The sequence below is a fragment of the Lissotriton vulgaris genome, chromosome 2_1, assembly GCF_964263255.1.
Source record: "Lissotriton vulgaris chromosome 2_1, aLisVul1.2, whole genome shotgun sequence".
Classification (NCBI taxonomy): Eukaryota; Metazoa; Chordata; class Amphibia; order Caudata; family Salamandridae; genus Lissotriton; species Lissotriton vulgaris.
This window is the reverse complement of record NC_141687.1, coordinates 889,802,069-890,082,955: the sequence shown is the minus strand read 5'-3', so window position 1 is coordinate 890,082,955 and position 280,887 is coordinate 889,802,069. Positions and strand designations below refer to the sequence as shown.

The 280,887-nt window shown below is 44.7% G+C and overlaps 1 protein-coding gene across 1 annotated transcript; it reads right to left on the bottom strand.

Annotated features, from left to right (window-relative positions):
• Nucleotides 1-116,907: 116,907 nt before the first annotated feature.
• On the bottom strand, nucleotides 116,908-277,073 carry IL22RA1 (interleukin 22 receptor subunit alpha 1). The gene is made up of 8 exons (XM_086956425.1): nucleotides 276,640-277,073; nucleotides 151,735-151,870; nucleotides 141,797-141,990; nucleotides 130,356-130,537; nucleotides 129,656-129,788; nucleotides 125,319-125,437; nucleotides 119,360-120,700; nucleotides 116,908-118,679 (listed from the first exon to the last, which is right to left on the bottom strand). The coding sequence occupies exons 1-7, from the start codon at nucleotides 276,680-276,682 to the stop codon at nucleotides 119,834-119,836; spliced, it is 1,674 nt and encodes a 557-aa protein (XP_086812551.1). The 5' UTR covers nucleotides 276,683-277,073; the 3' UTR covers nucleotides 116,908-118,679; nucleotides 119,360-119,833.
• Nucleotides 277,074-280,887: the final 3,814 nt, after the last annotated feature.

The following is a 280,887-nucleotide window of genomic DNA, read 5'->3' as shown; positions in this document are numbered from 1 at the left end:
ACTTATGAAGAAAATACCATGACATGTATAAGAAGGTATATTTAAGGAAAAAAATAAACATACTGAACTCTCTCCAAAACAAAAAGTGATGCTCAGAGGATGTACGCTTACAATTAAAAGCCCACGCCAACCTTCAGTGTGTGTTGTGTGTTCTTTTGGTGCCCCTTGTGTGTGTCTTTGTCCATAGTGCACTAACAACGAGAATATTGCAAATTGGTGGGGTGCATTGATTGTCTGTGAAAGTGTACGTTTGTGTCGTCCGCGACCGGATCGCGACCAGCGCCAGGACCCCTGGCCCACGAAGACCCCGACCTACCCGCCTGACGTACTCAGCCGCCACCCTCATCGCTCTCAACACCGGCCGACTCCCAGAATGCCACCAAGCCACACCACGACACACCCACGGACCCTTCAGCTGCCACGCCTGCAAGTTCTCCTGCATCCGGACCAGCCCCGCGCCAGCACCCGCCAAGTCGAACTCCAGCAGCACCCACCTCAAGTGCATCCTGCTCAACACCCGCTCCGTCCACAGACACGCCGTCGAACTCTGGAACCTCCTAGACTCCACAGCCCCTGACGTTGCCTTCCTCACGGAGACCTGGATGAACGCCTCTTCAGCTCCCGACATCGCCATCGCTATCCCGGAGGGCTACAAGATCGTCCGGAGGGACCGAAACGCCAACCAGATGGGAGGAGGCATCGCCATCATCCACAGGAACACCATCCGTCTCACGACCAGCACCGACAACACCCTGACCAGCGCCGAACACCTGCATTTCCAGATCCACACCAACCCGAACACCACCCTCAGAGGCACCCTGATCTACCGACCCCCTGGACCACGCACGCAATTCAGCGAGGACATCGCCGACTTCGTCAGCCCGCATGCCCTCCCCTCCGCTGACTACATCCTCCTGGGGGACCTGAACTTCCACCTGGAGAACAACAACGACCACAACACCAGCACCCTGCTCGACAACCTCGCCAACCTGGGACTCAAGCAACTGGTGTCCACCCCCACCCACCTCGCCGGACACACACTCGACGCCGTCTTCTCGTCCAGCACAGACATCAACTTCTGCCACGCCACAGAGCTTCAATGGACGGACCACAGCTGCGTCCACTTCACCTTCAAGAGAACGACGACCCACCAACACCAGCAACAGACTGCCCGCAGAACCTGGAACAAGATCACAGCAGACCAGCTCGCCACCTCCCTGAGCCAACACCCTCCTGCCAGCTCAGCGAACCCCAACCAGGCCGCCGATAACATCACGATGTGGATCAGCAACTGCGCGGACGAGCTCGCCCCGCTGAGGACCCCGCCCAGCAGACCCGGCAGCAAGAAGGCCCCATGGTTCACCGACGAACTCAAGAGCTCCAAGAAGAACTGCCGAGCCCTCGAGAAAGTCTGGAAGAGGGACCCGACACCGGACAACAGGACCTCCTACAAACTGGCCACCCGGAAACACCACCAGCTGATCCGCGCCGCCAAGAGAACAGCATTCAAGGACCGGTTGGACAACAACGCACACAACAGCAAGGAACTCTTCAACATCGTGAAAGAGCTTTCCAACCCCAGCGCAGGAAACAACGACATCACCCCATCGCAAGACCTCTGCAACTCCCTCGCCGCATACTTCCACAACAAGATCACGGACATACACAGCAGTTTCAACAACCAACCAACGCACACCACGACCGACCAGCCACCCCCCCCCACCACCACCCTCCACGCCTGGACCCCGATCAGCACAGAAGACACCATCCGCACGATGAACTCCATCCACTCCGGATCACCAACCGACCCCTGCCCTCACCACGTCTTCAACAAGGCCGACGCTGTCATCGCACCCCACCTGCGAGACATCATCAACTCATCATTCGACACCGCCATCTTCCCCGAAAGCTGGAAACACGCCGAACTCAGCGCCCTACTCAAGAAACCAACAGCGGACCCCACCGACCTCAAGAACTACCGCCCCATCTCGCTTCTTCCGTTTCCAGCCAAAGTCATCGAGAAGACCGTCAACAAGCAGATGGCCGCCTTCCTCGAGACGAACGGATCCCTCGACCCCTCACAGTCTGGCTTCCGAGCCAAACACAGCACCGAGACCGCCCTCATCGCCGCCACCGATGACATCCGAGCCCTGATGGACAATGGAGAAACAGCGGCCCTCATCCTCCTAGACCTCTCAGCGGCATTCGACACGGTCTGCCACCGCACCCTAGTGCAGCGCCTCAGCAACATCGGAATCCAGGACAAGGCGCTGGAATGGATCATCTCCTTCCTCGACGGAAGAACACAGCGAGTCCGCCTACCACCGTACAAGTCAGAGGCCTCCGAAGTCATCTGCGGCGTCCCCCAAGGATCATCACTGAGCCCCACCCTCTTCAACGTCTACATGAGCCCCCTCGCGGCCATCGTACGCAAACACCACCTCAGCATCATCTCCTACGCCGACGACACCCAGCTGATCCTCTCCCTGACCAACAACCCCGCCGCCGCCAGAGCCAACCTGCACGAAGGGATGAAAGAGGTAGCCGAGTGGATGACGACCAGCCGCCTGAAACTGAACTCGGACAAGACGGAGGTCCTCATCCTGGGCTCTTCACCCTCCGCCTGGGACGACTCCTGGTGGCCTCCCACCCTGGGCACCGCACCCAAACCGACAGACCATGCACGAAACCTGGGCTTCATCCTGGACTCCTCCCTCTCCATGACCAGGCAAGTCAACAGCGTCTCCTCGGCATGCTTCAACATCCTACGCATGCTACGGAAGATCTTCTGGTGGATCCCCACAGAGACCAGGAAGACCGTCACCCAGGCCCTCGTCACCAGCCGACTGGACTACGGCAACGCCCTCTACGCCGGGACCACCGCCAAGCTCCAGAAGAGACTCCAGCGGATCCAAAACGCCTCAGCCAGACTCATCCTCGACATCCCACGATCCAGCCACATCTCCGGGCATCTGAGAGACCTTCACTGGCTCCCCATCAACAAGAGAATCACCTTCCGCCTCCTCACCCACGCACACAAAGCGCTACACGACCAAGGCCCGAGCTACCTCAACAGCCGAGTCAACTTCTACGCTCCCAAACGCCACCTCCGATCAGCCAACCACGCCCTCGCCGCCGTCCCCCGCATCCGAAGAGCGACTACAGGAGGAAGGTCCTTCTCCTACCTGGCCGCCAAGACCTGGAACTCCCTCCCGTCCGACCTACGCCTGACCCAAGACCACCTCTCCTTCAGGAAGAAGCTGAAGACCTGGCTGTTCGAGCAGTAGCGGCACCCCCCCTCCCCAGCGCCTTGAGACCCTACGGGTATGTAGCGCGCTTTATAAGTGTCACTGATTGATTGATTGATTGATTGTTTGTGTGTAGTTTATGAGTGCTTTTATCAAGTGTTTATAAACAGCGAAAATGTTAGTTTCGTTGAAATTGAAATTCCATACATTCCTCTGTTCTGTTTTGTGTGTCGGGGGGTAGATATATAATTATGCTCTGTAACGGCGTAGCCTCAACCCGCAATGGCCTTGTTATGTATGACCTCGTTATGTATGCTCGCTGTACCTGGCGCGTATTTTCACTGCAGTGCATGACAACGGCGCAACGTGCTTTGTTGCAAAATCAAAGTCCTTATGTTCCACTGAGAAGTTACATTTGTCGGAGGCTGTTTTACTAAGTTCTGCCAATGCACCTTCGAGGCTTGGAACCCTGGTTTAGATGTGTTGTTGTTGCGCTTTGTTGTAAATTACGAACCTATGCCATTATGTCTTCACTACTGCTGAGCGTGTGTGAACTTTCACACGTGTGGTCAAGTGTTCATAAACTATATGAAAAATGTGAATACTTAGACGTGTATACTAGAACACCACATTTGGCCTTCATCTCAAAGGCTTTAGCGAGTTCCATCAATACGAGAAAGGCAGCGAAGAATGAAAAACTACCAGTTAAAAGTTGGTAACTATCCATTCATTGGTTTCAGGCTGTAGCCACACTCAAAATTTCTTTTCGGAAATAACATGTATTGGTGGCATGAGAAAAACAATTCCAGGAACGCCACTATACATTTTGAACATTTTCTGAAATCTCCAACAATGGTGGAATTGTCCTAGGTGTCATATTTTTTTTTCTTGTTTGGTGCACACTGGTCAAGTGGAGCCAAAGATATTGAAGATTCAAAATTCGGATTTCCTATCGAGTGAGGACTCAGGCAGCCTTAACTGTAGGATTTTAGGGCTGCCTACACAGCGAAACCAGGAAGGCTACACATCAGAATCCAAGCCCAGAGACACCGATCGTGAAAGAATGGCGGCTCTCATAGTAAGATGTCAAAGTGAAAAGGCTCGATGATGTATATGGTTACAGGACCTCAGAGCGGATATATATAGACGGACGCTGCTGTTATTTTCACCGATGTCAGCGCGGGATTAACTATCTTTTGTCATCGGTAGGTCAAATATTTCTAGTTGAGGGGGTGACGCATGTCACCCTACATCACAAAAATAAAAGCGACAGCCAACCTCCGAGGCCATAAACCGAGCGAGAGTATATGGTTCAGAGAGGAAAATCATCGACCCGGCAGGCACGGGGATGCCTTAGATTTCAATACATTATAAAAAGAATGAAAATGGGGTGTGACGTGTTTTTTTTCAAAAATTTGATTTTATTACATTTTTAGTGACAGTAAACATTACACTTGGTAACATCAGTACATCTTATACTTGTATGCATCACTGAGTACTCTGGGGCAGATTTACAAGCCCCTTGCGCCACTTTTGCGTCCTTTTTTCATGTTAAAAATGACGCAAACGTGGCGCAAGAGGATGTAAATCTGCCCCCCTATTTCTTTGTTCAGAGTCTTTCGGGTAATCCGAGTCATATTATCGTTGGATATTTGCGCAGGTGTTACTTTAAAGTGTACACAACGTTTGAGAAAATTAAAAAAAAAACAAAAACAAAAAAAGAAAGGGGGTAAAACGTCCTTAAATTGAACAACACACCTCCCTCACCCTAGTAACCCTCCCCCTCACGTGAGTTTGTTACCCATAGATAAAATGGTGTCACACTGCTCCCAACTCTTGGAGGAAGGTAAGAAGGTGCTCATACAAAGCAGAACTGTGAAAAGTTGAAAGGAATAAACTAAAACAAGAGTGGACCAGAAGGTGGGGGGAACTAAAGCAGTTGATGTACCTGGATAACGGGGCAATCCGGAGTATTGGATTTGATTGGCGGTATAGCAGCGGGGAGAGTTCTAGTATTGAGAGTAGGACCACTTAGATCTGGAACAAGTGTAGTGCTCTAACCCTCGTAGAGCATGTAGTCAATGGAAGACCATGAGAGAGATAACTGACTAGAGGGCCCCAGTCATATTCGAATTTTTTTAATTTGTCTCTATATATATATATATCGCTCATACGTTCCATGGTGAGTGCCTGCCATAGACGCGCATGCCATTGTGTGATGGTAGGGCGTCTTTCCTTTTCCAGGCGGCGGCTATTGCTGTTTTTGCCGCTTCCAGGCAGAGCCACATTATATGGCCTGGTCTGTTTTTGTCTGATATTTCAAACAGGTGTCCCGGAGGCTGAGAAGTATAAAATCTAGGGAGTCCGGGATAGGATAGCCTAGTATCTTTGTAATTTGTGCCAACATTTTCATCCAAAAAGGCCGAATTGTTGGGAAATCCCACCAAATGTGGCGAAAGTCGCCCAAAATGCCACACCCCCTCCAGCAAAGATCGGATGTATTGGGAAATATCTTTTTAGTTTGGTAGAGTATAGATACCAATCAAAAAGTATCTTGTAGTGGGCTTCTCGTTGGCTTAGCAGTGAGTGGTTGTGGCGCTTTATGTCCTTCCACAGAGCTTTCCATTGTGAGTCTGTGATCTCATGGTTTAGTGTGCGTTCCCAGAATGCGAGATGACATGGGCGTTTAGAAGGGAGTGTATGTAATAGTAGTGAGTAAAGGAAAGAGATAGCCCCTTTTTCCGAACTTGCACCTTTTACAAATCTCTGCAAAGCTGTAAGCTCCCTCTTCGCCCCCTCTCTAATCTCACTCTGCGTGGCCCAATGCTTCAGCTGCAGATAGTGATAGTGCTCTGAACTTGGTATCTGGAATTCCCTCTGGCAGTTTTCAAAGATCAGTATGTCCCAGTTGTGAAAAATGTGCGCTAGCATGAGGCATCCTCCCTCCCTCCACGCATCAAAGGGGCCTGGTTGTAGTTCAGGGGGAAGGCTGGATTGTAGTGTATGGGGTAAACTGGGAATGGAACGTTGTCCACTTTGTTTGCCTCAGGATGTCATCCCAGGTTCTAAGGGTCATTCTGGTAGGGGTGCTTATATAGGCGTTGGCTGGTCGATCAGATTTTGGCTTCCAGAGGAGATCCCATATAATCCTGCCCATAATGGCACGGTCCATGTGGAACCAGTGTTTGTCGGACTCGCGCTGAGACCATTCCACTATAACCCTAAGTTGAGCTGCTTTATAATGCCAGGTCGGGTACTGCCAGTCCAAGGGCCTCCATAGGAGATTAAATGGGAGCCTTGGCCGCTTATTCTGTCAAATGAATTTCTTTAATAGGGTCTGGACTTCCTGTAAAAATCTTCTCTCCAGCTCTATGGGGAGACTTTAGAATCAGTGAAGTAATTTCAGTAGGACTACCATCTTGACGGCGTGTATTCTGCCCAGTCAAGAGATATACAGAGGCAGCATCACTTAAGATCGGCCTGAAATTGGCGTAAGAATGAAGGGTAATTTGCACTAAACAGCCCTGTGATCAGTTTTATCCCCAGATATGTTAGTTCTCATTTGGCCAACTGGAATGGGGTTGAGGCCACCAAGTCTCCCATCGTGGCGTCTGTTAACGTCAAGTTTAGGATAAAAGATTTGGGCTCGTTGATTCGGAGTCCTGCTATGCCTTCAAAGCGTCCCAATTCTTTCCTGAATAGCATTGTGGATCGTTGTGGGTCTGAAAGTGTCAATAGGATGTCGTCAGCGAATTTATGATCTTCAGAGCCGAAGGGAACCACTCTGATCCTTTGATTCTCTCTGATCTTAGTAGCTAATGGTTCAATGCTAAGCGCAAAGAGGAGTGGGGAGAGTGGACACCCCTGACACAATCCCCTCTTCAGGGTAAAAGGGTCCGATGCTATCCTGTTAAACAGTATTCTGGTACTGGGGGCCATGAAGTTGGCCTTATCATGTTTATAAAAGGCTCGCAGAATCCAAAGCGCTGCAGCGTCCAGAAGAGGAAGGACCAGTCCACTCAATCAAATACCGTCTCGGCGTCTAAGGGCTTCCGGAATCTTTTTCTTAGTGTTTTTTTGTACTACGTGGATCACTCTACACACATTGTTGTGCGACTGCCTGCCGTTAATAAACCCAGACCGATCAGGATGTATCAAGCCGGGAATCAGGTTTTCTAGTCTGGTGGGCAGAATTTTTTAGTATGATTTGGCGTCCAAATTTAGGAGTGCTTTGGGGCGATAAGATCCACATTATTGCGGGTCCTTCCCAGGTTTGGGGATTAACGAGATAAGTGCTTGGCTCATGGTAGGTGTGACTTGTTTGGTGGTCGCTATATAATTAAAGAGGGCCGTCAATTGTGGGGTTAGGTCTGTGCTAAACGTTTTATAAAACTGTGATGTCAGGCCATCAGGACTTGGCGATTTGTGCAGTTTCAGGTCACTGATGGCCTTCTGTTCTTCCTCCTCCATAAAGGGTTCGCCCAAGTGTTCATTCTTGGCTGCTGTGACCTGTGTGAGTTATATCTCTTGTAGGCAGTCTATTTGTTCCTGAGGGTTGACTCGATCTGCTGTGTATAGTGCGTTATAAAAGTCTAAAATATTTGTGCTTTCCCTGCCTCGTCCTGTGTCTGGGCGCCTGATGGATCCCGAATGTTCCCTATGTACTCTTTTTCTCTCTTCACCCGTTATTGTCTCGCCAAGTGTGCCCCCACTTTGTTACCCTGAGTTTAAGAGGATTGCTTAAGCCGGAGAAGTGTTAGTTCTGCCCTGTTCAAGTATATTGCCTGAAGTTTCCCTTTAATGGCTGTGACATTTCTTTGAAGGGTTAGTGGAGGGGTGGCCTTATGCAATTGTTCAGCTGTTTTCAGTTCCCCCTCCAGGGTCAGTCTCTCCTTCATTCTCTCCTTGTTGAAGGTTGCCATCAGTATCAAACAATGTCCCCTGACCACAGCTTTGAAGGTGTCTCAATTATTCGCACATGACGTGTCTTGGGGGTCATTAAATTGAAAGAACTCTCTGATGTGTGTGTGTAGTGTTTCTAATAATGTTTTATTCTGTACTAAATTCAAAATCAGAGGGAAATTACCTGGCCAGATTACTGCTTTCTTATTCAGCAGATTTTAGGATACAACATAATCTGTTATTGTACCTTACTTTACTAATTGTATTTTATTTAAATCACCTTCAAATACCATCATTTTTCTTTGATGCATTCAAAAGATACATAATCCATTTTTCAGAAAATAATTCATCAACAAAGTAAAACAAATTTGTGCTCAATATAAAAAACATTAAAACATGTCAATATACTGCAAATTATGCACATTTTCACATGGTTACACCAGTCAAATTTTGTTAGCAAACAGCCTGCTTATACCAAAGTCATTTGCAATTTGCCTTTTTTATATATATATGAAAGCCTAACTACGGGGAAATTATTATTTTTGCTCTCTCTATGGGTACATTTTTTTGTTAATAAACCCTCATAAGAGTCCAACACAATTTGATATCCCTCGTAGATTGAAAGGAAAAATGCTGACGCATTTCTAATCCCTTTCTTAATTTTGGGATTATCGTCAGGGCTGAACCACGGTGTAATCGGATGTTTATTGTATCTGGTACTGGCTGTGCACTTTCTTTTAACTTGGAACACAATGGCCTGGTACTTCGCCAATAAATATTCTCATGAGTATTTTCAAGCTAATTTTTGTGCCTCATGCTGGGACATATTCTTTCCTGTTTTTTCGAGTACTTAAGGGCGCTTGATCAATTGCTTCAGACTGGCTTCCCCTTTGTTATACAGGTCGCTGTGTTCTCTGTTCTTTATGAGGCCAGCTATTTTCGTTTTGAACTTCATTTATAATTTGGACTTGTTAGAAGGAGCTTCACATCTTCCCAAGAACATCCAATTAATGTAATACGCACTCCAGTGTGCTTGTGCTATCACTCCTTTTTCAAAATTAGTTTCCAGACAGGAAATGCGTCGGTATTATTCCGTACTAAGGCATTGGGGAAGAACCACTTCTAAAATTTGGGTTTAGGGCATGCCCATTCCAGAAGTGTCCCCACAGGAGCATGGTCTGAGATGATGATCGGTATATTGTGGCCTCTTTAACCTGCTGGTTCACTGATTGGTCAGGAAGATATAGTCGATTCTTGAGTAGGATCGGTGAATGTGGGAAAAGAAAGTATATATGTATATTTAGCAAGGACCCCCTGAGTATATGAATCTTCTAATTCCTAGGTCAGGGAAAACAATACATTTGAAAAACAACAACCTAGGCAACTCATATTTAAAATACCATAATGGTAAAAAATGAATAGTTGGCTACAGCTGGCTAAAAAACTTTGTATTTTATTAGGTAATTAAAAAAGGTGACAAATCATTAACACAACACGAAATTGAGGTTAAAAATTCACAATGTACATTATCATAGACAACATTACACAGTCTTAATTTGTTAGTCAAAAGATACTCACTAGTAGGAAATTTTTGTTTAAAAAGACAGTCAAGTAAGGTTTCTGCTTCTTGTTATGATTCTTTCAACGTCAGGTATTGCCGGAGCTTAGAAGGGAGAGATCATACTTGCTATTAGTTTTTAGAGTATTCTGGTTATCGTTACTTTAGAAAAAACTATTTTAAACTGATTTTACCTGATTGGTTTAGAAGTTAAATAATTATTGCCCGCCAACCGGAACCCTTTATATAGAATAGCGCTGGATAATATTCAAGGTGAGTTCCTCCAGGGGTATTCTGGATATCTATTTTTTTTTTTTTGACGTTGAAAGAATCATAACAAGAAGCAGAAACCTTACTTGACCGTCTTTTTAAACAAAAATTTCCTACTAGTGAGTATCTTTTGACTAACAAATTAAGATAAAAGAAATCCTTCAAACTACAATGATTTTTACTAAAAACCGAAAAATATCCGAGTTAACTGGAGAAACAATAACAACAAACCTATAAGAGTGTTATCTTTAATTATGCATCTGTTTCTCCATCATACATCAATATAGCAAGCTTTCAAATACCTTATGGCTGCTGTCTCTTATCATGTGTCTGATTCCTTACCATACATCACATATAACGAACTCCTAAAATATCCTATGGCTGCTATAAAAATAGCAAACCAATAGATATCATTGTTAAGTACTCTCAACTCTATTAAGTTCTTTAAAAACTGTAAAAATAGTGAATCAAGAATTATCGCTTCAGGTACTATATATATATGCCTATCGATGTTAAGTTCTCTTTTCCCTTCTCATTTCTCATTCAAGAAATGGTTGTCAAGGAGATAGTCAGAATACCGCAAGGAAATGACAACAACAAAGGAAAATGTAAACTAGATTGTTTTTAACTAGTAAACTACAGCTGCTAAAACTAAAATCTTTTGATGTTAGACTTTTTTAATCTGTATAAGAATGTGACTTTGAAATGATATAATGTTGTACTCTATATGTATTTTTACTCTATAGAAATTACGTGGCTGCTCCAGGAAGAAGGCGCTGGCCGCCGAAACGCGCGTAGAGACTCATTTTCTGCCACCTATCTACTATAGATAAAAAATCCTTTTATACTTTTGTCTGTTTATTAACTTCTGTGTAAGGTTGTCTATGATAATGTACATTGTGAATTTTTAACCTTAATTTCGTGTTGTGCTAATGATTTGTCACCTTTTTTATTTACCTAATAAAATACAAAGTTTTTTAGCCAGCTGTAGCCAACTATTCATTTTTTACCATTATGGTATTTTAAATATGAGTTGCCTGGGTTGTTGTTTTTCAAATGGAAAAGAAAGTATAGTCTTTGTCTTCTGGATGTGCCTCCCTCCAACTGTCCTTGAGTCCCATGTCTTGGAAGATTTGTTTCAGGTTTTCGGAATGCTCCCCATATGGGCTCTCTGGAGGTGTGTGCTATCAAGGCCTAAATGCTAGGTGAGATTGAAATTTCCCATCAAAATGATTTCCCCCTCAGCAACGCCCTGCAGTAAAGAAAGTGTGTTATGGATGAAGACCGCCTGGTTTGTGTTAGGGACGTATTTTGACGCAATTGTACAAAGCCTTCCCCGAATGCAACCCTTAACCAGAACTACCCTCCCGTCTTTGTCAGATTTATAGTGTTGTGTTTTGTTGTAGAGGAGGATTTATATATCAATGGCAATGTTTTATGTTTTAGTCTGTGATCTTCTGATCATTTGAGATGCATCTCTTGCAGAGCGACTATATCATAACGAGTGGCTGTGAGGTATTTCCAGATCTTCTGTCATTTAAATGGGGCGTTCATACCTCTAACATTCCACAATAGTGTGGAGATTACCATATCGATTTTTGGAGTCTAGTGAGCCTCTTGTGTTTGCCTCTTTCTGTCTGCTCGGCCCCCTGCTCTCCACCGTGGGCCCGCACCTGCTCATCCCCACTAGCTATTGTGTTTGCTCTCGTCCAAAATGCTTACCCTGATTCCGGTGTTGTAGGGAAAATAAAAAAATGAAATGGTGAAGAAAGAGGAAAAGAGAAAATTCAAAAACAGTAAACACTGGGACAACCTCTCCCCAAGTCAGATCACCTTTTCAGTGTCTGGCATACATGTGAAGCGAATAGGACCATAGTCCGATGTCGAAGATTATTCATTGTTGCGCCAGGAGAGGATATGCTCTACTGCTCTGTAACAGAGCCTGGTGGCTTGTTTCATTGATGACGTAGGTCATCACCAACAAGAACCGATATAAATGAGGGGTCAGTGGTTTCATGTCAGTTAAGATTGGCGGGATGGCTCTGCTTGTCCGTCACATTAGGGGGGCTCTTGCAGGACTTTCATCCGTTCTTATTGTCATTCTTGTGATTTTAATTCTATTTGGTCATCTCATGGAGGCTTTGTTTCTTCAGTGATCTGAGGGCCCAATGAGTTTGCCATTGATTGCCTTTCCCCACTCTACAGTGAGCAGCATTCTGCTGTGCGTTGGCGTCTATGCCTATTTCAGATTCTGCTGCACAAAAGGGGGTGGTGATGGACGGAGCATCTGAATCAATCAAACACTCACACCCAGTCAAAAGATCTGGGTTTAATCCATCACCATTCTTTAGCCCACTCAGCCACCACAGTTCAGACATGGCTATATGCAAATCAGTCTGACCCTGTGCCTCATGGGAACAGTCCAGCCCGAACTGCCAAGCCATGTCTTCCCTGGACCGGAAACAAGCTTCCGAGGACCGGTTTCTGGCCTTCCAGCCGTCTTCAGCCCGGCTCGCTTGAATCCAGGGGCAAAGTGAGCAAGGGACTCACGTCTGAGCATACCCTGCCACACTTATGGCAGCCAAAAGCGGTACAAAAGGGGGTGGTGATGGACGGAGCATCTGAATCAATCAAACACTCACACCCAGTCAAAAGATCTGGGTTTAATCCATCACCGTTCTTTAGCCCACTCTGCCACCCCAGTTCAGACATGGCTATATGCAAATCAGTCTGACCCTGTGCCTCATGGGAACAGTCCAGCCTGAAATGCCAAGCTATGTCTTCCCTGGACCGGAAACAAGCTTCCGAGGACCAGTTTCTGGCATTCCAGCCGTCTTCAGCCCGGCTTGCTTGAATCCAGTAGCAAAGTGAGCAAGGGACTCACGTCTGAGCATACCCTGCCACACTTATGGTGGACAAAAGAGTTACAAAAGGGGGTGGTGATGGACGGAGCATTTGAATCAATCAAACACTCACACCCAGTCAAAAGATCTGGGTTTTATCCATCACCGTTCTTTAGCCCACTCTGCTACCCCAGTTCAGACATGGCTATATGCAAATCAGTCTGACCCTGTGCCTCATGGGAACAGTCCAGCCTGAACTGCCAAGCCATGTCTTCCCTGGACCAGAAACAAGCTTCCGAGGACCGGTTTCTGGCCTTCCAGCCGTCTTCAACCCGGCTTGCTTGAATCCAGTGGCAAAGTGAGCAAGGGACTCACATCTGAGCATACCCTGCCATACTTATGGCGACCAAAAGCGGTACAAAAGGGGTGGTGATGGACGGAGCATCTGAATCAATCAAACACTCACATCCAGTCACCACCCCCTTTCGTACCGCTTTGGCCGCCATAAGTCAGACTGATTTGCATATAGCCATGTCTGAACTGGGGTGGCAGAGTGGGCTAAAGAACGGTGATGGATTAAACCCAGATCTTTTGACTGGGTGTGAGTGTTTGATTGATTCAGATGCTCCGTCCATCACCACCCCCTTTTGTACCGTATTTCAGATTCTGGGCATGTGAGACCCAGTAGAGTGAATGCCTCTTTCGCCTCGGTGATATGGTATTTAAAGGCAAGTCCAAAATGGTAGGTCCCGTGGTACCTAATTTTGTCCTGTCTTAGCTGCTCCATAAGCGCCTCAGATTTTGACGCCGCTGAATTGTTGCTGGTGCTATATCCTGGTATAGGTCACAGGAGAATCTTTGGAACTTCACCACATCCAGTTTTCTGGTGGCTAGCAGTTTGGTCTCTTTAGTCTGAAAGGAGTGAAGCTTTGCTAGAACATCCTGTGGTCGATGTTTTCTGTCTGGATTGGGTTTCCCCACTCTGTGCACTCTTTCAGCTTTGACCTTGTGCTTCGTCTAACCCAGGGTTTCAGAGTAAAGGCCTATCACAAATGCCTCGAGGTCAGGTCCCTCTGAGCCTTCCTCCAGATTCCGAATTCTAATGTTCTCCCTTCTCGCTCTGTTTTCTAGGTCTTCAGTTTTCAGAAGCAGCACCTATGCCTGTGTTTGGAGGTCTTGCGTTAATGAAGAGTCTGTTCCTTTTAGCTGTCTAGATTTGCATTTTTAGCTTCTAGATCCAACACTCTGGTGCTCACTGAGTCAACGTGTTGCTGCAAACTGGAGAGTCTGGCACTAAGATCCAGCCTCAGCGAGTCCAGGGACTGAGCCATATCCGCCTTGATCTCCTCCCGTAATTTCTGCTTGAATTCTCTCAGGGAAGCCAGAAGATCCTCTTTAGAGAGCGAGATACTGAGTGCCCCTTCGCTAGTTGATTGAGGGTCCTTCATGGATGTGGGGGTGAAATAGGTGGAGACTCTGTTGCCCTGTTGTTTTTTGGGAAGCATAGATGGGCCCTCTGCGACTGCTGCGTTGTCCTTCCACTGCTAGGGCGTTTCACCAGGTGATTTCGTGGGGCACTGGCAGAGGATTTCCTCATACCCGCTCAGTTAATTTCCACACCCCTTTGTTGAGCTAATCATGGTATCACAAGTGGTACGCCACCCCCCCTTTGACTACTTATTTATGGGACCTGTCACTGTGGTTTGCCCGACCTCTGTCTCAAGTTCTGGTCTCCTTACTGGTTCCCCCGTTGACTGAGCCTTTGCTGATTCGCGCTAGACCAGGTTATTTGCCCATGGGATCTAGAGGCCTGTCGTGCGGCAAGTTTTCCCTGAATAATGGGGTGCAACGAGTTAATTTGTGTTGTTATTGCTTGTGCTGCAGGTGCGAGAGAGTTTTCTCCGATTCTTCCCCAGGTGCGATTTTAAGGTCAGGCACCAGGCTTTTCTCTCTCTCTAGGCCGCTCTTGCTGTAACCGGCAGTGAAAAAAAAGTAATATGCCTCTGCCCCGTCTCCATTATTGCCCCAGTCTAAATTTATTTATTACTGTTGATTAGGGGTGAGAATATTCCTGTCGACCCCTCCTGGCCTCCGGTATAGTGGTCTCAATGCCTTCTCCAGGGAGCTCAGAGGAGCAGCATGCTCATTGACCCCAGGGGGCCTTCGTACTGGGGGAGGGCCTCCGTTCACTCACTACTGTTTCTTGGGGTCAGGGATTCAGCGCGGCACGGAGCTTGGCTGCAGCAGCATTTTCGATCCCGCCCCATACCTTCAGCTGACGCAGGTCTCGCTGGTAGCGACCTTCCTCCAGGCGCCTGCCTTCTGCCAAGTGCTGCAATTCCGGCTGCAATTTTGGCCCTCAGGTCAGCCTCAAATCCGGGATGCCGCAGATCTGGATCGCCGCAGATGCTGACCGTTCACAGGTCCCATCCAGACGAGCATCTACAAATCAGCCCCTTCCAGCAGTCTGGTGTGAGTCTAGGCCACATTACCCCACGGCCGTTCCTCTGGCATTCACTTAGATCCCGCACCTTTTGGCCGTCCCGCTTCTCTCCACCTCGGCCCAAAGAGTCCCTGAGCTGGCAACGGGTCTCTTAGAGGTAAGATTGTCACATTTCCATTGCTGTATCCTCCTTTACTGGAATTTCGACATCGGAGCCGTCGTGGCTCACGCCCACACGGCCATCTTGGCTGGGCATGGCCCGTTACTTTAAGCTTTAAAAACATTGGCAGTTTGCAAACACTGCTTCTTGCTAAGGAATAATAAGCAAGTATTGGCATAGTCAATAAGTCTCTCTGATGCAAGAGCTGTTGGCTTTACCATGTGTGTTAGTTAAAGAGACTGCTGTTCAGGATAGCTAAATGTTAGTGGCATAGAGGACACTGACGTGAGGTGGTGTGTCATGGAGTGTCATGGAATGGCGTAGAGTAGATAGAGTAGAGTGTCGTTGCCTGCTCCTTGAATCAGTGCCTGTAGGATGCATGAGACACCTTGTAGAGAGGTGTTCAGTGGCAGGCAATCACTATTCTTCCTCCTGCGTCAATAAGACATTGAAGGCAGACATTAAACGTAGGGCAGACACCTACGCAAATGCTGCATGTCATCTAGGTGGATCCATGCCAGATATTCAGCACATCTGATTGATAAAATTACCAACGTAAATTAGACAGAGGATTCATTTACATAAGAAAGTTATCATAAACGACAACCCTACTAAGCTATCACTCCATTACAATTTCAGTAACATCATGCTAGTTCTCCCTAAACTTTCAGTGATATAGTCAAGGGTATGGGGTTGGAAACAAACAGCCTGATTTAAAGTTAGTTGGAAGGATTACTCTGTCTCCAACATCACAGATGTTCAAATCACCTTATGGGAAGTGCATTTTATCCTATGACACTTATTAAAAGGTGTATGAGATATTTGTCAGGTTTGTTGATTGGGTAACCTGTTTGTCAAACTCTAAGTCAGGCCCTAAATGACAAAACAGGCAAATATTGTTCACAGTTAAATTTGGTTGAGGAGCTATTACAACTGAGCAGTTTCTGGATGTGTCCACAGTGGCCTCTGTTCTCTCAAGCAGTCTACATTACACCAACACAAATGGATCAGAGCTTGAGCATGGAGGACTATGGGTGCAAATAATAGCTTCTCTTATCTCAGTTTCAAGAAGGTAATGATTAGCATGGGAAGTTAATCCCTAATAACTTGTCATTTTAACTTTGACCTGCTCAGTCTAGTGTTTCCAGTTGTGCTCTACTCTGCACCATCTTGTACTGTCAGTGTTGCAGCTTTGTCAAGTGGCTGCAGTAAACTCACTGTTTGACACTTATCTTCAATTCTTGAATACAGTGTCCTACCAGTGATATCACATAAACTTTTAAACTGATGGTGCATACAAATATTCCATCCCTTCCAAAAAGTTAGGGGCTGGAATTGTGTTCTCCCCCCTTCCCCTAGAACGTCTGAATAAAATGTGCCAGCACAACTTTCCAAATAAACTGGATAAAACAGCTTGATGTTAAACAGACCATTCTGAAAAAGAACTCAGGAAATATTGTAATATCCAGACTCATGAAAAAGTCACTAGTACAGCAACAAATTTCCCTCACGTTACGTACAAAATTATTCCTGATATCAGCTAAGAGGATCTCCATAAAAGTATGAATTATCACTCATATACCTTCTTGAAATACTTTGGAAATGTTCTATTTTAGTCCCAGAACTTTAATCTGGGACTATACCAGCTTTATTAATCAAACACTGACTTTTGATTGTCAGAAATAACGAATATTTGCTTCCAAATATCAGTCAGTCTCTCATTTTCTGAAAATGCACCCTTTGTTTATCCAAATGCCAGAAGGAATAATATAAACAAGGCAAACCATAATAGTTTGCGTCGGTGTGCTATTCATATGGTGGGCAACGTGCAAATTAGGGCTGTGCACCCACCTAAATACAAATTGTTTACTTTCGCCCCCATGCCCTTAGACTAAGAGTTGTTTTCCAGCCATCATATTACTCTTGTTTCCCCTCCCTCATAAACTATTTCCCATTTTCTGGTTCTCCAGCTCTGCAAGGTCATACAAATAGCAATAGCGCTATGCAAAGATCGTCACTACACTGAATACCATAAAAACAAAAGTAAAAAACATTGTCATTTTAAATGCCAAGAGCTCTAACTTTCAGTTCAGTTCAGTAAATCTTTATTCTGATGATTAAAAACCATCATAAAAATAAATTCGAAAAAAATTCATTACATTTACATTTCTGAACTATATTAAAGACAAAATTTGTGCAGTTATAAAAAACATGCTGCTATATACATCATTGCTTAACCTCTTGTATTTCTTAATCTTACTGCTACTTTTAAAAAATTCATAACAGAGCATAAAGTGCGAATATCATTTGCTCTTTGTAAAAAGAGTAGTGCAGTTTTAGCATGACGAAATTTTGCCTCTTTTAAAAAATACACCAAAAATCTACGTCGCGGAATCCGATAAAATGAACACAAAAGTACAACATGAAGAGTGTCCTGCGGAGACCTATTGTCGCAGCCGCAGGCACCCTTCTGCTCAATTGTTAGAGTAAAACCAGATGGTTAAGCTAAAATATTGGGTAACAAATTGAGCCTAAAACAACACATTAAAAACCTGTCCTGCTGATTGAAGAATAGATAGAGTTCCATGCCCTCCCCATTACTTACTAAACAATGAGCCGCTACTGATCTCTTTAGTAAATCAGAGCCTGATCTGTCAGATGCAAATTTTTCTAAGAGTAGTTTTTTAATGCGGGACTTACAGGAAGTGAAAATTTCAGTCGGGTTACTAAAGAGGTTATGCTGGTCTATGTTCTCTAGCATACCCTTGACATAATTTAGCCAAGGGATTTGCAACCCCTTATCCCTTTGTAGGCAAACTCCAACATTCTCTAACTTTCACAAATGCGAGACCCATTGCATTGCTTGTTTAAGTATGCACCTTGGAACATGTGTACAAGCATACATTTGTATGTGGTCATGGTCTCATGTAATTGAAGGAATGCTTGCTTCCCTTTTGGTGGCGGCTGGTACGGAACAGACGTGGTGAGAAGTGGGTGAGGAGGGGGAGATAAGATCACTCACCTGCCGGCCTCCTCCTCCCCTCCATCCTCTTCTGTACCTGTCAACTCCCGGCAGCATATAGGCTTTCAGACTCCCAAAGCCAATCACAACATTGCTGTCATGCTGGTAATACCATGACAGCAGCGTCGTGATTAGTCGACAGTGCCTGTGAGCCTGGAACTGTTCTCAAACCGGCTGTGCAACAAAGAAAATATGCATATCAGTTTGGCCATCATAAGACAGCCGGCCACACCGACATGTGCACTTATGGTGCCCACCACTCCTCCTCCCTGCTCCGTGACAACAGCCCAGCCTGGCCTGCCCTAAACTGGCTCAGTAATGAAAATGAAAATGATAATAACATTATGGTATTATCATTTTCTTTTTTCTTTTTGCGCTACTTAGAGAGCAGTGGGGCAACGCTCCTCCGCCTTAACAGAGGAGCCAGGACTGTTCACTTTCCATGGTGAGCATGTGCACTGCATAATTCAACAGGAGTCGCACTAGCATCTGTGGGGCCTTTGGTCATACACCTGTGGCTGGAGAGTGCAAGGAGCAGTCACAAATGCCCACATCATTCTGGAGACACTTCTAGAATATGACACAGGTATTTATTTTTCATAAAAATCACATTTTAGCTCCACACATTACCCTGACATGTACTAACACCCACAACTACTTCCTATTTCTAGAGTATATGTCAGCTTTATCTTCGAAAATCTGTGTTTCACATAAGAAAATATACGTTTTTTTCCCAAATTCAAGCCTCCCTACCTTTAGTAGAACAACTTTTTTTTACATTTGGTATTGCCATGACATTTTCTGAAGATTTGCGTGTTTACTTCAAATGTCAGCTTTGATTTTTAGTGAAAAGTAATTTGATCACACAATATCAATATTTTCTGCTACAACTCCTCGCTTATCCCCAAATAGCAGGGTTTAATCTTTTATAAACAAAATATGATTCATTTCTCTGTAAACCTCAGCTTCACATTTTCTGAATTTTTTTTTCTAAAATATAAGCTTTTCTATTTTGATAAATACACAATTTCCTCAAAATCGTAGTTTCTCATTTCCAACAAAAACATGTATGTACTACTGTGCCGCGTAGACAGATGTTGCCTACATTCTCACCTATGTATTATAATTAGGTGCTAGAAATAGCTTCATGAGTGCACTTCCAGCCTCATTTGAATATATGATACTACGTAAGTGCATGGATAGCCATCAAAAGACAGGGATCATTATTATATGCCTTTATTTGCCCACTTGTGACATGCATGGGCTGCTATCCATGCTGGATTCACCTTAATTGCTGGAGTACCTTCATATTCCAGTAATCACTATCATATGCCAGGTATTGTCATAATATAAGGGATAAAGTACTCCCTGCTGTACATTATAAGGATATTGCGAGTCACAAGGAGTTCCATAACCATATAAAGGAATGAGGCCGAAGGTAGAGTGCCTTTATAAGGTTATGGAGCTTCAAGCTGACTTGCAATATCCTTATCATGTACCCTAGGGGGGACTTTATAAAATATAATACATGGTCACACCATAACCTTTCACACAAACCACTTGAAAACTTTGCGTGTTACTCTTTCATATGAAAGAGCTGGAATCTTTGCAAACATTAAAAAATAACTCTTGTGCAAAATTAAACACATCAAAAACCTGTTAGTTATTTGTTGCATATAAATAAAAATATTAGAAACAGTTCAATACAAGTTAGTTTAAAAACACAAAAGGAAGATGCACTAGCTTGGAATTTGTAGAAACATGCAGAAAGATTCTAGCTTTTCTCTAACTATCTAAGAAGTGCAAACAATAAACACGTTCTCTCTGTTTGTCACTGTAAGTAAAAAAATAGAACCGAAGAAAAAAAGCAACCTCCTATTTCCGTTGCTTTAAACAGGTGGTTAAATTATGCTCAGTGACCTTACCTGTCTTTTTCCTGGCAGCTGGCTCTGACAACAGGCAATGGGACATCATAACTCAACTGTAATAACTTATAATAGTTGAGTTCTGATGTCTTCTCTTCATATAAATGGTGACTGGGTGCGTCATAAAGCGCAGATAATAATGAAATTAGAGACTGGTGCTTATACAGGGCATACACAATCCCATGTATATTTATTAGAGTACTTTATTCTGCATATTTTTCCATAAAAGTATAAAAGCATAAATGCTCAATACAATAAAACAATATCTTTGATTCTTTCCAATTATAGTGTTAAAACATAATCATTATCTAAAAAAAGAATTGAAAAATATGGTATGAGAATCCTGCAAGGGGTGCTAATTATACTGCATTAATGGATAATCTATTCATGTCGACTTCTCAATTGTAATGCACTCTTAACCCCTTCGATGCTGATGACGAGCTCAGCTCGTCATCAGCCACGGTGGTTATGTGCTGATGACGAGCTGAGCTCGTCATGTTACGCGGCTTTTGGAAAAAAGCCGCGTGCGCAAAAATAACCCCGCACGCATGTGGTTAATAAAATTCCAGTCTGCATAAAATGTTTCCATTGCAGATTTTGTAGGAACTGTGTAGTAGAAAATATTGTTTAAAACCGGCCTGACATAGTAAAGTTGTTAAAAGGCAGATCAGGGACTTGAATACAGAGAGCAAAATAAAGTAAAGTTTCTTGAGCTTTGTTTAGAAACATAATTACAATGGCATGGCGGTTGATCATGTTTCCATATACAATGAATGAGAAAGGCGACTTTAAAATGTATAATATTTAATCTAAAAAGAGTTAAATAAAGACAATGGGATGGATTTTCAAAGCAAGACAACTAAGGTTTGGCATTTTTGACCATGACAATAGGAACATACACCTCAACGGTCTTCAAATTCAACACATTGCATAGTCTTTAACTTGTGCAAAACTGTGAATACCGGGATTCCACAATATCCTTTGCATCAAATTTAATCATTGAGGGTAAAAAGGTCCAATGAAGACAACTCACACAGTAGGTTTCCTCAGTTTATTCAGCAAGTACTGGTGCTACCAACATAGCAAACGGCGGTCAGCGACTGATGTTTCTTCCCAACATTCTACATTTATCTATGAAAACCATTGGCTCAGTGGCTCATGCCCCAGGTTCTAACTCAGAACCGAACACATTGTTCCCTTTATAAACAAACTACTAACATTTGCAAAGTACTAGGAGGAGCAAACCTATTCAACTAAGAACATCACACTCTACATTTACATCAGAAAACACTTCACCTGATGCAAAGATAATTTACCCAAACCTAGGTAGGATATGAATAAGTCATAATCTAAGCGGTCCACAACCATTACAAGATAAATATTTTTGAAACAATTCCCAAAATTATTGGAGCAAACCCACAGTTAAAAAGGAAGACCCACTTAATCTCTAAATCATGCCAGTGGTTTCTTTGTTCTCACTGATCTTCCTGTGCCTGACTGTTCTTGGTCCGAATGATCACCCAAACCATTGTTGTTCCTTTCACCCTCCATCCTTTCACTACTGACATTTCCTTTTTCTCTCTGTTTGGACAATTTCTCTTTGTTACACCATTTCCCATCACTTAGCTTCACCACTCTGTCCTTAACCATCACAATTTCCATAGGCTTCGGAATGACCCCTGGATACAATCCCAGGTAACATTACCATTACCTAAACTCCTTTATTAAAAATTGATTGACATCTTCCCTTCTTGTCTACCTTGCCTATATAATTCCCTTGAGCCTTCACACAACTGTCCTTCACCTGTTCCAGTTTTTCACCTGACACTTTCAAGTCACTCATCCAAGGTCTGACTAGTTTTGTGTCTGCCATCTTGCCTTTTAACAGGGCAAAGGGTGAAATATTGGTCGTGGCACTCAGAGTGGTGTGTAATACCTACAATAAACCCTTAATTTCTTTAGGTCTCGGCCTGCATAGGCTGCGCTTGCGCAGTTTCGCCGGCGAGATCTTATGTTTTAGAGTGTGGGGCTTGAACCCGCCCCTCTTCTCCATTGTCTGGCTTCCTAAACGGAGGCCAGCCATTGGAGAAGAGGGGCGTCTGTCCATTTAAGCTCCGTCTTTTTGGGATTCGGGCGTGTTTTTTCATGTTCTTTCTCTCCTCTTCCCATTGGCTGGAATTTTACATTCTAGCCAATGGGAAGAGGAGAGAAAGAAAAACACGCCCCCGAATCCAAAAATGACGCTGCGTTTCTCCGAGGCATTCCTGCTTCACCTCGGAGAAACATGGTTGTGTCATGAAGTGGTCCGCTTTCCAGCCGGAGCTTAGGCCTGACCCTGTCATCAGAGGCTTGTAATCTGCTGTGAATCTCTGCTCTCCCCCAATGGCTCATTCCGATACATCTCGCTGCTGCTGCGGGCCGAACCCTACCCCAGGTCCCGAACATCTGCGAGCTGGCTGCCCGCATGCTCTTCAGTGCCAAGGAGTGGGCCCGCAACATCCCCTTCTTTCCCAACCTGCAGGTCACGGACCCGGTGGCCCTGCTGCGGCTGACCTGTACCGAGCTCTTTGTGCTCAAGGCCGCCCAGTGCTCCATGCCCCTGCACTTGGCGCCCCTGCTGGCAACCGCCTGCCTTCACCCTCGCCCATGTCTGCCGACACGCCTCCGTGCCAGAAATCCCGGGCTCCGGGCCCCTTTTTCCCGGTCCACTTTCGCGCTCTAAGGCCGGGAGTGATGGCCCGTGGGCAAGAGGGGCCTCCTGCAGGGAGCGGGCCCTGTGGCATCCAATTTTACCTGCAACCGTTTGTGAGCAGCGCGAGTGTTCCGGGGGCTCCCATGCACTGGAGGGAGCCCCGGAAGAAGAGAGAGCTACGCTGCCTATTGTTGCGGAGGGGGCGAGAGGCACACTGCCGGTGCCTGCCTCCGCTGCTTCTGAAGAGGGACATGACCAGCGAGGAAGGGAGACCAGCCGCACAACAGAGAGAGACACCCCTCTCCCCCCTGAGCCGGTAGGTTTTCTTGCCTCTGTTCCCTGGCTGTGCTCATGTTTTTAGTGCCTCTGTTCCCTGGCTGTCCTCGTGTTTTTCTTGCCTCTGTACCCTGGATGGGCTCGTGTTGATCTTGCCTCTGTTCCTTGGCTGTCCTCGTGTTTTTCTTGCCTCTGTTCTCTGGCTGTGCTTGTGTTTTTCTTGCCTCTGTTCTCTGGCTGTGCTCATGTTGATCTTGCCTCTGTTTCCTGGCTGTGCTTGTGTTTTTAGTGCCTCTGTTCACTGGCTGACCTCGTGTTTTTCTTGCCTCTGTTCCCTGGCTGTACTCGTGTTGATCTTGCCTCTGTTCCCTGGCTGTGCTCGTGTTGATCTTGCCTCTGTTCCCTGGCTGTGCTCGTGTTTTTCTTGCCTCTGTTCCCTGGCTGTGCTCGTGTTGATCTTGCCTCTGTTCCCTGGCTGTGCTCGTGTTTTTCTTGCCTCTGTTCCCTGGCTGTGCTCGTGTTTTTCGTGCCTCTGTCCACTGGCTGTCCTCTTGGGGGCAGTGCAGAGGGGTCCATCATTCCTCTGCTCGGGTGTTTGCAGAGGGGTCCTGCACCACCTGAGAGGTCCTAGTGCTAATCCCTGCTGTGTGATGGAATGCCTTGGCAGGGATGAAGGATGTGCGTAGGAGGGGCATGGATGGCTGGTGTGGATGGTACATGATTGATGGGTGCGCGGAGTGTGGGAGATGGGACATCGGTAAGGAGGGCTGGGGGGCAAGAACTGGGGTTTTACTGAAACGTAAGTAATGTAGGGGAGAAAAGCTGCGACCGGAAACGAGAAAGGTGGGCAAATGGAGGGTGGTAGGTATGCCAGTGTACAGTTGTCACCTTTTTATAAGGAAAGAGCGTGTGCATATACCTACTGGTAAGTGGTTGCATAGATGTGCATGAGTGTGAGCAAATGCCTAGAGGTACGCGATTCAGGACTAAGGTGTGTGAAAAAATGCAGAAGTGCATGTCTTTGAGTAAAGGGCTAATTAATAGATTATTAGAAGTGTGTGTGTGTGTGTGTGTGTGTAATGGGCTTAAGAAATGTTAATACATGTACTTAAAGGGCTAAAACAGGGTGTGCAAAAGGCTGTAGGAGTGCGCACCCCCGTTTGTACATGGCTACCTGTCGTCTTGACTTTGGGCAAAGGGATGTGGAAACGGATGTGCAATGGTTCTTACAATCTAATGTAGGAATGTGCAAGTTGTGTGCCTAAAGATCTGAATCAGTGTGCATGTCTGTGCTCTGTGTGTGGGTGGCTCTGTGTGTGGGTGGCTCTGTGTGTGGGTGTGGGTGGCTTTGTGTGTGTGGCTCTATGTGGGTGGCTTTGTGTGGGTGGCTCTGTGTGTGGGTGCAATTGCAATAGATCTCACATTTGCGAGAGATTAAGCTATTGGCATATTAAATGACAATGCAATTTGTTTATATGTTTTAAAAACATAAACAAAAATAATGTAATGAGGAATGCCAATAGCTCTAACTTTAACAATGCCAAGACCATTGCATTGTAAATGCTTGTTTTCCCAATTCAAACAATTTGCCACATATAACGGAATACTATCCTTGATGACCCTGTTACAGAGCTCCACAAGGCTATTACTGCTAGGATAATTAACCCCTTCAGTGCTCATGACGAGCCCAGGCTCGTCATGCAGCACGGTGCTCGTGTGCTCATGACGAGCCTGGGCTCGTTATGAGCCGTGGAACGCTCACACACGGGGCTAATTTCCCCACTGTGCTGAGCGTTCCATTGCGCGGGCGGGTTCATGACGAGCCCAGGCTCGTCATGAGCACACGAGCACCGTGCTGTATGACGAGCCTGGGCTCGTCATGAGCACAGCGGCGCCGTGCGCGGCCCCCCTCCCCCCACACCGTGGGGTAATTAGCCCCGCAGTGAAGGGGTTAAGAGGCATTTGTGATGTGCTTTATTCCCCAGTGACACATGCGTCTCTGAAACGTTTTGGAAATAAACTTCACCCCATTGTCCGTGGCCACTCACACAATGCACTCTCTTTGATGAACAAGGACTGCAAAAACTCCAACAGCTCTTTTGAGTTGTCTGACTTCAAGAACTGCAACTCTCTCCAATGTTTGCCATAATCCACTAGTACCAATCCATACCTATTCTGTTCATTCAAAACATACATACATACATCTAGATCCAATTTAAATGAGGGTTTCACCGGAATAGGTATAGCTTCCACTGGACTAGGAAAGTTCACTTGAGATTTGTCACTCACTGCACAAGCCAAATAATCTCTGACATAGTAATCCACTCTAAGATCCATTCCCAGCCACCAGAATATCTACCTGATCCTCCTCTTTATGTCTCGCATGTCCACATGTCCCTCATGAGCCAAATCCAAAATCTTAGACTACATTTTTAACAGAACAACCAGCAAATCTGCCCTTCTCATAGCCCCATCCTTGATACTCAATTCAGAGAATACATGTATAAACAAGTTCAATATTGCTGCTGAATTTTTGGGCCGCCATCCTTTGTCCAAGATACCAACCACTTCTGGCATTGCTTCATCATCCAACATAGTCTCTTCTCATTCATACTCAGAAATGCACAAAAAAACAGCCTCTTGCAAAGATGCTACCATGTCATCTTCTCTACATACCACACTTGCCCACACATTATTAAGTGATAATAACGACATCCAGTCAGAAATGTTTTTTTTTGTGCCAGGAATGTATTTCTGTCTAAATTGCTACTCCATCAATCTGTGATGTCACTTGGCAATGTGACGAGTGGCCCTGCCTGCCCCCTTGGAGGCAAATACATTCACCAACAGTTTGTGATCCATATGGAAACAAACTCAGAACTCCACAAGTAGTTCCTGAAATGATACACTGTCCACCAGGAAGCCAAAGCCTCTGTCTTAATTGTGTAGTATTTAAATTGAGCTCAGCTACTACTTCATCCTTGCCTTCTCTCTATTGTAATAAAACCACATCCAATCCGTGCTGACTGGCTTTAATACCACAATAGATTGGTCATTAGTGTCAAAAGGCTGGTGAGGAATAACATTTCCTCATTCATGTTTGACCTCTTGAAACTCCCGTTCCTGCAGTCCACACCAACTGTAGATTTTTCCTCATTTGGACTCCATGTTATATTTTTGCCCCTACAGTTTGGAATGAAGCCAACATAAAACTCCAACATCCCAAAAAAATATCGCAATTGATCCTTATTCTGTGGAGCAGGAAATTCCCTAATGGTCATAACCAAATTCTCCTTTGGCTCCACTCCCTAAGCCGATAGTTTGTAACTCAAATTGTCCACCGTGTCCACATCAAACCTACACTTTTCTGCCTTCAATGTAATAGCCCTTTCTGTTAAAATAGACAACACCTTGGCTAACGTATTGTCATGGGACACCAAGTTTTTCCCATACACTAAAATATTGTACTGAAAGCATCTCACATGTGCTCTGCATGTGCTTTCAGTACAATATTTTAGTGTGAACATAGCCTCCACAACTCTCTGCAATACTGCTGAGGCTGACGCCAACCCAAATGGCTTCTTTTTGAATCTATAAGCCCCAGATGGAGTAATAAATTATGTGAAATGGTGGCTTTCTTCGTGCAAAGTGATCTAGTGGTAGGCGGACGACATGTCCAATGTGGAAAAAAAATATGGCTTCTTTAAGTGAACCCAACATTTTGTTAATATTGGGCAAGGGCTGTCTGTCTACCCAAATTCATTCATTCAGATCCCTCAAAGCTATGCACATTCTGAGAGTGCCATTGGCTTTCCAGACCAAAACCACAATGGACAACCAGTCTGAGCTCTCAATAGGCTCAATAATATCTTGTTGACATAAGGATACATGTTCCAGATTAATTTCCTTCCTCATGGCAAAAGGGACAAGTCTGGGTTCCTGTCCAACGTTTTGCAAAAGGCTTTGGGAAAGGATGCCTTCCAACTCTCTTCCTCTACCCCCATGCAGATTTGCACTCATCCTCCAACAACGCTTTGTCAGTAGTGTTAGGGTCCAGAATGAAGCCTAAATCAGATGTGGGTAGTTAACTCTGCTCTGGCGGCAGAGTTCCTGGGGCCTCATTTATGAGGCTGTGCGTCACTTCTACGCCGCTGGTGCGTCACTTTTTGTGACGCACCAGTGGTGTAAATAATGCGCCTTGTCGCGCCATATTTACAAAGTGACGCATCTAGGTAGATGCGTCACTTTGTAAACCCCTGCGCCACATTATACCTGCGCCAGGTATAATGTATGCAAGGGGGCGTATTGACGCTAGGGAAGGTCGTAGAAGTGACGCAGTGAAATCTATGAGATTTCACGGCATCACTTTTAGGACACTGTTGCGTCAAAATCTTGAGCCTGCCTTACAGCAGGCGTAAGACTGACGCAGGCCCTTTCACATGGGGCTTGTCCCATGTGAAAGGGCGCATTGCTGGAGTTACGTCACATTTGTGACACACTCCAGCAATGCGTCACTTTTGCGCTTACAGATACGTCAGAAATACTGACGAATCTGTAACTCCTTGCGACATGATGCATCATACATTAAATATGAAGCATCAGGAATGTCGCAAGGAGAGCGCACTGAGAAGTGACGCATCGCTGCTTTCACGCAGCGGTGCGTCATTGCTCATAAATGAGGCCCTTAGAGTTTTGCCAATCTGTGCTTTGCGTAACATGAAGTTTCAGTAAAACCTCTGCTTGCAGCCGTGGAGCAGAGCTCACCACCTGGCGCCCACCCTTTTGTAGCTACTGTCATGGGATATGTTTCTGGTTCTCTTTTGAACGTGCTTCTGCATCACACAAACCAGTTTGGATTTGGACAGGTCCTCTATGTGATCAAAAAGTTGTGCTGCCTTTTTAGGCAATGCGATACTCTCTTACACACTTTATTTGGACCCCCTATGTCTTTAGCTGTTCCAAGTTCCACTGCCATGGAAGAGGAAGAGCTGACAACTCTACAGCCCTGATTAGCAACTGGAGGTAGAGATTTCAGATCCAGAGGTGCGCCTAAGAGGATTTGAAAGTTTCACTTTCTTAGAGAAGCCCGCTGGACAGAACAGAAATGCTGTTGTGGCTCCCGCAGGAAGTGCATTGTGAGCAGCAGAATGTGTTCCTGACCCGCCCGCCCGTTGCTGTGGGACACTCCGGTTTGCCGTGAGCGGAGTGGTGGCGAGCCTGCGTGCGCAAGGTGGCCCTGCCAACCCAGTGACCTTCACTGAGTGTCAATACTAGTTTCCTGATCCCCGCGCTGCGGGGGTATCCATGCCAAGTACCTGCTCATGCTGCCTCCACACTCAAGCTGCCTGCGCTATTCGCCCGGCCCCTGTCCAGGGGTGACGGTATTGTGCTGTGGAACCTTCGCGGATCGGGCATGCTCACACCCTACTGGCCGGTGGGTGGCGAGGAGTGCGCCTGTGCGGTGCTGGGCGCTCCCGAGGCGACTGCAGACATGGGACACCCATGTTCATCGAGGCTGTACACATTGCTAGAGGTGGGACCGTCGGGGCTGTGTGGCTGCTCCTTGCCTGGGACCATATCTGGGACTGCACCTTTGCTTGGGCCTTTCACTCTGCAGCACGACTCATCCCTACGCACTGATCGTGCTGCTCGGAGTGCTGGATGATCCATTGCTTGCCCCCTTTATTTACCCGGATACACTGACACTGTACGCAGACTGTGGAGGCCCCTTGGATGCAGCTAGCGCCCCATCATAGTCCTGGTCTTGATCAGGCTCTGACCCCTACAGAGTGGAGCGTTTGAAGGTATCATCTACATGCGTGGCAGTTGATTTTGACAGTTAGGACCCCTATTATGTAATTGGTGAGCAACTGCTCTTCCGGCCATACAGGAGATATGAACTGTGTGCTCTGTGACTTATATGGTTCACCTCTGCTAATGGTATGATTATTGACCATGGATTTATCTAACGCTGGTGAGCGACACTATCTGGTGGCTATGTCCCTGGACCATGGGCAAGAACGACATGCGACAACGGAAATGACCCTTTGAAAAGCTAGGTGGTGGCACTGAATCTCCGACTGGCGCGATGGCTGAGAAAGGAGACAAAGCCACTGCAACACAGCAGCAGGAGAAAAAAGGCAATGAGTCACCCATGGCAGAATTCAAGCCGGGATTTCGCACCGTTGACACCCGCTTTGACGCACTCGATAAACGTCTGGACACAATGGGTGCCAGATTGGATAAGCACAAGCGGAGGTTGGATACCGTCGAGGGTAGGATATCGGACTTAGAGGACGGCTTGGCTCAAGCTACTCGGCGTCTGGAGCGGTTGAAGGGTCTGTTAAAAACTGTTGCCATCAAGAATGAGGACCTTGAAGCTAGGGGGAAGTGTAATAACATTTGCTTCATGGGTGTGCCTGAGTCCACTAACACCAGCCGTTTGGATGGCTTTGTTGAAGGCCTCCTGGGGGACTTCTTTGGGCAAGAGTCCTTTTCCTCTACTTTTGTAATTGAGCGGGCGCACAGAAACCTGGGCCTGTGGCCTAATCCTGGTCTCCCACCTCACCCCATCATGGCACGGCTACTTAACTTTAAGGACAGGGACACTGCATTGAGGTTGGCACGTGAAGTCAAGGCTTCATTATGCAAGGCCGGCCTACGCTACGGTCTGTCTGAAGGAAGACATTGATGGCAAGCCCAGAATTTTTGAAAGGCCAGCTGAGGCCCAAGACTTTCTCAGATCCTGTGCGAATATTGGGCCATCCAGGAAATCACCATCGCCGGAGCGCCCGCCTTCGCTGCCTAACACCGGCTCCAGCATGGACCTGTTCTCGATGAGTTGATGAACCTTGATATTGCTGGGTACCGATAAGTATGGGGTGTAGTGGGTCCTCTCTGCTAGGTTCTTTGATCCCTCTCATTTCTATGTTAATGTTTTTGGGGTTTGTTTTTTATGCTCATTGAGATTTATGTTTTATAGTTTCGAGGATATGGCGAGGGGTTGCCTCTCTCCCTGTGAGGTTGCACTTGTTTATGATGTTTCCTACTATTCACAATGTCTATTCACACTATCTTGGGGTTGTGGGGTTTCCCCTAGAAGGTGGAGATGGGTAGATGGGAGGTTTTGCAATCTCATACCATCAGTTTTTCCTGTTACAAACTACTAATATTGTTGTTCCAAATGCTAATGTTATTGCTTCAATGTGCACTGACTATCCTGTACATGTATGACCATGGCGGGTAGACTTCCTACTTTTTCAGATATTAATATCCTTACCTGGAATGTATTAGGCCTGAACAATACCAGGAAGATGAAAAACGTGTTGCACTATATGCAGCATCACAGGTGTAGTGTAGTTCCTATTTTCCCAATAGGCTCTGCGCATTAGAATAACATATCCTATAGATTTCACGTAGGACTTATGTGGACTAGGTCTCGATTGAATATATTAGACTTAATTGTGAGTGCCAGCTAGCTCAGAGGTCACTAGAAACTTTTTTGAATAAACAAGAAGGGATTCGTTTCTGACAACCGCATAAACAAGACAACTTTGTATCCCCAAGATAAAACGTATCTTCAGAGTCGTGGAAACAATAGATAGATATTTTACTCAGTCAATCGTGCATTCTTCGTTTCATCAGAGGTGCAGAGAAATAGAGAGACGGGTGTTTTCAATAAAAGGATTTATTGAACAGTCTTCTTTCTCATGCAAAAGAAATAAACTGCTACAATCGTAATACTAACTGTAAAGTATAATGCATACAGCAAGAAGAGTATTATAAAATAATACTGAAAAAGCATGGTATGGTTTCTTAGCCATAAAATATATACATAAATAACAAAAGCTAAAAGTACTCAACTGGTGTTTCTAAAATACGACTACCCAAATGTACCTAATCTAGGTCTAGTACGAGGGAACAAGTAAATATGGTGTAGCATAGGTTTAGTTTCTTTGCCAAGAATCTATCCAAGATTTCTCTTAGGGTCTAATCAGCTGCGTACCTTGGTTTTAGAATGAAGGAGGTCTGGTATCTCTGTCTCTGGACTCGATTTCCCAACACCCCGCGAGGGGAGCTTAGAAACACTGGAGCTGGATTCTCAGCGAGAGAAAGGACAGCATCTCTGTCAGTGCGTCAGCTAGAGGGTCGGCTTCCTTCGGCACTTGCTGTAGCAAGCTGCATCGGGCAAGTAGATGGTCAAACTGCTCTGAATCACTGTGTGTTTGCTAGGGCAAGTGTAGACATATTTATACCTTGAAGGTGCCTAGTTTGACGTAAAGTGGGACATAATAACGTCACCAAAGAACCCCAAGGGAATGGTAGTTCTTTGAAAACTCCATGATTTCTAGGACAAATCAATGTTCAAGCAAGGGGATGACCCTGACTGCTGAAGCCGAGTTTTCCAAGAAATCGTTGTGGCTTTTTGGAACAAGTAGAAGTAGCCATGCCTGTATTTGGACTGCATGGGCTATGTCTAAATATGGGTATGATTTCTATGCCTATATAAGGGCAATGTGAATTGTACCTATATAAGGGCATGAATCGGTAAATTATGCTTGGATTCTAAAATGCTACACAACACAAGACTGACATTGCTTTCCTACAGGAAACGCATTTGCCCCCCAGTTCCCCCTCGCTGTTTGCCCAGAGTTGTGGTGCACACCGCTATTTCTCTAACTATAGCACATATTCCAGGGGAACTGTGATACGTTTCATAAACATCTTCTCTTTCAGCTTTATAAAGCACATACTGACACAGCTGGTTGGTTCACGTTGGTTACTGGGAAACTCATGGGATTTCACATTGTGTTAATGTGTATCTACACCCCGAATGTCAATGAACTGGATTCTTTCCACTCTCTACACGCCCATCTTCTCCCTTTAGGCGCTGACTATATTTAGTTAAGAGGGGATTTTAATCTTCTTTTACAACCTACTCTCGACAGTACAACTGTTTCTCCCGCCACCAAACCGCATGCCTGTAAAGTGCTCGGTGACATATGTGACTCACTTGGCCTGTAGATATATGCCGAATTACATTCCTTACAGAAAAGGTATATACACATTATTCTGCTCCACACGACAAGTGGACGCTTTTAGATTTTTGGCGGCTTTCCTGTACAATGACCCTCTAGTTTCGGTCAATGACTCACTTACCTAGAACATTCTCTGATCACTCACCCGTTGTCTTGTGGCTTCACTTCCCCAGACCGTAAGGCTGCGAGAGGCAGCGGAGGTTTCCGGGACAGGCACTGCGAGATGCGGTTTTCTCTGTGGAAATTCGGGGAGTCCATCACTATGTACTTTGATCTAAATGTTGGCTTGGTCAGCACTTGGGTTACTGTTTAGGAGGCATTCAAGGTGTAAATCAAAGGGGAATGTATTGCCAAGCATGCTGGCGTACTTAAATCATTGAGGGGCTCCATCGCTAGTATTGAAGCCCGACTAAGGGTCTTGGACGATAAACTACTTCTCTGACCGGAACCGTCCGGAACCGGATAGACACGCTAAATACTTGGCTTTGTTATTGGAATTCAGGGAGGCAGCTGAGAGTGAAACCAGTTTTTTGGGGAAATACACTACTGCTAGGCACTATGTCGAGGGAGACAGGCCGGGCCCCACGCTGGTGCAGCTTCTGCGCCTGTGTTTGGGGAAGGCCTACGTGGCTGCTATTTGTTCTGAAGATGGACAGATTCACACTGACACAGCAGAAATCAGGGATGATTTTCATTGTTATAATACATCCTTGTATACTACCCGTACGGGGCATACTGACGAAGACTGTAGATCTTACCTAGATGAGATTGTTATGGTGTGGTTGGAAGATTATATGCAGCAGTTCCTCGTGGAGCCGCTTTCCAAGGAAGAGATAGTTAGCGCCATAGATGCCATCAATGGCACTACTGCTCTGGGTCTGGAAGGCTTCACTGGTATTTTTTATAAACACCAAAAGGACATATTGGCGCTGTATCTCCTTGAGGTCTATAATGAGGCTCTGGAAAATAAATCGTTACCTCCCACCCTCCGTGAGGTGGTTATTTTCTTATTACCTAAGCCTGGCAAGGACCCGTTGAATTGTATCTCTTATGGGCCTCTCTCGCTTTTGAATTTGGATTATAAGATCTTTGCCAAAATGATTGTACTTCGGCTGGCCCTGCTTTTAGATCGGATCATATCCCCGGTGCAGTCGGATTTTGTTCTACATAGGTCCACAGGACTCAACTTGCGCACTCTGTTTGCAGTGCTTCAACACACGACACCGGAGCTCCCAAAGGCAGCAGTCCTGCTGGATGCCAAAAAGGATTTCGATTCTTTGAAATGGCCTTTCATATGGGCCGTGATGAGGAAACTGGGCATCCCCAAGGGCTTTGTAGATCTCACTACACTACTCTACGCATGGCCCACAGCTAGACTCCGCCTGAATGGAACGTCTCTTTCCCACTTTTGCTGACTCGTGGTACTAGACATGGCTGCCCGCTGTCTCCTTTACTTTTTATCATAGCTCTCGATCCCTTAGTTCGGCACTTCCAGGAGAAACATCTACATCAAGGGCTGCAGTTTAAGACGGGTCCCCTACTTATTTCGCTATACAATGATGATATTGTGCTATATGTCCGACGTCCGCAAGAGAATCTCAACTCCCTGATCAGAGAGATACTCTGTTTTGAGGGCTACTTGGGCTTAGGCATCAATTGGAACAATTCTGAGCTATTTCCGTTAACAGCGGCCAACACGGACTGGGAATGAGAATTCCCATTAAAATGGTGCCATGACTCAGTCAGATATCTGGGTATGCAGATTCATATTGATGCAGACCAAATGGTGCGGTTGAACAATGGTACCGCTATTCATGCCCTGGAAGCGGCAGGTGGAGTGTTGGTTAAGATTCCCTCTTCAATGGCTGGTAGGATTGCCCTCATTCAGATGGTGATACTTTTGAAGTTTCTCTACCTGTTCCACAACATTCCCATTCCCCTCCCGGGCAGTTTTTTCAAAGCACTTCAATATTAGCTCATAAGGCTTGTGTGGGGGGGAGACGCCAGTATAAGGTGGGACACCATGACATTACCATATGAAAGAGGTGGCCTGGGCGACCCAGATTTCCAAATGTATTACCTGGTAGCTCAAAGTAGCTTTGCGCTCTCATGGTACCAACAGGATGCCCGAATCCCCTACAGCAGACCTAAATCTGACCTGGTGCATCCTACTTCATTTCACACGCTTTTCCCCCTGGGGATTCCTCGTGACCCCATAGATATACACACGGTTTCCACCACAAGCTGGGCATGGCGCAAGCTATCACGTGTGCTTGGGGATGGTTCCCTGTACTCCTGCAATCTCTCTTTGGCAGGTAATACATGGCTTTGGGTAACTGAAAAGAAACAAGTAATTTGTGTGCTCTGCTCCTATGCCATGGCGAAGTTTGGTCATGTTTTTGACAACACAGGTGGGAATCGAGGTGCAACTTTGTCCTTTATGGACAGGTTCGTCTTCAGTAGGGTACGCTGCGCCCTTGGTGCCAAAATATCGGAATTCCCCCTGGAACCCTCATCATTCACACCTTTGTCCCTTTGATAGCCAACTCTGACGGACACAAACTGATTTCCAGATTGTACAAGGCAAGCATGGCCTCGGCCCCATGCCATGACACTAAGATTCGAGAGCATGGGAACACGATTTGGGGCACCTCATTCCTAATGGCAGGTGGTCTTTTTGCTGCACTCAAACGCATGAAATCTCTCTCAATAGCAGACACAAACTTCTCCATTTTAAATTCCTTTGGCTCGCTTAAATGACCACGGCTAAACTACACTCCATTGACCCATCATGGCCTCATAATTGTTGGAAATGTGATAGCCCCCAAGTGGATTTTCCCCATCTAACATCGACTTGTCCCAAGATTGCGGAGTATTGGGTGGCCATTTTTGCAACACTCTCCCAAATGATCTCAACAGACATCGAACCCTCTCCCGAAGTAGACCTCTTGGGTTATGTGTGCACTATGCCCCTCAAGATACGCAAATTTGTAGCACTTGCTCTGCTTTTAGCCAAACGGGAGATAGCACTAAGCTGGGGCAGTAGACCCCGCCCTACGATGGCTGCATGGCTTGTCAGCCTCACATATTGCAATACCAGTATGTACAGAAGATTGAGGGAGCGACTGATTCACCACAAAATCAAATGGCTCACAAAAGTGAATTCCAAAATGTTCATTTATTTGATGATTTTCAACAGAGATGGTGATGTTCAAAGCAGTAGCAATTCTTAAATATTTCATGAATCAAAGCGTAACACAAACAGCCGACGCGTTTCGTCCACAGATGGACATCATCAGGGCTGTAAATGCCAAAACATAAAAAAGTATCACATTAATAGATGAATACATCATACATGTCAAATTTACAAATTTCAAAAGCAAGATACAACAGAACCAGATAATACGACACCTGCCTATATAACAATCTATTTAAGCGTAACTAATCAATGGACAAATCACTTGATAAAAGGCTTCTCTACATTCACCAGAGCTCTTGAAAAAGAAATAACTGTTCAAAGTAAAAGATAGTCCTCCCTACCTCCTGTAAATGTATATCTTATTTGAAGACGAGGTCTTGTCTTAGTACTCGATTGGTCCTACTGTAATATCAAGAGCTCTGGTGAATGTAGAGAAACCTTTTATCAAGTGATTTGTCCATTGATTAGTTACGCTTAAATAGATTGTTATATAGGCAGGTGTCGTATTATCTTGTTCTGTTGTATCTTGCTTTTGAAATTTGTAAATTTGACATGTATGATGTATTCATCTATTAATGTGATACTTTTTTATTAGCGTTTACAGCCCTGATGATGTCCATCTGTGGACGAAACGCGTCGGCTGTTTGTGTTATGCTTTGATTCATGAAATATTGAAGAATTGCTACTGCTTTGAACATCACCATCTCTGTTGAAAATCATCAAATAAATGAACATTTTGGAATTCACTTTGTGAGCCATTTGATTTTGTGGTGAATCAGTCGCTCCCTCAATCTTCTGTACATACCCTATTGTCTTGGCTGGATTTCACCGGTGGATCCAGATGAGGTGTTGAGCTGACTTGGGAAGACTAACATATACTTTTTTCTACTATTGTGTTCGGAAATTTAGTTTTTGTCTGTGCTGATCTTGTACCCTCACCGTTGTTCGCATTGAAAATATTCACATATTGCAATACCAATAGTGAAATCTATGCCACACTGCTTCCACCTAGGTCTCGCCCGAAGGATATTTGGGATCCATTGAAAACATATTTACAAACTTTGCAGTCTACTACCCCTGATGACACCCCTGATGGCGCAGTGCCCACTGGGGTGGATTGAATTGTGTGACGTCAATTTGTATACACTGTTTGTATTTTATCTGGGAGACTAGTTGATTGTTCTGGGTGATACATTGTGTTGGAGTGTCTAGTATAATATGTCAGCACAGTGTAATAAAGTAATCGCAGAGTGGTTGATGGTATCACATAGTTGTATCGCACTGTTGTTCATGCAAGATGGGTTATTCAGGAACTATTGTTTGACATGTCATTGATGGTATAATTGGTAAAATGATAAATAAAGTTTTCTAAAAAAATAAAATAAACTACTGTCTGGGATTAAGAACTGCACATCAACATTGGATACATTGGGGAACAACAGCTCACCCCAACACTGTAGAGGATCACACTGCTCAGGACTGGGCATCATGGTGACGCCGTACTGGATCACATTACCCAGGCGTGGGCGTGACTGCAAAGGTGGAATTGCATAGTCTGTGGGACAATACTATACTAGACCGAATCAGAGATGTCTGTTATTGTTGCCTTCTATGTCGGCCTTGAACTAGGCATACGGTATTGTACAGGGATAGATAGGGTAAATTTGGAGTTGCTGGCCTTTTGGATGTTTTGTGGGCCTCTTCAACATGTTTGACCGTCTGTGAACAGAGACTGAAGGTGCACCTGAATCGGTAGCTGGAAGCCTGATGCTGCCTCTAACCTCTTTCGATCTGGATCCCCTCTGAGGTGACCTCCCAAGCAATGTTCTGTGCCTGTGCCCCCTCAGTCAACATGCAGCATTGCTGCAGGATGCCCTTGCACCTTTTAACCACCCTCCTGCTGCTGGTCTCCCTGCTGCATCAAAGCTAAGTTCATCCAGGAGTGTTTAGGACCTGACAACGTGTAAATAGTGTATGTGCAATAGCCTCTGGGCCGTAAGCTCCGCCCCCAAGCCGGAAGCTCCGGCTCCGGGCCGGAATTTCCGGCCCGAGTGCGGACGTAAAGTTAGTAGTCTTAAATCTATTCTGTGAATACCGAAAGTAGTAAGTTCATTCTGTGAATCCCGAAAGTAGTAAGTTCACTCTGTGAATCCCGAAAGTAGTAAGTGCATTCTGTGAATACCAAATAGTAGTAAGTTTAGGATTTAGTCTTAAGTTCATTCTGTGAATCGGGCCCTCTGAGTTCATCAAGATGAGCAACATCCAGGACCACTCACAATTTGTATTCAGAAGCAACCATAACACAAGACTGCTCTCCTCGCTGCTACAAATGACAACCACATCCTCCTTGCCATAGGTAAAACCACAGCCCTCATCCTCCTGTACCTCTCAGCTGCCTTTGACACCATCTCCCTCAACACCCTCTGTGATAGACTTCACAACTCCGGCATCTGCAACAAAGCCATTGACTGGACCCGCTCATTTCTCACCGGACTTACACAGTCAGGTTTCTACCTTTTCTCACAGAACCCACAGAGATCAGATGCAGAGTCCCACAGGGCTCCTACCGGAGCACCACCCTCTTCAACATCTACATGGCTCGCTTGCAACCATCAGAAACCACAAACTATGCCAACAACACCCAGCTGATTCTCTCCCTCGCCGAAGAACCCACAGCCGCCAGGAACAACTTCCACAGTGGAATGAAGGCAGTAGCCACCTGAATGAAGGACAGCTGTCTCAAGCTAAACATCAGACAAGACCAAAGTCCTCATACTGGGCTCCACTCCCACCACCTGGGATGACTCTTGGTGGCCCGCAGTGCTCTAAACCCTCCCCACACTCACAGACCACGCACAAAACCTCGGCATCATCCGGGACTCTTCGCTCTCAATGAACCGCCAGATCAATGCCGTATCGTCCTTCTGCTTCCACACGCTCCGGAAAATCTTCAAGTTTATCCCAATCGAGTATAGGAAAATGGACACCCACGCACCCATCAGCAGCAGACTCAACTAGGGCAACAAACTCTATACCAGGCAATAACTCAAAAAGAAGCTGCAAAACATCCAGTCTCTGCCAGACTAATCCTGAACACCCCCTGCTGCAGCCACATCACCGGCCACCTGAGAGAGCTCCACAGCCTCCCAGTCAACAAAATGATCACCTACAAACTCCTCACACATACCTACAAAACCCTTCCAAACGCCGGACCCGCATACCTCAATCACCGCCTCCCCTTCCACAATCCCACTAGACATCTCTGCTCTGCCCAGCAGGCCATGGCCACCATCCCATGGAACCACAAGACCACTGCTGAAGGAAGATCCTTCTCCTGCCTCGCTGCAAAGACCTGGAACTCCCTGCCTCTGCATTTCAGACAATCTCCATCTCTGCCACAATTCAGGAAGAACCTCAAGACCTGGCTCTTCAACTGAACAGCAGTCCCCCCTCAGCGCATTGAGACCCTTACTGGTGAGTAGTTGTGCATTACAAGAATGCTAATTGATTGATTGATTGATACAGGGTCACTTATATACCAGATATGACTATTATATGCCCAGGCACTGTTATGTTATTTGGTTTTAACCCCTTCCCTGCGGGGCATATCCCCCCGCTGTGCTGGGGGGAGGGGGGCGCGCGCAGCGCCCCGGTGCTCATGATGAGCTGAGCTCGTCATGAGTCACGGTGGTCGTGTGCTCATGACGAGCTGATCTCGTGATGAGCACACGAGCACCGTGGCTCATGATGAGCTGAGCTCGTCATGAGCATGGAAGGTGTTAATAGAGCGCATGGCTACTGAGTGTGCCAGCACTAAGGACTTATAACCACCAGTTAGAAGAGGAGAGTTAGAAGTCCTGGTTGGAGAGTCAGGTTTTTAGGCACTCTCACACATTTATAGAGACTCTTGCACAGGCAGAGAACACAATACAAATGCAAATTTCATACAAACACAGGAGAGAGGGCCCCTTGCTACCTCTATTTTATTTGCTATGTCAAACACAGAGTAATGTCTCCCCACCTACCTCTATTTTACTTACCACTTCAACGCAAGCGCCCTACCTACCTCTATTTCACTTACCACTCTGGATTCCCTATGAAATCTTCAGTGTTCTTCTCCATTCGGATGTATTATTAGCCATGGTCTTGATCTAGTTGGAGCCAAGGGATCTGGTGAAGTGGCTTAGCATCATACAACCTGCTGAGGGTTTGAGGAACTACAGCCTGCAGCTCCAAGCCCAGGCAGGTAGAAGTGTTGCTGGAGGATGCAGGCATCGACAGGGACAGGCAAGAAAAATGTGAGCTGTGGGTAACAAACAGCGGGACTCATTGAGACACTTGCATGGGAAAGGGATGGTGTGGACTGTAATGGATGATTTTGACTGTCCTGGTGAGGCATCCATCTCCTCCCCACATTAGCTCAGCCTGTTAAGCAAGGCTCAGCAAATGCAGGAAGGAAAAAGGGACATGAGGATGGTGTCTGACTCTTTACCAGTGCTCTACTAAAGCACCCTGAAATCTGTCAGTGCTACTGCTTTTTTTTATGTTCCTGCTCTCTTCCCTGAATTCACACATTCTGGGGCAGATTTTCAAAAAGTGATGCACCGCTGCTGCAATGCAGCGATGCGTCAAAAATCTTACGTGACTGCTGTGACATTGCAATTCAACTGTGATGCGGCAAATAGTCAAGGTGACGAACCGTGGCGCAAAGCAATAGCCTGGGTCAAAAAACTGACGTAGATGCAGCAAAACTGCTGCAAGTCAGCCTGGCACTACTGCAGAAAAAGTCACGTAATGCTAATTTGCTAGTGAAGTAGTGTGGCTCACTGGTTAGAGGCGGCAGACCCGAGAGCAGAGGACGGCCCGGGACCAGGGTTCGATTCCCGGCGCGGCAGGTTTCTGGACCAGGGTCAGCGGACTCGATAATTCTCTCGCCTCGGTGCCCACTCTGATCAGCGATCACACTCGGCAACTCTGGGCATTAGCTTGCCTCATCTTCACTAACGGCCCCACCAGACCGCTGGGGATGCCTGGTCTCACCCTGGAGATACCCATTAAGGGACCATCTCTCAGGGAAGCCAGGAAGGGTTTCGCAGCAGTCGAAGCGCCTTGGGACCCTATGGGTAAGTAGTGCGCTATATAAATGCCAATACATTTACATTTACACGCAACGCCATTCCGACAACCCTGCAACAGTTCACACTGCGTGAAGTGGAAAAAGGCACCCGGGAATCGACGTAAGTCTCGAAAAAGACATTTGTGGAACACAGAGGACCTAACAATGGACCAGGAAGGTAACCTTAGTATATGCAATACAGGAACCCAATGTGAAGGGTCCAGAGACCTGGTTGGTGTTTTGTGGTTACTGCTTACTAAGTCAGTGTGTACCAAATTATATAAGAAAGAAAAATTTCTTTCTAGAGTCCCCTCACTCACCGGGGTTGCCCCACGGTGACATGCTTCATCATTGGGGCCATCCCAGTTCTCTACGAAAAGGGGCGTGCTGCGACAAGGCGACTACGCTGGAGCACTGGTTTTGTGAGATGACTATGTGTGGTGTAAGTGTGGTGATGGTGGAGTGGGTGTGAAATTAAAAATACCGTGCTAGTGGGCCTCAACAATTTATTTTGCTCCTAGTGTGGTATAAAATTAAAAAGGGGTAACACTGTATTCTAACTTTAATTGAGCTAGATCAGTGTTATGGTCGACATGTTTCAAGCTCCCCCAAGCCTTTCATCAGGACCATACAGGGTCCAGCCCTGTATTTCCACTCCTATATTCAAATGAAAAAAGTGTTTTATAAAAATAAATACTAATTATTTATACTGCACGCTGTTAATAATAAAACATGCGTGTTTTTCTGTACATACGGTTTGTAATTTACTCGAAATGATAAACGAGTGTTTGGTTACACTCCATGGTCTTAGGCAAGGGCAGGATCGCCTCGTGGAAACATTGTTCCTATCGGCAAACCCGCTCGGTACTACCTGATAACTCCTCACCCGACCGCATACGGTCCATTTTATTATTAACAGCGTACAGTATAAATAATTAGTATTTATTTTTATAAAACACTTTTTTCAAAAGCTTGGGGGAGCTTGAAACATGTCGACCATAACACTGATCTAGCTCAATTAAAGTTAGAATACAGTTTTACCCCTTTTTAATTTTATACCACACTAGGAGCAAAATGAATTGTTGAGGCCCACTAGCACGGTATTTTTAATTTCACACCCACTCCACCATCACCACACTTACACCACACATAGTCATCTCACAAAACCAGTGCTCCAGCGTAGTCGCCTTGTCGCAGCACGCCCCTTTTCGTAGAGAACTGGGATGGCCCCAATGATGAAGCATGTCACCGTGGGGCAACCCCGGTGAGTGAGGGGACTCTAGAAAGAAATTTTTCTTTCTTATATAATTTGGTACACACTGACTTAGTAAGCAGTAACCACAAAACACCAACCAGGTCTCTGGACCCTTCACATTGGGTTCCTGTATTGCATATACTGACTGGAGGCCGACCTGGTTTGGTCTAACCTCCTTCTCCCTCCATTTTTTGTTCAGGTAACCTTAGTAACCAGGACCCTCTGGCTAACACCGGTAGCAGAATCCCAGATGCACAGGCTGAGAATGGGGCAAAAAGGAAACAGAAGTCCAATTTCAGTCATGAGGAAAATGAGATACCCGTGACGGAGGTCACCAACTACAAGCACCAGCTCTTTGTCTGTTCCAAGATGCCTCTCGCTAAAAAAAGAGGCGATATGGTAGAGAATCGTCCAAAAGATCAACAGCGTAGGTCAGTCCAAGAGGACGGTAAAAAAAGGTGGCATGACTGTAAGCGCAGGTCAAAAGAAAACCTTGTGGCAAATCGTAAGGCAGCCTCACAAACTGGAGGGGGCAGCCTAGCAGACCAAGAGGTCCTGGATGACCTGGAGGAGCAGGTGGCAGCTGTCATCACAGAGGAAATCATAACTGGAATATCCGGACAGGACAGTGCAGCCTGAGAAGCTGAAGAGCAGACAACGGGTAAGTCACACTAAGTCCACAGATGTCAGTAATGGGTCATGGTGGTGACTGCAGATAGAAATGTCCCTGCGCCACAGTCTGATATGTGCATCTTGTTGTTCTTAAAGTAGGAATGTCGTTGGTGGATGGGAGAGCCTAGTGTGCAGTGATGTCTACAATGGCATTGGTGAATGGGTGTCCATGGCCCGTGGGGTCTGCAAATGAGGGTGCCAAAGTGGATGTTGTCGTGCTTGGTCCGGGTTTTTAAGTTGTGTAGTACTATGGTCACCGCTGGTTAATTAGAGTGTGTGGTTAGTTGGAGTGTTTTTCTTTATTGTAGGAGATGGCAATGCCTCCTCCTGGATGGACATGTGGGCCTTGTGGGTAATTAAGTAGCTCTCACTGATGGCGTTGGTGATTTCTGGTCCAGACAGAGGTTGGTACATGTTTTTGTGAAGTAGCTGACATCTGAAGAGGTTGCAGCAAAGAGGTGCCACATTTTTGTAGTGTGTATGTGTAGGGACTGAACGTTGTGGAGGATGCAGTTGAGCTGGTTGTGTGTGGAGTGTTCGTTGGTTGGGTGGCACAAGGCACTGGTGTGTTGATGTGGCAGAAGGTTTGTTTGGAGTTTAGATTGGCGCAGGGTCCAAGATAAGCATACAGACTTGCAAGATCGCAGGTGGTGTTGCGTCCAGGGTAGATGACGAGGGCTGTGCAGCGGAGGAGTGTACGAGAGGAATAGCCCTTGCTGGTGAGTGTGGTCCAGGGGCAAATGGACACAGACGGTCCTATCCATGGCTTGCCTTCGTCACGGGAGACACAAATTACAACACAGTTATCACATTGGAATGCCAGTTCAATGTAACTTCAGGCACGCAGTTGCCTTCACATTGCATGTCTTATCAACGCATGCAAGTAATGGACATTCATCATTTCCAGGTTAGCTAATTCTGGGTAATCACACGTAAGGGACTTTCCTTGTGATCAAATATAACATTTAGGGGGTCTTGTGGGTTAAATAATGAAATATAGTGTCATTTTTGTTTGGACAAAATTTGAAAATGGATTTATTTGGGGGTAAAAAAAGAGAAATAGTGTATCTTCTGGAGTCAAAAAATAAAATTAGGGTATCTTTTAGGGGCAGAAATGAAAATTAGAGTGTCTTTTGGAGTCAGAAAATGAAATTAGGGTGTTTTTTGGGGCAACAATGAAATTAGGGTGTCTTTTGTGGTCAAAAAATGAAATGAGGGTGTCTTTTGGGGTCAAGAAAGGAAATTAGGGTTCTTTTGGGGGGCAAAAAATGAAATTAGGGTTTTTTTGTGATAAAAATAAATAAATTAGGGTGTCTTTGGGGTAAAAAAATGAAATTGGGGTGTCTTTCTGCCTCAAATGTGTTATTTAAGGTGATTTTGGGGGTTTGAGAAGAATCTCAGGGATCAGGGCTTGTTATGTGTTAAGAGTGTTCCTTTTAGGGTTGCACTCACTGTAGTGGGAACTGTAATTTACAATGCTACCCTATCCATTCTTTCTCCAATGTTGCAATATGAGACCTCGTGGTATGCATTGTATTGGAATGCAAAGTAATGGTATACCTTGCAACCAAAGATATTCCTTTGGTATACCACTGGTCTGCCTGCTGCGCATGGCTGCACAGCATCTGGCATGGAGAAATTATTTAGGAGGCACTGACCAGCTGGGAGTTGGAAAAAGCCTGAAAATAACTGGAGGGGGCATGGATGCGGGGTGCGTGTGAGCCGGGTTTGGCATCACATTCCAAAAGGAAAAGTGCAACAAGCCTTTGTTCTGCGTATTCTGTGCTACTGCTCCTCTGAATCTGCTTCAAGGAACAGGAAGCGGCCAGCCAGGCTCCCTCCCCTAAGTCAATCACAAGGCCGCAATGTGGCATTGTGATTACTCATGCGCGCAGAGACAATACGTTCAGACAGGGGCATGAGGGGTGGGCATGTTCTCCATGCACGCTGTAATGCTGCCTGCATTGAAAACAGGGAACTGCACATGAATGTTCCGGACGGACTGAGAGGGCCAAAGAAACAGTCATTGTGCACTTTAGTGGGCATACCACTGAGCCCTGGGCCTACTTGTGAGTAGAGCAGCCCAAATCACCCTCCCACCCAGAAAGGAAACATAGCATGAGTACCTCGAAATTTGACCTTCATGGAATTTGTTTCACCGTCTTGCACCACTCAAAATCATTGGCCCAATGCTCCCGCACCATAGTGGATTATCCGTATGCTGTGCTTGAAAGGAGGCCAACACACTGATATCACAAACTAATTTACATTTGCCATTGCAGTGTTGCCAGAAAAGTGCATATACCACTAAGAGCAACATTTGCAATGCAGTGTATGTCCACAGGTCAGTAATAATGACTACTAATGACCAGCATGACTACTGTAACAATAAGTGTTGCAATGTCCATGCAAGTGGGTATGAGTCAAGTGTTGCAATGTCCATGCAAGTGGGTATGAGTCTTGAGCATCAGTCTGCATCAGGACAAAGCTCGATTGACTGTGACACAGAGATCAGCTTTGCTAACCCACATGTGTTGCCTCTTACTAAACCTCACTACAATTTAACATGCAAACACAACTAACACATTTCCAGCTTATTTTTCATAGGATGCAACTTCCACATCATAACGGGTGGATGACACTAATCTTGTTGAGGACATGGACGACACCCTGCGCTCAATTGACAGTGACACACTGGAGGACCTCATGACCATCATACGGTCAGCTACAGCACCTCCTGAGGGTGACAACAGTGTGTTAACTGCTCTAGCTGAAACCCAACCAACAACAACAACATATTCTGCCACAACAAACATAGGCCCAAACTTGGAGAACACACAGGTAGAGTTCCAAAGAACCACCAAAGCTCTACAACTGGAACTCCTCAGAGAGGTTCATGTGGCTGTGGAGAGTGTGGGTGGCATTCTGCAAGCAGTACTCCGAAGCCTGGATCCTGATTTCGGGAACATTGGTACAGAACAAGCCAGCAACAACCAAACACCAAGACTTGCACAATCTCTGGTTAACATATCCAACATAATGAGTCAGAGGCATGTACAAATGCCTCCACAAAGTGGCACCATGGATGTTGCTCGGGACCTTCAAAATATAGGTGGCACAATGAGAAACATGCAGCAAAAGCAAGACATGTACATGGTAATTATGACTGCCTTTCATGGGGAATTGACTGTTGTTAAAGATCAGCAAGTAATGTTGAATGCCCTAATGGCAAACTTCATGTTACCAGAATACGTGTTCCCTCACACCTCCTCTGCCACTGCTGGTGGTAGCAGTGATACAACACGCTCTACAGCTACAGAGCCAACAAAGGCCCAATCTGATGACTCTGAGGAGGAGGACGAGTCAGCAACACAGTTCAAGAGGAAGACTGGTCACTAAATTGACACAAAGTCACAGGTGTCGTATGACAACAGAAACAATTTGCCTTTGAAGGAGAAAAATGACCTACGGACAATATCATTTAAAAAATGATAACACCTGTGCCACACATCTTTTTTTCCTCACTCACTGAAGTAGAATACATTGTGACAACAATGTATTCCTCACAGAGCAAAATACACATAAAATCTCTTTGTTTTAACACTCACAAACACGTCAACATGAGTGCTACTTGTGTGTCAAGAAGAATGTGCCCTTGTTTCATGTTTGTACCATTCCACAATATCACTGGGTATAATGTTTGTTGTAAAATTCGGACACACGTGAAAGAGTGTGTAAGTACTTGATCAATGTTTGTTTAGTTTGACAATGCAAATGTGAAAATACATGTTGTCATATGGAGATTTGAGGGGCAGATTTACATGAATGTGCCGCAGAGCAGCACAACAAGTCCTTTGTCTGTGCCACACTGTGTAACGTTACAGGAATGCCACATATATCCAACCAAATGTGGCATTCCTGTGCTCTCCCCTGTGCTGGCGCTGAAACAGCTGCCATGCAGCTGTGCATACACCCTTGCACCATGGGGCAAGGATGCCTGCATCATGGTGAGATTATTTTTTGTGCATGAAGGGGCATCTACCTGCACAAAAATGGTCACAACAGGCTTTTTCTAAAATCAATGTGTGCTGTAAACTGCAGCACACTTGCAAAGTTTTAAAAATGTGGAGAAATGAAAAGCTTGCTCCTCATTGCGCCTCTCTATTCCACCCTTCGTGGGGCGTAGCATACTGACACATTACCAGTTTTATGATTCCTCATAAAGCTGGAAATGTGTAGTTCCATGGGAGTGAGGTGTGAACACCCACAGCAACACCCATGGAACGCCCCTTTCACAAATAAAGCTGCGTGTAAAGTGGCTGTAGTTACATGGAAATGAAAGGCCTAGGCAGGGGGGCTAGTCACATCCTTGTAAATATGGGGCAGAGAAAAGCGCTGCCAGTGTGTCACCAAAAGTCACAAACTGGCAGCGCAAGGGGATTGTAAATCTGCATATAAAACATTAATGATGTAGTTTAAAAATATTGAACTTTTACAGCCCATGAAAATATACATACCAGCCAACAAGATGTGGTCAAAGTTTGACCAGGGTACTTCATACACCAGCCGTGTCACTTAACTCCGCCTCTATACAGAAATTGGGTAGTCCAGTCGTATGAGTTAGCCACTCGTAACACAATGACTACTTGTCCATTAACATGTAATAGCTGTGACAGCACCAAGAGAGATAATGTGTGGCGTGTACGTTCTGCAAATCTGTGTAAGAGACAACCCATATTTCACTTACATATAGCAACATCATACATAGATGACACAGATTTGTGATAGATACACATGCAGAGGTTGCCCAAAGACTCATGGTTTAACTCAGACCCATATGTATGTGAAGACTCAAGAGTGGGTACTCCAAAAAGTTGAAGCACATGTGTTGAATTAACATGTCCAAATATTCATACAGGAGCACCAACCTGCTAGAATTAACAAATGTGATACTCTCAAACAGTAATCTATGTTCACAGTCCATGTGCCCAATTACTCACACAAAAAACATACTAAATGCTGTCCATCAAAGAATATTGTCAAAGCTTGTAAAATAACATTATTTTAATAACAATAAAATTTGAAACGTATATCATCAATCATCTAAAAAACTCTCACGAAAATATCGTATTAACTCATTTAAAATCTTAAAACCTATCTATACTAACTATGCCTAACCTACCTAAATTACCTTAACTTATCCTAAACTAAACAAGAATTACGTAAGACCACTAAACATCATCCCCCACCTCCCTTAACACATCAATGCACAATAGACATACACATACTTATCCTATATATAAAATAAGTAGACATGTTTGAAAGCACTATATAGATTTTTTTAGATTTGTTTTTAAAACACGCAAAACACACACTAAAGGACCCACCCACCCCTAAATGTTATAAAATACTCTATAAATAAAAGAGAATATAGATATTAATAAGAAAGACCTAACTAACTAAGAGTACCCATATTGACAATGCTAACTCTACAATAAAAAGAATCCTAATTAGAAAACAATGCACAATATTTAACAATATGTACAATCAGCCCATCAAATGAGGCTAATGAGATGGTCGACACACTGCTGCATTTTGTCCATTTTGTCGATATTGCAGGCATCTGTTGCTCAAGTTCATCCATTTTGTTTTTTTTAAATCCACATCCTCGCTTGACACGCCATGTCCACAACACTGTCCTGACGTGGACGGGTATGTACCGACAGCTCCTGGTCCTGGGGTTGGGGCTTTTGATGTTCCAGGATGCTGGTCTGAATGCTTGCCATTTTTCCCATTCTTGGCTGAGGCGTTAATATTCCAGGTATTAGCTGCCTTCTGCTTGTCATACCCCTTTTCTACCTCACAAATGTTTGAGTATCGGGTCTCCCATATGCGGAAAAGCCTTTCCTCTTCCACACCCATGTTATCTGTATGAAAAGAAGTACACATGTGGCAGTCAGTCTGTACATGACTGACAAATGTAGTTAGGAAATGCATGCTATCCTGTGCGATGATTCCAACATTAGGGTCAATCCTCCGGTCACTGTGTGGCCCACACAACCCAATACAATACCACTCAGTTGGTTCATCACATACTATACAGTCTGCTGAATGTCATGATTCTATGTAAATCATTTTCACACTTAAAAACAAATCAATTTATGATAAGCCAGAGAAATGAGAAACCAGTTAACATACATCATAGCCTTTGATCATTTCCACAAAAAATGACATTATCTGGCTCCCCATGTACAATTCATGTAGTCATGTGATCCTTAATCTACAACACCAGCAGAGATCAGACAGTGTCACAGTGTGTCGTGGATGAAGATAATCTTTTCTAGACATCTATGCCGCTTGACCGTTCATTTCACACATCCACAGATTAATGCACTGTAGTAGGAATTTCCATTTTTGGAAACAAATATGTGGTTGCTGTCTCCACAACAATGAACCTCAGAATTTATAATACTACTCATGTTAACTGGCATGCAGCATGCCATGTAGTACTAGAAGAGTGAAATACACTTCAACTTATTTATCAAGCATACATGCACCTAGCTTTAAATGTTGACTCTTGCTTTTGTGTACATTGTTTAATCTACGACACACAAATCATAGCTACAGTTTGATTACAGCTACTAAGTCCTCATGATAATGGACAAAGGATTCATTACAGTATCATGAAATAAGTCTTACGGAGACATGACTGTGAAGGCAATTTTGGAGTACAAGATGTTCCACACTTGTGTGATGACACAATTAAAATTGTTCTTGACACAGCACAAGGATGACCCCATCCAAATACATAAGGCAGACTGCCATTCCTATAGATCATTTGCATACAAATGAGTATGGTCTATGGATGTCGTTTGAAAGTGCGTCATGGATCAGGTATTCCTAGTACCATACATCAGACATTTGAGGCATGGATGACAAATAACAGATTACTAAACGTGTTCACACTTAAAATGTCAAAACCATGAAGAGACATATGACAATGATGGACACTGAGCATGGCCAGTTTGTGCTTGGTTGTTCTCTGTGTTATTACATTGACTCTATGCGAAAAGGCATTGCAACCCATGTATTTCCCTAGACCAGCTGTCTTTGTCCTTGCACCCACACTGCAACCCAGGAACACCATACTGTCCAATGATTGGACTAACCACATGTAGTGAGGACTGTGTTAATCATGCCTTGCTCTCCAAACATCATCCATCTGATGCTGCTGTCTCCACTTGGCTTCTGCTACCCCAGTCTAAGTGGCAATGAGCATTCCATATTGGATTGTGGATTGAGGGAAGGCCTGTCTGACACTTTCATGGCTTTTAATATATCCATGCATGTCTCCATGCAGTACAACATTCACAATGTGTTTCATCATGGTCTTTGAACTTTGAGAGCGTTCAACCAGTTGAGACTGCAGCTGGATGTAGTGATCATGCTTGCACATCACCATCACAATCAATCATGAATGATACTCACAGGTTGCGTTGGGGTCGTCAAATGTGTCGACCTCCCCCTGTGTATAGGGCTGTAGTCCACCTAAGAAACATGAACAGATGTACAATCATGTTGGAATTCCGGACACATGTACATTCTATTCAAAATAAAAGTTAGCATTACACATGCATGTAATTACGAGACCATGTAACTCTTTTCACATTAAGTACAGCAATGCTGTGCTACCTACACCTAGACATTGTAAATGCTGGATCAATTTCACATCACAGTTCACTGAGTGTGAAACAAACATGTGTAGCATCCCTGTGAGTTTGCATGTGCTTCGACAGATTAATCAGACATGCCCTTGTGCAGACACAATTGCACAATGCTGTAAGGATGTCTGGTCCTGAAAATTGGTCTGTGCATGCACATGTGTACACAGTTTTTTGATGAGATGACTCACAATAGTTCTTTGACTCTCTACATGCTTGCAACATATTAAATACTATCTTGTTGGCTGATTGCACACTGATTGACCTTGCTTGTGACTTTTGCATTGTTTATTGCACATGTCTTGTTGTTCTATTGGCTTCCCGCACCCCCCTCCGTTCCTGATGCTGATGCACCCGCAGTGCCTCCACCCTGATGATTTCAGAGTTCCAGCTGCGCATCCATAACCCCCTCCCAATTTGATGGTGTTTGATGCATGTCCACACAGCAGGCATGCACAGTATTTACTCATCAGCCAACCACTCTGCAGCCGTCAACAACCCAAACACAACCAGCACCCCAGGTCATCAATCAATCAATCAAATCAATCAAAAAAATGTGTATAGCGCGCTACTCACCCAGTCGGGTCTCAATGCGCTGGGGGGGGGGGGGGGGGTCCGTTACTGCTCGAAAAGCCAGGTCTTGAGTTGTTTCCTGAAGGAGAGGTGGTCCTGGGTCAGCCTTAGGTGGATGGGGAGGGAGTTCCATGTCTTGGCCGCCAGGTAGGAGAAGGATCTTCCTCCAGCGGTGGCTCAGCGAATGCGTGGTACGGCGACAAGGGTGAGGCTGGCCGATCGTAGCTGGCGGGTGGGTGTGTAGAAAGTGAGGCAGTTGTTGAGGTACTTCGGGCCCATTTCGTGGAGAGCCTTGTGTGCGTGGGTGAGGAGTCTAAACGTGATCCTCTTGTTGACGGGGAGCCAGTGCAGGTCTCTTAGATGGGACGAGATGTGGCAGTGGCGAGGGATATCCAGGATGAGTCGTACGGAGGCGTTCTGTATGTGCTGGAGTCTTTTCTGTACTTTGGCAATGGTTCCCGCGAAGAGGGTGTTCCAGTAGTCCAGTCGGCTGGTGACGAGTGCCTGGGTGACTGTCTTCCTGGTTTCGGTGGGGATCCATCGGAAGATCTTACGGAGCATGCGCAGGGTGTTGAAGCACGATGACGACATGGCGTTGACTTGTCTGGTCATCGAGAGGGAGGAGTCCAGGATGAAGCCCAGGTTTCGTGCGTGGTCCGTTGGTTTGGGGATGGTGCCCAGGGCAGGGGGCCACCAGGAGTCGTCCCAGGTGGAGAGCGATGATCCCAGGATGAGGACTTCCATCTTGTCTGAGTTAAGTTTCAGGCGGCTGTTCTTCATCCACTCGGCGACGTCTTTCATCCCTTCGTGTAGGCTGGCTCTGGCGGGGTCGTTGGTGAGGGAGAGGATCAGCTGGGTGTCACCGGCGTAGGAGATGATGTTGAGGTTGTGTTGGCGTGCGATGGCTGCGAGGGGACTCATGTAGACTTTGAAGAGGGTGTCGCTGACTGAGGAACCTTGTGGTACGCTGCAGATGACTTCGGTGGCCTTGGATCTGAACGGGGGAGGCGGACTCTCTGGGTTCTTCCGGTGAGGAACAAGATGATCCACTCCAGAGCCTTCCCTTGGATACCGATGTTGCTGAGGCGCTGTAATAGAGTGCGGTGGCAGACAGTGTTGAACGCCGGACAGATAGGTCCAGGAGGATAAGGGCCGCTGTTTCGCCGTTGTCAAGCAGGGATCTGATGTCGTCGGTGGCTGCGATGAGGGCGGTCTCGGTGCTGTGGTTGGCTCGGAAGCCAGACTGCGAAGGGTCGAGGAATCCGTTGGTCTCGAAGAAGGCGGCGAGCTGTCTGTTGACGGTCTTCTCGATGACTTTGGCAGGAAAGGGGAGGAGCGAGATGGGGCGGAAGTTCTTGAGGTTGGTGGGGTCCGCTGTTGGTTTCTTTAGGAGGGCGTTGAGCTCGGCATGCTTCCAGCTCTCCGGGAAGGTGGCGGTGTTGAAGGAAATGTTGATGATGTCCCGGAGTTGGGGTGCGATGATGGAGTCGGCCTTGTTGAAGACGTGGTGGGGGCAGGGGTCAGTTAGTGATCCGGAGTAAATGGTGTTCATCGTGCGGGTGGTGTCTTCGGTGCTGACCGGAGTCCAGTTGCAGTGGGTGGTGGTGGGGGCGTTGGTTCGGTGGTTGGGTGTGTGGTCTGTGCGCCGAAGCTGTTGTGTATGTCGGCGATCTTACGGTGGAAGAAGGTGGCGAGTGAGTCGCAGAGGTCTTGCAAGGGTGTGATGTCGTTGTTTCCGGCGTTGGGGTTGGAGAACTCTTTGGCGATGCTGAAGAGTTCCTTGCTGTTGCGGGTGTTGATGTCCAGTCGTTCTTTGAATGTTGTCCTTTTGGTGGTGCGGATCAGCTGGTGGCGTTTGCGGGTGGCGTTCTTGAGGGCAGTCATGGTTGCTGTGGTCTGGTCGTGGCACCATGCTTTTTCAAGGATGCGGCAGTTTTTCTTGGATGTTTTGAGTTCGTCGGTGTACCAGGAGGTTTTCTTGCTGCCGGGTCTGTAGGGAGGATTCTTCAATGGAGCGAGGTCGTCGGCGCAGTTGGTGAGCCACTGTGTGAAGGTGTGGGCTGCTTCGTTGGGGTCCGTTACGCTGGCGGTAGGGTTCAGGCTGAGGGAGGTGGTGAGCTGGTCGCCGGTGACCTTGCTCCAGCTCCTGCGAGGAACCTGTTGCGGGTGGTGGTGGGTTGTGGTTCTTCTGAAGCTGAAGTGGACACAGCTGTGATCCGTCCAATGAAGTCCAGTGGAGTGGCTGAAGGAGATGTGCTTGCTGGAGGAGAAGACGAGGTCAAGCGTGTGGCCGGCGTAGTGGGTGGGGTGTTTACCAGTTGCTTGAGTCCGAGGTTGGCACGGTTGTCCAGCAGGGTGGTGGTGTTGCAGTCCTTGGTGTTCTCCAGGTGGAAGTTGAGGTCCCCTAGGGGAATGTAGTCAGCGGAGGGGAGGGCGTGCGGGCTGATGAAGTCTGCGATGTCTTCGCTGAATTGGGTGCGTGGTCCCGGGGGTCTGTAGATGAGGGTGCCTCTGAGGGTGGTCTTGGGGTCGGTGTGTATCTGGAAGTGGAGGTGTTCGGTGGCGGTGAAGGAGTCGTTGGAGTCGGTCGTGATGCGGATGGTGTTCCTGTGGACGATGGCGATGCCTCCTCCAGTCTGGTTCACGCGGTCTCTCCGGGTGATCTTGTATCCGTCCGGGATGGCTATGGCGAAGTCGGGCGCTGAGGAGGCGTTCATCCAGGTTTCCGTGAGGAAGGCGACTTCTGGTGATGTTGTGTCGAGCAGGTTCCAGAGTTCGACGGCATGTCTGTGGACGGAGCGGGTGTTGAGCAGGATGCACTTGAGGTGGTTGTTGTTGGTGCCTGGCCTTTTGGGTGCGGTGGAGGTCCGGAGGCAGGTGAAATTGCAGGCTTGGCAGGTGAAGGGTCCGTGGGTGCGTCTCGGGGTGGCTCGGTAGCAGGCGGGGTTCCGGTCGGGTTTGAGTGCGTTGAGGGTGGCGGTGTGGTAGGTCCTTTGTGCGGTCTGGCATCGTCGGGGGCCAGGGGTCCTGGCGCTGGGCGCGGTCCAGGCACGGACAGGCGTAGACGGCTTGCCTTTGGCGCACAATCAGCGCGCCCGCTACGCATGAACGCTGCGCATACGTGCGGGTCCATTTAAGGCAAAGTGGGAGGGAGGAGCAGCTGGGAGGCGGGAGCAGGGGGGCCAGTGGAGTTAACAGAAAAGAAAAGGGGCGGGCCGCGAGGGGGCAGTGGCGGGAAGCAGGGAGCGGGGGGAATCACACCAGGGGAACAGTGAGAGAAATACAAGGCGCAAGAACCTACTATACAAAACGAAGCACTAAACAGTAATCAAACGGTAGAAATACAGAACACTGAAAACTGGGCACAGAGGGGCAGAAAAACGGAAAAAACGGTTGAAAAGAGCGAGCAGCAGCGAGGGGGCACCGATGTCAGGGAAGGACCTGTGGCGCTGAGGGGCCGTGCGGCGTGGGGGCGTCCTGAGTCAGGTCATGGATCTCCCAAATCCCTCAGCTATGACTCAGCAAATTTCCTTCCACTGAACCAGTGAAAAATTTCAGAAATGCAACCTGTACACACCGAGCAACAACCATGGACAGAAATCCTGACTACACTGCCCTCAGACCTTCACAACCAACTGCACACACACATACTACATACACACCAAATTGCACCAACTCGTGATCCCTGAAATGCATCCTCTTGAAAGTGTCCTCCCTGCACAGACTAGCTATGGAGATCTGGGTCATCATCAACACCCTTGCACTAGATGTTGCGTTACTCACAGTAACCAGGGAAAACGCCACCTGTGCCAACAACATTAAAAAAAACAGATACCCATGCACACTCTAATATAAGTAAAAAAATGGAGTTAGAAAAGGCTTAATAGAAATGTAGAGACAAAGGCATGCCAAATACAATTATAATTCAAGTATTAAGACAGGATAGATCAACGTTGTCGTAGAGTGTCTTTTAATGTTCAGACACAAGAAGGACCAGCCGACACGTGTTTCGTCGTATGTGTCACAATCCGCCTACGACTCTTCAGGGCTGTACAAAATTGGGAAATGACCGAAGGTCGCTCAGTCAGTGATAATTCCAACCCGAAAGGGCTCAGGACCGGATAAAACACATTGGCGATGAGTTAACGTTTCCTGCATGAGAGTCCTTCGTGCGTAAGTGAGCAAATAAGTTGGCAGTATGCCTCGAGTATTGGGTTTCAATGTAAAATTCCAGGATAAGTACTCGTAATGTTCTATCAGATCCCTTCAAAATTCCTAAATGCACTCCACAAAGGAACAGACACAAAATGAACATAGAACAATTACAATCAGCCACAAACCTAAATGCCACCAACACCTTGAACAACACAAACTTTGCCGAAAAGGACCAAACAGATGGATCTCAAAATGTGTAAATGACCTTGCACCAGTATATAACACCAACACACAGCAGCACAGGAAATCAACATGGTTCAGGGCCAACCAACATCAATCGTGACACACATGCAGACACCTTGTGGAGAAGCAGAATAACAGCAAATCCCCTGAAGACAGATCCAACTACAAGACACCATATCAGAATTCCACACACACATCAGACTTACAAAAAGGAACTTAATCCCACAATCGTTCCTCACAAACTCCAGAAATGCAAAGAAACTATTCGGCATCATCAGTTATTTTGGCAAAACACACATGGATAATACAGACATCTCTCCCTCCCAGGACCACTACAACAAGCTCTGCTCATACTTCCCCTCGGATGTCTTGTGCCTCTAAGACAAGTTCAAAGAACAGACACAGGTCTCTGAAAACACACAATCGTCAGGCAACACCAACTACCCCACCATCTCATCCCTGACAACAATCAGCACCCAAGACAATGCATCTACCATGAGAGGCATCCACTCGTGATCACAAACGGGCCCCTGTCCCACCCCTCTTTCACATGCTGCTGCAGCGATCACACCAGCATTAAACGATTACAATCAAAACCAGCCTCAAAAGTGGCATTTTCAAAGTCAAGTGGAAGTGCGCATATTCAATGAGCTAACAATCATCGGCCTGCACAAACCCCACCCTGCACATCTTCAGTGCAACTGTAAAGACCTGACTCTTAAACTGCACGCAGATGCTCCCCCGTGCATTCAGACCCTCACATGTGAGTAGCACACTTATAATTTCAATGATTGTTTGGTTGGTTGATTGATGCCTCATCCTTACATAGACATCCAGACTTATGTATATCATGAGATTTACACAGGATAGGGCCAGATTTTCGAGAGAGTGCTGCACCACAAGCCCTTTGTCTGCACCACACTGTGTAACTGTGTAAATTTCTGAGCACTTGAATACAACTGGGCCAATTTCCTAGACCCCTGTGCCACCAGTACTTCACTGTTGTTGACATACTGGTGGTGCCTTGTCCTGCTTAATATTTCAAGGACATGAAAATCCAGCCTGTGTGACTTTCCATGCCCTTGTGAAAATGCCACCTTTACGTTTGCGTGGAAGGGTTGTTCCATGGGTGTTCCTATTGGTGTTCCCACTCAACACCCATATCCATTGATGCATTGCCAGACTTACAATAAAGCGTAAATCTGGAAATGCGTCAGAATGCGGTGCCACCCTAGGGGTGGCATAGCGGGGGGCAAAGAGGAGAAATGTATTCATTTTTCCTTATTTTTTTAATCTCTCAATAAGTACTGCACTCTACAGCACACACTGGAAGAGGAAATCACCTCAAATATTTCTTTTTTTGCAGGAAGGTGCCCCTTCCTGCACAAAAACAATCTCCCCACGACACAGGCAGCCTTGCACTTTGGTGCAAGGTTGGCTGCACCGGCACATTGCAGCAGTTTGTGTGCCAGTTCAGGGGTAAGCACAGAGATGCAACATATTGTTGTAAATATGTTGCATCCCTGCACTTTGAAAATAACGCTGCTTTGCGCACAAAAATGACTTGCTGCACCGCGCTGCTGTAGTTGCTTGTAGATCTGCCCCATAGTTTATAGCATAGACAGACTACAGGGGCTGGCCAACTACCCTGAACCAGGGACAGTAAATATTACACTTAACAAAAGGTTCAGGTGAAAACAGGATCACAATTAACATTTATACACTAAACATTAGAGTTACACACAGAATGAAGAGGAAGAAGAAGAAGCCTATATATACACGCATTAATACATTTTCAAAGACCATTATAATTTATTATATACATATTTGTCATAAAAAAGTTCAAAAAGGACAATAACGCTCAAAGAAAGAGTTGGCAAAACAAAAACATACAATTCACATGCCAAACTAGTGGCTAACAGACAAACATTATCATTACAAAAAGGAACAACATAGGCAAATTAATGTGTCCTTTATAAATTACAGCCACAAAATGCATCGACAGCATTTCAACTGCATGGAAACTACGCGGTCATCTTCAGGACAAGAATTATGAGCGTACAGTTTCTTGTTATACAGCCGACCAATCGTAATGGAATTCGCGAGTGGACGAGATTTCAACCTCTAATAATTACAAGTTTGGAGCACTCTTTCTTTGAGCGTTATTGTCCATAGTTTATAGCATCACAGAAATATATCCACCTTTGGCACTGGTGCTTGTGTGTGTGCAAATATACCATTGAAAAGTCAACATCAGATAAATTGGTTACAACATATGTGTTTGTGTCCACACAACATGCAATAAGTTCCTTGAGGTCAGATGTATTTTCTTATCACCATTGCAACACCACTGAATCTATCTGAAAGTATGGACATTATAATGTATGGCATTGCTGTGCACCTCTTACAAAACTAATGTGACTCATATTATAAATGTACTTACCAGTTGGCCCACCGACCTCCAGGGCAAGATGGTCCAGCAAGTCTATCTCATGGTTGATCACATACTGCCAGCGGTGTTTGATTTGGTGGGGTGTGCATTGCACGTCAAAAATCCTGGCAAGATGGTGCTGGACCCTGCCCCACCTCTGCTTGTGTTCAGGTGCTGTGTAGCCCTTGCTCACCTGGCCCACGTGCTGATCGCTCTTGGGAGGAAATAATAAATTAGCCAGATGAGGCTACCAAACTGCCTGTTGAACAGGTACTTGGACCTGCCAGGCATGCTCACTTATGAGTAGATAGTGTAAATGAAACTTTAATTTGTTGGATAGGAAACTTATTGAAAGATAAAATACAGAAAAATGAATTTACCCCATCCGTATAATAATCCTACACCTAACTACCCCTATTAAACACACACACCCCAAAATACAACTATTTTTACACACACAGGACTTCCAAGTGACAAAAGACAGACCAACAAATGTTACAACTACACACAGGACTGACAAAACGTACTCCAAAATCCAATCTCAATCTAAGCACTTCACACCAGCCTCCTCCACCAAGCACACTCATAGAGATAGTAAGAAAAGGGGATTGCTAATTGTATACTTCCTCGTTCACAACATTCTAGAATCATTGCATAATTTCCTGCTTAGATGCAACACGTTTTGACGTTTTGCGTCATATTTCTGACGATCCGTTGTGTTTTTGACTCAATTGCCATTTCGTTTTACATCTGCATGTGTGACGTTTCTCTGTATTGAATGTGTTTCCTGTTTGTTGCGTTTGGCTTCATGTGTTAACATGCATTTGTCAATACAAATCGTGACGGTTTTAACTTTGCATTGCGCTTTGTCCAGATGCTACCCGTTTTTGATTATTTGCAACATTTTACGGTGGGATGCAACATGTTTCAAGGGGTCCGAGTGAGTCAAGGCAGGTTTGTAGATGCTTTACGCTTGTGACTTTGCAACACTTTATGGTCTGATGCCACACGTTTCAGGGGGTCTGAGTGAGTCAATGCAGATTTGAGATGCTTTACACTTGAGACTTTGCAACACTTCACAGTCGAATGCGACACATTTCAGGGGTCTGAGTGTGTAAAGGCAGATTTGAAGATGCTTTACGCTTGTGACTTTGCGGCACTTTACGGTCGGATGCAACATGGTTCAGGGGGTCTGAGTGAGTCAAGCCAGATTTGTTAGTGAATAGATGGATATATGTGGTGTTGTGCAAGGGATGTGTCACGTAAAGTACATGTGTGTATTCCTTCTACACATGTTGCATGATTTAATGATGAGTTCTGTTGTTTTCTGTCACCAACATTCACTTCCATCATGGGATATATGTACATATTATTTGGAAAAACGATTCGTTTTTTTGTGGTACTTTTAAGTAGCACTTGCACAGCATGTGGATAACATTGCATCATGCATTGTTGGCACTACCTGCATTACAAGTGTTACCATGTCACAGCAAGGAACCATGTGGCTTCTTTGCAGGCCCCTTGGGACACTGGTGCACCACTTTTCACATTTTAAAACGTTGCACATCAGTGGCACGAGGGGCTTTTGATTTTACCCCTGTGTCTTAATGAGTGAAGGGAGGTGCCACTTTCTGCTGCTATGCATGTCAGCCACACCACACAGACATCCTTAGATCATGGTGCAAGTGTGCCATAACCACTGCATATCAGCTGTTTGTGCACAATTGCAGGGTCGTACACAACAATGCAACATATCATTGTGATAATGTAGCATTCCTGTGATCCAAAAGTTCCACAGCTTGACACAATCAAAGTGCTTGCACTGGCATGCAGCTGTAGTTTCATCTTTATCTGCACATACATATTTGTATCTTATGACCTGTGAAGCAAATAGACACAAAGTTTACTCCTACTTACATTTTTTGCGTGATATTGGTGCATATTGTTACAAAATTCGATTTGCTACATCATGTGAAGAATTGTGTGACAATGTGTGTGTGACGTCCTATCCCTGCTGTAGTGTGGCGTATGTCTCGTCCTTCCTCTTCAGCTTCAGCTTCAGCTTCATCATCAGCATCATCTATTTGTTATGGGGCTGTTCCTCTTCATTCAAGGGCACATTTGTTTCCACACATATATTATGGACTATTGCTCGTGCCATTATCATCTTCTACACAGTTTCTGGAGAATAGAGTAGCCCTCTGCCTGATAAATCTAGGCAACGGAATCTGGACTTGAGCATTCCGAAGCTTCTTTCTATGATGTTTCTAGTTCTGCAATGGCCATGGTTGTATGCCTTTTGCAGATCAGTCTGTGGATTTCCAAATGCTGTCATCAACCACTTCTGTAGGCCATATCCTTGATCAGCTGTAAGTGGAAAGTAGGTAAAATGTGTTACTTTTGGGTGACATCAGTGTACATGACATGTGTTGTAAGTCATGTTTGTGAAGATTGTAATCGTGAATTACGTTGGTGCCAATTACATGTTGTGCTTAAAGTTGGTGGTCAGATTTTTGTGGCCCTTGCACTGACATCAAATAACCAAAAGGATTCTATCAAAAAAAGTGAAAAGGTGATAGTTTTTTTATTTTTAATATACTTATAAGTGGTACTAGGCTCTCTCTTGTTTCGTAAGCAGTCCCCTACTGCTTACTCATCAGGATGACAGCCAACCTCGATAGATGCTACGCACTTTTCTGTTGAATTTCATACAGGAGTTTTGTCGCTATCAGAAATACAAAGCGGTCTTTCCACTAGTGTGTGGTACTGGATCATCTGTCTGCATTTTTCACTCAGATCGTGATGCTTATTCATGCATTTATGTGGGTTTTCTCTTTCTCCCTTTCTCTTACAGAGACCATATTAGGTCAATTTTTATACTAATTGTATTGCTTCACCTGGGCCAACTCATGCCCCGAAGCGCCAAACAGCCAGCCGATTTTTGCTGATTGTTTGTAGGACAGTAGGCATTACTTGATAGAACTGAGTACTATAAGTAGGGATCGTTATTTGGTCCTGATGAGTAAGCAGTAGGGGACTGCTTACGAAACATGTCGACTAGGTAGTAAGCTAATGCTCTACCACACAACCCCTTCTTAATGTTCCCAGCTAGAGAAGCTAATAAATCTGTTTTTTTCTACTAAGCCAGGGAATTTTTAACTTTTTCTACTTTTTTCACTTTTTTCACACTCACTAGTGTTAGGTCCCTACACTTTCACTGATACCTATACACCCACACATAGCCTCTGTCACAATCTAAGTGCTCCCGCGTATTCCCGTCTGGTCGTAGCACGCCTAGTCCCGTTATAGGGGCGGGAAGACCCCTATGATGAAGCATGACACTAACGGTTTTTTAGTGTGTGAGGGGTATTTTAACAAGCACATTGTGCTCTCATCTTTCCATCTTTAAGAGAGAGCCTAGTACCACTTATAAGTATATTAAAAATAAAAAAACTATCACTTTTTTACTTTTTTTGATAGAATCCTTTTGGTTATTTGAGTCCTGTTTTGGAGGGTGATTCTATCAGTACCTCTACGTTCCTTTTTTTGGTTTGGCCTTGCACTGAAATAACATAACTTTTTGTGATGCACTGCCAGCGCATTACACTGCCTCATATTTACAAGGACAGGAAAAGCCACCCTACGTGGCTTTTCCTGTCCTTGTTAATACGGCCCCTTCACACGCAGCCAGCACTTTGCATTAAATGTGCTTACATGGGTTTTGCTGTTGGTGCTTTTACGCAACAAATGAACAAGACACATTTCCAGACTTACCAGGAATCGTAAATCTGGAAATGCGTCTCAATGTTAACCACCATAGAGGTGGCGTGGCGAGGTGCAAAGAGGAGAAATGTTTTCATTTCTCATTGTTTTTCCTCTTTCTATGCATGCTGTATTCTGCAGCACACATTGTAAGAGGAAAATACCTGTAGTGATTGGTTTTGTGCAGAAAGGTTCCCCATGACGCAGGCATCCTTGCACCATGGTGCCAAGGTGCCTGCGCCAGCTCATGGCAGCTGTTTTTGCACCAGCGTTGGGGAGAGTACAGGAATGTGACCTATCATTGTAAATATGTTGCATTCCTGTGCTATGGAAGTGCCACAGCATGGCACATCCAAGGGGCTTGCATTGCCACGCTGTGGCACTTCCTTGTAAATCAGCCCCGTAATGTTTTAGTTGGTTGCACACTTTCCAACATTGTGCATTGCACATCTGGGCACATTTCAATATGTGAGTACGACAAAAGTTTATTCTGTGCAAAAGAGAGTCAGTTACATGGCATAGTGGTCCTACACATTTTGTTGGCGTTATGGTTTGATGTATTTGGCCCTGCATTATCACTCATTTGGCTTGACATGTCTCTGAACAGGTACCTTTGTCACATGGTGCACCAATACATGCATCCTGTGGGTAATTGATATGTACACTTATATACACATAAATGCACACGCACATTCTATTTGAATAGTTTGCTATTTCCATGCATTCCTTACAATGCATTGCACCTTTTAATAGTTAATTTGTGTTAGATGCCATGTGTGCATATGTCAACAGTGTGAATTATTGATCTATACAACTTTATGTAGGATATTTGCATGCATTACTATCTGGTGTCCCTTGGAACTTTAGGTTATGCTGCTATGTATGTATGCAGCTTTGGACTGTATATTTTGTGGTTATAGTGTATATGTGGTTTTGCATTTTCGCATTGACTTCTTGCATCATTCAGACACAAGGGCATGTAATGCGGCAGAGGGCCAGCTATTGTTGCAGAGTATATTTGTATGCAAATGTATTTATGCTTACCTACAAGGAGCCCATTGCCATATTGTCCATTTTGGAAATGGTCATTGATTATGCTGTTTCTGAATATATATGAATCATGCACACTCCCAGGATATTTGGCAAGTACATTGATGTATAGTCCCCGATGGTCCACGATGGCCTGGACATTGATGGAGTGTGTGTGCTTTCGATTGCAGTATAAGTGTGAAGTTTCCGCAGGTGGTACAAGCTGAACACGAGTGCAGTTCATTGCAGCAAGCACATGTGGGAAGTCAACAATGGCATAGAAGCCTTGTTAATGTCCATCTGCTGCTGGGGTGTGTTTGGGAAATGGATGTGCTGTGGTGTGAGCTGAATGATGGCATCCAAGACAGAAGGGATGAAGGCGGAGAAAGATGCCTAAGGCGATACATTTAAATGACTTGTTTGTCCCGGAGTCCAAGGAGAGTGGTCCTTTGACGGTAGATGCGCTTCCTTCTCCAGCGCTGCCTTTGTGGTAATGGTGGAGGGTGAGGTTGTGAGATTTGTTGTGGGGGTGTTTGTTGTCTGCTTGCTGCAACTCCCAGTCGCAAGATTAGGAGGTCCTTGTTGCCTGCTCTGCTGCAAAACTGCTCTGCTGCACTTTTATTTAAATTTATGTGGTACTTGCATCATTTCCTGCGCGTGGGTTAATGAGGCGTAGGCTTGTGAACGCATTTTCAAATTTGCGTGATGCATTTTATAGATAAGTCAATGCGGGGGATTGATGTAAGTATGCCTGCATCAGAAATGTGTTGGTTTTTGAGTGGGAACGCCTACCTTGCTTATCTTAATACTTACGTAACGCAGACGAATCTCGCACAGCTCCATTACGTCTCATCTCTGTTTACGTGATGCATCTCCTTAGATGCAACACCTTGTAAATTTTGCATTAAAAAAACCATTGATGCGTCACGAAAAGTGACGCATTGGTGGGGCATGTAAATCTGCCCCCTGTCTATGTGCATTTTCTGTGAAAGTGTCTCACTCTCAAAATCACAATGTATGTTAAATGACTAAAGTATGTTCACACTCAGCCTAGTTGCTTAGTTAAATTTGGTGAAGAGGCGAAAGCCCGATTGATGCTAGTAGACCAGCTGCTACTGCTTAACAGTAATTTGTGGCATCTTTGAACAAAAACGGACCCCTTACAAGCTTGATGGTCCTCTTTTTCTTGTTGGATGCAAAAGCAGAGCAAAACAGAGCAGAGCTTGATTCCCTGAGATGCTCACCTGTATATATTTACCTTACCATAACCAGACTTGCCAGTTCAGGCACTATTTTTGCTGGCAATGAGAAATGGGAGGAGCATTGGAGAGGCTGTGTTAGATCTGGCACCCTTAGTGTGTTTCTTCCCTAACTTTTTCCCTTCAACCCTCCTGCATTGCTCACTTCATTTTGGCTGACTTTCGGACTCTGCATACTTTACCACTGCTAACCAGTGATAAAGTGCTTGTGGTCTTTCCTTAAAACATGGTAGAATTGGCTTGTACTCAATTGTCACATTTAATTTACTTGTAAGTCCGTAGTAAAGTGGTACTACATGTACCTACCCAGGGTCTATAAATTAAATGCTACTGGTGGGCCTGTGGCATAGACTGTGCCACCCATTTAAGTAGCCCTCCACAATAGTTTCAGGCCTGCCATTGCAACCTGTATTTGCAATTTTTGAACTGCCATTTCGGCTTGGCAAAATAAACCTCTTACCCGGCCTAAACCTTCCTTTTTAATAACTATAAGTCACCTCTCGGTTGGGTCCTGAACAGCCAAGATTGCAAAGAGCAGTGTATTTAGTTTAAAGTTTTAGATGTCCTAGTAGTGAATAACTCTTAAGTCGTTTTTCAGTATTGCAAGGCCTACCACTCCCATACAATAACATTGGACTTACCTTATTACATTTAATAATAAGCTGTAACTTCCAGTTGGGACTAGGTACACAAGTCGAATGTGGTATCTGAAGAATTATACTTAAAGCTCTCTTAAATGATAAAATTGGATTTTTTATCACAATTCTGAAAATATCACTTTTAGGAAGTTAGAATTATCTTGTCCTAAGCATTTGGTCTATTCAGTCTGATCCTGGGTGACATGACTAGGTGTTGTTTGCAGTTGGTCTTTGTGTATTGCTCTCAAACTGTGAGGAAAAAGGGAGATACGTTTTGGCAGCTTGGGCTACTCTGAGTTAAAGAAGGGAAGGAGCAGTCACCAATTACATTTGCTCATCATGAAGGCACTGCCAGAGCACTCTTGTAAAGGGATTGTCCTTAGTCTATTGTGACCCCTGACAAGCTGGGGCCAGAGCAGGGAAGAATGGGATGCCTGACACCTCAGAGAGGTGGAAACCTTTGGTAGCTTCCTCCACTTCAAAGTGGGCATCAGGCATAAATATTGGACCCTTAGACTGAACTCTTCAGTATACTTCTGCACCTGTTGATTCTTTCATGAAGAAGGGTGGCCGTGCTGCTCAAAGGACTGCCACTCTGCTGGACTGCTTCCCTGTTATTCTGACCTGCTAAATGGTACATTTTTGCCTGGGTGAGAAGGACCAAACCCGCATCTGTTGAACCCATGATCCCACCTGCAGCTTTTCCCAATGATGAGGCAAAGGTGGCTTTTTTTTTACCTATTTGGGCGAAGTAGCCACCACCTGGTGTATTCATTTGTTGAGAGAGATGATCCCTTATTATACAATTTTCCGCGATTTAAAGCAGAGATGTGCAAATTGTTTGCCAGGCATCAGTTTGTTTAGGCTAGTGATAACGAGCTCCTGAACTTGCATCAAGGTACTAAGGATTTATTATTTTTATATTACATCTTTTAATCACCTCATTGATGAAATCGAATGGCCTGAAGAAAAAAGAGCGTCATTGTTTTATCGGGGGCTCAGAGGCGAGCTTAAAGATGTACTTGCCTCGTTGACCTTCCTACTGAGTGTACTGAGTTTATTGATCTAGTGGTTTGATTAGACCATCCCATTAGGTGAACGGAAGGGAGAGAGGACTCAGAATGATATCCCTAGGCTAGTTGTTTTAAACCAGGAGAAAAAGTAAACCTCCCATTCTTCGTCAGATAGTATTAAACTGATGCCAATAGGTGGTATTAGAGGACCAATGTCCAAAGATGAAAAGGATCGCAGACGTCGACTAAGATTGTGTTTGTTTGTGGAAAGCCCGAACATTTCGCCCGGGACTGTTCCGTAAAACCCACCACTCCTCGAAAGGTGGTTGGGTGTAATGACTTATCTATCACTGAGGTTGATTAGTCGGGAAACTTATTAGCCCGATAAGGAAAGAGACCTCCTTATCAAGCTCATTAGAACCAACGGGTCTTTCCTCATAATTTGGCAAACACTGTTTCCATCATTCCCCGACATTTAACTCTCATTGTCACCTTGCTTTTGGCAGCTCAAACTAGAAAAGTGATTCAGATTCTTCTTGATTCAGGAGCCACCGGCAACTTTTCAGATATTGGGTTAGCAACCACCTTAAATATCTCTACCTTGAGGAAGACCATTCCTGAACCTTTTCGAGCGGTAGGTGATTCCGGGTTGATTTCTGGTTTAATTCAATATCAGACACTACCTTTGACCATGATTTGTGCTGACGGCCATTCTGAACTAATTCAATTTGATTTAATTGACACCCCGGTATTTGGAGCCATATTGGAAATACCATGGCTTCAGGTACACAATCCCAAAATTGATTGGGTCAAAAGACCTGTTACCCCAGACTCTTCTTACTGTTCTCAGTTCTGTTATCAACTGCGGCAACAACCCATCACACATCTACATTGCGCCTCTGTTTGTGCGAACACTGAGGCACAAGAGGCGAATGTACCACAACCCTATGAATACTTTCATGATGTGTTCTCGGAAGTTCAGCTACTCAAAAAAAAACCACATCGGTCACATGACTGCAGAATCGATCTAGTTCCTGGAGCTACTCTGCCTTGCAGCAGAGTGTATGCTTTGTCCAATCCAGAGACTCGTTATCTGAGAGAATATCTTAACGACTTGTTGATGAAGGGGTTTATTCGTCACTCCACCTCTCCTGTGAGTTCTCCTTTGTTCTTCTTCCCAAAGAAAAATAAAGAGCTTCGCGCAGTCCACAACGTCACAGTAAAAAATAGGTCCCCTCTTCCACTCATACCTGTTTTATTGGATCAAGCACGTAATTCCACCATCTTCACTAAACTGGGTCTGAGAGGTGCTTATCACCTCATCAGGGTTAAAGATAGGGATGAATGGAAGGTGGCGTTTTGGACTAAGCATGAGCGAATTTTGCGAATCTGGCGTTCGCGAATTTTGCGGAATTTGCGAACTCGCAATCCGCAAAATCCGCTAATTCTCGCGAATTTGCGGATTTTCTTTTTTTTTTGTGTTCGCAAGGATTTCTGCCAGTTCGCGAGGGTTTTGTACCAGTTCGCAATTGCGAACTTACATGTCGGCTCGCAACGGTCGCGATTATGTTGTTTCTACATCTTGTTCATCATCACAGGTTCCCAGCACCCTCTGTTTCACCCCTGCCACCCTCTGTTTCACCCATGCCACCCTCTGGTACATCAATGCCACCCTCTGGTTCATCATCACTGTAGATTATGGGGGGAAAAAGCAAGCTCACCTGCCCTGCTTCAACTGACATGAATTAATTTGGGGTTGATTTATTAATGTGTCACTGTTTTAAAATTCCAGTCTGGTACCTGCTTCCTTATCTGTAATTTGCTTTCTGTTGCAGTGCAATTTTTTTTTCCAGGACCTTTGTGGCCTACTTGTAGCTATTCTATGAGCCTGCTGTGAGGCTCAGAGCAGGGTCATACAATTGTTGCAACTAGCAACTGAACTCTGAAGGGGCCCCAGTCAGGAAGCACTACAGGGAATGGTTACTAATGATGAGTTTGAACTTTTGAACCTGCTGAATGCTTTCACTTTTGCAAAACTCGTTTTTCTGCAGAACAGCATTACAGCAACTGTAATGCCCCAAACAAGCTTACTTGTGAAAGTTGATTTCTAATCCAAAAGTGATCCAAAGAAAGTCAAAAGGCCTCAAATCCAAAAAAGTGCATGCAAATGTCAACCTGAGGAGTTATTCTGATAAAAATCATAATTTTCAGAAGGTCTATGCTGCTTGCTAGTTGAGTTCTTGTGCAGAATTGCAATTTTTTTAATTTCGCGAGTGCGAGATTGTTGCACCTACATGTTCGCAATTGCGAACTTACACCGCACGCCGCAAAATTGTATCACCAAGAAAAAAATCCGCTGCGTGCGAATTTGCGGATTTTCGGTAAATTCGCGAGCGTTCGCGGATTGCGAATTTACCGAAAATCCGCAAAATTCGCGAGCGGAACGGATTTTCCGCCCATGCTTATTTTGGACCAAGTTTGGTCTGTTTGAGTATACAGTGATGCCGCTTAGGCTTTGTAACGCTCCCGCAGCGTTCCAGCTTTTTATTAATGAAGTCCTACAGGAATTCCTCGACATCAGTGTCATTTGTTACATCAATGACATCCTGATTTATTCCACCTCCACTGACGAACACATCAGTCATGTAAGAGCAGTGTTACAACGTCTGCGGGAACATCAGCTATTTGTCAAATTAGACATGCGTTTTTCATGCCACTACTGTAGAGTTCTTGGGTTATGTTTACTCACCACATGGCATCGCTATGGACCAATCAAAGGTGCAGACCATTTTGCATTGGGACACTCCAGGATCTATCAAAGACATTCAGAGATTCTTGCGGTTTGTCAATTTTTACCGGCGCTTCATCCCAAATTTCTCTACCATAGTGGCTCCTATCACTCACCTACTAAAAAAGGTGATCCGCTTTCATTGGTCAGAAGAGGCAGAAAAAGCCTTTTAACATCGTAAAAAGACTTTAACTGAAGCACCTATTTTGTACCACCCTGATCCAACACAACCATTTTATGTTGAGGCAGACACTTCCTTGGTGGCTGTAGGAGCTATCTTGTCCCAAAGAGATCCTGGTTTTGGTCAACTTCATCCAGTGGTGTACTTTTCAAAAAGTTTATTGCCGGCTGAACAGAATTACACAGTGGCAGAAAACAAATTGCTTGCCATTAAATTAGCTTTTCAAGAATGGCGTCACCACCTGTTGGGGGCTCATCACACTGTAACCATTTACTCTGATCATCGCAACTTCAATCAATCAAATAAATCATATAATTTGTGAAGCGCACCACTCACCATAAGGGTCTCAATGTGCTGGGGTGGGGAATGCTGCTACTGCTCAAAAAGCCAGGTCTTGAGGAGTTTTCTAAAGGTCAGCAGGTCTTGGGTCTGCCGTAGGTGGATGGGGAGGGTGTTCCAGGTCTTTGCGGTGAGGTGGTAGAACGTTCTGCCGCCTGAGGTCGCTATTCGGAAGTGGGGGACTGTAGCGAGGGTGAGGTCGGCGGAGCGGAGCTGGTGGGTGGGGGTGTAGAAGCTGAGTCGTCTATTGAGGTACGTTGGTCCGGTGTTGTGGAATGCCTTGTGTGCGTGGGTGAGGAGCTTGAAGGTTATCCTCTTGTTGACCAGGAGCCAGTGCAGGTCTCTCAAGTGGGGTGTGATGTGGCTGCGGCGAGGGATGTCTAGGATCAGGCGTGCAGAGGCGTTCTGGATGCGTTGGAGCCGTCTCATGAGTTTGGCCGAGGCTCCTGTGTAGAGGGCGTTTCCATAGTCCAACCTACTGCTGACAAGGGCCTGGGTGACTGTTCTTCTCGTTTCAGTGGGGATCCACTTGTAGATCCTACGGAGCATGTGGAGGGTGTTGAAGCAGGAGGAGGAGACGGCGTTGACCTGTTTAGTCATGGAGAGAGTGGAGTCGAAGATGACCCCAAGGTTGTGTGCGTGGTAGGTGGGTGTTGGAGCAGTTCCCAGTGCGGTCGGCCACCAGGAGTCGTCCCAGGCCAAAGGGTTGGATCCGAGGATGAGGACCTCCGTCTTGTCCGAGTTCAGCTTCAATCGGCTGTTCCTCATCATTCAGCAACGGCCTTCATTCCTTCGTGAAGGTTGGTTTTGGCGGTGTGGGGGTCCTTGGTGAGGGATAGTATCAGCTGGGTGTCATCGGCGTAGGAGAGGATGTTGAGGTCGTGCTGATGGGTGACGTGGGCGAGCGGTGCCATGTAGATGTTAAACAGAGTTGCGCTGAGAGATGAGCCCTGTGGTATGCCGCAGATGATCTGGGTGGCTTCAGAGCAGAAGGGGGGAAGGCGGACGCTCTATGTTCTGCCGGAGAGGAAGGAGGTGGTCCAGTCCAGGGCCTTCTCTTGGATCCCAGCGTTGTGGAGGCGTGTTTGTAGTGTGTGGTGACAGGCTGACAGGTCCAGGAGGATGAGGGCTGCTGTTTCTCCGTTGTCCAGCAGGGACTTGATGTCAACGGTGGCGGCGATGAGGGCAGTCTCGGTGCTGTGGTTGCTGCGGAACCCGGACTGGGAAGGGTCCAGGATGTTGCTCTCCTCGAGGTAGCGGGTCAGTTGTTCATTGACAGTCTTCTCAATGACCTTTTGCCGGGAACGGAAGCAGGGAGATGGGCCGGAAGTTCTTGAGGTCCTTGGGGTCCACCTTGGGTTTCTTGAGTAAGGCTTTGATCTCGGCATGCTTCCAGCTCTCAGGGAAGGTTGCTGTCTCGAAGGAGGTGTTGATGACTTTCCGGAGATGGGGTGCGATGGATGTGCTGGCTTTGTTGAAGATGTGGTGTGGGCATGGATCTGACGAAGATCCGGAGTGGATTGTGTTCATGATTTTGATGGTGTCATCGTCGTTGATGTTGGTCCAGCAGAGCAATTAAAAAAAGGGGGTGCAGAGCAGGCAGTTGGTGCGGATGATGGTCGTTGGGCCGGAGGTCTCAGTGGTTGTCCGGGCGGTCGTGGCGTTGAAACTGTTGTGGATGTCTGTGATCTTGCGGTGGAAGAAGGTGCCCAGCGACTCACACAGGTTTTGCGAAGGTGGGACGTCGTTGGTGATGGAGCTGGGGTTGGAGAGTTCCTTCAAGATGTTGAAAAGCTCTTTGCTGTTGTGCGCATTGTTTTCTATGCGGTCTTTGAAGGAGGCCCTTTTGGTGGATCTGATGAGGTGATGGTGTCTGCGGGTGGTATTCTTGTGGGCGGCGTGGCAGTCCGGTGTTCGTTCACGGAGCCTGATCTTCTCCAGCTTTTGGCAGGTTTGCTTGGAGGCCCGGAGGTCTTCAGTGAACTAGCTGGCTTTCTTGTTGGTATGATTGTTGGAGGATTTCTTGATCGGGGCAAGGGTTTTGGCGCAGTCGTTGATCCACTGTCTGAGGTTGCGGGCGGCGTTGTCGGGGTCGGTATGGTCGGCGATGGGCTCTGGGCGAGGGTGGTGGTTAGCTGGTCTTCGGTGACTTTGCTCCAGTAGCGGTGAGGCATCTGTTGGGCGCGGTGGTGCGTGGTGGGTTTCTTGAAGGTGAAGTGGATGCATCGGTGGTCGGTCCAGTGGAGTTCGGTGGTATGGTTGAAGGAGATGTGGGGGCTTGTGGAGAAGATGGGGTCAAGCGTGTGACCGGCGGAGTGGGTGGGTGTTGTGACGAGTTGTCTGAGTCCGAGGTTGGCTAGGTTGTCGATCAGGGTGGTGGAGTTGGTGTCGTCATTGTTCTCGAGGTGGAAGTTCAGGTAACCGAGGAGGATGAAGTCCGTGGAGGCAAGGGCGTGTGTGCTGATGAAGTCGGCGATGGAGTCGCTGAACTGTGATCAGGGTCCGGGCGATCTGTAGATGAGGGTTCCTCTGAGGGTGGGGTTGGGGTCGGTGTGGATCTGGAAGTGCAGGTGTTCGGTGGTGCTGAGGGTGTCGTCGGTGTTGGTCGAGACTCCAAGAGTGTTCCTGTGGACGATGGTGATTCCTCCTTACGCTCTGTTGGTGCGGTCCTTGCGGGTGATCTTGTAGCCTTTCGGGACGGCTATGGCTATGTCGGGTGCCGAGGCGGGGTTCAGCCAGGTCTCCGTCAGGAAGGCGATCTTGCAGTTCTACCAAAGTGTAAAATCTCTCACACCACGCCAACTTCTTTCGCTTCTGTTTTTTAATGAATATGATTTTATTATTACCTATAGACCAAGGAAGGAACAACAGAAAGCGGACACATTGTCCTGTTTGAGTTATCAGAGTTCTGAGGTGGATAACGAACAAATAAACCCAATTATCCTAGAAAACAAAGTTGTTGCCCTTTGTGTTCCACAAGAGTTTTTAACACACATACGACAAGCACAAGGGCAGGCCACAGCATTACCCGAATTAGTTAAAAAGGGAGATTTCTTGTATCACAATGATTGTTTATATGTTCCAACTCAGGAATTACAACAGACAGTTTTATCTTGGACACATGACTCTGTTTTTGCTGGTCATCCTGGTAGTAAAAAGAATATTGAATTATGTCAAAGACAGTTTTGGTGGCCTACGCTCATTGATGATGTAAGAATTACACTCAAACCTGTCCTGTTTGTGTACAATCAAAAGTCCCTTATGTTGCTCCAGCTGGTAATCTATAACCAATGCCTATACCACCAGCACCATGGCCTACTCTAAGCATGGATTTCCTCACTGATCTCCCTGTTTTTAGCGGATACCATATCATCTAGGTTGTCATAGATTATATAACCAAGATGGCTCACTTTATCCCACTTAAAGATATGCCTTCCGCCAAAGAACTCATGGACCTTTTTGTACAACACATAATAAAGTTACATGGATTACCAACTACAATTGTCTCCGACCGTGACCTTCAATTTGTCTCCAGGTTCTGGTGTGGCTTTTGTTCATCAATGAGCTTAGACGTCCTGTCTGTCCTCCGCTTACCACCCACAAACAGATGGGCAGACAGAATTCCTCAATCAAATCATGGAACAGCTCCTGCGTTGTTTCTCCTCTATGTGGACCATGGAATGGGACAGATCCTTGCCTTTAGTTGAATTTGTTTATAATAACTCTGTCCACTCAGCAACAGGAGTTTCTCCCTTTTATTGTTTACTAGGTTAGGTTATTATCCACATGTTACCTATCCCACACACTGCACTTGAAGAAAAAGCCCCAGTCGTCTCTACCCATCATTCACAACTCCATAAAATACAAGACCAAGTACGCTCTCACCTACATTACCACAACAGGCCAAAAAACAGGCAGACAACCATAGAAGACCCACGCCCGAGTATGCTATAGGGGACATGGTCTGGTTGTCATCTAAGAATTTACGATTAGATGGATGACGGAAACTACAGCCCCAGTTTTTAGGGCCATTCCCCATTAAGAAAGTCATCAACCCAGTCACAATGGAATTGTCACTGCCCAGTGATTACTGGATTCACCCTGTGTTCCATGTTTCTCTTTTGCAACCTTACATAACACATACCGGAGCAGGCCCACCTCCTCTTCCGGTAAAAATCAATGGGAATATGAGGTCACCAAAGTTTTGGTTTCCAAAAGAGACCATTGTATCTTATACTACATGGTAGCTTGGAAGGGCTGTTGGGCAGAAGAAAGTTATCGGGAACAAGCATCCTCGGTCCACGCTCCTCGTTTGGTTAGACAATTCCACCAAAAACATCCCTCGAAACCACGCCCAGTATCAGGGCAGTATCAGGGCATGTATCAGGGTATATATATGTATATATGTATATATATATGAGACCACAGGAACTTCACCGCCGTCACACCAAACAGTCCCGGGTGCTTTAAACCTGCGGTGGTGAGCCACGAATAAATAAGAAACCAAGATGTACCATCCGGCGTCTAAAAGGAAAGCACTCATGAGATATCCGATGTGCAAAACGCTTTATTCAGCAGTCCCCCCATCCCCTGACAGATGCGTTTCACCTCGCGGCTTTATCAATGTCAGGTTTCCTGTGCGCTCGTTCAACTATGCATAAGAACATGTTTCTTTTAATACAGATACACTGTATATATTATGATTTATTCTCTCCCAAATTACAGTGTTTTCTTTTAAAATCACAGTTGCACTAGTATTTTAATCTACTGGACATTTTAATGATTTTCGTTAAAATGAACATGTTCTAAGATGGCAGCGATAACCTTTGTATATGCTTTTTAGTCTGTCATTGGTGTTGACTAAGGTCATGTGATTTGCCATGTTTTGAAATGTCAAACGAGCGCACAGGAAACCTGACATTGGCAAAGCTATGAGGCAAAATGCATTTATCAGGGGGTTTTCATTGATGGCTTGTTCTTAATTTTAGAACAGACAGAAGTAGATGACTCTGCATTTCAGAACCCGGCTGGTCCAGGTAGCAGAGTTGCGGTGTCTCCTCTTTTTTCTGTGTTGTTTGTTTCTCATCCCAAACCCCTTCCCTTCAGAGTATTTGCCACGATCACTGTTTTGTACATCAGTGAGGCTGGGATATAGTCTTGGCGGGTTGGGCCATTGTCATCGCCCCTGTCGACTGCCTAGATTTCAGGTGAGTGGTTAGACCAGTATAACAGGACGCATCCTTGATGCAGGATGTCGCATTGCAAGACCCTCTCCTCGAAGACCTCCTCAACGATGATGCAGACCTCGCATTGCTGCCTCACAGCTCCTCACAAGCAACTCTGCGTGACACATCTCATAGGAGGACCCTTCATTACCTTGGCTGCACAAGACATCCTCGACGCAGCAGACCACAATTCTTCACAGCCAGGATTTAAGGTACACTTGTTCAGCATTCAGTGCAGGGTTCCTGTAGTGGGCCCATACTTCACCTAGGTTGGCCTGAACTTGTGTCTTTGTCCTTTTTAGCGAGAATAGATATCCATTGTTGGTGCTTTGTTTTTTTGGGCACTATATTCACTGAAACCTTTAAATTTGGATACTCCGGCTTCTACTGATTTGATGTTTGTCATTTTGGTCTTGATTTACTTTTTAAAATGTACTCTATTTTTCTAATTATGTGTGGACATTTTCTTGTATTTTGTTTTTAATTTCTTACTGTTTGAAGTGCCGCATATATGCTTTGTACATTGCCTCTAAGTTGAGGCAGTCTACTCTGTGCCAAGCTGGCAGATGGTTGCACGTAGGTTAATTTGGGGTTGCTTTTGGCTTCACCTTGACAAGGATTGTAGTAGCTGCTAGAGTAGGTTTTCACCCCTGTTCAAATGTGGTTTCTGGTTGGCAGAGGTATGCACCCTGTCCAAGCAGGAACCAAAATCCTAGTCAGGGTAAGTCAGATATATACCATAAATTAATCCATGATCACCCTCAGGTTGTGTGGCACAGAGCAGGCAGGCTTAACTTAAGAGGCAATATGTAAAGTATTTGTGCAACACTTCAAACAGTAACACAATGAAAACACCACCACAGAAAGACTCCACACCAATTTAGAAAGATAGATTATGATTTCATAAAAGAAACAAGGCCTAAACGACAAACATTCAAAAAGCAGAAGTTGAGGTATACATTTTTAAAGAATAAAAGTAAAAATAGTACTTAGAAGATATAAGTGCCTAAAGGGGTTATCAGATTGTGCTGGACCGGGGCAAAGTCAAGAGTTTAGGCCAACTGTGATGATGCTTGGGCCGGATACAGGAGCTGCACAAGGCCCGCTGAACAACAGAACCTTGATCCTAGTCCCACAGCAAGATGTGGGGTGCAGCCAAGTGATACGTCGTGTCGATCCTGCAGTCAAGGTGATGTGTCGATTTTCTCCAATGCATGATGGCAGTGCACCAGTTCCGAAGATGAAGCATCAGGTCCGAAATGCATTGGTTCCAAAACTGATGTGCTGGGTTTCACCACACAGATGAGACACATTGATTGTCTCTCACTGCAGCAGCAATGTTGTGGTTCGGATGCATCTGTTTGAATGGCGATGCACTGGTTCCAAATATTATGCACCAATCCTGTTCCCATAACAGCGGCGATGAGTCAGTTCTGCTTCACGCAGCAGATGATGTGTTGGCTCCCCTGGAGCAAGCACCTGGATCCACTTTCGAAGGCGCAGGCACAGAAGCAGGGGGGGGAGACTTTGATATCCCTGAGTCTCAAAACAGGCGGCAAGCCAGCATGCCCTTGGAGATCACTTTAAGGTTCAATCAAGAGTCCATTTTTTCCACAGCAGGGCAGAGGGCAGTTCGTCCAGAGCAGCAGTCCAGCAGAGTGGTAGTCATTGCGCAGCACAGCAGCCCTCTTCCTGGGTGTGTTCTTCACAGGTCCAGTAGTGTCTAATTTGGTGGGGCCAGAGAACCAGTACTTATACCCAGTTGTGCCTTTCAAGTAGAGGTGATTTCAAAGAAGGGCCCCCGTACCCAGCCCTGGCTCCAGACTCACTACAGGGGGGTAATCAACCCTTTGTTTAGGGACAGAGCACTAGCCATTCAGGCGTTTCAGCTCCTCCCTCCCATCCTGCCCAAGATGAGCCATCAAGATGCAGATGGGCACTCAGTCAGACCTACCCTTCCTTTGTCTGTGGCTATCTAGAGGTAATGCATAAAGTTCAGCTGCCACCCACCCACCATATAGGTACCCTGATATAGGCCTGGGTAACATCATACCCTTCGCCTACATTACCTACCCTACACTACAATTTAACGAGCCTTTTAGGATTGAACCTTTACCTAGTTCTAGTCCTGGGAGCAGAAGGAGGGTTTCTCCTAAACAATGGAGTCCAAAGTCAAAGTCAAAAAGTTTTTATTTGTTACGGTACTCTATTGAGGACCACAAATTTGATAAAAAATATAAAATACACTTAAATTTCCATACAGATTAATACATTTTCAGTGAAATTTTCAAGAACTTAAAAATTCTATAACAGACATATTCGTTAGGTGGATTTTTACATAATGTTAAAAAGTCTTTAGTGTTAACAATCCTACAGGACCGATAAATAGGTTCAATACATGTTAGTCTTGCGTTTACAATTTTCTCATTTGGGCATATGAAAAGAAGGTGTTCCAAATTCTGTATGCTCCCCTGGCAGAGGGTGCATAGCGCAGAGCTATTTAGACTCCAGGAAGAATTAAAGGTTAATACTGGTAGTATGCCCAGTCGCAACATCATAATCACTCGCCTTGCGCCATGTACCAGAGTATATTCTAGGTACGGCTGTTTTTGTTTGTATTCCTGGGAGTCTGCGTAGGTCTTATACACAGATAGTTTTTTGCAGTGTATATGGTCAAGCTCGTAGCTCAGTTTTGGGGAAAAGTTTTTTAGAAAAAGTTTTAGATGTGCAGGTGTCCATGTTGACAAAATTTCCAAGCTGATTTTTGCAAGCTGGAAAGCCTCTTTCATATTTGTAGAAAAGATGAGATGGACAGAATCATTATTAAATGTCTCAATTTTTAACAAATTTCGTAAAGTTCCTTCTTTTGAATGGAGGAGGTTGTAAGCCCACCTGATAATGCTTGTTATTGCTGTGGCATATGCACTCGTAATGGAGCATTCTAGTCTCAACGCCTGTACGGGTGTAGATGTAGAAACTTTCATTAATTTTTTTAATATTTTACCTTCTTGTAGGTCCATATATACCCATTGTTTTAAAGGGATATATTCCGAGGCGTATGACAAAACCGGTGGAATCTTGGCTTTGTAGACTTGTATTAGTGCAGAGAAGTGTCTGCTCCCAGCGGCTGAATATAGGCGTGACAGGGCCCCAGCATGTAGATCACCTTTCTTTTTAAGATGATCAATTTGTTTGGTATTATCCATTTTATGTGAAAAAATTCTGCCTAGGTATGTGTATTCTTTTACCTGCTCTAGTTTCTCACCTCCCAGCTTCCATTCATACCTTACACGTTTCTTCTTTTTTGAGAATACGACCACTTTGGTTTTATTTATATTTGGGATAAGAAAATTCTTCCTCGAATAGTTATATAAGATGTCTAATAGATTTTGAAGGCCAAACGGTGTTAGGTCAAACATGACTATGTCGTCCGCGTACAGTAACGTATGAATGCACTCGTTGGCAATCTTTGGAGGAGTGCATGACCCTAATTGTAGTTGGGATGGTAAGTCACTTAAATACAGGGAGAATAAAATTGGAGCCAGGAGACACCCTTGTTTTAGGCCATTAAATGTCCATATTTTCTTCGTCAGGCCCTTATCTCGCCCCATTTGAACTCGGCACCAGGTGTTACTGTGTAAATTCACTATAAGTTGTAATAGTGATTCAGGAATGCCCTTCCTTCTTAATTTTGTCCACAGTGTCGGTCTATCTACGCGGTCGAAGGCCGTAGAATAATCGATGAACGCTGCATAAATGGGTTGTTTCTTCTTTGATACGTATTTATCTAAAATTGTCTGGAAGATTGCTATGTTGTCTGTAACCGAATGGTTCGGACGAAATCCAGACTGGAACTTAGGAATTTGCCCGGTTGTAAATGCCCAAGTTTTCAATCTATCCAGAATTTCTGCTGCAAATATCTTCCCGGCAGCGTCCATGAGCGCTATTTGTCTATAGTTCCCTGGTGTAGATCTTTTTCCTTTTTTATAAATCGGGATTATAATACTTCCCTTCCAGGAGCTTGGTATTTTGCCGGAGTCGAATATGTAATTAAATAGTGGCGAAAGCACCAGACCCCACTTTTTATTATGGTCGAGTTGGTAGATCTTAATAGGGATCTGATCAGGTCCAGAGGCGCCCGTGCTTCTTGCCTTTCTTATGTTCATGGCGATAGATACTGCCGAAGTTTTATTGATTTTAGAGTCATTCGTTTCCATAAGTCGTTCATCTGCCTCTCTTGCCTTATTGATTTGATTTGATTTGTACAGCTCGCTGAGGTATGTATCCCAGTCTTCCTCTGAAACAGGAGTTGCTTCCAGATTTTTTTTGGTTCCAGTAAGTTTCGCAATCAAGGACCAATATTTGCGTTGGTTATTTTGTTTGGCTGCTAGTTGGATATCTATCCAGTTGGAGTCTTGCTTCAGTTTTTCCTGTTTCGTTTTTTCTTGTCGTATTTGGTTCTTTATTCTGTTAATTTCCGTTTTATTTTCAGACGAGAAATTCAAATACTGGGCTCGAATCAACCGATTAAGTTTTTTTATATTGGGTTGATTCCAATTTTTATTTTTACTGCTACGTTTACTTTTTGTCTGTGTATCAATTTGTGACTTACTTTGCAAGGCAAGCTTAAGTTTGTCAATGATAAGTTCAAAGTTCGCAATAGGGTCTTCTGAGTAGATGGTAGTCAATAAATGAGTATGAGAAAGTAAAGTATTCAAATGGCCTAGGTTTTCAGTGCTCCAATATATACGACACTTCGTTGTGTTTACTTCCGTCTTGGGTTTGTGGAATATTAGCTGGTTAAGAAAACAAGACTGTGCATTCCATTTAGTTGTTAAATATAAGAGTGCGTGATCACTTTCTTCGTTAAATTTGATCGAGAGTTGGATGATTTGTTCTTTCTCTTCGATCCCACATATCAAATAATCAAGGATGGAGGGAGATCCGTTTCCCCGCCTCGTGTAAGATGCCGGTTTGTCTCCGTTGGCGTTACCATTTAATATTGTCCCATTTATACTCGGAAGAATTGATAATAATGAGCGTCCTCTCTTGTCTGATTTTGCTCCTTTCGGTACCTCTGGAAGAGATATTTCCAGAGATTCCTCTTTAAATAAGAGAGCCCATTTCTTAAGTTCTTTATTTGAAATTTTAGCATTTAAATCTCCCATGATGATATATGGGATATAGAGTTAGTCTTCAATAATGTGCGTAATAGTCTCCATTAGATAGTCAAACAACAAGTCATTATTACTATTAGGGGGTGCGTAGATATTGAATAGTAGTATTTTTTCATAAGTAACTGATGTTTGAGTTTTAAGTTACACCTTTACACATTGCAGATTATCAGTGTTAGTGTTGATTACTTCTTGTGACCAGGAATATTCTTCTTTTAATAAAATGGCCAAACCTCCCTTGGCATGTCCTCTTTTAGATTTTTTTGCCAGAGCTTCATAGACATAATACCCTTTTTGTGTAAATGGAGCAGTTGACCATGTTTCCTGGAGGGCTATAATGTCTGGGAAATCCTTAGTCGCATTTTTCATTTTTTTAACAGATTTCCCAGCCAGGTTCCAAGTTAATAACGACAAACCTTTGCTAAACCTGATGTTGATGGGGTTTATCTGTTTTTTTGCTGTTAAGAGTCTCTGATAGCCATGCCCAAGATGTTATTGGATTCTCTGTATCACTTAATCTTGATTCCCGAGACCAAACTGACCTTTCGCCATGCGTTACTTGTATTTTGAGTGTGTCTTTTCTCATGGTATTAAATACAGCTTCTCCCCTTTTTGAGCCAAAATTGTCATTTCTTCTTTGAGTTTGACCAATTGTGCAATTAGTATGTATGTTGGTTTTGGAGTCTGATACTGAAACTACATCGTAGCCGTTTCTGTGGAGAATTTCCTTCTCTCTAATTATTATTCCAGGTAAAACTGGAGAAAAAAAGGATACCTGTACTAATTTATCATTTTCTTTTTTTGGAAAGAGTACAAGGTCAATTTCTTTGCTTGTGAGAGAGGTCAAGGATGGTATTTCTTGTAGAAGATTAATTATTCTACTACGGTTGAACGGCATTTTATCTATTGGAAAGAGTTCTTCTATTATTATATGTTTAGATGGAATTTCTTCCCATTGTTGAGATTTCTTTTCATGTAAATTATCTGTATCCATGGACTTTCGCAGATTTGGTCGGTTTTCTATCATCGGACAATATTCTTCTGCTTTCGGGTTCAATGAATTCGCCAGCGGAGTTTTTGCCGGAGGTGTTTTTTCGATTGGTGGAGAGTTCGCGGGGCTTGGGGGGATAGGTTTTTGAAATTTGAGTTTATTCCCTTTTTTCTTCTGTATTCTTCTCAGAGGCTTTCTTCTCTTTTTCTTCCCTCTTGCCTTTTCCTGATCATTACTTTTTTCGGTCTTTTCTATCTGACTGGGTTCCTGATCGGTAATGACTCTTGGTGACTCTAATGTAGTATCCCGAGCTATCCGATCTGACTTGGTGTTGATTACTTTGTTTGAGAAGATGGGATAGTGCTTAATATCATTTTCGATGGTGTTTTCCAATTCTTCCCTAAACAGTTTTTTAAGTGAATAGGTAATAAGATGTTTTTTCTTATTTTTTGTATCCTTAGTTTTGGTCTCGATTATTACTGCATCAGTCGTTTGAGTGCTTGCTTCCTGTTGGTTTAGATTTTTTATTCCATTATTTTCACAGTCTTGGTTTTGAAGCATTTTGACTGATTCATGTTCATTTGGTGTTACTTTGGTTAGATCTTTTTTCCTTTTTTCTTCGACCAGAAATTTTAGGATTCCTATTTGTACATCTAGTGTATCGTCAGAGTTGGCTAGAATTTGACCGAGATGGGTAAGTACTGATTCCAGGATTTCCTGTAGTGAAAAAAGTGCTTTTGACAGGGGAGAAACAGTGTTTAAAGAATTTAAATTTAGATTTGTAAAGTTAGGGTCTGTGTAATTGACGTGATTGGAGAAGAGTTTGGGTGATTTTTCCGGTGAACTAGTTAATGGCTGTTTTTGACTAAATGGTATTTCTGATTTTTCGTGTTCTCCTTTCGTTGTGTTGCTTACCGACACCTCCAAAGGTGGTGCATTTTCCTGAAGTTTTGTCGGTGTTATGGACTTTATTTGGGACATATCTAAGAGCGATGTTTGGCGCTCTTCAGGAAAAAAGGTCTTTGCCAAACTATTCTCTGTAATTAAAGATTCTTGTTTGTGAAGTCTCTGATCTGAGGAGATTAGCGATTCATGCTGTACCCTATCTGTTGTGAGATCTAACTTATCTTGTTCATCTGAGAACAAACAGGATGAATGTTTTTTCGTGGAAAGGGTAGAAAAATATTTATTTATGGCTGGAGTATATGATAATTGTCCCGGTTTCATTGATTTATCTGTTGATTTCCTGACAGCTGTGTCAGTACCCATACGTTTCATGTAGATTGTACGTGAACGTAGTTGTTTTAGTGCCCTCATGTTGGAGCCGGGTATCAGCCGCTGGTTTTAGTCGTCACAGCTGGTTTTCAGATGTTTTGATTGGTTTATGTTAGATGTTGACGAAAAGAATATTTGATATAGATATTGTTTTTGTTTTCAGGTGAGTATCCGTATATTGCTATATCAGATCATCAGTTTTCGTCAGCTCCTTTGCATGAACATGTAATGGAGTTCTGGCTTACCAAAACTGCGTTGTAACGTAATCTTTCCAGTATTCGAGAATACCTAGATTAGATGAAAGAGGGTTAGCCCGTCCCGTCCTCGATCGTCCACGGACGGCCACAGACGGCCCGCCCTTTGTCCGGGCGTAGACCCGCGCTTGGTCCCGCGCGCGTCCCGCGACGCGGAGTGCTATGAGTGATATTTGTACGTTTCGCCGGTGGGCGTGTCCGTGGCCGTGTCGCCTGGGGGAAGAGGAACCAGCTGAACCAGGCAGGGGATGCTGGTCCTCGCAGTCCCCCGGGCTCGGTGCGCTGTTCTGCCCTTGACCTCGACCTTTAGGACTCAAGCTGGGAGCGGGAGTAGAGCCTGCGGACTGCAGCTCTCGCTCACACCAGCGAGTCCTCGGGGAGGCGGCACCACGGAGCGCTGGATATTAGAGTTTTTATGCGCTGTCCAGAAGCACTGAAGGAAAGCTGCAACAGATGGTTTCCTCGCAACGGCAGAGCCAAGAGAAGACAGATCCTGGTGAGTGGCACCCGCGAAGCGGGTGTCACGAATTAAATGCGCCTGATTCGCCGGTGGGCGTGTCCGTGGGCGTGTCGCCTGGGGGAAGAGGAACCAGCTGAACCAGGCAGGGGATGCTGGTCCTCGCAGTCCCCCGGGCTCGGTGCGCTGTTCTGCCCTTGACCTCGACCCTTAGGACTCAAGCTGGGAGCGGGAGTAGAGTAGAGCCTGCGGACTGCAGCTCTCGCTCACACCAGCGAGTCCTCGGGGAGGCGGCACCACGGAGCGCTGGATATTAGAGTTTTTATGCGCAGTCTAGAAGCACTGAAGGAAAGCTGCAACAGATGGTTTCCTCGCAACGGCAGAGCCAAGAGAAGACAGATCCTGGTGAAATCTTATGCTAAAATCCAGGTTGCAATTGCAAGAGGGGTAGCCCGGCTCGGCCTGCTTCGGGCTGTGACGGGCTTCTCCGAGGACGTTCCCGTGCAGCGGTAGGGGAGGTTGACTAAATAACGACAGCAGGGGCGGTGCTCAAAGCCCCGATTCAGGTGTGGGCGGTGAGGGGAATCCTGGGACTATGAGTCCCAACAATGTCAGCACTCGTCCCCGAAAATCAGCCCTGGTGCAGTGACGATACAAAACTGGGCAGGTATGTTCCGTCTCCCTTCAGCTCCGTAAGGGCAAACACAAGAGTTCCACACGTAGCACCTCCAACTCTGTGGCACCAATCATATATTAATCCAGCCGGGTAGTATTTACTTCAGTATTGTCTCCCAAATACGATCTTAATCCCATAAGTAAACGATATATTTTTACACTTTCACTTACATCCGTTCAGCAGCGAAAAGTTACCTCACTCTCCACTACAATAGGCGTTGGGTGCAGAATAGACTAGCGGTACCAGCAATTATACAGCCGCCAGAGTTTTCAAAGTTTCCGCACACCGCGTATGCCTCACGGTGCTCAATCATAGCTTCCCCTGTCCCTGCTGCCTCCTTCTCCAGCAAACCGCAAACAGCTAACAGCCACAGAGGTTCCCGATAAAAAAACAAGTTACCAAAGTTACCGGCAGCCACAGGCTTTTTTCCTCCAGCTGCCGCAAATCTCCTCGCTACTGCTAGCAAGGTCCTGCCTCGATATGCTGCAAACCGACACTCCTTCGCTGCAAGAACCTCGCTCCTCGCGTCGCGGCTCCCAGACCAGCACCCAATACGGCCAGGCCAACAGTCCAAGGACGCCAGACCGCCTGTCCCACAGCAACCACGCGACTCATCAACACCCCTGCCGGCGGCAGCCAACCGCCACCACGTTTCCACACCTCTATACCGTGTCAGAGTAATCGGTCAGGACGCCCAACAGGACAACCAGGTGAGCCGAGTCCAAGGTCAGAGAGCTCCTCACGCACATGTCCGCTCCAGATTCAAGCAGTGGGTGTGTGATTCTCGTACGTTGAATCCACCAGAGACCGGAAACAGGAGAATCAGACAGACAGGTGTCCGAAACAACCCAGTAGAGGTGCTATAACTCCATCAATAGACTCACACAGTATGAATGAATATTCATAAGGGTTCCTAGTAACCAAACTGGGGCTACACACCTTCTTCACCATTTCTACATACACGATTCATCCCATACCTCATCCTCAAATCCAACAATGGCTAATACAAGCAACAAGGGACAAAGGAGCCCTAGATACTTTCTGTATAAATATAGCACCTCTTGCTAGTGTTACTCAGAGGAAACCAAGACTTCCAGGCTGACACACTGACCAGAAACGCTGAGGCTCCTGCATGCAGACGCTCCAGCTGACAGGGGTCTGAACATCCCTTGCGGGGTGTTCAACTAGAGACCAAGAGGAGCTCCTACATTCTCACACTTAAGGTAATGGGGTTAGACTAAATACTCGAGGGATTCTTGGCTTCACACCTACTCACATGCTAGGTACACTTAGGTACAACTAGATAGGCATTGTAGGAGTACCCACACATTTATCATGCATTTTATATTCATGTATTTATTCATGCTTATTGCAAGATGATAGAACTGTACTATCCTGTTATATTCACTGTACTGATAATCATATATCTCTGCTGCTGTCTAATGGTTGTTGCAGCTCATATATTTTACACGAGAATAACAACTGTTCCCTAAACCCTTATTAAAACGCCCAGACTGTTTATTCTGTGTATCACTGAGACGAACTGAGTGAGCATGAGTGGCGGAGCGAAAAGTACTATATTGTTTCCACAATCCTGAAGGATCAGGATTGCCATGTTCTAAGGTTGCCAGTAACTATTCTCTCCCCGATAAGAGGAGACACTAGTGGCACTGTGAGCTAGCTAATGCAAACAGGCTAACATTTCTCGGTGGGGGTGTACGGAACCAGCCTGCCAATAATCCCACAGTTTATGTTATCCAAATGTGCCGGTCCTCCATGGGTACTATAGGAACTACACGACATGTCGCCCAACGTTGGTTGGGTTCTTATTTAACAGTAGAATCTGAGTAGTTCAGTTGTGCTATTCTCAGAGAGCCTTACTCACAAAACGCCAGAGATGTCTGGAGTGAGAGGGCACAAACTCCACCACAGTGGCAAAATATCGTATTTATTGGCAGCTGGTTAATCAAGCTGGAAGGACATTGTGTTCCTAAATTGTGCATAACACTTTTAATTATCATAATTACCACTTATAAAGTGCACGGCTACCCCCAATGGGGGTGTCCCGGTGCTAGCAGCAGCAGGGATAGCGATAGCTATGCAGTTCATGGGAGGCTAAACAGCCAGGTTTTCAATGGTACCCGTCACTACCATCATTTCAAGCCTTTTTATCAGTATCCGTCGGGGGACCTTGTCAAAGGCCACGGAGTGATCCAGTAGCACCAGCATTGTACAATTTCCCTGGTCTACTGTGGCACGCACGGTCTCTGCCACCTCAAGCTGAGCTGTGTCTTTGCTATAGCCAGCCCTGAAGCCTGACTGAGAGTCATGTAGGAGGGAATTTGACTCTAAGTAGGCCGATAGCTGTCTCTGGACCTCTTTCTCCAGAATGTTCGGGGAGTAAAGAGATCGGTCTGTAGTTTTTGAAAAAGGCATGGTCAGCACCGTCCATTTTTAAGATAGGTCTAACATGTGCTGTCTTCCAGGATGCAGGAAAGGAGCCTGTTCTCAAAGAGGAGTTCCAAATAGAGTTCAGGATCGGGTTGAGGCATGTGGCTAGTAACTTAAAAAACCTGTGTGGATAAGGATTGGTAGGTGAACCTGAGCTTATGCTTTTTAGATCAGCCAGTGAAGCATCCAAACTAAAAGGACAGAGTTCTGACCAGTAGTTAGATGATTGGGAAAGACTATGGGATTTATCGATCTGCTCAGACTGCAGAAGGGAGATATAAATTGCCTGAATTTTCTCATGGAAATAGCTAGGTCTTTGCAGAGAGTGACTGAAGGGGTAACCGAGCTCTTTAGTGCCAGTGGTTTGACAAATCCCTGCACTAGGTTAAACATCTCTTTGGTCGAGTTGTTGGAGGATTTAATGTGTTCTGAAATCCCATCCCTAATAGCATGACATTTGAGTTTCTTAAATTTCTTTAACTCTATTTTATATGTATTTTTGCTGCAATATCGTAGTTTTTTCTCCATGCACGCTGAAGTTTTTTGCATGCATTTTTACATGCCTGGAGTTCCGTAGAGAACCAGGCAGCAGCGTAACACACGCCCTTGCAGCCCCCACAGTGCGGGGGGGCCCCGCACTCCAAGGGCCCCTCAATCTGAGCAGAGCCAGCAAGCCTAAACGGTGTGCACGGGCCTCCTCATTCATTAAATGGTGGTGGGCGCACAAGGCACGTAGCATCTTCTTTCAATACTAAGGTGCGCAGGCCGGGGCCCCAGCCTCTCAATAAATCATTGGTCTCCAGTCCAGGCCCGGGCCTGGCCCCATCCGGGCCTCTGAAGTATACCACAACTGAAGAGAAGAGGCACAGGAAGCAGGGGGTGGACAAACTGGGAAGGAGTGGAGACAGATGGGGGTGAGGCAAGAAGAGCAAGAGAAGAGGAAGTGAAACCAATGAGGAAAGGAGCTTGAGGAGAAGATAGGCCTGTGATGGAAGACAGAGGACACACACGGTGGGGGTAGGGGGGCAGTATTCAGTAAGTGAAGGGGTTCCCTCAGCTCTTCCTAGAGAGCTGTGACTCTGTCTCCCTAAAGCAGGACTGAAGAGAAGCAAAGTATCAACATTGTTTCTCTTCAGTCAGAGCCACGAACAAGGATGGGGGTGGGGGTGGGGGCCACAGAGAGGGCGCTGCTCCTCTGAGGCAGCACAGAGCTAACTTGACCTGGAGAAAGTTTGAAGCTCCAGACTTCCATACACTTGAAGGGGCTCCCTCCCACCACAGTGAAGAGAGTGCTGAAGCACAGGCCTGAGCAATGCACACCAGTTCTAACCAGCTTTAGCCTTTCTTTGGGCAGGAAGCAGTTTTCTGAAGATCTTGCACACAAAAACACTGTTACAATTTATTACTTTTGTTTCTTGCTTGTGTACAGAGGCCTGGAAGGGAAGGCACCCCAGGATGTATCTGTAAACCAGAGTGCTTGAGTGCAGAAAGAAACAGTGGACAGAGCAGTGATCAGGAGAAGGTCAAAAGGAAGTTCAAAGGGAGAAGCAATGCTGAGAGGGAGAGACAGGTGATAGAACTCCGTGTGTGCACGCAAAGGGGCTTACCTCCCCCCCCCCCCCCCCCACCCCAGGTGCAGGAGGCCCGGGACCCCTCCGACAGCACCTTGCTTGTCCTGATATTCAGCAGGCACCAGCATGCTCTGTTCTTTGTGCAGAGACAGTGCGATAAGGTGACACTGCTCTGAAGAAATGTAAGTAACCCTTTATTGTTACATTTAAGGAAGCCACTGATTCTACAGGAAGCCAGTCCAGGGTTTTTTAATTGCAGGAGTGGGTGATGGACTTGCAGAAAGCCTGGAAGGATGACTACAGTAAGATTAAGTGTTTCACTGTGGACCAGGGGCGTAACACAGGCCCCCGCAGTCCCTGCATTGCGGGGGGGGGCGTGCTCCAGGGTCCCCCTCACCCAACAAGAGCAAGCACTGTTGAGCAGAGCTGCTCTGCCAGTTGCTCGCCGTGTGCTCTTCATGGCAGAGTGTTGCCTGCGTGGGTGAGGGGTGGCCACCGATGGCAGTTCACTTGAGGGAGGTAGGCAGAACCAGCTCACGGTTTTGGGGTGATGGTTCTGCCGAGAGCACTGTGGGGTGTCTGTTCACAGACCTTGGGGCTGGGGGTGGGGGCATACAAGAGCGCGTGGTTACAGGCAAGCGTCGTGGCTTATAGTGGGCACAGGGAGCGGGCTGCAGACTCAAGGCACTAGGAGTTGCCCCGAGGAGTACTTTCAGGCCCGGCTCCAGGATTCAGGATCTGGGAGGGCCAAGAGAAAGCATGGGTGGGCCATGAAGATGAATGGAGGTGCATAGCATTTCCGAGGTATCAGTGAGTTGGGATCAGGCATCATGGAGGGGCTTTGAAGGGGGGCTGAGCTGCATACTGTACCTACTGCTGAGAGCATGTACACTAGTTTTAGTTCTGCCTTTCTTGGGGTTTCACCTATGTGCTTAATCTCTTGCGTTCTCTCTGCATCAGGCTTCTTTCTCTCTACCACATGATCTTTTCTCCCCACCTCACCCATCTATCTTTCCACCTCAACCTCCTTCCTTTCCACTTCACCCTGCTCACTTACCCACCTCCCCCTCTTTTCTTTTCTTTTTTCCCTTTTCTTTTCTTTTCATCTCACCTTCCACTTCCCTGCCCCCCCTCCTATTTCTCCACCTCTCCCTGCCTCGGCTTCCTCTCTTTACCCATCCCCATCTTTCTCTCATCTCACTCGCTGCTGTTTCTGCTACACTCTCCCCTCTCTCTCCACCTCTCCGTGGTCTGACTGCGCCTCCTCCTCCACTCTATTCTTCTCTCTATCTCACCCAACTCTCTCTCCTTCACCCTCCTCTCTGTCTCAGCCTCACCAGTCACCCTCCCTCTCTCTTTCTCACTATCCTCCCTCTGCCTCACCCTCCTCCCTCTCATCATCACTCTTCTACCTATAACCCTCCCTTCTCTCTGCTTCACCTATTCTTCTTTCTATCTATCTCAACCTTGAGTCTCTCCACCTCACCCTCATTTGTCAGTCTTGCCTTTCCTACTGTTGCATAAGGGATAGTGGCTGTACTTATGTGGGTGCATGGATGTGTGCAATCCTGCTGCCCTGCACCTGTTCCTGTTATTCCCTGGTGGCCTTTACCATTTGGAATGACATCAGCAACAAGGCCTGAATTATTTAAATAGTGTGCTCCTGAGCATGCAGAACATATACAAACACTTGAAAGCCATACATGTTTTAAAGAAGGAGTAATAGCCTATGCAACTTTTTTTAAAGTTTTGGATAGTGTCTACTGCAGTACATGTACTCCAAATAAGAGAAGTAACATTTGGATGATCAATCAAAGTTGCCAACCTAAGCTTAACCAACCAAACTTCAAACAGAGAGAGGTCTGTTTCAACCCCTAGCTTCCCACTGTGCAAAGTTTACAACTTCTGAGAATGACAAGTGGTCCTTCAATTTGGTGGCTAGTTTCTCAAACAATATTTGACTGTCAGTTCTTTGAGCAGAATGCATTCTAAGTGAAACCCAAGAAAACATACATCTTATGTGAATGCTTCAAAACTGAACTGTCTCTTCTAAATTGTGATTCGCTTGTCCCCTCCTGTTTTCCTACTTTCTCCTACTAGTATATCCTATTCCCATCACCGTCCTCTTCCTTGTGTTTTACCACTCTCCTCTTAACACTCCATTTCCCCCAAATTATAATTTGCTCACCACCCTTCTCTCTGATCACCTTCCTTTCTCATCATTGTCATCTTTCACCAGACTCATCTTCCACCTTCACCATTTCATACTCCTCTCCTACTACTCCTGTCTTATCACCCTCTCCCAGTACATGCCTACCAATCATCAGTCTACTTGCATCACCCAATTTGCTCATCATTCTCCTGCTCCTGTATCCTGCTTTCCCAGGGTCCTCTTTCATCTTCCTTCATCCAACACAAACACCATCTTCATCACCTTCTCTAGTTTAACACACATCACCCTCATACTCTTCTCTAATCGACATCTGTGAAATGTGTTCTCTTGCCTTCTACTCACTAGGTTACTCTTATTTCACCTACCTCTTTCTTTACCATTCTTTTGTTTTATCCTTTTTTCTTACCTTCATCTTTTTTATCCTCATATCCTCACATTCTCCTCTAATCACCCTCCTCCATTTCTCATCCCTGCACCTCATCCCCATTTCCTCATCAAAATTCTATAAATGTTGATAATCTTCCCCGCCCTAGAGAGCCACAGGTATGAAAACTGTTGACCTGGATTTTTCAGGACTTCTGTTGAAAAGACACCATCCCGGCTGCTAGTTAATCAACAACATTATTGCGTTATGTGTTCTAGCTTTTGATATGCCCGAAAAGGCCAAATTTATTTGAAGCTTAAATATCTGTGTTTACCCAGATCAGAGACACTGAGAAGCTCAGAATATTTATACTGATGTACGGACATACAAGTTGTCCCACTCTTGTGTAAGTAATGAAAGGCTGACAAGATTTTAACTTACTAAGTCACAGATTATAGGAACATCTTTGAAGCAAGTGCATTAGCCCACAGGAGTATCTTATCTCTTTATGATCTGAGGGGCTACAGCAGTGCTATATTCCATTTGTATCTATTTATATGACAAAAAGAGAATAAAACGAATACCCCAGTCACTGTTGCTCGCCGCAATGTGTGGTGTTTGTGCCATAATTGAGGTGTAATTATATTAGACTCAGCCATCAGCGAGTACCACTGGAAATTAAAAGTAGGCAGTGCTGCCACAGGACAGCCGCCAGTGTTTTTTCTGTTTAATAGGAACTTGCACTGCCCCAGTCAATGGTGTATCTGTGTTGTATTAGTGAAACTTGTCAAAAGTCTTCACATCAGAAAAGTCAAAGGATGTGTGTGGTATTTGCAGTATATAGTGCTGCACTTTAAGAATGCAAAAACCACAATTGATGGACAGAATGCAGAACAATGTCATACATTCACCCCAGTACAGAGATCTGGGCCTAAATCCATCGTTTTTTTGCACTCCACACCACCCCAGTTCAGACATGGCTGTATGCAAATCAGTCTGAACCTGTGCCTCATGGGAACAGTCCAGCCCAAACTGCCAAGCCATGCCTTCCCTGGACCGTAAACAAGCTTCCGAGGACCGGTTTCTGGTGTTCCAGCCGTCTTCAGCCCTGCTTGCTTGAATCCAGGGCCGTGGAGAGCATGGGACTCACGTCTGAGCATACCCATCCCACTCGGGTGACAAATGCAAAAACCACAGTTGATGGACAGAATGCAGAACGATGTCATACATTCACCCCAGTACAGAGATCTGGGCCTAAATCCATCGTTTTTTTGCACTCCACACCACCCCAGTTAAGACATGGCTATATGCAAATCAGTCTGACCCTTTGCCTCATGGGAACAGTCCAGCCGGAACTGCCAAGCCATGCCTTCCCTGGAACGGAAACAAGCTTCCGAGGACCGGTTTCTGGTGAATATATGACGTAATCCCGCATACCAACAGTCCGCATACCATCAGTCCGCAAAAATAATCTCGCATATACTATTAGGCCGCAGAATAAAAGACCGAAAACTTTTAGAACGAATATGCCTTTAGCACGCATGCCTTTACAACGAAAAGGCATGCATGTTAAAGGTATACTCGTTGTAAAAGCTGTAAAGGTTGGTAAAAGTACACTACCCTACCCTACACTACCCTACACTCTAATGTAATACCCAGCACGACCCCCCAACACTACCATAAAGCACTTTACTTCCCTACACAAACACTACAACAGTACCTTAATACACTACCCCCAGCATGACCCTACACAAACACTATAATAATACACTAAACCACTACACCCCCTAAACCCTAAATTACTACCCCAGCATGACCCTACACTACAACACTACCCAAACCCTAAACCACTACACCCCAATATGACCCTACACTACACAAACACTACAACACTACCCTAAACCCTAAACCACTACACCCCAGCATGACCCTACACTATGCAAACACTACAACACTACCCTAAACCCTAAAACACTACCCCCAGCATGACCCTACACTACGCAAACACTACAACACTACCCTAAACCCTAAAACACTACCCCCAGCATGACCCTACACTACACAAACACTACAACACTACTCTAAACCCTAAAACACTACCCCCAGCATGACCCTACAATACGCAAACACTACAACACTAGCCTAAACCCTAAATCACTACCCCCAGCATGACCCTACACTACGCAAACACTACAACACTACCCTAAACCCTAAAACACTACCCCCAGCATGACCCTACACTACGCAAACACTACAACACTACCCTAAACCCTAAAACACTACCCCCAGCATGACCCTACACTATGCAAACACTACAACACTACCCTAAACCCTAAAACACTACCCCCAGCATGACCCTACACTACGCAAACACTACAACAAAACGCTAAACCCTAAAACACTACCCCCAGCATGACCCTACACTACGCAAACACTACAACACTACCCTAAACCCTAAAACACTACCCCCAGCATGACCCTACACTACACAAACACTACAACACTACCCTAAACCCTAAAACACTACCCCCAGCATGACCCTACACTATGCAAACACTACAACACAACCCTAAACCCTATAACACTTCCCCTAGCGCGACCCTACACTAAACAACCACCACAACTCTACACTACAATAACACAACACTACATAATCACTAACCCACAAAAAAATTAACCCAAACCCACTTACCTCTCTCGTCATCGTGGCATTCACAACGCAAATGCATTTACCATACATGCCTTTAAAACGTAATTCGTTGTAAAGGCATGCGTGATAAATGCACATGCGTTTTGGAAAAATGCGGGATAATGGTATGCGAGGTCAATGACCTTGCGGGATAATGGTATGCGGACTTAAAGTCCGCGGGATAAAAAATGCGGGATAATGGCTGCAAACCGTTTCTGGCATTCCAGCCGTCTTCAGCCCGGCTTTCTTGAATCCAGTGGCGTGGAGAGCATGGGACTCACGTCTGAGCATACCCATCCCACTCGGGGTGACAAATGCAAAAACCACAGTTGATGGACAGAATGCAGAACAATGTCATACATTCACCCCAGTACAGAGATCTGGGCCTAAATCCATCGTTTTTTTGCACTCCACACCACCCCAGTTCAGACAAGGCTATATGCAAATCAGTCTGACCCTGTGCCTCATGGGAACAGTCCAGCCCGAACTGCCAAGCCATGCCTTCCCTGGACCGGAAACAAGCTTCTGAGGACCGGTTTCTGGCATTCCAGCCGTCTTCAGCCCGGCTTGCTTGAATCCAGTGGCGTGGAGAGCATGGGACTCACGTCTGAGCATACCCATCCCATTCAGGGTGACAAATGCAAAAACCACAGTTGATGGACAGAATCCAGAACAATGTCATACATTCACCCCAGTACAGAGATCTGGGGCTAAATCCATCGTTTTTTTGCACTCGACACCACCCCCAGTTCAGACATGGCTATATGCAAATCAGTCTGACCCTGTAACTCATGGGAACAGTCCAGCCCGAACTGCCAAGCCATGCCTTCCCTGGACCGGAAACAAGCTTCCGAGGACCGGTTTCTGGAATGCCAGAAAGTTTGGGTGAGAAAGCTTTAAAACCACAACTGATTGGATGCACTGTAAAGGACACTTCTAAGCAGACACCAGCTTCTTCTAAAAGGAGTGGGATAATAAAAAACAACAAAACTTTACAGAAAAGAGATCTCAATCCCGAGGTAGATCTCCTCCACAGGAGCCCTCTGACAAGAGGTATAATCTCAGGAACAGGGGTAATATTAGGAAACCTGACAGAATACAGGGTACAGGATACTGATACATGTTGCTCTCGTTCCTTTCATGGCTCGACGAAAACCTCCGAGAGAGAAGGACGGTCAGAACACAAAGAAGAGCGTACAAAGTCCAGAGACAAGAGCACGCTCAAGACTATACTTCCAAAAAAGAAGACAAGTCAAAATCATAACCTCAATTTAAGAAAAAGAAAGTTGCAGGTCTGAAGATCAGACATGGCCAGAATTCTGAGGACGCAGCTTTTGAACGGAGAATGGGCTCTGACGATGCTAGACAGTGCAGCAGAAGTAACAATAGCTGGCCAGAACCTGATGGGATTTCTGGTGACAACGGACTTGAATAATTACATCACGGTTGAAACAACAGACACAAGGGTGAGCGTCCCACATACGTTACACAAAATAACACTCTAAATGGAGGGGGACAAGCCCAGGAAAGTTAAAGGTCTCTTTTGGGAAAATCTGTCATCTAGTTATGACATCCTATTAGCAGAACAAGATTGGCCGCCAGCATTCTTTATGGAGTGCCCTAGGGGGGAAGATGTAATTTTTTCAGCATTTTCCGACTTCGTTCCCACACATCTTAAACATGCATATGCACGGGAGTGGGCAGTAGCCCTAGCTCCAGCACTGTATAAAAATCATGCAGGGTGGGATGAGGATTCAAACCACCACATGATCCAGTTAAAAGTTTCACCAAATGCACAGAGGCAATATCCAATAAAGCAAGAAGTTAAATAACAGGTCAGGGAGATCTTAGATCAACTTAAATACCAAGGGGTGATCGCAAATTGCACCTTACCAATGAAAAATCTTTTGTTTCCTGTATCAAAACCGGACAACTCATATCGTCTAGTTTTAGTTCACAGACATTTAAACACATGCACAAAGACATTCGCTGTCCAAAACGCATAGTGCCACATTGATGAATAATATTGTGCGGAAAAAATACAAAACAACACTTGATATCTCAAATGGATTTTTCTGCCAAAATATAGCGCCTGAAAGCAGGTAGTTGATCGCATTCTCAGCGTTGGGGTCACAGCGACAATTTGGTTGCCCCCAGTTGTATAACAACCCGGGTGTATTATCAGCAAGAGTAACCAAAGTACTCCAAAATTTTGATGAGGAAGCATGATATTCATATGGCGGCTGATGACCTAAAGAGGCCTTTGACCAGGGTGAGCACCAGAATTATGGGATTCGCCTACAAATTTAACTTTAAAGAATCTAAAATTGCACATCTCAGTGTCCTAGTTTTTGGATCTGAGCTTTCAAGGGAAGGAAAAAGCCCGGCAGCTTACATTTTTGAAAAGTATGCGCTTCTCCAACCTCCAAAAACATATGAAAACTTACAATGAATACTGGGATTCCTACATTTCGGTACAACATACATTTTGAATCATGCAAAAGGAGTAAAACCTTTCTATGACTTAATAAAACCTGACTTTTCAGTTAAGAATTGGACACAGGAACTTTCAAGCATCCTACGTTCACTTCAAGAAGACATGATAGCTTCCAAACATTTACAGGCATGCGTAAACGTACGCAACTTGGTGATCCGTGTAATAGCGGGTCAATGCGGGTACACTTACTTAACCTTCAATGAAGGTGAAATGGTACCAATCGCATACAAATCACACCTGTACACAAACGCAGAAATGCGTTTTACTTCAACAGAGAAATACTGACAGCTGTTCAAACCGCTGTACAAAGAGAAAGAGAACTGGTTCAGGGGAAGTGCATAATCGCAGTCACCCCAGTAACGACCTTAGAGGCTGTTACGAAGGCTAGCATTCCGAATGTAAAAGCCTTACATCTGAGATGGATACAATGCAACGGATGTTAAATATAGGTTTGATCCAAGTCTAAAAATGCAAGCATTTCTGCAATATGAACAAGAATATCCTTTACCAAATGTACTCTTGCCTCTAGACCAGTACAAATATATTATTTACACTGATGGATCTGCTCAACCGGCCATAGGGAGTAAGCAACAATACAGCACTGGCATGTGCTATCGTTAAAGGTTGCATGCAGGATGGAATGTTCCATCCAAGTTGCACTAAAACGCAATCTCTAGGAGACTGCATGGCTCAGTTGGCAGAACTAAAAGCACGGAAACTGGCACTTGTAAATGCGGGTCACAAATTCCCAGCACTAATTGTGTGTGATTCCTTTTACTGTGTACAGTCGCACAATGAGTACTCATTGTTGGGAGCAAAATGGGTTTAAAGATGTAAAAGGTGGCACAATTAAGCATAAAATGCTGTAGGAAACGGTAGTTGAATTAAAAAACAAACTTCCACGGGTTCACGTGATACACACATTGAGTCATCAACGTGATGGCGTTCACGTTGAAGGGAATTCATTGGCTGATGAAGCTGCAAAGGGGGCTGTACGCACGGCTTCCGTATGTGCAATCACTCATTCTAAAACGAGTATAGATGGTGAGGTAATGGTGTCTGTCATTGCTTCACACAAGGACTTAAAGCAATCTCTAACAGCTAGGGTATTAGGCAAGGGCGGTAGTTGGGTCAATCACTTATATGGAGTACAGTGGCCACTCTTGTCCAGAGACTAACAACAACCCCTGTGGAACCTAAGCACAACAACTGAAAAAGCACTAAAAACATCAAAAGAGGAATGGAAAGTGAAACAAGACTACTCCAGGTTATTCAGAGTCCATAGAGAAAGACATAGAACTGCATAGATGCATATGAGGTTCTTTTCCAAAGGAGGTGGCCATTTTTGAAAGACTCCACTAAAAGGCTGCAACACATAATATACTACCACTGACTTCTCCACCCACACATTGCAGCATAGAATCTCTCTGTAAACTTCATTCAATGTAATCTATCTTTATGCCACTTTGTCCTTTACCTAGCCTGCCCCACATCCTACCCCGCACTTGATGCCCATAGTGCAATCACTAGGGTTCTAGAACCAACCCCCTCCCCCCACCCAGACCAAAATCTAGCCACCACCAAAAGCTGTTACTTCCCCCTCCCATAGCCACCCGCCCCCAAGCCCATCACAATGCCCAGCACGAACCCCTATACGAGCCCCATGCACACTTTGCGTCCCATAACGTCTCATCAACTGGGCCATATCATGGAGCTCACAGGCACACATACCTACACCATCATTTACCCCCCCACCCTCTCAAGAAAATCAGCCAAACGTTTAATTTGATAAAACTTCACCCTGAAACACCCATCGCTGATCCCTACTTCGTAATACACCAAGGGCACACAACCACTGATATCATTTTCCATACGAAATGAAGAGCGCAATGGAGGAAAGCATTCCTAAACTTATTTGTGATCTCCTCCACTAGGAAAACCGGACATGGCCTAGTTATTTACATCTCCCCTTCCCAGCTCTTCCACACGACAGCAACCATCTCCATCTACAATAACGGAACCATCCTCATGCAATTCACTGACCGCAGTTTAAATCTCCTGGATAACATCTTACTCATTATTAAAGAACAAGTGCCCTAACCCCAGACTGCCACCCAGGCTATTCCCACCACTAGTACACAATATACCCCATCATCAATCCCCTCTGACAGCCTCGTCCCACTACTATTCCAGCCATTACTTCCATCCGAATCATACGCTACTTCCACCCAGACTGCCTCCTACACCAACACACATCACATCACTTCATCAAACACTCCCCCAACCATGTTCCTCCTTCACACTGACCATTATGCACATTGGAGATACAGCCCACTATCACGCCACCTGACCCACACATAATACACCTACCCAACACAACTGCGGCAGCATAGGCACCCCCAACAGATAATGAGTCCCCCTTATTTACAATCACAGCTGCCCCTCATGTCAACATCATCCCCTCCATAACCAACACTCCTGCTACTCCATCCCTGCTACACATTGATTCTCCTAGCACGTACATCCCCCATTCCAGCCCACCACCTCCAGTTCAGATGTTAGAACATAATAGGACACTCCATTACCACATTGAAAACATGCCACACTCTGAGCTCACATTGGACTCAAGTACACTTCCCACGCCCACATCCTAGCCATCCACTTCCACAGCTCAACCATCCACACCCACAACTCATCCATCCACATCCGCAACACCCCTTCCTACTCTACTCATACCTGCACTAGACCACAAACCCGACCAGACCACAACGCACCCATCCACCTCCGTAACACAGCCTCCAAATTTACTCATAACCACACCAGACCCCAGACTTGAAGAGATCATGATCTCATTACATCAAATCAAAGAAGAACTCCAAGCATTTAATGAGCTGATATCGAAACAACCATGGTTCACTAGAGCTACAAGACAGCCCAAAGCTAGTGGGCTCCTGAACCACCTAACAGTCACTTCAAAACATACTCTACCAAGCTGGAAATCAGTTCCCTCCAGTAATAAATCAACCCACCCAATCCGAAGTACCAATCCGCTTTCGGAGAGTGATCTACTTTCTCTACTTCACTCATATGAACCCGCCCTCATGAACCCTCTCAACCCCACTTCAATAACTAGCCCAACTATCCCCCCAACCCACACAGGACCACTAAACACATCACTAGAGGTGTCATTGACAACAACCTAAGAAGAGTCCCCCTCACTCAGGAACCTACGTCATCCCTCATTACGCCCCATCTCAAATGCTTACTCTTAAATTGTAGATCGGCCTCTAGACACGCAGCGGACATAGCTGACCTCATTCTCACACAAAAACTGGACCTGATAATGCTAACCGAAACCTGGCTAAAGGATTCCTCCTCACCAATCATTGACATACTAGTACCCCCTAACTACAACATCATCAGACTGGACAGAACTGATAAGACAGGAGGAGGCATCGCCTGTATACACCGTAGCAATATCTCAGTAAACAGATCCATGTCACCTGTGTTTCCTTCTTGCGAATACATATTTCTCAACATTACCAGTAATGACAAACCATTATGTTCTTACACACCATATATCATCCGCCATGTGCGCTGTCGTTAACTGCTTGTTTAGAAAATAGGTAATTTGGGTACACAGTGCTGGGAGGTGTCATGTGCATATGATCTCTGCCCTCCTGAAGATGCCATCTTTCTGTCTGATGGAACATGTTAGCAGGATCAGGATTTCTGCACCTAGACACATTTTATACATTTATGGAAATTATAGATTTGTAGGACGTACCCTTTTTGGCTAAAGTTCCCTAAACTTTTTGCTTTCCACCTAGACCATTTTCCTGACATAGAGGTGCCAATTTAGATGCTTTGGCTACTTTGCCACTGCTGATCAGTGTCAAAGTACAAGTGTTCCCTACGTAAAGTGTAATGGTAATTGGTTGGCCATAATTGGTATGTTTGCCTTACTAGTAAAGTCTGTAGTGATGTGCACTGTGTGTACCAGGGCTAGTAATGCACAGGCGAGTGGACAAGGGAACTCAGGCCTGCAGTGTAGGGCCTGCGTGCAGTTTGCTAAGTTAGGATGTTGTCCTGACAAGTGCAACCACTTGTCAGGCCTTACTTTTCCTTTTGCATACACATTGGGCACCCAGCCGCGGTCGGTAGTGGGAGTACCTGACAGGCGGTGACGTGGACAGGGGGAGGGGCAGGGTGGGGATTAGTAAACTATGGATTACGAAGGTTTGCAGGTAAGTAAACATACAAATAAATAAAACAAATTTACTTGCGCGCATCGCATTTGGGGATGCCTTGAAGATAGTCCTGGCTGCTCATGCCAAGCTACTAAGGGGGTGAGTCCTGGTTCTCACATTTGGTGAAAGTGGTGCGGGACTGGGACTCCGGCTTCCAACAAGATTCTTTTGGTATATGACTATGAAAATGATATATTATATATAAGGACACCCTTAGTGGAAAACTTGAAGTGCTCTTTGTCACAGGGACGCATAAAAAACAACTAAAAACTCTCTAATACTGATAAAGATCATAGAAGCCCATGTAATATTTAGATCATTCTAGCGAGTTCGCAACATTTCAGAAATTTCTAACAAACAACATTTCGCACATTTTTCTCCTTGGGACTGGTTTGGTTAAAATATGTCTTGTTGAATGCTGGTTTGAGAAGAAGATGCCTCCGAGTGATACTTTCGCATCGAGCAGGATCCATGACCATTATCTCTAGTGACATTCATTTTTAATTCAGATACCCATAAGTGCAATTTGTGAAAATTACACACAATGAAGCACATTATTCACAAATCGTAGCACACTTTCACTATTTGTTTTGCAACTTCTTTTTGCTCCTACTTCTGTTTTTCTATCTGATGTCATCATAGAATTGGGGGGTATACTAAGATGTTGCGCCATGGTTGTTACAAAAGTGATGCAAAACGAAGCAAAATATATTGTTTAACAATTTTATCATGTATATAACTTTATTTCAATCACAGAGATCTTAAAAAGTACACAACACAAGAGGAATAAAAACATAATACAAAAAACTGTTTCTTCTTTTTCTTTTTTTTCAAAAGACATTGGTGCCATAAAATATTTTAAAAACAAAGAAAGTAAAAACAAGTGGAAAATACAGTACTTCATTCAATCCATTTTGAACGCTTAATCCAAAGTGCATACCAATATTTGGCCAGGCCAAAAAAAGACTACCTCGCGTGTATCAGTATACAAGATTCTCAACCACTCTAGGTAATGGCCGGCACCAACCAATCTACATAAATTAATTATCCTCTTTTTCATCATAGCTATGTAGTTTGGACAACAAAATAGTAAATGCAAAATGGATTCTGGGCAGACTTTGCATGAGGGACAAAGGTCATCATTAAAAGCATTACAGCACCACTTAAAACAAAACAGTTTAGTGGACAGAGTCTTGTAACGGAACTGTAAAAAAAGATTGCGTGCCAAAGGGGGTACAATCTCATCGATAGTGTCCTCAAAGAGAGAAACACATTTGAAATTAAGGAACTCCTGGGTCAAACTACCCTCTGATTTTGTCAGTTCCTTTTCGGGTATTGATTCCCAGAACATTGCTTTAACCCTGGCCCTCGGAATGAGAGCCATATTTTCCGGATTGGACCAGAACGCCTCCATCCCAAGCCTCATCAATAAATTCCTCGATGAGCTGAACCATGGAATCGAGGTAACCTGGGAAAGTTTCAAAAGGCCTTACAAAGCCTCTCGGTAGGAGGTAAGCTCCTCAACACACCACAGCCGATACCAAATCATAAGTAATTTATAGTCTATCTTATGGGCCAGCTGTCTATGTGCAAAATCCAAATAAAGAAGAGTCGGAGGGGTACTGGAAGGTAGGTCTAACAGGGATCTAAGAAAACTATTTTCTATACTAGACAAACAATTTGTATTGCCAGTCCTCCAAAGTTCTGCTCCATAGAGGTCCCCTCCTAGAACCTTAATGTTATGGATTTCCAGAGCTGGTGCCACTTTCCTCGACAGCATTTTTAAATGGATTTTACCAATGTGAGCAGTCTGCTCAGTTAGTAACAGTTTCACATCCTCAATGTGGGGAGCACAGTGTATGTTTGGAATCAGGTGGTTACCTAGATTATCAAAAATATTGACTTGCTCCAAATGGCTGATTCCAACAAGCACAGGTCTTTTGGATGGTTTGGAAGTTACTATAGTAAAAATCATAATTTTTGTTCTAGCCTCATTTAATACCAGGCCCCACTTGTCGCTGAACCAAGTGAAATCATTCAGAAGTTGTTGGAGACCTTGCTGGGAGTTTGAAATTAGTAGGGTATCATCGATGAAGAGAAGGGTAGGTTCTCTTCTTGAGCTGATTTTGGGGGCGTCACAACAATCTCTATCTAAAAAATCAACCACCCCATTGATAAAAAAGAGAAAAAAGTGTGGGAGCTAAGACACATCCCTGTCTCACTACAAGTTGAACTGGGAAGGTCTCCGTTACTTGATTGCTCTCCTCCCACCTAACTTGAGCTGTGTTTGATGAGTGCAATCTAATTCAAATACCTAAAAGATTTCCCGGTATATCCATCTCTTTAAAGACTCTCTATAGACTGACTCGGGTAACTAGGTCAAAGGCAGACCGTAAATCATCAAAGGCCACATAGAGCTTCTCTCCCTTTAAGACAACTTCCTTCCAATAGATACAAGGAAGGCAAAAGGCCTAATCTAGGGTACTAGTTTGATAGTCACTCAAGATTCGGGACTCTAGGATCCAGTCCTGGATTCTAGCCAAATTCTGTTTACAAAAGATTTTCTTCAGGGAGTCAATAAGGCTTATATGCCTATAACTTTCAGAATTGTCTCTGTCCCCCTTCATGAATATGGAGATTATTTAATCTATTTTTCAATAAGGGGGGCTAGTGGCAGAAGATGCAATGGTGTTGGCAAGCACATGTATGTAGGAGGCCCTAATGATTATGTTCTCTCTATACAGATGGTTTGGGATTCTATCAGGGCCAGGGGCACTGGCTGGAACACACAAGCGAATCGCTGCTTGAGTTTCTTTGATGGAAAAAACCATAGCTTCACCCTCCTCTTTCGGGACCTCCCCCATCCTGTCTATAACTTCCTCCATTTCTGTGGTGCCTGATTCATAAAGAGATCCATAGTGAGAAACCCACTCCTCTGGCTGGAATGTGAATTCCAGAGCTGGCTTGTTACCCTTGAGCAAATACGCTGCTTTGCTCCACTGCTTTGCTCCCGAAAGTCTTAGGATCTTTTGCTGTCAATGCCCTCTGTAGAGGGAATTACAGGGAGACTTCCCAAGTCTTCTTGGCTGTCTCCATTACCTGCCTGTACTTAGCTCTACATGCCACTACCGCTGGGCGTGCTTATGATTTTACTGCATATACAAGCACCCCCTTTTCTTCCCTTCACTCCTGATTGTACCAAGCAACCGTGAGATCACACCTCGAATTTGTACAATTAGCTCCTTTTTTTGCACCTTACGTGGTTTACTTAGCATGTCCCTGATCTCATTATATAATGACTCATGACAGGAACCCAAGATCTTCACTACAACATTTGTGGGGTATTTGGCCAGTTCTGCTAGTTCCAGGTAAACTTAGCCTTTGACTGCATCAAGAACCCTCAGATGTTCCTCCACCCAGTCCCAGCTGAGTAATCTCTGATTGTTCGTAATGGATGGGGCACCCAAATCAGGTCTACCCGTTGTGTCTGGTTCGGGAATGCCCTGCTTAGTAATGGAAAGAACAAGGGCATTATGGTGACTACCATTTATTTTGACCAGTGCCATGTCATGGACTATGGGCGAAAGTTTGAGGGAAACCTGACAATAGTCGATTCTGCTAGCATGGTCAGGTCTATTGAAGGGGAAATCTCCATTTGGGTCAGAGTTAGTTCTCCCATTAGCATCTCTCAGGTCATGCTGCAGAGCAAGGGCCAGCACCGGGCCTCCTCACTTTGTCCACCTAGCAGGTGGGAAGGTCTAAATGTGGGTTTTGCCACTCACGGTCCTACTCCTCAGTCAGATTTGGAGGGGTGAGGGGTTCAAAGGTGCAGTTGAAGTCTCCCGTTACTAACACAGGAATGTTGTCTGAGAGTTTGAACAGGGCGTGGTCAAGGATGCGGATCATATTCGTTTCCTTAGAGCCCTTCACCATTCTACTGTATACATTAAAAATCCTGACTTTCCAACCACTGTAAAGTACCAGCTCTAATGCTAAAATATCTTGAGATTCGGCATGGAGGAGCTTGACTTTGGATCCTGGTGCAGTTTTGACCCAGACTGCTAAACCTCCAGAGGGTCTACCCATTTCTTTCCTAGTGGCATTATTGCCATAGGCAGAAAATTCACTTCTATGGGGCGTACACAGGCTCCAGGTTTCCTGATATAAAATAACATCATGGGAGTCCAGAAAGGTACACCATTATGGGTCAGCTAATAGCTTGGAAATCACTGCCACATTCCAGACAAGAAACCTTAGATACCGATCACAAGCTCTGTGGAGGCTGGGGTCACTATAGCGATCCATGAATTCTCCCCTTCCACAGTATCAAGAGTGATGGGAACCCAACCCCTCCTTGCGCCCACAACAGTTGTCTTACAATAAGCCACAGAATTAAATGCCAACCCTGAAGGGGAAGGGACTGCCAACTGGAGTGAGTTTGAAGAAGGACCATGAAACCCTAGGATTGTATCTAGAGACATCAGAGCATCATCCCCAAGTCATCTTTGCCCTCTCAGTTATTAATTTACTTTCATCACAAAGTTGTGCGCTGGAAAATATAGATTTTCATCAGCTTGATGTTCAGAAAATCTGGATTTTACTAAAGACATGGAGGCTAACATTATTGCATTACTCCTTTAATGCTCACCGCACAGCAGCTCCTTTAAATAAATAGAACTTTACAACACTATAAAACAGAAGAATATTTGTTTTAAAAAAAAACGAAGAACACTCCATTCTCTTCCCGCTTTCTGCCATCTGCATTAAATTTAAGCAAACATTACATAAAAACATGTACATGATTCCATGATTCCAAACACAAGAAATTCAGAAATCTTTCAAATCCAGAAATCTTTCACGAAACATCTTCTTTTCAATCCATGCCATCATTGTTGATTTTAACCGGAAACATAAAAAAACACCATTAATAACCGGCTCGGTTCAGTGTGGGAATAATATTAGCCTCTGTGTCTTTAATAAAATCCAGAGTTTTGGAACAACAAGCTGATGAAAATCGTCATTTTATGGCAGGACCAGAGGCTAACATTATTGCAAGTTTAAAGTCTTTCTAAAAGTAACGAAGAAGCACATTGTACAAGTTTAAAATAACATTTTCTGAATGCTGCATCATTCGACCAGTCCACAGAAAACAAAATATCTTGCAAAGCACCTCCAAGAAGAAAGCTTTAGATGCAGACTTTCCTCTCACAGAATAAGCCCCGAACACGCTTACATTCACACCTGCACATCTCTTCACTTCCTTCACCCACTGAGCCAGAGTGGGGGGGAGATACTGCCTTAAAAGGGCTTCTAAAAGAAATAACGATTTAGAAAAGGGGGTGGTGATGAACAGAGTGTCTGAGTTAAGCAGACCACTCTTACCCAGTCCAAAGATCAGGGCTTGATCCATCACCGTTATTTATCTCACTGCCCCATCCCAGCTCAGAACCTGGCTATATGCAAATCAGTCTGTCCCTGGCCCAGTGCATCATGGGAACAGGGCAGACTAAACTACCAAGCCAATTCTTCACCAGAAAGGAGACAAGCTACCGGGGACCGGTTTCTGGCATTTCAGCCTTCTTCGGCCCGGCTTGCTTGAATCCTGATGGAGCAGTGAGAAAGGGACTCATGTCTGAGTATACCCTGCCAAACCTATAGTGGCCAAAAACGATTTAGAAAAGGGGGTGGTGATGAACAGAGTGTCTGAGTTAAGCAGACCACTCTTACCCAGTCCAAAGATCAGGGCTTGATCCATCACCGTTATTTATCTCACTGCCCCATCCCAGCTCAGAACCTGGCTATATGCAAATCAGTCTGTCCCTGGCCCAGTGCATCATGGGAACAGGGCAGACTAAACTACCAAGCCAATTCTTCACCAGAAAGGAGACAAGCTACCGGGGACCGGTTTCTGGCATTTCAGCCTTCTTCGGCCCGGCTTGCTTGAATCCTGATGGAGCAGTGAGAAAGGGACTCATGTCTGAGTATACCCTGCCACACCTATAGTGGCCAAAAACGATTTAGAAAAGGGGGTGGTGATGAACAGAGTGTCTGAGTTAAGCAGACCACTCTTACCCAGTCCAAAGATCAGGGCTTGATCCATCACCGTTATTTATCTCACTGCCCCATCCCAGCTCAGAACCTGGCTATATGCAAATCAGTCTGTCCCTGGCCCAGTGCATCATGGGAACAGGGCAGACTAAACTACCAAGCCAATTCTTCACCAGAAAGGAGACAAGCTACCGGGGACCGGTTTCTGGCATTTCAGCCTTCTTCGGCCCGGCTTGCTTGAATCCTGATGGAGCAGTGAGAAAGGGACTCATGTCTGAGTATACCCTGCCACACCTATAGTGGCCAAAAAAGAAATAAGCATCTGTTTTTCAGCACTGACTCCTAAGGGAGTTTCCTCCTCTCATACTCTTTTACTCCATGAACCCCACATAAATTCACCCTCTCATCAAAATATGGTTAAACAATTGAAAAATCATTTGTTTTTGTTCTCCTACTTAAGGAAAATAAACCTCCTCAGGGGAAAAGATCCTACTTAACACACCCAGAGCTCTTGCATCAGATACTCTTCTAAAAGAAATCAAGCACAAGAACATAGGGCCATATGTATCAACACATTTCCCCATAGACACAGAATGGGCAAAACCCTAGCCCTATAGTCACCTTCAGCGACAAAACATTTAAACTTAGACGTTCATAGCTGTCCAAACTTTCTAAATAATCAAATACTCTAGGCACATCTCAAACTAAACTATAACTAGTCACAGGAGGTTTCGAAATGCTGATACTCCGCAACAACCGTACAACCAACACATCCTGTCCCACAGAATTTCCATTTACCAACACATCTCCTGCTCCTATTCAGATCTATGACAATTCATTATTTTATAAGACAGTCTGTTCTCAAACAAACTTGTCAAATAGTTTACGTCTTCAACTGAAACGGGATCAAATTCCCTCTCCACCCATCAGCATACCCACTTCTCCCATGCCAATCTATACAAATTCCAAGTGTCCTGGTTTCCTTAATAAGGTTTGTAGCTGCCTGTGAAAGGCCAGATACTTCCCAAACACGCCTGAAATGTTCCATGCCACCAGCCTCAACTGTCCTGACACCAATAACTCCTGTCTCTCCCTTCAAGTATTCAGTAAAATATCCTGAAACACTGGCAGCAAAATCCGAATCTCCACCTCTAACTCGAGGAATACCGGATACCAAACCTGTGACCTTAAAGAGGAGTCACCAGAACCAATGTTCCCTTCTGCTTCCATAATAGACCTATCAACCGAGTGATCATAGCAAACCAAGGGAAAGCATCCAGCTTAAGGCCCCTCCAATGCTGATGAAAAGCATCCACTCCCAATGCCTCTGGATCTGGATGCCAACTGTAAAACCTTGGTAACTGTGTATTCAACCTGTTCGCAAACAGATCCACATTGCTAGGGCCCCTGAGGAACATTAATCCCTGGAAAAACTGTAATGTATTGAACATCAGACCACCTCCACATTCATCAGTTCAGCAATGTGTTCTGCCTGTACTAAAATCTCCCTGTAAATACAATAATCCCCAAAAACCTTTGCTAAATCTGCAAGATCCTTTGACTTTGGACCCATCAGCTTGTTCACATATCTTACAGCTGAAACATTGTCCATCTTAAGCAAAACTGAACATTTTGCCTTGTCTTTCGTAAAACTCCTTATAGCAAAAGACCCTGACAAAAGTTACAGACAATTTATATGCAGTTTCATCTCCTCCTCCGACCAAATTACTCCTAATTGTAACAGATCCACATCATGCCCCCAGCCTTCCAGACTAGCATCTGATTCCATCTCTATCTCCGGACACTCCCCAAATATAGCCTTTTCATTCCATGCCTCCAAGTTCCTTAACCACTAAACCAGTTCCTCCCTGCTCTCCTCTGTCAGAACAATCTCCTCTGAATACTTTATACCACTTCTCAAATGTCTTGCTTTTAATCTCTGGAGAGCCCAATAATTCAAAGTACCTGGAAAAATAGCTTGTGTAGTTGAAGAAAGTAAACCTAACACCCTTGCCAAAGCTCCTAGCGACAATATTTCTGAATTTAAAACCTTCCGAATGTCCTTCCTTATACGTTTTAGTTTCTCCCTTGGTAGCTTCAATTGCCCAACCACTGTTCACCAAAAATCCAAAACTTTCTAATAATTCCACTGTCAAAGCCATGTTCTCTACCAATCTTGACTTTCATTGATCCATCAACAGGATGTTGTCCAAATATATAATCAGCGTTATTCCTATTCTTTCCAGTAAGCCGCCACTGGTCGAATCACCCTAGTGAGGCACAATAGAGCAGATGACAGTCTGAACGGAAGACAAGTAAACTTCCACATGTTTCTTACCCAACTGAACTGTAGATATTTTGATGAGACTCTCAAAATAGAATTCTCAGATAAGTATCTATTAAATCCAGATGAGTCATCCAGTCCCCCATTTGCAAACCATACCTCACCAAATGAATACCTTCTATTTTGAAATGGTTATATTCCACCCAATCGTTTAATTTTCTCAAATTTATTACTGGTCTCAAACCCATGTATTTTTTCTCCACCCAAAAAATATTGCTGACAAAACCTCCTACATCCTCTTTTTCCTCCACAATTGTACCTTTGGCCATCAAATCCTGAACCTCCCTGTCTACTAAAGCTGCAAGTTCTGTGTTAAAATTTAACCTTACAGGCAGTCAATTTTGAATTGGGCCCTCTATAAAATCTATCCGGTAACCTAAAACTGTTTACAAAACCCAAGCATCCCTTGTCACCCTCTTCCAATTTCCGAAATATTGGGTAAGTCTGCCCCCCAATTTTTGAGGGGCAACAAAAGGGTCTTGCTTTACCTGTACCTCTTTAGATGTTCATCTCATCCACCTCTTCCTCTATTCCCTTGTGGGTAGAAACATCCTGTTTGATAAGAGGTCTGATATGTACTGGGCCTGATTGATGCCCTAGTAATCCCTTGACCTCGGGCTGAGGGAACCGACCTCTTGTTCACCTGGCCCCACCAAAAACAACTTTGTGAAAGACTTTCTTTAGCTCTCTCTGTGACTACTGTAAAAAGCTAAATGCCCCCACATACTTGGACATTTCCTTTATGAAATTGTGCGCAAACAGCAAACCATTTGTTGAATGACCCCCTTTGTTACTAGCCAGTTCCTATATTGAGTGGCAAGGGTTTTTTGCAAGTTAGACCTGCCTTGCTCCACCTTCAAATGCTGAGTAACCCAATGGATATGGTCACCATTGCTAGTTTTCTTGTAGCCGCTATACGAAACAAACAAAGAAAGATGTGTCAGACTAATAATTGTATAACTAATCGGTCTATCATAGCATGGTTGTAATAGTTTTTACCTATTTAGGCTATTTTATGGATATGGAATAGTGCACTATGAATATATGAAAATGTTTTTATATGTGGATTAGTTTAATTTTGAAAATGTATAATGTACTTTTATGATTTTAATTAATCGAATAAAGTGGATTGACTTGACTACTAGCCAGCTCCATGAGTTTAGGATCAATTTTTAAAAGACTACCTTACCTTCACTCAAAAGATAAAGCAGTACCTGCATGCCACAGAAATCAAACTGCCATTTGATCCCATTGCCATGATTCCTCAATATACAAATACTTATTACCCAGATAGGTCTCCTCTACCATCTCAAATATTTTTGCCAAAGGACCTGATGAGTTCAGGAAACGATATTGGCACATTTTAAGTCCCATATCCGGACATTTCCTAGGATCCTGTCCTCCTTTATAAAAGGCAAAGATTTTTGCATCTAATTCAGGCGTCATCATGACCTTATAGGCCAAACTTAGGGGCATATTATCAATAACAGGGATACAATTATCGCCGCTTTAGCTGCTGGAAACTGCCGCTAAAGCGGCAATAATGGGCTTGATAATATGCCCTTGTGAATTCCCATAGCAGCCCAGGTTAACACCAGAACCTGGGCTGCTATGGGAATTCACAAGGACATATTATCAAGCCCTTTATTGCCGCTTTAGTGGCAGTTTCCTGCAAGATAATTTTTATCACCGTTCTTGATAATATGCTCCTGGGTCTTGGACATTCAGAACTTAAATGTAGTCTAACGTCATTAGGGATCTGCTTCCTCAACCAAGCCTCCTTGTATTCCACTACATGAGCTTCCGAAACCCATTCTGGAGACAATGGGTGTTTTATTAACATCAAGTCAAACAAAAACTCACCCAAGGGATCAATAAGAGCCTATTGCTCTTCCATATAACCTGTAAAATCAACAGGTTTCTTTATATTCTCTCTGATACCGTCCTCAGATTCAAAATCTGAAGAACAACTTATTACCACCTCTGCACTGCCAGAGGATTCAACACAAAACACTGAGGAATGCTTTCGAACCTCAACATTATTTTTTTCTCTATCCTCTGGACAGTCAACTTGGTGCCCATGTGTGTCCTTGACACTATCACCCTTCTTAAAACCACCTAAGGTTCTATCCATGTTACCTTTCCTAAATTTCTTTGCCACAGATCGCACTTCCACTAGATGTTTTCTTTTCCTACTTCCTTTTTCTCTTCCTCCTACTGGTGGATCTTCCCCTGCAGAGTAAAATCTCTCATCCGTAACTGTATAATACCTTACTCTGAATTAAGTCATCTAATTTCCTCTCCATGTTAGTATTAAAATCAGTAGAGAATTTATTTAACATATTTAAAATTATCTCCTTCATACTGCTCTCCGAACTCCCTAAATTACTAGCTTCACTCATCCTAATAGAGAAAAGCTCTAATTACTCCCCCAAACAAAACGAAGCAAACGCCCTTCACACAAAAAAATGCACTCGAAAACCAGTCACAGATCGATTTTGTAACTGCCACTCCGATTAAAACGAGCCCAATCGTTCAAAGTAACTCCCCCATACAATAATAATAGCACTTCCCAATGCCTCAAAATGTCCGTCACGTAAACGTGATTCGACCTGAAGTCCTTTCTCACTTCGAATTACTTCTTACATGGAAGTGAGGCGCACTGCTTGCTCACGCGCCAGAGCGCGAGATAATGTCAACTCCGATCGAACCACTCACCGCAATGTTCGGTTAGCCCTAAAGTCTTAAACTAATCTGCAATCTGCGCTCCTAAAAGAACACTACAAATATTACTCTACTACAAATTACGTAAATACAAATTATCCCTTAACTTCAAAATTCTTGCTAAAAATAGAGATACCAATCACACCCAGATGTTTGTCGTACAATCATATCCTCACTTTTCCGCAAATATTCTTGAAAAGGACATCGCATAACTCATCTTATCACATTTAATAGAAGAAAATTAGAGACCCACTTTTATATACTTATCTCATTGTGCAGCAGCAAAAAAGAAGGAAGAGGAAGGAGTGTTCTTCTGTTTTATAGTGTTTGAATTTTAAAGTTGTAAAGTTCTATTTATTTAAAGGTGCTGCAGTGTGGTGAGCATTAAAGAAGTATTGCAATAATGTTAGCCTCCGGTCTTGCCACAAAATCACTTAAAAGTAACTAAAAGCAGTGCATGATTCGGTTTACTTAGTATCAAGGGGGTCTTTTAATGGGTGGTACATGGGCATTCTCATGCAACCACCCAAGGTTTTTAACACACAATCATATTTACTAAAAAAAGTAGACATGGTTTTGCGTAAAAAAATAGCGCCCAATTCAAATAGGTGCTATCAGGGAGAAATGCTTTTATTTCTCTTTTCTTTTCCGACTTTGCACATGTGTCGCACTGTACAGCACAATAAAAACGGGAAAAGTTTTGAAGTTAATCTAACATAGGTTTTGTACTGGAAGGCTACCCTTCCCGTACAAAACCTATGCTAAACTCACGCACACACCATTGCACAATTGTGCAAAGGTGTGCAGCAGCAGTGCGTCCATTGGGGCGTAGGGGCATAGCCCCACCAGCCACCATGGACGCATCGCGGCCGCCGGCCTATCTAAATAAAAGACATTGCGCTGAACAATCAGCCGCCGGGAATGCGCAGGGGGGGGGGCGGCCTGCTGCAGCTTGAGTGACAGACACTCAGGCTGCAGCAGACCGTAGTGGGCAGTCCCGCTGGGGAACTTATAGTGCGCGCATGCTTAGGAAAGTTGAAAACTTTCCCAAGCATGCGCACTGTAAGGTCCCCAGCGGGACCCAGGGGTGCTGTTCGCCTGCCACAGCCCAGGTTTACAGAGGGCGACAGGGCGAGCAGCAAATATGCCACGCTAGCCAATCCTGGCGCTGCATGCAGCGCAAGGATTGGCTGGTCCACCGGTGCAGCATCCCATTGGATGCCGCGCTTGGGGGTGGCACACACACTGTCTGACGCACGCACTGCGAGGATGTCGGCGCCGCGGTAAGAAAACTTTGGGAACCTTTCTCCCGTTATTGTTTTTTTTTTCAGGACGACTTGTAAAAAATGTTGTATTTCCAAAACCTAATGCATTTACCAATGCTTTTTAAAGCCATAACGTACAGCCTGTTGTGTAAGCTGCTCGAGCCCGCCGTCCATTGTACCGCAGAATTAAGTGCTTCATTTTGTACAGCGAGAAAGGGAAAGTGCAGGAAGAGGCAGTTATTCATCTCCTCTGCAGCATTTAGACACTCATGAAATTGAAAGTTAATGTTCAGCGACTTTCATTATCTGCTCGGCCCTCCTATTCATTAGAATCCATAGCTCAGAAGACGCCGGCCCTCTATGTCAGTCAGCCACTGGAGACAGAAAAGGTCACACAAACTAAGAGTCAATAAATGAACACGTCGTGCCACAAATTCCCTGCGCTCAGCAAAAAAAAAACGGCTGCGCCTATCTCTATTTTACTCTGAAACACAATAAAACAGGAAAGGATGGTATTGATGCTCGCAAAGGCTAGACGGTAATAATGACTAGGTTCCATGTAAGTGTCCGGCGGATGATGAAGAACTGCTCCCTGCATGCACCATCGCTTTGGCGCTGACCCGGCTTTTTAAATTTATTTATTTATGCAATTTTATATAGCGCGGACTTTACCCGAAGGTGTCAGAGCGCTTCACAAAAGGACCAATAATGATACACGAGTAACAAAATATAAAAGCAAACATTAAGTTACATGGATCAAAAGTGACACTAGTGAGCGACCAAAATACATGAGGTAGCAATCGGTGCATTACAGGAGAAATAAAAGTGATGTGTGCAGGTTACAAAAACGTACAAAATACAAGTAGAAGTATAATACTGCAATAAAAGGCAGACACTCCAGCACAAGAACAAACGTTACGTAGGCAATGGTGGCCGGGTGCAAGTATCTAAAGCAAACAAAATGTGCGAGGTAGCAAACAGTGTGTTACAAGACGCTTCGTAGCTCGTGTGTCTGCTTGTTGGGATTGGTGGTCAGTTTGTCTGGAGCCTGTTTTGTTTGTACTCTCCACAGTCACCTTCGTTGCCAACATTTACAGATATTCCTGATGTCCGTTGTTGCGAGGCAGTTCTATGGATAAGAACTTTCTACCCTATGTAGCGCCTGTTGTACACGGGCTGGGCTGTCAGGACTGCTTGGTGAATAAAAGACTGCTGCTGGGATGAGATGATTTGGATGGCATGATTTCAAACCTGCAAGGCTGACTCAGCCTTCCACCCGTTCGATGACCTGTCTGCTGGCTATTGATCCGGCTGGGGTTCAGGCAGCCATCACTCGGATGCCTGCTCTCTGCAGCGATAAAACATGATTATCTGGAGCCCACGTGAGGATCTTCCATTACCGACATGTTAGGACGGGTGGAGGAAAGCACACTGTAAAATCAATCCGCTTCCTCGGTCACTGCATTTTATGTCTGATATATGATGATTGAAATGACAGCAGAAATAACAACACAGGTTTCTTTCTTGAGGGGTTTTAGTACATGTTCCCTCTAGATAATAATGAATATATATTATATAGTATATCTCATATATAGTACAGAGACTCTTGGCAGACTTCTGCCAGATTTTAACAGCGTGGTTTAAAAATCATTTCTTTCTACCAATCCCAACAATTACCATAGGGGATGTGAGCAAATTTTAGTACATAAGGTTGTTTGACAACATACAGTTTGCTTTTAGTTGCACAAAAATTACGTGAGTAATACAGTATTACTAAACTGGGTAATGGCAACAGCTGGTATTTACAGTGGCTTAGAAACAGCACAAGGGCAGTATGAAGCGCTTTATTAAAAGGAAATTATGGTTATTACACTGAAAAAATAGGTTTCGTCTACACTGTGGTATGTCCATGTTTATAATATGACCAACATCTCAGGGGAGTGAAAAAATATTAATTTGACTTTAAAGAATAAGTGATAATGTCTGCTCATAGATAAAAGCTGGCATTTTGAACGTACACAGATGATACATTTACAAATATGGCTTTGATCCGAATGCCTCAAAGCACTTTCCTTTTACACCAGGTGATTTAGCCACCATTCTGTAGGCATGCTTGTGCTTCACCTCCTTAAGGGTGAAAACCACATGCTCCCCTCAATAGCCGTTTGCGCGAGTCCTCGTGTCCGCTGCTACAGGTCAACGTTTACTCAAACCCTATTAAAGCGGCGAAATGAAAACAGCTGACCTTAACAAATGTGCTGCTAGCTGGTGGCTTAGAGTTATCAAAGAGTTGCAGAATATTGGCAACGCTAACACCGGGTGCGAGGGCACGGACTTCCAGGTCATGCCATTGCCCGACTTGATGCGACTACAAAGCTGCTGGTTTGAGCAAGACATGGGTCCAGATTCCATTTTGACATTATGTGATTTGGGGCATATCTATCTCAATGTGCACAGAACTGTAAATGTATATGTTGATGTGCTTTGAGTTACGTGCCGAGTTATATGCCAAGTACATGTTACTGCGTCTCTTCCATTGAACCTTCTCAGCACACATCATGCTGTTGTAGCTACCGCACCCCATACCCAAAATTTTTATGGTAGAGCGTTTCAGGGCCTTTCAACATGGCAGTGCAAAAATAAATTTGCAGATGTGTGTACCAGCGATGAGGTTGATCAAATCCATGTGTTGTGAAGCAGGAGGAGGGTCTTGCAGTGGGGTTAAATGAACAGGGGCAGCGGGACCCATGGGAGTTGGAATGTTACAAGCATCTGAAAGTGATCACATGCAGTAGTCTGGGCTTGGTGTGTTCTTGTTTGCAGAACTGCTGGCGAGAGTTGTCTGTAAGCCCTGTCTGCGCATGTGTTTATATGTACGTCATGTTTGCTGTCAGTTGACCTCTATTGCAAATGTGTATTAAACAGTTTTGGATGGGCAGGGAAACATTTTCAATTTATGTTGTCTTGTTTACTGGGAGCATTGCTTTTATTTTCCTTTAGTGTAATAGGCTGGCTGGTGAAGTGCACTTCCCATAGTGTGCAGTCACTTCAATTTGCCTTTAGGTGACTACCTGGCTTGATGGTGGTTTTCTATTTGATTTCATGTAAATCCTTGTCTTGATGAGTGCATTGGTTTTAGTTTGTTTGAGGTAACTGCTTCACATGCTGGTTTCATCACACAGCTGACACCCACCCTGAGAAAGCCAGAGCTGCTCTGTTAGTGGTATCAACACCAGTGCGCTTAGGTTCCTTACAGCTCCTTCACTTGAATTGGGTTACCACCTACCCGTTACTTTTTGTATCCTGCTCGTACCAAGTCAGATCCAGACCCAGACCAGTTCCCACAGTTGCTCCGGATTAAGGGACATTGTCATGTCATCTCAGGCGCGATGTAAAGACTCCCAGTGAGCAAAGGACTCTTTTGGCTCAAGAACCAACTAGCTGGAGACCCTTGTGGTTGTTTAAAGATTTAGGATCAGCCTGTAACTCAGTCTTGAGCTGGGTGGGTGACCTCGATTACAAAGTGGCTGTGCCAGATGTCCCATTATGACCCCTTTTGCCTGTCTCCCCTTCAGACACACAGGGCATAAAAGTGGGGGGTGCTCAACCCTGCCAAAAAACTGAGGGGTGACCCTAAGAGCACAGCTGCCATCCTATCAGTGGTGGGATGCTTTGGTGTGCTGGTCTGGTTTTCTGGATGCATTGGCTCTAGTTTTTTCCCATGTAATTGATTGGGTGTCTTGGTAAGTTGCTTTTATGTGAATGTCTGACTAATGACTGCACATTCCTTTCAGTGTGCACTTGCTTCAGTTTACTTTTTGAGTCACTGTCTAGTTTGCTGGATGTATTGCTTTCATTTTTCTTTCATTAAACTGTTTGACTTGCTTGGTGCTTTTATGTTGGTGCCTGCATGCTGAGGTGTACTCTTCTTCAGTTTAAATGTATATGACTGGCCTGTTGACTAGCACCCTGCTTTCAAAGTGAAGGTTCACAGGTTCACACTTGCTTTAGTTTACTCTTCTATGGTTGACTGCATGCACAGTTTTGCTGGATGCATTGCTTTAAGTTACTACTTGATGCATTGCTTTCAGTTTGCTTTCAAGTAATTGCCTCTCATTTTCCCAATGCTTGTGAAGGCTGTTTCCCAACTGCTGTGCAACTTCTTCTACTCTTAGAGCTGAGATTTTCATGAAAGTCTTATAGTCTGAATTCAGCACCTGAGCGTAATAGGACGGAATGTATGAAGCTCTGTGGTTATACTGAATAAGCAGCTACCTATGTTATGCCATCTATTAATGTAATAACTGCACTTTCACAATTGCTTTATTAACCTTCCAGCTTTCTCAAATTTGCTTGAAAATGCACGATTTGTCTTCTTTTTTTTCAAAATTTTCGTGGGGGGTTATCCCCCCAAACCCCCCTTTAGGGGTTCAGGCTCGCTCGCTTTGCTCGCTCGCTACGGTGCTGGATGCTAATTACTTTGCGCCCCACCACTTTTAAATGTCACCCACCACCCCTGAAGGTGTGTGCATGGCACATGGCAGCAAATTTCTGCACCGGTGCTAGGGAAAGAGGGGGTGTGCCTTGTCTCTGTAAATATGGCACTCTCTCCTTCTCAAGCAGCACAGCATTTTTGGATGATGTGCTGTTCTGTGGGAGAATTTAGAAAATCTGGGCCTGAGTATACATATATTGATGCACCTGCTATGTGCATTCTAAATTCCAACACAGAGCCTCGAGGACTCAGGTTCTCTTGGTATGTTGTGATCCGGAATTACAAATATTACATGAGATTGCACCTGACAGTCGTTACATGAATTGATTTCATGTTAACATCTACAATGCAAGTAAAGGCTTCTCAGTGGCATATGAAATAATGAGGCCATAGTGTGGCCATCCATAAAGATATTTAGAAGACACAATGTTCATCGGTCCGTTTGAACAATGTGCATTGAAGTGAAACAATATTTCATTTGTCTTCCACTTTTCATGCTTTATTACCTCATAAGGTGGCATGTTTTGTGCTTTCCTAAAATGCTTTCATAAAATGATTTGAATGTTAACCACTGAAACTGTGTAATCTGTAACCTTTTTATTTAGGCAGTCACTAATGCATAATTATTTTTGACCGGTTATCATTTTTCGCATCTAAGTGTAAATGTCCGAGCTGCACCACAAATTTCCCAGAAACATGATTTGCCACTCTAGTCCTGACAAACACCATACTTTCCCAACTGTGGCAAAACACCACTATTCCGTTCTAGTCCCCCTTTCACTTCTTCCCATCTTCATTAACAACCACACCAGACTCCCTGATAATCCCTCTTATACGCTTTTTTCCAAAGCACATTCTCCCCAATGTCTCCACCCACCTTCCAGTAACAGCTTTTCTGACCATGAGTATCTCAAATTCATTCTCTGCCCTGAGCTTCTAAATTATTTCCCAATATTATCTCCCAACTATTCTTGACTCCATTTGAGGGTCCACAGAACAACCAGGGGCTTCTGGGCCACAACTGTGGTGGTTGAGATGCTTTACCTCTGGTGTCCTGAGGTCTACCCTACTATGACTCTGCAATCAAGGCCAAGTAAACACTTTTCAGTACTTGATTCTCAGGGTGTCGAGGGTCAGCAGTATCTGTTTTCTCAGGGATTTGACACGGAATTGCATGGTCTCAAAAACAGTATTCAACTCCTAGATATAATAACTCCCATGTAAAGCCCAGTGTTTATGTTTGTAAGTGAAGAAAGTACATTTTAATTACCTACTGGTAATACATTTTACACAATTCAATCCAGTATACAGAGCAGCGATCATGGTTACAATTCTTCCTTGTGATGCTACACCAGCAGGATAAATAAGACTCGAGTGTAATGTCAATTACCCCTCCCTCCCCCCACAGTCAAATGTGCACTCAGGTTATGTTTCCTTAGATTTGTACCCCTGGTGGCATAGTTGGTAATGAGTTTAGTTTCTGATACTTCCCACACTGGATTCAGCAGCTTCGCCGTCCACACTGAGGAGGATGTCTGAGGTGAACATAGTCTCAGGGGTCACGTCGAAGCCAGCTGTAGCTTGTGTTTCAATTAAAATGATCGCCCGGGCCAGTACAGTAGTGAGCAATAGTCCTGGCAATGAAGTGCAGATGCAGGCTCTGCTGCCGCTGCTCCATTCAGCCAAAGGAAGGGAGTTAGCCCTAAATGGGCTTTTTGGGTGTCTCAGGTACAGGCCCAACTGGTCTGGTACAGTCACCAATCAGAAGTAGCCCTGATCATGTTGACACAGTCACCACAGCAGTTGCAACCTTGACTGGGTCAGCAAGCCACCACAGCAATTGTAGCCCTGATTTGGCTGGCACAACCATCATTGCAGTTATAGCCCTAATCAGGACGGTGTAGCCACCAATAACTCGTAGCCCTGATCAGGATGATGAAGGCAATTGCAGCTCCAATCATGAACTCATGGTGGCCTGAAGTGGTTTTTGTAAGGAACCTTGTCTTTGAGATTAGGGGGACTATCTGCAGCACGGGTCGCTTCTGGGTTTGCTGTTAGGTAGTCTGCTTCCTCTAAGCGTCCCTTCATCCCTGGGACCCACCGGGATTCTCCTCCTAAGCAGTCTCTTCTTCTGCAGGGCCTTGCGAAATTCTTGCCTCTCTCTGCTCAGCAGATCCTCAACTCCACCAGCAGACAGTGACAGGGAAGATGTCAGGTGATCTCACCTCTAGGACAATAACTGTTAGGTAGAGATCAGCACTAGCCTCACAGTAGTCCTTCAAGTACTCGGCAAACCATTCCTTATCTTTGATCATTGAAGATATGAAAGTGGAGTGGCGTGGGTCCCACTTTTACAAACATTTTCTAGGCACTCTGTTCACATGTCTCAAGGTTCTTACCCCTAGTGTTTAAGTGGGTAATGAGTTTAGTCTCTGATGCTCCTCCCAAGTGGATCCAGCAGCCTAATCTTCTCCCAACAGGAGGGTGGCTGAGGTGAGCAGTCTCGGGGGGGCCCGAGGAAGCCAGCTGAAACTTATGTTTTAATGCAAATGATCACCCGGCTCAGTACAGTAGTGAGTAGCGGCCCTGGCACTGACAGGGTGTGTGGATTCAGACCTGGTTTGGGCAGATTCTCTTTAAGTCATTCTCAGACTGTTTCTCAGTCACTTCTTTTGTGCAAGGCGATGGCACTCACAACGGCTATCAATGGCACAAGTGTGAGATGTCTGCACCCTGCTGTTATCAGGCTTCCTGAAACAGTAAACAAGGACAGAAAAAAGGCAGACCTTTTCTATAAACTGCCTCACCTTAACCCACAGAAGCTGCGGTCCTACCTCTCACCCCTGCCATTTACAAAAATGGCAATTCTAAGGAAGAAATAATGAGCACCCCTTTGCCAGCAAGGACCTCGCTGAATTTCTATTGAGCTGATGGAGCCCAGCGGATGTTCTAAGTGTTGAAAGTGAGCTGCAGCCTTCCACATTCCTACTTGAGACATATAATTACTAAGGGCCCGATGTAGGTGGCCAATACCGGTCGGAAACGGCCGAATTCGGCCGTTTCCGACCGGTATTTGGCCTTTTGAGATGTAGGGGACCTTTTTTTTGTCCGATTCGGTATTTTACCAATTCGGTAAAATTACCGAATTTGAAAAATACCGAATCGGTAAGTTTACCGAGTTTTAAAATTCGGGATGTAGGTGGGACTACTTTCAGTCCCACAGGCCCTTCAGATTCGGTATTTTAACACCCAATCCAATTGGGTATTAAAATACCGAATCCAGATGTGCATGCACATGTGTGCATGCACACCTATGCCATGTGACAGACAGACATGCCCTTGGGGCATGTCTGTGTGCCACATGGCACACAAGCCAGTATTGGGGGTGCTAGAGGGTGTCAAAGTGACACCCCCTGCACCCTTGCAGAAATCGGTAATTACCGAATCGGTAAATACCGATTCGGTAATGCACATTGATTCCTATGGGCTTCAAGGCCTATAGGAATCAATGGGGGATACCGATTCGGTATTTACAGAATCGGTAAATACCGAATCTTACAGATTCGGTATTTACCGATTCTGAAATACCCACATCTTCCCCCCTCCAATTTACCACTTCTTAAATACCGAATCGGTATGATTCGGTATTTAAGAAGTGGTAAATTGGAGTTTACCTACATCGGGCCCAAAATCATTTGCTAACTTGACAGAGGGGACAGAACTGAATTGTTAAGTTTAGGTGAGGAAAGGAATGATGTGAAAAACTGATCCTACAAACCACACTCAAAATACAGAAACCAGCAATAGAATTAAAAGGTGTTGGGGAGAGAAAAAATACATTTAAAAAAACTTGCTAATGGGCACAAATATTCAACGAAGTGCTCCAAGAATGCGGCACTTTGCTATTTAGCTCTGATTCCATATTGTTTCAGGAAATGTGATTGCTGCCATGTCATCCTCTGCCATCAAGATTTTATTATATTACCAAAACATTGAGGATATTAATAATGCATAATCTTCCAAAATGTGCTCCTACCATTGAGGACACAGCCCAAAAAAATCAATTGGCCCCATTGTACCTCCTACATTAAGTGTCTGAAAGAAAATTCACTGCTTTATGGCAATGTGTGTATTTGTTCTTCATAAGTCTGCTCACATTTCAGTCCATCTGGCCACCTATACCATTTGCTTTGTACTGAAGCTGTGGAGGCTGTTCCAGTGACAGTGTGTCTAGTATGGCATGTGTAGTAGTGTGATCATCACCAAGAAAGTCAGTCTGAGAACTGTGAAGGAAAACCTGTCCTTCACATAATTCATTGTCGGAATATAAGCTGTTAACTCTTACAGATGACAACAATGATAAGGATAGGGTGGCCTGTGGTCTGTAGCTTCCCATGCCCACCTCCGAGTGCACAGAGTTTTCTTTCATTGACAAAGGGAATAGTGAAGATCCCAGTTGAAATTGCTGGTCATTTCCACATGGGAGATCTAGATCACAGTTTCCTTTTTGTAAACCACATGTGTTTTCCTGGAGCCTAATGCATAAACCAGACATTCTTGGAGAAGAACAATTCAGTGGACTTTCTGTTTTGGGCTTGAGTTGGAGGATATCGTCCCAAGATATAATGCTTTGCGGTAGAGGGGTTGTTTGTTGGTTATTTTTCCAGACTGGGCTCACTTCCTCTGCGCATAGTCCATATGTCAAGGAGGAGTTCTTGCTGTTGCTTTCTGACAAGCTTGCTTGGGTTTCCTGAGAAAGATAGGAGACAGGAGACATGCTTGTCTGATCTGAAGACTGGCTATTAGTGTGCATTGTTGAATTTGTTCTTTGTGATTTATATTGATGGTCTTCTTGGGCAACTTCTATAGGGAACTGGTGTGAGTGTTTTGTTTGACACAACTTGATATCTGAGGTTAACAAAGGCGGGAATACTTTTTCAGCTCTAGAAAATCCATGAATGTAGGAGGTGATGTTGAGGTCTGTTGTGGTATTTATTTCCTTGAAGACTGAAACATGTTTTAAATCCTGGTTTTAGGAATAAAACAATAATTTATTAAAATTCAGATGATTTGCTTAAAAAAGCATCATAATTCATATACATCACATTAATTGTACAAACCACAGATGTTTACTATGTATTCCAAACTGTGAAAAACAATCATTATATTTTGTGGTCAACATTGCTTCACTTGATTTTGTTCTGTTTGGACATTTGCTGAAACAAAAATATCAATCTAGCTTGGATCCAAATGGAGGACACTGTACTTTCTTTTTTACCCTCTGAGAGATGTCAATCTTGTGAATTAATTATATTTCTCATCAGTTCTCAGATTAGCCTTACATAAAAAAGCAGCTGCTCCTAATTGTGCTGCTTGTACTGATGGACAATTACATAATACCAAATTTAGAGGATAAGCTTAAGGAGTAGTACAGCAATAAATGGTCTTTCACCGGCAGAATCATTTACAGCAAACGCAACTTGCTTAAATGATCTGGGAAAACCATACAAACCTGTGTAAACTGTTTGCAGAGCCTTTGTTCTATGCCTCGTCAATCTCTTTTATTTTTCTCTGTAACGAGGTACATCTATTTCATTAATCTATATCTATCTAATGATAATCTGAATGCTAGAAGCAAAGGGGAATATTTATCAAAGTGTGGGACGTCCTTGCACTATGCAACATCAAGTGTAATTGGGAGACCCAGTGACCCTCAGAACCTGGCCGTCTAAAATATGTGCTAACCTTGGTTCTGGCGGACACAGTAATTGATTTAAAGTTTCACCAATAAATGTACAGAAAGAAAAGAGAACACACCTTGAATTGAATCAATCAAAGGCAATATATTAAAACCTTAATCACTTTTTTCTTTTTTCAGTTTTATAGTTCTAACATAGTATGGCTGTCACAAGCAAAGATTATTGAAAAACGACACAAGGATAACTCATAGGTGATTAGGTGATCTAGAAGTGACAAGGTGCTGTAAGTGAATGAAATATATACACAATGCTCTACAAAAGGTATCTAAAATGTTCAATTCAGTGAACATCCGTCCCTAAGCACATGAATCTACAATCCGTCTAATGCTTAATCTGCCTTGGTGCCTGCATTGGCACTAAGCAGTCAAAAGTGAACCAACGCCAGGAGAGAGCAGGAATGCGCCATATGATGTATCTTGCTGCATTGAGTGAAAAAATTATAAAAATGGACCTAAATGTCCATATTTTTTGTTGAGTTCTTGACATACTGTGCAGGGATTGTGATAAAACTCAACACTGTTTCCTAAAGCTAGAGCAGTGAGAAAATATCGTCTTAAGTTTCTTGCTTTTGTCCATAAAACAGAGTTTGAGAATACGTACGATTAGTGAAGAGTTTAAAAAGAAAATACTTGGAAGACATACAGAAGCAATAGTATAATATGGTTAAAATGAAGATCTATTATTTCACCCATCTGTTAAGCAATTTTAGTTTAGATATTTGGGTAGTTATACAAATCAGGAGTACATTTGAAAATGGAAGCTGTCAATTCACAGTTTATACATAGACAGCTCAAAAGACACCAGTGATGTCTCAAATGTAGCTTTGAACCTCTACTATTTTGCACGAAATATAGTTAAAGGCACCATTATCCCACTAAATAGGCAAAAACAGACCAATGGCCAGATTTATCAATATTTGATGCTACCTCCTAAAAAGAGGAGATATTTCTCCTTGTTGTGTCTCTATCGGGAGTAAAATTTTCACACATTCCCAGGATTAGTACATTGATAAATCTGGGAATGTGCCAAAAAGCATGGGTGGATGCGTGGGAACAACCACTCTCAACACAGTTAACACCTTCTCAGCGCAGAGTAACGCAAGGCAGCGACATGTGCTCTCTTGCATTACATGCAGGGCCATGCAAGTCGGCTTTGCATGGTTTGGTAAATCTGAATTAAGCATTGCGTTGATGCAAGGGTAATGCAATCCTTTGATAAATCTGCCCCAAGTTTCAGTAAACTCTATGGAATATTGAGATTGGCAAATCAGAAGGTAAAGACTGTTTGTATTGCCTCCTCTTGTTTGTTAGCTTTCTAAGGGCCTATTTAGAGTTTGGTTAATGTGGGACATCATCCAAAAAGTTTTGGATGCCTCATCTGCCCTATTTAGAGGAGCTCTAGTCACTCTAAATATGACTGATGAGAAATCCACCACTTATTGCAGGTGGTTCCACATCCGCCAGCTCTAACTAAGGCTCAGTGTCTTCCTAAATTGTGTGAAAGTGCAAAGCAAAGACACACGTCAAACAAAGACAAAGGACTTTAGTATACCCCTGTAATGGTAAGATTGGGGAGATAGCTGATGATAGCTTTATTGCCTTCTGTCAAAGGTGTTAATGGCATCTAATTTCCTCCTCACCATCATGCACTTTACCCTTTTCTCAGGCCAATAATTTCCCAACTTAACAATAATTATTTACCATAGTAGAGGGCAGTAATGCATAACTATTGACTTTGAACATGAAGTCAAAAGACAACTATATCTACTAGAGTTAATATCAATATGTTAGGCAGAGCCACCCCTTAGGGGTGGGGGAATGTTCAGAATTAATATTCCCTTCCCAAAGTGGTTCAATAGGTATAAATAGAGTTAGCCCACACAGTTAACAAAAAACTGGTAGACGCTAGATTACTCCATATCTCAAACAACCTCTATCCAAGAAACGCACATGTAGATGTAATGAGTGGTTTTTTTTAGGCTATGATACCAAACGCTTCATAGCCTTTTGGAAATACCGAAAGAGGTTAGATTGTTTAACCCCTTTGATGCGGCGGTAATTTTTGCCCTGTGCGGCAATTTTCAAATTACCGCGTTACATGACGAGCTCAGCTCGTCATCAGCACACGCCACCCGTGGCTGATGACGAGCTGAGCTCGTCATCATTATCGAAGGGGTTAAGTACAAAAAAAAGTAAGTAAAGAAAGCCTCAGAATGTGAAAGTATGAATTCGGCACATTTATTAGCCATTAATTACGGAAGAAAGAATTACATATTCACATAAGTTAGGCCCAGGAATGGAAACATTTATGAGGGGGAGAATGGTTCATTATGTTTTGGAAATTGGTGCCCCTAAAGTCAACTGTTTTAATCCACTTCCCATTTATTCACATGTATGCATGCCGGAAAATACACTTTGTTGAAAGACAAATGGAATATATTCAGGGCGGAGGAGCGTCGCCCCACTGCTTTCTCGCAGTGGGAGAAGCAGTAACATGAAATGATACAAATACCATTTTATGTTACTTCTTCTCGCACTGTGAGAAAGCAGAAGAAGGCTTTGGTTGGGGGCGGGTAGGGTGGTCGGTCCTGCAAAATGGCAGGGGAGGAGTGGCTAGGCCAATGTTGTGGGCCCGACTGTTAGGTCTTCCATGGGGCCGACCAAACCAGTCATGCGCACTCTGCCATTTTCTCCATGTAGGCTGCATGTAGCCCCCATGGAGAAGATGGCCTCCCCGTAGGCACCTATTTGGGCGCCGTGCCCACGAATCGCAGCGCTACCATTGCAGCGTTGTGATTGGCTTAGGGGAGGGGAAGGAGGGGTGCCTGAAGGGAGCAGAGAAGCAGAGATGACGCGGGACCGGAACTGGCCATCTGAGGTACGTTTAAAAAAAAATTATACTTAAAAATTAAACCTCTCCACCAGGCCGACCCCCACCTCGCGCAAACCCCCCCACCCGTGAGTCAGGCCAGCCGCGACTAAATTTAATAGGGTTATTTTAACTAGTAGTTGCAGTCCTACATGTGAAGTAGTCACACAATTGCTTGATGGGTTACCTGCCTTGGGGTCGAATTTCCTTATAGTCTAGTAGTCAGCTAATCAGTTATCACAATTCATAGAATGCCATAAAGCTAGTTTCCTTGAACTTGAATTCAGCCTTCAAACTGCGACAATAAAAAAAACGAAGGAATCCATTGCATTGTTATCCTTGCTGTTGATGAATGGACAGCATGTTGTTGCACAGTTGTTGAGGGACACCTTTTCTCATAGCAGTATGTTCACACTTTTTTAACCAATGGATTTGTGAGTAAGTGACTGATATTTTTATTTCACTATTTTGAATTTTCGGACTGATGACTAATTCTATGTTCAAACTGTAATTGAAGTTGATGACTATGTGTGCAAACTAATTGCAAGATACACAAAAAAGCATTTTTATGTTACAAAGAAGAAGAGAAATACCATTCTTAGGCTTTCTCTTTCGTCAACTCTCTCTTGATTTACTTTACCATCGAACAATCATACAAACTACACTGATAAGGAAATGTTTTTTTCCTTTCTCCTTTTTTTATAGCCTGTATACCATTTCGGGTGATAACCTGCGCTCTACAAGTACGACTTGATTGATTGATTGAATATGGTGATTTTGACATTCATGCACTATCTCGTTTCTGATAATGGCTAAGTTGTGCACTGGAATGAGAAAAACACCTACTGCAAATGGCAGCAGAATAGACATCATCCCTAAAGCATTCTTTGTACCACACTTCGCAATCAAGAAATAGTGTCCTTACATAATGGCAGTGTTACTTTAAATGTAATTTTATCAGCTCTAAGATTTTCAACAAAATATATCAATCAGTGTGATAATGTAAAGCATGCTTACCAGAGACATAGGCGTTTTTCTTGGCAGATTCACATATTTATAGCTGAGAAAGACTACTGCGATAGCAAACAGCACTATCAATGCCAGAATACCTCCAAGAATAAAAACCCAAGAGTTACCTATTCAAGAAACAGAAATAACAACAGGGATAAATAAAATCATCACTTACTACATCATAACTGGCCTTCATTATGAATTTAACAAAGAAGTGTGTGGATGCTCCTCCTTTTAACAATCAAGAGAACTCTTTTCAACAAGTTGGTAAGACAGTCATATACAAAAGGATTATTAACATTCCCCCATCAATCACACAGAACACGGCGGAAGGCTAGGTTGGCTCTATGAGTTCTTCACCAGCCACTGAGCTCCATATTAAGATGGCCCAGCCAGAGTGGAATTCTAGTCAGGGCAAGAATCTAATTTAGTTGTGGGCTTTAGTGCTATTGATGTATGAGAATACTTAATTTTATAACAAAGATGTGTCAGGAAATAGGGAAAAGGGGCATTAGCGTTCATTAAGTTAAGATATAGGTCTATGTGACATCATCAGGAGGAGCGAAGAATGATCCCTGAGGAGCAAACATTTAAGTCTGTCTTCTATTTCTGCTGCAATAAAAGCAGGATTGGTGATGGGGAGAGGAAGAGGAAGAGGGACATAGTATTCTGCAACAAAGTCCAGAAGTGGGCAAAAGGAGCGGTGGGCCATTAACAAAGAGTTTGTGTACTTGAGGAGACATGAACGGTGAAAAAGGCAGCATAGGAAAGGCACAGAAGAATTGAGCTAAAGATTGCAGCAAAGGAAGACATCGGTAGGAAGCAGACACAATGAAAGACGGGTGAGAGGCCAAAACGATGAACTGAGGAGACTGGAGATGGAGAAATGGGATAAGGGGAATTAAAGTCGACACAACATTTTGAAACATGAGGAAAGGATGGGGACAAGAACATGGCCAAGAGAGAGAGTCAAGGATTGGAAGGAAGAGGAATACGTTGAACAAGAATAAGAGCATGGGTTGAAGGCTGGGGGTCCATCTGAAGAAGTTAGGATGATTACTTTGAAAACAAAAAAAGAGAACCAGAATCGTACGAAAAACGCCACAGTGAAAGAAATTTATCAAGCATTAAATTTGCCTGGTTAAATTTGTCATACTTAACAATGCCACCTGTACTAAATGTTCTCAAGACATTTTTGTCATGATATGATTTGTATTTGTGTGTATGTGTCTGCACATGAATGCATACGAGTTTGCGTTTTAAGTTACACAGTACAATTATCGAAAATAATATTTAACCACGTATGTTTCCTTACACTACTTTAGTTTGACACCTCAGTTTCAAAATATCTTTACAATTAGCTAACCTACATTTTCATAGTTTTACTGTGCTAACATTGGCATTTTGATGGCAACCACCACAAATCCACCATTCTTCCACAGTTTGACATTCCTTTTAATCAATGCTAAAAAACTACTGGGGTGTATGACAGAGAGGTGGTGACGCGGTAGCAATACTAAGATCTGAGTAGAGGCTGTGATTTAACAGATGTCGAAACAAGGACCTTCTTTACTTCAGTGGTTACTTAACTTAACTTAACACCTTCAGTGCTCATTATGAGCTCAGCTTGTCATGAGGCACAGTGGCGGTGTGCTCATGACGAGCTGAGCTCGTCATAACAGCTGCGGCGCTCCCACGCGGGGATAATTCCCCCGCTGTGCTGAGCGTTCTATGAAAACGGGCTTGGTCATGACGAGCTTAGCTCGTCATGAGCAAAATGCCACCGTGATGCATGACAAGCCGAGCTCGTCATGAGCACCGCGGCGCTGCGCACGCCCCCCCCCCCCCGCACCGAAGGTGTTAAGTAACTTTCCTGAAAGTCTGACATGGATTTGGCACTTTTGCACGCATGCACAACTTCCTTAATATTTGTCGAACCATTGTATATGGAATATTGAGTAAGGAATCTCATTGTACCTTAAGATCATAGCCAAAATATCAAGGACAACAATATTGTAAATTAAATGCGTATGAGGAAGCATAAATGTACTATTTTTAACTCCACATCTACGTAACTTGAAGCTATATATACCGTCAAGTTTCTCATTCAAGTTAAATTAGGTATAATTAGATATAGAAAATCTATGCATACTTGCCTGTCAATATTTTTGTCCTCAAAATTTTAGTTACGATATTAATGTATAAGGATTTTCTCTACTTGATATTTCAGACTACACCATTCAAACAATTAAGAGGTCAAGGTCATGCAAGAGAGTCTTCGATAACATGGGATGAGCAGACAAATCTTTCAGAAGTAGCAGAGGGACGTAGGATAAGTGGTGTATGAGACAAGTAAAGTGTAGGGATTTTAATATGTTTATTTCATCACATTCTCTGTTCAAATTACTAAAGGCAACAATTGGTGCTACCTGGTGTCTATATTCTCAAAAACACTCAGATAAGGGGGTACAGGAAGAGTGTTTTGTTATCATTTGAAATCAATTGTAAAGGTGCGCATTAGAGTGATGTTTTTGCTGTTATATTTCCGACCATAGTTGTAGATGGTGTGAGACTGATTTTTTAGATTCTGTGTAACAAAATATTGCAACATGCTTTATTTTGTATTGCAGTAAGAGAACAATTCATAACAGATATCATGATTCCTCTGCTTATTTTAGATCAAGAGAGTATTTTATCAGCAGAATTTTTCCAAACTTTTAGCTTTAACATTTAAATAAAACAAGATAATGGCACACTGCCTTACCTAGAGACCTGCAATTTACATCTGGTAGTACAAGGAAAGTATGGCTGCCAATTATATAAAATAAACGTTTGTTTTCAATTAAAAGGTTAGAGTTGAAATGGAATAAAAATGTATACTGCGCATTACTACCAAAAGGTGCCTAGTTCTCTTTTCCCACTCCTGCATCTCAAACAATCATCAACGACAGGCATTCTAGGAAGTTTTTTTATGACGTCAGTTGGTATTTTGAGATCTATTATTGTGACATCACGCTCAAGATGGCTGTTTTGAGGGTGGTAGTTCACCATCCCCCAAAATAGTGTACATGTGCACATGGAAAATGTAATCCACTTGTGGTGTTTGTCCAACAGATATTTCACCTCTGGCAGGACAAGGGAAAGTACCTACATGCACATGACATCTACTGCTTGCTGGGATCCTAAGTAGTGTGGGCTTCCTGCAAACCTCCTTCACTTTAAAGCCCACTACTTTAATTCTCTGGCATGGCTATCAATCACCAGAGTGTAAAATGTAATATGATCAATAATACATGGGATTCTGCAATCCCTGTATTAACTACCAACTCTAATTTATTTCTAATCAGCAACTTGTGATGCACCCAGTCGCCTAGTATAAAGAAAAGACATCAGAATGTAACTGTAATAAGTTATTACAGTCGCGTTCTGAGATCACAATGCCTGCCACCAGAGCCAGCAGGCAAGGTGAAAAGCAGGTTAGGTCTTGGAGCAGCTGTTTAAAGCAACCAAAATGAAACTATTTTTTTCTTTCGTCTGCTCTATTTTTCTAGCATACAGTGACAAGCAGAAAGCACATGTTTATATTTTGCACTCCTTAGATAATGAAAAAAAGTTGGAATCTTTCTGCATGCTTCTACACAAATATTCAGCTGCTACAGTGATTGATCTTTTTAAACTGACTTGTATTGAACTGGTGTATCTTTTTTGCAGCAAAATATAGCAAACATCTAACAGTATATAGATGTGTTTAATTTTGCACTAGAGGTTCTATTTTTATACTTCATGTGTGCAAACATGCTCTCCCTTTCATATGAACGAGCAACATGCCAAAGAATTTGGTGGTTTGTGGGAAAGGCAATGGATTGACCATGTATTATATGGGATACAAGTACCCTCTGTAATAAATTATGAGGATACTGAAAGTCACCTCAAAGTTGCATAACCTTATAAAAGAACTTGGTCTTCAGCCTTGCTCTTCTATGTGGTTTTGAAAATACTCAGTGTCTATGCAATATCCTTATAATGTACGCAGGGGGTCATCTATCTCTTATATACTATCTTCCTTTTACTCATCTTCTTCAAGTTGTTTTTGTGGGCAATGCAGGCAGACCTCTGTGACCCCACCAACATCTTGTGGATTGAAAGGTTTTGGTGGACTGCCGGAACCCAGTTTAACACATCATTTGTTCTTTAATTTCACTGTGCATTCCATTACTACCTACCCAGGAAAAAATACCACAAGCCTGCCTGGGCAGTAATTTAATGGACATGGAAGTGATTTCTAAAGTCAAATACTTTTTATTGCTCATTACAGCCACTATCTGCAGCATTGGCATTCTTACCTGGCAAGGTTCTCACCAAAAATGTCCCGCTTTCGCTGTTTCGTCTTGACTCAAAAATCATATAAACTGTTGCAATATAATCAGTACCAGGTTCCAGATTATAAACATTAAATTCCTTCTGTGCAATGGTAATCTGTTTCACAAAAAAATGAAATAGTGTGTAGATAAGGGTTGTAAAACCATCAGACTAAAGACATGTTGTTCTCTGAGTAATATTACTGATGCGTTAGATAAGTCACATTGCTGGCAGGTTCAAACACTTATATTTTATTTTTACATTAACACTAATAGTATTAGGGAGAGAAATGGCAATAATAATAATAATACCAACATGCAAACGTATAGTGTATTTTACATAGCAGATCTGGGTTTGGTATCTGCTGCAAATGACACGTGATACCAAACCCAAAGGAGGAAGGCAGGAACATAGCTACCATTGGTGCAACAGGTGCAGCGGCATCGGGACCCAGACCCACAAGAGGGTCCATTGAACAATGATAATCGCTATATTCACTTCCTCAATAGCAGTCAAAGGGGCCATTTTACTAGTTTGCCCATGGCATTCTTGCTAAGCTCCTGGATCCAGGACGAAATTGGCCACCATTAACCCAGTTCACTAAACACACACTCAAACTGGGTTCAACTTCATGGACCTTGGGTAATTATTTTTTATCACAAATAAAGAGCAAATGTTGTTTACCGTTTGATTTTTCTTCTGGCTGGATAAAGTCAGGTGATATTTTACCGGAGGTTCTTTGAATATATCATCAATTGTTTGCGCTTGGTCATCAGTGCTTTGAATAAAAATGTGTGGAGACTTTAACATAAACTTTATTGAGTTAATCTCAGACACGTAGGTCAGCAATGGTGGTCCGATGGTTGCTGTAAGAAAAGAAATACATTATTAACATAAATGTATGCTGTGGAGGTATTCGTAATCGAATGCTAAACTATAACCTTTAACAACTAACAACACAGGACTATGTGCCAGATGTATCAAGCCTTTGCAAACAGGCAGATTCACAGAAAATACCCTTCGGTGAACGCAAAAAATGCTTTTCTGATGTAGCAAACCTAATTTTGCAAACCTGTAACCTGTTACCGAATTACAAAATGATTTTGTGATTCAGTATTAGGAAGGGCATGTTTAGGGCGTGCCTTCCAATTATGGAATCACATGGTATTTATGAATGTTTTGTAACCGCAACTGCGAACAAAAAACATTTGCATTTTACCACCTACTTCAATAAGGTGATAACCCATTTCCAAATGGGAAGGGGTCCCCAAGGGACCCCTTCCCCTTTGTGAATGTTTGTAAAACCAATTTTAAGAACAGGCAGTGGTCCACGGACCACTGCCTGCTCTTAAAAAATGAAAAGAAATCTTTTCATTTTTCTTTCTGTAAAGCATCTTGTTTTCCTTCAAGGAAAACGGGCTGCTTTACAAAAAAAAAAGATTGCTTTATTTAAAAGCAGTCATGGACATGGTGGTCGACTGATCTCAGCAGGCTACCATCCCCGTTAGTTTTGCGATTCATAGGGGGTCGCAAATTGCAACCTACCTAAATAATATTCATGAGGTAGGTCATTTGCGACCCCTTTGGAATCGCAAAAGGTGTACTATGCACCTTAATACATTGCATTTTGGGATTCCCTAATTGCTAATCCTTGTGATTCACAATTCGGGAATTGCAAAATGCTAGCTTGATACATCTGGCCCAAAATGTGTTATCGGAGATCTGAAGTAAAATTTTGCAAACTGAGATTACTACATTTAACCCCTTGCATGCGTTCGTCGGCAAACGGCCTTCGCGAGCACTACCTCCGTAGTGCTACAAACGTCCGTTGGCCGACGCGGCCCCACCCACTCTGCTAAACCACCGCCCCGTGGCGGATTGCCACCGCGGTTAAGTGGTTAATGCAGTGGCTGCAATAGTCAAATTTCTGCACACAAAAAATACTTATTTTAACCACACAAGAAACAAGATACCATGACATGAGCATGCTCACTATTTTTTTAATTTAGCATTCCATGTTTTTGGGCTGGGTGTGCAACCAGAAGTACATGTCCGAGCATAAACAGAGATTGAAATCCTTGCTAGGCTGTGGGTCTGGTATATTGAGTGGTTAACAGGCTCAAGTCCTAAAAAACAGAGGTGGGGAACTCACCAAGTTATTCAGAATGGGTGTGACAAGGAAGAGACATCACATGAAATTACATCGAAGGCGGCATCGCAGGAAGTGGTAACACAACCCATGACCTCACAGGAAGTGACAGTTGTACATGTAAAAGGGTAGACCCAATGGTACTGGGACCTGGGTAAAGTTTGGTACGCTATAGAATGGCCCCAGTAGTTAAGGACAAACTAAGGTTTATAAATTCAGAAGCATTTAAAAGGGTGAATCTACAACAATTATATTGTAAGGGAATGTTATTTAATCACATTACCAGAGCAAGATCATTTATCATGTTGGTAGTCATCATATTTCAAACATACAGTGCCCAACAGGACAGAGAAAAGAGGGGGTGTGAGTGAATTGGAGTGCGGATCGTGGTCATGTGGAAAGCATGGAAAGAAGAAGTGAAATCATGACTCACTTTACAAATACCATTGAGCTAAATAGTTGCGAGCCAAAGCTTCATTAATTCATGTATACACTTATATATCACTTTGCCCTATTGTTGGAACACAGTTAAAATCTTTGTTGATGCAAGGGCTAGTTGTAGAACAAACAAAATGTCAATGTTTCGACCCCGTAGCGACTGGTCGAAACCTTACAATGGGGTCTTCATCAGGACAAGGGTGTGTGAAGGAGGGCACCAAAAGAGAGGGGTCCTTCAATGAGGATACAGTGTAGAAAGCGGGCTAAAAGGCTCTCAAATTCGTGGGACAAGCAGCATGTCCCTTCTAGGTATGGATCACAGGGTATAACCTTTTATGAATTATTATGCAATAAATACTGCTTCAAACTCGGGAATCAATCTCATAAATAAGGTTTAGGTCATTGAGTGGTACACCATCTTCAGTGTAGAGCGCAACCAAATACTCAGGCGGTGCAACGTGCCACTCGCCGAGATCGGTTTCTTCAGAATGTATCAAGGTGCTGAGCACTAGCAGGCATCCATCCAATACAAAGTATAGGTGTAAAGAGTTCCATACTTTCGTAGAAACCAACAAAATGTTTACCACCCTAGTCTTGTGAAGGGAAGGAACTGAAAGGAGATGGACAGATGAACACCTCTAAAGCCAGAGATTGGAAATACCTGCTACTTTTCTATATTCCACTACCGTAGAAGGTATGGAAGAAGAGAAAAGCAGCAGGTCAGCTTCGATTTAAAGAAACCGAAGTTTGTCCTAAGGAAAATATATGCTTACGGGCCAGTGGGCAGCAATTCCGTTCCTTATAAATAGAATGAGTAAAGTACGTTGTTGAAGTAAAGATTGCCTCCGATGCCTCTAGTGATCTGAAGTGGATGGGTTTGTATCTTGGCAGGAAAGGTCTCTCTGGCAATGCTCCCAATTTTTATAGTGCTTAGAGATGGTGGGAAATCATCAAAAAGCGCCACATAAAAATACGTTACAAAATAAGATTTTCCTTTTATAATACTCTGTTTCTGCAACTTCCTACAGCATGTGTTTTAATATTTGGTATCCGCTGGAATGTTGTGTCTGGTACGCTTTATACAATGACTTTATGCACCAGTATTACGACAAATCAGGATTCCATCTTTACTACCCATGCGGTTGTGAAACCACGAGTTTGCACATATAACTTCCAAGTGCAGTTCGATTGTATGGACTGGCCGAGGCTCCCAGATGTAGTTATCAATGGCCAAGCAGGCGCAAGGGCACTGGGGCCTACAGGCACAAAGGGCGGGCCCACCGAACAGTACTAGATATTAAAAAGAAACTAGCAGTTGTGGGCATTTTTCTTGCGCTGACACCAATGCTGCAATTGCTAGTCCAATACGGAAGCAGGAATTACAAACACTGCATGATACTTTATTCCTTATCGAAAGCATTATACCAGAATTTCAGCTTCTGTAAAATACAGATACCCCCAAATTGGCCACTCTCAATAGCATGTAGGACTGTCATATATCTACTCACCACTTTGTCTCCAAATGGAGGCGTCTCTGTCTCCGCTAATGAGATGGTGATTCTGCTCCGAGCTCCTCCCGATGCTAGAATGGCATTCTCATAACCAAATAAATGCCTTTCTCTCTTAGCAACGCTCACACCTACAGATATAGGCAGTTCTCGCAAGGCGGCAGCATGTACCACTGTATCATGATAATTGAGTGGCCATGATAGAACTACTATTTTTATATTGTAAAAATCAATTTCAATGTCCTCAAGAACATGTTTTATGTTTTTTTAATTTTAAAATTGTTATCATGTACACACCTAAATTCAAATCTACAAGTCATTCCCAAATATAGTTTGAAAAGCAATGGCAAAAATATCATTAAATTATTTGTTATCCTTTATTTAAAAACCCGGAGTAGTCCAGTGCGTTGCCATCTATAATTAGCTCTGCATATTCTCTGTCTATTTTACGCTCCATTTGTTACAAGTCACACAAGTTTATCTTCCATTTCAGTTCTTCTTTATTACTAATGCCAAAAATAGACCATTTTCATAAACAAGCATTTGCAATGCAATAGGACTCGCATTTGCGCTAGACCTTTTGCATTGGAATCGGGGGTGCGGGCGGGTGAGAAGGCACAAACGGGAGTGGGAGGAGATAAGGGGATGTGAGAAGTCATGGACTGCGTGAGGGGGTATGGGGGAGGCCGGGAAGAAAATAGTGTTCGGAGTGAAGGGGCCAGTAGCCATGGAAGGATACAAATGACGACATGGCCATCATGAGGAGGGACTAACAAGCCAAAAACCAATAGGAAGCCAGCATTTAGGACCTAAGCCACTGAAAAGGATGGGCGGAGAATGGGCGGAGCTTGCATGAAGCTTCCACGCTATACTAAATACTGCATACTTTGCAAAGCGAGCTGAGCATGCGCTGCAACGCTAGACTCGATCTAAAAACTCTCACCATGTGGAAAACAAATGCAAGGATGGTCGTTTTCTGCTCGTGCATAGCTACACCTGGGCCTTTCCCAAGGGTTTGCAAATAGGGACCTGCCTACGTCATAATCAACAAACATAAAATTTCGTAACCCTCTCCAAATGGACTTTTTGCAGCACAACCTATTGGTACATGAGTCACATCCAAAATGACCTTTGAACGGACAGTGGTATTGAGTTAGGTGAAACAGCGCCACTCAAGAAAATCGAGCATATATTACTTTCAATAGATCCTAAATTATGAATAGTGCTGTCAGGTGGGGAGAACCACCAACCTCCCACAAAATTGCGTCTAAGGCCACTGAATACAGAAAGGAAATCCTCAGCACACGTCTGTAGTGTATCTAAACATATATCTGCACATTGCATTCATAAATATTAACAGAGTATTTTGAGTTTCTTGTTTTTCTTTCTTTATTCTTTCTTTATTCTTATAGTTTCTCTTCAGCCGACACATGTTTCATTGCATACACAGGGAAATCGTCATGCTACTTTCTCAAGGCTGTATAAACACTAACAAAAGACCGAAGTAACACCCTACATACACTGGTGGACATTATCACATTAGAAGTACCCCATGTCTAGAGGTATAATTATACACCTCTAAGGAGAAACATGTGGTAAAACGCACAAGGTAGAACACATGAACATGACACTAATGCCAATCAAGGGCCCAACCTTACTATTCAGCCAAACTATAGGGGTTGAAAAAGTGAAATCCCTGATCACCTGGTGATTGGTGATGGAGAAAAAACAATTGTGACGACAAAGTGAAAAGGCTAAATACCAATCTGTGACCATGCGCTGGTTCAAAAACTGGGATGACACTTATCTGGCATTGATTAAAGAACAGCCTAAATAGGGACTGTAGATTGTCAGATCTCGCAAAACCTACTGCTAGTTGGAGTTTTCTACCAATAATTGGTGAATACCATGGAACTGGGGAGCTCAGCCTGGGCATAGATATCAAATTTTCATAAAATGAATATGCAGTACTGTCAAAAGGGTATTTACATACAATTGTTACCTTACTGTAACCAAATCCATGTAAAGAGTTTGGTGCTGAAGGGTACGTTAAGTGGACTGAACTCCACTGTAGTAGGAGTAGTGTAATTAGTGCAATGTGTTGCATCATCATTGGAACGTAATACGTTTGCACTGGGGCTGTGAGGATTAGTGTGTGCTGGGGTGTCGCTGAGTGGTTGTCTGCAGGTTCAAAGCACAAAAGATATGCTACGCCATTACGAAAGGAAGGGCTCTGTTTTCAAATTGAAGCTGCATCAATGGCCACAATGGCCAAAAAAGCACTAATAATTAACATAGATTGTTTAAACAAAAAGAGAGTTGTGACATTCATTTCATTAAGACTTTAACAGAATAAAAATAGTATCTTACATATCAACTATAAAAACCTTATGTCACAGTACCTGGAAAAAAAAATAACTTTCATCTAATTATATTAAACAGATAATGACTAGCTGATGTTTATTATCCTTAAATCACACAATAATGATGAAAATCGTGTTTCCCAAGGGTGGCATACATTTTGAGAATAAAGTAATTAGTTGAAACATTTAGTACAGTAACAATTTAAAAACAATACCTTAAAGAACCACTGCGCAAGACAATGAAATGTAAACTTAGAGCCCCTATTCAGAAAGCTGTTAGTCCATACTGTTTTCTAATCTTTGTCACATTAAGAATGAATTTACCTACAGGCAGCAGATTTATTTCTGAGTCCAGTGGTTTTAAAACCAATAATGCCTGTCTGGCTTCAGTTAGCCTTGAGGTACACCACATTGATGGAAAAAGATGTTTCCAAGGCAGGCTGACAGAAAAACAAGCCTTTCTACCAGACAGAAATGCAAATGTGCACAATGAGTAAAGGATTTCCAGATTCTATCAGGCCAGCAGCTCACTGGCAGAAAGATATGTTTGGCTTTGATTTCTCAGGACACGAGACTGCTGTTGCAGGTAATTGAGTTAACTGCGATTAGAAGTGCTTGCTTTTAATTGTCATTCTATTTACATAGCATTTACTATACCTGAGAAGGTGTTGATGGGACAGTTATGTAAAAATAATTGCATTACAGAGGGTATGGATATTATTAACACCTAGGGACCTCATTTGCAAGTATTTTTGCTGCACTGGCCTATGCCAATTCAAAAGGGCAGGAATGGGCTGCATTTATAAGATACGGTGCAATTCTGTCCTTTCTGCCAGCACACAATGTGGTGCCTAGCGCCTTCGCAGGCACCTTTCCACCGTTGTTGGCAAGATTGTTTTTGTGCAAGAAGGCACGTCTTCCTGCGCAAAAACAACCCATGGAGGCTTTTTCCACTTTCTATGTGTGCCTCACATATAAAGAGGAAACAATTGAGGAGAAATAAAGATATTTCTCCTTGTTACGCATCCCCTGGTAAAGTGCATAGTTTTGACGCATCCTCAGGTTTACAGATCTTTGTATATCTTGAAATGTGTCAAAACCCATGGGAAAACCCACCGCAACGCCCATGGAACTCCCACCTGACGCAGTGTAAGGCAATGCATCGACTTGCGATTCATTGCCGTACACCATATCTAGGAGGCCATGCAAAGTCATGGAAAGTGACTTTGCTTGCCCTCGTAGATATGGATCTGCACTCTGTGCAATCAGAGTATCATAAAAAGTGAAGCACCTGCAGCGCAAGGGGCTGATAAATAAGCCCCTATATTTTTAAAGCAGCTTATATATTTTGAGAGCACCATCTTTTCGTAAAAGAGTTTGCACATTTTGTAGTGGTCTATCTTATACTGTGTGTAATGCAAGTATTACATAAAGACTTATTATCACAGTGCTTTCTGTCACAGGCTGTGGCCTCATAGTAGTAAAAATACACAAGTCACTTTTCTCCATTACACCAACCACTATTAATTCTGTGGCTCTCTGGTTTCACACAGACCTTTGCAATACATTGACTAATAGAGGTTTCATAATGTATTATAGTGCATTTCCCACTGAGTAACAACTTTTTTAAATTTATTTATTATTCATTGAAGCTGCCCGTTATTTTATATGTCTCTCCCTGTCAGTGAAAGACCTAAAAAGCGTATGTATGTTTTAATTAGGATGAATGATGGTAAGCTGCATCCAGTTACATGCAGCTGTAATTGCCAAGCCGTCAGTATCCCATGAAAAATAGTATGGGTTTCCTCTGTTGGCGTGCAATAAAGTTGCAGTCCATGCATTACGGCTATTATACCAAGGGCCACTGGAATTATGTGATTGTGTGGCCACAGCGATTTTAGAAAAATGACAGATTTGCCGTATTTGCCACATTATCCATCAACTGCTGCAAAATCTGTTGATTTTAACAAAAAAATTAATTTACTCAAAAAGTTCAAAAGCTACTAAAAAGCAGCCACAGGTGTTGCCACTCAGTAGAAGGTACTTTGTAAAGCTGTACTGGTCACCTTTTTAGGTCGAGCAGACGTACGCTCAATGCGTGAGCATTGAGAGTGTCTGCTACAGACCTAATGTTGCCCGTATTCAGGAGACTGGACACGACTCAGACGCGCGCTTTTGCAGTCTCGGATTTGACCGCGGGAGCGCGCGTCTGAGCCGCGCTTGCGCAGAGTAACTAGTAACTCACAGCCCCTGCTCACACACAGCCAGCCCCCACCCCTCTGCATGCACGCATACACACAGGCGCGCGCGCACACACACACACACGCTGCCGCCCCCCACCCACCCCCCTGCATACACACAGACACGCAAGCACGGAGCCCCACTCACCGGACACATCCAGCTCCCACCCCTCTGCATGCACGCACGAACACAGGCGCGCGCGCGCACACATACACACATACACACGCTGCAGCTCCACTCACCGGGACTTCTACTCCGCAGGACTCTTCCGACGTCAACGGGCACAGGGACACCGGCACTCCGCTCCTTGGCTTCCCGGGCGGACGCCGGCTGCACGCAGGGCTCTCCTCTCTGCACCGGAGCCATGCGCCAGCCACTGCAGCCTGCCTCTTGGGAAGCTCCGGTCGCGTGTCCGGCCCCGCCCCCGTCCCAACAAAGGTTGCCTGGCTTCCTGTTGAAGCCGGGCTGCTGCGGTGAGTTTGCTTTTTAACCCTTTCCTGTCTGTAGACACGTCACCCTGGGCACCACGTCAGCACATAGGACTTCGCTATGTGTAAAAGTTGTGTTTTATTTTATTCACCCGCTTTTCTGTGCTGATACTTCCTTGTTTCCCTGCGCTGCAGAGACCCGGGGGAGCCCCTCGTCCGGGTGACTTGCATTTTGAATGGGGAATGTCATGGCGCTTCGCGTGTCATTCATTATCTCTGTCCCCGCCTCAGACCAGTTTCTGCTGGCGTTGATATTCATGCAGTCTCACAGCTGGGTATTCTCACGTTTCAAGTCATGGAGAATTTGCGTAATTTATTGGCTGAAACATTCTTGTTTGTTTTGTGGCTTCATGTGTCTGGAATTCCTGCGTTGGTGTGGGACACTAGCGTCCCTCTGAGTCTTGTTAACTGTTCCGGTTTGCAGTTCATGACATTTGACCCCAGGCCGCTCTTACATGCTTCCTTTCCACTCCAGGTGCAACAGGCATCCTTTTACCCTGCTGCTGCCAGAAACAAGGTGGGCGCACATAGATCCATCCCTGGTTCTTCAGATTCCCTGCTGTCTGGTTCTATTCAAGGGAGTGTATTTGAACTCAGTGACTGAGCACAGCTATGTACAAGCAGACTTGCACAACCAGTCAGCACCTTCTGTGTGTGTGTGTGTGTGGTTGGAAGCTCTTTTGCTCTCTTTTCTTCACCGGTAGAGATGTGGCTGTTGAGCCGGAGGATGATGTAACACTTACACAATGAAAAGAGTCTAGCTAAACCTTTATTCCGGCGCTTAATTTGTAAAATAATATATGCATAAAAGTGCCGGAGCTCAGTTTTCTCGGGAGTTAACCACAGATTCTACTGAATGCTGGGATTGTTGAATACTGAGGCTGCCTTGTTTTGATTCCACCTCATCAACTTTTCTTACACCACTTTACTCTTCCTCTCTTATACCTCACTTTCCAGGTTCTTTTTCTTACCCCTGCTGCTTTAGTACCAGTTTTCTTATCCTTTCTTCCTTTTTAGCCTTTCTCTGTTGTGCTCTACACCAAAGTCAGATGACGAAAAATAATTCTTGGACCTTAAAAATAAGACTGGTGCCCACTACCTGCACTACATGCCCATCCCTGTCTGTTTTTAAATCTGAAACACTCAGCTGTGTTGTGTTGGAGGCAATAGGCTTTTGCAGTAACATCAAGATCTCTGTTGTGACACTAGGTGTGGAACCGGAGAACTACACTGCCAGCTTCTCCTAGTCACCCTCACACCCTCACTCACCCTCACACCCCCCTAACCCCCCTCACACACCCTCACATCACCCCACCCTCTCACATCCTCGCACCCTCACCCTCACACCATCAAACCCTCACTCACCCTCACACCATCACACACTCACCCTCACACAATCAAAGCCTCACTCATCCTCACACACCCTCACACCTCCTCAGCCACACACCCTCACTCACCCCCCTTCACCCTCCCTCACTCACCCTCACACACCCCCTCACACACACCCTCACCCTCACACCCCCCTCACCCTCACACCCCCCCTCACCCTCACACCCCCCCTCACCCACCCCTTCACCCCCACACACACCCCTCACACTCACCCTCACACACACACACCCTCACCCACCCTCACCCACCCTCACCCACCCTCACTCACACCCTCACACCCCCTCTCACCCTCAAACACCCTCTTACATCCTCACCCCGCATCACTCATTCGCCACCACAACATCAATCTGTGCAACCATTCAACAACTACTTCAAATATGTTCTCTCAATGTTTCAAGCTTTATTACAAATGTAACAAAAACATGTTAATATTTCACTTCTGTTCTAGGAGTTTTGTAACAATAAAAGACACAGAACATAATCTTCACAAGTTATTTACAAAACTTTAAGCTATTGCCATTATAAATTATAATACCTTTTATTTAAGTATTAATTATGTAAAAAAAAATGAAAAGCCATTGTTATTTGTAATATCAATACATGTAAGTCACGTAAATACAACACATATTGCATTACAAGTGCAATATGTGTCACATTTGCAAAAATTATAACTATTGGCATTGTAAATGACAAAGCTATTAATTTCGCTATTTTCAAAAACAAAACCTAACTAAAAAAATGTGTCATTTACAATTCCAATAGCTCAAACTTTCTTAATGCGAGACCTATTGCATTGCAAATGCTTGTTTTTCTTCTTACTGCTGTATATGGGTGTTAAACTGGTACTAATAAGGTGCAACCACAGATTAACCATTTCTCTGGAAAACATCTATGGTCGTCAATAATAAGGAGTACCAGGTTCGAGAAATCTTTGTTGTGAGGGGCAGAGCCGGTCCTAGGCCTTCTGAGGCCTTATGAGGCCCCGGGCGAAAGGGAAGATGTGAGGCCCCTCTAAGTGCCTTACTGCCTGCGCGAGTGCACTTTTCCCTACTCTGCGGGGCCGGCAGGGGGCCCCCTGAGCGCGAGGCCCTGGGCAGCTGCCCATACCGCCCATGCCTAGGACCGGCCCTGGTGAGGGGGTCCTTACGCCTAAAAGATTTTGATGTGGGGTCTTGGCATCAAAAAGTTTGCAGACCACTGCCCTATGAGGTTGCCTGCTCTTCCTTTCTCTACAACTGTTTCTGGTCAGAGCAATGCCCTGGTTTTCAGTGCATTGGTACAGGGAGTGCCAATTCCACTTCTCAGCTTTGCCGTTTTAGTAGAGGTGCATAGCTACTATATCACATCATCTCAAAACGGAACCATATCTACTCCTGGATATGCATTTAAGCCCGCAATTGCATTCTGGCAGCTGTCCTGTCCAACCCAGCTGAATCAATTGAACTATAGTGAAGCAGAAGTTTGAAGAAGTAAAATGCGGGATGGAATATCACATCATTGAAAACATGGAGTTATCTGACGCCTGGCGGATGTCATTGCAAGTACTCACTGTATTCCTTCAGGTGCACCCTCTTTGACACCACCCAGTTAGAGGAGCAGTCCTTGAAACGCGCTTTCACTCTCACGACGTATTCATCGTAGTTAAAACCTCCAGTTGCAATCGCCATTTCAGTCGTGAGATTGCAGAATCTTTCTGGGATATTTTGGCATTCATATTTATTAATCCAGTTTTTAACTCCATATCTATCAGAGGAGAAGAATGACAGACATACATCATTGGTATCAGTACACTAAGTTTAAGTTTGCCATGAATTATGGAAAATAAAATAGGGTTTATTTCTGTACTGTTTTCCGTAGTTAATGTAATTAAGGATAATTTGCTAAATGGATTTTAAGACAAAATTTGTAATCACAAGTTTACCTATTATTCATTATTTCTTCATGACTTTTCGTGACAGTGTGAGATGGCAGCTTGAAAAGGGAAAAGTTAAATCTGTTCAAGATTTTCATTATCTCTTGTAAAATAAATTTAAATACACTGGCTTAGATTTACGCAGGCCTGCCTAGGCGCTCCAGAGGCGCTCTGCAATTGTACTAGTCCCTGTGGCCTTCTATAACAGTAAATAAATAGCAAATACATTCACACCATTTTTTACCTCGATTGGCGCCACAGGAGCGCCCAGAGAAAACCATTAATTAGTACGTTACCTTAACATAATCTAAATTAAAAAAATTCCCAATTAGCATGTCATGTTTGGTTTCACCATGTGTGGGAGAACAAATGATGACTTTTCCGGCTAGTAATTGCAGCCAGAACGATCGCTAGGGCTCTGGCTGCAGCAGCCAAGCTTTATTCCGTGTTCCAGCAGGTGTTGAGGGCGGTAAAGGGGTAGATTACGAAGCTCTCCACAGCTAGGACGAAATGTCCCTACCCTTTCTTCTTCAACATCCCCTCCGACATCACCAGGCTTGCGCCTACATTCACCGCCTGCTCAGAGCAGGTGATGAATCTATGTGGTAAAAACCACATGGAATAGAGGATTCTGTGTGGCTTTATGACTAGAAAAATCAGTCCCTAACAGCAATTTCCGATTCCATGTATTTTTCTTTGCAGGTGCACAGTCAAGTAATTTTACCAGGCAGAAACCTGTATTTCTCATAAAAAACTGGCACCCCATCTTCTGCACTAACACCGGACACCCCTATGGTACAGAAAACAGTTTGGCAAACCAGTGAGAAATCTGTTCCTTGTAACCAATGCCCGGTTACTCACCGGTAATATCCATTACTCCGAGTCCGTGTCTCCCTGTCCCATTCCTTATCAGTGAGCAGCTAGTCTGCTCCATAGAAACCTATAACCTAGCTGAGCTTTTTGCACTTCCCTCAACATGGCGTCACTATCACGTGACTATAAAAGGGGAAGTGCATCACCGTAACATCCTGAGAATACCAAAGAAAACCCAGAACAAAAACAGACAATCACCCAAAGAAACCCAAGACAGGGAGGGAGGGAACGACTCAGGAATGGGACCGGGAGACCAGGACTTGGAGTAATGGATATTACCGGTGAGAAACCGGGCATTACCTCCACATCCTGTCTTCCCATCCCATTCCTTATCAGTGAGCCCATACCAAAGCACACGGTGATTGTAAGAAAAAACAGACCAAAAGGTGTGAGAAAAACAGGTCCATTTTAATCAATAGAAATAGTACATATTACAAACCATGTACCGCAGACAGGACATGAGTGCCAAAGGAAGCAGACGCCGCCATCCCCAACTAAAGCCGATAATGGGAAACAAACGTATGGGGAGTAGCCCACCTGGCAGCATTACAAATGTCCCTCAAGGAGGCCACCTTGAACATGGCCCAGGAGGATGAAACGACAAGAAGGCAGCGGACAGTGGGCAGAATCGTAAGCAGAAACCAAAGCACCCCTGACCCAACACGACAAGGTGGAAAAAGAAGGCCGAAGACCCAGTCCCGAGAGGCCATAGGTGACAAACAAGGAATCAACCTTATGGAAACCAGACGTACGCTCCAAGTAGATCCGGAGAGCCCTCAGCACATCCAATGAATAGAGGATCACCTCCTCAGGAGAGGCAGGATCCGGAAAAAAACACCAGGAGAACAATATTCTCCTGACAGTGAAAAGAAGACAATACTTTAGGCAGAAAGAACTGACTCGGAAGGAGAATGACCTTGTCAGTGCAAATACGCAAAAAGGGGAGAGCAGCCATCAAAGCCCCAATCTCACCAACCCTCCGCCCAGAAGTAATGGCCACCAGGAAAAGAACCTTAGCAGAAAGGAACTTCAGGGCCACGGAGTCCAAAATTTCGAAAGGAGGACCCGTCAAAGCCTGGAGAACCAAGGGAAGATCTCAAGGAGGCACAAGAGAACGAGAAACAGGACGCTGAAGCAAGAAACTCCTCAGAAGGTGAGTCACCAACGGAGAGGCAGTGGACAGAGAGGAACACCGAAAAGCAAGAATGGCAGCCCACTGGCCCGCAGGGAAGAAACCACAAGCCCCAAGACGGAACCATCCTTCAAGAAGTCCAACACCCTCACAGCCTCACAGGAGGCAGAAGAGAGACCCTTCCCAAGACACCAGGAGTAGAAATTCTTCCAGTGACGGGCATAGGATTTCAAGGTGGAAGGGCGCCAAGACAGCTGGAGACATTGAGAAACCTCCACAGAGCAACCCAGAGCTAGCAAACTCAACCTCTCTAGTGCCAAACTCTCAGCCGAAGGCGGTGCAGGGAGGCAATCCCAAGAAGAGGAGCCCGCAGAGGGGAGGTACACAAGGGAAACCTCCAATGTGGGCAATCAGAAAAGGTCAGCAGAAGAGTAAACCAGGACTGACGAGACTACTCCGGTACCACCAGGAGAACTTCCGCCCAATCCAACAGAATCTTCCGGAGGACCCGCGGAATCAAGGAAAACGGAGGGAAGGCAAACAGCAGCCCCATCAACCATGGAATCGAGAAAGCATCGGTGGCCCACGCCAACCGAGAGGGAATGATGCTGCAAAACAAATAAAGAAGGGCGGAATCCTCCGAGGCAAAAAGATCTAGCCAAGGACGGCGGAACCTGAGGACAATCAGATCGAACAGATCAGGGGACAGACACAGGGACACTGAGGAGGGGAACACCCTGCTCAAAGAATCCGCAGGCCCATTCTCCTTCCCCGGAAGATAGACCGCCGTCAGAGACAAGAGACTCAACTTAGCCCAAAGCCCGATCTTCCGGGACAGGAGAAACAGAGATCGACACATGCCCCCTTCGCGATTAACATAAGCACGAACCACCTGGTTGTCGGTCTGCGCCGAGACCGCCTGACCCCGAAGGGGAGGAGTGAACCACAGAAAAGCCAACCGAACTGCCCTCAACTCTTTCCAGTTCGAGGACTGGAGGGACTCGAAACGGGACCCCCGACCCTGAGCCTTGGAGGCACCCAGAACGGCACCCCAACCCAAGGCACTGGCATCCGTGGATAATACAAAAACAGACTGAGGTGGAAGGAGATCGAACCCCTGGGAGAGAGACTGAGGGGACAACCACCACTGGAGATCCGCCCGAATCCCCGGAGTGACAGGTACCAGAGACTCGTAGTCCAGGGAGGCAGGATCCCAGTGCGACAGGACATGATGTAAGAGGGGATACAGATGAAGCCTGGCCCAAGGAAGGAGATGCAAAGTGGACACCATCTCCCCCTGACTCCATAACCAGAGAAGATGGCAGACAACCGGGACAGGGACAGAAGCCAAGAAAGGTGACGAAACAAAGTCAACTGGCGCTCTGGGAGAGTAACACCATGCCCAGGTCCATGCGGAAGAGAGCCCCCAGGAACTTCAGGGACTGGGAGGGCACCAGGGAGGACTTCTGGTGGTTGATGAGGAACCCAAAAGAACCCAGGAGAAGACACACCTGGTCCACATCCGACAGAGCCTGAGAAAAAGAAGGAGACAATCAACCAGTCATCCAGATAGGGAAACACCTGTAGCCCCCTGGAATTAAGAAAACCCACGAGAAGTGCCAAGAGCTTGGTGAAAACCATGGGCGCTGAGGAAAGGCCGAACGGGAGCACCCGGAACTAGTAGTGAAGGGCCCCCACAGCAAACCGGAGAAACCGCTGGTTCACCGGATGGACAGGAACGTGCAGATACGCATCTATCAGATCCAGGGATGCCAGGAAGCCCCCCGGAAGCACCAGAGGCAGGATGGGCTGCAGAGTCACCATCTTGAATGGATGATGGAGAACGAAGCGATTGACCCGCTTGGGATCCAAAACAGGACGAAGACCCGAAGTATCTTTCTTGGAGACCCGAATGAGGATCGAATAGCAACCCTCGCCCCTTTCCAGAGGAGGAACTTCCACAACAGCATTCTTTTCCAACAGAAGCCGCACACCTGCCAGCAATGCCTCCCGTCACAGAGGAAGACGGGGCAGGGGAGTCCGAACAAAAACCTGAGGAGGAGGAGAGGAAAACTCTATCCGGCAACCCTCCGACACAGTCTGAACTGCCCAGGCATCCGGAACTGACAACCACTGGGACCGGAAGGACTAAAGGCGACCACCAACTGGCAAAGGCAGATAGTCATTGGGACGAGGAGGAAGCTGTGGCGGCAACACCGGCAGTGGGCCGTAGCTTGGCACCTCCAGGGGCCCCCCGTCCACGACCCCTGCCACAAAAGGGCTGAGAAGCGCCCCAAGCAGGAGGCCCAAAAGCACGACGGTAGCCAAACCCACGCCCCCGAGAAGGAGGGCAGACCGGAGCCACCAGCTTGCGGTTCTCCACCGATTGCTTGACCATATCCTCCAGCTGGGGACCGAACACCTTGGAACCTTCAAAGAGCAACTTAAGGAGGACCGACTTTTGGGAAGACTCAGCCTTCCAGGAACGCACCCAGATATGACGACGGGCAGCGATGGAAGCACCAGAAGCAACTGCTGCCGCCCCCAAATTGTCAAACGAAAGATCCAACAAGTACCACACCTGCAACTCCATCATAGACAAAAGAGGTGTAGCATCCACACCGTTCTGCACCAGAACGGACAAGGACTGAAAATCTTTGAGGAGTAACCGGACCATGTAGTTAGAATAGGCAGTCACACGGACAGAAAAATTAGAAGCAGCATAAGAACGCTTCACCGCACCTTCAACACGCTTATCTACAGCGTCCGCTGGAAGGGCATCATCCGAAATGACCAAACCTTGAGAGGAAAGGCCAGCCATCAAATTGTCAACTTTCACAGCCTGAGGGAACTCACCAGCAAAACCCTCAAGAGGGTAACGCTTGGACAGGAAACGAGAAAAAGTGGATTTGTCCACCTCCTTCCACTCGTGAGCCAGCACCTTGCGCACAGCCCCGTGCAAAGAAAAGGAGTCAGCAGCAGGCTGGACATACTGCATAAAGAAGTCATCCTCCAGAACATCAGCAACAGGAGGAGATAATCCCAAATTGCCCTGCACATGGGTGAACAGGTCCGAGAGCTCAGCACCCTGAACAAAGCACCCACGGACACCCTCATCCTCATCAGGACCATCATCATCAGGAGCAGCCAGCGGATCCATGGAACCACGAGGCATCTTGGGAGGAGGACCAGCCATGTCCCTAGCCCACGTCCACGCCCTGGTCAGGGGACGGACACGGCCTTATTGGCAGTGGTGGAGGAAGCAAGGAGCATTCTTGATTCAGGGGGTCAGTGGCAGTGATCCTCCTGGACTTGAGTGCTGCCTTTGACACCGTTAGTCATCAGGTGCTCCTCCAACGTCTGTCAGAGGTGGGCATTACGGGAATGGCCCTGAAGTGGCTTGAGTCCTTCCTCTCAGACCGTTTTTATCAAGTCTGGGAAGGGGCAGAGCAGTCGACCTCGTTCCCTCTTCAATGTGGAGTCCCCCAGGGCTCATCTTTGAGCCCTACTTTATTTAATGTTTATATGACTCCACTTGAAAGAGTGGTCTCCCCTTCAGGTGTGAAGATCATCAGCTATGCTGATGATACTCAGCTGGTACTAGGTTTGACCCAGCTGGCGGAACGACCTGAGGTTCTTCACGACTGTCTTGCCAATGTACATCAGTGGATGTCCCACTCTGCTTTGAAGCTCAATGGAGAAAAAACTGAGCTGATGTTGCTTGGCAAATCCAGGCCTTCACTCATAGCTAGTTGTTGGCCCTGGTCCTTGGGCGTTCCACCATCTCCTAAGAAGGAGATCAAGAGCTTAGGAGTATGGTTGGAAGAAGATCTGTCCTTCAGGACACACGCCAGGAAGACAGCGGGGATTTGTTTTGGCCTGCTGCGGTCAGCTCGCAAGGTGTTACCGTTGCTCCCTGATTCATCAAGGAAACTTCTGATCCGTGGTCTTATTTTGTCTAGACTCGATTATGGGAACGCGTTGTTCCTCGGTGCCCCGGAGTCGACTTTTAAGACCCTCCAACAGGTTCAGAATGCAGCCGCTAGACTGCTGATGATGGTCCCTAGGAGACAATCAGCTGCTCCGGCCCTGAAAACTCTTCACTGGCTCCCTGTTAAGGAGCGGGTGAAATTCAAATCCTTATGCACTGCACACAAAATCCTGCATGGGAGGGGCCCCTCCATCTTGATTAATATGGCACGTCCTTATAAGTCCACACGGGCTCTTCGCTCTGACCAAAAACACCTGCTTCAGTCAGCCAGAGTTAAAAGAGCTCGTTCGGGTGGCCGGCGTTTCTCGGTGCAAGTGGCGGCACTGTGGAACTCCCTGCCCCTTAAGATACGCTCAGAGCCTAACATCCTGCACTTTAGGAAACTCCTCAAGACCTATCTGTTTCCGGCGTAGTGGCTGAGTTGAGTCTTTTTCCTTCGCTGTGTCCAGCGCCGGGATGCCCCTGGGTAACTGAGCGCGTTATAAATTTCACAATAATAATAATAATAATAATAGCCAGGAATGCAGCAGCCACAGCCTCATTAATAATCAGGCGCAGGGCATCATGAGGGGCAGCAGAGGAAGAGGTATCAGAGGCCATGACAGCAACAAGCCAAGCCCCAAGTACCAAAAACAGGCACACACCAAGGACAAAAACCTGAAAGCATGGACCCCACTTATAGCATGACGAAGTCCCGAGGATCCGAGCTCCCGTATGACCAGAGAAAATGGGCCGGCATAAAAGCACAGCCTGCCGCCAGAATTCGTCCCCATAAATGCCAAAACACACGTGCTGAAGCACCAACCCAGCAATCCCTGCCCGCTAAAGCAGGGCGCAGCGGGACCAGGAAAACACTGCAAAACGGCCGCTGAAGCAGGCCGAGGTCCAACAGGTGAGGGCACTAAGCAGAGGCGGCCGCTAACACGAACCGTGCAAAAACACCGGTAAAGGAGGCAGCATGAGGGAAATATAGAAATAACAAAGGCGGCCACTAATGCAGGCAGCCGACATCACAAATTAACAACAAAAAAACAGGATACTTACCCCGAGCTCAGCCAGGCATCCAAGGCATACCGCCTAGGCAGAAAAAAAGAACAGGGTCTTACGGTTATGCACTTCCCCCTTTATTGTCATGTGATAGTGACGCAATGTTAGGGGAAGTGCAAAAAGCTCAGCTAGGTCATAGGTTTCTGTGGAGCAGACTAGCTGCTCACTGATAAGGAATGGGACGGGGAGACAGGACGAGGAGGTAATGAATTCAATGCATTATTTGTTCTCTGACAAAGATAATTGAATGGCACATAATTCCGAGGATGACTTGAGACTTGAAATCAAATATCGAGAAATGTCTTTGCATTTCCTGCAACATTTCGATTACTGCACAATATTTTCAGCTTGATTAGAAATGTTAGTGATGATACATTCTGCACAATTCTCAAACGTTCCACATCAAATGTAAGAATGTTCCACCATTATTGACATTTTGAATTAATTGCTACAAGTGCAATTGTTTACGTCCATTGAAAAAAATGCATGAACAAAAGGGTTTTCTGCATCTACACGAGCATTCTATTAAAACAGGGGCCTTAACACGATGGGTTTTGCAAGCCTAGCGTTGAGGCGAGCTCCTGTTTCTATGCGCCTACCGTTCCTAAAGTCAATTAATGTAACCAGATATTTCTCCAAGTTAGTGAATTATTTTGAACAGTACAGCTCAGAAACACAAAAAGCAAAGCTTTCTCACTGTTTCTGAGTTTTAGGTCGGAAGATGAAGCCATAAATAGGATAAATATCGGGTTAATTAATGGGCTTTCCCAACTGCAGGTGGGTAAAACACAGGCGGTCGGCTCTGCACTGATGCAGCGGAGCCCATCATGTATGTTCCCAGGGCCCCTGGTCCAGCTCAGAGTTGAGGAACTGTTTCCACTTTCCAAATGTGTATACAGAAGAATTTGCGAATTTAATACAGGAACCTCAGTGCAGACACAAAGCTTGTAAATAGACTGAGGCAATCACTGCTCAATGTGTGTGAGTTGTGCTGCCTTAAATTCATGCATCAACTTAGATAAATTTCGAGTTAAACATAAATGCAAAAGCAATCGTGGCTTGTCTTGCAGCACAGTGGAAAATTGAAGAGGGGCATGGAGGGATGGGGGAGACGGACGGACGAAAAAATAAACAAAACAAAAAGAAAATACCTTACGTGTTCTGCAGCTCTTGTCCTTTCTGCTGCGTGCGTGCTGAGCTCCCAGACTCGCCATGTCCAATCCAAGCGCGTCTCTCTCTTATGCTGGTCAGGAGCGTAACACGGGCTCCGGCAGCCCCCGCAGTGCGGGTGGCCCGAGCTGCAGGGGGCCCCTCAGCACTGTACTCAGGCCTGAGAGCTCTGAATTAAAACCGGGCGGGCCCCTCTGTGTACCTTGGGGGGGGGGGGCTTAACTTTCGTTACGCCACTGATGCTGGTACCATCATGAGAGAAGCACTGGGATTGGCCTGTGCAGGCTTGTTTTCCACTCCAGCCTACGCCTGCTGTTCTCTCCTCCTTGCAATGCAGCTCGGGTTGGGGAGATGTCAATGCTCATGGCGGTTTGGCCATCCTAAGACAGCTGGCCAAACCGTTATGCACACTGACAGAAGTGCTGCTCACCACTCTCCTTCCGTGCCTGTCATGGCATGGCCTCGCCCCCAAAGACTTGCCTTCGTCCAGAGGAAAAATCAAATGATAATAATAGTGTTTTATGATCATTTTATGTTTCCTTTCCCTCAGCTGGCCAGCGAGGAGGCGATGCTTCTCCGCCATAGCGAAGGAGCTGCAACTTTTCAAAAGTCAAACAAAAGGGGGCGTGTCATGAAGAGGTGTGCTGGTTGGGCGTGGAACTGAAGGCATGAAGCACAGATAGCACATGTTGGAAACAGTGAATCGGCACTGTATTCCACATTTTGTCACTTTTTCTGGTTCTATTTTTCCTTTGAACACTGAGCAACTTTGATTTCCTATATTTACATACATTTCGCCAAAAACATACGAATATTTATAAAATACAGTGTTTGGTCACATTATTGAAATATGTATGAAGGTATTTTTCTTCCCTATGACTATCATATGACTAACCATTGTGATTGTGCTCATAATATTATCTATTCTGTTCATATGATCCACGGGAACCGTTGTTTCTTCTTTCTTCCTGTCAGTAGAGCACTGAAACAGAGTGGTAATGAAACAAATGTTCTTGAAATTTAAGTGACCAGTCTTTATATATAAACTGTACTCGTTGAAGAATCTATGAGCTGTTTGAAAGAAGTTCGCCATACATATGACCTTATCAATGAAAGAGAAATAAAATGTATCATATTGGCCTGCATTATAGGTGCACCCATGCTTGACATTAGTATTTTAATGTTCCTTTCATCTGCAGTGCTTTTTGTCATGTATCGTCACACTACTCTTTGAGATGGTTTGGAATGTTTTGTTAGGCGGAGTTCCTTTTAGTGTAAGGTCTCAGTGTAATCCCTTTAAGCTTTAATGAAACATTTCTTTTTAATAATTAGCTGAACAAAATTGGAAACTTCAATACTCACAGCTTGTATTGTACATCATATAGAGTCCCAGGTGGAAGTCTGTTTCCTTCCTCCCATTTCCAAATGCATTCGAAGTTTTTGGAATGCAACGTTATACTATAGTCTGTGAAATTTGAACATGCAGCATACACAGGCACTGTAAGAAAAGGAGGGCCACAGTTAAAAACAGTATTTAACCCATCAAAAAACAATTATACGGTAAGGACCAGTGCAAGGATTTTTCAGGCTTATGGAAGTTTACATTCTTTGTCCCCTGTAAAGGCAACTTGGCTATATTTGGTGCTTCTAGGCGCAATATGGTACCATCAGACTCGTAGTCTCCGATATAGTGACTTTTGTTTTGATTACGATTGTCCCATAAAGTCCAAAAGGCATGTTAACGGGGTTACCTCGACCATATGAATTATACTTTTTGGTTTTTCACAAGTAGACTTTTGCTGAAAGCATTTGAAATCTTTGTGTGAAACTCTGGGGAAAAACAAATTGGAATCAGCACGGAAACACCAGTTCACACATGGTATTACCGAAAACCTTTTAATCACTGTTATTTACCTCCACTTCCCCAGAAATAATGGGACTCAAGGTGACAGTAATTTCAAGGTGAGGAAAAGCCGGAATTTTATTCTGCTACTCATAATGAGGGTCTCAGTGCTTAATTTGAGCTGGTGGTGTCTGAAGTTTACCACCCACTCTTAATTGTCAACACTGGCACTTATGACAGCCTGCCACATGGTGGCACTGTTTGTGAAATTGGGAGATGAGAACAACAACAGTTGTTTATTAGTTCAATATACATTAAAACTACTAATAAATGCCGCCCTATCCGTTCTTATAGCATTGGGGGCCTGGAATAGTCTGAATTGTCACTCCTGGAGGAGTGCAATGGTTAATAGTTGTGTTGTTACGTGCATTGGCTGCACTGGCAGGTTCAAGCCTGGACAAAAACTATGCTGTAAGGCATTTTCCACTGTGTATGTGTGCTGTAGAATGCAGCACACATGCAAATGGACAAAAAGGAAGAACAATCCCTTTCTTCTATTCTTTGTAGATAGAGATTTGTGTTAAAATCCATGGGCGATTGTATGGGATCGCTCATGCACCACCCATGGAATGCCCACTTGACGCAAAGTAACTCAAGGCAGAGCATTGGGCTGTGCTGTGTTACTTTGGATTACATACCCAAGCAATTCACCATTTGTTTTGAAGTTGAAGATGACTAAAGCAACCTTCTAGACTTCAATAAAGTAAATTGCTTGACAGGTACTCCGGTGTCTACCTTGAATTGGCTTCCATACTATGCAGAGTACTCTCAAGAGGACTTGTGTATCCATATGAAGATGTCCCAGTTTCCTCTGATTGCTGGACATCAAAAGGATCAAAAAGCACTCATCCTTGCCTGTTTTTAGCCGCGTGTAATTGCCCATCAAATGGTGGGAGAAGTTTGGATATATAACTAGACATTGCAACAGTTTAGAACTTACGATCATTTGAACTAGAGCCTTTTTACGACCTTCCCACAACAAAATTGCATATTTCTGAAAGATTGTACAGGTGTAAATAAGCTGCTTTTGAAATTCTACTGTGATAGCAGCAAGGCATGAATCGAACAGGTATCAATGCAGATGGCCAATGAACCATACACAAATAGGTGGGAGAAGACCAATGAACAAAATTTCAGATTTCCATGCTTTTAATCATACGAGATCATCAGATATACAATATTTGACAGACGTGATGCCTGCTGGAAAGTTTTTATTACTGCAGCTGCAACACAGACAGCCAGCAACATTTGCGTCATCGACGTACAAGGGACACTGAAGCCCGTATACAATTACGATACTCAGTTGGAGGAACATGTCGAATTCAAAAAGTTAGTTTGATCAACTTTTATCCTTCCCAAGGATTTGTTTAAAAGAAGTGAATCATATTAAAAAGCAAATTATTAACGACCCATTGTTCCTGTTTTTTTCCACAGTCTGCCCCATTCACAAGGGCAAAATGTGTTGAGAAATCCATAAAAAAGCGAAATAGGTGGGTTCTTACCTTTTCTCTTGATTTTGAGCATTGAATATTAGTTTCAAAATGTTATCATGAGTGGGATGACCTTTATTGAAAGCGGACTAAAATATTTTCAAAATAAGTTTTGATTAATTTAGGAGAGCAAGTGGCCTGTAGATGACTGGATTTACTTTGTCCCTCTTTTTAGGATCCATTGTTTTTTTTAGTAACTTTTGCATAGGAAAGAAAAAAAACATGTAATCACACCTACACCCCAGAGGCCGACATTGTGGTAGTTATACAGAACAAACAACTGCCCTGATCCCTCTTTCCATCCATCTCCCCTACACATAAGGAGACGAGAAGGATTCCCCACTCTCAGGGGCCGATTTACAAGCCGCCTGTGACAAATTTACGCCGCTGTTGCACCGTCGTTGTACTGATATTAAGAATGATATATTGACCATTGGCTCCATTTGGCACAATTGACTCCATTTTCTGTGCTGACTCCATCTTGTGTAACAGACTCCATTTTCTGTGCTCGCACTTAGCTGCAAAGTGGGGAGAGCATGTTTTTGTTCTTCACTTGTTTTTGCTCATTACTGATCAGAGTGAATTGGAACATGTTTTGTGGGATGTGTGCTTGGTACCTTTTAGGGAATGTGCGGAATGTACAGTTCTGTCTCGGAGTCAAAATACAGGAGCATGGCCAGCTTCTGTCTTGACCTTGACACAGACCAGTACAGTCAGCTTGGTTTTTCGCAACAGAAGAAAGGGGGCGAGGTTTCTAGAACCTTTTCCTCATGTTGAGTAAAAGGTATTAAAGGCTGAAAGCCTTCGGAGGCAGGTAGGAGCTCACTTACAGAGTAGACGCACTACTGAAAGACAAACGGAACTTGGGTCCCAATCAAACTCTTTTTTGATCTGTCGAAGGGCTCCTGCATGAGTTGGCAAAGATGTTGCATGATCGATCAGTAAGGTGTTCCTTACTCTGTGTACATAATTTCTAAGTTTCTTTGCTCTGTGCTACATGAATATGCTACATTTTGTGCTTGTGTTTCTTGATATTTGGGAGTCTGCATTAACCAATATATTTTGCCTTCCTTTTAAAATATTGAATTAATGAACGTGTGTGTCACTTTAAATGCAACTGAATTTGTTTTCTTGCCTCTTCTTAAGAGAGTGCTGGGTCTTGTTTTATCACCTTGTCTTTTGGGAGTGCTGTTATACATGTGTTGTTTAAAGGTGCAGTAGTGCATTTGCCTCCTCTTGGGAGTGCAGCGTTCAGGTGTGCTTCATTGTGTCAAATTATAAGCACTACATTTCTGGCGTCACAAAAAGGATACAAAAAGAAAATTATAAGGGGAAAGAAAAATGTTTTCCAGAAAAACGAAGGCAGATTCCCAGATACCAAATGAAATACCTGGATGGGAGGTAGTCCCATATGGTATACTTGCCCACGAGTAGGCTCATTGCGCTGGACTGAGTGAGAACTGGAATGTGTGTTTAGTTGACGCTGAGCCAGCACAAGTGGTTGCGTGTTTGCAAAAAGTGCCTGTTGAGAAAGGGAAAGAGCTTAGCACGTTAGGGCGGAGCCTCTTGTGTGCTTATCGTAAAATGCATGAAAAATGTGTGTAGCTGCAGCACGAACATGAAAAAATAGAAAAACTGTTTGTTGAAGCCAAAAATACCTCTACGATGTTAACTAGTCAGAATAAGTTATTAGAAGATAAGTTAAAAACTTACCAGACTGTGGCAGAAAAGGCTGCAGTACGTATCGCGCAATACAAGGACAAGAAAAGGAGGGGAAGGGTTAACAAGAAAAAAGTACATTTAGCTATTGCAAAGGTAGGAATCAACTGGGACCCTGAAACGTGGGATGAGAATATTTGGGATGCTGCAGAGTTTTCAGAGTGTGATCAAGCCAGTAGTCAGGGTGAGTCGGAAGAACTCAAAGTGGTTCAGGTGCAGCCCATACATTGTAAAAAAATACAGAGTGGTCCATGGGCGTCCGCAGAATTTTTTCCAGGGGGGGGCAAAAGGTTGACCTCATTACCAGCTCGCCAGGTTTCTATGAGTGTCAATTAACTGAGTATAGAGTGTTATTGCAGAAACCTGATGTCCATCTGCTAGTATATTAGTACTGTGTTGGATGGGTGATATGCACTGTTTGATGATGTACTTTGATGGTATGTAGGAACTCTGCTTTGGGCACATTGATATTCATTTAAGTTCTGACCCGGCCCACCTCCTAGAACCGGGCCTGTAACGAAGCAGCAGATTTGAGGTCGAGAGTTGGCGTGGTGAGGAGGTGAGACTGCACAGTGAAGGGATAGGCGAGGAATGGCACCCTCCTATTGTCGTTACCAGTGGCAGCTATGAGAGCGTTATGTGGGTAAGGCGGCTGCCGTGACCTCTGCCCCGTAAATAAAACATGCAGAGAGGTGAGCCTCGTAGTGTAAACACAAGCCCTGCAGGTATCTGCGCTGTTATGGGTTCGCGGGGAAGGTGAAACTATTGAATTAACACTGCGCCCAATTGAGAAGTGAGGCAGCGACAGCCCCTGCCAGCGGCCGTGTATTGAAGGGTCCGCAGGGAGCCATTCTATGACGAAGGAGCGGCTGCCCCAGCCAGCAGTTGTGTATCTAAAGGGGTATACTTGGAGATGTGTGGAAGCTGCCGCGGGGAGGAGAAGCGCTCAACAAGGGGCCAGGCGCGAGACACGTTTCCTCATGAGGAGAGTACTGAGACTGAGTACTTTTGAATGTTTACGAGTTGTTCATATTTATTTAATTTGTACTGTGTTTATTAACCATACAATAAAATCAATTTATTTTGAATTGTTCAGTCTAGTGTGTTGGGCTTGGTAGTACTTGTGTGTCATTATTAGTAGTTTTGTAGGTAGTAGGTTAAACCTCAAATATATGCTGTGCTTGCTAGTGAATAATCCTGTCTACTGTGTGCTGTGGAAGGTTGTATTAATGAGGAGTCCTTGTGAGGCCCACTGCAGTATGTCTGAGCTGTGTTGGGTGCATTTGCCACGTTCTATTTAATTTAATTCTGGACCAAAGTAGAATTGCATAGAAAGATAGTTACAAAATAAACAAAACAACAGTACACAGCAGTCATTTAAATTAAGTGCTGATTTTAAAAGGTAGAAAAGGCTCAGTCAATGTTACACAAATTCAACAGCAACCCTTGTACCTACATTCAAGGTAATAGTGTTAAACATTGGATAAGCGCACACAGCAGCATTGGTTGCTCTCCCTTTGACCACAGTGCACACAAGGTAAGGAAACACAACATGTGGGGTCAGACTGCCAGGGAAGATTGCACAAGACTGAAAAAGTGGGCAGGCTGCAACAATGTAGAGCAATGTCAACACTGTAGCCCAAATTAGCTCCCTTCTCTTACCTGGCTCACAATCGTGTCGTACTACTAGTATTCAAATACTAGAACACATACCCTACTCTGCACCTTAATTATGCCCTATACCACCACTGCTATTGGCCTCGCTGTGCAACATAACTGACAGACTGTAGCAGAGCACCCTGTTATGGCATACGTTGTACTTGCACACAGGTAGGCAGGCACTTCGATTCTTCCTGGATGCAACTTCAAAATTGCTAATTGATGCCAAACACAGTTCCCATTGCACCACAAACCTGCACATTACTGGAACTCACAGCCCTGCTAGTGCATCTCAGACCTCATACCAAGTAATTGCTGTCACTTAGTTACACGATAATCCTGTTTCCTACACACCGCTCTGCAATAACACCGCAGTTGAACTACCAGAAATTCCAATGCTGGAATATGCACAAAGTACTGCCATTGCATCTCAGTCGATACCATGAAGTGCCAGCACTAGTAGCATCGATAGATCTCTGTGCACTTCAGTCCTGTATGCAAACCCCATGTTATTCCACATAGGTCCCCATGCCACAGTCTACATCTGCAGTTGCACAAAGCAAGCATATTAACCTACTGAGTTATCCTATTAGGAATTGAATTGTGATATACAGAATACACACTTAGCAGCACACGCATTCTGGTTTCTAGGAAACAACAGGGAAAAAAACTTACATTACCCTTTGCATGTAATTCTTTCAAAATCTTGACTAACAAATGAAATAGTTAATCAAAAGAGAACCCTGTACATTAAAAGGTGGTGGGTGAGCGGGCAGAGGCAGGGGTATGATTCTCATGGCGCTGGTGTGGCGTTGAGTGGGCAGGCCTGCAGTAGTGAACGCCATGTGGGTGAGGGCGGACGAGGGTGAAGAGCATCAGAGAGCTGTGTTTATAGTATCACGGGGCACAGAGGGGCATCTTTGCTTGTATCCGGGGGCAGTGGCTGCTCTCACCGCCTGTCCTGTGATACCGGCCTCAGCCCTGCCCCCACTTCCTCTGCTCTCACCAGCCAGTGATGCCCAGGCAGGAATAACCCAAGCGCATAGTGCCTCGAGAACCCTATCACTGTCTGCAGTTGGCACCCCCTTTCCTTCTCTTGGACCCCCGATAGTAAACAGGAGGGTGGTGAGGGGTTAAGTAAGTGACCAAAGGATCTCTGTGACAAACGCAATAATCCACTGTGCTAATGGATCTTTGTGAGTGGAAATACTCGGTCCACCACGAGTTACATTTTGGCAGCTGTTTTCTTTATTTCACATATTTTGTTCTGCACTTTTGAAGACAGCAAAATTGTCAAAAACCACCCACACACTAAAAGTTTCCCACACGAATATAGCATGTATTAAAGCTAGTTTTATATGTATTGTGTTTGAGAACGTAGTTCTATGACAATATAGGAGCACTCACCGGTGTTACATGTGAATTGTGAAATAAACTTTTACAGCTGGATTCCTCTCCATTCATTCAAGAAAAGGGGGCAATTCTAAAACCTTTACTGCGCTGGCGTCACCTCGCTTTACAACGTTTTGGGGACGTAGATAGCCATTAGATCGGGCCGGGGCCACTGGAATTAGGCATCAAGGGAGGAGGGGAGGGCCAAATAATGCGGCAGGGCAGCAGGTGACTAAATTATGCGCATGAAATGAATAATACTGTGGCTTTCTGCAGTTAAAGGGTCCTGGGCGGCGGCTCAAGCAGACGTAAGGGGGGCCTGTGATGATATGCGAGGCAGGGAAAGGTCGTTATTCGTCGTGAACCCAGGCCACTACCGCAGATAATATTATACACACGACACGACAAAAACCATTATTTTTTTAGGAGAAACAGATTTCTCTTACTTGCAGACCTAAATGCTACTCGGAGTCGGAACAGGCAAGGCAGCAGCCGTTTTCCGAATTCCTGCTCGGCGCCGCCGGGGCTGCTCCTAATTGTTGTGTGTCACGAGGCCGGCCCTGGAAACAAACACCACTGCGTGTGTGTGTGTGGGGCCCGGCTGTGTGTGACCTTACGCGCGGGCGTGCCCTGCGCGGTACTTTGCAGCGTAAGATAGGTGGCGCAGCACTCTCCGGCGACCGGCGTCATGATGTCATAGGGATTTTGGTGCTGCCTGCTGCTGGCCTAAAATTCTACAATGAAGAGGCCTGCTCACAAAATAAAAACTTCCGAAGTCCGGTTCTACTTCTTCCATTTTATTTATTGAAAATCATGGCCACACTGACTCACCAGATCCAGGGGGGGGCAAGTGCCCCCCCTTGCCCCACCCTGCGGACGCCCATGGAGTGGTCCAAATTTTCCACAGGGGGTTGCAATGGATTCCACGGAGGATTTTACTCAGCAGGAGATTAATTACATTTTAGACAGATTCTTACAAAGAACTGGAGAATCTGTGCTTACATGGATGGTGCAGTAGTTTGATATGGGCGCCTCTAGGGTAATGTTGGATCACAGAGATGCAATTAAATTGTGCATACTCAGTACAGTGCAGGAACAGTTTAGGAATTACGGGGGGAAAAATTTAACTAACCTGTTACAATGGCAGTGGTTGGATGCAGTCAGAAATACCCAACAGAGTCAGACTGGCCAGTGAACGATAAACCCTGGTATACATTAAGAGATGCTATACAGCAACTTAAGGAGGAAGTGATGAAAACTGCTATTTTATCTGAATAATGCACATAAGTTGATGAATGGAATTTCTAACTGTGTCAGTGCAAAATAAAATAATCAGTTTGGCTCTCCCTGCTTACAAACAGGTCATGATGACTTTGCAAATTAATCCGACTGGTAATACTTTGGCGCAGGAGATTGAGGCAGTCCATGAGTCAGGAGAGCTGGGGGACTGGATAAAGACTGAAAGAGCTTCCAGGTGTGAGACTCATACAGACAACAATAGGCTGTCTAGAATAGACATGGTTTTGGCTCTGTTGAATGATGGAGTGAAGAAAGAGCAGATAGATGGAATAGAGAGGACAAGTCTGTGGGAGATGTATCGGAAAAGAGGGTTGGACAAAAAGAAAGGAAGCAGGAGAGTGAATAAACAAAATAAAATTCGAAGAAAACCAGAGGTGGATGAAGAGGAAAAGGAGGGTGAGAGAGCTTCCCATTTAAAAACAAAGGAAGGGAGAGATTCAGAAAGTGAATGGCTCAGTGAGAACCGGAGGGGGGAGGAGTTCCCCAGAGAATATGACAGGTTGTATCCGGATTTGACCTGGGCAAGGGTTGACAGATTTAAAGCAGATTAGGAAATAGGTCAAGCTCCGGTACAGAGATGGGTTCACAAAAACAACAGACCTTATGTTTACTTAGAAATTCATTGGAAACATCGCAATGTTCAGAGGGCCCGAGCTCTAGTAGACACCAGAGCGGAGGCCACTTTGATATATGGAAATCCGAAAACGTTTAAAGGGCAGTATTTCACAAACACAGGCTTAGGCAGAAAAGAGACACCAGCTGTGCAGACAAAGGTTCAAATGAAAATAGGGAGAATCCCAAAAAGAGGGTACACTGTATTGATTGTGCCCTTCTATGAATATAATATTGGAATTGATATCTTGAAGGAAATGACTCTGTATTTAGAGGATCGGTACTCTCAATTTGGATCAAAAAGGTACATTTCAGTTTTCACCGTAAGAGTGGATCACTTTAAGATTGCTCCGGTGAAGGTGCCCCAGGCTACTAATTAGGATAATTCATTTGAAACAGTAAATAATTCCAGGAGGGCATGAGAAGACCAGTGCAACCATACACAACTTTATAGAGGCAGGAGTGGTGACTCCAATCACTACCGCCTGGAATAACCCTGTGTGGCCCGTGCACAAAAGTGACAATACTTGGCGCATGACAGTTGATTAGCGCGAATTGAACAAGCACACATCTCCTTTGGCTGCCGCTGTCCCAGATACTGTTACCTTAATTGAGAAAATACATAAGCCTCCTGGGGCTTGGTATGCGACTATTGATATTGCCAATGCTTTCTTTTCTATACCAATAGCCACTGAATGCCAAGAGCAATTCTCGTTCTCATGGAGTGGTAGACAACAAACATTAAAAAAGCTTTTGCAATGCAATAGGTCTCGCATTAGGAAAGTTTGAGCTATTAGTATTGTAAATGACACATTTTTTATTTATGAGTTGGTTTTGAAAATAGATACATTAATAGCATTGTTATTTACAATGCCAATAGCCTAAACCTTTGCAAATGTGACACCTATTGCATTTGAAATGCAATATGTGTTGAGAGTGGGTGAGTGAGACAGTGAGTGAGAATGAGTGGGAGAGTCAGTCAGTGAGTGGGAGAGTCAGTTAGTGAGTGAGAGAGTGGATGAGTCGGTCAGTGAGAGTCTAGACAGTGAGTGAGTGAGTCAGGGAGTGGGAGTGGGAGAGTCAGTGAGTGAGTGAGAGAGAGTGGGCAAGTCGGTCAGTGAGAGTCTGTTAGTGACAGTGAGTGAGTGAGTGAGAGAATGGGAGAGTCAGTTAGTGAGAATGTGAGAGTGGGAGAGTCTGTCAGTGAGAGTGAGAGAGTCAGTGTGAGTGAGAGTCAGTGTGAGTGAGTCAGTGTGAGTGAAAGTTAGTGTGAGTGTGAGTGAGAGTGTCAGTGAGAGAGTGAGAGTCTATGAGAGTGTCAGTGAGAGTGTGATAGTCAGTGAGAGTGAGTCAGCCATTAACGCAAGGCATTTGCAGGTAGGGGGAGTACTCTAAAGCTCAACTTTCATTGTGACAATGGTTCGAATAGACTGCCATTGTCACTGGCTGTTGTACTCATGTCAACATAATCCTGCATCAAGTGGCGTTGGCGTTCAGGGATATTTGTGCAGTTTTAAGCGTCATAAATGCAGTGCTTACAAGGAGTGTGCGTTGAAAAAAAAAATGATTTGCAGTTTTAAAGATCATTAAAGCAGTGCTTACAAAGGGTGTGTGCGATAAAAAAAATTGTTTGCAGACTTCTTGTATTAACTTTAAGTTGCGTAGGTTCCAACATTAGTGCTAGGAGTACGCAGTGTGCGCGTACCAAACTACTATTCAAGAAATAAATATACTTACTATCCTCCTGTGATTGTTAGCTTGGGTGTGTGGGGGGACTGAGCATATACTTATAACTCTGTTAAAGATCATTAAAGCAGTGCTTACAAAGGGTGTGTGCAATAAAAAAAAGTTTGCACACTTCTTGTATTACATATATTTGTAGATTGCTTTCGTAATATAACTTACCTTGCAAAGTCTCCAAATAATAACTTTTGAAAGCTGAAAGAGGAGCACACCGACATCATGCCAAGAACAGCCTCGAAGTGTGTCTGTTAAAACGTACAATGCGAAAATTACAATAAAAAGCTCATGTTTTCCACCCACGCCATGCATCAAAAGGGTCACAATAGAGCATGGCAGATGTTTGTTCTGAACTGGAAAAAGAGTTTGGAGAACAGCTGCGCGAGACCTATTGCATTTCAAATGCTTGTTAAGCTATGTGTCGACATCTCTGAATCTTCTGCTGTGCCTTATTGTATGAAGTAAAGCATATACCCAGCATTTCTTGGTGCTAAATGGAGCAGTATTAACTATAATGACTTCAAAGAGATTGTTTAAGGCAAAGGTTGGTGGCAGCAGATGCTAATGATGTGCACATCATGCCCCCAACACAGCTAAAATGTTTTAATATTAAAAGTATTACATTCGTGGTGGTCCAGTAACTTGAAGAAGCAAGAGCTTGTTATTAAGTAAAGTGCACATTCCCATGTATTTGAGTGATTTGCATGGAAATGTACGCAATTTTAAATCTGTTGTCATCCTTCTATGAAATTAGTACAACTGCTTAAAGCATGACTGCCATAGAAGCCAGGACCTCTGCCAACTTTAGCGTTTAGTCGATGGTTTCTTCTAATGCTTTGGACTGCAGATTACTTGGAATAGTCTACATGCAACTGTTTAAGCTGCCAAGCAGAACTAATTCTGTATGGAATTGTAAGACGCCTTGAGAAAGGCATCTGTAGGATTAGGCATCAACACTACAAGGTAATAACTTGGCAAACTACTTAAGGGAAAACGCTGCTGACATGGTGTGGAGCAGTGTGCCCTGCTGCCCCATGTCTCAGCCAGCCACACAAGAAGCATGGCTTTAGAGCAGCCAGGTAATAGTGCCTTGTTTGAATGCCACCTCTGTTGTAAAGGTCTCTGCTGGGGGGAGATCACGGAACTACTGTGTAATAAGTTCATTAGCATGTATTAAACATTTCTGTTGCCAGGCACTGCTGCTTATGATGATAGAAATTCTGAGAAGGGAAAAGGCCATTTTGGATGCTTTAGAACAGGTCAAGATAAAAAATCTGATTGCATCACAGAGAAGATTGGCCATTTTTCGGTTAAGTGAGTAGACCTCCTGCTTTCATGCTCTCCTAAGCAGCATATCTACCTCGGGAATCTTCAGATATGTTTCGTTAAAGGAATCCTAGCTCATTTGAGGCCATGTGTACAACTCCGTTTCTAGTGGTTCCAGTCTGTGCCTTGTGATGCTCAAGTTGGTGTATTCCTAGACAATTAAATAGAGCTAATAAAATGACCCAATAACACGTAGGTACTGAAATATTTCTCATAAATGTCCGCCCAGGAGGCTGTTGGAGAAGTGCTGTCACGGGAATCTGTAAATCACGCTAAGGAGTTGGAGGTATAGAGCAGACGCGGGCTGCGTTGCTGGCCCATTGCTGAGTCGGAGATATGTGCTCACTAAGTAAGGCACATTCAGGAAAAGGTGCTAAGGAGCGCTCCTTAAGTCAGGGTTTAGAAAAATAAATCAATGTAACAGGAATGGTCACCTGGAAGATGGCCGCCGGACAAGAGCTCTAGGGAAGAGCTCTGGGGTTAGGGATCTCCAAAACGGAATAAATCCCTGTATAACCCCTGGGGGGCGACCCAGAATCCTCAATTCCTCAAACCTACATTGCTACCTGGCATAATACCGTAATGAAATACAATAGCGGGAGCATAACGAAATACAATTGCGGGAAGCAACTTACGTGGCCAGTATACATCAAGGCGGACCCTGATTACCGGACGCCACGGACGACGAACCTCGGAGGGCGAATCCTGCAGATTGGACCCTCGGAAGAGGAGCGGCAGACATTGGGAGCCATTCCGACGACAACCGGAGCCGCTCGGCGCTGGTAGGGAAGAGGCTTCCGTGACTATACCCCCGACGCTATGTGAATCGGCGCCTCCGAGGACTGCGAGCACGGTCCGGCTGCGGCACTGAGAGGGAGCGGAGCAGCGGACGTCGGGCGGGGTGCGATCTGCCCCGCCAGATCGCGCGCCCCCCCCCCCCTTTTTAATACACTCGAGGAAATAACGCGGGGGAACTAGGAGGAGAGTGAAAAAGCGGCACGCCTGACTCTAAAATGGCGGCCGCTTAAGACATTCTCTCACACGATCCTCTAGTTACTGCAGATAATTCACTGGCAAAAGACACAGCCCTGATGGAGCCTTGATGGAACAGCGAAGGGGGTCTGTCAATAGGGCAAATGCGAGGAACAACTCTCATAGAATATCGACGCATCGCCAGCTAAGATCAACAACACAGGGGCATAGACATTGAAAAGGGACTGTGTACCCATCGCCACCAACACAGGAGCACTGAAACTGAAAGGGGTCTGTGTACCTATCGCAAATAAAACATCAACATGTGCCACATATTTAAAAGAACATGTGATAGATCAATCCATCTATGAAAGGGGGCTGAATATATTACTAAATGAAAGTGGATTCACTATTGAAGCGAAAACTTAGATACTACCCTCCCCCCTCCCCTCCCCCTCAGAACAACAATAGTTTTATGAAAAGACGGACATCTTGGAATGGCTAGTCCTACACAAGACTTCTCTTAACTCTCTAAGGGATAGGGAAATTAAGTCCTACGACATGGTAACGGAACTAGAAAGGTATAATTTGGAGTTCAGCAGAGGAACTGCACCCTCCGCGAAATTGTGAAATTTTGGTACGTGATTTATCTGCCAATGCTGGGACTAATAAGGAGATTACCATTGTTCACTGACAAGGGAACAACTCTGATCAAATCAAAATAGGCTGACAACAGCAACTGAAAATGGATGTAAGAGGCCGAATGACGATAGGCCCTAAAACACAGAGTATAAAATATCCTCCTACTCTATCCAAAAATGCGGCCAAAAAGTTCAAACATAACACATTGAGAAAAAACCCGGACACATTGTTCGCCGACCCATATTTTGATATGGTCAAAGGCAACATAATGAATGACTTGATTTTTCACACAAATAAAACAGCGAAATGGCGCAATGCACTCACAGAAATGCTGGTCATAATAGAGATGAAAAACATCCCTCATGGCACAAAAATAATGACTTCCCCATCAAGAAATTGCAATGCTGAACTATGCATCACGTTATATAAAACGGGAATAGTGCTGATACAAGCAGCCAATAGGGACCTTGAGGAATTTGAGAAGACTTTCCTAATTGTAAAAGAAACCCTGGAGAGACCAAGACACCAACCACCCATGACCCAGCATGAAATCATGCGGGACAACAGTTTCAACTCAACTGGGGACATCAACCAACCAGGGGGCCACAACTCCCAAACCCCCAGCCGTGGAGATATAACGGAAATAGGGAAGGTAACCTTAGATACTAGGACCGGAAGAACAGGGAGGTCTTCCAATCCGGCGAATGAAGAGCATAGCCTGACCCACAAGGAAGAACAGATGCAAGTAACCGACAGAGAACTTGAGAGCATTGAGCTAACTCTCCAAAACTTAGAGGAGGACTCAGAAGGACCAAACTTTCAACAAAATGCGACACTACCAGATATCACACGTGATAACATCGACTCCAACACTAGAGACAACAATCTATTAGAGGGACAGAACAACCAAACCGATAACACTGAAGATTTAACCGTAAATGCGATGGCAACACCAGAGACTGAGAGAGAAAGGATAACGATGGCCAACAACCTTGGAAACAAAGTGAAGAATAAGGTCCCAAGGATAGAGCCAGTGCCGCTAACGCACAACTCCACTGCGCTGGAAGAATGTATCCCAGCTCCAAGTGAATCCCTCTATGAAGTCAACGAAATGAACAAAGCTGATGATATCGACCCTGCCTTTCCTTCCGCGAATACAAGACCGGAATCCTACAGATCCATATCCACAAAAACACCCCTTACCAAGAAAAGATTTGTGGGAATGAGATCATATCAGTTGCAGGGAAGAGCAAACTACAATGCTCATCCAGCCAGATCTACCTCACACAAGAACTCATCCCGAACACAGAAAGGAATCAAGGAGCTCCAAAAACTTGTAGGTAATCTAGCACAAAACTCGATGAAAGTCTCACAGACAATTGGAAAAATCTGGGAGATGACGATAAGCACGCACACCAAGGTTTCACACATCCAGAATCTGGTACTTAGACACAACAGACCTAACAGGACAAAGCCCTTGTCGATTGAAGAAACTCGAGCCTTACTCAGGTCCTATGAGCAACCTGCCCGCAGTATGGAGGAGAATATCAAAACAGTACCTACTGACTCTAATAGAACGACTAGAAAGAATGACAGGAAAGCAATCCACCAAAATCTTCATCATATTCAGCTTATTACATCTGAAACGGATAATGGGAAACTCGCTAAATCTCAGAAAGCCTTGAACTGTCTTCTACTTAATTGTCGTTCGGCAACTAAACATGCAGCAGACATAGCCGCCCTCATCATCAATAAGGAAATTGACCTGGCCATCCTCACGGAAACATGGCTCAATGAATCATCATCTCCTATCATGGATCTCTTAGTACCACCACAATATAACATTGTCAGGCTTGACAGACCAAGGAATGTGGGAGGAGGCATAGCTTGCATTCACCGGTCGGAGATCGAGGTCTGTCATTTCCAATCTGACCCCTTAGAATCCTGTGAATACCTTGGTATTAATGTGAGAACACCAAAGAATCAAAATTGCAAACTGCATACATTCTATCACCCACCAGGAGAGAATGCTAAGTTCACAGAACAACTGATGGAGATCATAACGACCAACTCTAACTCGGACGCCAATAACATATTCCTAGGTGACTTTAACCTCCATTGGAATGACGGCGGTGATAAATTGGTCAATGCGCTTAAAGACTTCCTCAATGAGCTAAAACTTGTACAAGCCTGCAACCAACCCACTCACTCACAAGGAGCGACCTTAGACTGGATTATCTCAAAAAAGGATGAGACCTCTATCCTTGCTATAGACCCATGTGACTGGTCTGACCATCACATCATAACATTCACGATACCTACATTGACAAAGGGCAGGACCGTGCAACCACGCAAGCTCGAGAAACTGATCCGAGACACGAAGGAGGCTAACACTGAACAACTGGTTAAAAGGTGTGAGAGAGACTTGAAACCACCCAACAATAAGCAAAATGTCATTGAGCTGACCGATCATTACATAACCTCAATTGGTAATATTGTCAATGACACCATGCCCCTAAAAACGAAAAAAGTATCAGAGAAACCAAGAAATCCTTGGTTTAATGAATCATTGAATGAGGACCGGCGCAAACTGAGAATGGCCGAAAGGAGGTGGAGACAACATCCCTCCTCCCCGGAGCTGATAGCGCTTAGAAAAACAAGAAAAGAATACAACAAAAAAATAATCAACTCCAAAAAAGAATTTTTCAGAGAGGAATTGGACAGTGCCATAAACAGACCACGAAAACTCTTTGAGATTTTAAAACAACAGTCAAATAAACTAGCCAAAACGGTCTTAGAGAATACAAAAACTCCCATAAGCTGCGAGGAATTCTCCTCATTTTTCACCGAAAAATCTAAATTGCTTGAAGATGACCTCACACTTGCAGCAACTAACCTTAAGGCACTACCTCAATCCAGTAACGAGTCCAATTTCTCACCAGAGTGCCTCCAAACTAAAAATAAGGCAAATTGGGACACATTTGAACTATACGACCAGGAAAAAATCGCCAGAACGCTGGCGGCACTCAGACCGAACAACCACTTTCAAGACCCATTACCAGGAAAGTGTGTTAGAGAAATCAGCCACACGCTAGTTCCGATCTGGACTGAGATAATAAACGCCTCACTTGCACAAGGAACCCTCCCTGACTGTCTAAAAACAGGGCAGGTGATGCCCATCCTTAAAAAACCGACAGCTGTTGCTACAGACCCGAACAACTATCGACCAGTGACCAACATCCCTCTACTGGCTAAACTCATTGAGAAATGCGTGCAGGGCCAACTAAGTCAACACATCGCTAAATTCTCGCTACTGGATGATTGCCAGTCAGGTTTCAGAACAGGGCACAGTACCGAAACTGCGATCCTGCACATTGTCGATGACGCCCTACAAGCCCTAGACCGAAATCAATCTTGCCTACTGATCCTCCTAGACCTATCATCAGCTTTTGATACGGTAAAACACGAAGTGCTTATGACCAGATTACAAAACAGGATGGGTCTGTCCGGAAACGTGCTGAAATGGTTTGATTCTTTCCTACAGAACAGGACTCAGCGATTCCTGGTTAACCAAGCAATCTCTTCTCCGAGCCCCAACGCAATAGGGGTCCCACAAGGCTCTACGCTATCCCCAGATCTATTCAACCTATATGTAGAACCCCTCACGGAGATCCTTCTAAAATCACAGGTATCCTATCACATGTATGCGGACGACACGCAATTATACATAAAGATTGCCTCCCTGGAGGACATTGACCTAATGAACAAGACACTAAAGAGTGCTCTGCAATGGCTAACAATGAATCATCTGAAACTAAACGCCCAGAAAACCGAATTCCTGCTAATCTCACCCACAAGGAGCCAATCTGAAGTTATAGAGTGGACTAAACTGGTGACCGCGCTAAACTGCACCCCGACCCTAGTTAACTCAGCCAAATCACTAGGAATTACACTAGATAAGAACCTTGACATGAAAAACCATATTAACGCAATGGCCAAGAGCGCCCGCTTCCACCTGAATTATTTAAGAAAACTGAAACCCTTTATCACTGAGACAGATCTAAAACTGGCTATACAATCACTAGTCATCTCGAGGATTGAATATGGCTGCACCACATTGGCGGGCCTGCCAAAAACATCCACAGCACCACTAAAAGCCTGCCTCAACGCAGCGGCCAGACTCATTACGGGAACGAAGAAATTCGATCACATATCTCCTCACCTGAAAGCACTACACTGGCTACCTTATGAAGCCAGAATTCAAATGAAGATGGCCTGTATCACGCACAAAGCGGTTCACTACAACACACCTAGATACCTAGCCAAGAAACTTAAGATCTCAGGAGGTAACAGAACAACGAGAAGTGCAAAAGATTTGCTATTACGACCAGCCTTTTTCCACAAGAAAAAGACCTACAACAGAGCATTCTCCGGAGCTGCCCCCAGAATCTGGAACTCACTCCCCCCAAACATCAGGAAGATTCAAAATACAGTAACATTCAAACGAGAATTGAAGAGCCACTTGATGAGTAAATACCCTACTTAGAGTAACCTAAGGATCACCGGGATGATCATTTACGCTAACTGAGTGCTGCCCTCTCCATGGAAAACTGGAAGATCATCATCGAACAACGAACTGATACCGCTGCTACCTCGTATATATGTGTGAACTTGAACTATATCTCACAGTCATACTATATAACTTCTATCTCACTTGACTTATTTATCCATATATGTGGAACTTTAAGTATATGTCACAACCACTATATATAACCTCTACCGCACTTGATTTATTTATACTTACTATCCTTGATATGCACTGAATCGCCTTATAACACTACCTCAACGAGCATGGTTTGTTACCACGACACAAGCCAAGCCTTGCTCTCTATATAATAACAATGGCACAATCATTATGAATATATATATTGAATCGCGTCCATACAGTATAGTGCCTTCTACCTCACTATTTTCTTGTTGTTAGTATTGCTTTTATTGTCTTTATATGTAATTCCTTCCTGTTAAGCGCTCTGATACCCACGGGTCTTGTTCGCGCTATATAAAACACTATAAATAAATAAATAAATAAATAAATAAATAATGGTGCAACTTTCTCACAGTCACCTGCAGTCGTCCTTTAGAATGTGCTTCCCGCCACTCTGTGAGATCTGAGCCCTATTGCCTTTGCCTGTCACTAAATTGCTGCAATATATCATCGACTTCAAAAGCTTGTATGTTGACTTTTATTGCAGAGCTGCATGCCCTGAGCCCCAGCAGACTCTACTGAATAGGGAAGTAAAACGCACGTAGACTAGCAACAGCCTGGCCTGGGTAAATTGGCGCGAGGGTAAACTGTTATTATTATTTTATTTTTACAAAGACTTGTCTAAAAAAATAGCATTTGATGCAATGGGGGTAGGGATTTCAGTGGGGAAGTAGCAGCGGAGGGAAAGAGGTGCAAAACACACACACTCTCACGGAGTGCCTAAAGTACATGAAACAAGATGGCAGGCACAATTTGGAGTGAAAGCATGTTTTTAAAAAGTGTGCAGCCTAGTTGCAAGTGGCAGCTGCTGGGCTTTGAGGACCGTGATGGCAGTGGAAGAGCTGATAGGGGGAGCGGGTTGAAGACAACACAGGGAAACAAATGGGATCTGAGGATGGGCAAGTCAATAAAAAGTTGAAAACAAAGAAAAAAGGATTACGTGGGGTGGGCTGCTTCAGCAACATGGACCTTGCAGAAGTAGGGGGGCAGTGATTTCAGTGGGAAAGTAGCAGCGGAGGGACAGAGCTGCAAAACGCAAGCACTCTCACGGAGTGCCTAAGGTAAATCATGTGATTGTGAACACATATTTTAATCAGGCCGTGCCTCACTATAGAAATACGAGTCTATGTAAATATGCCTGGTGTAAAGTTGAAGCCAAGAGTAGCCAGGAATTGAAACAGTTTCATACTGCCTCCCCTTGCCCGTCACTTCCTGGCTTCTATGATCTCAGGTACACCTGCCTTCAGAAACCAAAGTGTTATTTGGACATCACAACTTGTTCCAGATATTCCTCTAACATGTTCTATGCAAGGCGTTTGGTTACTTATTGGAGCATGTTGGCGCTATATGGAGATTCCGAAGTAAATGAATTAATTCATTGTGCATGTCAGCTTCGTATATGCGTACAAGGGGTGTATTCCATATGCACATTACCCATTTGCAAGTTATTCATGTTATTACCTCGTGGGGTTGTCATTATTAGATATTAACACATGGTTAACTGGAAAGCATTTGTGTTTTATAGCACTATGCCATGCCATGCAAATATCTTTTAGCATGAGCGTGTGTGAGACCGCTGCTTTGTGCGTGAGACCCCGAAGTGGATGTACACCAGTGGAACACTGAATTGATGCGTGTGAAACACTGAAACAATGTCTCCGTGAACTGATGTGAGATGTATGAGGCACTATTGGTGTTTGTGTGTTACTGAAGTGGTATGTGCACGCGACTGAAGTAAAGTGTTTGACTGAAGAGATGTTTGCGGGTCATTGTATTGGTGTTTGTGATACTAAAGTGATGTGTGGATATTACTAAAGTGATTTGCATGAGACACTGATGCCGTGTTTGTGGCGTGTGAGACAATCGAGTCATATGGTTGGTTAATTCAAAATGAGAAGCAGGCACAGTAAGTGAGACCCAGACATGATGTGCGCTTGATCGTGACTGTGCATATTTTTAGCAGCAATATTGTTATATTAATTATAACCGGTGACTCGGATTCTACCCATCCCTACTCCAAGATAGCGGTAACGCCTAAAGCTTTTCATGATGGAAGTAGCAGCGGAGGGACAGAGCTGCAAAACGCACGCCGTCTCACGGAGTGCCTAACGTAAATGAAACAAGATGGCAGGCACAATTTGGAGTGAAAGCATGTTTTTAAAAAGTGCGCAGCCTAGTTGCAAGTGGCAGCTGCTGGGCTTTGAGGACCATGATGGCAGTGGAAGAGCTGGTAGGGGGAGCGGGTTGAAGATAACACAGGGAAACAGTTAGGATCTGAGGTTGGGCCAGTCAATAAAAAGTTAAAAAAACAATGAAAAAAGATTACGTGGGGTGGGCTGCGGCAGCAACATGTACCTTGCAGAAGTGGGGGCAGTGTTCGGGGACTTAACAGCACACAAAGGAGAGGACGAGAAACCACATTCACACTCTCAGAACACTAAAAGAACGAGCAGGAAGTGAGATAGAGGAGGGGGTGGCAAATGGTGAGCATTTTGCAGCCACTTTGATGTTCTCAGTGGCCACTCGGCTCACTGAGAACATCAAAGCGGCCACGAAAATCCTCCCAAAGGCTGTAGGCGGACAAACGGTGCGCGCACCAGGCGCACATGCACTGTGCCCAATCCGCCTGCATTTTTGAAAGCCCCCTTACTATACTCTCGCAGAACAACGCATGCGCGCTGGTTCAGCGAGACCTGAAATGCTCCCTATGAGGTACATACACAGTCCTACTATCTGTCCCCGGCTGGTGGCAGGGCATTTAGATGAGGTACCAGTTATCCCTGGAGTACAGCTTTGCCATTACAATAAAGTAATGATACAAGGAGGGACACAAGAGCAAGTGTAGATTCAGTTGGACAGGATTGAGGAGTATTTACAGAGTAAAGGGTGGGAGATAAATCCTGCAAAGGTAGAGGGACATTCTCAAAATGTGAAGTCTTTGGGTATTTAATGGCATCAGGGACACAGAGAGGTGGTGCCACAGGTGAAACAAAAGATCAAAGAATTTTCGTTGCCATGAAATAGGAAGGAAGCCCAGAGGTTCTTCGGATTGTTTGGTTTTTGGAGGCAGCACATCCCTAACTTGAGTCAGATTTTGGTCCCTTTGGACAAAGTTACACAAAAGAAAAATGCATTTGAATGGGAAGAGCAAAAGTAAATTGCGTTTAAATCAGCAAAAGAGGCCATACAGTGTGCTTTGGATTTGTGGCCAGTGCGGGAGGGTGATGTTGAGCTAAATGTGATAGTGCAGGGACTGTATGCTAATTGAAGTCTGTGGCAGAAGCAAGGAAAAAGGAGGGTGCCTTTAGGATTTTGGACAAAGAATTAGCCAGATGCTGGAGAGCGGTACAATCCCTTTGAAAAAAAAATAGCTTGCATGTTATTGGGCTCCTGTGGATACTGAGCAATTCACCCTAGGGCACAATATGATTTTGAGACCTGAGATTCGTATAATGAAATGGATGATGAGTTCCCTCAAGACTCACAGAATAGGACATATGCAAGAAGCCAGCATAATCAAATGGAAGTGGTACATACAGGATAGTACCAAAGTAGGTCCCAAAGGCTCTGCAGTGTTGCATGAGCAGGTGGCACAAGCCCCAATGGGAGATAAAGAGGTGTTGCATGATGTACCTGAGATACAGGAGTCTCCTGTGAAGTGGGATAGTTCATTTGAATAATTGTCCTTAGAGGATAGGAAGCATATGTGTTTTACTGATGGCTCAGCCAGGTATGTAGGGGCTAAAAGGCACTGGAAGGTTGTGTCATACAATCCTGTGACCAATAAACTGTTGACCACCACTGGGGGGAGGGGGGGAGAGTACAGTTTTCAGAACTATATGCTATGTATCAAACTTTGACACAAGAATTGTCAGGAAAATGTCATATATACACTGACTCGTTGTCCACTGCCAATGGGTAAGCCACTTGGCTTCCCACGTGGCATGCCCATAACTGGATGATATATTCAAATGAAGTGTGGTGTAAGGAACTGTGGAAAGAGATCTGGACCATGTTGCCACAAAGCACAGTTCCTGTGTATCATGTAGATGCTCACTGTTCCTCTGACTCACTTGACCGTTGGTTTAATTCCCTCAAAGACGAAAAAGCTAAGATTTTGGAGGCCGAGGTGGCAATGCAAGATTCTGACCTCGTTGGGATTGCGAAATAGGCAGATCAGAAGTGCGGACACTTTGGAGAAAAAATTACTAGCAGGTGGGCAGAGAATAGAGGGATACACATTCCCGTAGATCTGATTAAAAATGCGATCTCACAATGTCCTATTTGTCAGCATACCCAACATAGACCAGTCACACAAATAGTGAGAGGCCAGCTAGGCAGAGGAAAATTACCAGCACAGATCTGGCAGATTGATTACATTGGGCCCCTGCCAACTAGGCGAGGATGTCAATATGTGTCCGCGGCTGTAGACACATGCTCTGGATATTTGATAGCATTTCCATGTAAACGTGCTACTCAGTTGAACACATTTAAAACATTAGACTTGCTGATTTTGTATTATTTGTATGGAATTCCATTACAAATTCAAAGTAACAACGGGTCCCATTTCAAAGGCAAATTGGTGCAGGATTATTGTGTACAACACAACATTGAGTGGGCCTTTCAATTTTCGTATTACCCGCAGGCTGCGGGTCTGATTGAGCGCATGAATGGATTGTTGAAAGATCAATTGAGAAAGCTGCCTGATGGGTCATTGAAAAATTGGAGAGATCATTTAAATGAGGCATTGCAAATACTGAACATCTGAAAGAAACATGTAGTCATAGATTCCTTACCTTAGAATTACCCCTAAGCATCTGACTGGATCCTGAAAGTTTTCGCAGCAGTACCCCTGCCCGTCGGAAGGCGTCGTCGTCCGGCTCCGCGTCCGTCATTGGCGTCGTGGTCTCCGAGGTGATGTCGAGGCAGCCACCTAGACGTCGCCTTCATGTGGTAACGTCAGTTCTTTCTTTTTCTGCGCCAGCAAGTGCAGATCCGGGAAGAGCAAGAACCCCCAGTGACTTTTTGACCGAGTTTTTTCGAGGCCTTTTGTCTCAATTCTTTGGAGTCGATCGACTCTTGGTGTCACGTTGGGAAGCCCGGCTTCAAGAACTGTGGGGATTGTTTCCGCATGATGTCAGTGATGGATCCAAAGCGGGTGTGTCTCCACTGCCTGAGGAGCGACCACGACTCCAAGTCATGCTCCGACTGCCGGGCAATGGCGCTGAAGACTTTGCGGGAGCGGTCCCGAAAGTTGCTGCAGGTCCGGCACTCGGATCCACGCCAATCAAGGTCCCGGTCCCCTGGGAGGTCGAATGACCCCTGGATCTAAGTCTTCACACTCGTGGTCAGGTAAGTCGTAGCATTCCAAGAAGAAGTTGAAGAAGTGTTGTCGCTCTTTGACTTCCCCTCACCCGTCGTGAGACGGGGCTGAGGGTGAGGGTGGTGCCACCTCTGCGGCTCCGGTGGTGCCTGCAATGTCGCCGCCGGCCAACCCACCCTTTCCGGGTCCATTGGCAATGCCTGCTCAGGTGCAAGATTTTCTTGCTGCCATGGCTGGACTCTTTGGACCATCTGGCCCCAACGTTGTGCCTGCGGGCCCCGCGGGCCAAACTGGGAGCCCCTTCCATTGCCAACGGCTTTGGCCCCGGTGCCGCTGTTGGCTTTGGCCCTGGTGCGGCAAGACCCCCCTGGATCCGGGTACAGATCCCGGGTGATGCTGGTTGACCTCTTAACACCTCCACCGGTGTTGACCCCTCCTCTGGCACCACCTCTGATGTCGTCCGGTGCTACCGCCGAGATCGGCCCCAGTTTCAGCCCCAAACTGAACGCAGTGCCAGATCGGCATTGCTCGACGCCTATTCCGACGCCGATGGGGCCTTTCTACCCCTATGTCAGTCCTACTTATTTTCAGCCTGTTTTGCAGACTTTGGAGGAAGGGGAGGACGGTATACACCTGTTACAACGCATTTGTTACAACGCACTACCATTACAACGCAACTTTTACAACGCATACCATTACAACGCATTGCGCAGGGGGGCGCTCTAGGATATGGAATAAGTATAATTTACTATCCAACACCTTCCCTAGGGTCCACGGGGACTGGAGTTAGAATAGTAAATTATACTTACCACTATCCAGCACCTCAAAGCGCTATGCCTTGTAATGGTATGCGTTGTAATGGTCGCGTTGTAACGGAAGGTAGTTGTAATAGTATGCGGAGTAACATGGTACATCCGGGAGGACTGGGAGGGGTCGGAGGACCCTCTCACACAACAGTGTGACTATGATCTGGACTGGGCAGAGGACTTGGGGGATGCCAGCGGTCTTGACACCTCACCTGACCTTGGCATGCTGTCACCTCCTACAGTTGCTACAGAGGAGGGAGCAAGTTACGCAGTGGCCCTCCACCTCGAACTCCCTATAATGGCCGTCAGACTAGCCTCCAGACAGAAGTGCTTCAGCCGGCGGCAACCTCTACGGAGCATTTGCTGCCTTTGAATGACGCACTTTTGGATGTTCTTTTGGGCACTTGGTCCTGGCTCAACCTAGGGGCTCCTCTGGACAGGAATGTGGCTCAACGCCATTGTCCGGCTCTGGACAACCCCCTCTTTCTCTCCCAACACCACACTCCTGAGAGCTTAGTTGTCCAAGCCTCTGCTTCACAGAGCGTGTTCCCTTCAACACCTCCGGATAGGGAATCCAAGAAGCTGGAGCAGCTTTGCAAGAAGCTGTTTTCATCTGCCGGCTTAAGGCTGTGGTTGGTGAACACAGCATGCCTCTTGGGCTGTTATTCCTACTCAGTGTGGGACACGGTTGCGCAGGTGCTGCTGAACTGTCCAGAGGAGGCCCGGACAGTACTCTCCCAAGCTATAGCAGCTGTGAGAGATGCAGCTAAGTTCAGCATTCGTTGTGGGCTTGATACCGTCGGCTTAATGGGCATGTCGATTTCCACGACTGTGGTGCTTCGGCGCCACGCCTGGCTGAGGACAACTGGCTTCTCAGGGGATGTTCAGAACACTCTGATGGACATGCCCTTTGATGGCATTTGCCTTTTTGGCAATAAGGCAGATAGTGCGTTGGATTGCTTTAAGGACTTACAGGCTACAGCCAAGTCCTTGCGCCTGTTGGCCACTTGCCTTCCTATGCCTTCTGATTTTTGCTTTGTTCGTGGCCACGGAAAGGGTGCCCCTAACACATTATTTTCAGAGCCAGAGGCCTGCACAACAACAACCTCAGCGTGGACGAGTGAACCGCTGAGGTGGTTCTGGGGTCCAGCGGGCAGGTCAGTCCACCTCCACCCCTGCAGAATCCACTTGCAAGCCTTCCTAGTCCAAACTTTCAGGCCCATCAGATGCCAGTGGGGGGCAAGATTTGCCATCATCTCCCCCACCGACGCAACATCATCTCAGACAGGTGGGTGCAGCAAATAGTCAGAAGGGGCTACTCTCTCCCCTTCAAGACTGCACCTTCAGCCATGCGCCTCAATACCACCCCATGTCCGGGGACCATCTTGCGCTTCTTCAGCAAGAAGTCACGGCCCTCTTGGCCAAGGGGGCCATTGAGCGCGTTCCTGGGTCAGAAGTAGGTTGTGGTTTTATTCCCACTACTTTCTGGTCCCCAAGAAGGACAAGGGCCTGCGTCCTATTTTGGATCTCAGGAATATCAACCGCTTCTTCCGGAAGGAAAAGTTGAAGATGTTAACGCTAGCTCAGGTCTTTACAAAAAGAAGGAGGGATTTGCTATATCCGATCTGCACATCAACATTTGTCTCTTTGTTGTCCAACTACAATAGTTATGAACATATACCAATTTTTGAGTGCAACTCTGGTGTGAAAATGCTTATCCTCCTCAAGCATTAACCATAGACAATCCGCCCACCAAAGGTGTTATAGAGTGTCCCATCCATATACCAAAAGGGAAATTACATCAGTGCACATCATAAATAGTCTCTTTCATCCATGTGCAATTCGCACGAAAAAACACTTCTTAATGCAAAGGAATCACGTAGTGTAGACAACTCCAATTTTTATTTCTTTTAAAACAAGGTTCTTCACAGCCGACGCGCGTTTCGCCCCCTATGGGCTTTCTCAAGGCCGAAATCCAATTTGTACAGCACTCTATCTACCAACGCTATTTTCATTCGGAATCCCTTAGAATATAGTCTATCCAGTATAGTTGTAAATCTGATTTCATACTATTAGAGGTGAACAGTCGTCTTCATTTGTTGCAATTATGGAGCCATGATAAGTTCCAGCATAAAGCCAAAAGCGTGTCTCCGACCGATACGTAAGCATGACCCGGTTCTAGCTTGTCATATGGTTACTGCGTTTCTATATATTGTGTTAAGTTAGCATGAGTTTCTTAAATGTTTAAACGACATATTTTCCTTCGGCTTCAGTTTGCACATGACACCTAATTGTTATTGTAGCTTTCAACCTAGACGAAAGATGTGATTTATTTGAGAATAATATGTTATTGCTCTGATATCAGTTGTGCTTGGTACACTTGGTACAACTGTCTGCACACTGAGAACTGCACCCTCTAAGAATAACCTAACACAAGGTTGCTGGGGGCCTGATCCTCGCACCACGTTAGACATAACACAAATAATGTTGCTGCCAACATTGGGCTCTACGCGGGTTTAAGATAGAGTTACAGGGAATGAATCAACACACTTGATGCTTCGCATGCAGAGAGCTGGTAGCTGTTGATGCGATCTTCTACTACTGACCATTAGAGGTATGGGCCCGCCCTGCTAAAATCCCAAATGAGACCTTCTTAGATATAATATAATATGCTAAATAGGGTGCGCGAAATATAGGTGATACAGATTTCTATAGATTTTGCATTATAATATGCTATCACCATTTGCTTACTATGGATTAGTGACTATGCTGATAACTTTGATTTTTATAATATGTATGTTGGTATTATATAAGATACTGCGTTTGAGAACCTTGCATTGAAAAATAAACATTTCAAACTTGCACGAGTGTTCTTTGACTCCCAGTTTTGGTTTGCAATGATTATATAACGAAAGAGTGTTCATGTGTTCCACGATACCTGAGGTACCCTAAGTTCATGTTCTGGATTGTCTAAGTCATTGGGAGTTTATGAGAACCAATGAGACACTGTAGCTAGTTCGGTAAGGGGATTTCTGATACTAAGGTGAGTTTTGGGTCACCCTAACTCACCCAGGTTCTAGATCTCTGTGCACAGTTCTGTGGGAGAACAGAAACCCTGCTACATGGCGCCCATACGTTGTTGGCCTTATATCATGACACTTGAGTAGTATATCATTCAAACCTTAACACCTTCATTCCCGTTTCCGGTAAACGGCAGTGTCGGAAAAACCTACCTATTTTTGAAATGGGTCTTTTTCAAGCTTGAATCTATCTAAAAACGGTTTCCTTGAATTACTACCCAGTTGTGCTACAAAGTAATCTTTGTTTTTTCACTTTCCTGTGCTGACATGCCACAAGCCGTGGACATCCCGCAGCATAGTCGCATTGCGGTGCGTGACCACTTGCGGGCTTTTAATGTCCCTGTGGAAGGCTTGGCTGTGGTTTTGGTGGTGAGTGCGGAACATGCTTACCCGTACGAACTGTTTTATTCGCGGGTGACATTTCCGGCGGTGGACGCTAATTCTGGAGTGTTCCATTCATACACTGCCTCAGCTGTACCGGCAGCGTATGCTCCGTACAGGGCACTGGAGGTTCCTATTGATGCTTGGCAGCATGGAGTTTGGTTTGGTGGCGCCCTACCACGCGCTTTAACGGCTCAGAGGTTAGGTCCTTTGTCCATTCCGGGCACAAATTGGCCCGCTTTTGCTGGATTCACTCCTCACCCTAATCGCGCCACTTGTAACGTGGCTGATCTGCGGCGGCTTCATGAAGTCGTAGTGGCAGTGATTAGAGCGCTTGTTCATTACACAAGCCGTAATGTTCAGGATGCAGCCCCTAGGGGTGCGCAGCTTCGAGCAGAGCAGGCTGGTTTAAAGATCAGAAGGAATTTTATCAAGAGTGGATAGGACACTTGTAACCACTTATACCAAGAGATATATTGAAAAACCCTCATAAACGTTGTGTATTACGAGAAGCGGTATATCTTATTCTCCGCCCCACACAAACGTTATGGCAACAGTCATTGGGTTTTACAATTAGTATCTTGCCAGCCTCACCCGAGGCAATCTCTGGTTTTATCGTGGCAGTCTCCAGAGAAAGTTTGAGTCACCCCACTGAAAGTGAACAATATGGATAAAATAGTTTCCAGGCGATTGAGTACTCTTTATTTGAATCGCTGGACCACTAATTTAAAAATATAGGTATGCTCTGGGGAAAATTAGGAATCCTTAGCATATGTCATTAGGACAAAAAAACGTCAACATGTTTCTGCTCTCTTGGCCCGTGGGTCTAAGAGCATTCGTCAGGACATATAAACACACAAAACACAGTGTAAAACTACTTTCACTATTTGTGACGTAGATGGGTCAATTTAACATAATAGTCTTACCCATTAAGGTTCTTGAGAGTCACCTAAGAGATTTAGAGAGAGAATGGGGTAACTAGTGGCATTTAACAAATTAATGTTAAGTAGTGGTTGATTAAAAAACATACATTGTGTTTATCAAAGATTAATTTAAAACGCTCTATTTAGAGACATAGTTTGCAATTTGTGAGGAAAATCGACAACAATAGTGACATTTAAGGCGAGTTAAAGGTGGCGATATATTGAGAGACTAGCGTATCAGTAATGTGTAATACAAATGTAATTAGTACCCAAACTGTAGTAAGACATACCTCTAAGTTGGGTGTACTTGGAGTGAACCTGGAGGGAAAAACTGAGGTAATGTATGATACTACCCTCTAAGGCTATGAAGATATAATGCCCAGTTACCTCATGTGAGGTCTTACCTTAAGGTAATTTCAACAAGGTTCCCTCAGGAGGTACGGACATTAGTCCCAGGCTACAAACGACATCAAAGAGAGATTGTAAAAACGATGTCTGCCGGTAGTGTAGATAGCGGGCAGTGAGGAGAAACTCACCCACGTAGGAAGCGTGTTCTGCGTCTTGTGCTGACTCTGCCTCCTGGACGCTGAGAGCACGCTTCCGATGGTGTTTTCTACAATACTCGCCGTGGAGATAGAAAGAGGATTATGTTTGTGAAGATCGAGGGACAAGTTTAAACTCCAAATATTGGGTTTAAAACCATTTGGATGCACTAAGATTTAATTATGTGTCGTCTGGAATGTTTCAATATAAGTGGAGAAGTGTGGCTCAATGGTTAGAGCGGCAGACCTTGATGCAGAGCGCTGGCCAGGGACCAGGGTTCGATTCCCGCCTCGGCGGGATCGGGCTTAAATTCCTCTGACTGGATATTCTCGCCTCAGTGTCGAATCTAAGCATGGGCCCCACGCTGCAACTCTGGGCAATAGCTTGCTTAGTCTCCACAACGGCCCCCGATACACAAAAGATGCCTGGTTTCACCATGGGATGCCCAGGAGTGGACACCTCACAAGGAAATGCCAGGAGGGGTTCCCATGTGGTAGGAGTACAAGCGCCGGGATGCTTACGGGTTACTGTTCGCGCTATACAAATACAACACATTTACATTTACATTTACACAGGTTTCTGGACCAGGGTCAGCGGACTCGATAATTCTCTCGCCTCGGTGCCCACTCTGATCAGCGATCACACTCGGCAACTCTGGGCATTAGCTTGCCTCATCTTCACTAACGGCCCCACCAGACCGCCGGGGATGCCTGGTCTCACCCTGGAGATACCCATTAAGGGACCATCTCTCAGGGAAGCCAGGAAGGGTTTCGCAGCGGTCGAAGCGCGGAGATACTCCCCCGGGAGTGATTCTAGTGAGGAAATATAAATTCTGGTCAAGTTGTGTTCCCTAGCGTGTACCCCACCGTCTCCATGTACGAGTTAAAAGTGCATGTAACTTCCCTCCTGTACCAGCTATGAAGACGCAAATACATTTGCGTCCAACGTTAACATGTCCTCTTTCAGACCCACCCTGAATGGATTGAATGGTCCGTTCCTAAGTATGCCATGCCAACGTCTTTTTGTGGTGTACTTCTCCGTTTTTCAGCTCTAGCTGAGTAGGCCCTGAATTTCTGCCACCGAGCCTCTTTTCTGGCTTCTGACTCCGAGGGCCTCTGCCCAGGCTGCCTCTGTACCCGTGAACTCTGACTTACTTTCAGCGCGGCCCCTCGCGCTCAGCTCAGCCTGCTGCCTGCCAAGATTGACTATAACCTTCGAGTTATCTGTTCCGCTCCCCGAAAATACATTCCTGCCTGCTAGCTTCAGTAAACATCCCCCTCAGCTGCAGAGCCAAAGGGCCGGCCTGTCTCTGTGCAAGTAATTCAAGTAATTCATAGCCTCTGTTACCATGCTCCCATGGAAGGCCCATGCCCCCACGCTCCTCATACAGACACTTAGGCGCTTATACACGCACTCACAGTTAGTATAGAATAGCTTCTGCCCTAGAGACCTTTCCGTCCAGATAGCTCAGTTCCTAAACACCAGATATCAGATATGATAGAAGCACAAGTTGATCTGACATGCCAGACTTCTGTCTCTTTCCGTCAGTGCAAATGTCAAGCCCCCTGCACCCTCCAGTTTCACGTCCATCACACGTCATGCAGCTGCGCGCGCATCCAAGCTTCCAATTTCTGCTGACATTGCAACATTTCTGTTTAGTGCCACCCCTTTTGTGACACCTACCTGTGACGTTTCTAGTTCACGCCTAGTCCACGCCTTCTGATTACGTACTAGTAACACGTGTATACTGTTATCTTGTCTTCTCTCAGCTGTTACGCCTACTATAACTGTTTTCTATGACATGAATTAAGTATATAAGCTATGTAATGTAATAAAATGTAGCGCTCTATCCCTTCTTCCACCCCTGCGGTGGGAAGAACATGATATTATGGTCTTGACCATTCCTTTTTAAGGAATAAAACCCCTAGGAACTCTAACACCACGGACTCTGTTTTCTTTCTTTCCGATTGAGTTATTATTGATTAAGTACTTACCTGCATAGAAATTAAGAGAGTAAATTAATTATTTACGTCATTTTGGCGCCCGAATAGGGACCCCTCCCCCACCTCACGCGCCGGTTGGTGCGTTGCAAGCTATGTCCCCTGCCATCAGTTAGATGGAAACTACGCGTACCGGCAGGATTTCCTGCATCTCCCTCTGACCCACGGAGGTGACGAAGACTACGACCAGTACCCAGACGAGGCGGTGAGGAGTGCGGAGGATCCCGACCAGAGCCTAGCCGAAAGAAGCAAGGTCCGAGGTGTCAAGAGGCCCACCAGGTTTCCGAAGTTTTTCCGAAGTTTTCCGAAGTTTTCCGAAGTGTTGAGTCGAGTTTTCCGAGGCCTTCTGTTTCCGTGCTTCCCGGTGAGTACCATTGCTGGGACGTATCTAGACGGGTTTGGGTACACAAGTCCGGTCTGCACTGTTTTTAGGCAGTGTATCTGTACTGTTTAGCAGTATATCTAGTATTCTGAATTTCTGAATTTCTGCACTGTTACACCAGTGTATCTGTACTGTTTAGCAGTACATCCAGTATAGGGGGTAGTCATCTATGTCTCAAAGGTCTTTTTCATGTGATTAATGTCGTGGTATGAATGTGACCGTTCTAAATGTGCATTATTGTGTTTCTTGTAAAACTAGCTGTATCCAGTATTAAGTAAACAAAGGACTGAGCATTCAGTACTAAGTAAGCAAAATGCCGTTTTTTAACAAGTTGAAGCAGATAGGAACTAGGAAAGGGATACTGGAGGAAGAAATTCCTATTCCCCCTAGGGACACTCCAGGTAACTTTATGTACCATAAGCATGGCATAGATGCCATATTATATCTCGATTTATGGGCTGACTATACCAAACATCTAGACGAAAGACACAGATGGCCCGTTAACGGAACATGGGATGCCGAGTGCATCATGAAGGTAGAGGAAGCACTATGGAAAAAGAAAGCCAGACAATCTCAGAAAGACGCCATAGAATTTTGGCGTAAGGAATCACATAAACTTGAGCATTACGTAGAGAAGATAGACTCAAAGAATCAGAGAAAGCCCAAGAAAACGAACTAGTTACCGAGGGGATCCGAGTAAAAACTGAACAGATAGACCGCGCACGACATAATCTTGTAAACGGTATGTATCTTGCGGCCGAGGGTACACCTGAGGCCCTATCAGAAATACCGAAAAACTTACCGCCACCATTAGTTCCAACTAAAGTAATGCATAAGACTACTAAAGACATATTCCTAAATTCTTATCTAGAGGATGTAGCACCGGCTTACACCGGCTTACACCAACCTGCCTGTTCGTGCCTTGCCTACTGACAGGGACGGGGGTGGCACCCCGCCCCCAGATCATGTTCCGTCAGTACCGCGACAGACCTCCCCCGTTCCGCCAGCCCCGCCACTTCCCGCACCCAAAATTGACCTACCGAAACAACGTTTACCTGATCCTACTAAACGACAAATTCAAGTTCAGATACAGACTCCCCAGGGAGATAATGCACAAGCCTCCGCTTCAGGAGGTGTGACCGCGGGTCTTCGGACCCCGCCATTAACACACAGATTCAATCTCAGGGATATGCAGAGTCCTCTCACGTTCAGGTCACCCCGCCTTGACGCATTAAAAGAAAACCTTTCAGTTTGTAGATACGATCCAGTACCCGGAAAAGACGATCTAATGATATTGGCATCACTACGGTTAAGATCTGCTACTGATATCTTGCTATGCTATGTAAGAATGAAGGACCGTCTAGATAGAATATATGAGTTTGTTCAGACAGGGAAAGACCCTGACAGTATTAAGGAGGCCCTGGAGAAACAGAAAGTTGACATTCAAGCACAGATACTACGTTTTTTTATAAATTGCCTAATAAGAGAACGAGATAGGCCTGGAACAGATCAGAGTGAATTAGATGCACTGAACAAGTGGGGTCAAAACATAGCTGAAGGAAAACATGACAAGGGGACTTGCATAGCCAGTATGTGTAGAAAAATAAGAAAAGCAGTGATAGCAGTACACCAAAAAGAGAAAGAAAAGGCTTCCTCCGAGGAGGAAGAAGAACTTGAAGAACCAGAAAGAGCAGCAGATACTATAGCCTATGTAGGTAAGGGAACTTACCTTAGGAAGGGTATCCGTCCGGAAAACAAGAGAGTTTTTCTCTCTGCTTTAACAAATCCGAATTCTTCTGAACATCAGTTTCAGGAGACTGATAAAAGGCTTCGAGATCGAGTAGGGTATCATGTACTCAATTCTATGGATGAACAAGAACTAGCCCGGTCAGCCGTATTATGGGCCGAAAATGCAGACATATATAATGATGATACCTTAGCACAGACGTTTCTGAACCTTTCCCCAGACGAGCAGAGATTAGCAGGTGTATACATGATTCAGCACCTTCTCATAAAGTACAGAAACCAACATTCTGATCCAGGTCCCTTACACGAAACATTAGAAGCACTACTTATGGATAGATGGAGAGGTTTCAGTACCAAGTTAATACAAATAATTCTAGAACAACGACATAAATATAACACTTTCGTAAGCTCTGAATATGTTCCCGCCCCGCCTCCAGAAAGGAAAATGTACCACATGCAATGCGGGAGTGGCATTGAAAGCCAGAACCCCTTACGAGAAGTACACCCAGTTATGGGTGAGGATCACCGCTTGAAACGCGTGTATGTTCACACTCCTCTGACTAAATTAGAGCTGTTAGAAATGAAGAAACTAGTCCCGTGTCATGATAAAGACCCTGCAGGTTTTCACAGAGAGCTTAAAGACATGTTACTAATGGGGGATTACACGTATGAGGATATCATGAAAATGTTGAAGGTGCTGTTGCCCACGGGCATCTACGAGAAATTAAAGGAAAAAGAATGGGAGGTGGGAGACACAAAGATTGCATGGGCAGAGATAGAAGACGAAGAAAATAAACGTGTCCCAGAGGTAGGCCTTGGGGACAAAACTAAAGCATTACCCGGTTTGATAGTACAGGTCCTGCCAAGATTATTGACAACTAGAAAGGAAGATTGGGACGCCATCTCGTCCTGTAAACAGAAACATGATGAAGATACTAGTGACTTCTATTCAAGATTCGAGAAATGTTTCATTATTAATAGTGGCCTCAAACCAAGTAGCGAGTCATATCCGCATCTTTTTGTATCAAAACTAGTCGAGAATTCCCTACCATTGGTTAAAAACCGAGTGTACAAAGTTGAAAGTACTTGGCAGGCAAATACGCCATCCCAGATGTTACAGATGCTCCAATATCATCAGAACAGAATTAGAGAAGAACAAGATCAGGAACAAAAACGCATGAAAGACACGAAGATGAAAATGTTAGTAGCTCAGACGGTCCCAGCCGACGGTCAGAGAAAGGGTGGGACCCAGACAAGTCACACTACAGCTCCCGTTAAAGGGACATGCAATTACTGTAAGCAGCCAGGTCATTACGTACATGAATGCCCAGTCCTGAAACATAACATAGCAACAGGTAAAACTAAAGAAAGACCGCATCCGCCTAGACAAGACCATAACCAGCATCAGTCTTCACAGAATACACAGAGTACACAGCCTATGCATGCTTCTTCACCTCCAGCACAGACAGTAGCGGTACCACAGCCACAGCCCATTGCCGCGTCTCAGCAAGTTTCACAACAGATGTACCAGTATGCCCAGTCCGCATACCCAGATTACCCCCGATATACATGAAACAGCCTGGAGAGGGAAGGTGGCTTGCCTCTTATTGAAATTCCTGTAGATCAAGAAGGTCCTTATGTACACAGTCACGTATTGGGAAAAGACAGAAAGTTTTTAATTGACACCGGGGCAAGTCGCACCACAATCAGCCATGATGAAGTCCCAGGGGCACCCCTCTCAGGCTCACAGAATGTTTCCCTTGGTTTTTCAGGACAGCCCATTGTAAATGAAGTATCAGAACCAGTCCCCCTGGCTGTGGGTCCATTATCACGTGTTACAGACTTGTTGCTCACGAAATCATGCCCAGAAAACCTGTTAGGAATAAAAACTCTGAAGGCTCTAGGAGCTATAATCTGCTGTTCCCCGGAGGGAGTTAGACTCTTTCTACGGGATTTCAAGGGTCATTATGTTTTGCGAGAATTCGATGTCAGATTGAAAAATGTGCCAGATTACTTGTGGGCAAAAGGCCCAACTGATGTAGGTTGCATGCATATCACCCCATACCGCGTTACACTCAAGGCAGGTGTTGTACTACCCCGAATCAGACAATACAAGTTACCACCCGATGCTGTAGTGGCTTTACTGGAAATCATTGAAGAGCTTATAGCACAAGGAGTGGTCGTAGAGACCGACTCCAATATCTGTAATTCACCCATTATTCCGATTCTTAAACGTACTGATCCCAATGCACCGCCAGTATATCGGCTGGTGATTGATCTTCGAGAACTGAATAAATGCATTATCCCACAGTACCCTGTGGTTCCCGATATCTCATCCTTATTGACTGCTATTGATTCAGAAGCAACGTTCTTTACTGTAATTGACCTCAAGAACGCCTTCTTTAGTGTACCTATTGACCCAGACAGCCAATATCTATTCGGATTCAGTTTAAATGGACGAAGTTTCAAATTTTCACGCGCACCTCAAGGATTCACAGAAAGCCCCAGCATCTACAGTCAAGCACTGAAAAGACAACTAGATTGTATTCAAATGCCAGTTAACACCGCTTTACTGCAATACGTCGATGATCTGCTGATCACCGCACGAAGTGAGCCCGAATGTGAACAAGCATCACTGACAGTTTTAAATTTTCTGGCCGACAAGGGACACAAGGTGTCTCCTTCGAAGCTACAATTCTGTGTTCAGCAAGTTGTGTACTTGGGTCACTTGCTGTCCAAAGTGGGGAGACAGCTCACTCCCGATCGCATTCAGTTAATTGTAAATATGCCACAACCTCAGACACAAAAGGAAGTGCGGGCCTTCATAGGCCTCACCTCATACTGCAGACAATGGATTCCTCAATATGCATTTCTGGCTAAACCACTCATCCAGTTAACGACACAGGAGGCAGCGACTTCGACTGCCCTCCCTTGGACTCAGGAACACACACAAGCTTTTGAAGAATTAAAGAAAGCCTTATGCCAAGCACCAGTTTTAGCGACACCATGTTACAGCAAACCGTTTACACTTTTTGTTACAGAACGTGATGGTACAGCATTGTCTGTCCTCACTCAAGATCAAGCAGGTTCACATAAGCCTTGCGCTTATTTTTCAAGTACATTGGATTCAGTAGCCCAGGCACTCCCTGCGTGCTTGAAGTCAGTAGCAGCAACAGCACTAGCAATCAGACAGAGCGATTCAATTGTTTTAGGTCATCAATTAACAGTACAAGTTCCACACTCTGTAGAGGTTCTGTTAAACAGAACCCAGACTCAGCACTTGACTATAGCACGACTGACAGGTTATGAATTAACGCTATTCCAGCCACACATAGAAATCAGGCGCTGCAGTATTCTGAACCCCGCAACATTGTTACCTACAATTGTGACAAATTCAGCCCCCCATGATTGTATAGAAATCATTAATGCAGTAACAAAACCCAGACGAGATTTAACAGATGTTCCACTGACAAATCCAGACCTGACACTTTATGTGGACGGTTCATGCCTGAGAACAAATACAGGAGAATTAGTGGCCGCGTATGCAGTGACCACTGAAACTGAAGTTAAAGAAACATATCGTATTGACACACTGTCCGCTCAAGCAGCGGAGCTCATCGCTCTGACCCGAGCCTGTATTCTAGCCAAGAACAGAAATGTTAACATATACACTGATTCCCGTTATGCGTTCGGAGTCGTACACGACTTCGGAATGTTATGGCAAGAAAGAGGTTTCCTGACCTCTCATGGTGCCAAGATACAACACGGTCCCCTCATTCAAGCACTGTTAGAAGCAATACATTTGCCCTCGGGCATATCAGTCATGAAGTGTAAAGCACATACTAAAGTCACAGATTCTGTTTCCCAGGGTAACGACCTGGCAGATCAGACAGCGAAACATACAGCATTGACTCACACCCAGACAACTGATGTGACAAAGACAATAGTGCCGACAAAGTGTATGGCAGTCAAGGATCCCGCTCTAGATGTAATTGATATTCAGGCACATGCTACCCCAGAAGAAATAAAGAGATGGATTGAACTAGGAGGGATCCAGACAGATCAAGGTTGGATGACGAAGGGAAAATCTACATGGTTTCTCCCTGACTCTATGGTTCAAGTCATGATTAATACAGCACATAGCCCAGCACATCTAGGAGAGAAAGCGATGTTAGACAGTTTACAAAATCTTTGGAGTAATAAACACTTACGAGCAGCCGCAAAACAGAAAGTGCGTACTTGCATGATCTGTTGTCAGTTCAACCCAGGTAAAAGCGTCCCTGTAGAGCAAGGTGGATTTCATCCTCCCGATCACCCTTTTGAAGTCCTCCAAATGGATTATATCCAGATGAACCGTTGTCGAGGATTCAAGTATGTCCTTGTAGTTGTTTGTGCTCTGTCCCGCTGGACCGAAGCATACCCAGTCTCAGACTATACTGCTCCGACCACTGCCAAGCAGCTGGTTCGTGAATTCTTCCCACGATACGGTTTGCCTCGTGTCGTGTACTCAGATAACGGACAACCCTTCTCGTCCGAGCTAATGAAACAAGTTTCTTTACTGTTAGGATACCAGTGGAAATTTCATTGTGTCCGACATCCTGAAGCCGCAGGCCTTGTAGAAAGGCATAACCAGACACTAAAGATACGCCTTGCAAAAATATGTCAGGAGAAAGGGGTCGACTGGATAGTCGCCCTGCCAGTGGCACTATTCTATATGAGAATGGTTGCCCACTCGAGATCAGGGCTATCCCCGTACGAAGTGGTTTTTGGCAGACCACCGAATATGTGGGGGACGCCCATTCCTAAAAAGATCACTGATGTTGATTGTAATATGTTGACAGATTACCTTGCCTCCTTGATGTCTGCACTCCAATCATGTCGTTCACAGGTTGCCGCAGCCTTCCCTGACAACACTGATGTAAAGCCGCACGAGGTCCGTCCTGGGGACCTAGTATTGGTGCGAAATTTTGATAGGAAGAGTCCACTGGAGCCCCGCTGGAAATCCCCGAAGACCGTCCTTCTCACCACGAGGACCGCCGTGAAGATCGAAGGGAGAAAGGGGTGGGTCCATACGAGTCATGTGAAAAAATTTCATGAACTGAAACCAGACCGAGACTCGTCCACCCCCACCAAAGACTGTGTTGAGCCAAAAGACTTTACAGTTACCGAACGAGAAAAAACTCCCCAAGAGGAGTACAGGTCGAAACTCCGATCTAGCAAGTCAGACAGTTTAATTGTTTAAGTCCTCCCCTAGGTGAATCGGTTAAATAGTTTCTGACATGTATCCCCTAGATCGAGATAGAGAGAGAGAGAGACGATTCAAAAAACGTGCATATTGTAAATCACTTCGTAGTCACTGTATAGTGACACTATTAATCATGTTTATTCTAAGTATTCTGATAATTGTTGCAAGCATCCTTCTACCTATCTACTACCCTATTTTCAGGCGTGAACAATCTGTTTACAATGTCTCTGCTGAACACACTTTTAGTGAGTTACCTCCACACGAACTCTCCTACAGACTTGCGCTGCGCAACAACACATTCATTAGTATGTTACACCACTCCCATCAGACTAACAATGCTACAGACTGCTGGATATGTGGCCGACTCCCTCCCTACCAGAATTACAAGGGAGCCCTTCCCCTCTTTCCGTACCCGTTTACTCACAATGGCTCCTGTGGGGCATGGTTTAAAATAATTAATTCCTTAGATTCTGATATTGCTGTCTTCGATGGGGGCTGGGTTTGGGGAAACTTGAACTTAGTCCTGCTCGACGTCTGTTACCCTGATAAGGAGGGACTCCCCACTCGAATAGGAACTGATCTAGAAAATGAAGTATATGGATTAGGTAACTACACAATTAGCCTTATGATCCTTACTGTTGAATCCGAGGCTGCACCAGTCCTGCCCCATATGCTAGTATTACCAGTCACTGGTGAATTATGTGTCAGAAAGAAAGGTTCAGTACACTTAGGTCATAGTAAATGCACTACTGTGGTCGAATTCAGTGATCATGGTAAATCGTCCTTCAAAGCTATCAGTCACTCTTATTTTGTTTGTGGTCATACCGCATACATACGCCTACCTCCAGATTGGGATGGTACCTGTTATATTGCATTCCTTCTGCCACCTGTTTTCCTAGCTCCCCCTGATTACCATAGAAATACAAATCTAGTAAAGAATAGACCCAGAAGAGATATCCCACTTGTCGACTATACAGAAACGGCATGGGAACAGTACACCGATTTTAATAAGGGATTCTTTTTCTTTTTAGGCCCCGTCCAAAACAGTAAATTAATACGTAGATTAACTAGAACACTTGAAGCTGTAGTACATGAAACTGCCTCCGCCTTAGGTAACTTAACAGAGGAGCAATCTGCTATGCGGGTTGTTGTCCTTCAAAATCGTCTTGTTATTGACGTCATCTTGGCAGATAGAGGTGGAGCCTGTAAGGTCATCAGGTCAAGTTGCTGCGTTTTCATCCCACAAAACGCGCCATCTGTCTATCAAGCTATTACCCGTCTGCATAAAATTGCAAATCAGATACATCAGAATCCAGGCACCTGGACTTGGTCCGGTTGGTTCTGGACAACGTTAACTGCTTGGGGATGGAAGATCCTATCCTTCCTAGGTTTTGGCCTTGTCATAGTATTCAGCTGCTGCCTGTGCCTACAGTGTGGGCCGGCGATATGTGGACTATGTGCCACATCGTGCATTGAGCGTTCCAGTTTTCTCTCAAACCGTCAAAGAAAGAAAGATGAACAAATTATGTTACAAGAACAAACTGATCAATTTATGATGATCGATATATCATGAAGGGTCCGTAGGGAACAAGGAGGGAATGAGGAAATATAAATTCTGGTCAAGTTGTGTTCCCTAGCGTGTACCCCACCGTCTCCATGTACGAGTTAAAAGTGCATGTAACTTCCCTCCTGTACCAGCTATGAAGACGCAAATACATTTGCGTCCAACGTTAACATGTCCTCTTTCAGACCCACCCTGAATGGATTGAATGGTCCGTTCCTAAGTATGCCATGCCAACGTCTTTTTGTGGTGTACTTCTCCGTTTTTCAGCTCTAGCTGAGTAGGCCCTGAATTTCTGCCACCGAGCCTCTTTTCTGGCTTCTGACTCCGAGGGCCTCTGCCCAGGCTGCCTCTGTACCCGTGAACTCTGACTTACTTTCAGCGCGGCCCCTCGCGCTCAGCTCAGCCTGCTGCCTGCCAAGATTGACTATAACCTTCGAGTTATCTGTTCCACTCCCCGAAAATACATTCCTGCCTGCTAGCTTCAGTAAACATCCCCCTCAGCTGCAGAGCCAAAGGGCCGGCCTGTCTCTGTGCAAGTAATTCAAGTAATTCATAGCCTCTGTTACCATGCTCCCATGGAAGGCCCATGCCCCCACGCTCCTCATACAGACACTTAGGCACTTATACACGCACTCACAGTTAGTATAGAATAGCTTCTGCCCTAGAGACCTTTCCGTCCAGATAGCTCAGTTCCTAAACACCAGATATCAGATATGATAGAAGCACAAGTTGATCTGACATGCCAGACTTCTGTCTCTTTCCGTCAGTGCAAATGTCAAGCCCCCTGCACCCTCCAGTTTCACGTCCATCACACGTCATGCAGCTGCGCGCGCATCCAAGCTTCCAATTTCTGCTGACATTGCAACATTTCTGTTTAGTGCCACCCCTTTTGTGACACCTACCTGTGACGTTTCTAGTTCACGCCTAGTCCACGCCTTCTGATTACGTACTAGTAACACGTGTATACTGTTATCTTGTCTTCTCTCAGCTGTTACGCCTACTATAACTGTTTTCTATGACATGAATTAAGTATATAAGCTATGTAATGTAATAAAATGTAGCGCTCTATCCCTTCTTCCACCCCTGCGGTGGGAAGAACATGATATTATGGTCTTGACCATTCCTTTTTAAGGAATAAAACCCCTAAGAACTCTAACACCACGGACTCTGTTTTCTTTCTTTCCGATTGAGTTATTATTGATTAAGTACTTACCTGCATAGAAATTAAGAGAGTAAATTAATTATTTACGTCACTAGCGCTATATAAACACGCAAATTACAAATTACAAACGTGTTCAAGACGACCACGGACCGGAGTCGGCGGTTGAGTTGGGTATGCGCCTGTGTGGCACCTTTGATGTAGTTTGCGACCTGATCCTTGCAAATGTCAAGGGGGATGCAATGAACTTTCAGGTTGCTAACGCTTTAGCGTTAATTCCAGAGGCCGAGAAACCCCGTCAGTTGGCAAGGATAATTGTGGCGGCTTATAAAACGGTTGGCCGCAATGCAAAGGGTCTTAAGGCTTTTCCTGATAAAGAGAAAAAGCAGCCCCAGGGTCAGTCTTCGGAAACTAGTGGTCAACCTTAGGTCAACCTAAGTCCAAGAAACTGAATTGGCCTAAAAAGCAGAATCAGGGTAAGCAACAACAACAACAAACACAGGTTTCTGCTCCTGCGTCTCCGTTGCCTGCGCAGTCGGATCGTGTTTATGATTTGCGCGACCGTGCGATGATTAAATCACCTGAAAGGCTTCTGACCAACGCTCTCCTCGTTCCTTTCAGGACTCATCGGCTCCGTCAACCGGTGGTGGAGGGGGCGGCAGGGGCCGGGGTAGCCAGCAAGGACGTGGTCAGCCCCGCCCGCGTAACGGTGGAGAGCAGCAGGAAGGCGCTACGCCCAAGAGACCACAGTTTGCCACGAAGAAAGCCGTCGCCCTGACAGTGCATCGATATGCCCCAGATAGTGAGAACGCGGCTTCCGAATCTGACGTGGGCTCAGACCTTGCTGGACAGCGCGGCAGAGATTACTATAGTGAGAGAGGCCCTCCGTCCACTGTTGAAGGTGACAGCGACTGACACTTATGTTGTAATTGAAACTGCTGATACGCATGTTGCTCCCCCTTTGAAATTGTCCTGTTAATCGAAGGTGACATGCAGCGAACTGTAAAAGGGGTATTTTGGGAAAATCTTTTGTCTACGTATGACATTTTGCTTTCGGAGGCTGACTGGCCCCCACCTTTTGTTCTCGCAGCTCCGCGAGGGGAGGAGGTGATCCTCCCCAGTTTCACGCACACTGTATCGAGAGTGGAGGCACTGCATTTTGCAGAAGAGTGGGCTCTGGCGCTTGCGCCGGCTGTGTACCGCAATCAGTGTGGCTGGGATAAATTGTCTCCAAGCCATGAGATTCCGTTACGGTCTCAGCCGCAGCCTCAACCTCAATATCCCATACGGCGTGAAGCCAAAGCTTCAGTCGCAGCTATCCTTGAACAATTGGAATATCAAGGTGTAATTGAAACATGTGTGTCACCGATGAATAACCCCCTTTTTACTGTAAACAAGCCGGACGGCTCATATCGTTTGGTTTTGGATTATAGGCATTTAAACTCGCATTGCCGTAACTGCGCAGTACAGAATACTCATGGCTCTGCTTTAGTGAATAGTCTTGAGCGTAAAAGCTTCAAAACCACGCTTGACATTTCCAATGGTTTTTATGCCCATAGATTAGACGGTCTAAGTTCCCAATGGACCAGCTTTACATGCGGCGGTGTGCAAAAAATGTTTCGGCGTCTCCCAATGGGCTATAAGAATAGTCCTGGAGTATTCTCCACCCGCATAGTCTATCTTTTGGAGGGCTTCGTTGCTTGTTCGTATGTGGATGACATTTATCTCACAGACGACGATCTTTGGGAGCATCTGTGTTGAGTAAATAGCATAATTTGTAACTTTGCAGACATAGGTTACAAGTTTAACTTTGCAAAGTCGCACATTGCAGAGTACACAGTGTTGTTTCTCGGCTACGAGCTTAACAACGAGGGAAAGGGGTTGGCACCTCACTTCCTGGAGAAATGCGCACAGTTGCACTCTCCGACAACACTGAAAAAATTACAATCTTTGCTGGGTTTTTTGAATTTCGGGAGGACTTACATTCCGGAATATGCCCAGCGTATCAAGCCATTGTATGCTTTGATACAACCATCTTTTTCCAAATCATGCTGGCTGCCTGAGCATTCAGCCGTTCTGCAGTCTTTGCAGGCTGATTTGCTCGCTTCTGAATACTTACAGACTCGTGATAACCAGACCAACCTGGTGATAAGAATTATCCCTGGGGCGGTGGGTTTCACGTACCTGACTTTTAATAAAGGAGATACAGTACCTATTGCTTACAAGTCACACTTGTACACTTCGGCTGAACTGCGTTTTTCCACTGTGGAGAAAGTTTTAACGGCTGTACAGATGGCAATTCTTAAGGAACGTGCCCTGTCGCAAGGAAAACGCATGTTGGTTGTTACCCCGTGTCCGGCCTTGGAGGCGGTTACGAAAGCCAGTGTACCTAATTCCAAAGCTTTGCACCCTAGGTGGATTCAGTGGGCTGCATCCTTGACGTCCCAGGATGTCACGTTTATTTTTGACGCCACTTTACGGTCGCAGGAGTATTTACAGTATGAATTTGTTCATCCTGCTCCTTTAGCAATGCAGCCGTTGGAGGATTTCCATTGCATCATTTACACTGATGGTTCGGCGCAGGTTGCGCATGGCTCTAAATATGCCTACGTTTCCGCATGCGCCATTGTGGTCGGTGCCATGGTGAACGATGAGTTCAAGTCCAGTGTCGTGCACACGCAGACGCTTGGAGACTGCACCGCACAATTAGCAGAGCTTCGTGCTCTGATGCTTGCATTGGAGTACGCGGATCCTAGTGTGACGACTTTGATCGTAAGTGATTCTTACTACTGTGTCCAGTCTTACAATGAAAACTTGTTCTTTTGGATTCAGAATAAGTTTCATGATTCCAAAGGTAGCACAATAAAACATAAAATGATCTGGGTCCGAGTGGCGGAACTTAAAGAGAAGTTGCCACTCGTGTTTGTGATTCATACTCTCGGTCATCAGCGCGTGGGGGTCCACGCTGTTGGTAATTCGCTTGCTGATGAAGCAGCGAAGTCAGCGGTATCAAAATACTTAGTTGCAGCAGTCACGAGGTCCAAAAGCAAAATAGATGATGACATTTTGGCAGCTGTTGCTGCGACCGAGAAGGGAGGTAAATATCCTGCGGGTTCCCTTCTAAATACACATACCACTTAAGTCCCGATAAGGTTCCTTATGTGAAAATTCCTGATGTTGGCGAACGTCTGGTTCCCAACTCGGATCGCAGGGCTGCTTTGATTACAGCGGCGCATGAAGGTGTGGCGTCTGCGCATGCAGGCGTCTCAGCCACTGTAACTCAGCTACAACAAAGGTTCTGGTGGAGGTGTCTGTACAAACAGACGCGCGATTATGTCCTTCAATGGGACATTTGCCAGCAGATTAAACCTTCAACTGCTGCGCGTCCGCCTCAGACACAGTTGCACATCTCTAATAAACCCCTTGGATGCGTTTATTTGGATCACTGCGGTCCATTTTCTTCTGATACTGCATACAAGTACATCTTAGTAGCAGTTGATTCATGCAAACGCTTTGTGTGGGTATGGCCACATCGGAGCGCTGATTCACGGACTGTCATCAAGGATTTGCGAGTCTTTATAGGGATTTTTGCCTGTGGTACCTTCCATTCGGATCAGGGTCCGGCTTTCGCCTCTAAGGCGTATAAAGATGCTATGGTTTCGTTGGGGGTTCAAGTCAAGTTTTCGAGTCCGTACAGACCCGAGGGTAACAGTGTAGTGGAACGAATGAACCGTGACTTAAAGCAATCTTTGACAGCCCGAGTTATAGGCACTGACAGAAACTGGTTAGCCCACCTCAATGGCGTGCAGCGTGCGCTTAATAATCTCCCTAGAAGGTCTCTGGGTGGGCGGACCCCGTACGAAATGCTCTTTGGTATCAAGATGTACGTCCCTGCCCTCGACGGTCTACACTGCAAGGCCCAGGCCTCGGCCTTTGACGTAGATGAACGTTGCAATATTTTACAGGATCTACAAAAGACCAGAGACAGTCTAGCAAAGGAACATTTGCCCTCCACATCGGATGATGCGTTGCAGATCCCGGTAGTTGGCTGGCTACCCCAAGTTGGAGAACTGGTTCGAGAGAAGATCGATAACAAGAAAGAGTTTGGTCCCTCATATCGTGCACCGGTTCGAGGTCTTGGAGTGAAGGGCACAAGAACAGTCATTTTACCACCACTTCCAGGTCGTAAGGAAAACAGATTTATTTCTATTGACAATGTCAAGACACACAGGGTGGCCGATTCTTCATAGCATGACACCGGCTGTTTCCTGTCCTACCATGGTGAGGCATTCTGTGCTGGCAATAACTTCTGGTGCAGAACAGGAGGTGTCCCTCGAGATGCCTGCCATATCCAGTCCTTTATTAAATACTATTCCTGTTACTAACATTGATGAGCTGAACTACACCTATCCTGCTGACTTATCTATGCCAGATTTGCAGACTCGTTTGGCCGACCAATCTAGATTCTCTTTTGACTCTGTTTCGGAACTTTCAAGGAAACCCTCAACTATTGCAAAATATGCTACATTATTTAAAAAACATTTTTTAATTCCCCCTTGGACATACATTTGGTTGATCCTATTTTCATTTTACCTTTTTATGTCAATTGGTTTTGTGTTTTATTTTTTCCGCCTGATCGATGGTCACTACGTTAAAGAAAGAACAGGAATTTGGTACCTTAATGGAACATTGGCCCCTCTTTCCTCTTCACATTCAGCACACAGACTGAAACAAAACTTGAATACAGTCAAAATTACAGCTTGGCCTGTCCTTGATGGTATTGTGTGGGATGCGGTTAGATTTCAAATACATGGCCCCACTGAAGTGATTAATGTTCCGAATGTGCTTAGAGTAAACATGGGGGATGTGATTAAACAAAATATACGTTCTGATGATTGGGATATTCAGGCAGTAGAAGCATTGTTCTCTGATTTGAAATATTATGCTGCCTTTGATGCTGAGGATCTGTATTTAGATTCTATTAATTATGGTGATTTGTTTTGTTTTCAACATTATGGTAATCATTTTTTATATAAGACAAACTCCAGGAGGGTTGCTGTTAATTACACACAGTGGGAACACTGCCCAGCTCCAGTAATAGGAAGCTCCAGTTCATTTCTGAAAAAGTACAGTTATTTTACAGATTTTAATCAATCGAATCCTGAGTCATTTTACCTCAGAATGACACAAAAGTCCATGTCCAAAGTTAGATTTACCGATACAAAGTTGCTGTATTCGAAGTCCTTTCTAGACAAGTTGGCTGTAGATGGCTACGAGTTCTGGAAGGGAATAATTGACCTTAAATCGGTTTGGGGTACCAAAGATTGGCAGGTACAAGGCACTGAGGCTTTGCACCGTGCATGTCTCATCCCGAATCACATGTTGTTTCTAAATTCTACTATTTCCCAAACAACATGCTTTGGATTGGCTACTTCTAAAAAATTAAATACACTCATTATCCCCGAATTAGAAGAATATTCAGGTTGGGTAATTTTTCTGAATTGTCCATTAGTGAGATACAGTCTCTAATACACAATTCGTCCTTTAATGTATCCAGTTTGGATCCAAAGGGTTGGCTGTTGTGGCAAAAGAGTTCTGATTCTTGCCAACGTCGATTTCTGGGGTTGACAGAAGGGCTCACACAAGTACGACCAGACCCCCGTTTTGAAACTGATTATACTGTCACCACTTAGCCTATGTGGTTACTGTATCAGAACGTGTGGTGTGTTGCAAGAACGTGTTATATCCACCCACGCATGGGAATTCAGATGTTTCCATTTGGCCGCGAATCCCAACCTTGAGAGCGGAGTTCAACGGTTTGAGCCGAATAAGAGCCATTTTGTCTCAGAAGGAAGTGGCCTTGAGCTCGGCCCGTGAAACTTATGTCCTTCACAAAGCTAACACACGCACAGAGGTGCAGGCACTTTTAAATACTGACTTGCCGTTTCATATCTGCGAGCTGGTTCATCAAATCTTTAATGCCTCCTCCACGTCTGGACTCGCACATTTTTTAAATTGGTTAGCAGTGGTCTCGTGACTATGTTTGAAAAAGTATTTGGTATTATCCCTGCGTTCTTTCATTCTATATTTGCAAGTTTGTTTGGCGCATTCCCTGTTTTGCTGGCTTTGGCTGCAGAGTTTTGGTGATATTTTGCTTTATAAAACATGAATGCCCATCCTGCGCAAGGAGCCGCTCAGCCCCTTCTAACACTGTTTCGCAACCGGATGCTTGACTGCTATGGAACTTTGCCGCTTGCGACTTTAAGCACGGCTTTTGGATTATCGTTTCGATTTTCCTATTTCACATGTGTCCAGCCTGTGTTTCATTGCCTGAGCTGTGATTTCGACTGGGCCATTGATTTGTGTCCCTGCTTGACGACTTCTCCTGACGTCGATTTTGATCACATGATGAGCCCCGTAGTTTCTCACGAGTTGGTTTGTTCTGCCGAAAGGGTTATGGCCGTGGCAGCGATGCATGGACTAATGGGTCAGTGGGACATATCCGCAGCGGCGCATGACTTTCTGGCACATAGCGTTCTCGAGAACCCACTGAGTTGTCCTCTGATGTTGTTTGAGGATTCGGTGCTGGAGGAGCACGTATGTTCTTTCCCATTGCTTAATTGGATGGCTGAACTGTTTTCGGATGATAACAGTGATTTCATGTAGGAAGCTGTGGCTACCTATTTTGCATATTCTATCCACCCATGAGTGGCTTTGGAGACTTTCACTATTATGGCACGTGACTTTTTAGTAATTCTGAATGGTGCCTGTTCTGTTACGAACATTCGACTTTTTGTTCTGGGCCTATGATTTTATAAATGGCCTCAAGTTCAAGTTTTTTTATATTTTTGTGTGGCCACTATAGGCATTCATACATAATTTGTATTATTAATTCTTATATACATTTACATACATTTAGCGTGGCTCAATATTGTTGAACTCTGCATTCATGTTTTGCCTTTCTTATAGTATTGGCTTGTTTTTTTTTTCCTTTTTTAACCGTCCTCGGATCATTGGGGGGGTGTCATATGGTTACTGCGTTTCTATATATTGTGTTAAGTTAGCATGAGTTTAATAAATGTTTAAACAACATATTTTCCTTCGGCTTCAGTTTGCACACAACACCTAATTGTTATTGTAGCTTTCAACCTAGACAAAAGATGTGATTTATTTGAGAATAATATGTTATTGCTCTGATATCAGTTGTGCTTGGTACACTTGGTACAACTGTCTGCACACTGAGAACTGCACCCTCTAAGAATAACCTAACACAAGGTTGCTGAGGGCCTGATCCTCGCACCACGTTAGACATAACACAAATATTGTTGCTGCCAACATTGGGCTCTACGTGGGTTTAAGATAGAGTTACAGGGAATGAATCAACACACTTGATGCTTCGCATGCAGAGAGCTGGTAGCTGTTGATGTGATCTTCTACTACTGACCATTAGAGGTATGGGCCCGCCCTGCTAAAAACCCAAATGAGACCTTCTTAGATATAATATAATATGCTAAATAGGGTGCGCGAAATATAGGTGATACAGATTTCTATAGATTTTGCATTATAATATGCTATCACCATTTGCTTACTATGGATTAGTGACTATGCTGATAACCTTGATTTTTATAATATGTATGTTGGTATTATATAAGATACTGCGTTTGAGAACCTTGCATTGAAAATTAAACATTTCAAACTTGTGTTCTTTGACTCCTAGTTTTGGTTTGCAATGATTATATAACGAAAGAGTGTTCATGTGTCCCACGATACCTGAGGTACCCTAAGTTCATGTTCTGGATTGTCTAAGTCATTGGGAGTTTATGAGAACCAATGAGACACTGTAGCTAGCTCGGTAAGGGGATTTCTGATACTAAGGTGAGTTTTGGGTCACCCTAACTCACCCAGGTTCTAGATCTCTGTGCACAGTTCTGTGGGAGAACGGAAACCCTGCTACAAGCTCAGATCTTGTCTGCTCTCAACCCTGGAGACCGGATGGTAGCCTTGGACTTGCAGTAAGCATATTTCCACATCCCCGTCATGCTGGCCCATCAGCGTTACCTGCGGTTCACGGTAGACCACGAGCACTTTCAGTTTACTGTGCTCCCTTCAGCTTTACCAGCTCCCCTCGAGTGTTCACAAAGGTGAAGGCAGTGGTCACAGTTTATCTGCGCAGATCAGGGGTTCCAGTCTTCCCCTATCTCGAAGACTGGTTGTTGAAGGTGGGCTCGCCCCAGGCAGTCGTCTTCCACCTCCAGACTTTGGCCGACCTCCTGCATTTGCTGGGGTTCTCCATCAATGTGCCGAAGTCGCACCTGATTCCCTCTCAGAAGCTCCTCTTCATCAAAGCGGTTCTGGACTCTGCGCGGTTTCGGGTTTATCCTCCTGAGCGGCGACTCTGGGATACTCAGGCTATAATTCCAATCTTTCAGCCTCTATCCCGGGTTTCGGTCAGGATGACCCTCCAGATCCTGGGCCTGATGGCCTCCTACATCCTGCTAGTGGATCATGCCAGATGGCATATGCGGGCTCTGCAGTGGGACCTGAAGTTCCAGGGGACACAGCATAAGGAAAACCTGTCTGATTACATCCAGATCTCAGATGGCACTGCATGCCAATCGGAGTGGTGGCTCACGAATCACGATTGGGTCAATGGCATATCCCTCTCCCTTCCCCATCCGGACCACACAGTTGTGATGGAAGAGTCCCTCCTGGGATGGGGCGGCCACATGGGAGAGGTCGAGATCAGAGGCCTCTGGTCTCCGGCGGAGTCCGGGCTCAATATCAACCTTCTGGAGCTCCGGGCAATGCAGCAGGTGCAGGTGTTCTCAGACAACACCATTGTGGTACTGCAACAAACAGGGCGGGGTGGGGTCGTAAACCCTATGTTAGGAGGCTCTGCGCCTCTGGACTTGGCTGAGACACCAGGGCATTTCCCTGGTGGTTCAACACCTGGCAGGTTCTCTGAATGCCTAGGCAGACAAACTCAGCAGCCGGTGCATGAGGGATCACAAGCCTTGCAGATTCAGCCTCATGTAGCCAGCAATACCATCCTCTACTGGGAGACAGCTCCAGGAGCTCTGGCTCCGTACCGGGTAACACCGGAGGCTTCAGGTCTTGATCTGCATGCTTTGAAATTGTACAGAGTCAAACCAAGAGATGTAGCACTGATTGAAACAGGGGTGGGAATCCAGATTCCCCTGGAGCACTTTGGCTTGATTGCCCCTCGATCTGGCTTGGCTCTAAAGGGCATCCAAGTGCTGGGAGGGACATTGATTTAGACTATCAAGGTGAAACCAAGGTCATCCTACTGAATAGTGGAGATGCAGATTTGATAATACAACCTGGAGACAGAGTTGCTCAAATAGTGATCATGCCAGTATACGGAGGGAAAGTCAAGAAGGGTATTGCCCCAGCCCTTGTCACTGTGCGTGGGGAAGGAGGGTTTGGCTCTACTGACAAAAATCTAAGAGCCAAGGTATGGGTAGAATTTCCAAATTGTCCCACCGAACAGGCAGAGGTTATTGCAATGAGAAAGGACAACATCCTGTTAATCATGAAACCGGGGCAGGACAAATGGGAACATGTGCCTGCTGATAAATGTTACTTGCAAGAATAAATAATACCTGTTTGTTCTCTGTTCTTTTAGATCACAGCATGTTGTTTCTGTGCTCTGCTTGCGCTTGCTGGAGTGTGTTTGGTCCTGCTCGAGTAGGGCCGGAAGGGGCCGGGAGCCCCTTACTCCAAAGTGGCCAACCGACTACGCAAATCAACAGCACTGCTGACTCGACTTGACAATGTGTGGTCCTCTCTTGCACAGACAGTCCTTAACAGGTCATACTTTTGCATCACAAACATGAAAAGCACCTTGGATCTTATTTTTACATTCCTCATAGCCATACCTACCCCTGTTGATGTGCTGTTGCAGACATTCAATATCACAAATGCAGCGAGCAGTGGAGGAACATGATACAGGCTGTGTCGGGTTGGCGGCCGCTCTTTCAGGGTTAGAGCGGCCGAGCTTTGGAATTCTCTTCCTGTTGAGATGCGGTTGCTCGTTGATCTTTTAGCCTTCCGCAAAGCTTTAAAAACTTTTCTGTTTGAATAAATGTTGCCTCCGTCCCTTTCCTTGTTATGTTCCCTGTAGGTGTTGCTTTTTCCTTGCCATGCGCCAGGACGCCCCTTAGCTGGGGCAGCTGTGCGCAATACAAAAGCCTATAACATAACATAACATAACATGTGAGAACTCACTTGTCACTTTATGAGTTTTGCCGATTTTGTCCAGAAACCATTGATGATACTTGGAAAAATCTAACACAAATCATAACTTTTACTATCTCTAAAGGCGACATTTGCTACAATCTAACTTGTGATCCCATTACAATACGACTTGAAGGAACTGAGTCACAAATGACGTCGGAACAACAAACTAAAAAATCGAAATTAATTTACATGCAACAATATGCAAAATAATATGATATGCAAAAATGCAGTATCTGTTGCCAGTCATTTCAGGCATGTTAAAATACCTGTAGGGTGGTTAATCTCATGTGCTAATGTTACATATACGTACATTCCAGCAAATATCACAGGTGGACCGTGTGCCCTTACTAGATTAGGCCTCATGATGTTCCCATTAGATCCATCATCACATGTTCGGAATACAAGAGAAGCTGTTCGACTCAGTGAACATTGTGATTCTGAAATGTATTTACTATCTAAGTCTGAATATATTAGTTTATATGCTTCAATAGTAGGAATTCCAGGCCTAACCATTTATAATTCTAGGACTCTTAGGGCCATATGTATCAAGCCTTTTGTGATTCGCAAAGGCCGAAATTCGCAGAATTTCGGCCTTTGCGAAACGCAAACGGCCTTTTTGCATGTTTTGGGATGTATGAAACATTCCCAAAATAAGGAATTGCAAACTTGTGCGATTCCTTATTTTGCCATAGCATTTAGGGAATCGCAATTTTGTGATTCCTTAAATGCTATGTATGTAGCATTTTTGGCTAGCGAATTTTGGTTAAGGAATCGCAAATTACCACCAACTTGTAGTTGGTGGTAATTTGCGATTTCTTGTAAATATGCACAATTGTGCATTTGTGAAGGTGGCATATGACGCACATACATGCCCATTGGGCATGTATGTGCGCCATATGCACACACATGTAATTTACAGGGGTGCAGCAGGGTGTCCTTGAGACACCCCTGCACCCTTGCAAAAATTCTCAAATTGCGGTTAGCAATTTGCGAATTCGCAATTTGAGAATTATTTGGAAATGATTCCTATGGGACTCCTGGCCCATAGGAATGCATTGGAAAATGTTCCTTAATTGCGAATTCGCAAAATGCGAATTAACAATTAAGGAAGTTTAAGGAATCGCAAATAAATGCGATTTTGTTCATACATACCATTTTGCATTTCCTAAATAGCGATTCCTTAAAATTCGCTATTTAGGAAATGCAAAATAGTTTGATGATACATATGGCCCTTAGTGAATTAGCATGTTTGATAGTGAAAAATATTAATCATACATCAGTTGCTTTTTGCAGAATTATTATTAGATGTACAGGGCAAGAAAAGCTTTATCACAGAGCTACAATTGATTATTTACTCTTGAAACATGATCATGGATGTTCAGACTTTGAGGGAATGTGTTGATTTTATCTTTCAGATCATTCTAAGTCAATTCAATCCCACATTGAAGCTTTACACAAGTTAGATAAAGATGTCAAGCAGGATATAGAAAAAGGGTGGTAAGATTGGTTGTTTGGGTGGTTGCCAGATTTTGGTAAACTTCGCTCTGTTCTAGGTGGGATAATATTAGCAATATGTATCTTAATATCATTATGTTGTTGTATACAGTGTATGCCCAATCTCTTATCTATGCTTTGACCTAAAACTGTTGATCTCAGACCGATATGTCATGAAAGTCAATGATATATTGACCATTAGCTCAATTTGGCATAATTGACTCCATTTTCTACGCTCACTCCATCTTGTGTAACAGACTCCATTTTCTGGGCTCGCACGTAGCTGCAAAGTGGGGAGGGCATATTTTTGCTCTTCACTTGTTTTTGCTCCCCACTGATCAGAGTGAACTGGAACGTGTTGTGTGGGATGCATGCTTGATACCTTTCAGGGAATGTGCGGAATGTACAGCTCTGTCTCGGAGTCAAACTACAAGAACCTGGCCAGCTTCTGTTTTGACCTTGACACAGACCAAAATGGTCAGCTCAGTTTTTCAAAACAGAAGAAAGGGGGCGAAGTTTCTAGAGCCTTCGTCTCACGTTGAGTAAAAGGTAATAAAGGCTGGAAGCCTTTGGGGGCAGGTAGGAGCACACTTACAGATTAGACGTACTGCTGTAAGACAAACGGAACTTGGGTCTTGATCGAACTCCTTCATGGGCTGTCGAAGGGCTCCTCCAGCTTGAGTTGGCAAGGATGTTGCATGATCTATTGGTGAAGTGTTCCTTACTTTGTGTACATAATTTCTAAGTTTCTTTGTTACATCTATTTATGCCACGTTTTATTTTGATTTTCTGCTTGAGTTACTTGATATTTGGGATTCTTCATTAACCAGTATATTTTGCCTTCCTTTTTAAAATATTGAATTAATAAACAAATGCGTGTCACTTTAAATGCACCTCAATTTGTTTTCTTGCCTCGCCTCAAGAGTGTGCTGGGTCTTGTTTTATCACCTTGTTTTTTGGGAGTGCTGTTTTACGTGTGTTGATTAAAGGTGCAATAGTGCATTTGCCTCCTCTTGGGAGTGCTGGGTTCGGTGTGTTCTATTGTGTCAAATGACAAGTACTACAGTCATAAACAATGCGCCACGTTGCAACATATTTACAATGCGATTCATCTAGGGAGATGCATCACGTTGTAAAGATCTGCGCTACATTATACATGCGTCAGGTATAATGTATGCAGGTTGGGTGTTCTGACGTGAGAAAGCCTCGTAAAGTGACAAAGTGAAATATGCAAGATTTCACTGCGTCATTTTTACGACGCCACTGCGCCAAAACCTTGCGCCTGGTTGAAGCAGGCGTAAGGCGTGACCCCGCATGATAGGAATAGGCATTCCTGACCATTGCTGGAGTTGTGTTGTGCTTCCGACACTACTCCAGCAATGCGCTGCCCTTACGCCAAAAGATGCGTCACGCATCTGTCTATCCTAACGCCACAGTGCGCTACAATGTAAATGCGATGCATCCATGGTGGCGCAAATGTTTTTTTATGTGTCACAAATCAACTGGTGCATCTCTGCTAATATGCAGAGATGTGCCATTTCCTGTAATTCTGCCCCTTAGTTTCACAGTGATTTCCAGCAAGTTCGTTCCATGACACTAATGCCCTACTTGCTCCCTCCCTCGTGTCTGTCTCAAGTTCCATTTCCAAGCAGATGGGTTCTATCTTTAAGGTGTGATCTATAAGACTTTTAAGTAACCGGGGGCATGTTAATTTCATGAACTCGCTAGATAACGTCGTAAAAGGTGGCTGCACTTTTCCCAAGGCTTCCTCCTTATATTCAAGAGGTATGAACAGTTTTTTAATGCCTAAGAACTCCTAGATTCAATAAAGACAAGCCTTATGTCCAGGAGTTTTTTTCATGCCCACCGAAAAAGCACAGCACGAGTAAAAAACATAAGGCAAGGGATACCTGTTTGCTATTCAATGGTTAGAGTTCTCCTTGTTTACAACCACAGGATTATAAGAAAGCACTTCCAAAGGAGTCTGGAGTCATGGAGCCATTTTTTTTTATTTTGAAGAAAGGAAAAGAATCACAGCAGAATTGAAAAAATGGAACGGCAGCCATTGCACCAGTAGATCCACAATGACATGCTAAATATCCCTTGGAAGTGGGCAGCACGCCTGAGGGAGTCACCTAGGTCATCAACAGGAGAACAGAAAAACTAATAACCACTAAATGATGAGGAGGCACACTAAACACTTGAACCTTAGTATCTTACTATGTCCACCCTATTACCGAGGACACAGGGGATTTAAGGCCTGCATAGTTTATAATTAGTCAGGTTCCTAGGTAGCTACAAAGACCAATGTCATCCTCACGTACATGATGCAGAGGCATGTCCCTTCTCCGATTGGTCAGAATGGAGATGTTTGCTGTAACATCCCTCAGGGAGGGGTGTAAAGGGGAGTGTGTGAGCCTGACAGGTGTGTTACCTGTCTGTGAAGTAATGAAGATCAATCTTGCATTGACGCTTAGTGACAGTAGTTTGGATTTATTTGTAAAGGAGATGTTGCATGAAAGACAAATATTTATTAAAGATTCGTTGAATTCCTGTTGGTAAACCTAGTGCAGTGCCATAAAAGCAATTGATATGTAAATTAACATTTTTGAGATGGAATGAAACTCAAGAGCAAAAGTTTCTATGGATGATAACATAAATAGTAGGCCTTTTCTTGGGTCCCGATGCAGTAGGGGTTAATTTCCCTTAATTGTAATGTATAAAGTGCATAATTTGAGCCGGTGGATACAATTGGGGGCACCAGTACTTATTTTGGGGAACTGGAACTTTTCCCACATCAGCTAATTAGCGATAGTAAGAGAGGGAAGCTCACACAGACAAGAACAACAGAGGGGAAAGCAGGAGCTTGCAAGCATGTGATATAGAGGGAGGAAGTGTTTGGTAGTGGATAAAAGAGATATGAAGTGGATATAAGACTATGCAGCCTTGGTATTCAGGGCAGCCACATTTAATTTCACTAGCCATGTGCTTCTGAGTAGACCTTGGGGCATGGGCACTCTTTATTGTACAAATTAGCCAGCGAATGCATGTATTAATGTACGCATGTATGTATTTATGTATGCATGTATGTACTTATGTATGCATGCATGTATATAAATGTATGCGCATTTCTACAGCGTGAACCTATCCAAAAGGCAGCAAATTATTGTAGAGGGTATGAAAGATGAAAATAAAGTCAACAAAATAAAGGCGAGTATGCTTGTTTGTGGACTGTTAAAGCACTGTGTTGTTGTGTTCTTTAAAGAGTTCTGTCTAATTTCAATAATTGGTGTCATTTAACACTGGTGGTCTGGGGCCAAAGAACAAATACCCTCTAACTGGATGCTCAAGTCTTCCCCTTTGGCATTTGACTTCCACAGTGTACAAGGCTGAGCAGCCAATGCTTGCTCGAGGATAATGAGGCTGGCTCAGAAAATCCCCCCCCCGCCAGATCGTTTGCCTAACACCATAGCATTTGACCAACATCTTCTATAGTCACTGAAAGGTTCGGAAGGGTTAGTTAACATTCATAACACTTCTTTGTGTTTACATTTTTAGGTCTCGCCTGAGCCAGCGCATGCTCTGCTCTGGCGAGACTTTTAGTAAGTGGGCTTTAAAAACCTCACTACACGCTTTTGCTTGTGGCATAAAGCTTGCTGTTACGCGCACAGTTATGCGCAGAGGCGTCATCTGGCTTTCCTCTCTCGTCATGGCTCATTAAGCACATCACTTGCCAGACGTGCCTCCTTTTTTTGTTTTCTTTTTACTTTTAGCGTGAGGCGCGCGCACGGGCTCTCTCGACCTCTGTCCTTCTCGCAGAACAGCTCTCTGGGTTGTACTGTAGTGTCCATGTGCCTGCGCCTCTATGCCCCGTTTCCGTCTTCTCTCACCCTGTGTGTTTGTGTCTCGCACGCTCTTTTGTTATGTTTTTTAGAAGCTCGGACATGACACGTGTATGTTGTGCCCTGAAGCACGTTTCTTTTTTACTAATGTACCGTTAGTGGTACTAATCAGTTATTTGTATCTCTGTGGGAAAGATTGCGTCAGGGAATTCCTAAAATGAGGAATGCACTACAGTGCAAGGGGTGTGTCTGTTTTATCTGGTCTTCGTTGGTTTTAAATTCTCTTCCTGAGGCTCTGCCGGCTCTTTGTAACTCTAATTTTGCAATTAGTCACAAACAAAAGTAAACAAGCAAGCATTGGGAGGGATTAAAAAAAACCTCCGTTTGGCCTAGCAGTGCTTAGCACTGTGTGGGATTCCGCGATGGGCTATACCCTCCCTCCCACCCCATTTACAGGTTACAAGAGGGTGGTTTGCAAAGCCTCGAAGGCAAGATCTTCCTAGCCTACGCTACAGTGAATCCATACCTAGACAATAGCAGTGTTGTATGTGCACTGCAGCAGTTACAAACATCTTAAGTCTACAAAAGCATGTCAAGTACAATCTGTATGCAGTTGTTGTCTACAGCCAATATGTTTTTTACTTTTTTTCTAACCATTTTTATTTAACATTACTTTGGAGAAGGTGTGTACTCCTTGGCATTAGGTGGCACTATGCTTTTTTTAAACCCTGTCAAAGACAACATATCCGGAAATATCGTGTAATGCCCCAAAAAGAAATGTCAGGTTTTAACCAGCAACATTTCTATAGATTCCCTTCTGCTGGTAATAAAACAGAAGCCATTACAAACAAATTTTGTTACAAATATGATCATAATAGCTTCATTGGCTCCATCCTAATTATTTCAATGAGAAAAATGGTAGTGTCCCTGAGTCCTGTCTTACATTCCCCCAACGATCCCAAAAGCTGAAATAATGGGGAGCCGCAGCCAACAGCCAATAGATCAAGGGAGCCGCAGGTTGATAATGTTTGGGAACCACTGGTATAGCCAATAGGTCTCGTCTTTGGGACCTTATAAGTGTTTAGCCATGCAACACTTGATGTTGTTGCACCAAGCAGGGGAGGACTGGGAACGAAAACCGGCCCGGGCAAAGTGCTCGGCCGCCCCCGGTTCTGCGAAGGAGGCACAACAGGTCCAAAGCCGGCGCTGGCCAGAAATCCTGGTCAACCCCTTGCCACTTCAATAACCTTGAAGAGAAAACAACTTAAAACTAGCGTGATCTTGAGAAGGGAATCCCCCCTCTCACAGTTAGATACACTTTAGGGCGTGTAGACACATAGCCTGCACTACACACCCACTAGTTTTAATTACACACACCCCTTTTTTATCAGTCCTGAAGAAAGCCAGCATATTAATAAGGCACTGGCTGAAACATGTTGACACTCTAAAGGATGTGAGAGGTCGTAACTCGCCTCTTACGTCCGACAGCCTTATTTTTAACCGCTGACGGAGGCCCAGATAATAAAGCTTCTTTACCCTCCGGGTACTGGGACCCCCGCCAAGCCGTTTTAGACTCACAATCTCATCACCCTTCACCGCACACACAGTGACATACCTGCTCCGCTGTAATCAGGCGTCGTAGGACACCCGGGACACGCTAGGTGTCACTGGGTGGGCCCGATGATGAAGCATGCCACCAACTAGGTTGGTGGGTGAGGGCTTTCTAAAGACACCCAACAGGTGCCACCACCAATTGACAAAACTAAACTGAGTCACCATGATCTTTACAATATAAATATCATACCAACCCCATTCTTAGCTAGTCTCTTTTTGATTAATTGACATATAAACCGGGGATCTGGACTAGCTATCTGGTCCTCTCCCTCCCTCTTGATACACGCACAGGTTTTAACCAGCAACATTTCTATAGATTCCCTTCTGCTGGTAATAAAACAGAAGCCATTACAAACAAATTTTGTTACAAATATGATCATAATAGCTTCATTGGCTCCATCCTAATTATTTCAATGAGAAAAATGGTAGTGTCCCTGAGTCCTGGCTTACATTCCCCCAACGATCCCAAAAACTGAAATAATGGGGAGCCGCAGCCAACAGCCAATAGATCAAGAGAGCCACAGGTTGATAAAGTTTGGGAACCACTGGTATAGCCAATAGGTCTCGCCTTTGGGACCTTATAAGTGTTTAGCCATGCAACACTTGATGTTGTTGCACCAAGCAGGGGAGGACTGGGAACGAAAACCGGCCCTGGCAAAGTGCTCGGCCGCCCCCTGGGGGGGCAGTTGGGGGTGCGACCGAGCTCTTTGCCGGGCCAGTTTAAGCCAATTTTGTTACAGGGCCAATTTTGCAGCTATGCTGCAAAAATGGTCATGTAACAAATTGGCCCTAAGGGGCCCAAAACCAGTCCCCACTGTTGCGGCGCACCAGGGGATTGTCTGGTGCCCGCAACGGCAAGTCCGGCCCTGGCACCAAGGATATTGTGCTGGATAACTAAACACTCATAAGGTCCCAAAGGCGAGACCTATTGGATGTGCCAATGCGTGTTCTCTTTTCCCTGCATGCCCATCTTTGAGATATAACCTATGACCAACAAGCTCCAGTGATAAGATTAATGAGTGAAACTGCTTGTGGGGTTCTAAACAACTACCCAAATGAGGAGTTCTGAGGGTCCCATTATCAGTGCTGTGGGTAAAATCCCAGAGACCTTCACTCATCTTTTTAGGAATGGTTTAATACCTGGTGGTTTTGGAAAAAAGGACATTTACCAAAAACGTTGTTTCAATAACGGCTAGTAAACACAATTCCTTTTAGGCTGCTTCTTGTTTGAGTCTGGTAAATTGACCAGGGTCCTGTCTCTGATGCCAGTCAACTGAAGTCCACATTCCAATAACCACTGTACTACTTGTGAGTGGTGGCTAGAGATGGTGCAGGTTCACCCTGGTTGTCCACTAAGGTGGCCCTTTTTGCGAGTAGATCAAACCCATCAAATGTGGCCACAATTTTCTAGTGGTTGGGCACCCACAAATCCAGGGGGCACACACAACGGGCACCTGAGTGGCCAGGAGTAAGTTGGAGACTAGTCAAACATTGGGATGTTGGTCAATGGTTCAAATGACAACATCTCTTCAATCTCTTTGCCTGTAATAATTCCAATGGCTCTGGAATCAGGAAGATCACCTCTAGCAACCAGATTCACCCCAGATCAGGTGGTAAGGTGAGATTTACCCTCATGACTTTAAGACACCAGAGTTGGTCCCTGGTGTGGAGGGGCCTCTCCAATGTGCAACGCATTTGCAATGATAACTATCATCCCTCAGAATCCCTAGGTGAGATCAAGCATTTTTATTTGTACCCATATTGGGTAGAAGGCCCACCCGACTCTCTCAATGTAAAGTCTGTACAATTCTCATTAAATTGAATAATTGGTCCCATATTTGGAACATAATTGGACTTGAACTGCACCTGTATGTTGAAGTGAGGTTGGTTGCCCATGTGCCTAAAACAATGAATTGTGGAGTTGATTGACATTGTGTGCTTTAATCTGTTGTAAGGCTTTGTGTAAGGCTGACCCAGGTCCATCTCAGAACTACGAGCCAGCGGAATTTCACCAAAATATCATGAAACACAAGTATTGTGGTGTCAAACGTACAGTGGGATAGCATTTAAAAGGTAAGAATATCATTTTGTTGTCTTGTAAATCTTTTTTTAAATATAGTAGTACGTGATAGCATTTTTTATTTATTTAGTTTAGTTTCACTTGTTTTTGTGTTATGAGTTCTTACTATTATTTAGTGTTAAGCATGCTTAATAATTTGTTGTGTGTTGTTTGTATTATTTAATTTGCTAATACATCTTCAGTTTTTTAATATTAATTTTTGTTTGGCAGTTTTTTGGATTTGTAGAGAAATAGGGTGTGGAGGTTTTAATGTATTTCTTTTTAATTGATTTTGATTTTTTATGGTTTAATATTTTAATTTAATACATTATTATGTAATTGTTTTCTTATGTAATCAATAATGTTAATAATATTGTATTTGTTATTGGTTATTAAGAGAAAACATTTGTTAAATATTTGTTTTGAGTAATTTGGATATTAATTACAGTATGCTTACTTTTTTAATTACTGTGTACTGCTATTTCTACTGTTATTAATTTATTTGTTTTTGTGGTTGTTTTTATTTTAGAGTAATAGTGTGGGAAGTACTTAAAATCTGTTGCTAACATTTTTAATTTGTATGTTAATTTTGTTATTTTTTATTTTTAGTAATTCATATACATTTTACAATGTTAAACATGTTTTGATATGTTCATGGTAATATATTGCTTGTCTATTTACTTTATATATATGTAATTTAGTTTGTAGTAAGATAGAGAATAATAAATCTGAGATTTCTACAGTTTAACATTTTCCATACTGTTGCTGACATTAGAGTAGTAATAGTAGGTCTGACCTTACAAAAAATACAACACTTACTTTGCTGATGTTTATTTTGTAGTGTGAATAGTCAATCTGAGCCCTCCAAACTCCAACACTTCCCCTACTGTTGCTTACTGTGGAGTGGGAATAGTAAATCTGATCCCTTCAAAGTCCAACACTTTCCCTACTGTTGATCAGGTCAGAGCGGTGAATCTGGCACCTCTAATTCTAATTTGACTATGAATTTTTTTTAAACATTGTTTTGCAATATCCTTTTTTTTATTTTAAAAGTTATTTTAATATAAGTAATTTTTGTACTATTTTTTTATGTATTCTTTTTTATTTTGATGATGTTTTTGTACAACTTTTAATTCTTTTAACATCTAGGGCCCGAGTCACAATGGTAAATTGAGACGAAAGACTTTTGTCTCAGTTTAACTTAAGTTTGCACTCAGTTAGACTTAAGACCAAAACTTAAGGTAAACTAAGACAAAAGTCTAACTTTACTACTCGTAAATGCCCTTTGTGAATACCGAAAGTTGTAAAGTTAGACTTTTGCCTCAGTTTACCTTTGTGAATCGGGCCCCTAGTTTTTATAGTTATAGTAAATCATTAATAATATGTTTTATTATTTATGTTTACCTAATATTTTTTTATTGTTTTATTTATTTTTTATGTTTACGTAATATTTTTTATTGCTTTATTTATTTTTTGCACTTATTCTAAAATATATAATTTTATTTCATAATTGTGTGGTAAATATTTTGTATTTTTTTATAAGGATTTTTTTAATGTAATGTTGTTTTTAAAGTTAATTTATGTTTTAAAGGTAATATGTTGTATTATACTTAAAAAAACAATATATTTACCTGTTTTATGATTATATTTTTGACCTACAAGGAATGTAAAGTCGATCTCCGTGTCATTAAAATTTATTTGGGGTTATTTTTGTTACTGATATTTTTGTCCACAATAATTTTTTCATACAACAGACCCAACACATGTATAAATTCCGGACTCACTCTCTGAACCTTTTGTCTGTTTGGGTGGGGAAGTAGCTCACCTTTTGAAATATTGTACTTCCTCTGCCAGGAGGAAACAATCCCTCCTTTAGGATAGGGCCTCCGATATCAAGCTGGTGCCCATTTTGCCTGAGCAATTTCATACGAGATGACAAATGTTTGGAAAGGACTTGCACAGCTAGGTGAACCAAAAATAATAGCTTTTAACGGTCTGTGGCGTGCTTCCAGGGATAACGCTGTCTGTGCCAATCAGCGTAAATGAACAGGAGACTACTACAAAGCTTCCCCAACTTGGAGGAAGGCTCCCCGGAGCACAGCGCTGATAAGACTGTGAGATCTAAAAGTTTTATGAACAGTTCATTATACAGTTATCCTCAAGCAGTTGAAAGTTTCCACGTGTTTTAATCCACACTCATTAGCGTCATGAGTACTTCATACGTATTTGAAAATGTATTCATTAGTATGGGAACGTCACCAACCATCCCATGAAGGGTCACCCCATCAAACTGCGAGTTAATGCTACGTGTAATTCTTCCAACGTTATCTACATGCTGAAGTGTCCCTGCGGGAAGTGTTATGTTGGCCATACAGAGAGAAAAATAAGAGTGCGATTATTGGAACACAAAAGCAATATAAGAAATGGGAACATTAAATCGACAGTAGCTGCACATTTTCTTGAACACAATCATACTGTAGCCCAATTAAAATATCTGATATTGGAGCAAGTGACTTTGACCCACAACAATAAAAACACTTTATTGAAAAGAGAGAACTTTTGGATCCGCTACATGGCGACGATGCAGCCGCACGGAATAAATGATAGGATGGAATTCCTGTGTTATCTATAGACTGTTCATCAACTGTTATGTTTTCTTGATAATTCTGACATTTCTACCATGCTCAGCATTGTTTTTATTATTAGTGTATACGTATTTCCTTCTTTTTTGGTTATCAGGTTTGCTGGTCCGCTCAGGTTTTATTTCTACGTAGACTTTATCCAAGTATCTTCTGTTTTTCTATTTGTTTGCACCTTTCTAACATGGCGCCCGCTTTTTTCACCATTCCCCAGTCCGTCGTTTATTATTAGTTCACAAGCGGTGCGTTTACTAAATACACTGGCACACTGCCGGTCACTCTGTCCAAGACCGTTCACCATGAGAGGAAGCTCGCGCAGCCGAGGAATTGTAAGTACCTCTACCGAGGACGGCTGCATTAGAGAATTGTTTAGGCTCACTTTACATTTTTTTAATACGCTTTCACCTTTATGCAGGTTCTGGTGACCTGTTTGACACGCGGATGTAATCAGCTCCGTGAGTAACGTTGTCAACGATTTAACTGTTGTGGTGCATGTGGATCACCGTTTTCATCCGAGGTTTGAACACCTGGGTTTTGTAGTTGGTTGGCCTTTGATTGGTTACACTGCATATTTTTAATTTGATCATTAGTTTATTTCCCCGTGCTATTTAACACACCCACACGTCCCTTATTTGCGTTTAAATGGCACTATTTTCTGTTTTTTTCACTTGGTTGCCTGTAGAGCATGATGGTACATAGTCACCCACACCAGCTGATGTTATTGCTAATCAAGGCGTTCTGATGAACCATTTAGTGACAGATTGATGTCTTCTTTTATGTTGTAGAGCATTCCCCTGAGGAAGGGCTAGTCTTCAGCCCGAAATGCATTGGGACTGTTAATGTTGGATGATACATTGTTGGAACATACTAATGAAAACATTTTCAAATACGAATGAAGTACTCATGATGCTAATGAGTGTGGTTTAAAACACGTGGAAACTTTCTACTGCTTGAGGATTACTGTATAATGAACTGTTCATAAAACTTTTGGACCTCATAGTCTTATCAGCGCTGTGCTCCGGGGAGCCTTCCTCCAAGTTGGGGAAGCTTTGTAGTAGTCTCAATTTCATACGAGTTCAGGAGGGGCTGTAGTACAACTTGATCTGAACATGAGGAGATAGCGCCAAGGCCCTCCGATCAGTAATTTGCTTAATGTTTGATGTGTCATCTAAGGAGGAGCTGAACCCCAGTATTGTTGAAAAGACACAAATAGATCAGAAGAATCTCTGAAATGTGCTACTCTCCTACACAGGTTATGACCAAGTCTGTAGAAGACTGCAGAGCCACAACTGTTGCTGATCTGAGCAGAAAGAAAGACCAGCATATCTTTGGAAGACTGCAATTACAAGGAGAAGCAAACGTCCCTCACTGAGGAACAGAGCCCAGTTGCATGAAAGGTTATGTGAGGACAGATATTGACTATGTTTATTTCAGACTTATGAAGTCGATCCACCAATTGGCCACAAAGTATGACCTACAGAATCATATTTGTGAACATGAGGTGACTGTGCCATCCTCTCTAATTATACCAAATGAGTTTCCAGGGCAGGGTATTGGACCTTATATTTCTTGAAAACTGGGCCTCTAGACATCCTGGCATAGGCACCCTACAGACATGGAGTGGGCCAAGGATAGAGAAACCACACCCTTCCAAAATGATTGAAGGTTAATGTACCTTTCCAGGCCCCGAGTTCATCGTGTTGTAAGTCTTTCTTCCTGGGCAACTGGCTGGTGTAACCTTGTGTGTCTGGATTCTTTGGTAGACATGGCCCTAGTCTTGGCAGGACACTAGTAGCCTATGGAGGTTCTTACCCTGGATATATTCTCAGCAATACTGGTGCATAGCTCCTCCACGGATATAGAGTGAGAAAGTAGAGAAAGTACAGGTCCACAGGCCCACTACTTATTCTCCTTGATGGCTAAGCCTAGCCTGGGTAATCATACAATGTGTTATTTTTTTCATTCTAGGGGTTCCACCAATTCTTGAGTGGCATGTCTTTTTTGTGATGAACTCATGTTCAAGTCATGTTCCTCTGATGTTGCTGAGCCTGTTTGAAATGGATCAGGTAAAATCATTATTAGCCTCAAATAGGAGGCCATTGCCTAAAGGAATGCCGATCTGGAGCAGGAAACGGAAGATGTTCCTATCATCCTGGCAGGGAATCTGTTGTTAATTCAAAGAGTGGGCTGTCTCCTTGCCGACAGAGGCAAATTACCTGTTGCCTTACACAAAGCAATCTACTATGATGAAGTTTATGGATACCTGTTACCACTCTCTCATCCTGGCACACATGAGCAAGGTTCACAAAATGATAACGTATCCCTGTTTGAAAACAGCTGAATGCGTGAACCAGAGATAAGCAGCCATGTGCACAATGCACAGTGGGCAGGGTGACATACTCCCTGTGCATACATGACTCGGGTCCTCAATGCATATGTCTCATTTATTAATGTCCAACCCCTCCCAAGGCCGAAGTACGATATTTATGGTCTTATTCATTCGGCAATCCTGGATGCCTTATTTTTAACTGAAACTAGGCTAAACACATATACCAGTTCCATAGATTTCACTTGCCCTTCCCTGCGGCTATAAGATTTTGCACTGTGACCACTTAACAAACCCTGGGAAAGTTTAGCGATTATTTTCCAATCTTATTTATCAGTTAATCTTTGACCTCATTATCCCACAACTACTGCGAGGATAATTAACTTATCCATTGATTCTCACTGTTTCTTGTTGGCGCCCTTACTTATCACAAACTCCCAAATTTGCTTATTATCTACTTTTGTTAATTTCCCCTTGAGTTATGCGCTTCACAAACTTTATGGTTTTAGGAGACCTTATCCTCTGGCTTGATGAACGAACCACGCCTGAATGTTCAATCTTATTTAATTGTATCTCTGCTTTGGATTTTAAGAAACTAGTAGTTCTCCAGCAACTTTAAGGGCCATCTGTTAGATCCTACTTTTGCTTCCTATATGGCACTTTTGATCTTGGACCCTATTGCCTAAACTTAGTTGGACCACTTTGGTATTCCTTTCCTTTACTCCTGGCCCCTTCTGAGGAAGCAATGACCTGCTCCTACCGTTATTGTGCCTACCGGGTCCTGGGCCTGGGACACCTCCTCTTCTAAACATCTCTGTTTTACGCATATGCCAGTCCGATGGCTGTACAACTAATCAGAACTTGTTCCCCGAAGGATGAGTGAATCCCTCGATGATACCAAACCTTTAAAAGTAGTAACATCTCATAGAACTGCTCCAGTAGCACCCTTTTATACAGGTGCACTTGCACTTGCTTTGCTAACATCAGCGCTAATTCTAAAACATAAATTTGAGACAACAAAAATGGAAAAATGGCTGAAATTATTTCTAAACCTGCTCTTAAAGTTTATTGCGCCTATATTCGACGTACGTATTCTCCTTTCTGTGAGCAAATTAAGTCTGCTCATGATTCAGGAAAAAACTCAAAACCCTTCTGTTTCCTAAATAAGCCCTTCACCCCTTTCCCCCTCAGCAGGACACAAATCTTTATAGCACGGGGATGCCCTCGGGTCACCAGGCGCTCTACAAGTCGCTAAATAATAATAATAATAATAATTCATCTTGTGAATTCAAAATTGTACAAAAAATCTAGCTGATCTGCAAACGATTTCGTTTGCTATCAAACCATATTTGCCATCATTCTTTTCTACAATTTTGGTTAAAATTGCCTGAGCATACTATATATCTCTGTATTATACAATGAAAAATTTCAATCACAAATTCAAAAAGAAGTTAGATAACTTTCAATATCAGTCCGTGGTTCTTTTTTTTATTTCTTATTTCTGTAATTGTCTCCGAGGATTTGTTCAACATTCCTTCAACTTCCAGATATTTCAATCAGTACAATCTTCCAGATAGTGAGAACAATACATTGATAGTGTATACAAACAGGACAGCAGGGGAGCTTGAATGCATTGCTGCTTATGGCCATTTTCAGTACTGATCCCAGGTGTCAGCCCTCCCCCATTAAAACTGGCCCTGTACCCATCTGACCCTCTTGTGAGAGAGGACCCGGCCCAAAAAGAAGCAGACAAACTTCAAAAGTAGATTCGAACTACATTCTTTCTTTCACATAAGAAAGATTACTTACAGAACTATTGTCTGTGCTGTGTGCAACCATTTAGGGTCCAGTACTCTCTTCTCTCAAATTCGCAATCCTTCTGTAAGTGTATGGGATCTTCCTGTAATTAATGTCCGTTGAAATCCTGCTTGCAATGTTCCATGAGAGAGGCTACCTCGGGTGGTTCTATGTTGTCCGAAAGGATTCCGATTTAGCCTCGGTAATATTAAGTTCAGTCACTGCAGGAGAAATGTAATTTCAATCATTGCAGGAAGCCCAGTTTATAGAGACTGCAAATGGATTGACTTTAGGGCAAGACATGGATTTTGTAACTACATCAGGCATCCAAAAAGGGCCAGGCTTGCTACAGCCGGTGTTTCAAATAGCTGTTTAGAACTCTATTACTGCAGAGACACAAGAAATTACCTAATTAGTGTGTCTCTCTCTTATATAACATGTAGCTTGTAGGCTCAAAGGCACATTTCACAGGGAATCTAACTAATAAGAGAAATACAGCCTGATTCATGAAGTAAAATTGCGCCCGCAATCGCTGCAAAAATGCAAATGCGGGCGCAATTTCCGTAATCGGCATTCAACATCAAAATAGCGAATTCGCTAACACAGAATTGCGAATTCGCTAATAAATTCGCAGAATCCCGGCAGGTGAGCATTAGTGATTCGGAAATTGCGACACACCACGGATTCTGCGAAAATAATAGCGAATTCGCAATATAATCGCAATCGGTATTCAAGAAAAATCGCTATTAGCGAAAAACCCAAAAAACGCTATTTGCGCCGCGCAAAATAAGGACAACTCAAAGCAGGTGGTAACCATAAAAGCAATGCAAAAAAAAACTTTCAAAAAACCGTTGTCCTATCACCAACAGGTTCTTGCCTGACCAATCACACATAAGGACCATCATCATCAGCAGCATTAGGAGTCCCACAATGCCAGGAATGTACATGGTGGTGAGGCGTCGAAGGCTAGAGCGATTAGCACGGAGGAGACGCAGGATCCAGGACAGGATATTCCGCCAGCGGGTCACCTTGCTGGGCCAAACCAGAGAGCAGATATATGCTAAATACAGGCTGAATGGGGAAATGATAATGCAGCTAATACAGGACCTTGACCCCCTGATGCAGCACCCAACAAGCCGTACCAATGCGGTGCCTACACATGTGCAGGTATTGTGTAGCCTGCACCTCCTGGCCTCCGGGAGTTTCCAGGGGATAGTAGCGGCTGCTGGGGGGATATCCCAGCCCACCATGTCACGCTGCCTCCACACTTTTGTTGACGCCATGCTCACCCAGCTACAGCGTCACATCAAATTCCCTGCCAGCCAACAGGAATTGGACATGACCAAGCTACAGTTCTACAATGTAGCCCATTTTCTACATGTGCTCGGATGCATAGACTGTACCCACGTCGCCATCTGCCCACCAGCTGCCATGGAGTATATGTTCCGCAATAGAAAGTCATACCACTCCCTCAACATCCAGATGGTCTGCAATGCTAAGACATACATCACTGACATTGTCGCACAGTACCCAGGGAGTACCCATGACTCCTTCATATTCCGGCACAGCGGCCTCCACACACGACTGGTCAGGGGAGAGTTTGGGGAAGGACACCTACTTGGTAAGTACACTTTGTTGAAAATGTCACATTGCTAAGATGTAATAGCGCAGCACAGGCAATCACCATCTGCTCCTCTCATTCAGGTGACAGTGGCTACGCCCTCCGTGAATACCTCCTGACCCCTTACCTCAACCCTGCTACACCCCAGCAACGGCGCTACAATATTGCACACATACGGACAAGGAATTGCATAGAAAGGACATTTGGCCTGCTCAAGAGCAGGTTCCGCATACTGCACAAGACAGGTGGGGCCATGTATTACAGTCCTGAAATGTGCTGCCGCATTGTGGCTGTCTGCGCAATACTACATAACATTGCAACCAAGCGCCGGATACCTGTTGACATCTCTGGCAGTGAATCTGAGGGGGACAACCGGCCACCTGCACATGCGCGCCATGCACATGGGGAGAACCCAGCAGAAGGGCACAGACGTCGCAACCACATCACAGTGAACAGTTTCTAGTACAACCTCTACCATTACCCCACAAATCAACAATGCATGCAAAATGTAATGATGACACAACGCTAATGTGTGTAGCAAAATAAATGTATTTGTTCAATTCACAAAAATAAAAATAAGGTTCCAGTCCAAATAACTACAACAAACAGTATTACACCATACTGCTGTGTATCACAACATGGCAGGCTTAACGTCAGCCTGTGCCAATGATAGTCTGTAGTTCTCATGGGCGCCTACTGCGCGTTGCGCCCAAGCGCCTCTGAGGGGCATCCTCCTCCGGGCCTTCAGGCCCTGGCGTGGGCCTGGTGTTGCGGCTGTGTGGTGGGATCTGTGAGGCAGAGTGAGAGCTGACGCTGGACGCCCCCTCACTAGCATCATCACCGCCCACAGTGGATGGTATTGCTGGAGGGCGAAGTGCAATGACGGCCGTGGTGAGGTGCTCCAGCACCCTAGTCATGTCCTCACTGCACTGTATTAGTTGGTGCTGCTGGGTCAGGGAGCGCCGCGCCAACAGAGAAGTAGCATTTGCTGCTACATAACTTGCCCTGCTGTAAGAGGCCAGCCGGCTCATTAGTTGGCAGTGGCGGCGGCGTGCTGCACTGCGCTGTCTCGACATGGCAGCGGTGTTGGCCTCCATGGCTGCAGCCATGCGGGCCATTCCCTCACCCACACCTGCCATGGCTGCAGTCATGTTGTCTAATCGTTCCCCCACACCTGACATGGCTGCCCTCATGCCGTCCATGTGGCCTGCAACTGTGGCCACATTGCGCCCTATCATATGGAGCTGCAGCTGAATAGCTCCTTGCTGTTGTGCCTGGCGCTGGTGAATCCGCAGCATGCGTCTTTCGACGCTGAGCCGCGCAAGTCCATGTTCATTGGCCCGCCTGCTTGCTGGAGTGGAGTGCTGGCGTGACCTGCCGCGCCTGCCCTGCTGGCCTGCGCCTGTGGCTGGCCGCTGTGTGGAAACTGGCGCAGCCCCGGATGTTGTGGCGACAGCTGCTGGGGGTGTGACCGCAGGTGTTGCTGGTGCGCCAGATGCAGGGGGTGTGACCGCATGTGTTGCTGGTGTACAAGATGCAGGGGGCACAATGGTACCTGCCCTGGCTGCGGCTCTAGGTGGAGCAGCGGTAGCAGGAGGCACAATGGTGGCTGGCCTGGCAGCGGCTGTGGGTGCTGCACCAGTCGCAGGGGGGACACTGCAGGTGGATCTTGCTGCTGGTGTTGATGCAGCGGCAGGGGCTGGTGCCTGGGTTGGTAGTGGCACCTCCTCCTCCTGGACCTCCTCATCGTTTTGCAGCCTTTCACTGTCGCTGCTTTCGCCACCTGTGGGGGTAAGTGGTGGACCATTAGTTGCATGTATCTGGCAGACGTGCTGTTGCTACATGCATGCTGGGTGACATTCCCTGAATGGCTGTGGCTTTGTGTGCTTTGGGACCTGTCTGGCTGCATTGTGGTACTACAACATTGTGGCCAGACTACATCTCCCACAATGCTTCAGGACATTCCTTGATGTGCAACTATGGCATGCCTATGGGACATTAGGGGAGCCTATTTGGTCATGGACATCCATAGGGGGCAGGGTCGCAGTCGCATGCCACTTACCTTGGGTGTCTTGGGTGGTGCAGGATGAGTCTAGTCTTGTAAATCCGACACAGGCCTCCTTCTCCAGGGTGTCCTCCACCTGGTGCTCCATGGCAGTATTGGGTGGGACAGTTGGTCCTCCTCCTCCAGTGCCCGAGGACTCCCCAAGGCGCGCCACCACCTTCTCCTTGGCACGGCCTCGGAGGTCGTACCAGCGCTTCTTTAACTCCTCGAGGGACCTGTCCGCCACTCCCACGGAGTTCACAGTCGAGGCAATCCCCTGCCATATCCTGCGCTTCTCCTGTTCAGGGACCCTCCGGGAATCTTTCCCAAACAGTCTCTCATGGTTTGCCACCACCCCCTCTATCAGGTGTTCTAGCTCCTGCTCCGAAAATTTTAATTTCCTTTTGCACCCAGACGAGCTGCTGGTGCCAGGTGCAGGTTCCTCAGACATTTGTAGCAGAGTTGTGGTTCTGTGGTTGTCTCCTGAATAGCTGCAGCTCTCCAACTTGCTCCCTCTCAGTCAGCCTCACTGTGGAGAATGGTGGTAGGAACCGGCAGCTTCCTGGTTGTGATGTCATCACTGGGCTCGAGATGCGACTTCCCGTTTTCCCGATCTCGCGAGTTTGCGATCTCGCAAATAGCGATATCGCAAATAGCGATATCGCTATTTGCGAGGTCGCAATCCCGGCGCGGGTAGCCGAAAATAGCGATTTTTCTGCGATTTTCGGTCGTCGCTAACGGATTTTGCGATCGCGTGCGAATCGCTTTTTTTTATCGCAATTCTTCATGAATTCGGATTTGCGATTTCTGAATAGCGATTCGCTTTTTTTCGCTATTACAGAATCGCAAATGCCGATTTTCATGAATATGGCGGATAGACTTTAAACATGTCAACACGTTTAATCTGACAAAGGACTGCTGTATCTTGGGCCTACAGCATTTCATCAATTCAGGGATGCAGGGGAAACCCTTATGCCAGGTTTTTAAAGTGGTGCAACAAAAACAATGTGATGGATGGTCCTGGGTTGCCTGTGCTCCGGTTCAAGGAGGACCTGGCTTGGCAGTTCGGGCTGGACTGTTCCTATTGGAGCAATGAAAGACTGATTTGCATATAGCTGGGTCCAAACTGAGGTGGCAAAATCACAATGGACTGGGATGCGGACCCGAGTAATTACCAGTGGGTACGAATTATTTAAGCATTCCATCCATCACTTTCTTGTTTACTGTAGTGTGTCACCCTAAGTGAGACAGTTATACCCAGACGTGGATCCCCTGCACACTGTGTCACTGGAACCAAGCTATACCTGTCTGATGAGCCCTAGTAATGGCAAAACCAGTCCTGGATGACCTGTGTTCTGGTTCAGAGAGCACATGGCTTTGCAGTTTGGGCAGCATTGTTCCCACTGGAAAAGGCTCAAGACTGATTTGCACATAGCTGGGTCCAAACTGAGGTGGCATGGTGTGCAAAATAATATGGGATGTGGCAAGAGTAATTTCCAGTGGCTGAGAATAGCTCAAGCATCACTTTTTTGTCTACTGTAGTGTGTCACCCTAAGTGGGACAGGAATGGCCAGACGTGGGCCCTGTGAACACTGTGTCACTGGAACCAAGCTGTACCTAGCTGATGAGCCCTAACTAGGAACTGGAATGCAATCCGAGTAATTACAAGTGGCAGAGATTAATTCAAGCATTATATCCATCACTTTTATGTATATTGTAATGTTTTTAAAGTGGGCGACTCATATTCACATTTCAGAACACATGTGATATTTGACTTTCATACCACATGCACATTTTATATGCAACATTACAGAAGCATTACATAGAGGCCAGTTATGCCATTTCAAATTAGCTGTCACAGTTCTATGGGCCAAAGCACAAGCACAGTGGCCAGAATCAAAATATGCTGCCAAATATACTCTATAAAAGTAAACAATTCGGAAGGCCTATGCAGGGGGTCCTGTTTCCTAGAAGCTTCCAATATGCAATATCCTGGACATCCCTCCCCTGTGCATGGTTGGACGAGATGCAAGAAGGCGCAAAGCAGACATGCTTAATGTTAGATAACACTCTGTTTTGAAGCAGCCCTGTACTTCAAAATTCAGACAGTGCATGAAAATGTCATTACATAATTTATTTCTGATCACTTGTCAGCATAAATGTGAATGGTTCTGCAAATGCAGTATTTCAGAGCACAGGCCCCTTATGGCCCATCTTGACTCAGAAGTGTGTACTACCAGAAAACGTCTTGAAAATAAGGAGTTCTTGGTTAGAGAATGCACTGTGACAACTGCACAAGACTTTAAAGATGAAGGGCCTCATTTATGAGGTCTTGCAACACTTTTACGCCATCGTTGCATCACATTTTGTGACGTACTGATGGCGTACAAAATGCACCATTTTGCTCCCTATTTACAAAGTTACACATCAAGGCAGATGCGTCACTTTGTAAACCCCTGTGCCACATTATACCTGTGCCAGGTATAATGTATGCAGTGTGAGTGTTACCCCACAAAAAGCCTTGTAGAAATTGCGCATTGAAACCTATAAGATTTCAGTGCACCACTTCTAGGACGCTACTGCTTCAATATCTTACGCCTGCCTCACAGCAGGCGTAAGCCTGCTGAAAGCCCTTTCACATGGGGCTTGCTCCATGTAAAAGGACACATTGTTGGAGTTGCGTCTCATTTCAGACCCCAGCAATGCACCACTTTTGCGCCTACAGGTACTCAGAAATACTGACGTATCTGTAACACCTTGCGACATGGAGTGCCGTACATTAAATATGGCACATCCATCCTGTCGCAAGGAGGGTGCACTGAAAACTGTTGCATCGCTGTTTTCACGCAGCGATGATGCAGCAGTTTTAATAAATGAGGCAAGAGGTTATTTCTACAATAGGTGGCCATTGCAAGGAAATAAAGTAAAGAGATAGTACAGTATATGTAGACTTCTCCAAAAGGCGGGCCAAGATCTACGAGCTTTGCTGAGCAACTACTATGTTTAATGCCTCTGCTTATCAAAGCTTTCTGTTTTTCAAAAGCAAACTCTCGAAACACAAAATAAACACCCCTGACACACTGGAGCAGTCCCAGACATGGAAGTCTGCTGAGCCCAGCAGGCCACCATACCTGGGAGGGCCAGCCATTCCCAACGGGGTCGCAAATTGCGAGTGCTTCATGAATATGCATGAGGCATGCAATTTGCAACCCCATGCAATCGCAATCAGTGTCACAGACACTGTTGTACATACCAATTTGCGAGTGGCTATTGCGACACAATATGCGAGTCGCAAATTCTTTGGTCGTACATCTGGCACGAGGTTTTTAAGGGCCAGATGTGCAAATGTCCTTTGCATTTCTTAACAGGCCAGATCGTAATTTCAGTCTGTTAAGACATACAAAACAGCCTTTTCCTATGTAAAAAAAGGCCTTTAGGAATCGCAACATGCTATTTTTACCTAATAGAAATCATATGTTGCGATTCCCTAAATAGGAAATAGCAAATAGGGATTTCCTATTTGCAATTTCTTGACACATGTACAAAGCATTTCCTAAATGCTAAATGAGCATTTAGGAAATGCAATCACCATCGACTCAATGTTGATGGTAACCATGTGCGATAAAAAAAAATCACCCCAAGATGCTATTATTTTTAAAGTGGAATAGAGCCCCCACATGACCCTTGGGCATATGTGTGCTCTACATGTGCACCACTATTTTTGTAGTACATTAAGGAGGGCCAAATGCCTATAGCCATCCTTGGTTTAGCATTTACAAAAAGATTTCCTATTGGGAAATCGCAATTTTGGAAATGCAAAACCGGCACTTTGGTACGAATGGCATGGGATTTCCTAATTCCGATTTCCTAATAGTGATTTCTACTTTAGGAAATCCGTCATTTCATTCATATAATTTTGCATTTCCTAAATAGCAATTCCTATGGAGTCGCTATTTAGGATTAGGAAATGCAAAAATGCATTTTCGTACATCTGGCCATAGGTGACTTAGGGCCATATGTATCAAGCCTTTTTCGAATCGCAAAGGCCGAAATTCGCAGAATTTCGGCCTTTGCGAATCGCAAACGGCCTTTTTGCATGTTATGGGATGTATGAAATATTCGCAAAATAAAGAATAGCAAAGATTTGCGATTCCTTATTTTGCCATAGCATTTAAGGAATCACAATTTTGCGATTCCTTAAATGCTATGTATGTAGCATTTTTGGGCTGCGAATTATGGTTAAGAATTCGCAAATTACCACCAACTTGTAGTTGATGGTAACTTGTGAATTCTTCAAAAAATCCACAATTTGGCATTTTTGAAGGTGGCATGTGATGCACACACATGCCCATGGGCATGTATATGCGCCATATGCACACTCATGTACATTTCAGGGGTGCAACAGGGTGTCTTTGTGACACCCCTGCACCCTTTAAATAATTCTCAAAATGCGATTAGCAAATTGCGAATTCGCAATTTGAGAAATATTTCGCAATCATTCCTATGGGCCTCCTGGCTCATAGGAATGCATTGGAAATTATTCCTTAATTGTGAATTCGCAAAATGCGAATTCGCAAATAAGGAAGATTAAGGAATCACTAAAACAAAGCGAATTTCTTCATACATACCATTTTACGATTCCTAAATAGCGATTCCTTAAAAATCGCTATTTAGGAATCGCAAAAGGGTTTGTTGATACATATGGCCCTTTAACCCTTACTGTTAATGTAGCTTCACTGTTTGCGTGTTTATCCTTCATCCTTATGCTAAACTTGAGGATTTCCTTTGGGCTAGCTAGGTAGAAAGTTTTTATATTTTGGGGGCCTCTGTCTGCAGGGCGTCGTGGTGCGTCTCAATTGAGGTACTGCCAGTCTCTTGTGAACTTGCATTTGTTACGATGTCAGGATTTACTATCGAGCATTGTTGAACATTCACATAATCTGAATTTCATTACTTGGACTTTATGATTCAGGTTTACAAACTCTAATCAGGCAGTTTTTTTGTTCAACTTCCTTGAGTCGTCATCCACGTTTACTGTGTTTTTGGAAAAAATAAGATAGAATTTAGTAAAAAGTGACACTGAAGGTCCTAAATACTTAGTGATTACTGATTTCAATTGTTTACTTTTCTCTTTACACAGTCTTTTGCGTTATCCTTAGGTTAAAAGATTGCTACTATTTTCATTTATTTCACCTTGATCAGTATTTGATGTTTTGTCGCAAATTGAGATTAATGTTCCCACAGTAGGTGTTAAAATTCCTTGTTAAGAATTACCTATTGAGTCAATGTCAACAGTACGAGTCCAAATTTGAAAGGGCATAACTTCCAGGGTTTCCTCATTGTCATAGATGTGTATGAAGCTTCAGTCAAAGGATAACCTGGACCCACAGTCTGGGCCGGCTTTAGGGAGGTGCGTCTAAAGTTGTGGGCACTAGGCCCACATACTATTAAAATAAGTGAACCAAACACAGTGACTATGCTTTGTTAACTGGCCATGAGCACGCACACTTGGGCCCTTTTATTAACAGGTCCATGTCACTTGTGATGCCTGTGGTGGATGGGTGTGGGGTATGTGTGGCCAGCTCTCAAGGGAGTGGCAGGTAAAACTGGTGCCTGCTGAGACACCAGAACATGTCTACATTTCTCCCAAACTTTATTAAAACAAAGCAAAGTCCAACCTATGGAAATAAAACTATGCACACAAGGCACCACTTAGTCTCTCCGCCTCAAGAGGCAGTCCACAAGACATCGGTGGAAAGATGCAACTGGAAACACCCAGGCATCTCAGCAGATGCCCATAATTTAACCAGCTACCACTGGGCATGAACGCTCTAGACGTAGACGGAGTCCAGATTCTTTGGCAGCCTATCTGTTGGATCAATGTCCACTTACACACTGTCGGATGGGCCTGTATGTTTTGGCAGTAATGCTGTTGGTGTTAAACAGTTCAAACATGGTGCATCAGGAAGGTCGGCGGAGTCCTGTTACGGGATCTACTCTTTTGGCACTTGGGCACTGTGATGACAAGTCTTCCCAGGACTGGGATGGTGTAGACAATGCATGGGAAGTTCTCCTCTGAAGCCCCACTGCCATTGTTGGTGGAGCAGCTTCCAGACCATCTCTTGTACCAGGATACCTTTGTGCAGGAATGTCCTTCTGACCTTTTTTGCGGAGTTCCCGTGGGACCGCTTGGACTGTGCAGGGCTGCTGGTGGGCCGTCTGGGGGCTGCTGCAGGATCACAGACATAATCACGACATAGTTGTTTGTGCAACCTCTGTTATGAACCCCAATGTACCCCATATAGGTCTAGGTAGTAAAACAACCTTTTACCTACATCTGTCCTAACGTTGTTCTACATAACGGGGTTTGGTGCTGACCTTTTACCTTTTAGGTGCTACATGACTGTCCTGTGGTTTTCGCCGCAAGCTAGCCTCCTGTATTATGCATGAGGATTTTCAGTATCACAGCAGGATTGCCATTTTCTTCATAATAACTCCATATAAGGTTCACCTTTGTCATCATCCTTGCCCGACATGCCCACAGTACACATTTGGGTAGAAGCCAGAGGGTACCTTTTGGGTATATAAGCTTTACATCTTCCCTGGGAATACTAGAGGAGAAAGACTTCCATGCTGACACAATGACGTGATACGCTGAGGTCCCTGCATGCAGACACTATAGCACTCAGTGGTCTGATATCCCTTGCGGGGTGTCAATCTCAAGACCAAGATGGGGTCCTTCGCTCTCCCACATCAGATAATGGGGTTGGCTCCCTCCTAAGGGAATTTTTGGCTATACACCTACATACATAGTAGGTACATTTAGATACATCTAGTTAGGGTTTTGCATTGTACGAGTATGCATTATTACTGTTATGTTTATATATGCCTGCATATATTCATTGTTATAGCACTATGGTAGAATTCTACCTTTTCTTTACCCTATTGGTGCTCATAACTGTCTATATATCTATTTGTGGCTAATGGTTGTTGCAGCACACATATTTTATACTACAATGACGTTGGTTCAATAAAGGCTTACTGAAAATGTTCCCACAGTTAATTCTGTATATCTCTGAGACAAAGTGAGCACGAGTGACTGAGCAAAAAGTACTGTACTGTTTCTACACGACTCCTGAGGGGTCAGGGTTGTCATGTTCGATAGTAGCCAGAAACTATTTACTCCTTGGTAAGAGGGGCTCATAGTGGCACTGTGAGCTAGCTTGACTACAAACTACTATATCATTCGGGGAGACTGTGGTTGGTGTGCTTATCAATAGGACACAGGTGCGGATGGGCTGTTAGAACCACACGGCAATAATGATGTGGTTGCCATCAGACCTGAGCGACAGGTGGTGATAATTCACCTGGAGTGAGGATTGCTAGAGTGACTACGTGGCCACGTATCTTTGCTGATACTGATCTTCTCCTGTGGCATATGCGGTTGCGAGCAAGGCTGTCATGAGACTGAAACTGCAGATGCTCAAGAACTGACAGTCTCACTGGGAAGCATAGGGAGAGCAGTGCAGTTTGTGCTTACCAGTGGCTTACATTTTGTTCTCCCATTAAGTCTCCAGGGAAGTTGCTCCACCTAGGTGGCTGTCTCGTGTCTGTGAGTGCACTCTTGTCTTGTAGTAGTAGGAGTCCCCGTTCATCTCCCGTGTTGATCTCTCCAGCACCCCTGTGTTCAACTGGTTCTTCAGGGTGACAGGATTTTTGCTCTTCTTCATGGTGTAGCGTTGTGCCACATTCTCTTCTCAATGTTGCGGTGGTGGTAGCTTGCCACTTGGAGTGTGCAACTCTCCACTTGCCTGCAGGGGGCCAGTGGCAACTCCGTCCTAAGACAGTGTGGGGGAGCATGCTAAGTGCAGTGGAGATGTTAAGGCTCTCCCTCCTGCATCGTGGGCAGTTTAGGCCTTTCCTAAGTGTGTGCCCTACATGCACACCTGTCTCTGCTGTGTCTTGCCACTAGGTGTTGCACGATGCTCTCTTCCCCTGTCAGGGAGATAGGCAGTTTTCTGGTTCTCTTGGTAATGCTGTACTTGCTGGGTTTGACAGTCTGGGGACTCATTCTTGGCCCCTCTGTGGGTAGGCAGCCTTCTTGACAATGCGGGCTGTGCTGCTCCTCACAGGAATAGCCTCTCTTTATGCTTTGCTCTTTGTGGCTTGGCTGCCAAACACCTTTTCTTCCTCTTGGGCTCTACCTTGGTTCCACTAATTTGGCTTTAGCTGGACTCTTGTCAGTGTCCTTGGGGGATCTTTGCAGAGCACTGGAGGGGTTTATACCATGAGTCTCTGACTCATTGGGGCTGTTTCTGTTCAGATGCAGTATTTCCAAATGGACAATAGGTGGCACTGCAGCCACTCTTCAGAATGCCACAGCTGCTTTCCTCAACAGCGGGCCATGCTGCTCTCACCTGTAGTGTTTTGCAGCAGAGTAGACTATCTCTTGTTGGGGGGATTTTTTCCTTTTCTTTGTCGCATCATGTCACCTCCTGCATGTCAATGCTGGGTGCAGTGCACTAAGTTACCACTAAGTGGCACTGCAATAACCCACAACGCCAGCACTCTTGCTTTCCAGCAGTTCCAGTGCCTCGTTTGCAGGATGGAGAGACTGATGGAGGCATACAACGCCTCACAGGCCCACCAATCCCGAAAGCAGCTGCTTATACTGGCAGCCGGGTGCAGATGTAGCACTAGCATCTGTGCACTACACGGTATTCTGGGTGAAAACAGAGATGCGGGGCATTGTGAGCTTGGTCTGTGAGGTGGCAAAGCCAGTTTATGTTCTGTGGAGGTGGTCGCCGTTGGTGAGGTCGCCTTATCTGCATTCCCTGGCCTGGCCCTATTATGGTGCAGCAAGTAGTTACTCAATCGTCTGGGTGGCTTGTTTGCAGGCTATGCTGCAGGCACTGCAGATGTGGGTGCATGGCCTCTTTCCATGCTGACTTGATGCAGCGATCGACCTCTCATCGCCCTAGGCTAGCACATGCTCCAAAGGTAGGTGCAGTCTCTCGGTTTCCCTGCTTAGGGCGAGGTCGTAGGGGCACTTACAGGCTCGCCTTGTGTGAGAGGTGTAGGGCACTCTGTCCAGGACTTCAGGTGCTCACTGTGTTTTACAACCGGGGCACCCCCTTTGTTGGTAGTATCCAGCTCCTATCTCCTCTTACTGGAACAAAGGCCGGCCGTCTCAAGAAGTTAGGCACTTCACCAGGTTGAGCAGTACATGGCGTGTGCCTGGTCATACCTGGGCAGGCAAGGCGCATTCTTCCTGCCAACTGCACTGCTTCTTGCCACACTCACTTCTCCACGCTGCCCGCCTGACACAATCCCTCAGCAGGCAAATGGCAGCAGGAGCATTGAGGTCAGGGTTCACCGTCTTCTTGGGTGATGAACCTTCTTGACGGGCAGGCTTCAGCAGGGACTCCATATCACTTCTTCATGCGGGGGTGTGACCTACAAGGCAGCGCGGCATTGGTCAGTACCCCTCGTCAACACTGTAGAGTTGTGTGCCCTAGGCCCCCATGCTAGGCAATGATTGACACAGACACCGTGGGTATGCGTAGTTAACTGGCCATAAGCATGTGCACTCAGGCTCTTTTTTTAACGTGCCTGCATCACTTGTGACACATGTGATGTATGGGTGTGGGGTGTGTGTCGCCATCTCTCAAGTGAGTGGTTGGTAAAACTGTTGCCTTCTGAGACACGAGAACGTGTCCAGTAGGACACTACAGTGTGACCGATGCGGCCACACTGTGCGCTGATCTGGAGGGGGGGCACTAACCTCAGATGGGGGCACTGTGTTGAGCAATACCTTATGATTTAAAAGCAGCTGATGCAGAGTTCGTTGTGCATCCAGATTCCAGGGAGCAATAAAAATGTAAATATAACTCTTGTGATTAATGTTCCCACTAGAGAGAAGGATCAAAGCTTTGTCTGGTGGCTGTTTTGACTCCCCATAAGGTAGCACAGAGGGTTAATATGTCTGCTGCAAAGAACAGATCTGCATTTAAAGTGGGTACCTTAGTGGATTAGTAAAGCCAGCCTTTACCAGCGCTTCAAAACAAATGAAATGTATGTAAGAGAGGGGTTATGGAGAGATGAGGGGCCCTTTTGCTGGGTGGTAGTGAGGGAGTCTGAGGAGGAGGTCATGGGGGGGGTGCTAAAAGTAACTGTCGTACCAGGTGCCAACATCACTAAAGCCGGCCCTGCCCACAGTCAGAGAGTTGTGTTGACCTGAATTAAACAGATCTGTTGTTATCTGAGGTTTTGGGGGTCTGCAACAGGAAATTGTCCACCGTGTCAATGTTCACTGTGAAAAACCACAGCGCATGTAGTTTGCAACTTTCTCTGAACATCTCGAAATGTTGCTTTGGCCTTTGAATGTAGATCAGTGAACTTAATTTCAGTATGCTTAAATGATGTGCAAATGTGTTGATAAGGTAAAATATGTGCGGTGGTTATGGTATTAAGTTCTTAGCCAGGCCTATTTTTTAGAGAAAGCATAAGATTATTTTTATTTCAGTTATTAATGCTTGCACAAATCTTCGGGAGCGTACTTAGTTTGTCAACAGGGGGCACACGCATGACTCCGGTTGTGGTTCGGACCGAGAATTTGACCTTAGTATGAAATTATTCATGCTTTCCAGTTTAGCATCAATACCAGTAACAAAGATCACCAACATGTTTAATTAGTGCACCTGAGTATTCCCTTTCTGAAAGTGAAAAACGTAGGTCATTGATTGTGGCTTTGAACATATCCATATCTAACAAGGAAGACCAATAATCGGTATAAATGTTCCTGACCTGAGTAGGATGAGTATCTCTGGGCTTGGAAGAAATACATTTTCTTTTCTTATGTCATTGTCAATTGACTGTGTATCTTTTCTTTGGCTCCTAGGTATGTTAGGTGACAGCATGTGTTTTTTCACCACCCCGTTTATTATTGTTGTCTATTTCTTGCCCAAATAGTCAATGATCAAAGTAAATGATTTTTCTATGTGGAGATCCCTTCACAAGTTGACCCTTGAGTGTGAAGGGTCAAGGGGAGCCCTTTTGAGCCTTTGCGGTTAAATATCAAAGTTGGAGGGTCATATTTCCTTGGTCTTAGATTGTACATTGAAATGTTAAGCAGTTCACATGACTGATCCAGTGTATCCAGTTAATTTTTATGGAGGCAGGCTTTCTATATATGTCTCTTCTTCCTCTATTATAGCCACCATTTTGGAAAATGGTGGAAGCTTGCTCTGTCTCTATAAGACTACTTCACTCCCACAACCTATGTTTTTGACACCGAAATGAAGAGTATAGGTCTCATGGTTCCTGAAATGTTACATCATCACTGCAACAAATTCGCCATTTTTTTACAATATCGCCCAGAAATATTCAGCCAGGATTAGCAATTCCTATCCAAGCTAAATAACTTCTCTAATGTTACAAAAACACAAATAAAAAATGAACATCTCTGAGCAACACATATTTTTACGGAGGTGTATCAAGGGGCCAGGACTATGAGTGGAAGTAGAGAAATACAGCAAAGCCCTCTTTGGTTGCACTCTGTCGACTTTAATCACAAATGAATGCAGGGCCAACTTTAGGGTGGTGAAACCAGTGCGGCTGCACTGTGCGCTGACCTGGAGGGTAGGCACTGGCCTCAGATGGGGGTTGCTGTGTTTAGCAATAACTCACAATCTAAAAGCATTTGCTGCAGAGTTCCCTGTGCATCCAGTTTTCAAGCAGCAATGCAAATGTCAAAGTAACTCTTGTGATTAATGTTCCTGCTAGAGGGAGGGATCAGAATGTTGTCCTGTGGCTGTTTTGACTTGCCATAAAGTAGTCCAGAGGGTTTATATGCCTGCTGCAATAAACATCTGTATTTTATGTAGATAGCTGAGTGGATTTATGAAGTCAGCCATTTCCAGCGCTTTAAAACAAATTAAATGTATGTGAAAAAGAGGCTATCGAGAGATGTAGGGACCTTTTGAAGGGTGATGGGGAAGGCAGCCAAGGAGGAGGTCATGAGGAGGGGTCGAGGTGCCAAAAACGATTGTCATACCAGGTGCCACCAGTGCTAAAGCATGCCCTGACTGAAGGAACTGAATAAATCAATACCTGCGACATACACTCTGTGTCGACGGCCTGAGCTCTGGCAGATGCTACAAGCAGCACCAGTGCCGCCTTCACCCTCTAGGATCTCAGCCTGTTGCACGCCCCAGCAGTGCCTTCCACTGCCTCAGACACTCCCAACCCTGCCTTGCAAATCGGCAACTCCCCAGTGCTTGAGCACAGAAGGTGAGCAGGGCAGAGAGGAAGGCACTAAGGGCCATATTAGCAAGAAGCTTGTTAAAATTAATGCTGTTTAAGTGGCAAGAAACTGCCGCTAAAGCGGCGATAATGGGCCTAATAATATGTGCTATAGAATTCCAATAGAAGCCCAGGTTAGATGTGCAGGACATCTAACCTGGGCTTCTATTGGAATCCTATAGCGCATATTATCAAGCCCCTTATCGGCAATTTACCCGCAGTTTCCTGCCGCTAAAACAGCGATAATTTTAACAAGCTTCTCGCTAATATGCCCCTAAGTAGGGCCAGATAGTAGTGCAGCATTAGGTGAAGATAAAACTGAGTCCTCCGAGACTCCTCAATGGAAGAGCAGACGTCACTTCCGTAGCGTCTTCACATGGGCGGTTCTTCTCATGCTCACTTGCTTGTGGCTCGACCAACTGCTGAATATTTAAAAGCATTGAGGCAATCTTTCATCTTCTAGAAAAAATATATGACTGAACTTGTAGCTGTGACCCTGAAGCAGAGGGTTACAAGAGTCTGTGCCTCCAATGAACCAATAAATAATCTTGTTTGATTCACCCCACCATCCCACCAGTACTTCTAATCACCTACCATCCCTTTAATGTATTTTCATGGATTTTTTTCTTGTACCTTGGCTTTCCCTTTCTTCTCCTCCCATATGTGCCGTTTTCCCGTTGCAATTATGTCAGGAACAGTAACGAGATTACATGAACACATATATCTAGGAAGTCAACATGTTCATTGAGAGTTGGGAGCCCTGGGAACATTAGGCTTTTGTACTGAAGTGTTTCTCAGGCATTTCATCCAAAGGACACTCAGAGAAATTATAAAAAGCCAATCAAATAAAGTGACAGTTCTTGAAGAGGGCAGTGGACCTAAAAGACAGATGAGATTAGCCGATCATAGGGACATTTGAGCAGGATAAGCGGGATGCGTGTTAGAATGCCTGTGATAGGCATGAATGAATTGGAGGTGGGAGGGGTATTGAGGAGGGCACAGAGTCTAAAATGGGGCCAGAATGCCATAAGAAATACAATATCATGATGGGTGTAATGGCAATAAGACAGCAAATAGTGTGAGCCTTATGAGTACAATAAATAACTAGGTAGTTGTGGGAAAAGAATTTAGGGCCAGATGTACGACCAATTTTAGCATGCGGAAACGGGTTAGCCAACCATTTTCGCATGCTAAAATTGATATGGCCATGTACTACACAGTTTTGCAAGTCGCAAATGAATTGCGACTCACAAAAAAGTGTTTAGAGACTCGCTATTTGGAAGGGGTGATCCCTTCCAAATAGCGACTCTCTAACCCATGTACTAATGTTTTGTGACCGCAATTGCGCTTGCAAAACACTTGCAATTACCACCTACTTCAAGTAGGTGGTAATGCATTCACAAATGGGAATGCAGGGGACACCTTACCCTTTGCAAATGCATGGAAAAATATTTTTTAAAGGCAGGCAGTTATCCCAAGGACCACTGCCTGCCCTTAAAAAATTAAACAAAAACGTTTAATTTTTTTTATTTAAATGCATCCTGTTTTCCTTTAAGGAAAATGGGCTGCATTTTAAAAACAAAAGCAGCTTCATGTAAAAGCAGTCCCAGACATCGTGGTCTGCTGAGCCCAGCAGGCCACCATCCCTGGGAGGGCCAGCCATTTCCAATGGGGGTCGCAAAATGCAAGTTCCTCATTAATATTAATATTGGGAATCGCAATCAGTGTCTCTGACACTGTTGTACATAGTAAATTGCGACTCGCAATCTGAAACTCGCAATCGAGCGCAAATTGCGACTCGCAATTTACTAGGGTCGTATGTCTGGCCCTTAGACCTTATGGTAGAGTAGAGACGGAAAAGGAAATTAAAACATGAGGAATCTGATAAGAAAAAATAAGAGGGAGAGGGCATTGATAACGAGACAGAGTGTTTATCAATGAGGACTTACATAGGAGGACACATGTGCTTTGCGTATAGTTTCAAACATTGCAAGTGGACGGGTGGGTACATCGTGCAGTATCATTTGGTACGTTAAACTCTGCAAACATTTGAAAACTACCTAGCCTGATTTTCTGGACTGTCCTCCAAGAGGGCCCAAGCAATCAATCAATCAATCATTTATAAAGCGCACTACATACCAGCGAGGGTCTCAAGGCGCTGGGGAGGGGGTAGGCGCCACTGATCGAACAGCCAGGTCTTGAGTATCCTCCTGAAGGTCATCAGGTCTTGGGTCTGTCGTAGGCTCAGTGGGAGGGTGTTCCCTGTCTTGGTGGAGAGGTGGGAGAAGGATCTCCCACCGGTAGTTGTTCTTTGGATGCGCGGGCAGGGGCAAGTGAGAGGTCGGCGGAGCATAGCTGGTGGTTGGGGATGTAGAAGGAGAGCCGTCTGTTGAGCTAGGCTGGGCCGGTCTTGTGGAGTGCTTTGTGTGCGTGGAGGAGGAGCTTGAAGTATATCCTCTTGTTGACGGGGATGTGTCGTGGTACGTCGAGGATCAGTCATGCCGAGGCGTTTTGGATGTGTTGTAGTCATTTGATGAGCTTGGTCGGGGCTCTCCGTTGAGGGCGTTTCTGTAGTCAAGTCTGCTGCTGACGAGGGCCTGGGTGAATGTCTTTCTTGCATCTGTCGGAATCCGTCTGTAGATCTTGTGGAGCATGCGGAGGGTGTTGAAGCAGGAGGAGGAGACAGCTTTGACTTGCTTGGTCATTGAGAGCGTTGAGTCGAGGATGATTCCCAGGTTGCATGTGTGGTCAGTGGGTGTCGGGCTGCCCCCATTGCCGTCGGCCACCAGGAGCCGTCCCAGGCTGAAGGGTTGGAGCCGAGAATGAGGAGCTCGGTCTTGTCCGATTTCAGCTTCAGACGGCTGATCTTCGTCCAGTTGGCAACAGCCTTCATTCCTTCGTGGAGGTTGGCTTTGGCGGTGATGGAGTCCTTTGTGAGGGAGAGGATGAGTTGAGTGTCATGGGCGTAAGAGATTATGTTGAGGTCACGGTGTCGGGCGACGTGTGCGAGCGGGGCCATGTAAATGTAGAACAGTGTTGGGCTGAGAAAGGATCCATAGGGTACACCGCAGATGATCTCAGAGGCTTTGGAACGGAAAGGGGGGAGGCGGACGCTCTGGGTTCTGCCAGAGAGGAAAGAGGTGGTCCATTCCAGAGCCTTGTCTCAAATGCCTGCGGCGTGGAGGCATGCGTATAGAGTGCAGTGGCAGACGGTGTCGAAGGCGGCGGAGAGGTCTAGGAGGATTAGTGCTGCGTTCTCACCTTTGTCCAGCATGGTCCTGATGTCGTCGGTGGCGGCGATGAGGGCAGTCTCTGTGCTGTGGTTGCTGCGGAACCCTGACTGGGAAGTGTCCAGGATTCTGTTTTCTTCGACGTATCGGATTAGCTGTCTGTTGACGATTTTCTCGATGACATTGACCGGGAAGGGTAGCAGAGAGATGGGCCATAAGTTCTTGAGGTCTCTTGGGTCTGCCTTAGGTTTTTTGAGTAGGGCATTGATCTCTGCGGGTTTCCAGCTCTCTGGGAAGGTCGCGGTCTCGAGGGAGAGATTGATGACGTTGTGCAGGTGGGGTGCGATGGAGCTGATTGCTTTGTTGAAGACGTGGTGTGGGAATGGTTCTGACGGATAGCCGGAGTGGATTGTGCTCTTTCTCTTGATGGTGTCATCGACGCTCACGCTGGCCCAGGCTAGCAGGGGGTCGTGGTCGATGGTGTGAGGAGGGCCTGTTGTGTTGCTGTCTGTTGGGGCTGTCTGGGTGTTGAAGCTGTCATGGATGTCTGCTATCTTGCGGTGGAAGAAGGTGGTGAGGGAGTTGCACCGGGCTTGCGACGGCGGGATGTCGTTGGTGTTGGAGCTGGGGTTGGAGAGTTCCTTCATGATGTTGAAGAGCTCCTTGCTATTGTGTGTGTTGTTGTAGAGGCGGTCTTTGAAGGAGATCCTCTTGGCCACCCGGATGAGGTGGTGGTGGTTGCGGATGGGTTCCTTGTGTGCTGCATGGCTGTCCGGAGTTTGTTTACTGTGCCATTCCTTCTCTAGTTTCCGGCAGGCTTGCTTGGAGGCAAGGAGTTCTGGGGTGAACCAACTGGCCCGCTTGCTGGTTCTCTGTGGGGGGGTTTCTTCAGCTGGGCGTGGGTGTTTGCGCAGTCTTCGATCCAGCGTCTGAGGCTGTGGGCAGTGTCGTCGGTGTTGGAGGGTTCAGTGGGTGGGCTGAGAGCAAGGTTTGCATGTAGTTGGTCTTCAGTGATTTTGCTCCAGCAGTGGCGGGGATCTGTTGGGTGCGGTGGTCGGTCCAGAGGAGTTCAGTGGTGTGGCTGACGGAGACGTGCAGGCTTGAGGAGAAGACGGGGTCGAGCCTGTGGCTGGCAGAGTGGGTGGGCGTTGTGGCGAGTTGCTTCAGTCCGAGGTTGGTGAGGTTATCGATCAGGGTTGTGGAGTTGTTCTTGTTGTTGTTCTCAAGGTGAAAGTTCAGGTCTTCGAGGAGGATATAGTCGGTGGAGGTCAGGGCGTGCATGCTGATGAAGTCGCAGATGGAGTCGCTGACCTTGAGATGGGATTGGGGGGGTCGGTAGACGAGGGTGCCTCTGAGGGTGGAGTTAGGGTCTGTGTGGATCTGGAAGTGCATGTGTTCGGCGGTGCTGAGCGCTTCGTCGAGACCCTGATGCTGTTCTTGTGGAGGATGGCAATTCCTCCTCTGACTCTGTTGATGCGGTCTCTGTGGGTGATCTTGTAGCCCTCTGGGATGGCTATGGCGATGTCAGGTGCGGAGGAGTTATTCAACCATGTCTCTGTCAGGAAGGCGACGTCCGGGAATGTTGTGTCGAGCAGGTCCCAGAGCTCTACGGCGTGTTTTCGTGCGGAGCGGGTGTTCATTAGTATGCATCGGAGGTGGTTGGGGTCTTTCTTGGTGGGTGGTTCATCGGCACTGAGGCTGGTGTGGCTGCAGTTCTGGCAGGTGAAGGGACCGTGTGTGTGTTTCAGGGTGGCCTTGAAGCAGGTGTGGGTCCATCCGGAGTTGAGAGCGTGCAGAGTGCTGGCATTGTAGTGGCGGCGGTCATCGTGGCGGGTGCCAGGGGTTCTGGCACTGGGCGCAGTCCAGGCACGGACGGGCGCAGACGGGCTTGCCTTAGGCACGCCATCGGCGCCGGCATATATGGGGAGGTGGGAGGGAGGAGCAGCTGGGAGGCAAACAAGGGAGAAAACGAGTGTCACAGAAGGCAAGAGGGCACAAAAATACAGGAAAAAAACGAGTGGCACAGAAGGCAAAAAGGGCACAGAAATACAGGAAAAGCGAGTGTCACAGAAGGCAAGCGGGTACAGAAATACAGGAAAAAAATGAGTGGCACAGAAGGCAAAAGGGCACAAGAATACAGGGGCAGCTGAGAAATAGAAGGCAAAAATGGGCAGAGAGGCACGGGGCAGCAAGGGGAACAGAAGGGAAAACCGGGCAGAGACACGGGGGCAACGAGGGTTGGAGAAAGAAAAACAGGGCAGAGACACGGGGGCAGTGAGGGGTAGAGAAGGAAAAAACGGGCTGAGAGGCAAGAGGACAGCGAGGGGAACAGAGGGAAGAAAATGGCCACGGACCACAAATAGGCAGAGGGGGAAGACAGAACAACAGCGGTCACAGACACAACAATGAAATACAGGCAATACAATAAAACAATAAAGCGGAAGATGAACAAACCTACGGCAGACCACTGGCCACCAGGGATAAGGGCGCAGGTGGTAGCCTGCGGGTGGTGGAGGGCTTCGAACTTCCTCAGCAGCGGCAGCTGGGGCAGGGACACCCAGGCGGAGCTGTGCAGAGCGGAAGCGACCTACCTGGTGGGGTCAAGGGTGGCCCCAACATGGCAAGGGCTAGACAAAAATCAATCTGTGCGGGAGGCATATAAATCACTGTCTAAGACTGACACTCCCTCTGCCCTATGTCCCAGGGGGTCACACACCAGTGTAGCTAACCCATGGCTTCTAGCCTCTAGCCCACACCTAACACCCCCCACAGAGTATTGCCATGTGCTAGGCTTGAAATACACTACAATTCTCAGATACTTATAGGTATGTTAGGAAACAAATGCCATGCCACAGACTTACTTCAGTTCGACAACCCTTATAGTGTTATCAAGTAACAAGAAACTTGAGAGCTTGTACAGGACCAGTAGCTAGATACTAGTGAGCCAGAACTGTTGGTAATCAGAGGTGATTGCCCCTATTTGCTTTTTTCCAGCACAACCCTGAGCTGAAAAATATCCACAGAATTTACTTCTAGGAACTGTAACAAACTGTGGCTATAACTGTATCAATGAAGATAATTGTGGACAGATAAATATATACAGATTGCACTAGAAATCAATCAGCAACAGAACCTCATAACAGCCAGGGGCAGCTGGTAACTTTCGAAAGTGGTAAGGCAAAGACCCCACTGCTTCCTAGAAAACAAAATAAAAATGCCCCCTCCAAAAGCCCTTAGTAAAACATCCCCTCTATCCAAAAGCCCAAATAAAACAGCCTCTCCCGCCATAATCCCATAATAAAACTACTCTAACATTTAAAATAAATACAATTAAAATAAATGGTAATTACCCACTGCTACACGTGCACTGTACCCCCATTACGGCTGCTTTCTTTCTAGCAAACAAGGTCAGAGGACCCCATGTTCCTACATTACATTGGCGTCCATGGCATCCTTTGCTACGCCATTGTTCTGGTTACATCGTTGCTGCATCATGTTACTTGCATCCTAGCGGTGATATGAGGCAATACTGGAGCATTTACCTGCATAAGGAAGTCCTATTTAAAACTCAAACAATCTCTTTCCACACATATCCGCCTGACAGCTTGTGCAACTTTCAAATTCAGGGCCTGGTTCACAAAGGTGAACTTAGTCTTTTGTGTAAGTTTACTTTTTTTTTGGTATTCACAATTTAATAGTAAGTTTACGCAGGGCTTTAAGTGGGCTGGGTCTCACTGTTGTTAAGCACCGGCAGTTTTTTAAATGGGGCTTCAAAATGGGTCTCTATCGGGCTCTATTTTGTTCCCTGGCACAGGGGGTCTGTTTTTTTGCAGACTTCAGTGACAGCAGTCACATAGATGTGCTCATGCTCACACTGCTCACTTTTCACTGGTGGAGAAGTTTACGGCATGACGTCATGCCACGTGAGCCTTCTAGGGGAATCCTTTAAAGAAAGTAATTTTCTCTCCAGATTTCCCTTCTCTTTTTGAAACTCAGGAGCAGCAGCATTGTTGTGGTGTCACCAGGGCTTTAAGTAGGCGCTTTGTCAATATTATATACAAGCCATAGCTGGTGCTTATTTATCTCATGCAACTAACACCATTAACAAAGCCAATAGTCCTGACTTGTTGTAGGTATGGTGTTACTTGTATCATATATCTGGATGCAATGACAGAAACAACAAAATACAAGTCGGGCAGCCCACTATGCTAAGCACAGATTTTTAAGCCACTCCCTTAATTACATTGGCCAAGCTTCTTTGAGAGACCCCCCCCCCCCAGTTTTTTCATCCCATTTAAAGCCATCAGTTTACAACAGCGGATGCTCCACAGTTCGGGCTGAGAAAGGCTGCACCTTTTATCTAATCCAGACACCCGATTTGGCGGCGCGCCACGAACTTCGAGGGCCATCCCTCCTTCTGTTGCCATGCTGCGCAGATATCTCTGCATGTGCGAATTAGTATTCTTCTTCTTTTTCTTCTCCTGATTGGTGCCTAGTCGTGTTATTTAGATTACTGCTATCCATTGCCAGATTGCCCTTTCGTCGCCATTTCTTTGGTTCATTTCCATCGTTCAGCTTCTACACACCTGTGAGAGGTTATCTATGTGATCCTCTTTATCTTCCAGGATCTACGTCATCTTATTTATGCGTTATCATTTTCTCCATTTTATTTACTTTTTGGAGTATCTGCCACAGACGATTTGCTGGCCTATCCTTTTTCCTATTTGTGTCCTGTGTCTTGCAATAGACGGTCACCTGAAGAAGGCTGATAAGCCGAAACGCACTTAGTCTCTATCAACCGCATTGCCGTCATTGTCGTAGTTCTAGTCTAATACTATGTCTGTCTGTCATGTTTTTTATGGATTTTTTATTGTGTTGTAAATAATAGATTATCTCTTGAACATATAAAAGTATGAGATCTAATTGAGAATCATGAAACTAGCCTTTTGATTAATAAAAAAATTTACGAAATGTTCTAATAATTTGGTGATTAGTCCTTTTCATGTGGGTTTTCTTTAATTACCCCTTTGTTAATTATTAAAGTTCACCTTTGTTGTTCTCTAACTTAGCTATAGACCTTTTCTAAATCTCTCATGCTACTAACACCATTAACAAAGCCAATAGTCCTGACTTGTTGTAGGTATGGTTTTACTTGTATCATATATCTGGAAGCAATGACAGAAACAACAAAATACAAGTCGGGCAGCCCACTATGCTCAGCACAGATTTTTAAGCCACTCCCTTAATTACATTGGCCAAGCCACTTTGAGAGACCCCAGCCCCCCCAGTTTTTTCATCCCACTTAAAGCCATCAGTTTACAACAGCGGATGCTCCACAGTTCGGGCAGAGAACTCGCAGATAGAAAGATAGGACATGCCTATCTTTTTATGTGAGGAGTCTCCGCTGCTGTAAAGCTGCTACTAGTAGTATCTTTGTGACTAGCAAACAATCATTAACGTATTATACAACAGTGTAAGTTTACCTTTGTGAATTATGTCCACAGTGTCTGGGTGCACTACATGAAACCCAACGAGACCTGCACCTGGAGTGAAGGCACAGCAACCCACGAGCTTCTCTTTGAAACATCAAGGTCTGCGTCCTTGAAGCTTCCTAAGAAACCACAAAACCACCTCCTATGACAGCCACCCTGCATGCCTGTGCGCTCTTGATCTGCTCCTCAATGTCCACATCCTCAGATCGTTTCCTATTTCAATTTTCTACAGCCACATTTTACGAGCAGCGCTCGTCTCTTTTCAATATTAAAATTCGTAGCAAAGAACACCCCAAACAAATAATTAATTAAACGAACGTAGTGGAATCATTTATAAAGTGGATTTCATAAGACCGCCCATGAAAGAGTTACTTTATTGTCTACTGTTATTTGCAAAATACTCGAAGGCTGTTGCCCCTTATCTCCTTGGAAAACATTAACCGAGAAACAGCCCAGTTGAAACTGAAGTTCCTTTGTGAAAAAAGGACTTAGACCTGGCCCAGTCTTATCAGGGGTGCATACTGTCCCAACCCCACTGCTTCTTGTAAAGTCTCCAAAGGTCAACCTGTTCACAAGGAATTAGAAAGCAGCTGCGTATTTTCTGGCTTGATATGTACTGGTCCTTGTTCTGCTGAAAATATTCACATTGACTTAAGCACATCAGCTCAACAATAGTGGGAAGGGTACTGCTAGAAGTAACAATACTACACACAGATCACTGATAGGAAATTTAGAAGTAGGAAGGATATTAAGTAGAGCAATACAAGGTGCTAAATCAGTATCAGTAAATTCAGCAAAACTGTGATCAATCTGATATATCAGAATGTTGAATGTCTTTAGGGTTAGATACTGAGACTCTGTCAATTTTTTGAGTGTCATCTCATACCATTTTTTTAATTTATTGTATTTGTTTATAGTATTTGTATAGCGCAGACCAAGCGGAACACAAAAATAATTGGCAAAGGCAGTGGTGTATACTGACATCTCTGTTCTTCTCATTATCTACAACAGCTCTTCCAGACTACATGGCAAGGTTATGTGCTTTCCTGCTGCGCCGAGGAGCAGATTATTCCCTTTGCTCATATATGCTAATGACATCCTTTTGCTGAACCAGTCTCCTATGGGTCTGCACAGTCTGTTCTCTATTTTAATGAATATTCAGAGATAAACAATTTAGGTTCCAAATTGTAAACAGCAAAAACTTGTGGTCTCTGGGGAGCGACTGCTCGTGAAAATGATAACTTGGGTTTTTGTTCAACAAAAACTAGAACAGTAAATGAATAGTCCTGCGTATAGGTGCACTTTCATTTTTTTTTAGCACAGGGAGATTAAGTCATTTGCCCAGGATCACAGGATTTTGAGGCACTGGTAGGACTCAGCCCTGGTTTCCCAGTTTCAAAGTCAGCAGCTCTGGCTGTTAGGCCACATCTCCTGCTTTCTGAGGCAGGTGAACAAAGCTACCATTAGAGTAGTATACATACTCTCTTGGATGTCTACACAGTCAAGATTCCATTTGTCTTCCTATCCGGTAATTACGGTAAAAAAGTTAAAGGCTTAGATTGACGGCGCCACCCGCTCCTAGGGGCGTGGCGCTCTTAGTAGCATCCGGGGCGGGAGCCAGCAGAGACGTCCTCGAGGCAGCAACAAGACAGGGAAGAGCCAGTAAGGCATGTCCAAGCGAGCCTATCACGGGAGCCCAGCGTCGTCAGAAAGGCAGGGTCGACCTTCCCTCCCCCGAGGATATAAAACCTCGGGGGAGGCCGAACTAACCCTCTTTGTCCGCTCTCAACAGCTCCGGCGGCAGCAGACCAGCAAAAGAATTACCCACCCACCCATCCCTGCAACAAGGAAGAGAATGGCGGGGTGCCAGGCAAGAAAAGGGTGTGGACTTCCGTTTTGGTATGGACTGGCTGCCCCTTGGAAAGGGCAAGCAGTCATTGTGGGGCTCTGGGCTGGCGGGAGAGGGGGTCTGACCTGCTGGTGGTCCTTGACCTCTCCTCCCCTACCCAAGATGCCTTGGTGTATGTTTATAACATTGAAGGGGGTATACCCCGGTATGGTTGTCTCAAGTGGAGGCACATTATTTACCTGCGGCTCCGTTGACCGGAGGGCGGTCAACTTATGGAGAGCAGGCTATCTTGGTTGTGGCCTGCTGGCACAGCCCGAAGGTTAAGCAAAAGGCCCCTTGGAGAGTGGGTTGTAAATATAATGACAATATACAACTTTGAGATTTGTTATGCTGTGGCATTGATAAGCAAAGTATTTTAAAGATTTACCTTAATCAAGATGAATAAAGGATTAATAATCCAAGATGAATAAAGGATTAATGACACTGCTTGAAGTTTCAATAAAAGACTACGCGGTGAACGACAACAACCTGCTTCATGTCTTTTATGGGAGGGCGACTCGCACCCGGTAGGCGCACTATTCTCTTGGATATTTTGAAGAGAAACTAGGGTACGTTTTTTTTAGAATTAGCATCTCTATTGAGGTCATTTGCCTCGAGATGGGTATGATGGGGTTACTTTACAGTGACAAGTTATATTCTAGTCAAATTACAGAATGATACTAATGACTTTTATTTCTTTATGGTGACGGTCATTGCTGTAAGGGGCACACTGTCAGAATTAGGTTGGGAGGACGCTGGTGTGCCCGTCTGAAAACATGGTTAAAAGTTATAGGTTTCATGTATAAATCACTTTCCAACTTGTAAACCCTGCAATTCATAAAATCATTTAGTGTTTCCCTAGTTATCTCGTTTTTTAATCCTTTTTTTAAAAGTGGGAAAAGCCTTTATATCTCGCGAAAGGGAATCTGAAATCATTCCACATTACAATTAAGAGGGAACATGAAAGAACTATCTCTTTGTAGTTTCAATTCAAAAAGATATATATTAATGATTTACCATCACGGCCCACCACGGCTTGTGCAGGTAAGAGCGGTGCGGCCAGGTGGGGCGGTGGAGCATTTCGACAGACGACGTCTAGGGAAAATTAAATAAATAATACATTTTCCCTCATTGTCGTCTGTTAAAATCCCTCCCACCCGGCCCCACCGTCCTTACCTGCCTGGGCTGCTGTTGACCACGACTGCTTTTGCAAACAAACTGAAAGATACTGACTCCCAATTTTAGTTGGTATTTGATTCCCAGAGAGTAAGCTGTTGCTCTGGGAAACCTCTGGGAAACCTTCCCCAATGAAAATCATGCTGGGCAACCTCCGTGCCAGCGGGCCAGGAGACCACTGAATGCACCCTTTAATGTCCTCTCAAAAGAAAGATGTTCTTTTAAAGCAGAACCTGGCGTGGAGTCTTTTCGTGATGTTCTCACTGTGTTAGTGTTTAAAATGTTAAACAAATACTTTACACATTACCTCTTAAGTAAAGCATGACTCTGCTGTGCAAAGCTACCAGGGGGTGAGCACTGGTTAATTTAGGTTGTGTTGTGACCTACTCTGACTAGGATTATGGTTCCTACTTGGACAGGGTGCATACCGCTGCAGACCAGAAACCCACTTTCTAACTCTACCCCACTGCTCCCATCCAAAAGAAGCAATTTTGTTGAACTTTTCGAGGGTCGGCTGCAGCTGTTTGCTGTTGGACAGCTTCATTTATAGAAATTATTTTCGTGCATTGCTCCTTCAGGTGTTCAATTAGCAAATGCTATCTTGCAATGTTAAAAAATAAAGAATTAAATAGGTCCTGTGTCGTTCCATAAGAGCACACACGTTTGGTAAGTCATGCAAGTGCATACAGAATTAGAAGTCTGTCAGTAATGTCATGATGCGTACATGCGCACGTGTACATTGACATCATCATGCCTTTTTTCTTTTCTTCTTTTTTTGTGAAGCTGCATAGCAACTCGAGAAAGCTGACACAGAACCTTGAAGAGAGGTAATGCTTTAAGAAAGACATTTTTGTTTTAGGAGGGCTTGGAGCATAAGATTGGCTGGCGCTGGGTTGTTCTGGGCTGCAGGAGCCAAGATATGAGAACAGTTTTAAACATTTTGCATTTATACATTTTACGGTAAGACTCACGGAGAGACACAGTGGTGTGACAATAGCCCCCACAACCCCAGCAGTACGGGAGCCCAAGCTCCAGGGGCCCCCTAGGGCACTATGCAGAGGCCCCTGGCCTGAGAGCTCCTGATTTGTTTTTGATCGTGGGGGGACCCTCCTGTACTTTGAAGGGGGGCCCCCACAAGTTTTGTTATGCCGCTGCAGAGACGAATATTGCCATAATTACATGATTGCCTGCTTAAGCACTCGAAGACAAAACTGGAGCCCAGGACTCATCACCAGTGGGCCCATTGGGCCCTAGTGCAAGGAAGGATATGGCTCCATTGGCCACTGGTTGAACAGTGAAATACAGCAATAATCAGATTTCATTGGACTATTCCGAGTCTGGGCCTCAGTGCCACTGCACCTGCTGGGCGAATGGAAGCTACGCCCCAGCTCACCACTAGACCTCACTGGCCACCATGTCAGCATCTACCCAAGAGCTGATAGTTGTTCACTGTAGTTTAATCATCCATTGGGGAATGACATAACATGCCTTTTCATGAAAGATGTAACAGCAGTGCTCTTATGTATTGGCAAACCTTTTACCAGTAAAACTGGCAGCAACGCACAATGTTGCTACTGGAACTAAAGCTGCGGTGATGGGGTGGTGAAAGCATCTAAATATTGGAGGGTTTGGCATCACTGGCTTCGGTGGACCGGCTGGTGAGAAGGAGATCAAACGCCGATTGAGAAGCAAGCCGCCAGAAAGGCTGAACGAAGCATGGATTGCTGTGCGCTTTGGGAGGCTTTGGCCCGGCTGCTTCTGACAGCAGTCACTGGCTGTGGAATCTCCGACGGAAGTCGGCTGGGGTGTCCTAACAGCCGGGATGCCAGAGTCCTCAGAGTGCATTGCGGAAAAGCTATGGCAGTGCGAGGTGCGCCGTGCAAGACGCGCTCAACGGTACAGCCGGCCTCAGCCCCAACACGATGAGAAATGGACCCGAAATCGGACTCAGAACCGAGGAAGTTCGACCAATGTGCTGGTAATCAGGGAAAGAGCATTAATTCAAAGAATACCAAGACTTTAAATAGTATAACTGCAGGACAATTGGGGAAAAAGCAGACTGTCATCACAAGTCTGTTTTCCACGAAGGGCATGAACGCTAAGGAGGGAGGACAGATGATTGACCCAACAAATATCTCTGCCGCTAGTGGGATTTCTGGAGAAGCTCAGACTATTATGCATGAGAGTATGCCTGATCTAAACAACGAGCGAGTGTCAAGGGGCCAATCTGTGAGAACACTATATTGGGTATACATGAGAATCCTGTAAATGCTTATCAAGACAGCGAGGAAAGGGATAAAAGTAAAGAAAGCAATATGGAACAGGCTACCCCCCCAACAAAGATAAGATAGAAGCAGAAAAAGCAGTGAAAGAGATAGGTAACTAATCTACGAGTCAAGAAATAATACATCCTTCTCCTGCTTTAGAAGAAGGCATGCTGGAAAATACAGAGATGAGATACCTCTCCCCTGACCTCATAGAATTTTTTTTCTCTGAATGAGGAATTCAGCGAATCTGATATCATGGTTTCAAACAGCGGCAGTAGCAATGATGATTGCATAGATACAGGGCCGGACTGGGAACAGAACCCGGCCCTGGCAAACTGCTCAGCTGACCCCCCAAGGGGTGAGGGGGAGTGCAGCCGAGCAGTTTGCGAGTGCCTGTTTCAGCCGATTTTGTTACTGTGGGCCGATATTGCCGACTCCCAGTAACAAAAACGGCCCCCAGAAGCCTAAAACCGGCCCCCACCCCAGCAGCCTACCGGGTAAACGCCCGGTGCCCACTATGGCCAGTCCGGCCCTGCATAGACACCTCGACAAGTAATTATAGTCAACAAGGGGTGAGAAAGGTGCCCAGGAAGTCGAAGAAGCTCTCAGAAGGAAAAAAGAATGCTCATAAGCGGAGAGGGGGAGAAGAAGAGGGTGAGCTCGAATGGGACTATTCAGACATGCAATCGCTCTCCCTTTTGGGGCCGTACGATATGGAGAGGATGGTCTAGAAACCACAAAGGGGCATGGTGGGACACACAAACCCGGAACAGTCACTTGAACCCGCATTATCCGTGATCCTACAATCTCTGAGATTATTCCAAAGTGATGTAAAAATGGAAAATCAACAAGCCCGAGTAGCTGCAAAAAAAACAACAAGGCTCAATTCGTAAAATTGGGAAAACATGCACGGAAATTGCGGAAAGACTAAGCATGGTGGAAAACCGGACGGAGGCCCTAGAAACCACAGTGGATGCCCTAAAAATGAAGGCGACCTCACAAGAGAGTTCTCTGAAAGACGTCATGTGGAAGCTTGAAGAGGCAGAAAATCGCCAACGCCGCAATAATTTAAGTATTCTAGGGATCCCCGAGAATAGTGAAGGCAACGATATCCGATCATTTACAATAAACCTGTTGAAAAATGCGCTACCATAACTAAAACAATGGGACTGGGATAAAGAAATCCAACGTGTGCACAGATTTCCGATGACAATATCAAAGCACTCTCAAAATGACCTGTTATATCCAAGAGAAATATCAATATACTTTGGAAACTTTCTGCTCTGACAGGCTGTATAAGACCTGGCAAGACCTAATAAAAAAAGGAATTGGGAGATTTTTTCATTTTTTGCAAAACCTGACTTCGCACATGCTACAGTAGAGAGACGGAGGCTCAGGCAATTGATTACACCATTCCAAAAAACAGGGGCATTGGCTTTTCTCCAGAACCCTCCTAAACTAAAAGTAATCTCACAAGCACTCACTCTGTTTTTCACGTCAGAGATACAAGCTGAAAGAGCACTGAAGGAAATCACAGCAGGGAAATCAGGGACTACCGAGAGTAACCGATAGATGGCCCTGATGGTCTTGCACTATTTGTAATTATGTGTACAGTAGTCTCTTCACTCTCCTCTTCAGTTGGATTAAGAGAGTGGTTAAATTGTAAAAGGGGAAAAAAAGAAGGAGAAGGGAGGGCTAGGAGTTTGTATATATTCGAGGGAAGGGGGGAGGTGGAGAGTGGGTGAAGTTGGTTTAGACGCTTTCACACAGGCTCAGGATTGAGCCTGACAGCCTAGATTATGGCGGAGTGGGGGGTGGGAAGGGGGAGGGCAAGTCAGAGGGGGATTTCAGACACGAGGTGAAAACAAAAGGTGCAGACAGGAGGGGCCAATATGAATATAGTGTCAACTAAACTGTGGGATACATTCACAGATAGGTAAGGACGGGTTGGAGAACCATTATTATGGCTAGGCTGACAATTTTGCCCGCCGATATATGTGGCCTCAATGATGCAAGGAAAAGACAGAGAGTGTCTGTCGGATTACAGATGACCGGGGCTAACATCATATGTCTACAAGAGACACATATAGAGGGGTCACAACGATACTTGCTCAACACATTAGGGTACAGACTCATCACTGCTACAACACAAGGGGTGCAAACTAGGGGGGTGGCTATCCTGGGAAAAATGGGGCGGCCTGCAATTCACCCGATCTTTATCTGATAAGTTTGGGCGGTGGGCGATTACAGAATGCCATTATGATAATGGGGAAAGTAAAATGACACTATGTACAATTTATGGTAATGTTAGCGATGACCCTGATGTACTGACTGTCATATCCAATGAATTGGTTCACTGGCCTCTCGCATTAATTATGTGTGGTGATTATAATTTAAATCTTCCAGGTGACTGGTCATCGGACCCAGGTTTCAAATAGCAGGGCAGGAAGCCGAAAGTCTTCCAGGCTCTGAAAAATATGTGCTTATTGCATGGATTGATCGACGGGTGGCATTAGAGCATTCAGGTGATCCAGGATTTACGTATTATTCCAATCCACACTCTTTGCATGCAAGCCTGGATTATATGTTTGTCTCTAGCTCTTTAAGATCTGCCAGCACAATAGAAAAATTGCCAAGACTGTTATCGGATCACAACCCTTTTATGTTAAATCTAGAATGTGGAGCAGTGAAATCCACTATGAAAATATGGATGTATGAAAGAGCACTGTTAATTAATGAAAGATATTTTCAGCATATGAAAACGATGGATACCGGGGTTTCTAGAGGATAATCTAGGTAGCACAACAATAGATGTGGTTTGGGACGCCCTAAAGGCTGGCATCAGAGGGGAGACGCTACTATTCTCTCTTAGTTCTAATAAAGAGGCTTAAAAAAAAGGCTGTGCTACAGCAAAATCTGGGTATAGCAGAGGAAGGATTGATAAAAGCTGTTCAGGAGGGGCGGGCATCAGATAGTGAACTAAGCTGGGTGGCAACAGCCAAAAATCTTATTATCAATATTTTAACAGAAAAAGCCATAGTTAAGGCAACAACGCATAAAGAGAAAATATATGAATTAAATGAACAAGTGGGCCACCAATTGGCGGTACGTACCCGAGAACAAAGTTCAGCTAATCTAGTCAGAGAAATGAATGATCCAGAATTTGGGCAAAAGACCAAATCCAATGAATTAAGAGCTGCGTTTCAACGATTTTATCAGAAAGTATATGAAGAGGTAGAGATTTGTCAGGAAAAAATTGAGGTATATTTAAACCTAAACCTAGCAGCAAGATTTGAGGAAGAGGATCAAGATAGTTTGGATAATTCTCCATACTGGGAGGGGATCCTTCTCTCTATGAATAGTCTAGCTACAGGAAAAGCGGCTGACATGGGATGGAATTCCAGCAGAGTTTTATACTAAATTTTCTTCTCAATTAAAAGAAATAATGCGGGATCTATTTGTCTATATCTTTCATGGGGGAGGCCACCAGCCTCATGGTCCTCAGCTAAGATCGTAGTCTTTTCTCTTTTAAAAACACAGATCCTACAGAACTCAGGTCTTATCGTCCTATCATGTTGATAAATGGGATTCTAAAATCTATTCTAAGCTATTAGCAAGCCGACTGGCACCAATTATGTATAAAATTATATCTGTCCGCCAACACAAGTTTATTCCAGGGAGATCTACAACTAATCATGTCCCAAGGGTGATTTCACTATTTGACTGTACGGAGGCGGCAGGAGACCCTATGGTACTTATACTACTCGATGCCGAAAAGGCCTTTGCAAGGGTCTCCTGGAAATATCTCTGGGCTACGATGCTAAATAGCAGGATCAGGCAGAGATTTATTAAAGCAGTGCAAATGCTGTACATCGAACCGTCAGCCAGAGTAATTGTTAATGGGGTATTTTCCGAAAATGTAATCATTACTAGGGGGACGAGACAGGAGTGCCCCTGCTCTCCTCTTCTATTTGCGATTTATATCGACCCGTTCATCCACAGACTGGAAAACAACATGCTAATTCTAGTAATATGGGCACGAGATCACTCTACAAAAACATTGATGTATGAGGATGACATTGCCCTAGTTACTAGTGATCCCATCAATGGGGGGTGCAAACTTTGTGGGGCACTGCTTACACACCTACCTGTGTGGGCCCAGGACATTGCAGTAGCCTGTTTCGCTCTCCCCCGCCGCCGCCCTTGACCCAGCGGCCGCCAAGTGGGGGGAGCGTCTCTAACACCAAGCAGCCTACATTCCCCAGCGTGCTCTGCTCCGACCCGGGGACGCCGGTAGCAGCGTCAGCGGCAGTTTCCCGCCCCCGGAGGCGTTTAAGATCAAGCCGCGCCTGCTGAGGAGCGGGGGTGCAAACTTTGTGGGGCACTGCTTACACACCTACCTGTGTGGGCCCAGGACATCGCGGCAGCCTGTTTCGCTCTCCCCCGCCGCCGATCTTGACCCAGCGGCCGCCAAGAGGGGGGAGCGTCTCTAACACCAAGCAGCCTACAATCCCCAGCGTGCTCTGCTCCGACCCGGGGATGCCGGTAGCAGCGTCAGCGGCAGTTTCCCGTGCCCAGAGGCGCTTAAGATCAAGCCGCCCCTCCCGCGTCACGGGACGCACGCGGGCGGCGCCGGACGAAGCCCGGACTAAGGGCGGACAGTCTGAGACAGTCCGGGACTGGCCGAGGCTGGTCTGGGACCCCCCCTTGGCTCCTGTTGGCAAGGTATTTGGTTGTGCAAAGTTAGAGCTATCCGACTGTGTCCATATCGGGACTTTGACCGCCTTGATTGTTCTGATGGTCCTGTATGTTAAGGGCTTTTTTACTGTTCTTATATCGCTAATTTAAATTACTCAGCTTTGTTGGAGATCATGATAGCTTTTTTATTGATACTTTTATTTGTCTGTATTTTTAGTTGGTCATTTTGTGCATTTACATACATAATGTCTAAGCAAAAGGCTCCAAACATTCCCCCAGTATCGGCCACTATGGATAATTATCTAGTGAAAGTGGTCAGCCAAATTATTAAGGAGCGAAGGATGTCGTTAGGGAAGGAGAATCCCCCTACTAACTGCCCTACTCTCCCTGATTCTAATATCGTAGTACATATGGATGATCACCCAGACCTTGTTAACCTTGATATTTCGATAGAAACCCCGGTCCAACCTGCTGTTGGTCCAGATATCTCTGCTGCTCTTACTGTATCACCCAGTGTATTGCCTGCCCAAAACACACCGGCTCCTAGAGCATTAAGAGCATGCAGAAAAACACCCATTACTCGAGGGGGGTACCGCACTCGCAATAAAAAAAGAGGTGAGACTGTACCAAAAATCACTCCTGGGGAAGAAGAATTGACAACTAAAAAAGCTTCATCCTTTATGAATGCTGAGCAGTTCGATCTCTTAATAAGCATTATTGATTCAAAGGTTGATAAGATCATTAAACCCTTGGTGGACAAGCTGGATCAGCTGTCATCTGAAGTAAATAGACTAGGTGGGCTGCTCGACTCGCATATTGCTCCTGTTGGAAAGTCCAGGCCCATTAATGTTGGCCTAGGTCCTCCCAAAGTACCCGTAATTCAACCAACCGGGGGTGGAACAGTAAAAGAAGCAGCTATATCGGCCCCATTACCCACTAACCCATCTTCCACCTCCCTTTCGAGTAAGCCAGCTGCTAATGAGGTGGGTTCTCTGAAACCAACCAGACGGAAACGTCCTGTGGATCTGCCTCCAGCCTGTGCACCCTATGTGGCCGTTTTGACCAAAGCCCCTTCTTATAAGACTGATCCCACTAGACCCCAACCTGAATCCCACGATTCGTTAAAAAATAAAACGGTCTCTTGGCTACACAATAACTGTGGCTTTCCAACTACTTATTCAGACCAAATTCTAACCACCAGAAAGGTTGATTGGATAGGTACGTCTAGCAAAACATGTAGGGGTGACAGAGTCATTGTTAAATTTAAACACCCCCAACATGCGGCCACAGCTTTGTTAAGGGCTGGATCCTTAATCCCCGGTGAAGACAGAATAAGTGTACGCCCTCTTGGCTTCTTTTATAGTCATTTAATTAAAAAACCCTCTCATAAACCTGGAAATAGAAATCCCCAGCCTAACCACTTTTTGGGGTTTGGGGTCCCTATTCGGAACAGATTCCAAGCACTAAGCTCTCTGGACTCTAATGACTGACTTACCGGGACAGGGGTTAGTGTCCCGTGCCAGCACATTACTGTCCAGGTCCCCGATGCGTGTGTTTTACCCCCTGACACCGATTTAAAAATATGGTGGAGGCCCAAAGTACAGAAAGAGGTATTAGCCCTAGAGAACTAGTGAACAGTATCAATGAGGTAGATGTAGGTGACACTGTTCCTCTGAATAACACCAGCGCTAATGTATCTATTGGCATCTCTATTGTAAGCTGGAATGTTGCTGGGCTAAAATCTAAAAGGACACTGTTATAATCTGATGTCTGTCTTCTTTAAGGAACCACATGATGTCACCTAGAATGTGAGCCTCAGGCAGGACAGTTCGTGTTAGCCTGGAAACTGACTGGACGTTGATGCTGTGTCTAATAAAAGATACTTTAATTACAAGAAATGGAGTATCCATCTTTTTAACAATGGCGACGAGGACGACTTAAAGCTTTATCAGCTGATATAAAAAAAAACAAGATGCTGGAACTTCTTGTACCGATTTAACATCTACTGGTCCTAGTTCTAGCCACTTTTCCAGTAGACAACGTCATTTGCCCTTGAAATTTTAAGATTATATTATGTCTTGAACCACAGTTCTTAAGATTCTTGTTATGCTATTTTTACTGTATCTATTTTGACCTTTTCTTTTCTTTCATTTGGTCACTCTATTTCAGGTTTCTTGTTGCGCTGTTTCCTTTGATTTATTGGGGAGGGGATGTGTTATAATCTGATGTCTGTCTTCTTTAAGGAACCACATGATGTCACCTAGAATGTGAGCCTCAGGCAGGACAGTTCGTGTTAGCCTGGAAACTGACTGGACGTTGATGCTGTGTCTAATAAAAGATACTTTAATTGCAAGAAATGGAGTATCCATCTTTTTAACAGACACCTTGGGTTTGAAGGATTTTATCAACACACATGATATTTTGTGTTTCCAGGAAACATGGTGTCGGGAGGAGGTACATTTTGAGGGGTTTGTAACGTTTAACCTACAGGCAGTTAGCTCTGGACTAGGGAGAGCTAAAGGAGGTCTTATAATTTTGGTGTCAATTAACAAAAAAATCAGGATTGTGAAATATTTAAACGTGGGACCACATGTACAGTTATTGTGGCTCCGCAATGACCAAGGCTGACACATCCTCTTACTCAACTACTATAACAATATTTTTGACGATAGTAGGACATCTGTTGTTAAACATTTAGCCAGTGCTATTGATGACTTAATTGACCAATGTAATGTTTCTTTTGACTTTATATGGTTAGGAGATTTTAATATTTCTCTATGTGAATTGACCTCTCAGAAAGCCTGTGGGGTTGTTAACAATGCTGGTGCTGTAGACCTCCACTTTAGGCATAATAGCTATGGAGAAAGTTTGTATAAATTTGTTAGTAATTATGATCTGGAAATCTTGGATTTTGCCAAAGATGTCAATGGGATGATCATCCCTACTTTTAAAAACTGGAGGACAAGCTCGGTGATAGATCATGCTATTGTGTCATCGAGTATTACCCCCTTCTGTGAAACTCCCAGGATTGAAGTTACATCTTTGAGCGATCATAAATATGTTGTTCTAGACTGCTCGCTATGGAGTGAGAGTCCTGTAGCTGTGGGGCATACCATCACCAACGTAGAACCCCACAGACCTAATGGTATTAGAGTTAAATGGGTTGGGGATAGAGCAGATGAATTTATAGGCTATATCGTATCTGATTGTTTAACTGGCATTACCCTAATCCTTGAAAATAATACCGGGTCTGAATGTGTTTTAACTGCTTTTAAAAATATTAATATATCAATTGATGCTAGGTTTACTAGCCCAATTAGAGATAAACGTAGCCATGGACAAGGTTGGTTTGACCATACTTGTACCAGGCTACTAACAGAGCTGAAGAAGGCCTTGGCCATAAAACCTAGGAACACTACTTTAATAATCAAACAAAGAGCAGAATATCAATTAGCATTAAAAAAAGGAAAAGAGAGTTACAGCAGGAAGCATGGGAATCACTAAACCAGGCTGCAGAGATACACAATAACACCTTATTCTGGGCTACGGTTAATTCCCCCTTCCACAGAGATGATAACACCCCTGTATTGAGCTCTAATGTTCCTAGTGATTGCTGGGTAACACATTTTTCTAATATATTTGGTTCAAGTTGTGGTTCAGCTACTATCCCATGTAATTGGCCCGTACTACCTTTAAATCTTACTGTGGCCGAGGTTGAGATAGGAATTCATGCAAGTAAGGGGGGAAGGCTCAAGGACCCGATGGGGTCCCAATAGATGTTTACAAAGCAGTCTCGGAGATCTGGAGCCCCCTCCCTGCAAATCTTTTTAATGCTGCTATTTGCACTGAAGCTCCGACCACCTGGGGGGAATCTATTATTATCCCTATTTTTAAAAAAGGCAATCGGTCTGAAGCAAAGAATTATCGCCCCAACTCCCTTCTGGACTCCTCTGTAAAGGTTATGAGCAGAGTTATGTTAGCTAGGCTCGAGGAGTGGGTTGAGGATAAGACAATTCTGTCTGAAAGCCAGTTTGGTTTTAGGAAAGGCAGGGGCACATTGGACCAATGTTTAAATCTTGACCTCATAATTGGGAAATATGTTGAAGCTAAAGGTGGTGCATTATATTTATGCTTTGCTGATCTAAGCAGCGCCTTTGACATGGTTGATCATGGAATTTTATGGCCCACTTTGTTGCGGATGGGCGCCCCCGAAGGTATTATTTTCTTCCTTGCTAGGCTGTACCAAAAACTGTAAACTTGAGTGCGTTTTGGAACCAAGGGAGAATGTCCCCCTAAATTTAGCGTACAACGCGGCATAAGACAAGGCTGTGTTTTAGCCCCGTTATTGTTTATTTTATTTATCAATGAAATCGATGAAATTTTAAAAAGTGTTCAAGCAGATGCTCCCAGGCTAAACGGCGTATCACTGCCGGTGTTATTATATGCTGATGACGCCGCGCTTCTTTCTAGGACCCCTCTGGGACTGCAAAGACTGATGGATAGATTTTCTCTGTTCATTAGGGACAGGAAACTACTCATCAATAAGGATAAGACGCATATTATGACCTGTGGGGCAAAAAATAAGAAACCTACTGCCTTTTTCATTGACGGTAATAAGGTGCAATCAGTTGATTCCTTCTGTTATCTTGGAATAACCTTTTCCCGTGATAGGAAGTGGTCCAATTAATTTAATAATGTCAGTAATAAAATGGCGAAAAGTGCCCATGGTATTTTTAAATTCGCTGCAAAAATTGGGGATAGACGAACAAGAGACATGCTGCAAATCTATCAAGCGAGATGCGCCAGTATTGCATTATATGGGGCGGCTATTTGGGGTCATAGTAGTGACCATAAATTGCAGCTTGAGGAAAATTCCTTTTTAAAAAAACTTTTATGTTTGCCCTCATCTGCCGCCACTGCATTGACCCATCGGGACCTACACATTAATTACTTGAATGATCTTTTAGCCTTAAGACCACTAATGTTATGGCGTTCTATTTGGCTCCAGGATGAAAAGACCTTAAACAGATCTATAAGTGAAGATTGTCTCTCACTGGACATGTATAGAAAAACTCCATGGATAAAATATGTCTCTGATTGTTATTCACAAATATTTGTTCTTGATGTTCTGGCCGACCCTAAGGCTGCGCTGGCTTTATCGAAAACAGAACTGAAAGCAATCTTTTTGGACAATATGGCAAAGAAGAGGGCTTTTGCATGTCGGTCCATGCTGACTGTTTCCTTTTTCAGTAGATACTCTCTCACTGAAGGCTTTCCACCATACCTTGCACTGGTAACGAGGTCTTCGCATAAGTTCGTCCTAACTAAGCATGGGCGAATTTTGCGAATCTCGCGTTCGCGAATTTTGCGGATTTGCGAACTCGCAATCCGCAAAATCCGCGAATTCTCGCAAATTTTTTTTTTGTGTTCACGCGGGTTTCTGCCAGTTCGCGAGTGTTTTGTACAATTTCGCAAACGCGAACTTACCTGTCGGGTCGCAAGTTTTGTGAACTTGTTGTTTCTACGTGTCCAGCCTGTTTGGGACACTCTTCTTCATCACTGCCACTCTCTGTCACCACTGCCACTCTCTGACTACTCATGCCACCCTCTGGCCCACCCATGCCACCCTCTGTTTCATCACAGCACCCTCTGGTGTACATTATTGTGGCAAAGCACACCTTCCCTGCCTCAAGTGACCTGAATTAATTTGGGGCTGATTAATGTGTCACAGAATATTTTTTTAGCTGGCACCTGCTTCCTTAGTGCTTCCTGATTAGTAATCTTTTGCACTTGCTAAGTGCTTTCATTGTTGCAAAATTAGTTACAACACCTGCCCTGCCCCAACTGACAATAATGAATTAGGGGCTGATTAATGTGTCACTGGATTTGAACTTCCAGCCTGGCTCCTGCTTGTCTGCCTTAGCTGTAATTGAGGACCTTTGTGTAACTATTCTGAGGGTCAGAGCAGGGTCACATAATAGTTGCAAGTAGGCAACTGAACTCTGGAGGGGCCCCTCAGGAAGCACTACAGGAAATGGCTACTAATGATGAGCTTGAACTTTTGAACCTGGTAAGTAGTTTCAGTTTTGCTAAGATCGTATTTCTGCAATTTAGCGCTTATTCGCGGGGCGCGAAGTTGAACTGGGAAGCTGCGAACTCACGCGAACAGTGCGAGCAAGCCATAAAATCCGCTGCTCGCGGATTTGCGGATTTTGCGGGAAATTCGCGAATCTCGCGGATTGCGAATTTAGCGAAAATCCGCGAGCGTAACGGATTTTCCACCCATGCTTAGTCCTAACCAGACTTAGGTTCGGAATTGTACATGAGTTGGTGTCTTTGCCTAACATAAAGCAACATCCTAAAGGACCGTGCCAGTGTGATGGTATATCAAAACAGAGCACCCTGCACTTTTTACTTATATGCAAATTGTACCTGAACTATCAAATTTTGTACCTTAAGCCTTTATTTTTCAAATATGGGGTATGTACAGTGGATGAGCCAATAAGTCTTATTTTTAACATGAAATCTGCTGATATCTGTTTTTATACTGCCACCTTTTTAATCAAATCTATCAGTGTACATAAAAGCATGATATTTTAGCGTATTGGTCTGTATTGTATTGAAACCTATTTTTAAATTTCAATGAGTTATGTATATGTACTTTTTTATATGTGCTTTTATGGTCAATTCTTTTGTACCGAATAAAGTTTCATGAATTGAATTGAATTGATCCCATCAATGCGAAAAACGCAATAGAAGAGTTGGCCAAAATCTTCGGAGAGGTATCCGGATATAAACCGAACCAAGGCAAAACCCAGATCATTCTTAAACACAAAATCAAGATGAGAGACGACAGAGTAATGGAGAAAGCCACATACTTAGAGGTCAATATAACAGCAAAATTGGAAAGTATAGTTTGCATTAATGTGGAACCCTTAATACAACCTACAAAAAAAGAATTGGTCCAGTTAAATATTCTGCATCTAACTATAGGGGTCAGATGCAATGTGATCAAAATGCTCTTTTAACCCAGATTTTTATATTTTTTCAGAACGATATGTTTGGAATTCCCACCCCAATTGTTTAACTCTAGAGAATCTATTTTTCCAAGGTTTATATGGGAAATAAGAGGCCACATAAAGCCCTCAGATGTATTACTCTACCGAAAGAGAGAGGGGGACTGGCAAGTCTATGAACTCGCATTATCCAGATGATATGGAGAAATGGATGGCTAAATGGCAGGTTAAACTTGGAGTTTTGCCCCAAACTCCCAACCACTCCTACAAACGATCTCAGACTTGCTTAATGTCTATAAAATTACAAGCCCAATTCTATAAATCCTTCTATATATAAAACACCCAAAATAAAATAGCGAAATGGGGGTCCGGAAAAGGAATGAAATGTCTACGCTGTGCACTATTCGAGGCTGATATTGTGCGCACATTCACCTCATGCAATGCATTAACAAATTTGATTAATGAAATATCAGGCTTTCTATCAGAGATTCGAAAAACAGGAATAATTATCTCAACTGAGGAAATATTACTAGGCACAGCAGAGGCTAGGCGGCCAAAACATATGCAAGGGTTTATTTTCGTGGCACTGACTGTTTTAAGGTTGTGCATTGCTTCAGCATGACTAGACCCGAATACACCGGTGTTCCAACAATGGAGAGCCCGATTATTGGCAACATGTAGCCTCGAGGTGGCTATCTACAAAAGAAAAGGGCGTAATAAACGTAAAAAAGGATTGGCAATATGGGACCCACTATTGCAGTGGATACAAATTCACACTGGGGACGTATATATGCTCCTTATAGACCCATTGTACAATGATGAATGCTAGCCCAGATTTAATTATGTAACAAAAGATTGGATTGTAATGTATATATGATGAACTGTTTTGCACCTTTGAATTCTATGCTCTGTTTTCTTAATTTTGATGAACCCTACAATCAAATTGTAGCTCTGTTCGGTACAGGTAAAGTCTGAAAAAGGGAGGGGGTGGGTTCAGGGGTCGGGGATGACATATATGTATAAAAACAATAAAGATATTAAAAAAAAAAGCAAAGATAAATATCTTTAGTTGCACAATCGCTCCTGTGGTAGCAAACCACTGAAAGATTTCCAACTCCTAAAAGTGGCATTATAGATTCACAAATGGAAGCTGATGAGGGACCGCTTCCTCTATCTGCATGCCAGCTGCTGGCATCAAGGGGAACATGCTGTTGTTCATTGCACCACAGCCTGCAGTCCCAGCCCTTACCTATCTGTGTGGGTATGTCTAGTGAAACTAGCTACAGAGAAACGAAGTACAGAACACGGAAGGAGCACTGAGTCACGATTCAGTATTGTTTAAATTGAATCAGGAAGTATGTGAGTGGTGAATACTACCGTGTAAATAAGTAGTGTACTCGAAATATGTGGCGCTTCACCTCATATCTGAATTGCTGAGGAGTTGGGGCAGTTCTGATGTTGTTGGGGTTGTTGCTTAAGATTCAGACCTGCACTTTGTGTAACATTTTTAATATTGCAGCCCAAGTGCCTTAAACGTCCGGGGTTTCCAATAATGTCAGTGAGTGAATGCAAATGCGGGATTCCCAGCAAACAGAGCCATTCAGAAGGATTCACGGAGGGAATCATGAATAAATAATTTCCAAAAGACAGAATTTCTGCAAAACCTTGCAAACTGCCTATTTGCCCTGTGCAGAGTTTGAGCAACTGACAAAGCGCAAAAATGACCTTGATTGCTGACACTTTGCAAAAATAACATCCGGCATTTTGAGACGATATCATGCTTTTTACACGAGACCCCTAGATTCAGATGTATGGGGGTGATGATAATAGAACTCCCCTTCCTCCTTTTCTCCCTCAGTGGTGTTTGTAAGTTATGAATAAAAAAAGCAAAATCATTCTACCAATCAAAGCTGTGTGAATTATTTTAACAAAAGAAAGAATCATTTAATAAGTAGAGTGTGAAATAAAATTTCAGACAAATGCTTAAAGCCAGAATCCTACGTATCGAACCAGAAGATTTGTTTAATGAAGACGTAAATAATAACAAGATAAAATGCCTTATTAGCATTTCCCATACATTGGTAAAGTGTTAATAATCCTGTTGTAAGCAGCTATGGTATAAATATCGTGTAGGTATTCAAACAGTCCATAATTCTTTGGAATCAGGCTGCCGAGACTTTTCAGGACATTACACTTAAACAATGGGCTGATTTTGATGTTTTTACACCCGGGGATCCATATGATCATGGGGGTTTTGCTTCATTTGAAAATTTGCAATTTTTGTTTAAATTATCAAGGCATATATTTTTTTACTATTTGCAAATTAAGAGTTATCTCTTGACGCATCTAAAACTGACTAACATAACTAAGTTGGATATATGGGATATATTATATCAGGACCAAGCTAAATTTATGATTAGTTGTATGTACAAAACCCTCGTTAGTTTTAGAAAGGGGGATGGTAATAAATTAGCTGACAAATGGAGTATAATATTGGGGGAGAGGTTACGGTAAACAACATAGAGCAAAGTTTAAGGAAGTCAAGTTTAGGTAGTCAAGAAATCTGTACATGCTACCAATTTACAAATGCAGCAGTTTCGTACTATCTGTACCCTTTATTACAGACCTGAGAAAATAGCTAAATGGGCCAATATGGGGACAGCTAGTACGTGAATAAAATGCCCTAAATGTGATCTCTTTGCTGCGAATATGAGACATACATTTGTAGAATGTCCTAAACTTGGTGACTTTTGGCAACAGGTAGGCCAAATCTGTTCTCAGAAGGTAGAGATAGATTTTTCCCCTACGTTGAGGGACATTATGTTGGGGCCTGAAATGTTTAATCATAGACAGAATCGGCTAATACTGATATAGCCGAGATACCCGCCACCCCCTCTCAACACAATCCCCAAAAGGAGTGAAACCGGAAACAGTTCTTGAAGTTTTTGGAAGTGGGATGGAGTGACCATCCCGGCCGTATTTATTAAAACAAAATTAAAACATTAAACGTTTCATGTTATGTACAATTTCATTACCATATTGCGATGTTTGGCTAACCTTAACAGATTCTCTAATACAGAGGTTCTCCTAGCCGAACTAGCAACCTACAAAACATTTCTTGACATATTGAAATTGTACAACCTAACGTTTAAGGGCCAACGGCAAGGTCATAACCGGTGTCAAGATCCCTAACCGGACTTACCCCTCCCACTTGGGATGGGCGACAGCACGGAGGCGTACCTCAAGTGCAACTACTACCAATTTCCCTTGACTTGACGGGGGCACCTAAAACTCGACGCCAGTTAAAGGTCGTTCGAATACTCGTGTGAGGTATCTAGAAGGTATCGTGGCCCTTATCCCAACCCCACACAACTTACCGCATCTGCCGTCGCAGATGTCACTGGCCCCGGGAAATTCCCCAGGAGGGGGCTGTAACCCCTCCTACAAAGGAAGGGGCCTTGACCGCCTTTCCTTTACTTCCGGCGACCCATCCTTAGAAGGGACCGCCTCCCCATTGAGGGGCCAATGGCCACCTCTCCCGAGCGCTCCCATCCGTGTTGGGTGACGCCCACTCATAGGGATCTACTAATTAGTGCTCACCGATCATGACCTTACCGCCTACCAAAATAAATACGACAGTGCAAATTAACCCAAGAATACATTGGCCACTATGACTGAAAGAGCATATATCAAAATTCGACACTAACTGAATATCTTTAATGGCAAACATACTCAAAACGAACATTCTTTATTAACTCAAAATCAACATGGCACTACAACCTGGAAACGAAAACAAAATAAAATTAATCAACTTTATTATACACAACTGGCTGTCTTCAGGGGCTGGTGGGTGGGTCAAAATTGGCTCTTCGTTCTGTCCCGAGCTCACGTGCAGCGAGGAGGTGCAGCTTCAGAGCACAAGAACAAGAGGATGTCTTCTGGTCTTGCGTCCCTTTTTATCCGTCTTCAGGGCGGGCGTATACCCGCCCCTGCCTGCCCCTGAGGGCGTGGCTGGCTGCGTCGGTGTCTAGGCCAGCCCACTCTAGGGCGGGAACGAGCGCGCCCCAGCTACGCCGCTTCGGGCATACCAGCTGAGACGCGCCTCCCGCCCAAAATGGCTTCCCGGGGGGATCGAGGCACTCGGCCATAAGTTCGGGGGGACCGATTCGGTCGCCCCTTTCCATATAGCCGAGATACCCGCCACCCCCTCTCAACACAATCCCCAAAAGGAGTGAAACCGGAAACAGTTCTTGAAGTTTTTGGAAGTGGGATGGAGTGACCATCCCGGCCGTATTTATTAAAACAAAATTAAAACATTAAACGTTTCATGTTATGTACAATTTCATTACCATATTGCGATGTTTGGCTAACCTTAACAGATTCTCTAATACAGAGGTTCTCCTAGCCGAACTAGCAACCTACAAAACATTTCTTGACATATTGAAATTGTACAACCTAACGTTTAAGGGCCAACGGCAAGGTCATAACCGGTGTCAAGATCCCTAACCGGACTTACCCCTCCCACTTGGGATGGGCGACAGCACGGAGGCGTACCTCAAGTGCAACTACTACCAATTTCCCTTGACTTGACGGGGGCACCTAAAACTCGACGCCAGTTAAAGGTCGTTCGAATACTCGTGTGAGGTATCTAGAAGGTATCGTGGCCCTTATCCCAACCCCACACAACTTACCGCATCTGCCGTCGCAGATGTCACTGGCCCCGGGAAATTCCCCAGGAGGGGGCTGTAACCCCTCCTACAAAGGAAGGGGCCTTGACCGCCTTTCCTTTACTTCCGGCGACCCATCCTTAGAAGGGACCGCCTCCCCATTGAGGGGCCAATGGCCACCTCTCCCGAGCGCTCCCATCCGTGTTGGGTGACGCCCACTCATAGGGATCTACTAATTAGTGCTCACCGATCATGACCTTACCGCCACAGGCCCGGATAGTTGACCGGCTATCCGGGCCCCCCACCAAAACTCCTAGCTAAAGGTCATGTTCCAACGTTTTTAACCATGCTAAGAAGTCTCCTATGAGTAACTCATTTCCCACCCGAGACAAATGCACACCATCCCCCATATACATACTGTCATCATTAATACAACCGTGCGAGATCGAATGCAATGTCCTGGAACGGAACAACCTACTCATTTTGTTATTAAGTTTCCTAGCAGAATGGTTCAAAGCAGGGATCGAAATAGCCCCTCGCCACACTTTTCGTGGGATCATATGAGACCACGCAATTATGCACCCTGGAACTTTCCTCGCCAACCAACTTACGGTGGAAAGCATTGCCTCCAGGAGAAGTCGTCTACCGGTGGTGACCAAATCATTGCCCCCTAAATGTACTATGACTATAGACGGCGGTGACCTCATCCGCCCTAACAAACCCTCAAAGTAAGCTTGAAACTGGTCAATACAGAGACCGCCCCTTCCGTAGAAGGACATCCTGTACCCGTATTCCCCAGCTACGTGAATCATGTCACCTGCTTTGAATACGTCTGCGGCACGCCTCACGTATGAGTGGCCCACGACCCACACCTCCTTTCTCACAGCCGGTGATGTCTGACCGCTGGCCCGGTGTTGGGTCGACTGCATAGTCCGCCCCGCCTCGAAGGCTTGCGTAACTGAAAACCAAACAAAAGACAAGAAGCGTGAGTACATTGTTACAGCTTCACAACATGTGCAACCGCACATACCTCTTATAACAATTGGAGGACCAACGCCCCACTCGTTTTACTTGTTCCACATTAAGACCCCTGGCTGCAGCTTCAGTGGCAGCCCCTATCCGAAAGGAATGGGTCCCAAACTCACCCGGGTCCAAGCCTGCTGCGGTAATTGACATCGCGAGCACCCGCTGAAACTGAAACTTTGTCAGTGGGGTGGCGTCCGCGTGTCTCAACATTGTCCCCCCCCATGATGCCACCCTTTGTGCTAGGTAATCCTCTAAACACCTCACCGGACACATGGAGGACCCTGGAATCCTGCGAATGACTATGCAGTCTCCCACCCCACTTTGATCGGTTTTTGACTTGACAAAGGATACCGTCATAGTCTCACCCCTGATCTGAACGTGTTCCCGGCACAAACCCCCCGCCACATCCCGCTTGCTCCTTGCCACCAGCTCACTTATCCTCATAGCCCCGTGAAATGCAAGCGTAAAAGCGGCTCGGAACAAACAGGCCTCGAACTGAGACGAGCATATGTCGGGGAGTGTGGCCAGCAACTGGGACAGCCTATCCAGACCTATCGGGCGCCTCTCGTCTACTCTGCGACCCTCAAGGCGTTGCCACCCACGCAGCGCTTTCTGTACAGCAAAAGACGCTGTCGGGTCCTGGACATTATGAGCCCTGGCAACAAAGGAGATGGCAGCACGATGCCTCTGGGCTGTAGCCACCGACTTCCCAGCCTTACGCAAGGACATCAGAAAATGTACTACCCAATCCTCATGCCCCCAAAGTCCCCCTCTCTCAGTCCCCAAAAAGGCCAAATAAGCCCGAAACGCCCCTTCGTATGCCTTCCTCGTCCTTGGTGCTAGACTCTCTCCCACGAGGTAACGAAGTTCGGGGCACCGAGAGACCAGAGAGCTTCGGGAAAGGGTGCTGGCTCGGGGTCCGCTGAGGGAAGGAAACCCGAGAAAGCCTGCATTTGAAAACGAGACAGTGCATCAGCAGCCTGATTCATCACCCCCGGGACATGTTTTGCTCTGAATACCACGTTCAGTTGCATACACAGTAAGACAATTTCTTTAAGCAGCCTCAAAATCATTTTACAACGTGCTGCCTGACTATTAATGCATTCTACAACGGTCATATTGTCAGACCAAAATATGACAGAATGATTTTTGAATCCATCGGGCCAGGATCTGAGGGCCACCAAAATAGGAAACAGCTCAAGGAAAGCAATATTACTCGTCAGCCCCTCATCGTGCCACCATGTTGGCCACTTTTGTGCCGACCATTTTGTGCCGAAGATGGCGCCGAAACCCGTGCTTCCCGCTGAATCCGTCCATAGACCAAGCTCTTCAGAGGACAAGGCCGGTTTGTTCCAGACGACTCGACCATTGAAATCCGCCAAAAATGCTAACCAAATACGCATGTCTTGGCGGACCTCGGCCGATAACCTCGTGCGATGGTGACCCTCCTTTAGGCCGACCATCGCCTGTGCAATCGAACGGGAGAAGGGGCGGGCCATCGGGATCACCCTTAAGGCAAAATTCAACTTCCCCACCAATTGCTGCAATTGATGCAGCGTAACTTTGGATGCAGTGATACACATTTGCAGGGCTGTCTTGAATTTCGATACTTTGGAAGCTGGTAAACGAAAACAACCCTCACTAGAGTCCAACTCGATCCCGAGGAACTCGAGGCAAGTCGTGGGACCCACAGTTTTACCTGGTGCCAACGGCACGCCAAATTGATTCATTAAAACACAAAATTCAGTCAAGGCCCGGGCACATTCATCATCCCCAGCGGCCCCAAGGAACAGAAAGTCGTCGAGGTAATGCATCACATTCCGAAAACCTGTTTTCTTCGTGTAAACCCATTGCAGAAAACTACTGAATTTCTCGAAATAAGCACAAGATATCGAGCACCCCATTGGCATACACCTGTCCATGTAATACAAACCTTGAAACATGAATCCCAACAAACGTTGGTCATCCGGGTATACCGGGAGCAAACGGAACGCTGACTCGATATCTGATTTCGCCATCAGCGTCCCGGGCCCCAGGCGATCCAAAATGGCCACGGCCTGATCGAATGATGCGTACCGCACCGAACACATTTCTGGATTAATTGCATCGTTTACAGAAAGGCCATGAGGGGCTGATAAATTGTGAATCAATCGAAACTCACCCGGGTCCTTCTTGGGGACCACCCCTAAAGGAGAACAAACAAAGTTCGGTACCGGGGGGACAGGAAACGGGCCGGCAACCCGACCTCGGGTAACCTCTTTCCGGATCTTATCCTGTACTACAGTAGTATGCTGCAAGACGGAAAGTTGATTTTTGCACGTCCCGACACCCTGAAAGTTACCCACCGGGATGCGGAAACCATATGAAAAACCGTTTCGTAGCACCCCAGCAGAAGTACGATCTGGGTATTCGTTGAGCCAGGGAATCATCGCCAGGGTATCAATCGGGGTTGGTAAAGGCACCCCTCGGACTATATTAGACCTGTTTAGCGCCTCCTCTACCCCCATTTTCACCGAATTTGGCTCTGCACGAGGACTCAGGATGGGGTGCCCCACAACCACTACATTCGTGTTTGAACTTACAAGATCCCGGGGGCCTAGTACATTTGCTTCTGTTGAAATTGAAACAGAACCCCCTCTTCCCTGTATTGCCGGCGGGTCTCGGGTAATCGTCTGTACCCGTACCCGACCGAAAGGGTGTCCCCCCATTTTGGCGGGAGGACTCACCAACAGCACTCCCCACCAATGGCACTTTCAACATTCCCGACTCTTTCATCTTATTCCATGTTAAAGAATCGTAACAGTCCCAGGTTAAACTTTTGTTATGCTCCATCGCTTTCCTGAAAAGGTTATCATAACAGAACCATTGGTTACCTTGGTGTGATGTCGAGTACCCCATAATTCGTGACTGATATACTGGAAATTCAGGGAGCAAATCAGGCCTACGTTCCCCCAAAATTGCCGTGAAAATTCCCCAAGCATTCCCCCAGTTACCAATATTTTCATTCACTTTAAAGGCGGCCATTTTTGCGCGCCAAACACTCGGATGCATCAGATCCTTTTGACCCTTAACAGTTTCGACCTCATAGTGATCAACGAGCAGGGAGAAAATGTTAACGTATTCCCCCGCCCAAATCTTTTCCTTTATTGGCAAAGGAACATGTTGCCCCAATCTTTCTCTACGAGAGGGTGTTGACTCATCCCTTGCAATCGGCAATGGCCGCTTACCTGCACCGGACGCTGCTTCCGTCCCTCGTGGCTTGTCTATCGCCGCATCCGGCGCGGGCACCTTGGCTGCATCACGTTTCTCGCGCAACTGCTTTATGAGTGCTTGCGCTTCGGTAGCCATGGCGCCCCCATTACTGTCCCCCAACCATGCTGCTAACTGTGCCGCCAATTCGGGAGGCATATCTTCGGCAGACGTCGGGGTGACTATCACGGGAATCGGATTCCCCTCAACCGGTACCGGGGCCGGTACCGGGGATGGCGCCTCGAGCGGAGAACAGGGAACCGGGACGTCTCCCCCGACCGGCCCCCTTCTCGGCCTCTTTGGCTTCCCTCCGGCCGGTGGACGCCCCGATCCCTCCTCGCCGTCTCGCTCCGCCAACCGCTTCTTAATTTCGGACATGTCCTTCATGAGTGCCCGAACCAACTGGTCAGTCGACATTCCCTTTGCTCCTTTCTTGGGCATCCTTTCGACGAAGTATCTAAAAGACAAAGAGAGAGATTAAAACGCTCAAAATTGGCTCTTCGTTCTGTCCCGAGCTCACGTGCAGCGAGGAGGTGCAGCTTCAGAGCACAAGAACAAGAGGATGTCTTCTGGTCTTGCGTCCCTTTTTATCCGTCTTCAGGGCGGGCGTATACCCGCCCCTGCCTGCCCCTGAGGGCGTGGCTGGCTGCGTCGGTGTCTAGGCCAGCCCACTCTAGGGCGGGAACGAGCGCGCCCCAGCTACGCCGCTTCGGGCATACCAGCTGAGACGCGCCTCCCGCCCAAAATGGCTTCCCGGGGGGATCGAGGCACTCGGCCATAAGTTCGGGGGGACCGATTCGGTCGCCCCTTTCCATTCTGTTGGTAATAGCTAGATTGGTGACTGCCCGAGTCTGGATCAGCTCGTACCCTCCAAATATTAATGATTGAAGGATGTTGATGAAGGAGATATATGCAATGGAATACACTCTGGCAAATGCAAGGGAAACACAAGCTTTGAACCACTTAAAATCTATATGGGGATTTATATCGCAATGTTTAGATTAGAATTAGGATTGAGGGTACTTACATATCTACTGCCCTTTGTTGTTGTTTCTCCTTTTTTTGTGCATGATATATGTAATCATGCCTGTGGTGTATTGTAATTGCTAACTTGTTGAAGAATGAAGATATAAAAAAATATATATATCAGGATGCTGATTCATATTTCTCATTTCCTCCAGCTATAGAGATGTAGCATTCATTTGAGGTTTGAAGTTAATTTCAGTTGAATGGAACTCTTATGTCACAGTTGGTCAGGTTGTGGCTATGCTGCCATTTTATGAAATAGATTCCGGTCTGTTAAGCCACAATGTACCCAGTTAGATGAATCATGCACAATTTAGCTGTACCATTTCAAGGGTGCATAATTACTGTGCCATAAAGCTTTAGAACGTTGTGATTTGAATCTGAATGATACAATTGTTGCATGGAAAGTTCTCAGGAGTGCACAAATGATTCCTCGTTGACTTTGTTTATCTAAATCTGTTAAGCATTTCTCTGTAGATTGTAATACATTGCACAGGATTTTATGCAAAGAACAGGTTTCACCTATAGGAAAACTGCCATATACAATTCTCAATCTTTGGAGTGACATGAAGTACCTACTTGCGTATCATATTGATGCAGGTATTTAAAACATTCTAATGTAGGAAAATGGAACTTTGACTGATTCACAAAAAATGTCAACAGACCATCGGAAACCATATTTTTGACGTAGCATCCAGCTCAACTATGGATAATTTAGCGTCTCTCAAACTGTAAAGTGTTTGTGTAAGAGACAGCTCACTTTGTAATGTCAGGATATCCCACCAGATTAGGTTGTTTGTTGTAACCACCCTTTATTGAAAAATCATTGTCTCATCAATTTCAGAAGTAAGCCCTATCTGTATTCTTCAATACTAAGGACCAGCTAATTGTATACTCCCCAGTCTGAATACATCCTTCTGAATACTTTTGTCTCCACTGATATCAATTATAAAGTTGAAAGTCCAGGTGTGACCAACTACCATTACAAATATGGGGTTTTAGTATGTAAACTGATTATTGAGACCTTTTGCAGTTCCTAAAAAATGATATGACGTTTAAATTGTAATAATTTTAAATATGTTGGGATGCATATAGTCATATAGCCTTAAAATGTAAAAAGAAATGAGCACTGTAATCATTATCTATCTTAACAAGATTTACGCTTCTAGCTAAAGAAAGATGTAAATCTATCAATCCCTTGAAATTATCAGATAAATGTTTAAGTGATGGATCCTGATCATTGTTGACTGTATTTTCTGTGTCAATAGGTCATTTCTGAGGACTAAATTACTTTTGTGGCATGCTGAGAACAACATTTTTAAATATACACGCTACAATGTGAGTGTTGTCTCAGTTCAATTGTAGCCTAAGTTAGCGCAAAGCTCATAGAAACCTCCTCTAACGAGACTAAAGCTTTGTATGGTAAACTCATATAGATAGCTGTATCATTTACAAATATAGATATTTTATCTTATCCAAAATCCCTCAACAGACTGGTGTAAGCTGTGTCCTTTTTGATTGATGTATCTGAATACATTGAAAAATGTAAGGTAGTAACACTAATTTCATGTAGAAATAGTCAGGCCTCTGTCCTCCGAGAGCAAAGGAGACACCATCATTGACCGTACACTTCCATCACAGGAAGGGCCTGTTATCATAAGGTGCCCTTTAAGGTTCCTGAATGCAATGGAGTGCATGCCTTGGGTCTAACAGAAGAAACAGACAGCAGCACAGAGATTCCCTCTGAAAGAATCCCTCAAAGTGAGCTGTCACTCCTTTACTTGAGGTTCTAAGTATGCATTGGCCCCTGGGGTCACTGCAATTTTATCGACCATTCTCAAGAGAGATCAACTGCTTTGACCAATGATCTCCGAGCTCACCTAAGAAAGATCCCACCAACTCCACCGGGTGGTGCACTCCTGATGACATCAGAGAGTTTCCTGATTGTGGGAAACAAAAAGGGCTGTACGGAATGTTCCATTTCTCTTTCTTTGTCTGTTGCATTAAGGCCTACCTTACCAATAAGGATGAGGGATTATATATCGCTAATGTGGCTTGATACAAAATGATGGGAGGCAAGTGGGGAGGGTACGAGTTTTGGGGGCACCGCTTGCACTTACTTGCAGGACTCACCAGCACCCCGCCCTCCTTCACCCCTCAGCCATGCGACTGCCTCTGAGCAGCAAAGGCAAGAACCACCACATGCGGCAAAGTGTCTAGCTACACCACTGAGGGGGCCCCCTCAGACTATGGCGAGGAGCCCAGAGACTCTGAGATATCAAGGATATTCAAATACTTTAAGTTAACTAGGGGTCCCTAAAGGCGTGCCATATCCCCCACACACTTCCCCAAGTGCTACATAGACTGTATGGGTCTGATGTATACCCCTATGTTGAACTTATTTGTTGCCCTTTGTATCTTTCACCCCTATTTCGTCTGATGCAGGAAGTGGATTACTGACACAATAGCGAGGGAAAAAATATCGACCTACACAAAAATCGATGTTGGAATATTGGAAGCAAGAATATGGACAGCCTATCTACAACATGGTAAGTACAAAAATATCGAAACAAAAATATCAAAATTAAAAATATAGTAATTAAAAATATTGTTTTTTTTTTAAATTAAAAAAAGTGTAAAATAAAGTAAATGATACTTATAAACCAAATAAACATAGTTAAAAATATGTAATAATGTTTAAAATTAATAAATAATACATATACAATATTATAAAATTAATTAAACATATACATAAAAAATATAATATATACTTACCTAATAATACGTTTTAATAATTATTTTAATAACTTATAAATTATTAAAAAGTATTATAAATTACAAATACATCTACACACATCAAACAAAAACATAAATAAAAAGTAAATAATTATATTTAATAATTGTAATAAATTAAAAAAATTAAATATACTTTCAATGTTTTTAAAATTAATAATATACTACATTATCAAAAATAATAAAAATATTAAACAGCTAAATTAATAAAACTACTATTCAAAGTCCCCCAAAAACAACAGTAATGATAACATTAGATAGCGTAACACTTAAAATTACTATTCCAACTTCAGAAAATGCAACAGTGGGGAAAGCGTTGTATAGCGTAGGGATATAAATTACTATTCCAACTCCAGAGGGGGCAACAGTAGGGAAAGCATTGTATAGCGTAGGGGTAAAAATTACTATTCCAACTCCAGAGGGGGCAACAGTAGGCAAAGCGTTGGGTAGCGTAGGGGTAAAAATTACTATTCCAACTCCAGAGGAGGCAACAGTAGGGAAAGCTTTGGATAGCGTAGAGGTAAAAATTACTATTCCAACTCCAGAGGGTGCTACAGTAGGGAAAGCGTTGGATAGCGTAGGAATAAAAATGTATATTTCAACTCCAGAGGGCGCTACAGTAGGGAAAGCGTTGGATAGCGTAGGGGTAAAAATTACTATTCCAACTCCAGAGGGTGCAACAGTATAGAAAATGTTGGATAGCATAGGGGTAAAAATTACTATACCAACTCCAAAGGGTGCTACAGTAGGGAAAGCATTGGATAGCGAAAGGGTTAGAATTACTATTCCAACTCCACAGAGTGCAACAGTAGTGAAAGCGTTGGATAGTGTAGGTGTAAAAATTACTATTCCAACTCCAGAGAGTGAAACAGTAGGGAAAACATTGGATAGCGTAGAATTTAAATATAACATACTTATAAAAAAATTGTATTTAAAATAATAAATAATTTAATTTTTTAATAACTCTACATCATTTACAAATACCCATTAATAATTATTAAAAACATAATTACAATTGAATAATTAATTAACAATAAATTAACAAGAAATTAACAATAAATACCAATATATATTAATTATTAAATATTAGTCACCAAATATTAAATATTGAACAATAAAATATTTTTCATTACAATTTTTTTTAAATATTTAAAATTAATTCACAGTTAGAAAATATTAAACGATAAAATTATTTTTCATACCAAATAATACTTTTTATGAAACATTGATTACCAATTAATTAAAAATAATTTCCAATTAATTAAAAAATAATTACCAATTAAAAACATGAATTGCGAATTAACAAAATTAATTACGAAATAAAAAATTAATTACCAATTAAAACAAGCATTTGCCAATTAAAAACATTAATTACCAATTCAAAACATTAATTACCAATTAAAGCAATTTTTAACCAATTAAAAACATTATTTACCAATTAAAAAAATTAATTATCAATTAAAATAATTAATTGCCGAATAATAATAATTAAAAATAAAATAGTTACCCATTCCAATAAATAAAAATAAATCATTAATTAATTATAATTAAATTACTTCCCACCCAATTCCCCTATAAACCCACAACCCGGTACAGAAATAAACACAAACATTAATTAAAATTAATTCATAATTCCTAAAAATTAATAATTAATTTAGTATATTTAAATTACTTCCCACCCTATTCCCCTATAAACCCACAACCCGCTCCGGTACTAAAACATAAAATGTACTTAAAAATAACATTATTAATATATGAAAATAATACACATATAATTTAAAACAAGTAAAATACTTATCAAAAAAAAGATGACACATACAAATAAAATACATAACAATAATACAAATATCGATATTAGTAACTTCGATATTACTTACATCGATATAAAAAAATCGATATTACTTACCTTAGAGTCAATATTCTGTCCAACAATATTCTTGACCTCGATATTATGTACCTTCGATTTTTCCAACACGATGTTTATGTAGGTCGATATTTCAAACTCGATGTTTAGACTGTGCACCCAGTAAGTATATATTCTTTAGTACGTGGTTGAGAGGACATTTGATGCTCCTTTAGTTGGTGGTTCATGTGACATTTCGTAAGGCAGAATTGTGATATGAAACGGAGACTTTGGGACTCTCCGGTTGGTGAGGAGAATCTTTGTGTTATGTTTTTTGGGTGGACCAAGAACCGCGAGGAGTGTTGTAGAATGTTGGACGGACGTATATTTGGGGCAGTATAATCTGTCAAACTCTCTACTTGCCCACTAGGGGGGTAACATCTTCACCTCCCAGAATGTGTCTGACTGATAAATGAAAGCACCAGACTAATATTATAGAGAACTTGAATCACTGGACGATCATGTGCTAAGCCAGATAACCCAGCCCCCCCGTTCTGAGCACTGCATTCAAACACGTACCACATCAAACCAGCTTTAAAAGCACGACCCCCCCCTCCCCCCCGCCCCCTGGCCCCCAGTGGAATCCAGAGTCAAACTCAAAACGATCCGCTCCATGCACAAGTCGGTGTGGAATAAGTGCGTAGCATAATTACATGCAGGAGGGGCCATACGCTACATTCCGACCGGGAACCGCTGTACAGACAACGCACTGGCCACCTGGCATCTCCAAATGACGAAACCCCGAGGGTACAAGGCCCCAAGAACACAAATGCTGCGCTCCCCCCACTGACCCCGGATGATGCACCCAAACTATTTGCTCTTCATGAAACTGATGAAGACTGAGCTGCGGTCCATTGTGTTGATTTGTTTCCACCAATCATCACACGGTTTACACACTATCGCTGACTCTTTCGTCAACATTGTAAAAATTGCTGGTGAATTTATTGCTGTCCATTGATCCCAACAATAACCGGGCTCCTGGCTACCTCAAGCCCTTGTCCGGAACCATTCCCCTACATCCTCCTTCACCACCTTATTTTATTTTGTGCGCGGGCTGTGACGTGGTCGAAAGGTAACATATTAATACAATACGAAACATCTAAATAAAACATTAAAACGTAATTAAAATCAAAATGCGAGACATGGTAATAGGTGTGAGTACTCACCACCTGCGGAAAAAAGTATCGCAAAGGAAATCAAAGCCCACATCTAGGTCAGTTTAGAAGACATCAAGAGGAGAAGCTCGGATTGAAAAACTGTGCCGTGGATTCCTCATGCAAATGTCAATTTCGCAGGTGTTAATCCGAGCAGGTCGAATCAGCTTCTCATCCTCTCCAGGCGAATAATTCCTGGGCTTTTATCGACCCACTGACGCGCTTCAGACCATTAGGCCTGCTGCATCCCACCTTTCTTCGGGGCTGAGACGGTATGCATTATTAATTTATCGAAGGTGTCGTTGTGAAGCTCTTAGTATCCACGGCGCAGCGCGATAGCCTTTCCCTGAGGTTTTTAGGCGCTTCCTGCTTCTCCCTACAGGTGTGCCAGAAGAGGACAGAGTCCTAACACCACGTGGCTTCCTGAACACTAATGAATACTAAACAAGATATTCCCAGGAAGGGAGTTGCCTTCCTGAATAAATTGTACATCGCAAGCTTAGTCACACACAGGTACGCACACACGCGCGTGCACCTTTCTCGTGAAACCTGTATATTTTGCAATAGCATTCTGATTGATGCAACTGCTGTAGCAAGCCACGGGAATCCTGGGGCCTGGTTCACAAACCTAAACTTACAGGTCTCTGTAATATTACATTTTATTTTGAATTCCTCAAACTGCATTTTAATACCAAGTTTAGGAGTGCGGTGATTGTACATGGGGTGGAGAACTCCTTAAATAAAAAGACAGGCTTTGTGCATCTTTTTTATGTATGAGTGGTCTGCCCCAACTGCGGAATGTCTGTACTGGTAAACTTAGTATTAAAATACAAGTTTTAAGAATTCCAAAACAAATAGAAACTTGCACAAACGCGTGTTTCCCTGTGTGAATAAGGCCCCTAGCGTGCACCACTTCTTGGAAGCAGGTTGAAATCAGAATGAATCATAATTGATTTTAGCAGTTGACACAGATCTAACAAGTTGTCCTTGGGAAGGAACAAAACGTCTCAGCTTTATTTACTCATGGACACATCGGCACGGACGTGGATTTAACCCAGATATGTGACAGGGGGTGAATGTTTGATTTGCCCTGCATTTCGTCCATTATCCGTAATTTTTGTATTTGGTGCTCTAGGTGGGAAGGGTGTGCCCGGATGTGGGTCCTCTACTCGCTACATCACCAGATTCAAGCTAGCCTGGGCGATGAGGCGTGATACCTCAAAACGTCCCCCGATGCTTCTTTCTGGTCCAGGTAGAACCTGGCCTGACAGTTCCCCATGAGGGGTAAGGTCAAAGCAGATTTGTATATGCCTGGGTTCAAACTGGAGTGGTGTGGTGAGCAATACAACAATGGACTTAACCCAGATATGTGACTGGAGGTGAATGTTTAATTTGTTCAGCATTCTGTCCATCACCTGTTCTTTTTGCATAAAGTATTTATGCAGCACTTCAAACAGTAATAACGTGAAAACACAACATTTTGAACAACAGAGTGAAATATAATTCATTATTTGAGACCAAAATGACAAAAATGTAACCAGTAGAACTGTGATATGGCATTTTAATGATTTTGTGAAAATCGAGCGCTGAGAAGAAAAAACGCACCAACTGCGGATATCTGGTCTCAGTAGACTGGGTCCAAGACATGGCTTGGCAGTTTGGGCTGGACTGTTCCCATAAGGCACAGGGAGGAGTGAGCTAAAGAATGGTGATGGTATAAACCCAGATCAGTTGACTGGGGGTGAGTGTTTGATTTGCTCAAACGCTCCATACATCATCCCCTTTTGTATTGCTTTGTTCGCCCTTAGTTGGCAGGGTATGCTCAGACGTGAGTCCCTTGCTCACTTTGACACTAGATTCAAGATAGCCTGGCCGATGAGGGTTATGACCCCAAAACCGGTCCCAGGATGCTTGTTTCAGGTCCAGGGAAGACATGGCTTGGCAGTTCGGGCTGGACTGTTCCCATGAGGCACAGGGTCAGACTGATTTGCATACGGCCATGTCTGAACTGGGGTGGCAGAGTGAGCTAAAGAATGGTGATGGATTAAACCCAGATCAGTTGACTGGGGGTTAGTGTTTGATCTGTTCAAACGCTCTGTCCATCATCCCCTTTTGTATTGATTTGTTCACCATAAGTTGGCAGGGTATGCTCAGACGTAAGTCCCTTGCTCACTTTGCCACTGGATTCAAGATAGCCTGGCTGATGAGGGTTATGAACCCGAAACCCGTCCCAGGATGCTTGTTTCCGGTCCAGGGAAGACATGGCTTGGCAGTTCGGGCTGGACTTTTCCCATGAGGCACAAGATCAGACTGATTTGCATATGGCCATGTCTGAACTGGGGTGGCGGAGTGAGCTAAAGAATGGTGATGGATTAAACCCAGATCAGTTGACTGGGGGTGAGTGTTTGATTTGCTCAAACGCTCCGTCCATCATCCCCTTTTGTATCGCTTTGTTCGCCCTAAGTTGGCAGGGTATGCTCAGACGTGAGTCCCTTGCTCACTTTGCCACTGGATTAAAGATAGCCTGGCTGATGAGGGTTATGTACCCGAAACCAGTCCCAGGATGCTTGTTTCCGGTCCAGCAAAGACATGGCTTGGCAGTTCGGGCTGGACTTTTCCCATGAGGCACAAGGTCAGACTGATTTGCAAATGGTTATGTCTGAACTGGGGTGGCAGAGCGAGCTAATGTATGGTGATGGAATAAACCCAGATCAGTTGACTAGGGATGAGTGTTTGATTTGCTCAAACGCTCCGTCCATCCTCCCCTTTTGTATCGCTTTGGGCGATGAGGCGTGATACCTCGAAACATCCCCCGATGCTTCTTTCTGGTGCAGGGAAAACCTGGCCTGACAGTTCCCCGTGAGGGGTAAGGTCAAGACAGATTTGTATATGCCTGGGTTCAAACTGGAGTGGTGTGGTGAGCAATACAACAATGGATTTAACCCAGATATGTGACTGGAGGTGAATGTTTAATTTGTTCAGCATTCTGTCCATCATCGGTTCTTCTTGCAAAAAGTATTTATGCAGCACTTCAAACAGTAATAACATGAAAACACAACATTTTGAACAACAGAGTGAAATATAATACATTATTTGAGACCAAAATGACAAAAATCTAATCAGTAGAACTGTGATATGGCATTTTAATGATTTTGTGAAAACGAGCGCTGAGAAGAAAAAATGCACTAACTGCGGATATCTGGTGGCAGTAGACTGGGTCCAAGAGTCACAAGTTCTGGCCAACTGTGATGCAATGCAGGACAGATACAGGACTGAGTTCAGTCTGCTGAAAAAGTACCTTAAGGACCTGGGTGTTGAGATGCAAAGGCCTTGTTCCGAGCTACTTGTGCTAGGGCTTAACAGCCTATGACAAGGAGCTGCCTGCAGGGCAAGCCCTATGGCCACCCCCTCTCCTGCATGGCTGAAGGTCGTGTGCAGCGTGGAGGTGGCAGCCTGCAAGGGGTTGGCCGCAGTTGGCCAAGATTAGATGGAGAGCTTCTCCTGTATTGAACACCCTACAACACCAGCAACACTCTAAATCTGCTCATCTCAAATGTCTCTCATTACATCTTTTCAGAGAGGTTACGTTTTGTCCTGGAGTGGTAAAATGGCTTTTGTCATTTTATAACTAAGCTTGGAATGCACTGTGCTAATCCTATGCTAAAAGACTTTGCTGTAGAAATGGCAAAAAACGTTGTCCCTTTCTACCTCTGCATGGGTGGCAGTGTGGTAAACCTATGCTTAAAAACTTTACTATAAAAAGAGATGCAGAGTATCGCTGGTGTTGTAGGGTGCTCTATACAGGAGCTGCTCCCCACCTAAACTTGGGAATGACCCAGAGTTTTCAGCTTCTTCTTTGCATAATTTATGCTGTAGTCTAGCTTGAAAGGTTATTGTTTTTACTTATACTGGGTGCTCCCTTGTGTCTGAAATAAGCTAAACCTCTCTGTAAAGCTATATCAATAGCAAAATATGTGTCAAGGGTTGTTTATATTCATCCCAGGTTAACTGGGATGGTATTTTACCAATCCAAAACTGTAGCACTGTGCTTGAAGTGGTAAAAGGCTTTTGTCATTTTACAGTTCGGCATGGAAGGCACTGTACTAAATCTTTGCCTAAAGATTTTGCGGTAGAAATACCTTGTCCCTTTCTAGCTTGGTTTGGATTGCACTGTGCTAATCCTCTGCTTCACAACACAGCTAGAAAAACCGGCATTTTAGGTGACCAGATTCCGAGTGTAGCTTGTGTTGTAGGGTGCTG

What these genes read in the sequence shown, in the direction of transcription:
- IL22RA1 (XM_086956425.1), bottom strand. Translation starts at nt 276,682, where the DNA reads ATGTGGGCTTTGATTTCCTTTGCGATACTTTTTTCCGCAGGTG. An exon ending in GATACTTTTTTCCGCAGGTG is followed by an intron (nt 151,871 to 276,639) that starts GTGAGTACTCAC and finishes CTTTTCTTACAG; the next exon opens with TGCCTGTGTATGCTGCATGT. An exon ending in TTTGGTGAGAACCTTGCCAG is followed by an intron (nt 125,438 to 129,655) that starts GTAAGAATGCCA and finishes TTTCTTGAATAG; the next exon opens with GTAACTCTTGGGTTTTTATT.